General features: G+C 36.0%; 5 protein-coding genes across 14 annotated transcripts; 2 read left to right on the forward strand and 3 right to left on the reverse strand.

Annotated features, from left to right (window-relative positions):
- Positions 1-421: 421 nt before the first annotated feature.
- On the reverse strand, positions 422-34172 carry LOC128857060 (integrin beta-PS). 4 transcript variants are annotated; one of them, XM_054092606.1, is made up of 9 exons: positions 34020-34172; positions 24246-24792; positions 23947-24175; positions 18351-18435; positions 8471-8641; positions 8116-8379; positions 7270-8021; positions 6708-7182; positions 422-1098 (listed from the first exon to the last, which is right to left on the reverse strand). In XM_054092606.1, exons 2-9 carry the CDS (start codon positions 24754-24756, stop codon positions 1033-1035), a joined length of 2553 nt encoding a protein of 850 aa, XP_053948581.1. In that variant the 5' UTR covers positions 24757-24792; positions 34020-34172; the 3' UTR covers positions 422-1032. The 4 variants fall into 4 exon arrangements, with proteins under 4 accessions (XP_053948581.1, XP_053948580.1, XP_053948579.1 ...); XM_054092605.1 differs by lacking the exon at positions 18351-18435 and adding an exon at positions 16914-16998 and having other exon boundaries at positions 24246-24826; XM_054092604.1 differs by having other exon boundaries at positions 24246-24826.
- A 3367-nt stretch (positions 34173-37539) lies between these two features.
- On the forward strand, positions 37540-217770 carry LOC128857062 (rho GTPase-activating protein 21). Of its 3 annotated transcripts, XM_054092609.1 has the most exons (16): positions 37541-38761; positions 121588-122685; positions 126287-126523; positions 126631-127031; positions 197268-198107; positions 198193-198611; positions 203875-203997; positions 204188-204707; positions 204924-205044; positions 209089-209184; positions 209252-209566; positions 209688-210083; positions 210163-210705; positions 210776-211054; positions 211454-211796; positions 211846-217770. In XM_054092609.1, the coding sequence occupies exons 2-16, from the start codon at positions 122551-122553 to the stop codon at positions 213150-213152; spliced, it is 6075 nt and encodes a 2024-aa protein (XP_053948584.1). In that variant the 5' UTR covers positions 37541-38761; positions 121588-122550; the 3' UTR covers positions 213153-217770. The 3 variants fall into 3 exon arrangements, with proteins under 3 accessions (XP_053948583.1, XP_053948584.1, XP_053948585.1); XM_054092608.1 differs by having other exon boundaries at positions 37540-38761; positions 210776-211796; positions 211876-217770; XM_054092610.1 differs by lacking the exons at positions 37541-38761; positions 121588-122685; positions 126287-126523; positions 126631-127031 and adding an exon at positions 153821-155261 and having other exon boundaries at positions 210776-211796; positions 211876-217770.
- Positions 217771-226502: 8732 nt separating this feature from the next.
- Positions 226503-253174, reverse strand: LOC128857064 (glutathione S-transferase theta-1). Of its 2 annotated transcripts, XM_054092613.1 has the most exons (5): positions 252945-253174; positions 237819-237959; positions 231683-231788; positions 228530-228846; positions 226503-226769 (listed from the first exon to the last, which is right to left on the reverse strand). In XM_054092613.1, coding segments are annotated over exons 1-5 (711 nt in total). In that variant the 5' UTR covers positions 252946-253174; the 3' UTR covers positions 226503-226623. The 2 variants fall into 2 exon arrangements, with proteins under 2 accessions (XP_053948588.1, XP_053948589.1); XM_054092614.1 differs by lacking the exon at positions 252945-253174 and having other exon boundaries at positions 237819-238251.
- A 101-nt stretch (positions 253175-253275) lies between these two features.
- On the reverse strand, positions 253276-266215 carry LOC128857063 (replication factor C subunit 5). Its single transcript, XM_054092612.1, has 6 exons — positions 266072-266215; positions 265952-266016; positions 265439-265889; positions 265151-265365; positions 253755-253832; positions 253276-253694 (listed from the first exon to the last, which is right to left on the reverse strand). The coding sequence occupies exons 1-6, from the start codon at positions 266107-266109 to the stop codon at positions 253543-253545; spliced, it is 999 nt and encodes a 332-aa protein (XP_053948587.1). The 5' UTR covers positions 266110-266215; the 3' UTR covers positions 253276-253542.
- Positions 266216-274287: 8072 nt separating this feature from the next.
- LOC128857065 (proton channel OtopLc-like) lies at positions 274288-284920 on the forward strand. 4 transcript variants are annotated; one of them, XM_054092616.1, is made up of 2 exons: positions 274288-274569; positions 282480-284920. In XM_054092616.1, exon 2 carries the CDS (start codon positions 282703-282705, stop codon positions 284830-284832), a length of 2130 nt encoding a protein of 709 aa, XP_053948591.1. In that variant the 5' UTR covers positions 274288-274569; positions 282480-282702; the 3' UTR covers positions 284833-284920. The 4 variants fall into 4 exon arrangements, with proteins under 4 accessions (XP_053948591.1, XP_053948590.1, XP_053948593.1 ...); XM_054092615.1 differs by having other exon boundaries at positions 274288-274559; XM_054092618.1 differs by having other exon boundaries at positions 274288-274537.
- The last annotated feature ends 3438 nt before the right edge of the window (positions 284921-288358 follow it).

The following is a 288358-nucleotide window of genomic DNA, read 5'->3' on the forward strand; positions in this document are numbered from 1 at the left end:
TAGGTACTTAAAAACTAAGTTAATGATTTTTAAAATAGAAAAAAAAAGTAGACCACAAAACGTTTTATATTGACTTTTTTTCTTTTTTATTGCGTACTGGTTTTTCGCATTTGTTCTTAATTATCTGTGGAAGCTTTTTTCCTACTGTAGACCTTTCGATTAATAAATTACGCGCATAAATTCCCTTTAAGAAACATAAATTTATATTCGCTTTTAGTAAAAATATGTTTAGTAGGCACGTTTGTTGGACAAATTTTGGCGCTATATTTATTACAAAAAAAATATTAACTATTTTCATATTCGTTTTGTGCTTCGTTAACAGTTTCAGACAATTTGGAGTCTCGTTTTTCTTATATATTTTTTTTTTTGTTTTTGTATTTTGCACAGACAATGCGTGCACGTAATTCTCATATTTCTTCAGTTTGTTTTTTTTTTTGTTGAAAAAGGAGCTACTTCAAGAAATTCTACTCTCTGGCGCATTTCGAATATACCAACGGAATTTTTATGTACATATGTGCGTGGACAATTACAGAAAAGCAAGCAAAAAAAATTTATATTTTATAATTTCAAAAAATATATTTTCTTGTATGTCTATTTCAAAGGCACATTCATTACTTTTCGTTAAGTTTCTTTCATTTCTTTGCAAAATTTGTGTGTATATATATATTAATGGCAGTATACTGTTTATATAAAATACCTTCACTACCCATGCGGAAGCACACAACATTTACGTGCAGTGCACCTAAAAATACTATAACAAAAAGTTTTCATGTCAGTTCAATTTTTTCACATTCGATAGCGCTCCAAGTTGTTTCTTCACATATAAATATATTTTTTGTTTTTTGTTTCTTTCTTTCCTTCTTTACTTTTCACTTAGAAATACGCAGCTCTCGACATTAACTTCTTACTGTATGGCAATTAGAGAGAGAGAGAGAAATTCGTAACGCAAATAATGCAACACTGCCCGAGCAAATTTATTGATTTGCAGTTCCGTTGTTGACGGCTCTGCTGCAATAGTGAGTGCGGAGTACTTTACTTGCCGGCGTACATTGGATTCTTGAAAGTCGAAGTGGCTTGCTTGTAGATTGGATTCTCGCCCTGCAAAAGGAAGGGAAAATTAATATTGGCTAATGCAATTTGGTTACGAGCTAAGTAGAAAAAAAACGAAGCTTAATTAGAATTAATAATAATAATAATAAATAAAATAAAATTAAAATAAATAGATAAAACAAAAAAATAAAATCCTAACTAAATTAAATTAGATTAACTAAATAAGACACAATAAATTAAAATAAAATGTATAAGAATTGCACATTAGGGTGCCCCTCTTTTCTTCATGGTGGCCACCACAGTTAACCACCTTAATTTTGATGTGTAACTGAAAACAGCGTCATCTTACGGAAACGTTGTGTATTGTGATGCTTCTAAAAGGCAGAGATGAGATTTCTGTCAAACAAATATTTCAAAATTCCTAGCGCAACGGTCATTTACAGTTATGAAATTTCAATCGAAATTGCGAATTTCAAGGCCGTGAGCGTTTGTGAATATTTTTTCTTTGCTGCAAATACTATATTTACTTGTTTATTTTTGTGCAAAATACATATTCTGATACTCTAAGTGTAAAATACGACTCAAGCTTGCCAAAATTTTTGCAATAATTTGACTTTTTCAAAGTGGTTAGCAGAGGTAGTCACCGCTCGGTAAGTAGCTAAACTTGACGCGAATTTTAGTGAAATAAAATATAGAACAAAACTTTTGGGTTTTTAGAGAAAATGGCCAAGACGAAGTTATCTGATCGTGAAATTGAAAACTTATTGATATATGAAGATATACCTTCAGATACTGTTAGCTGTGCGGGTGTAGATGGATCTGATGAAGACCAACCTGATATTGAAAACGTTCCCTTTGACTCGCAACAGTTTTCACTTGGTGAAAATATGTTTCCATCTCATGAGGAGTTTGACTCTGACTATGCAGCTCCGTTATCCCATCTGTTTGGACGTAATCAGCCCACTACAGAAGGTATTCCGCTACTAGCCATTGGTGTGGGCCCTCCAAAACGGAAAAAAGCTTATACAATTTTAACTCCTGAAAACTTTACAACTTCAAACCATTTGCCGGTTGAAACAACCAGTCTAGCTGCCCCCCCTGAAAATTTTCAATTTGCTTTGGACGGATGAGATTATACGGCACGTAACATTTCACACAAATCTATATGCGGAACAAAAAGGAATTACTTATAAACCAGCTACCACAGATGAGATATCGGTTTTTATTGCTCTGAATTTAGTAATGGGAGTGAAAAAAAAGTCCAAGCTATAGAGACTATTGGTAATCATCGCCTGATTTGCGAGATGACTACATATCACATTTTATGCCGCTCAGCCGCTTCTCATGGATTCTTGGAAATTTGCATTTAAATGACAATAACTTATTGCCTTCCCGAAACGATTCCCATTATGATAAGTTGTATAAGATACGCTCTTTCATTGAAATGCTTCGAGAATCTTTTAAGAAAATTATAAGCACACAGAAAAATTTGCTATTGACAAGTCCATGATAAAATTTAAAGGAATATTTTTTACGCATACCTTCTTAAGGGGGGAAGCTGGTCTAGAATTTTGAAAAAAATCGAAAAATTTTTTTTTGTCTTAAAAGGTGCTTTAGGGTCTTAGAAATAATATACCAAATGAGGGATGCCAGCAAAAATGTCTAAATGCCCAAATTTTTCATTCGACGGCAGTGCCTCGCAGGTATGCCCCGAACGCTACTTACAACTTTAAACGCGTTTTTCTCGAAATCACTTTTTTTAAACTGGCCGAAGACATAACTCGAACAAATCTTTACCGATTCTTACGAAATTTTGACAATACATTCGAAATACCTTTCTCCGGAGACGTACGTAGGATTTTTTATTTATATTACATAGTTTTTTTTTTTAATCAACAATTTTATGTCGTTCTTTATAGTGAAAATTGTAACTTTTTTGTTCAAACGTGCACCATTTCGCGAAAAAACAAAATATCGAAAAAATCCTACGTACATCTCTTTCTGTTGTTATATAGAAACTAAAAAAATTTTATTTTTTGATCCAGGACAAAAATTAAGGAGTTTACGTCTTCGGCAATGGACCCACTAGAAAAAAAGGCGCCTTAGGAGAACTGCTGGACAGCGGCCATTTTGAAATTAATTCAGACGAAAAATTTTGTATTTGTACCATGAAAGCTATATTATTAAACCTATTTCACAGATTTTCGATTGATTCCTTTGTTGAGTCAAAATAAATTCATAAAATATGCCCATTTTTTGCGCTCTAGACCAGCTTCCCCCCTTAAACGTTTCGTAATAACCCTATATTGTCTAGAAAACAATATTAGCTCGATTTATAAACGATAACCCGTACCGTCTTCCGATTTAAACTTGTCCATACAAGTTGCATGATGGTGACTTGTAACAAAATGATTTATTTGTCATTTCATATGTGATTTTTGAGATTATTAGTGCTCCAAGTCGGTGGAATTACGGAGTGACAAACAAAATATTTTCCTTATCGGATTGCTATCCAATCAATGGTACAAAATTACCATCTCATCGGGAGGTTCTCTCAGTTCTACTTTACACTATTTTTGAGGTTAAACTGACTGTTAGTGAAAACACAAATTTTGTGATTAGGCAGGCATCATATAGTGGAAAAAAGCAAGAGGACATTTCCTAACTGCGTAAAGAAACTTGTTGATTTATTTCATGTTTTGAGGGAGTTACAAAAAAATTTTAAGAAAACTTAGGTTACGCTCAAGAGCCGTGAGAACAATTTTAAAATTGATCTTGATAAATTCTTTGATATTGCACTTGCTGGTGATGCTTTTGAGAGTATGAAAATAGAGGAAGATAAATTATTTTTAATGAAACAGAGAGAGACCAAAGTCGGCCGCATGCGTAGGTGGTGTAGACAAAAAATTGGCGGAAAAAGAAGGCCGATCTAGGTGACGACGAGGAACCGATCTAGGTGAAAGAGGAAAGGATTGTAAGGCAAAGAGAATCACTGGCTATTGCATCGTTCCTCCGACAGTCGGTTCTATGTTACCGGAACGACCCGGATTTACTATTGTATATACCCGGCCAAGGACTGTCACTCCAACAGAACTCCCCGTACATGCATGACCAATACCTTAACTAGTTCCAGCTTTAGATCGATGCCAATTAAGCATTAAACTCCGTTTACATTCTTAATGCGATGGTAGAAGCGATTGGTCTGAGTAGCGACGATTTCCCTATTAATAAATCCTCGATTCAGCGAATTCGTACTGAATTTCTTTTTTGTGTGGTGAAAATGAAAGACGATCTTAAACCCAGGCCTTTCAGGTGGTCATAAACAGTTGAATTCGATAAATTTAACCTCTCACCGATTTCACGTGTTGTTATTCGCCGGTTTGCATCAACTAATGGCTTTATCGCGTCTTTATCAGCTTCAACCGGCCTTCCAGAACGTGGTGCATTTTCGACATCAAAATTGCCGGATCGAAATTTTGCAAACCAGTTCTGGCACTGGCGTATTGTCAACACATTTTCTCCATACACATCGGTTAATTTCTTTCGATGCTTGAACAGCATTTTTACCGTTTCTATGGTAAAAAAGTAAAATATGACGAAAATGCTGCTTATTGCTCTCCATATTTAAAAGGACACCGACCAAAAACTACTGCGTAAAATCAATAGAACTTATTAACACAAACCTTGCTATATTAGCTGTCAAAACATATAATGACAATAGGACTTAAGTGTGAAGTTAGTAGTGAAAAAATAAGAAAATTCTGTAGGGGAAAAACGAAATTACTTTCCGAAAAACCCAATAAAAAATCAAGGGCAGAGGCAATAAAATCTGGCTTCCAAAACAAGGTACCCAAAGTAGTCACAGTCCATTGGGATGGAAAATTATTAGACGGATTGGATGTTCGATGTTACAAAGAAGAACGCTTGCCATGTATGGCTTCGTTTGACGATAAAGAAAAGCTTTTTGCAGTGCCAAAACGAGAGAGTTCTTCTGGAAAACATGAAGCTAAGGCCGTCTCAATAGAACCTTCACGATAAAGTACAAATAATGCGCTGCAACCTAACAGCTTCCAATACTGGCCATTTTAATGGCGCTTTTGTGCTATTTTGGGACAAATTTTAGGAAGCGAGTTACTGGTTTTCACCTCATCTATGTCCAGGAATATAGAAAATTGTATCTGGACTGTAAACAACTACTCGAAAAAGAAGTTAGCCTGACTTATTGTTATTACTTTATGTGTTTAATTAAATATTATTGTTCATCTCATTTAATTTTTACTTTTATTCACTTAATTTATTGCATTTATAGTGATTTTAAGGCAGACCGAAATATCAGACCAAAACACAACTAATCGGTCGGCACTGGTTGCAATTATGCTAGAAAGATGAAATTCTATATTTGAGCATCTTATAGCATCAGTACAAAAAACTGTAGATGGTGGGGCTCTGAAAATCCAAGGGCAACACACCAACATCAGTTGCACCCATCTAAATGTACTGTTTGGTGCGGTGATATAACCGCTAGAGTTACCGGTCCATATTTCTTCGAAAATGAGGATGAAACGCCGGAATCGATTTCAGGAGCTTCTTACAGATCATTGATTGAAAACTTTTTGCGGCCAATGGCGGAGCAGTATCCTAATTTGTGGTTTCAACAAGAAGGAGCAACTGCGCATACTGCTAGGCAGTAGTCTTTAGTCATTGGTAGGTCTTATTTGGCCCACCCTGTATAAGTCACCCTATTGCACTGATATACAGTACTCCAATTAGAAATATCAAAAAAAATACTGTAAATCGTAATTCCATATTTACTATTATTAATGGTTCATCCAAAAATTGCTGGAATAAATTTCGAAACATGGGATCGACTTTGAAAAGGTATGCTTCTTTCAAAACAAAGTTTTTCTTCATCGGTAAAAAGAGCTATGGCTTGGCATAACATAGCATAAAATTACACTTCTTTAAAAAAAAATTAAAAAAAATATTGTACTCCTCAAACTCAAAATTAATCCTTTCCATCCTCACTCCCGCACAAGAATCAATGCGCGGTAATAGCACAGACACACCAAATTTAGCGAAGTCCTCAATCATCTGTGCGATCCTTCTGCCAGAGAAATGGAAAACACAGATGGCGCTCCAAGCAGTAAGAAGGCGTTGTTCCTAAGCAACGACAGGTGGGCATTTCCACCACTTAGGACTGATAGCGGCAAGCTTATCACCTACCCTGTCAGAAATCAAATAGATTAACGAAACCAACGCAAGACAAGTCTTGTCTAGGCCCTATGCTCCAGAAAGAAGTGAACAAGGAAAAATATCGCGCTCACGACATTTCGGCACGGATTTATATCCGTTCAAGGACTGTCACTTGAGCAGCATTCCCCGTACATGTATGAGGAACGTTAATGCTGTACAACAATAACAACTTTTAAAATATCTAGAAAAGCAAAACATAGTAATGTTTCAAGACATTTGAACTCTTCGAGTTGCTTGTTTGCGTGACAGTACTTTATCTGATTACAAGTATCGTAGTACAGAGGGCACAAAAAACTATGAGATCGAAAAGCAAACCTTCAATAAATCTAATCTAAATGTCACATTTCATAGACCACCATTGAAAGCATGACCGCCCACCCCCCGAACCATATCATCCAACTCACCGTATCCCACTTGGCGTTCATGCGCTCCTTCTCGAAGCGTGCAAACTCGCGGCGATCGTGTATTGTCGTCAGCAATTTCCACAACAGCAAGATGGCCAGCCCTACGAGCACAATTGCAGCTATCACGCCCAACACAATGCCCAGCATGAACACCTTTGGTGGACATTCGCGCTCTTGCTGTGCGTGCACTTCAACTTTGTCGTTTACTTCACTATATTTGAATGTAAATTTGCAATCATCTTCATCATAGAATATACACAGCTGCTCATCCTTTTCTTCATCAATAATAATTTTCTCCTCGCCTATGGGAACGAACGTACAGTTAGCAGCACAAATTTCCTTACTGTCCTTTAGCGGGCCAGTCTGGTACATTTGGCATTGCACACAATCCTTCAGGTCATGACAACGACCCGCACAAGTGGGACATTTCTCACAGTATTTGCCAGAATAGCGACCTTCCTCGGTAGATTTGCATCTGTAATGAAAAACAAAAAAATTGTAATAATACCAATAACATCCTTAACATTCAATTTAATTATTTGTGCACTCTCTTAGCACTTACTTGCACACACCACATTCACATTCACCATGTCCGGAACAGATTTCGCCACCATTTGGTGGTATGCAGGTGTCATTCGAAGCACGACAATCGCATGCAGAACCCGTCCAACCGGGTTTACATACACAATGATTACACTCACAAGTGCCATGTGACTCGCCAGAGCAAAGCAAATTCTTATGACGTTCGCAAGAGAAGTTATCGCATTCACAGTATTTGCCGGAAATAAGTTCGAAGGGATTTTGACGTTTCTCACACTCGCATTCACCACACAGACATGTGCCGCGATTATTGCAGTCCACTTGTGTCGTATTATCCGGGCGACAGCCCAAATCGTTATGTTTGCCGGTATGCACATCGCTGGTAGAGCACTCACAATTGTGACCAAAGTGCATATCATCACATTCGCAGATGCCGCACATTAGGGTGCCATGATTGTTGCATTTGGCTGAATGCGCCTCATAGCCAATAGCACCGGGACGCTCACATGGGCACGAGCAAAGCATTTGCAAATCGATGATCAGACTCTCATTTATGCCGACCGGGTAAATTTGAATGACTTGATTCCATTCACGTGGATCTGTTGGGCATGAAGTTACCAAGATATCTGCATTGAAATTCACCACATCGCCCACTTTAAGACCATCGCACTTAGCGGTGGGTATCTCGGAACCACCGTTCAGGCACGCAGAGTGATAGGTGACCTTCACATGGCTAGTGGCGTTGTCTTTCATTTCAATGGAGGAGGAAATTTTCTGCGTAAGTAAAATTAAAGTATAAAACGCAATATTAACATAAAAATATGTGAAATGCGAAAATATTATCTTTTTTTTTTTTTGGTGGACTTACGCTGTACTCAGAGCGCACCAAATCGACAACGTTCGATGAATCCTCCGACAGCACCGCGCTCGAAGAACCTTCAACGTGCTGCGATAGCTTTTCGTAAACGGAATGCTGATTGGCGGTGACGGCGAAAATGACGTTAATCGAATTCTGTTTGACCTTGTGATTGATTTGTGAGATGCTGGGATAATCTTGTATAACCGAGTGTGTGTAAAGGCCATCGCTGCTTAAATGGCATTCACCATCGTTGGGTGCAATCACGCCGCCCAGCTAAAAATAGCAAAGAGCAAAGAAAAAACACATGAAATTATGCGAAATTTAAGAGATTATAATTTTTTGTTTTTGTTTCCTTGTTTAATACCTTGCCATCGCCTGCATAATGGAAGCCAGCATCTGTTGAGAAGACGAGAAGGCGACGCGCTTTCTCGCGCCAGCCGATCTGTTGACGACAAACTATAGCTTGCATGATGGCATCAAAGCCACCTTCGGGGGCATCTAAGTTACCGGACACAGCAGCGCGGCTCACTTCAGACTAAAAGTGTCCAACACGAACAGGGGGAGAGGGAAAGATAAAACGATGTAGTTAATCACTCCAAAGTGCTTTTGCTTTTCTTCTTGGGTTAAAAATTTATTATGTTAATGGTACACTCTTGGGTTGGAAAATATTTATGGAAATTTTTTTTTTGCAATTTGAGATTTTAGTGTGGAATTTTGAAAATAGGTAAACAAATCTTATTCTTGATTGACATGATAACGGCTTAAACGATTGCTAATCGGTGCCAGTTGGAAACCCCAAGTGAAGCAAAGGCCTCCACCTGAGGAGACCTTCATCTTCCCCTGCTACCGCATCAAATACCAAGAAAACTATCACATAAATATTGAGCCTTCAAAGTGACAGTTGGATGTTGGAGAGATGCTAGCAAAAATTATCCATCACGAAAATATATGATCTGAAAGCATATGACTGAACTTTTTTATTAGAACATATTTGTTTGTTATGGAATCTGTATGAAAATATTTTTTTTTAATTAATTTATTTTATTTTTTTAATTAATTAATTTTTTTTTTTAATTAATTAATTTTTTTTTTAATTAATTATTTTTTTTTTTTAATCTTTTATGGAATCTTTACGAAAATGTTTTTATATATAATATATACAGGGTGGGCCAAATAAGACCTACTAATGTTAAGCACAAATAACTTGTTTATTTTTTGACATATGTATGTATTTATTTTTCTCTTTTTGTAGGTTATAGTTGAATTGTTGGAAATTTATTATGGAACCCTACAGTGCAACACAACGCTCTAAAATTATCGAGTTTTTCTATTCTTGTCTACGATCAATTGTTTTAAGCGTAAATATCGGTGATGTCGGATGAAACGCATTTCCATTTAAAAGATTATGTCCACAAACAAAACTGTAGATTGTGGGGCTCTGAAAATCCAAGGGCAACACACCAACATCAATTGCACCCATCTAAATGTACTGTTTGGTGCGGTGTTATGACCACTAGAGTTATCGGTCCATATTTTTTCGAAAATGAGGATGAAACGCCGGAATCGATTTCAGGAGCTTCTTACAAAATATTGGCGAAGCAGTATCCCAATTTGTGGTTTCAACAAGAGCAACTGCGCATACTGCTAGGCAAACTATGGGCCTGCTGCGTGAAATTTTGGGCGAACGTCTGATTTCCAAAAATTCAGATTTCCCTTGGCCACCTACGTTCGCCAGATTTGACGGCGCCCGACTTCTTTTTATGGGGATATTTAAAAGACAAAGTGTATATTAATAAACCAGAGACTATTAGACAGCTGAAGCAAAATATTTGAGACGAAATACTGAACCTTCAACCAAAAACATTATGTGGTGTAATGGAAATCGCGTTAAAAAAAGAGCCAATCTTTGTATGGAGAAAAATGGTGGACATTTGTCTGATGTAATATTTCATACATAATTTCCATAAAATATATTCCATGTATAAAAATAATAAACCAAAATAAATGATTATTGCAAAAGTTATTTGTGTTTAACATTAGTAGGTCTTATTTGGCCCACCCAGTATATATATTTGTAAATTTCTTTATCTTTTTTTTTTATTTAATTTATTTATTTATATATATGTGTATAAATTTTTGTAAATTGATTTCTTTTTTTATTAAATTTATTCCTTTTTTCCAATTTATTTTTCTTTTTAATTTTTTTTTTATTTATTTTGTATTTTATTAATTTTCTTTTAATTAATTATAATTTTTTAATAGATTTCTTTTTAATTTATTTTGTAATTTATTTAGTTTTTTTTTTAAATTTATTTTAGTATTTTTTAAAACTTATTTTGTTTTTTTAATTTATTGTTTTTTTTTATTTATTTTTTTACATTAATATTTTTTTAAATTAAATTTACTTTAGTTTATTAATTGCTTTTAGTTAATTTATTTTTTTAATTTTTTTCTTTTAATTTATTCATTTATTTTTTTTTAATTTTTTTAATTTTTATTTTTAAATTAATTTATCTTTTTCTAATTAGTTTATTCCTTTTTTTAATCTATTTTTCTTTTTAATTAATTTATTTTTTTAAATCTATTTTTTATTTAATTAATGTTTTTTTAATTAATTATTATTTTTTAATAGATTTCTTTTTAATTTATTTTTATTTTATTTTATTTTTTATTTTTCTTTAATTTTTTTATTAAATTTATTTAATATATATTTTTTTGGTTTTATTTTATTTTATTTTTATTTTATTTTTTTTTTGTTTTATTGTATTTTTTTTTGTTTTATTTTTTTTTTTGTTTTATTTTTTTTTTTTTTGTTTTACTTTTTTTTTTATTTATTTATTTATTTTATTTATTTTTTTTTTTAATTTGCTTTAAGTGACCAAAACATTAAAAAATTGTATATCATATAAAGTTTTAATTCAATTGCAAATTCAGTCGAACGCCGATTTCGCACCCTGACAACTTTATAAAAGTAAACATTTGATAAGCTGCGCCATGATGTCACGGTAAGCCAACAATTTTCTATTTAAAAAATGGAATTTATCAATAAAGTAAATATACTGATAAATATTATTTCACAAAGAATTGCACTGTTTGTGCGACGAGCTATTATCGCGAATACCTATCGATTACCTACAAATGTAGGTGCTTGCTTAGGAAGGTGAGTTAAATTTGCTGAAAATATTTGTAGCGAATAAATGTTCAACCACTTCAAACAAGTGGTAACACCCAGTAGGAAATGTGATGAGCATAGCCATGTGCATTTTTTTCTTTGATAGCAAACATCGTTTTTTTTATGGAAATGTAGAAAACATAAAAATATAAAATTATATTTCATACAACAGATTTGATGTTCACATTTGAAATATAACCTTCGAGGTTGTCTTGTGAATTACCTTTTCTCAAATGGAGAACAAATCTCCCTTTTTATTGAGAAAGCTGTGAGACTAAAAAATTAAATACTTTTGAATTCGTGGCGTTTGAGAAAGGGCTTTGATCTCAAATAATTCCCAAATATATTTCAGATCTTAACTTTATAAAGGGTCTTAGAAAAGACGCGCCCAGATGTTGTTCTAAAATGGATATGTAAAAATTTTGATTCTTTCAGGTTTCACCATTCCTATTTAAATTACGGCTCTAAACAATTAGATACGAAAAATAACATATAGGGTCTGGCGCTCGAATGTAACCAACTTCAGACCGCTCGCGCAGCTGATGCCCCTAATTTCAAAATTCAAATGGAGCAATTCGTAAACTCCCAAAACGATTGGGTTTATTTGACAGGCCGTTCATACGAGAATTTGAGTCATCAATTGACCACCAGGAAGCAGCACCCGCCCCAGGTAATGGTTTCGGCCGCTGTAACAGCAGATGGGCGATCTCCAATCGTTTTCATTGAGCCTGGCGTCAAGGTAAATGCGAAATATTATGGGGAAAGTATTATGGAAGTTGCTTTCGAGCTGTGACCAGACAAACATTTCGGTGGCAGACCATGGACGTTTCAACAGGAGTCAGCAACGTCTCACAAAGCTCGAGTGAGCAAAGAATGGCTAAAAAGTAACGTTCCGAACTTCATAACGTCCACACAATGGCTTTCAAATTCACTAGACGCGAATTCTATGGGTTTTTCTCTTTGGGCAATTTTGGAGGGCAAGGTGCGAACTAAAAGATCACCAGAGTCGAGGTGCTGAAAAAAGCCATTGCGGGCCAAAATACCTGCAAGTCACATTCGCGGGCAGCTTGCGATTCATTTCTGGACCGTCTCAATGTCATAGTCAAGGCAAAAGGTGGTCATATCGAGCAAAAGTGAATTGGTTCTTAATTTTGTATTATTTTCACACATTTTTTAGTTTGAATTGAATAAAAGTAATTTTCCAAACTAAATTTATGACCTTTTTACCTAATTGGTTAAACTTCGAGTGCCGGACCTTCACTCGATTCATGAATGCCTGATTTTTGAGAACGTCGAATGTCGAGATATGGATGGAGGAGTCTTTTTCTTCCTCTGCTACCACCAGCTGGTATTGCATCAAAAACTTTCAGAGCCGGTGCGTTTGTATCTATTTGGATGACATGACCCAGCCAACGCAGCCGCTGCGCTATGTCTATGTCGTCGTAAAGCTCATACAACTCATTGTTCCTTTGCCTACAATACTCGCCGTCACCAACGGGCAAATGTCCAAAAATCTTCCACAGAATCCTTTTCTCAAACACTCCAACTGACGTCTCATCGGATATTGTTATCGTCCAAGCTTCTGTGCCATACGTTAGGACGGACATAATGAAAACCTTATAAAGTGTCTCTTGAAACCTCGAAATCTTAACTGTCAACAGTGACGTCGATGGCGATACGCGCGTGCGTCGACTGTTTGTTTGATGATAAGATGCACTTCGTTTTGTTCACGTACACCACCAGACCCATTTGCTTTGCTTCTTTATCCAGTTTGGAAAAGACAGAACGAACAGCACGGTTGTTAAGACCGCTGGCATTAATATCATTGGCATACGCCTGCAATTGTGCGCTTATATAAAAAAATTGTGTCTGAGCGATTAACTTCTGCGACTCGCACAATCTTTTTCCGCATCAGGTTAGAGAAATCACACGGCAGCAAGTCACCCTGCCTGAAACCTCTTTTGTTATCAAACGATTCGAATAGGTCCTTCCCAATTCTGAGGGCACTGCGAGATTTTGCATCCACGTATTAGTTCTACGAGAATACCCAATTCAAACATCGCGGCAACTCCCTTTCGTGCTGTCGAATGCTGCTTTGAAATAGACAAAAAAGATGATGTTTGCCGATTCTCCTTTCATTGGTATTTTTCAAGTATTGGCGTATTGTGAATATCTGGTCCATTGTGGATTTCCAGGTCTAAAGCCCAACTAATAAGGTCCAAGGTTGATGGTGGGCTTCAGCGTTTCATAAAAGACGCTCGCTGGAACCTTAAACGCGATATTTAGAAGACTAATCCCGCGGTCTTTGCGTGACACTAGCAATATTTTAAACAGAACGTCTAGTTTTAGGCCTCTCAATCCTTATTCTATTGTCGACCGAAACTATTTCTTGAAATTTTTTACTCATTCGGACGATTATTTCCAAAAAAAAAAAAACACAAATCACGAATTTTGCGATATGTTGGCAAATGTAAAAAATGCCATAAAAAGAAAGGCAACGTCGTGAATTATTCACTACTGACATCTAGGCGTCACTTCTGAAAGACCTTTTACTTTTCTAATTGAAACATAAACGCAATTCCTTGAAATACATTTATGGGTTTTTGATATACAATACATTTGAGGTTTTTTGAAATTCAATTGTGTTTTTCTGAAATTCATTTCTGCTTTTCTGAAGTTCAATAGATTTTTTTTCTTTTTGTTGTTATTCCATATTTTCACAAAGTAGCTCAGATTATCAAGAGTGTACCACTTAACATTGAAAGGTAATATTATCTAACGGAGAGGATTTCAGTTAAAGGGGCAAGTTAGAGGACTACGCAAGTATAATACAGCACATGCCACCATCTACTAGCCAAACCATTTATGTAAATGCATATAGATATTTTTTAGTATTTAATTACCCACTACCGAATAAATTAGTAGACAAACTTAGCTTACGAAAAACATGCAATTAATTTTTGTTCTCAGAGGTAGCCGACTGATCATTTTTATAAAGTCAAATGAAATCTCAAACCAGAAATCAGCACAACCAGCGTTTTATGAATTAGATTTCCGTATCAGGTGCGAATTTCGCAAGGTTCACTACTTTTTATGAACGTATTCGCATATACACTCATGGGCAATAAAATGGGTGTGTGACGTTTTGAGTAGTTGTAGGTATTTTTTATATTTTCTTCATGTTCTTGCTGGATGTTCGCGATTGCATACAAATGTTATTTTGATCTGAGTCTTACGGTTGTCAGGTCATGTTATGTATGTCGTCATTAAATTTGTGTCTGTTGCTCACTGCCTCTGTTAGTTTCGCCAATTATTTTGAGATCTGTCCACACTTTGATGTTGTCAAGCTAGGCCATTTTTTTCCCGCCAATTCCTCTTCGTCCTTCAAATTTTCTTTGTATCAACAGTTGTAAAATATCGAATTTGTGACAAATTTTCATCAACATTTTAAACTTTTTAATTAGAGTTTATACAATAATTTTTAGTATGCACTGCAAGTTGCAATTGCCTTCAAAATACCGTTGATTTTTGACAATTTTTATGCTAATGGCGCCAGATATTTTTTCCGTATAAAGAAATTGTCGGACGTATTTTCGTGAAAATTTGTAGAATTTTAATAATTTTGTACGATGTTTGAAAAGAACAATTTAGATAATTTTTTGTATAAGGGTTAGAAAGGTTATAAAGAGTTAACCTTAACCTTAAAAAATTAATATGCACTAAATGAAAAAACGAGTAAAATAGCTAAAACTGGTCAAAATCTCGCACACCTATTTTATTACCCATGAGTGTATGTATTCTCAAAGTGTTTCAAACAGAAGTTTCATTTGAAGCCAAAAAGTATTCTTTTTTTTATTTTATTACCATTTATATTTAGCACCGTTTTTAGCACCAAGCAGCGTTTGCCAAAGGGAATTCACGTTTCTTTAAGTTTCTTGCCCTTTCAAAATTTATTTGAAGTCAAAAAGTATTTTTTTTTTTAAATTTATTATTATTCATATTTTTATGCTACAACAAAAACAACCACAGCATATTTTATGAAAGTTGTCTGTTTGACACATGGTTGTTGTTGTAGCGGCTTACTAAACCCTGTCTGTTAGGCCGGGTCGATTTGTGCCTCGTTTTATTTTCGTTTGAGATACGATTTTTATTACTCAAATGTCAAAATATGGCAGCTTAAACATTGGCAACTGTCACAGCAAGGGCAATCAAAATGAAACTTCTTATTGAAACACCCTTTATGTAAAATTTTTAATACTAACATTTATTTAAAGCGTTCTAAAGTTTAACTTTAGATGACTCTTCTTCATTTTAAGCGTTTTTCTTTCATTAGAAATAATCACCTTTAAATTTTTTTTCTGCATTAGAAATAATCAATTGATTCAAATAAGACATAGAGGCCTGGAGTTATAAATAAACTTAAAATTAAAACTACATTTTAAAATAAACGTCATTTTAACGCAGTTATTGTATATAAGTAGAATAGAAGAAAAGGAGGCTTGCACTTCGATCTTAAAATTTTCGGTGCTCTCCTCTAGTCATCACCAGTCTAGTCTCCTCATTCAAATTCAGTTCCTTCTAAAAACTGGGCTATAAAGTTAAAAAATGTGTTTCATTATACGACTATAACTACGAGCCAGAGTATTTAATAAAACAGAAAAATAATCCCATTTTAAATAAAAAAATTGTACATAAAAACACAATTTATGTAAAAAACAAAAATTTATAAAAAAAAATTGTAAAAAATTAAATTTTATAAAATAAAACTTGTAAAAAATAAAAAAAAACTCCCTCTGTAAACTGGAATATAAAGTTAATAAATGTGTTTCATCACACGACTAAAAATACGGACCAGAGTATTTAATAGAACATAGAAAAATAATCTCAATTTTTTGCATATAAAAAATTATAAATAAAAAATTTTATAGAAAATAAAAAAGAATTATAAAAATTATAAATAAAAAATTGTACATAAAAAAACAATTAATGTAAAAAAAACTTTTATAAAAAAAAGTTTATAAAAAAAAATTTATAAAACAAAAGATTTATAAAAAAATTGTAAAAAATAAAAAAAAATATACAAAAACTCAACTCCCTCTATAAACTGGGTTATAAAGTTAAAAATGCGTTTTATCATATGACTATAACTAGGGGCCAGGGTATTTAATAGAACATAGAAAAATAATCCCACTTTTTTTGCATATAAAAAATTATAAATAAAAAATGGTATGTAAAATTTAAAAAAAATATATTATAAAAATTATAATATAAATAAAAAATTGTACATAAACAAAAAATTGTGCAAAAAACTTTTATAAAAAAAAATTTTAAAATATAAAAACTCAGTTCCATAACCCTATAAATAAAAAATTTTATATAAAAAAACAATTTACGTAAAAAACCTTTAAAAAAAAAATCAAATTAAAAAATAGAAAAAAAAATAAATATAAGCCTAAAAAATTACGAATCAAAAATTACGTCATCGATTCCAAAAAGTTACCTAATTACACCTCAAACAAGAAGAGTCATCTAAGGTTAAGAAAAGCTCTTGTCAATCAGCTGCCTTATACACAAAAAAAAAATTAAATTATGCTCTTGTTATTAACTTAACATACGACTTATGACAACAACTTACAGAAAATCGATATGTATCCGTGTTTAAAGCCATAACATTACGATAGCCATATGGTGCAGTACAATTGGTACATGGATGTTCCAAGCTATATATGTATTTGTATATATATATTTATGTTTAGATGTATGTAATTTGGTCACATATCGATAGCGTTTCGTTTTTTTAAATACATATGTATGTATGCACGAGCATATTAGAAAACATTTCAGATAATTTTATGAAACATTCAAATGCGAGCGAAATAGAGAGAAAGAGATATAAAGAGAATAACACAGAGACTATTATAATTAATGCCAATATTTTGTATATATGATTTTTTTTTCTAAATATGTCTTAAATATTCCAATATGCATAAATGTATATGTAAATTACAAAATTTTGGATAATAATTTACTTAGCTAATGATTTCGAATAAATAATACGCACATACTTACATAAGTGTCTTTGGAAATGGAAAGTGCAATTTGACATAACAGAATATAAGTATGTATAGAGATCAAGTAAGAAAATAAATATTTTATACATTTATGTATGTATGTAGATATGTATGCATTTATAAATACGTTTCATGCATATGGGCGAAGCACATTTAATATTGTAGTGGGTGCCAAGTGTTTTTTTTTTGTTCCTTTGTTTTTGTGTTTGCTGTTGTACTAAAGGTAGCTCAGCTCTATGAAAAGGAAATGATGTTTACATTTTAGCACGTGCAAAAAATAATAATAATTGCTTTACAATTACATTGCCATTTTATCTTCACTCTTGTAACCAATACCGCCCAACCTTGGCACCCCCCACACATACCTACATCAATCGTATAAATAACCGAAAACATATGCAACAACAAATCGTGCGCATACTCTGCCTGTCCAAAATATTGTGCAAATATCGAAAAATATAATAAACGGTAATTGAGGGGAAAAAACACTAACATAAACCATAGAACATTTTCAAGCATAAGAAATCAGCTGAAAAAGCAATAGACATACAAGCAAAGCAAGGGGGAAACACAAAATACAAACCAAAACCAAAATAAGTGCAAAACACCAAGCAAAAAACTTAAATACTACACACACAAGTACATACATATAACATATACGTATGTATGCATGTATAAAAAAAATAAGAAATGGTAAAAACGTTAATACGAGCATGACAGCATAAATTGAATATACCAGCAAAGTAGACATTTAAATACTTGTTATACTTCTAAGCAGCGCGCAGTAGCGCGAAAAATTTAAATAAAAAAAATTACAATCAAACATAAGAAACATACATAAATGTCATACACACAAACAAGTATAAGAAATATGAAAAACATGTAAGAGCAGATGTGCAAAAGCAAAAACAACAAGCAAGCGGGTAAAGAGAAAAGCATTAATATGTAAATCTAAAAGATGTGGGAAAAATACAAAAGTATTCCAAAGCATTCCTTCTTACAGTGAACGTTGAGGTATTTGTACTCAGAGGCATATGGTTGCGGTAACCGTACGGTGCCTCACAGCCATCGCAGGGTCTTTCGAGTCTGTTGGAGTTGTTGTTGTTGTTGTTTGCATTGGATTAGAGTTGTAGTTGTAGCAATATGTGGTTACAATAATGGCAATTATTGTAGTAGTTGGTAATTGTCGATTGTTGTATTATTGTGGATGTGGGATTTTTGTTGTAGTTGTAGTTGTTGTTACAGCGCATTAATAAAGTTTTGGGTTGTTGTAGTAGTAGCAGCAAATGTTTGTTTTTTACAGTTTTTGGTTAGTTATTTTTAATTTTTTTGTTTTTATATTTTTTAATGGGATTGAATTTTATTTTGTAGCAATTTGATATTAATATTCCGTTTTTTTTTTTGTTTATTTATTTGTGTTTTGGTTGTTGTGAACGTAACAGAAATCAAATGGAAATTTTCAAATGCGCAACCAATTTGTAATGAACGGCAAACAAATTTCAACGGCAAATAACAGTAAAAATGTGAACAAGAAAATCATTGTGAAAAAATAGAAATAGTGTATTAGTAAAAAAATAGAACTTTGGTCAATTATTATCATTATTGTAAGCGAAAATTAATTGTTTTGTAAAATTTATTGTAACTCTTGTGTAAGTAAAACTAAAATTCGACAACTTAACTCGACAATTGAGTATTTTTATGCCGATCATTTAATAACCTAAATACTTACAAATAAAATGTGATAGACAAGTTATATGCATACTTAATAAATAGCCATAAATATATTAGAGAAAATATAATTATATATATTATATAAAATATAAATATAAAAAATATGAATATTAAAAATATATAAACATAGATAAAATATAAATATATATAAAATATTAATGTAAAAAAATATATTTATAAAAAAATATAAATATTAAAAATTTATAAATATAAATAAAATATAAATAGATTCTAAAAATATATGTAAATTGTGGATAAGTTTACGGTTTCTTTTTAAAATCACTTGCGATTGTAATGCCAGTCGTTTTCCGTTCAAAATATTACATCGTATCGCTCGTTTGCTGGGCGAGTGCATTTATTATTTATTTTTATCTTTTCTTTTACGTTTTTATTTATGTTTATTTTCTATTTTTGTTTTTTAATTTTTTTATTATTACTATTTTTTAATTTTAATTTTCATTTTATTTTTTATTTTTTTATTTAATTTTTTTTTAATTTTTTTTTAATTTATTTATTTATTTAGTTGTTTATTTATTTTTAATTTTTTAGTTATTTATTTTTTTTATTTGTCTTTATTTATTAATTTCTTTATTTATTTTTTATTAATTTTTTTTATTTATTTATTTATTTTATTGTTCATTTTTTTGTTTTTGTTATTCATTTTTTTGTTTTTGTTATTTTATTTCTTTTTTGTAACTATTTTTTGTTTTTGCTTTGTTATTTATTTTTATTTAAGTATATTTTTCATTTTTTATTTTTATATGCAAAAATTTCAAAACATTTTTTTCTTCATTATTACTTATTGAATTTATCGGAATTTTCTCGATTTTTTTTATTTTCTTTTTTAGTTTTTCTTTGATTTTTTATTCATTATCTTTTTTTTAATTTTAAGTTTTTTTTTTTTAATCTTAAGTTTTATTTTTAAATTTTTTATTTATTATTATTTTTTTTTTATCTTAAGTTTTATTTTTATTTTTTTTAAATGTTTTTTTTTGTTTTTTTAAATATTTTTTTTAAATGTTTTTCTTTTATTATTTTAAATTTTTTTATTTATTTATTTTTTTAACTACGGCGGCCGCCGTAGCCGAATGGGTTGGTGCGTGACTACCATTCGGAATTCACAGAGAGAACGTTGGTTCGAATCTCATTGAAAACACCAAAATTAAGAAAAGCATTTTCCTAATAGCGGTCGCCCCTCGGCAGGCAATGGCAAACCTCCGAGTGTATTTCTGCCATGAAAAGCTCCTCATAAAAATATCTGCCGTTCGGAGTCGGCTTGAAACTTTGAAACGCACACCACAAATACGAGGAGGAGCTCGGCCAAACACCCAAAAAGGGTGTACGCGCCTATTATATCGTCCCCTTAGTATTAAAATAGCCTATAAATTTTTTGATGTTTTGAGAAAATGAATTTCAAAGTTTTTGCCGAAAGTAGCTTTCACTCAAATCTCGTTATGTCTGTAAATATTTATTATTTTTGACTGACGTTTTGACCCACTTTGTGGAAATAGAATTTGACCAAATTTTGACCACATATAAAATCGACGATGGAGAATCCAAAAATTCAATAAAAAAATAATAGCCTATGAGCACATAGGCTATTGTTATACTAAGGGGACGATATATACATATATATATATATTTTTTTTGTTTATGTTTATTTTTTATTTTTTACATGCAAAAGTTTTAAAATTTCTTCAAACATTATTATTCCTTATCGAATTTAAAACTATAGGTAGTTTTCTTGATTTTTTGTTAATTTTTTTTATTTGTTTATTGTTTTATTTATGTTTATTTTTTATTTTTTTTTTTATTTATGTTTATTTTTTATTTTTTTTTTTTTTATTTATGTTTATTTTTTATCAACTTTTTTATTTTATTTTATTTTTCTATTTTTATTTTTTTTACATGCAAAAGTTTCAAAACTTCTTCAAACATTTTGTTCTTTACTATTACTTATCTCTCAATTTTTCTTACAATTTTTTTTTATGTATGTTTATTTTTTTTTAATTTTTTTTTATTTGATTATTGATTGATTTGATGTTTTTTTATTAATTTTTTAAATTCTATTTTTTTTCTATTTTTATTTTCTTTTTATATTTTTTTACATGGAAAAATTCCAAAATTTCTTCAAACAGTTTTTTCTTTCTTATTTTCTTTTAGCAAGCGTACGATGTGAATGCACGTACATCTGCTTGATTATTGAAAACTTATTTCCAAAGCGGCACAAAGCACCGGCTTGGGATAAATGCAGCTCCCACGCGAAAAGGATGTGTTGCAGATAACACACAAAGGGAGAAAACTCTTAAGCACAATATTGCTGAAGTTATTCGCAAAATGGAGCCACGAATCATCAAAAATGTACGAACAAATTGAGTTGACAGAACCGGATTGAGGAGTTGTGGTAACCTCTCAACCCTCCGTTGGGCACCCTAGTCTGGCCAGGTCTTGTCAAGAAGGCGCAAAATTATCCAGGTTCTTTTGATCTTAAAATAAATTTCACTATTAACCAAGACCAGGAATTCCACAATTTTTGTACTGCTCATTGAATGAATTAATCAGAAAAAGTCGATCGGAAGCATACAAAAGTCTCGCGAACATAGAGCATCGACTCGCAACACAATAATGTGCAAATCTCTACGCATTTCTATTTAAATGCTTCTAAATAATGTTGAACTATTGATAAAATGGCATTGCCATACAAGATTTTTTTTTATATCATTTTCTATGAAACGAACTTTATGGTCGAGGCTCGTAAGCAAACATATGTACATGGCTCCATAAAATATGTATTATCGAAATCAATGGCAAAAAGGTGTTGTATACCTTCGACATAAAAGTGGTGCCTGCTCCTAAATTACAATTCTTGTTAGAAGGCGACGCAGTGCTGCATTTATTGGACTTCAAGAGGATCGCTACAAACATGATTTTTTATTTGTAACTCATAGCAAATAATGTAATTTTATGAATATCGAAATTTTACTTACAACTGCGAGGTCATAAAAAATATTATGGTGAACTGACTTTCTTTCTTAATTGATTTTATAATAATAATTCCATGTTAACAAATCAATAAATTGCAACACAATAAAAAAAAACAAATTAAAGAAATTTTATTTACACTTTGTTTTTGTTTTGTGTTGTAATTTGTGAGAATGACTTGGTCACATGGAATGCATAATAAAGCTGAATAAACTTTTACTAGTATTATGAACTAAATGTGATATATGCCTAAATGCAATAATAACAGTAACAACTTTAAACTACGGCTCTAAAATTAAAAGAAAGTAAAATTATTACAAATAAAATCCGTAATTATAAAAAAATATTTCTAAATTAATTTTTCAAAAATATTTTTACCATCTAATTTTAGCTAAATTTTTGACAATAAATAAATATTAAAATATAATTAATTTCTAATAGTTTAAATCCCAAGGCAAATTGGATAGGTGGTATGAGGAGTAGCGCAACTGACTTAATTTTTTCCATTCTTTTGGTCTCTAAATTGACAAATATTGTTTAACCCTCCGTTGGGCGCCTTTTTTAAAACCTTCGGTTAGGCACCGGGCCTGGCCTTTTTTTCGTCATGTTCGAGGATCCTTTTTAAAAGGTTATATCCATAAATCGATAGAAAATTAAATTTTAGGATGCTACTTGGAAGCTCAAGTCGTTAGCTTTAAAATAGAAATGTGTTAAATTCACGTCCACATTCGAAAAAACCAGTCTGGCCAGATCCGGGTGTCCAACGGAGGGTTAAATTTTTGTAAATGTTTTTGTTTATAGAGTTTAATATTTTAGGTACCAAAACCAAAGCAAAATACATCGCTCTTGTTGTTGTAGCAGTTCACTAAACAACACCAACAACAACAAAAATTTGTGTTTATAAATGTTGACATTTTAAGGGTCAAAACCCAAGCATAACACATTGTTGTTGTTGTAGCAGTTTACTAAACAACAAAAATAACAATTTTTTTAAAATAGATTTTGACATTTTGGGGACCAAAACACAGAAAAATACGTTCCTCTTGTTGTTGTAGCAGTGTACTAAGCAACAACAATAACAACAACAATTTTTTTAAAATAGATTTTGACATTTTGGGGACCAAAACACAGAAAAATACGTTCCTCTTGTTGTTGTAGCAGTGTACTAAGCAACAACAATAACAACAACAATTTTCTTTTTGGTAGATTTTGACATTTTGGGGACCAAAATCACAGCAATATACGTTGCTCTTGTTGTTGTAGCCGTTTACTGAACAACAACAACAACAATAATATTGGTTTATGGATTTTCCCTTTTTAAGCCCCAAACCCAAAGCAAAATACATTGTTCTTGCAGTTGTAGCAGTTCACTAAACAACACCAACAACAACAATAATTTGTGTTTATAGATGTTGACATTTTAGGGGCCAAAACCCAAGCAAAACACATTGTTGTTGTTGTTGTAGCAGTTTACTAAACAACACCAATAACAACAACAATTTTTTTAAATAGATTTTGACATTTTGGGGACCAAAACACAACAAAATAGGTTGCTCTTGTTGTTGTAGCAGTGTACTAAGCAAAAACAATTTTCTTTTTTGTAGATTTTGACGTTTTGGGGACCAAAACCAAAACAAAATACATGCTCTTGTTGGTGTAGCCGTTTACTGAACAACAACAACAACAACAACAATTTTTCTTTATGGATTTTCCCTTTTTAAGCCCCAAAATCAAGGCAAAATACATTGCTCTTGTTGTTGTAGCAGTTTACTAAACAACAATAACAACATTGACTTTGTTGCTTTTGTTCTACTACCTGTTCCACGTGCCTTGATAAGTCCCTTAAAAATAAAAAATAAAGTGTAACAATCACTGATTACTCACTTCTTGGGTATAGTTGAAACGTATGGCATCAGCACCTTGTCGACAAAGGAACCGAAACCTAAACGGAAGTTGGAAGTAATATTACGCATAGTCTCCGACAGTTTATCGCCCAAAGCAGACAATTTGTCCTTATCGTCCTCCATAGATTTCGACAAGTCCATCAAATAGTACAAGTCGACAGGATAATCGATGGCTTGCGAGTAGCGCATATTCAAGGAGTGCACTTGATCTGCAAGAAAAATTAAAAAAAAAAACACTTTACAAAATACTCAGAAAATTTTCCTTTCTGTTCAACTTACTAATGCGCAACTTGAGACTAACACGTTGTGGACTGATTTGCACAATCTCGCCGCTAGATGCCGCTGCCCCAGCAGAAGCTGCACTACCATAGCCACCCGCATATGACGATGAACTAGCCGATGAACTGCCACTATACGATGAGCTGGCCTCGTAGGAACCACCATAACCATAGCCATAACCAGCTGCAGCGCTGGCATTGACGCCACGCGTCAATTCACGGTTAATCACGATTTTCTGCTCAGTATTAGGATTCCAGGTATATTCCTCCTTGCAATAATTTTGTATACTATTTCGGAAGCAACGTGGCGAATCTCCAAGATCGGGTTGCATGCACCAAGCGCAGTTCTGTGTTTGTATACATTCGTGACATGATGCCTTGTTCACGCACGGATCCTGTATGAGTTTGCTGGCAAGCTGCGCTTCAATACACAAAATGCTGCTGCAGGCGAAAAGTGTGACAAAGAGCATGGCTACCAGCCGTGCGGCGGCGGGCAGACGGTGAAGTAACATTTTCTTGCTGTTTTTGGGTGTTGCTATACTGGAAGGCTGTTTAATTGGAAGTGGGGGAGTATAAAAGAGTCTGGAAGTTGTTAAAATTTTACTAATTAAATTAAGTAATTTTTAGAGGTTCAAAATCTTTGCGGTTCATACAAAAGTTTGAAGAATTGTAGTGAGAATCACTGACATGGCAAGAGACCAGGACAGGAACAAAAATTTGTATTCGTAATTTCGATTTCTAGTTGTTTTTGCCAAAATTGCAAAAATATTCTCCACAAATATAATATTTGGTTAGTGCTGACAGACCTTGGGCGGATATAAATCCGGGTCGTTACGGTAACATAGAATCGACTGTCGTGGAAACGACTTTCAGTCATTATTTGTGATATGTGAATCAAACGGTAACAAAGCCAGAACCGACGATGCTCCTTCTTTAATAGACTGTTTACTAGACAGGGCTAGTTTACTGGGGCGGCAACCCTTGGTCGGGAAAAATCCGAGTCATTCCGGTAACGTAGAACCGGCTGTCATGTGAAAGCACCGCGCACGACACTAACTACCTTTTCACATGCGCTTTAAAACCCACTCATCTAGGCCCCTCTCCCTCTGGACCCAACCCGAGGAAGCAGCATGTTTCCTGAGCCTACCTTTATATGAGCCTGACGACCGATGATATACTCTACACTGACAGGGCTTCTCTTACTGCTACAACAACAACAAAATACTCCTTCTTTAATGGAACTGGAAGTACACTATGAGCTGGTATCACCAATCCAAATGATTGGCATTGATATCTACTCTTTCAAAATGATTGAAGCAAATAAGTTAATAGAAGATTGAATTTGAGTAGAAGATACAAGACGCATTGCCTTGGACACTGTTGTACGCCGATGATGTCGCGCTACTATCTGAGAATGCTGATGCGTTATAAAATAAAATCTCACAGTGAGCTGAAGCCTTGGAAACGAATGGCTTAAATTGCAGAAAACACAGCACGTCACTTTGACTTTTAACGGTAATTGGTGATTCCAAAATTTCATATCGATGCTGGAACGATATCCACATCTGAAAGTTTCAAATATCTTGGCTAAGCATACAAGCCGGTTGGCAAAGTTGGCGCGCAGTGTGAGGAGTCTTGTGTGAGAAAGAGATGCCGATAAAGTTAAAAGACAAAATTTATAAAGTTGTGGCTAGACTTGCAAAGGCGTACGCCTTAGAATGCTGGTCGCTGTCTGCCAACCAGGAACAAAGAATCCATGTGGCGGAGATATTAATACTGCGATGAGCTTCGGGCGTAACAAAACTGCATAAGATAAGCAATAAATCAAACAAAGGTAGCTGATAAGCGGCACCAATAATTGAGAAATTGAGAGAAAATGGCTTGCGCTGGTAAAAGACCGGAACAATATGCAAAAAAGAAATTGGTAGCACAGCCGCTACTAGAAATGGGACGTGACCGACCCTTTAAGTCCTGGCTAACGATATGCAGTGAAGGGACAAACCAGGACCTAGTAACCTGGTGATTGCGTACGAGGAGAACCGACCAGAACTAAGGGGCCTTGGCGAGGACATAGAAGAAGATGATTAATTTTGCTCAAACTTACCACCGAACTTTTAAGATCACTGAAAACATGTTATACGAGGGTTGTCTTTTATATTTGGCAGCTTTGCTACACTACATGTGCAATGAACTGTAATTCGATATTTTTATCGAAAACGTTGGTGTTTTTTAGCATTTACTTGCATTTAACGTTTTCACTTACGAGTTTTATTTGTTCTTTTTTCAGCGAATTGAAAAATTCATCTCGCCCAAAAGACAGAAATAACTCGATGATTTAATACGATTTTCGACTTGAAGGACTTGGAGTGCATTGATCAACTTACTTCCACTTATGGCGTTGAGAAATACTGGTACAACGAATTCCAACGGGGCCGCCAATTCACGCAGAATGAATTTCGTGAAGACCGTCTAAAAACGGCTGTTGTGCCAAAAACAATCGATGCTGTGCGTCAATTGATAACGCAAGATAGTCATTTTATTGCGTGTATCGCAAGGCAGAGGCATTCTTCTACATTAGTGGAGCCAGCAAGAACATTTGTTCGTTAAGAAGATTTGTTCTCGTTGGATAGCGCACAATTTGACAATTGCCCACGACTCGTGTCGATTGATGTAAAGAAATCTTAAAGAAATTCAGCCGCGGCGGCTCAAAACATGTCTATGGCATCGTAAGAAGGGGATCTATGTAAATAAGCCGGAAACAAAAGAGCAATCGATAGTATGGTCCAAGCTTAATCCAACAGAAGTTCTTCGGAAGAAATACTTCGAAGGAAATGGTCGCCTGTTTTGTGGAAAAACTGCCTATATCGCAACTCGACTACTAGATAAACTTAAAAGAGTCAATTCTGAGTGATACAAAACCATTTGTTTGCCAGAAGTTTTCGGAGAATTAAGGGATTAGGGGTAGTCAGGTCCGAAAAAATTATGATTTTCAATAATTTTTTTTGCTAGTCAATTGCTTTAGTTTACGAAAATAAACACATAGCAATAACACATTGGCAAAATTTCAACAAAAAATTAATAATTGTAAAAATTATCGCTGTTTGTATGAAGCCCGTTTCTCCAGACGTCTCTTGCGGTGATCATCACAGGTCCTTGGAAATTCATCTAAGATCAATCGGACAAGAGAAATTTGTTTTAGTAATAGATAATCTTGTGCTTGTTCGAAGCTTTTATTTCAAAATTAACAATATGGCGGCCTCAGGAAATATTTTTCAGATTTTCGAGAAAAAACCGGCAAAAAAAATTGAAATTTTTGAAAAAAAAAATTATTCGATCAGGCACGAGTTATTGAAGTGACGATGGACGAGCGATAATGGTGAGTAAAATTTCAAGGCCATGCAACGTTTTGTACATTTTCGTTCCGCGAGAGAGAAGAAAGATATAACGCAGATGAAAAGGAGAGAGAGAGCTATACCTTATATATATCTTAGATACACTTTAGGCTTCTACTTTTCGGCGCTTATTTCCGTTCCCTGGCTAGTGATTGTGCGTACTATAAAGTGCTATCCATTCCGGCATCGGATTTATTGGTGTTGCCTTGCGGTAATTTGTGCCTTTGCTGCGGTCCTGGAATCGCTGCCTTTGTGCGGAAGATAAACGCTCGGAGTAGTGCGCGTTGTTGCCACGGTGTGTGTCCGGCATTTACCTACACCGGTCGACCCTTCTCCGTTTTTTGTAAATTTTGCCGATTTGTATTCTCTCTCTCTCTCTCTCGGGTCTCCCCCTTCCTTTGTCTGCCTTGAAAGTTTCACTTCTGTTATGTGTACTCCGCTACACGCACGTTTTTTTATGTTTTTCAAAAGTAAAATAAATTTTATTGAAATCGGTTGAGCGGTTTTTAAATAACAGTGATCATCAGTTCAAAAAACATAGTTTTGAGAAAAAAGCTTTTAAAGTTTTACTATCGGCTTCCGAGCGCCCTTTGTTAATTGTTGAATAACTCGGACAATACTTGTCGGATTCACACATATTTTCACTTTTTTTCATTTTTTTTAAGATATTATACTTTAAGAAAATGCAAAAAAAAAAATTTTTTGTTTTTAAATTGTGACTATCCCTAAACCCTTAAAAGAGTCAATTCTGAGTGGTATACAACCATTTGTTTGCCAGAAGTTTTCGGGGAATTAAGAAAAGTCAACCATCCCCAACTTATCGGCTCACACAAAAGAGTTTTTGAGCACTCAAAATATTAAGTTAATGTTTCATCCGCCTTACAACCCTGAGTTGGCATCTAATGACTTCTTTATTTAACGAACATCTCAATTAAAATGCGAGGTCAACGTTGAAAATTAGTTCAAGCGAAGTGTTTTGACTTTTAAGGAAAATACTTTGAAAAGCAATGAAGCCATTTTCATTATCATTTTACTGTGTTCTCTTTAATGAGCGTAAAATATAAAAGACAACATTTGTTGTTGTTGTTGTTGTAGCATGCCCATACCCCATACATGGACAGGAAATGATGCTGGAGTAATAAGTCCTTGGCCGGATATAAAAACGGGTCATTCCGGCAACGTAGAACCGACTGTCGTAGACAACAGCCCTTGTATTCCTGTGGGGTAGCAACTTGAGGGTTAATTTTATGGTAAAATGCTGCAATGATTCATTACGCAGCTTACTCAAAATGTACTATTTTTTGCATAAAATTTAATTGACAGTGTCGGTGAGGTGCTCCAGGTTATTTGTGGCAGCGAATTTTCAACTTTAACTATCACTTTATATCTGTTGTTTTAACTTGTTTCACTAGAATACCAATTTAGTAAACGTCACCAATTGACTGTGAGGTGAAAACGAGAAGTCAGCATCTAAAATTAGTAAAATGCGATAGTCAGTAAAAAAAAAAGAAGTTAACTTCCGAATTGATATGTCCTGAGCTGACGCATAAGTACTTCTTGGTAGATTACAATATTAAAAAAAATTTTCTATTTACATTCCATACTTTTTTATAAACTGTAAATAAGGGGCAACAAAAGAAATTTAACTGAAACCGAGACCCAGCTGTTTCGCTAAGCCACAAAATAGGCGAAAATATAAAAATTAATTCAAAATATTGAACATTTCTTACACGCCAAAATTTATAATTGAATTTAAATGCTGCTGTACGCACAGCTGCCGCGCTTAGTACCACCTTAATTTTGTTTTTGCTTTACTGGTTTACTTGTATTATTATTGTTTTTTTTTTTTTTTTGTTTCGTCGCTGACGTTATCCGCCATTGCTGTTGTTGATTTTGTTGAGACACTCAGCACAATTTCATATGAATCAAATTGTGAGCCAAAAGTGACTCATCTGCCATGGACACCGCCGCCAACGAACGAAATGAGAGGTAGTGGCTAAGAAAATGAAATCACACAACACACAAAAAACGTAAAAAAAAGCCATAAAACCATACATACGTACAATCTTATACACATCCATATGTATAGTCAAATATATACCTACACGCATACCATATATACAGTAAAGGGGGGAAAAGGTGAAGAAATTACGGAAGGCGAATAAATAAACTTACATACAAAAGATTTATAAATGCATGCGTATGTATGTATGTGTAGAGGAAAGTAAATGTGCTCTCATAGTACATACAAACGTATATTTAAGTTTACAGCGATTACGAAAGCCCCGGCGTGATAAGGACGCCGAAAAGTGTGAGGAGTAACAATCAGCTTGTGAGGATTGTTGTTGTGGAAGTGTGCTAATGCAACTTAAATGGATTTTCAATTAAGTAAATGGAGGACGGAGCAACGAGGTAGCGGATAAGTTCATCTAAATAAGGGTAGGCCAACATTCGACAAATTGGTGTAGAAACAAAGGAAGTGTGGAATGTGGTAGGGCGCCTATTGACGCCAATCAGCGGCTGACAATAAGATGACGAGGACAAGCTGCATGGGTAGAACGAAATGTTTATTATTTTTGTGAAGCTTGATAGGAAGAAACTATTTTTTACGTGAAGTTGTAATTTGTTGTTAGGTAAACAATAATAAATATTTGATACTATAAGGCGAAGTCCAAAATAAACAAGAGTGAGCTAAAATAGAAACGGCAGGAGCTTTGTTCTGATAACTTCGAGTTTATTTATTCAAAATAGTTCCCTCTGGCCTCGATACACTGCGCGATCTAAAAAATTTTCGAAAAAGTGTTTCAGGTAATTGACCGGAATGCTCTTCAGGATGTCGGTGCAAGCCTTTTTATGGACGCAAACGGTTTTCCTTTCATGGCTAAATGCAATTTTCCAAATAGGCAGAGGTCACAAGGAGCCATATCAGGCGAATATGGTGAATGATTGATCGTTAAAATGCGATTTCTAGTCAAAAAATCAGTTACAAGAGTGGATCGGTGATAAGCGCCAGCTTCCTCCTTCGTGGTATTCTGGGCGAATTCGACGAGCTCCTTGTGGACAATTCCATTGCAATCATAATAACAATTTTTGACTTATCCAAACGCGATCTTTTTCATTTAGTACTAACCTTAAAAAGGCAGCTCTTAAAATTTCATGATATTCTATTCATTGCTTCGTGAGTTTATGTGCTAAGAGTGTCATTTCCAAAACAATGGATCAAAAAGCATTTCGTGCTTTAATTTTACACTGTTTGTTGATGGGAAAAAATACCTTTCAAGCGAATTAATGGCCTGAAAAGTGTTGTGGGGACTTCGCTCCATCAGAAACAACAATAAAACGATGGTTTGCTGACTTCAAACGTGGTCGTAGATATACCGATGATGCACAACGCCGTAGACGTCCAAATGAGGTGGTAACATCTATGAGAAAGCTCTGTTCAGAGTGGGCGCCGCGTTTGTTCACTGTTCACCAAAAACAAGAACGTGTTGATGATTCTGAGCAGTGGCAAAACTACAAGAATTGAACTTCGAATTGCTCCCACATCCGCCATATTCACCAGATTTGGCACCCAACGACTACTGCCTGTTCGCAGGCCTTAAAAAAGGCTCGCCGGTAAGAAATTTCGCTCGAATGAAAAGGTTATCTCTGAAACTAGAGCCTATTTTGAGCGAATAGATAAATTGTTCTGCAAAAGTGGTATTGAAATGTTAGAGCGGCGCTGAAATAATTGCCTTATTCTTGATGAAACAAAACGTGTTTTCTTTGTTAGGTGCTGCACTTTTCGGCCCCTGTGTTATATAGTTGAACATTAAGGCAAGCAGTAAATAAAGCTTTTTTAGTTTTTTAAACATGCCGAAGTCAAGCTGAGAAGTACTCGTATAACACTGTTAGAATGGTTACCACGTTGGCACCTTAATAAAACCCACTTCGGTAGCTTTGTAGTATTTTTTTTTCGATCCAACTTCGTCATGGTCATGACATCCAATAACACGAAATAATCACATTTCACTACCTTATGTCGTTAGTACCTTCACTCTACACGGGCGCTGAGGTTAATAGTATCGCGTAGGATTTGACAAGAGATAATCAGTAAGCTGCTACAACTACAACAATAGCGATATTCATCGGGAGACACTTAGCACCTTGCTAAGCTCCCGGTCCCCGGGCGTACAACCACCACCTACAGGGTTCAGTAAACTACTTCAACAACAACAACAACAACAACAAGGTATAATTTCAGCTCGACACTTGTCGGCGAAAGTTGTTTTTTTTTGTTCAGCCAAAAAATATTTCACATAAATATTTGGAAGATCTCGCTGAAGTGAAAGAGCTTGTTCTGGATATCTTCAGTGATAATTTCTGAGTTGCTTTCCGACTATCTTGGCGGTTTCCGGGGGACATCAGAAGTCGTCCCGCCACAATGTTGTCATGTACTGAGACTATGTAACTTCGTCCATTTAGATCTACTACTTTCCCATTTGTATAGTAGCTTAGAGACAGAAACAAAGAAGATATAGTAATCTCTTAAGAGACCCGAGAAACTAGGATTTGTTATTGCTTGGATTGGGATACCATCGACTTACATCATAAATTGCTAATTGGCCTCCTTCATCTAGATGGTGAATAGGAGCGCAAGTTATCACTTTAAGTTAATATTGATGAATCGTCAAGTTGAAGTTGTTGTTTTGTTGTTGTAGCAGCATAAAAATTCCCCATGCATGCACGTGGAATGCTGCAGGAGTGGTAGTGCCGGGTCCGATATAAATCCGAGTCTCTCCACTAACGTAGAACTCCACTGTCGTGGGACCGATCAATCATCAGTGTAAAATATCAGTGAAACTTGCTTTGATTGTTATTGTAGTAACAGCATAAACATTTCCGATAAATGTTTGAGGAATGCTACTTGAGTGACAGTACTTGACAGGATATAAGTCCAGATCGTTCCTGTAACCGGCTACTATAGGAATGGTAGGTGGGCGAGGTATGCAATTGTGCAGGAGAGGGGAAACTATACGAAGCTATCGGACAACCCGTTTTATCTCTTATTGTTTTGATGTTTGTTCTCAGAAGATTAAGTGCAATTGTACACACAATTGCACACAGAATTTCTTAGTACCGGTTTTAGAGTCGTTGTATTCTAACGGTTTATTACGAATCTATCATGTTACTAATTAAATTTATACTAACTCATTTAGAGCTACACCTAGCCATACATACATATGCACGTATCTTATGAAAGTTTCGTCATACCTACACTCCAGTCACTAACTCATTCGCTGAATTGCACATGACTGGAGATCGAATCGATGTTGATGACTATATAGGAAGCGTAAGGCATGCACATTTTGGAATGTGATTAATGTAGTTTCACTAATCTAATAGTTATAGTATACTTTGTGCTATAGAATTTTGTACACGCTTTAAAACGCATAGAAAAAATGTAGTCTTTTATACGCACGAAACATAATATAAATAAACAAAAATTGTAGGCTGGCAGTGAGACTGACGATGTTGAAGCTAGTTGGTTGATTCGGCTATATTTAGCCCACGCATCTGCAACAACCACAGCAACGCCAACACCGAATTCGACAACTTTATAGCAACAGCAGCCAAAGCAAACAACTTTGAAGGTGAAAAACAGCAACAACACAATTGCGATAAGAGTCGTATAACAGCAGCAACTACAAAAGCAATAGGGTTGGATCGGTTGGAATGACATGAGTGGAAAAAGCAATAAATCCAAATCGCCAAAAAATTATCCAGAGGGACATATGTATGTATGTATGTACATACACTCATAGATAAGTTTTCATAAGCAACATAGCATAGAAACCGTAAAATCTCATAGCGATCAGTATAAGATCGGTGTGGGCGTATGATAACTTGTTCGGTGCATACAGGAGCCTCATATTCACATGTACACCAGTTAATACCTAGGAGTAGAGCAGTGGGGAGTGGCTTTGATTTCGAAATACTCCATATTCATATATTCATATTCTTATATACATACATACATATATACACCTTCTAGCACATAGAAACATTTTTTCTTGGCCTTTTCAAAGGCTGCTGACTAATTGTATTGCATATTTTATCAATCTTTTTTCTTTTCATCGCAAATCTAGTTTTCGTGGAGCATTGGAGTCACTGGAGTTTATCCGCTATTTGTGTCAACATTCTTTCTTTGTTTTCTCATTTCATATCTGTTTCACTACCACTACCATTTTTTTTTTCGTAATTTACCCCTCCAACATTTGATGTTGTGAATCAACACGTCGAATGAATGAAATCATCTTTTCTTTTTTGGTTGTGCACACATATGATCGCTCACTACGCTTCTTACGTAATTTTTTAAGTTTTCTTAATTATTTTCCACTTACACTTCTCTCTAATGCTTAAAATTTAACAATTTTAACACGGTTTTTATATTTTTAAATTGATTTTACTTCCATCAGGGGCGTACTGATATTAAATTTGCTACACACGAACGCAACAACGTCTAAAATAAACCACACTCGTCGAAATTTTCGAACAATCTGAACATTGACGGCAATTTGTTGCTTCGAAAATATCTTTGCTGACAGGGTTGTATTTGATTCACGAAAATAGAAATTTATTTTTAAGGCTAGATATAGACAATGTAATTTATTTTGTAACAAATTAGTCGTTCGTTCCAAACGTTACATTATAAGGCAACTTACTATTAATACATAATACACTTTTTTTAAATAATCTGAGCTATTTAATTGTTCTTGAATGTATAGTTATTAATACTCTTTGAAATTTATATATTAAGTTATGTATTTCATTATATAAAAATTTTTATTAACCAATTTCGGAATGTAGTAGATTGGTTTTACTGATATTTTTATTTTTGAGCAGTGAAAGTCATAAAGAATTTTGCTTGTGGTTATAAAGTATGCATAAAGCTACACACGAATGTTGAAAATTTATAAGGACTTTTCACCCTAAATTATTACAGCAGAAAGATAGGAAATATGAATTTAAATTGGGTTATTCACGCCTTGAAGACGATCTACGTAGAAAAAATACAGGATATCTTATTGGAAAATCGTGGAATGACTGTTAGAGATTCAATAGAAGCACTAGGCATCTCATTGAGCAGTGTAAGCAATATTTTGACTGAAGTATTGGGTTTCAGAAAGCTGTGTGCACAATGGATGCCGCTTTCGCTGAAATCGGAAGAAAAACTCATTTGAATGCGACATTTTCATAAACATTTAGAGCGTTTTCGAAAAGATAAAGCGGATTTCGTGCGTCGATTGATTACTATTGATAAGACTTGGGTCCATGATCCTAAATCAAATCTAGAGGCTCCGAAACGAGTTCGTGTCCAGAAATCGGCCAAGAAGTTGTTGGCATTTGTTTTTTAGGAAGCGAAAGGAATTTGGTTTGTGGATTATTAGCAAACTAGTAAAATGAATATTATTGTAACCTTTCAGAACAGATGAAGAAAAAAATTAGTAAACAAAAATTGAGTTTGCAAAAGAAAAAAATTGTTTTAATCAGGACAATACACCGTGTCACGACAGCGAAATTTGACAATGGCTTTAATGACTTTAATTCATGGATTAATTAAAGTTCGAATTATTGGAGCATCCACCGAATTCACCAGATTTGACCTCTAGCGACTCCCAGCTAGCGACTCCAGACCTAAAAAAATGCATGCTTGCAATGCGTTTTTCATTAAATGATGAGGCCATATCCGCTGTGGAAGCTTATTTTGCAGACCTTCCAGATTATCATTTGAGGGATGGAATTCATAAATTGGAACCTCGTTGGAACAAGTGTACTGATGTTCAAGGATATTATACTGAATAATCAAGTGTATTTTAATCTATAAAACTGTGTTTTTCTTGTCGAACCGCAACATTTTTTGAACAACCTAATATATGCAATAAGTACTGCAGTTTGCAGCGAGCTTCAAAAGCGAACAACGAATTTTCTTTGTGCCCATGCGATTCTTGAAGTATGACTAGAGAGTTAAAAATAATTTTTCTACTATAAGAGTCCTTAATATGTTTCGCATAACGCCGTTAATAAAAGCCAAGTTATTATTCGGAAACAAATAACATTAGTGATTGAAAACAGTAAAACCCGAGTCAAAAAAGAACAGAACGACCAAGTCAACAAAACCTTTTTAACTGTGAAGACTTGATGACTTCCTCTTCTTATTTTTTCTTGGTTGGAGTGATAACCGCTTTCCCGATTTTGGCCCAGTTTAACAAAGCGGGCCAGTTGGACACACCAAGTGAAGTCAAGTCCTTCTCCACCTGATCTTTCCAACGTAGAGGAGGTTTGCTGCTACTGAGTATATGAAATCCACTTAGAAACAAACCTAGCACTTTTTGAAGTCAAACTTCTTAGGCGTCGATGGATGAGCGAGAATGGAGAGTAAAACTTCAAGTCCATGCAACGTTTTGGGCATTTTCGTTCCGCGAGAGAGAACAAAGATATAATGTAGAGGAAAAGGAGAGAGAGAGCTATATCTTATATATATCTTAGATACACTTTAGGCTATTTTTCCTGAGTATTTCCTTGTGGTTGCTAATTTTTAGTGAGAAATAACACTGCCTACTCTTTGGCGCTTGTTTGTTGGTGCAAACTTGTAGGAATTATATTTTTGGTGCCTACTTTTTGGCGTTATTTTTCCCTACTGTTTGAGGCGGTTTTTGGTCCCAATTTTCTTTGCGTTTTTTACGCTTATTACCTGGCTAGTGCATGTGCGTACTATAAAGTGCTATCCATTCCGGCGTCGGATTTATTGGTATTGCCTTGCGGTAATTTGTGCCGTTGCTGCGGTCCTGGAATTGCTGCGTTTGTGCGGGTGATAAACGCTGGGAGTAGTGTGCGTGGTTGCCACGGTTTGTGTCCGGCGTTTACCTACACCGGTCGACCCTTCTCCGTTTTTTGTAAGTTTTGTCGATTTGTATTCTCTGCAAATGTTGTGAATTTAGTTAGACATATATCCTTTCTCTCTCTCTCTCATTCTCTCTCGGGTCTCTCCCTCTTTCTTTGTCTGCCTTGAAAGATTCACTTCTGTTATGTGTACTACGCTACACGCACTTTTTTCTTTCATTATATTTTTTATAATATCGATTGTAATTGCAGCAACAAACAAAAAATTAACAAAAACCTGTTAAAAACCAAAACTCTGTCACAAATCAATATCGCATCTAGTGCAAGTGAATTATTCGAACTTCTCAATTTCGATAGGATTGTGGCACAACTTTTATATCTTTAGTTAGAAATCCAACTCGATACGAAATCAATCCCTATTGAAAACACCCGTTACTTGATTTACTTTCAATTAAAAACATTCGAAAATATTTATAGTTTGTTTGCTCATTCTTTTTGTTAGAAATAATATGAATAATTATACATTTTTAAAAGATTTTCCCACAACGCCACTAGTGAATTAAATGACTTTGTTGCCGGACCCTAAATAAATTGCAAAAAATTGAAAGAATATGCTTTCAACTTGCAGTCATTGAAATGGAAAATATTGACATGATACCTTCTGAGCGCAATATTATTGACGTTTCTATGACAAAATATTACCAGCTTTATGAACACATTAGGGCATCTCAAGCAATTAGTGTTGCCGAGCATAATGGTTAGATGAATGAATTTAATTTCGTTGTTAATAAAATACTTCACAATATCAGCAATATCTACAAAAAATATTTATATTACTTAATTATAAACTAAAAAAAAAAATATATATTGTATATTTATATATGTAAAACATTATTGTAATTTTGTTTGTATTATTTGTTTTTGTACATGCGATATAATTATTTGCAAAGCAGGGTTGCTTTATGTGTACGTACTTCCAAAATAGCGGAACAATACATAAACCCTATTTTCCTTCGTCCAATAAGTTATTTGAAGTGCTTTCTGGTTAGCCGAGTTCGATAGTTCAACGAGTAGTAATCATAGTGAAAATGAAAGCAGAAACAGGATTATAAGAAATATTAGCAACAATAAATTGTAAATATATCTGGTGTGTAGAGCGAAGAAAGTGCGAAAGTTTATTTATAATGCCAGCCGGTCTGAAAGTTGTGTGAAAAAATTTCTTCCATTTTCGCTATCCGTGTATTCGCGCATTCATGTACCAGTCCGCGCGGACTTTTTAACCGTTTTTTCCCATCACTTTGCTGTTGCTCCTCTGTACTTATTTCCAACAGCGAAGGTAGTGGCAGTACGACAAAAACAAAGTCAGCAAACGCGCTGCTTCCAGTGTCAAAGCAAACCGAACCGAGTGCCGTCGATGTTGTTGCTGCTGCTTGCGTCGAGTGAATGTGAAAGAAGAATGGAAAAGTGCACACTCAAATATTGAATTGAGGCGAATGAATAAGTGCAGAAGTGAAAGAATTGCTAGCTGTGCAAAAAAGTTATTAGAATATTTAGTGTTATGCTGAATTTATGTTGATTTCTGATTGCGTTGCAATAATTACATTAAATGAAAAGTTTAAATTAATAAAATACGAAAAAAATTTGTGCGTGTGTAGAAACTAAAAGAAGAAAAAAAAATATTAAACGTGCATTGACGTTGATACAAGAAATCGACCAAAGAAGAAAAGTGTAAAGGAAGAAGGAACCAGCAAGAAAAGGGCAAATGTGAATGTGCGCCGCAAGTAAGGCGAAAAAAAAGTGTCCAAACGTCCCCCAATTATTGGTGGCTAGGTCATCGTCGTTGGCCATTTCGTCATCAACATCAACATCATTATCAACATTATGTCAACATCTTCCCATCTATAAACAATGAATGCATACCTGCATTAATTATGAAATTTTGATTTTGCCATTGGCGCCTTGTTGCTATAAAAACTAAATTTGTTTCCAAAAGCAGGCGAAACCTTCACTGTGCTGCTGCAATTCACATACTTTTAGTTCGTCAGCGCCTTACCGAAACTTTGTTCGTGTTTTTCTGTTAGTTTTTGCCACCCTGGAAATTTTGCAAGCAACAACACAGCAGAGTATATTTACAATAGGAATTTATTTTTTATGAGGAAAAGGAATATTTTAACGGATTGAACGCATTGAACTACAGAATATATCTTCATAACTTCTGTAATAGAGGAGCAGTGGTGTAGAGGTAAGTAATTTAAATCATTGCATATGTCAGACAAGTGCCTGTTTTCTCTAATTTTCGTACAGAATGAATTTAGTTTGGCTGCTTCTAGGTGAAAAGCGAAAGCGTTTCCGTTATGTAGAGCAGGAGCAGGTTTTTTGTCTCTATTTCTAAAAATATGCTAGATATTTTTATTGCTTCCGTTTTAGGTGATTAAACTATTTTTCATATTATATTTTTTTGCTACAAAATGAGCTCTGAAGTAGTGGTTGTTCATTCCACTCTGCTCAAGACTTCTTCTTACTTACATATTTGTTGTCTTATTACGAATTTGTTGTGATATTTTGAATTCACTTTTTTTTCATATGTATTATCGCATTGAAATTTATGCGTTTGCCTGATGTCTGTCTGTCACATTCACTGTGGTTACTCATCGTTATCTTGTTCGTGGTGTATTTACGTTCATTGATCGCTGCTAATAATAAAATCAGTAACAAAAAGATAGAAAACAGCAAACAACTGTAAATTGGATGCAGCGCTGGACTTTGAAGTAGATGCTGTAGTGCATGACTTGCAGCGCTGGCTCAGTGCAACTCAATTCAGTCTTTGTTGATTACCTTTCTTTGTTTTATAATTTTGTAGCATGTTTTGTCTGTGCTAATAAATCACTCATTCCACCCATCTGAATACGTGTGTATGTATGTATGTATTGGTGCATACATATTTACATACATACATATATACATTCATACACACATATAATACTTAGCACTTATGCACTATTTGTGTATGCGTGTGTGTGTGCCCATCTTCTCATATACCGTCCATCGTCCGTCGGTCAAATAGTTCATTGGTTTTACTGTGTGTCTGTCTGTCAGTCCAAAATCAAGCGGTACATTGTTTGTTGCAGCTGTGCAATGCATTGCCGTCTCTTGACTCCGTCATAGTAGCGGTATATTCAAAGTTGCATAATTCGAAAGACATGCAGAGCGACTGCAAACAAAACTAATCCAAGGTTTTATATAATAATTTTTTTGATTAGCTTTTTCATCATCAGCTTTTCCTAATTCAATTAAATAATGAAAATAACAGAATATAATATTTTGTAATATTTAATAAAGGCTTTTTTGTTTTTTGGTTTCCAGCATTTGTGGCAATTTGCTTGCTGCAACTGCCAATTTGTTTTGGATTAACCTTTAAACTCGCGTAATTGCTAATTTATATACATGCATACATACATATGGTTGTTTGTCATTTTTCTCTATTCTTACTTTGAATGCAATGATATTTACCCTCCGTTAGGCACCCGCGTTTGGCCAGACTTTTTCGACTTTGGATGTGAATTTCACTAATTTTCATTACAGCTAGCGACTTGAGCTTCTAGGTAGCTTCCTAAATTAAAATTTTTTTTTAGATTTATGGATATTAGCTTTCAAAAAGGATACTCGAACAGTACGAAAAAAAGGAAGACAAGACCCGTGTTTTTAACCCAACAGTTTTAAAAAAGGTGTCCAACGAAGTGTTAAAACGCATTTTTTTATTTGATTTTTTCTATTTATTATTTTTTTTTTTAATTGGACTCTTTTTTTAATTTGATTTATTTTTTAATTTTTAATTTTTTTTAATTTGAATATTTTCTTATTTTTTTATTTGAATTTTTCTTTATTATTTTATTTGAATTTTTTTTATTTTTTTATTTTAATTTTTTTATATTTTTTTAATTTTTTTATTTGAATTAAACAATTTTTTTTTATTTATTTATTTGAATTTTTTAAAATCTTTTATTTTTTAATTTGAATTTTTTTTAATTCGAATTTTTTTTATTTTTTAATTTGTATTTTTTTTATTTTTAATTTGCATATTTTTATTTTGTTTTAATTTTTTTTATTTTTTTTTTATTTTTTTTTTTATATTATTTAAAAATTTTTTTTTATTTAAATATTTTTTTTTTTTTTTAATTTTTTGTAATTTTTTTTTATTCTTTTTAAATTTTTTTTTAAATTGTAATTTTGAATTTTTGCACCAGAAATACAGTCTAATCTTGGTAATTCGGACACTTGATAATTCGGACAGCGCGGTAATCCGGACACCAAAACGTTTTCTATTGAAGTCTCTGTAATCCGGACACCACGTATTCATGTAACTCTAAAATTCGGACACTTCTTTATTTTCCAGTGAATATGCTGAAATAAAAAGGAATTCCGTTATTTTTTATTTTATTTTATAAAGGGGACTCCCCTGCTAACTACTTTGCGTGAATAGTGCGTTTAAGTGCTCGTCAGCCTCCTAGTTCATATTCATAAGCATATTTGCGTAACGTGTAGTTCAGTAGCTAATTTCAAACATTAACTCCATAATTTCTTTAACTGTGGACTGTATAAATTTAACTATGGCACCAGCAGCTAAGAAAAAACATACGTTTTTAACGATAGACCAGAAAAAAGAAGTTCTTAAGAAACTAAGTGAAGGACAGTCAATTCGACAGCTAGCTGCGCAATACAATGTAGGTAAATCTACAATTTCGGACATAAAATCAAGTGGATTAAAGATTGATAGGTAAAAAACGAAAACATTTTGTAAGAAGAGTTTACACTCCTTTGATTATATTTTGCAGTTACATTGCTAGAACAGAATGTGGCCTTGGAAAGCGTAAAACTATGCGACCTGTGGAGTTTGAAAAGATGGAAGACCACTTGTATAAATAGTTTGTAAACACAAGACGAAACAATGCACCGATTTCCTCGGAAATCATCAAAGAAGAGGCCAAACAATTCTGTTCCCAAATTTACGGACAAAGTGTAGAATTTGTAGCTAGTAATAGTTGGTTTAGTATATTAATTTTCGCTCCCGATATGGAATTAAATTCTTAAAAATATCTGGCGAAAAACTTTCCAATGATTCTACTGCTGTGCTACCCTTTATTGAAAAATTGCGAAAGAAAATTGCAGAAATGGGCATTACGTATGATCAGGTTTATAATGCAGATGAGACTGCTTAGTTTTGGAGAAAACTTCCAGAAAAAACCCTTGCATTGCATAATGAAAAATCCGCACCCGGGCGCAAAATTGGAAAAGAAAGAGTAACACTTCTAGTTTGCTGTAATGCAACCGGAGAACATAAACTTCCATTGTTCATGATAGGGAAAGCCAAAAACCCCCTTACCAAAAATGCTTGGATGACAGAGCAAATCTTTAAAAATTGGTTTGAAAACTCATTCGTTAAAGAAGTAAAGCGTTACTTAAAGGAAAAGAATTTACCAGCCAAAGCCATTTTACTGCTAGACAATGCAACTTGCCATCCCCAATCACTGTCGGATGTCGATAAGGACATATATGTTATGTTTTTGCCACCAAACTGCACGGCTCTTATACAGCCAATGGACCAAAATGCTATCCGAATTTTAAAGACAAACTATCGGAAGAGTTTTTTGTCTCTACTTTTGTCCAGCCCAACGGGCAATCTCCCGGAATCTTTAAAAAACTTTACATTAAGACATGTGGCTTTTTTATCGTCTAATGCTTGGAAAAATGTGGATGAACGCGTGCTCAGAAAATGTTTTAACAAAATTCTTTATGACGAAGAATGGGACTCAGATGATGATTTGCCTCTTGCGATGCTACGGCGCAGCAGCTCAACTAAAATAATTGATCTTCTTGTTGAAATATCCCCTGATGTATATAATGATAACGAGATTACTGAGTGGTTGAATGACGACACTGATTTCGATATCAACGAGATTGAGGAAGAAGATAACGAGAACAGCAGTCTTGACGAAAATGAAAGTCAAGATCCTAAAATTTCGCACTCTCAAGCTATTGTCGCATTCGATAGTTGTATTAAATATGCAGAGGAACAGGAATTTTCATCCGGAGACTTTTTAAAACTTGTGAGTCTCAGAGATATTGCATTTAGAAAGAGAAATGAAACAAAATTGCGGCAAACGAATATATTGAATTATTTTACGGCCGAATAAAAACTAATATATGTACATATAACTCATTGAATATTAATCAATTTAAGATTAAATAAAAGTTTATTTTATTTGATTACTGGTCTACTGATTTCTATTAAATTTTTTACCCACTCGATAATCCGGAAAATTCGATATTTCGGACAACCTCTGGTATTTAATTGTCCGAATTATCGAGATTATACTGTAATAATATTTGGCAATGCGTTACTTATCCTAGATTCCTAAAGGACTTGGCTTCACTTGAGCTGCCCAACTTGCGCCGCTTAGCACGAGAATCGTTTCCACGACAGTCGGTTCTACGTTACCGAAACGACCCGGATTTATATCCAGCCAAGGACTGTCACTCCAGCAGCATTCCCCGTATGTAAATATGGGGAATGTTTATGCTGCTACAACAACAACACCACCACGCTTTGTTAAACCCCGCCAAAATTGCGTAAGCGGAAATCGCGCCAATTAAAAAGAAGAAGAAGATTTATATTTTGATTTAGATTTATTGGAGGTTTACACTTCGACCTTATAGTTTTTTGTGCCCTCTGCTCATCACATTACTTCCTCCAGACCCAGTTCCCTTATTAAACTTAAGATAGAGCTGGGTTGGACTGAGCGTATGCGCCTTTCTTATTACATTTCCCAACACTATTTTCACTTCGAAAGCAACCGGCTGCTTTAAAAAATTAACTTAAATAGTTGTTAACCGAAATTTGATTATAAATCTAAGCTATTTTCCCTCGGTTACTAATCTATCCTATTTCAAATCACGTTTCTTGGTTTATTCTTTTCTAATGGCCTCGTAGATATAAATTAAAATATTTGCAACGCTTTGTAAAATTATATTTCCATGGAATTTTTCTACTTATAAAGACTAAATCTGTTTTATTTTCTACGAATATGACCGTAAATATTGAGGTGTGTTTTTGTTCATAATTGTATGTAAATTTTTAAAGTACCTGTGCCATTACAAAACGCAAATTGTTTTGTGTCCAAAGGCTGTGCAAAGCACTGTAATTTCATTATAAGCTTATTAAAAATTTTGTTGCATTTGGCATTGAAGCTGAAATTGTATGTTGCAGCAACATGATTAAGCTACTATTGTTTTCTATGCTCGTTTATTGGCAAATAATATTAGAAAGGAAGTACAAATGTATTGCCACGAACGATGCGGAATATGTACTTACATAGGTATGTACATATGTATGTGTGTATGTTCATAGCTAAGTATAGAGGTTTCACGATATTGCTGAGAAACTCCCCTATTACGCGTGGTTTACTAGAATACAGAAGATTGTATATATATACGATTTTGTTTTTGTAAATAGCTGAATTTTTCGAAACAAAAATATCAGAATTCGCTGAATGAAAGAATTTGATAAAAAAAATATATCGCAGTTTAAATTCTTTGTGGGACCTTGCCAATCCTTTATCTTATTCGAAAGTTAGAAGTAAAGAAATAAAAGGTGATCAATTTAGAGGCATCGGATTTTAAATTGAAGTAAAACAAGAAAAATTCAAATTGATTGGACAATCTTTATTATTTTTGAATCATTCATCACATCTATTTTTTTCTCTTTCAAATCTTGGCCGCAACTGCGCCGTAATACGGCCATACGTAGCGTTCACACGACAGTCGATTCTACGTAAGCGGAACGACCCGGATTTATATCCAGCCAAGGGCTTTCACTTCAGCAGCATTCCTCGTATATGCACGGGGAATGTTTATACTGCTACAACAACAAAAACAACAACGGCCATCCGTAATTACCAATTATGAATGGATCACTTCGGTCCGTATGTCGTGAATAACTTTAGTAATGTTGGCTTCTAATGTTTCAATCGAAGCTGGTTTATCCACAAATCTTTTAGACTTTACATATCTCCTCAAATAACACAAATAAAAGTCAAAAGGTGTGATATCACACGATCTTGGTGGCCAATCCGCTGGTCCGAGACGAAAGATAAATTGCGTCACCGAAACGACGACACAGTAAATCCATTCTTTCACGGCCAAATTTGCTATACAATCATCTTCCATCTTGTTCTGAACTTTCTGATCATGTTTTCGTCTAGATCCCTTCAATGCCCTTATAGTCTGGAACCTAAAAGCAATGTTGCTTACAACTCGCTGCCAGCCTTTCTACTGCCTCCCTGCTCTGAAAATCGATCTTGGACGTTATACTAATCGATGTAATTGCTTGAAGTTGGTCGCAGTAGTATCTCAAGCTAGGACTGCTGCCTTTCCTACTGCGAAGACCTCAGCCTGGAATACGCTGCAGTGATCTGGGAGCTTATGCCACTGGTCCTTAGGTCTAACTCTGTACAGTATATCCCAGCGCCTATCTTGAACTTGATTTTTCTCGTGTAAGAACCGGAGTCATATTGACTATATTCTTCTGGTTTATTGAGCTATGTCCATAGGGCTTGTATGAGATTTCATTTAGTTCTTTTAATCTTCCTGCAGATTTCCTTGCAAGACTATCCGCAAAAAGATCTATGTGTGCTGCGTGAAGTATGTAATCGAGGGCCGCCGTTGGAGTCGTTCTTAGCGCTCTCGTAATGCATAAAGCAGCCAGTCGCTCATCGCCCAAGTTGACTTTATAGTCGGAAAACTAGCTCTGCTTTCAGTTTTTTCTACTGTTGAAAATATTTCGTTTCTCAAATTATATTTGGTTTCACCCCAGTACATCTATTAAAATACCGATTTTAGGATAGCCAAAGATTAGATAAGATTCTTTGAGAGGTTTGCTCTTCGACCTCGTCATGGTCTTTTGTGCCTTCTACTCATCACAGTACCACGTCCAGCCCAGTTCCCTTATTAAAGTCAGGATAGAGCTGGGTTGGATTGCGCGTATATGCCTTGCTTCTGGCTGTAATTGGCCAAGATGTCTCAACCTTTTTCACGTTATAGCGCTGCATTCCAGGAAAAGGTGCATTGGAGTCTCCTAAGATTGGCCGCAGAAACGGCAAGAGTCCGTATTCTAAATCCCGAACATATGCAGGTGACTTCGCAGTCTGCAGTTGGAGTTGTACCCTCTCAGTGTTAGCAAACCGCCCTTAGTCCTAGCTCTTCACTCCTGAGCTTCTCCTTGATGGTGTTTTTTTTCTATAGCCAGGAAGGGCTCGGGCCCTATTAAAGACGAGGCCGCAGTCACTCTCACCAATGCGTTCGCTATTTCAATCCAATTATACCCCTGTGTACTGGGACCCAAATTAGACGGATGCAGTTGTGAATTCCTAGTAGATGAAATTTCTCGTTACACTCAAGTACCAGTGAGAGGATTTGATATCACAGGACGATAGGGCCGTGAACTATTTCTGCTGCCATGCTGCACTCCAATAGATAATTTCTGATTTTTATATGAATTCCAAAATTTATACTATTAATCGTACCAAATACGCCAAATTGGCATCAATAGTGAGCGAAGGAAAATCCGCAAAACGAAGTAAAAGGCGCCTGCTGACTGCTTGTCTGCCGAACGCGGGTGGAAGGGCGCACGCAGTTCGCTACGTCATTTAAACTACCGATCGATATTTTGCCGCCGCCTACCATCGTCGCTAGCCCCACTACAATCATGTGTACATATGAACGCAGAAGGAAAGGGGGGCGATCTCTTAAGTAGCTCCACACACCACAAGGCGCATACCTGCCAGTGTCAATGTCTGCGCTACTTCGACGCTCACCGTTCAACCTTCAGCCATTGAGGCACTTGCTAAGCTGTGTCGCCATCATTATCAACATCATCAAAGCCGTAGCGAACAAGTCTAGTGTCGCCAACAATGTAGACCAACACCAACAGCAACACAAACGCCAGCACCAACTAAATCAACTCAGTACACCCAACAACACCCACCCCTTTTGGCTTTGGTGACATTATGCTCACACGACGACTGTGGAAATGTGCTTTAGTTGTGATGGTGGTGGTGGTGGTGGTGACGGCGGTGGCAGCGGTAAGGCTGGCCATTAATGTTGTCCTCCAACGCATAATTTTGTTTTACCCTCGAAATACTGCGTTATTGCTTGGTATTCACTCACAGTCCTCACACATTCCCGGCTCCACTTCCTTAATAAGCTTGCTTTCGCTTTGCTGCTCGCCATACTAGGAAATCCTGTTGGCCGCCATTCACTGGCACAAACTTAAACACCAATAACAGCAACAACAAACACAATACGCTCTATATACGCGCGCAATATACTTTGTAGTACCCGTACATACATACATACATACAAACCTACATACATATATACATACATACATACCTACATACATATATACATACATACATACCTACATACATATATACATACATACATACATACACACACACACCCGTTTGCTTGCGTATTTGTGGAAAAGCGTAAGAAGCCAGCCGGGCCGTTTGCTTATGCAATGTAAAGCATTTTGCTTTATTGCTGCTGGCCATCGTTTGGTCTCTGACTGACTGCCTCCAAAGCGGCTGGGTTTGGTTCGAACTGGTTGTGCGTGCTGGCTGGTGGTTGGCCTCAATATATTGTTGTAGCTTATGAGGGAAGGCAAGGAAGAAAAAAAAAATCTCGTCCGGCTTTTGCCTTTCAAGGAAGCGCGCAAAACTGACACTGACAGAAAACATCAGCAGTAAAAGAATGATTTCAGTTACAACAAAGTAACAACAACAGCGGCAGCAGCAGCAGAACAAGAATAACAACTGCACAGCGCTGGCAAACTAGCCGGCTAATAGGCAGTATCAGACGCATTGGAGCAGCGCCCAGCAGCACGAAAAAGCTGTTCTTTTATTTTGTAGGTTTCTTCTTTAGTTCGCATTGTCTTTATTGTAGTCGCTTGAAACGCTTCTACGTACTGGTACTCGGTGTTGCCGCTTCTCGCCTTTCTCTTATTTCCGCCAAGTGTCATGAGGCCGAAAATAAACAGCAACTAGCAATGCGGACATTAAATTTTTAATTGTTAATTGTAAAACGATGTACAGTACAGTCAGTCACACAGCCAGTCAGTTAAGGAGTCAAGCGGAGAAGCAGGCAGGTCGGTGGGTTTGTTGTTTGTTTGATTGAAGGTTTTTCTATCGATAATGGATCTTTCACTATTTTTTTTTTTATTTCTTGTTTTCTTTCTCGTCGATTGTTTGGTTGTTTATGAATTTTTGTGCAGCTTTCTGTGCTTTTTATTTGTATTTATTTTATATATATTTTTTTTGTTGTTATTACTCAACCATTAGTGTGAGGAGGTGTTGTTTGCCGACTATTTGCAAAAAATACCAACAAATGTATGTAAATGTGTGCATATGTACATATATACAAACTTACATGTACACCTAAATACAAACATACATACATACTCACATACATACATACATATACACACATATAAATAGCTTTTTATCAACACGCAAACAAAAATGTAAATAATAAATAAATGCGATATCCCAGAAGGTTTGATAAGACGACAATGGCGCAGCAGCAAATTTCACTGACTTCAAATGTTGCTGTTTGCATAAAAAAATTCCTATTTTAAAATATTTTTTATTAGGTCGCTTTCATTCGCGTCTATTCAGTACAAATTTTATGATCGATTTCATACCAAATTCCAGATAAACCAGCGGCTTGAAATATTCAGCACAACTCAGATAAAATTTGAAATAAGCATAAAAATTGGAACGAATTCGCTAGTTGGCACGTGGGCGCAATACTTGAAAATATTAGGATAAAGTGAAAACTACTGAGCACTTCTTCGCTTTTTTCCCTTTTTCTCTATTTTTCGTTGATGGCCTTAACATACAGCCGTTGGAAGATTCTTAAGACCGTTGCGTTGGCAAACATACAGCCATGGTCATATACTACTGTGGGCAAAAAGTAAGGTGAGGTGAATTTATTTGTCAAACTTTGCGGGATTAAAATTTCGCTCTGGTTATTTTTTTCATGAGTTGGCAGCACTGTTAATAACATCTGGGCCAACTTTCATGTGAATATATTTACGCTTGTGTTTACCAAACGACCAAAAGTGCATTTTTCGATTTTTACAATGTCTTATTTGATTGAGCAGAGAAGTGCTATCAAATTTTGTTAGCAGAATGAAATTTCGGCTGCGGAAACGTTTAGCATGCAGAAGGCATTTGGTGATTCGACCATGTCGCAGAAAAATGTTTATAAGTGGTACAAAGACTTCAAAGAGGACGTGGAGCGCTCCGGACGACCATCGACGTCAGCAGATGACCAACACGTCAATAAAGTGAACGAGTTAGTGCTCAAAAGCCCTCGGTTGACTGTTAAAGACCTTACTGATATGATCGGAATATCAGAAGGATCTGTGAAAACCATTTTGAAATACCATTTGGGCAGACGAAAAGTCAAATCTCGTTCGGTACCGAAAACTCTCAATTTCTTGGAAAAAAGTCGTCGCGTTGATGTGTGTGAAAGAATGCTTTCAGACTATCAGGACAAGCTCAAATGCATCATTACATTGCCTTACGACCCTGAAACAACCGACCAATCAAGCGAATATCGTGCTAAAGGCGAGGCCAGACCGAAAAGAGCACTTCAAGGTCGTTCAAAAATAAAGGTCATGATGACAGTTTTTTTCGTTTTTCGTGGTGTGGTGCACTATGAATTCCTTCCACCTGGCCAAACTAATAAGGAATATTATTTGAGCGTTATGCGTCGTTTACGTGAAGTAATTCGTCTAAAAAGACCAGAATTATGGGCCAACAACTCTTGGTTTTTGCATCACGATAATGCACCGTCTCACACTGCACTCGTTCTTCGTGACCATTTCGCCAAAAATTCCACGCATATCGTTCCGCAACCACCGTATTCGCCTGATTTGGCTCCGTGTGACTTCTGGCTATTCCCAAAACTCAAGAGACTACTCCGGGGAACGCGTTTCGAGTCGCTTGAGGAGATGTGTCCTCGTGGACTCATAAATCGCACATCCTGAAAAATTCCAAATAAAAGCAAAAATAGTAAACAAATCAGATAGTTAAGTAATAATATTGTTTTACCAGTTTAGTATTTTGTACTATATCCACCGTTTTTGATTGCTTCTTCAAGCCTACGACAGTCGGCGTTTCCACGACAGTCGGTTCTACGTTACCGAAACGACCCGAATTTATATCCGGCCAAGGACTGTCACTCCAGCAGCATTCCCGGTATGTAATAATGGGGAATGTCTATGTTGCTACAACAATAACAACTTCAGCAAGCCGTCGCTTCATGCTTTCTACAAGCTTGTGGCATCTTTCCTTTGGAATCGAGTACCAAGCCCCCTCAACTACGACCCACAAATCATCAAAATTTTTAAAATTTTTGTTAGCGATTTCGATCTTAACGTCATTCCACAAATTTTTTATTGGATTGAGATCAGAGCTCTGCGCCGGCCAATCCAGTACAATAATTTTTTGTCTTCTGAGCCATTGCTTCCCTGTCTTTGCAGTATGCTTACGATCATTGTCCTGCATAAATGTTCAATTTAATGGCATAAACTCAAACACAAATGTCTCTATTTTATTCTGGAGTATATCCAGATACTGAAATCTATCCATTTTATCAACCACGCGAACAATCGGCCCAACACCATGCCAGGAAAAAGCTCCCCAAACCGTGATGCTACCGCCGCCGTGTTTAATCGTCTTATTTGTGAACCTAGGATTTAGCGCTTGATTTTTTGGACTACGTACAATAGTTTTCCCCTTTGGTTATTAATTTTGGTTTCGTCGGTCCAAAGTATGTTTTTCCAAAACTCATTTCAACTATTTCTGCATAGCTTTTTCCGTTTTGACTCATACGGTATATAAGAGCTCTTTTTTCCGGCGTGCAAGGTGCGAGATCGTCTCTTCCTCTTTCTCGCCTAGACAACTTCTGCGGAAGTCATGTGTTTGCATACCCATCCTCTGGGTGCCCCGTAATAACTGAAATCAGTGTGCTAAGACTGTGCTTATCTCAGCTAAGAAGAGCTTCAGTACGTTTAGCATTGAAAGTGGGCCACAATTGTCGGGCGATTCTGCAGGTGGTTACATTACGTCATCTTTTGTGCGCTGCTTTCGCTCGCTTCCTCAAAGATAAGTAGCTTACACGTTTGTAAGGGTATGCCTTTATATCGACTGTCGTGGGAACGTGTCTAGATGTCGCGGCATTCAGTGGGCGAGAGTTTAAAAAGGTGGTAAGAGACGTCCGATGAGGGCCGTTTACAGCCTGCCTATATACTCGAAGGTCCAGTGGGTGTTGGGTAAGGTACTGGATCTCGTCAGTTAAGTCGACGAGATGCTTCCTGACATGCATGGGAGGTGGCGCAGCCTACAGAAAGCGTTTGCAGAGTTGACCCTGTATTAGCATCCCTGCAGGAATTGCTCGCTGAACTTCCTACTATGGTCCTTAACTGGGAGCAAAGTATAGGAAATATCATAAGACCTCCTCTTTCGCCCAGGTGGTGTATAGCCCATTCTGCCAACTCACACACATTTAATTTTGGTTTTTAATAAAGTGCAAGTTTCTAGTGGCTTCAAAAATCGCATTGATTTTTTATAATTTTTTTTTTGTTGGCGGTCCTACTATGCATTTTCTTCATATAACGAATGCTGACATTTTTTATGTGAAAAAAAGCCAACACCATCAGCAAAAAAATTTCATAATTAACGCAATTTTTGAGCTCCTTCAAATTTGCACTTTATTATACCAAAATTCTTTTGGCTATAAAACTGCGTACTCCAAATTTTTCTTAAAATTCTTGTAAAGGGCGTGAAATGTTGTTGACAATTTTTTGATGGTTTTTTTTTGTTTTATTTTGCACAAAATTTGATACTTGCATTTACATAGTTTTTGTAGCAGAAGTAACTATATTTCTACAATATAAAAAAATTATTAAAATTAAATGAGAAACAAAGGAATGGGAAAAACTTGTCAATAAGTCCCTGTGCTATGATTATTCAATGAAGTGTAAACACACAACATGTTGTTGTTGTAGCAGCATAAACATTCCGCATACATAGACGGGGAATGCTGCTGAGGTGACAGTCCTTGGCCGGATATAAATCCGGGGCGTTTCGGTCACATAGAACCGACTGTCGTGGGAACATCACTTCATTCACTTCAAAGAAAGTTTTCTGTATTTCAAAACTTTATATACTAGGTACCACCACCTTTGTTAGAATAGCGCGATTTTAAGAAGTGTCGCTGTACTCAGAAGCTTCACATATCAAGCCAATAACTTACATACTTAAACAAAAATATTCGCCTATCAAAAAATTGTTGATAAGACCCTTCTATGCAAAACGAAAAAAAATCAAGATAAGCAAATGAAAAAAAAAAAAATAAAAAAAAGTATCCAACCATAAGTCGGTGCTGAAGAAATTACATGTGTAGTGGTATTATGAATTATTACATAAAAAATATAACAAAGGATTAAAGTAAATCAATGATAAAAAAAATAAGTAAAATCGGCAAGCATGAAAATTGGGAATTAAAACTTCAATACAGAATTGCCAAAACTCAAGGCAACAAATATGCACAAAAGAAATCCACAATAAGGCAATTCAATACAAATTTAGGTATTTTTACCTTTTCATGTTCAACATGTCACAACACATGTTCTCCTTATAAGCCACGCCGTAGTACATAGTAGCCTTAACAAGCCAGGTGTCGGCTCTAATGAGCGTTTTCAGCAAATTTTTATCAACGAAATCATATCACATTTCATGCTAAATATGTATGTATGTCATGGTCATAGCTGTACCATAGCAAAAGGAGAGCTCGTTGTTATCGGCTGTGGTAGCAAACTCAGACGAAAAAATGGAATGCCAACAAAAAAAGATGTCAATTAACCGTAATAGTTTTAAATTTATGAATTTAATGGGGAGAAAAGTAAATTTGTTTTTATAACTTTATTGTCGTGCCGCACAGCTGTTGTTATGTTTGTATGTCTCAAATAGCATAAATGCAGTAAACAACAGATATCGGGTTGAAGAGTGTAGGTTCCCCATATCGAAATATGGAAATATTAGTTTACAAAATGTTAAAAAGTAAAATCTACAAAAATGTCCTTGATGATTACATATATTGTTGTGTTCAAAGTAATGGGAGCGCAACGAATTACCAACTTTTTTTAATTTTTTTGTGTTTAAATTTTTCTTTTAAAGTATAGTGCCATCTACTTAAAAACCACATAACTCGCATTTCCAAGCTTTGTGCAAATTTCAAAAATCGAAATCAAAATTAAATTTCAAGGGCCGATGTTGAATGTGAACCACATCTAAACGTCAAGTTTTTTTCTGCATTTCATTTGACATTTTTCAATTTCAAACTAACTCAATTTGAACTATGGAAAGATACGCAATCGAACAACGCGGTAAAGTTTTTCAGGCTTATTATGAAAACGGGCGTTCAAATCAAAATGCATATCGCGCACTTCGTGATTTTTTCGGTCAATTTAATCGTCCAAATGTGCGTATAATCGAAAAAATTGTGCAAAATTTTGAGCAAACCGGGTTTGTAGGAGATGTGAAAACACCAGTGCCAGCTCGTATAGCTCGTACTGCAGGATATTGCTGCTGTTCGCGATAGTGTGGTTGAAGAGCCGTCCACCTCAACTCGTCGTCGTGCCCACCAATTGCACCTCTCACGCTCGTCGTTGATGAACAGTATGACTTGCATTTACAACTAAAAACCTCATAAAAGAAAAACAAACAACAACAAAAAAGAAACAAAAAGCAACAACAACAACATCAACAAAAGAGGCAACAACAACAAAAAGAAGAAACAACAACAACAAAAAGAAGGAACAACAAAAAGAAGGAATAACAACAACACAAGGAAGGAACAACAACCACAAAAAGAAGGAACAAGAACGATAGTAACATAAAGAAACAACAACAACAACAACGATAGCAACATAAAGAAACAACAACAAAAACAACAAACTATGTACAACAAAAACAAAAAAATACATTAAGATCTCCAACTTTTCATTCAGAATTTTTCGAAAAACTCTTGCTATGCAATTTTATAGTATAAAAAGTAAAAGCTTCTTAACCTAAAGCCTTAAGCCTTCTGCAATGGGCATGACGAAATTTTTCGTCATGGAAATTAATCGTAATATATTGAACGCATTACGTTCTACGTTGTTCTTATCTATTAAATCTTAAAGTGGTTATATATATTGAATACATTTGAATTATAAAATATTTTATCAAAATAAATAAAAAACATAAGTTAAAAACGATATTCCTTTATTATTTGAGGTGTGATATTACTTATCGCTGCGAAGAAAAAGTCCCCATTCTGAAACGAGTTGAGCAATAGCTAATTCCCCGGTTAACAGGTTAAATATAAAATACTACCGAATGAAATCGTACTTCATATGGAAATAAATTCCGAACATTGTATGCAAAAATAAATAAATTTCTGAATTCCCAATTTTGGAGCGACTTCAACATCAGTGCAAAGATTAACGGATTTCCAAAAACAAAACAAAAATACAAAAAAAATACAACAAAAAATACAAAAAAAAATGAAAGAACAAAAAAATACTAGAACAAAAAATACAACAAAAAAGCAAAAGAAAAAACAAAACAACAAAAATAAAAAAATACATCAAAATTTAAACCTTTCATTCAGAATTTTTTGAAAAACTTTTGCTGTGCAATTTTATAGTATAAAAAGTAAAAGCTTTTTGCATATAAAAGTCTACCGAATGAAAATGTACTAAATATGGAAAAAAAAATTACCAACATCGTATGCAAAAAAAAATTGCCAAAAAGCACGCGATTTTTGACCGACCTCAAACTTGGGCTTTTTTAAACTAAATTGAATGGGATATAAAACTGCATAGCTTGAAGTTTTCTAAAAATTGTGATTAAAGTATGGAAAATTTTTTATTAAAATTAGTTAAATTTCGACGAACTTTTAACAGTATAGAGCACTATTCTTTTGTAAACTAAACTAAAAACAAATTGAATAAGAAAAAATTGAATAATAATCGAAAGAAATTAAATAAAAAAAATTAAATTAAAAAAAAATTAAACAAAAAAAAATTAAACAAAAAAAAAATTTTGCAAAAAAAAAAATCAAACAAAAAAAATTAAATTAAAAAAAATTAATTTTTGCACAGTTTAGAGCACTATTCTTTTGTGAAAACAAAAAAAAATTGAATAAGAAAAATTGAATAATAATCGAACGAAATTAAATAAAAAAAATTAAATTAAAAAAAAAATTAAACAAAAAAAAAATTTAACAAAAAAAATAAAAAAAAAAATTGAAAAAAAAATAAATTAAAAAAATTAATTTTTACACAGTTTAGAGCACTATTCTTTTGTAAAAACTAAAAAAATTAAAAAAAAAAAATTAATTAAAAAAAAAAAAAAATTAAAAAAAATGTAATAAAGAAATAAAATAAGAAAAAAAAAAAACAAAATAAAAAAATTAAATAAAAAATAAAATTAAAAAAAATAATAATAAAAAAAATAAATTAAATTAAATAAGAAATAAAGTTAAAAAAAATGAATTAAATTAAATAAAAAATAAAATAAAAAAAAATAATAATAAAAAAAAAAATAAATTAAATTAAAAAAATTAGTTTTAAAAAAACATTTAAAACTTGGTAATTCTTGGCACTCCTATTATTTTGAACACAGCTGTACATATTAAGAAGGATAACATATTTAATACTTATACACACGTACAAACACTATGACTATTGGCGCAATATTCCGTAAGACTGAGAACTAAAAATTTCTAATAACTTCTGGCGCTTATACACTTTATTGGGTGTTTGACAAGGTTCCTCCTCCTATTTGTGGTGTGTGTCTTGATGTTGGCCCACAAATGGAGCGACTTAAAGTTATAAGCCGACTCCGAACGGCAGATGTTTTTCTGCATTTCAAGGCAGAAATACATTCGGAGGTTTGCCACTGCTTGCCGAGGGGGCGACGGCTATTAGAAAAAACTTTTTGTCATTTTGCTGTTTCATGCTCGAAGATTCGAACCCGTGCACTTTCGAATGGCAGTCACGCACCGACCTATCCAGCTACAGCGGCCGCCTCTTCTTAGGCTTCTTTAATAGATAAGGCCAACTTGTGCTGGATCTCATTTGAATTTGTAGTGTAGGAAATGATGAACCAATTGAATGCATTAGGATCACATCCCAATATTCCATGCTCATGACAACCTGTATACAAACCCTGATTCGTGCACTGGACTGCAATCCCGTCTATCATCACTGAAGCAACTCTACGCTATGAAGGTTGATCCAAACACTTGTTCTCAGGGCTGGTATCGAGCCTAACCCTGGAACTAAAGTCTATTTCTGCTGCGTTTGCCAAAAGCTCCACCCGAACTCAAATCCGGTTAGATGCAATAGGCCAGTGCAATGGGTAGGGCCATCGGCTTGTGGCCACATGCTGCTCTTTGCATCAGGCATCTTCAGCCTGTGCGGCTTCTATTTCACGGAATACGACGGTGCCTCCTGGAACCTTCATGATTCCTCGGAGCTTACTGGAGCAGCATCACTCCCTCCCTCTTTTCTACATCCCGAAGTGGCCGTCTAAAATATATACTTCGAAATTCCTTTTCCTAAAGATTTGCACTACAGAATTGTTTATAAATTACATTGCAATTTCCCTATGTCCTATAAAATGTTCTATACTTTGGTCAGAACCATTATTAAGTCTCATTGTTCTAAGGTAGGTAGCTCCCTCTATTCCCTATCATGATAGAGATGAGGCGTATTCCTGAAAGTGCACTGAGTCTAGCCGTTTGACAGGTTCTCGTTGGCGCAGTTACCGACGCGCACTGATCGCTGCAATTTATTTAATTTTGTTTTTGTAGTTCTTCACCTATTTTTAGGCCAAGGAATCATAGGCGAATATTTGGTTATGCAGCAGTAGTAATTGACCACTAAGTCATCCAGTCAAAGAGCACAACAAAATGCTCATCAACTCGGGTGTTACCGTAGATTTCATCCCGGTAGACACCTGCTAAAACATGAGTCGCCTCTCAGGCACGTCAGGAGGCATCTCTTCAAATATTCCGACGAGATCTAGGACAAAACCAACCGACAACTACTGGACCGGACAGTGTTTAGACATATATATGCTCAATGACATTCATCGGATGACACTTACCATCTATGTTAACTCTCGACCCCTGAATGCCGTAATCAGAGTTCAACCACCGCCCACAGCAGATGAAAAGCTTCAGCTACCCCGAGATACCCGTGCAATTTTGGCACAATTGCGTTCTGGATACTGTACCCAATATATGTCCAGCATGTGAAGCCACCACGCACGACACTAACCACCCTTTCACAGACCCCATCAAACTTACTCACCGATCGTCCTTATCCTTCTGGTCCCAAACTGTCGAAACAGCTCGTTTTCTGGGCCTACCGTTAGATGAGCTAGACGAAGACGACCGGTAACTTCATTGCACTGACAGGGCTTAGTAAGGTGCTACAACAACAACCAGTAAGTCAAAAGTCGTTCCCCCGACAATCGGTTCTACGCTACCGAAACGACCCGTATTTATATGTGGCCAAGGGTTGTGTCAGGAAAAATATCCACGCCCTGCTGCTAGTTAAATTGGTCTTAAAATCAACGAAGATAAGACGAAATATATGATGATGTCCAGACAAAATAAACCAACATCAGGCAATCTGAAAATTGGCGATTTTTCTTTTGAAATCGTTGAATCCTTTACCTATTTAGGCTTCAAACTGAGTAGAGACAATTCAATGAGCCTCACCATCGAAGAGAGAGTTCTAGCAGCGAACAGATCGTATGAGTCGTTAACGAAACTCTTCAAATCAAAACTACTAAACAGACAATGCAAATTGACTCTGTATAAAACCATCATTAGACCAGTATTATGCTATGCAGCTGAATCGTGGACGCTAATTGAAGCAGATAAAACAAAACTGCAAGCCTTTGAACGAAAAGTACTCAGAAGAATTTTCGGAGCAATCAAAGATCACGGCGAGTGGCGGATAAGATGGAACGGCGAGCTAGATCAACTATAAAGGGCGAAAATGTTATACGTTTCATTAAAGCGCAGCGGTTAAGATGGCTGGGTCACATTACAAGAATAGACGGTACGAGGGCGCAGAAGAAAATCGTAGAAGCCAGAGCGTTCAACACTAAAGCCAGATGAAGGCCGAGAACAAGATGGACCGTCGAACTATAGGACGACATCAAGAAATTTAGGATAACGAACTGGAAAAAAGTCGCAAGCGTTCGAGACGTATGGAGGTCCCACGTGCAGCAGGCCAAAGCTCACAAAAGGGTTGTGACTTTAGCAGCATATGTATGGGGATGTTTACGCTGCTACAACAGCAACAACAACAACAACCATTAAATCATTCAGATTAAGATGCCAACTTCCACTTGTATAGATTCTCGTAGGTTTCATAATCATAAACTCACGCACCTTGGCGAGTAACTGTTGTACCCATCCAAAATTTAGAAAAAAGCTGGACTCCGAAGTGCTTATTTGTGCGATAGCCTGCGGTTTTGTTTGACATCTTTTTAAAGGTCCGACGCTTTTAGGTATTCCATGAAGTTAGTAAAAATGCGTATACATTTTACAAACGACTTTCTGTGGCCATTTTCGTCCCTTGCAGTTGGTTGCGATTTTATTTAGGGAACGTAGCATTATCTTCTTGCGCTAAGCCTCTCTACTATTATAATTTACTCATTTCGCTGTCGTTCTCTTTACTACATACATACATACATACATATATCCTTCTTTACTTAATGCCTACTTGCATATTTTCCACTAAGCAACGAGTGAACGGCACTCTGATCGAAAACGTTTACCATCTCGATGGCAACGTCAGTTAGTTACCTTTGCTTTTTAACCAGTTAAGCAGCTACAGATAAAAATAAGCAAATAAAAAAATCAACTGCTACAGAAAATCCGAACAGTTTTTGCAAAACAAAAACAACAACAACAAAAAAACACAAAAAAAAAAAAAACGTTTTGCTGGTGTCGCTCAACAAAAGCGGCTGTTGCAGTTGTGCGGTGTGTATGTTTAGCTTGTTGTTGTAGCTGTTACATCGTTACGTTGTCGTTGTGTTGTTGCTATTGCTGTTTTATATTCATTGTTGTTTATTATGTTTTGCCGTGTTTTTGTTTTACGTGTACGTTGTCTGGTCTGGTCCTTGAACTGTCAATACGAACGAGCGAACCAAACCGAACCGAAAGCACAACCCAAAACCAGAAATTGAGGCTGATGCACGAAATTATTGCATGAAGAAAAAAATCGCCGATGAAACAGGCAAACACCATCGAGCACACAAACACATTGAAGCACTTTAAAAGCTAAAACAAGGAAAACACAAAAAAAAAAACATTTTAAAAGCACAGCATTCGAAGGGAAGCAAAGTGTGCAGTAGATGCAGGCACCTCGTTTTGCTTTGCAACGCCTCAAACTTTGATTACTGCATATTGTTGTTGTTGTTCAGTTTGCTTGATAATCGTTACCCGCTGCTTTTCAAAGTGGTTAATATTACCGTTCTTACTGTTGTTGTTGTACTCCTTTCGCTTCGAGTACCTAACAGGCAGACAGACAGGCGGGCAGGCAGCCAGGCAGCCAGGCGCTGACTGTTCGGTCGGTGTTAGGCCATATGGGTTGGTCGTTTGGTTGGTTGGTTGAATGTCAGTCGGCTTTCAGCCTTTGTATGCAACTGAACAGCTTCAGCTCCAACTCCAACTCCAGAAACGCACCTCAGTCCCCAATATTTGAGACTTTGTGAACTGCCTTAACAACAGCCTGTCTGCTGCCAATCTCTGTGTATGACTGGCAGCAGCGCGCACTGGTGTCTGTTACTCCACAAATGGCTCCTCACTGCCATCGAATGCATTCATTCACTCGCATTCGCAATTATTTTGCATGCATGCTAAATAATTTATTACTTCCCGATGGCAACGAACCGGAGCACCGTGCACACACCGGGTGTACCGGGCGAACCCGGCAAACGAGCGACTAACAAGCGAGCGCACAAATGGGTGAACAAACCCCAACAGCCGAGTAGCCGAGCAGCAGTCAACCAGCTACAACTTCAGCTACTATAGCTCTTGGCTCGGCAAGGCCTTAACCTCACTGTGCCTCACAGCAGCCTTATGTAGATAGATGGGTAGGTAGGTAGGTAGGGAGGAAGATGGATTTCAGTTTGCTGCTCGATATTTGCCTAGCAACCATTTCTGCATTTGCTGCTGCTGCTGCTGATCTATTCGCCTTGCATTGCTTCGCTCTGCTCTATCAGTTTTAACTGGCTACTGGCGCTCACTCTAATCCTGTCATCCACAGTCGTCTGCACGCTCCGGTTTACTTCATTATGCATGGACAGGCTACTGCTGCGTCTGATGCTGGCTTTTTCGCCGCTGCAGCTGTGCTGATGGATCTGTTAGGCGGTTTGCTGTTTTACTGATGCTGCTGACTCTTCATTGTTTGCACATCGCTTTGTTGTGTTTTTTTTATTTGTTTTTGTGTAAGTTTTTAATGGCTCACCAAAGCGTGTAGTAATTCGTCCCTACTCTCTCTTCACCTCTTTTGCTTTCAAAACACTCGCTGTGTTGCCACTTTGGCTGCTACTGTACTGCTGCCTATTTCTTGCGCCAGTCACCGCCTTCTCATTCTTTACTTCACTGTTGGCATAATTTTGCCTGTAAATTCCACATTTCCATATCCTCTTCACGGTATTGAGTGTGTACAGGGTCTCTCACATTCAGACTGATACATATACCCGATTGGTAAATTTTAAGTTAAAAATTCATATCATCAAGTACCAAGCTCTCTACCCATATAACCTATTCACGCTCGAGTTTTTAAGCAGCGGTCATGCAAATGAAAAGCTTTCAAACAATTTGAATTTTACGGCATGTTTTCGTTCTACGAGTATATTTTGATTATCCAAAATCAGAAATAAATCCTCAATTTCACTTCTCTTGTATCCTACCCTCAAAACCCCAGGTAGCTATTATCTATTTGAAAGGAATAAATATTAAAAGTCCCCTGCTTCCTTGAGGTTAGTTCAAATTCTTAGAAAATATGTATGTTCTCTTACACAGGGCATCCTTTTTATTTAAATCTCTATGCCCAGACCTGTTATTAGCTTAGAGTTTTCTCTACGTAACGATAAACTAATGGCCAACTTGAGTGTCAATACATGGGAGGACTTTAAACGCTATTTGGACGCTCAAGACCTAGTAAGGTGGAATGAATATAGCCTCATGAACTGTTTTTACTAAAGAGATATTACAAAGCTGAGCCTCGTTAGTAGTATTCCATTCCAATACCGAGCTCAGGCTTGCACTTACATAGTAAACTTTTTTGCTGACGACTTCAAATTGAAGCTTAATTTCTAAAATCTATAGAGTTTCGGAGGCGAGTAGGTTTTGGTTCATGGTTTTTCGACCCCAATATCGAGCTTGGTTTATATATTCATGATGTCTCCGAAATGAAGCTCAGGGAATTGGTTTTAGACTATGGACCTTCGATACCTATACCGAACTCGGTCTTACATATTCGACATTTTTTTCTGATGCCTTCGAAATGGAGCTCAGCATCTGAAATCTTTATAGATTGTAAGGGGAATTGGTTTTAGACTATGAATCTTCGATACCAATACCGAACTCGGCCTTACATATTGGATATTTTTTCTGATGCCTTCGAAATGAAGCTCAGCATCTGGAGTCTATACAAGGTTGTAAGGAGAGTAGATTTCGTACCCTGGTGTTTCGATCCCAATATCGAGCTGGAATTATTTGTGGTATAATGTTTGCTAATGTCTCCGAAATGAGGATTAACCACTGAAATCCAAAGAACTTTTAAGGGGAGCCACTTTTGACCCAATTTCAGTATCGAGCGCGATCTTGTACAATTTTTGCTGACGTCTCTGAAATGAGGCTTAGAATCTGAAGTTTTTATAGATTGTATGGGGCATAGGTTTTGGGCCTCACTTCTTCGATCCCAATATCGAGCTCGGCCTTAAATATTGTATAGTTTTTTATGAACTTGTAAGGGGAGTCACTTTTGGGCCTTAGATCTTCAATTTCAATATCGAGCTCGAAATAAAGTCGATATATACGTTGCATAATTCTATCTGAAGCTCAAAATCTGGTTTAATTTTCAATCTAGATGCATGTGAGATCTGACCAGGCTTTTTTAGCACTCTTTCACTGGCTTATTAAACCTTTTACGAAGACTTGGTTGTTATTGTCCCCAATACTCTAACTTCTGCATACCACCTTTGGTCCGTCAACTTTTTGAATCTGCTCTACACTACTTTAATACACGTACCTCTCTCTCTACACTGATGGCTCCATGATGTAATCGGGAGTGGGAGCAGGAGTTTTCTCTAAATCAGCCAATTTGAGCAGGTATCATTTCTCTGATCTGGGTTCCAGGACAAAAGAACATAGAGGGAAATGAAATTGCTGATGAGCTCGCCAGGAAGGGGTCGACTGAATTGGTCTCAGAGATTCCTACCCGCTTATCGGTACCCCCCTGGATGTTGTTAAATAGCAATTGCACATTTTATTTCTCAAGAAAGCGCGGAAAAGATGGAGATCCATTTCTTTGTGTGCTATTTCGAAAACCCTTTGGACCCAGTACAATAGACGGAATACTCAGAAAGTCCTGGGACTACGCGTCATTCAATTTCCATCCTCGTAGCTGTGTTAAACGGTCATTGGACGATCGACACACACGCAGAAAAGCTAGGCTTACCATTTAGTCACCATTGGAGAAGTTGTGGGGACCTTTCAGAAAAAGAGACTGTTGAGCACTTTCCATGTAAATTTCTGCGTTTGGCAGTTAGGCGATTAAGGTCACTGTGAGCTCCTTTCTTCGACAGCCTGCCTGGGGCAGTGCTCCAACCTAAATCCTATTAATCTTCTCCATTGCATCAACAGCTTTGTCTGACTGTATATTAGATATCTGCCTGTTGGAGGTCTCATAATGGTACCGAAACGGCGCTTTAGTGCTACTTGGGGAGTGCCAGAGTAGTTATGCAATCATTTCACCTACCTACGCACACCACCGGAGCGACCCGGACTTATAACCGTCCCAGATCCAAGTTACTTGAGTACCACTTCCCAAAAATCTATAGCGAATTTTGTATGCTGTTGAGAGCTAAGTTTTCGTGAAATTCAGTATCCACATTTACTCGTTGCTCCTGCTTGACTTGAAAAGGATGAGATGTCGGAGTACCCATTGCGCGTCTGCTGCATCTTTGCAAGGCATAATCCCGATTTCCATAGGGAAACATTTGGAAGAGAAGCAGTTTGTTCGTGAGAGAAGGACGGACGAGGAAGAGAGAAGGGGTTTTTTGTTTCTCGTACTGGCGACACGCTTTGTGCTTCTTATTAAATATTGTCAAATTTAAAGAAGTAAATCTCAAAAGCAACGAATGTTGCCGAAAACAATTTTGCTCGTGTGACCGCGAATGAAACATCACAATAGGATTTCCAGTGCCTCCCTTGTAGATGTCTCTGTGTGTAAATCGGGACTTAGGTATGAGATTTTTGAGAAAAGAAAATCGCACAAGCTGCTTTGATTATTTCATTTCCTTATTTTTTTCTTCAAATAAAACTACAACAAGTAAGCATTACACCCTGCATCTGTATGTTGCCGCACTTGCGTTCGTTGCCTGGCTGCGCCTTGTTGCACTCATTCATTGTCAGCGCATTTATTATTGATGAATTTTTGCATATGCGCCACAACGTATGCTCCGGGCCCTTAGCTTATGTACATACATACATATCTCCCAAGCGTAGTTATACCCTCATCTTTCCTCCTCACACACTGAGCTGTGCGCATGGGTGGCTTGTGGGTGCTTAATTTTGGGGCGTATAGACTTGCATACGTTGTTGCAGTGTCGCCTATGTACGCTTTAACGTAAGGTATTACTGTACATTTATGCATATCGGTGAGTAGAGCAGAATGGAGATTGCGTCGAGTCGTTATGCAAGCGCGCTGGGGGGTGGTTTTCCCGTGCGAACGGGTGGTGGTTGTGAAAGCGCTTTCGTTGGCGTTGCAACTTTCCATTACTTCCTTTATTACTGTTTCGGCTTTGTTTTTAACCAACCCCCATGCACGTTTTTGGCCCACCTCCAATCGAGTGTTGGTTCGGCGTAGCAACTTCTTTCTTCCTTCACTTTCAGTTTACTTACCCTTTTGTTTCTACCTCCGCTTAACCGCAGTAATTTTGTTTGTGTGCTTCATTCATCTATGAATGAATTTCGAAGTGCATTAGACTGAGTGCCAGCACAAGTGATGTGCCATATCTGCATTTTTTAGGTACATACAAACATACATATCCAAATGCAAACACTTATTTGAATAATGAGGGTTTGAGCGCCCGACTTTTTCCACCCTTTTGCTCCTGTTTCTGCCTTTCTACTCACCATCACCGCTAATGTTTTTGTTGTTTTGCCTAACACACTTTGCAAGAATGTGGCGCGTGTGTAATCGTCATCTACTTAATCAAAGATTGTTAGTGCTCTTATATCTTTTGTTTTTGTTGTTCGTAAATATTTCTTTCATTTTTTTTTTGCTATTTGCTATCAATTTCAAAACGTTTTCTAATCCGATAAATTGGTCACAGCTCGTCTGGGTTAAATCTTGTGAGTAAATGTGTGATGGTAGAGGGTGGAAATTGTTGTTGTGGTTATGTGTGAATTGCATCTGAATTGACGTTTCATATGATTATAGTTAGAATTTATGGGGTTTGTTTGTTTTGTTGAAGTTTCTGAAAGTTTACTACTAAAATTTGGTATTTTCTTGCATAAGTTATGACTTGATAAAGTTGCTTCATATATCACGACAAATATTGCCTCGGATAAATTTTGTTACGTAATTCAATGAAAAAGTTAAGTCTTAGCTGCTTTCGAAGTACCAACCGGGAATTTGTTCCTCTTCATGCAATTAAGTAGCCAAATGATGAAGCCGGACTGCACAAATAATTATTATAGTAGAACTTTATGGCGTAGGAAAATGACAAAGAATGAACGGCAGTGAAGAAGTTTTCTATACGAGTCTGCCCAGTAGCTTAAGTATTGTGAGCCCGTGACAGCAAGACGGAAAAATAAATTATAAATTCAGAATTGAACTACCGTAGATCCCTCCCGCATTATCCGACAGAAGCCCCCGAAAACTGGCGAAAAATTCCCTAAATCAAGTTTTGAAACTTAATTTATTGCCAATGAAATAAAAAGAATAAAGAAGTTCTGAAATTGGTTAAAGGGTTTAGACAATGTTATTGTATGTAAAAAAAGGTAACAATAGTAAATAGGGCCCAAGTTTCAAGAAAATCCATTGAATATTTCATTGGATACTCTTTCTGGTGTTTTTTTTTTTGCAAGTCTTTGAATTATAAAAGGAATTTATCTTTCATCCATTAACCACGATGTTGAAATGGCTTTAGAATCATTTTGTTCATTAAAGTATACATTGTAAGGAATTTATGACACTTTTCGGTCCAAAATTTTGTCTTATAATTGTCTACTTTGTCTGTGCTAAATGGAAATCTGAAGACAGTTTTGCTCGTCCCTCAGTTCGCCCACTACAATGTAGTAGTTTCCAGGATCCACCACGAAAAAGTTGTATTACTATTTCTAGGCACATTTTTTTATTTTTATTTATTTATTATTTATTTTTTAATAAAAAAAAAAATTTTTTTTTATTTATTTATTTATTATTTATTGCATCCCAAAAAAGGAGTAATTTACATTAATTGGCGACAGCTTAGCTGCAAGCCAATAATTTATAACAGGTACAGAATATTACAATTAAATATATTTTTATAAATATTATATAAAATAGTTAACAATATTACAAACAAAAAAAAACGTTTGCTGCAAAAAGTTTCAGACTATATGACAAGAATTGAGTAAAGCTGTTTTCTGCTTGTCGAAAATTAAAGATTCTGGGAGTTGAAGAATTTTCACTTTAATTGCTAAGTTTTTATGCACGAGTTCGTGCGCTGAGATGATAATTAGTACAATAGTATGTACACCTTCCTTAGCTTCCACTGGCGTTTGACATCAATCCCTAAGTCAGAATGTTTTGATATTTTTTCTGCATATGTTTTTTGCATGTTTTTGTTCAGAGGAACAGCAATATCAATGATTATATAACCAGTCGTTTGAGATTTATCGATCAAAAAAATGCCTGTCCTATTGTGGTCTCTTGTTGCATTCGTTAAAATTGTTCGGTAATAATACAAAAGATAATTGCAGTCTTCTTGAACAGGTTCTGGGATGTATCTGAAGTACGGTATTTTGCTTTGATTGATGTTGTACATCTCCGTCAGTTTTAGATGAATTATTTTCGCGATTTCGCATTGTGTCGCTTCACGTACATAGAGTTTACCAGTGTGGTGCATCCACTTAGCACATGCTCTAATGTCTCACTCTGACTATTGCATATTCGATATATGTCTGCAGCGGCATTTGGATCTCGCATTACGTATTCAATGTAATTTCTCGTTGGAATCTCACCATCTTGTATGGCGAAAATGGTACCCTCCGTTTCGGCAAATATCGACCTGTTGGTAAACCATAAGTGCGACAATTTTTGGTCGACATGTGAGCTCAGCAAGTCTTTTCGATACACGCCATGAACAGCCATTTCAGACCATCTTTGAATCTTTTCATCTGGTGAGGTTGCATTCCTGATTACGTAGAATTAATTCATCCGAAGTAGGGTGAAATTATCATCCGCAGCAATTGCAGCTTTGTTCAGATCGGATTGGGAGCACTTATGTTGAAAGTATGCTCTTATGTTTAAGGGGTTAGGCCACTCTAGGATTTTCAAAATATCGAAATTTTTTTTTTTTGCTTAAAAGATGCTTTAAACTCTTTAGAATATAAAACAAAAAGTCCTATGCGTGAAAAAAATGTTTATCTCTAATATTTCGCACTTTTGCGCGAGCGCCTCTGACGTCTCTGACACGACTATTTCAAATTTAAACCGTGTTTATCTCAAAACGTGATTTTTCAAAACTGCACGCAGCATAACACAAACAATTTTTAATATTTTCACTTGTAATTGTACAAGGATCTTTAGAACATTATTCCGCACTAAAATACGTACGGATTTTTTTATTAATTAATTAGAAAAATTTTTATAAACAATTAACGGTTCCATTTTAGATGAAAAATTCTACTTTTGACTTCAAACATCTGCAAAATACACAAATTTCAATATTTCTAAAATCCCGTACGTATTTCTACAGCTATACTCACGTCGATTGAGAAGAATTTTTTTAATTTGGTTTAGGTGGACATTTACGTCAGTTGTACTGCGTGCCGTGAAGTGCCTTTTTCGCAGGGCGCGTTCAGAGATTCACTCCAAAGGCGCCATTTTGTAATATTTTTCAATAAAAATATTTGTAATTACACTTAAATACATTCTTAATAATATACTTAAAAAGTTTTTTCCTAGCACCTTTCTTTCAATGTAAAAAAAATCCTTAAAAAACTGCTTTTTTTACAGTAGCTAGAGTGGCGTAACCCCTTAAGATAAGTTTGCCATCCAGTCCTCCAACATCAATCTGTCCCTTGCCGCGTGCTTTTCTAGGTGGCATCATTCGAACGAGAGATCTTTTTGGATTACTGTATTTAGTCATAATTGAATGTATTACTCGCTGCAGATTTTCTATTTCAGTAGATGACCATTTTACAATTCCGAAGCGATACGATACCACCGGGACGAAAAATGAATTAATAGCGGGGATTTAGTTTTTTCCATTTTGGGTTTTACAGACAGCGTAAAGGCGCCTTTTAAATTCTGCTATAAGATTTTTCCTCATTTGCATCGTATTTATGCTGCTACTTTATTTTTTAAATAAAAAAAAAAAAATTTTAACTTTTTTTTAAATTTTTTTTTATTTTTTTTTTATACACGTCAATGGTTTTTACTTTTTTTATTTTTTATACATTTAAATTTTGTTTTATTTTTTTTTTAAGCATTTAAATTTTGTTTTATTTTTTTTTATACATTTAAATTTTGTTTTATTTTTTTTTTATTTTTTTTTATTTTTTGTTAAATTTTTTTTGGTTTTATTTTGTTTTATAATTATTATTTCTTGTTTTTTTTTTAGCTTTAATTTTTGTATGTTTTTCATTTAAATTTCTTTTTAAATTTTAATTTTTGTATGTTTTTAATTTTTATTTTTTTTATTAAAATTTTGTTTTTCTTTACTTTTATATTTTTGTAGATATTTGATATATTTTTTAAATATAAAATACTATAAGTTTGAAAATGAAATAGAAATCAAAAAATTGAATTCTTAGCTCTAAGAAGAGCAAAATCATAATTTTTGCAATAAAGCCATATAAAAACAGCAGAAAGATGAAGACATCATACATTTCCAGAAAAAAGAAACATTTGGATGGAGTTTAAATCTAAACTTCTCCTGTATACTGGGAATTTCAAAAATCAGTAACTATAAACACGAAAAAAATCATAACTATCTATAGATTAAAAATTGCTTTTAGTTTTTGTTACGGGAAGCGTAAACTTGCATTAACTTTTGGTTTCATCAAATACGGAGAGTTTTTTTGCACTGTGCTCATTTGTGACCTTCAACCTAATTAAAAGGCAAATCTGAATTACTTTTTGGCATTGCCAGTTAATAAATATAATGCAAATAATGAACAACAGATACGGATTAACGGCGCATATCTGTATCAATGAATGTACACCTCATGAGATTTGATTGACTAGCTTTTGAGCAATACGAAATGAATGAGAGTTCGGTAAGCTCAAATCATCTAATTCATTTTCTAATTAGTCCTCAGAATTTTAAAAGTAATCTATCTCGGAATTAGAACTAAGACTTTCTTTTAGCCATAGTCATAGCTCTATGTGAAATCTTTTTAAAATCGGTTACGTATTTTTGAAAGTCTTCCGTCATATTGGATCCGCCATTTTGATTTTCCTTAAATTAACGCCAAAAACCTCCATGTACGAAGTTTCATTAAAACCGACCAATAGCTTGGTATGTTCGCCACTCTTGAGGGACTTCTCGTTGCTCTCTTTTACTTCCCCGCATACATTTTTGGAGAATTATGGTGAACTGATTTTTGGCCGAATATAAATTCGAGTCATTCGGATAACATAGAACCGACTGTGAAAGTCAGGTTATAGCATAGACCAAACGGTGGCGTTAATCGGGATTAATAACTTAGAATCAGGAATTATCTCAGGAATTAAGTGCAACGAACGTTCGTAATTGGAGAAATGAGGCAAGAGAGAGACTGAATTGAAGCTATGGGTTCACCACAGACTGTGAAGCTAAGAAAGAAAGAGAGCAATAGAGGGAGAAAGAGATGGAGAGAGGGGAGGGAGAGAGGGGTGAGAGAGAGAGCGATAGAGGGAGAAAGAGATGGAGAGAGGGGAGGGAGAGAGGGGGAGAGAGCGAGGGGAGGGAGAGAGGGCAATTTCCGATGGCAACACTGCCGAAAAACGACAATGAAATCCTATTGTCAATGAGAAATAATCAAACTTTTAAGGCGAAGAACAAGAAATACTGGATGCAATGCTAGATTCCACTTTACATTACACTTTCCAAATCATATTAATTGTTTTGAATATTTCGAATCTTCCTACTTATCCAGAGTTGACTCAAACACACTCAATATATGTCCGGTATCTGAAGGTATCCCGCTTGTTTACATGCCAACTTAAACTCACTTAAGACCAAAACGATCGATGACTTCACTGCAATGGACAAGGTGCAACTGATACAGGTTGCGAAATGCTACTACAACAACTACAACAACTTGGCAGTTATTACTTATGCCCACAAATGTGTCTGTTCTAGTCGACTCCGGGTCAACCTACTCTGATGACTGTTCGTTCATTTAAATCGCTTGCATCTGGACACTGTCAACTTTTGTTCTTAAAAAAAAAAAAATTATAAAAAAACAAATTAATCTCCTCTTCCGCAATCCAATATTGAAACGAGAATTAAAAATAATTTTTCTCGCTGCTACAAAACGTGATGTCGCAACGGCTGCAACTTCGTGTTACATAAATCGTTAAAATGTGATGCAGCACGTAATCAAACGGCTTTCGCCACTTATTCATATTCTAATTTCATTAGTGAGTTATAAATTTGCACGACAAAATTCGCAAACAAATGAACACATACACATATACACGCACCGTACAGCCAATCACACACGTCTACTTACATATGTATGCAGTGTGCGTGACTGTGTGTGTGCCCAATGACGTCATACATAATTTATGCCGCATTATGATGGCATTGTTGTCAGTTGTACATTTTTTCCCAAGCGTATTATTTATTTTGCTAACACACTGAAATATATAGCAAGCAGACCCTGCAAGAAAATGCAGGGGTGCAGGAGCTGGTGCATTTCGTTACTGGTGATAAAAATTCATGTTGTTTTTGCTTGCATTCTTTTCTTTGGAAGAAGTTACTGCGCGGTCACTTCTGTTAGGTGTTGGGCCGAGCCCCTCCTCCTACGTCTGGTGTGCGTCTTCATGTTATTCCACAAATGGAGGAACTTTTTCATGCCAGAAATATACTCGGAGGTTCGCCATTGCCTACCGAGGGGCGACCGCTATTAGAAAAAACCTGTTCTATCATTTTTCTGTTTCATGCACGGAGATTCGAACCTACGCACTCCCAAATGGTAATCACGCCTCAACCCATTCGGCTACGGAGGCGCCAAGTGCGCTAGCTCTCTCTCTTTTTCCCTCGGTGTCGGGTTCTTTTGTAAGTTGAGTCCTCAAGTGGTGTCGTTACGATCAAAATCACTGATCGCCGTCAGCGGAAGACCTCTGTAGTATGTAGATGTTCTTTAGTGAACAGAAACGGACTGTTCATGTCCGACAAAAGGTCTGTTTTTTTTTTAATTTTCGGGCAAGTTTCGGTCAAAAGAGAGTAAGAACGACATCCCTCTCAATAGAGCATAAACAATCCAGAAGCAGTAGAACACAAAAAAAATAATTTCATCAAATACTTTCAGAACCGAAGCGTTGTATCGATTCGGACGGCACAGCTCAGTCAACGTTCCATTGTTCCATTGCCTACAATACTCGCCATTAGCAACGTGCAAAGGTCCAAAATTATTCCGCAAAATCTTTCTCTCAAACACTCTAAGGGACGCCGCTTCGGATATTGTCATCGTCCAAGTTTCTGCACCATACGTAAGGACGGTCATGATGAGAGCCTTGTAGAGTGTTAGTTTTGTTCCTCCAGAGAGGACCAGAGCCATTCGCTTTGCTTCTTAATCCAGTTTGCAAAAGGCAGAACTAAGAGCGCGGTAATAATAAATTGTGCCTGAGCGATTATGATTTGCGGCTCGCTCAAATTTTCTAGCGTCAGCTTCGGCCTTCTCTTTCTCGGTAGTGATCCTACACAGTTTGCGAGGCGCCCGATCGCAGCGTGGCTCTGTAAACAGCATGACATTCCTCGTCGTACCAATTGATTTTTAGGGCTCGCTGAAATCTAATTTCTTCTTCGGGGGCGGTACGTAAAGTTGTACGTCTGAGTTGGAAATGAAATGTTCCCTAGTGATCCAAAAATCATACGGCTCGAAGTCTGGACTCGCAGATCGTCATTCATCCGTGGCAAAGATTTTCGGATGGAGGCTTTCAGGTCATGTTTGAATAAGATTTGTGAACAGGGTCTCAGGCGGGCATTTTTCTGCGTGCGTATAAAAAACATTCCCTAGTGATCCAAAAATCATACACTCGTCAATCATCCGTGGAAATCATTTTCTTGAAAGGGCTACAGCTTATTTGTGAATAAAATTTTGTTAGGGGCCTCCATAACCGTCGCTAAAGCGTCCATGTGAAATAGTGTCGACGAGGTTATGGCACTTTTCTCACAATAATGAGGCATTAAGGGCTTCCAAGCCACTACAACAGCACCACCTAGTTAGGTTTTTATTATTATTTTTAATATATTTTTTATTAGTTTTTATATATTTTTTAAACTTTTTTTAAATTTTATTTTTTATTTTTATATCTGTGTGTATGTGTGTACGTGCAAAATTAAATTTTCTTCCATATGAGAAAATGTTTCCTGATATTTAAATTTTTTTTTATTATTTTGTGTGGTTATTTAACTAGTCATTACCCAGTATTTAATTGTGTTTGCTTCCAATGACGTCATCACTATTTTACTTACATCATATTAAGACATGCAAATATACTTTTGCACATATTGTATGTGTGTGTATGTGTGCATTTACTGCTATTGTGTTGGCGGCAGCTTGTTGTTGTCAGCCACTTCAATCTGACGCTTGTTAGCTGCGTCACCCCTTTAAATGAGACCATTACTTTTCCATTCGACAGTATCACTAGCATATCGCCCAACTAAACTCTTGCCGTCAAACATTTCCTGGGAAACTTTCTATGTACCTTCTCCCCATTATCCTGGCTTCTTCTACACGCCTTTGTGTGACAGGTGAAGAAGTGAGCAAGTGAAGCGAAGCGCGCATGTAAGTTAATGCGCCGCTTTTGTTCAACGCCCTTAATTTCATATTCATACATACGTACATACACACATACATACATGCACACATTCATGCACACATACGAGTACATGTTTCTTCTGCCAACCATATTTTCGCAAGCTTCTATCACCCACTAAGGCACTCGTACGTGCTTTCAGTCAGATTCTATGACGCTTATCGTCATTTCATCGAGCGTCTACGTCTTGCACTTCACACTGTGTATTTGAGTATTTCGCGTATTTGCTTTGGCTATTTGTACATGACTGTTGTAGTAGTATGCGTGCGTACTGGCGCTCATTGCCCCATAAGGATGACGTTGCTTTCGTCATCGGCACACATCATCATTAATGGCTAGAACATTTGAGTGTCTTTACGTGTGGGTGTGTGTGTATGTAGGCATGTCTGCGCCTACTTATCTATTTGCCAACATGCCAATATGCCTGACGACGATGCATCAGCAACATCATCGGCCTTTTTGACTTTCCAATTTCTTCTCGCCTCTAAATCACATCAGCATCCTCAGTCTGCTTTTCCTTTGCTTTTGTTTTATATTTTAGTAGGCATTTATTTTTATTTTGAGGTGTGAAAGCGTTTCGCTTTTCTTAAATTTTATTTTTTTTATTTTTGTTTAATTCTCTTTATATTTGTACATACGTACAAACCTCTTTATTTATTTATATTTTTATTTGTATCTGTTCGCTGCCAAGCAACCATCAACCAAGTCAAATGTTTAAGTGAACCCTGAAGTGTTTTAATTTTCCAACCAGAGATATTATATTTTTACACAGTGTGTACGAAAACAGTGGCATGCATAGAAATTGGATATTTTTGTTTATTAGCTACTTTACTTTATCTAGGATTTTGTTGTAAGAGGCGCACCTACTCTTAGAAAAGAACATTATTTTATAGGTTTCGCATCGACTTTATTTTTTTTTTCAAAAAAATTTATTTGAAATTTACGTTAATTACTACATTAATAAGTATCTACCTGTGTGAGAAATGAAAACAGAATTTTTTCAATTTTTTTTTTGTTTTTCAACATAGTTCCCATTTAGAAAGATACACTTCTCCCAACGCTTCGGTCATGTTTTTAACCCCTCCAAAAAATAGGAATTGTCGAACTCTCGAAAATACGCCTCTGTCTCGTTTGAACTCAATTTTTTTCCCGCGAGCCATTTCTTCGTGTTAGGGAACAAGAAAAAGTCATAGGGAGCCAGATCGGGTCAATATGGGGGTGCGGCAACAATTCATAACGCAATTCATGCAGTTTCGCGACGACAACTCCGGATGAATTTACTGGTGCGTTATCGTGATGAAACAGCACTTTTTCGTCAAATGCGGCCGTGTCTCCTTCAATTTATTGTGAAAGCGGTCCAAAAACTCACTGTAGTATTTTCCAGTGATTGTTCTTCCTTTTTCTAAGAAATCCATGAGGATGACGCCGTTCGCATCCCAAAAAATCGTCGTCATGATCCTTCCGACCGATGGGACTGTCTTCGCCTTCTTTGGAACAGATTTACCGGGAGAAATCCATTGTTTTGATTGTTGCTTTGCTTCAGGTGTGGAATGATGAATCCAGGTTTCATCAACGGTGACAACTCGGCGCACAAACTCATTCCGATCTTGCTTTAATTGCCCTAAACACTGCTTTGAAGCTAACAGCCGCATACGCTTGATGTTGCTTGTGAGTAATCGTGTCACCCATCGGCCGACAATTTTTCCATCGCCATCTTATCATGTAAAATATTAAATGCCATCCCGGTCGACACACCTATGGCCTCTGTTACTTCGCGCGCCTACGTTCGTCGATCAACGAGAATCATGTCGTGGACTTTTTGAATGATATCTTCAGTAACCACGTCTGCCGGGCATCCTGGTCGCTAATCATCAAAAACGGATGTTCGTCTACGTTTAAATTCGTTGAACTAATATTTAACTGTGGTCATAAAAGCGAATTACCTAACAAATATTTCATCTGGCCAAGTTAAACTGACTCTGGGTGGTGATTAGATGATCCACTTCCGTCGGAAAATTCGGTCGGTTAAACACAAGTGCATCGTTTTCAGTTGACATTTTTTCCTTACAATGAAATTAATTTTGTAGTGAAATCTTTTTGTTTCCTATATTTGTGAAGCAAATCATTGAAACTCATTGCTACAAGAAAAAAATTTCTGATATTTTGCGGGTTTTCTTGTGCAAATTGAAAAATATTAGTTGCTTGTTATTTGCTTGATTTTTACCTGCACACCACCTATTGACCGTGCGAAAGATTAGTGTCTACTGCAGTGTTTACTTACAGAACCTTCGGACATATCTCAATAGGAAAGGGGAGTACAGGTTGCACAGACTACATGACTCCGCGCTTTAATTGGGAGAGAAGATTTCATACTAAAATTGAAGAGAAGGAATGGCACCAATGCACGCAATCTGGCCGTAGGGCTTTTTATATTTACACAGACGACTCTAAGATTTTCGACGGAGTGAGAGCTGGTATCTAGTGCTAGAAATTGGGCAGCCAATCAAGGCAGCTTCCAGGCAGAAAGTTTTGCTGTTAGGAAAGCCTACATAAAAATTTAAAATAATTCAATAATTATTATTTACGTGGATAGTCAAGCAGTTAGGTTAGGTTAGGTTGAAACGGTTGTCCTGTGGCACGCACTCAGGCTCATAGCCCATTGTGAAGCCGCGTGGGGAGCTTGTCCCTATCTCTCCTAAAACCAGTGTGTGCTTTTCAAAAATTTTAGAATATATCTGATTTCTACAGAACTGAGTCCTTCCAACTCATTAAAAAATTGTTCACCCAGAATAGTAAACCTGCGCCTGGATAGAGCAGGGGACAGTAGGTGCGAGATTGTCTCTTCCTCGTCCTCATCTAGACCACTTCTACGGAAGTCAGGTGTTTGCACACTCATCCTTTGGGCGTGCCTACCTATTAGGCAGTGCTCCGTTATGACTGAAATCAGTGTGCTAAAACTGTGCTTGTCTCAGCTTAGCAGAGATTCTCTGCGTTTATCATTTAGAGTCGGCCACAGTTGACGGACGATTTTGCAGGTGGCTTCATTATGCCATCTTTCGTTTGCTTTCCTTACAATTTCTTCAAGGAGGAGTAGTTTACATGTTTGTAAGGGTATCCCTATGTCATTGTCTATGTACTCATTGGTCAATTTGTTGCCGAGTCTCGTTAGTTCATCGGCTCTACAGTTACCCTCAATGTCGCGATGACCAGGAACCCATGTTACCTTTAGGTGAAATGACTCAGCCATCTCGTTAAGAGATGCGCGGCATTTCATGGCTATCTTGGAGGTTGTCAACTGTTTTGTGAGGGATTTATCGCCGCTTGGCTATCAGTGAAAATATAGATATCATTTCCGGATATCGTATCACACTGTATCAGTGTCGCGGCTTTCATTATTGCCGAGCTTGACTTGTTTACAGTAGCACAGAAAACAAACTATGTGACATATCACGCTGAAATTTGCCATGTAAGCTTATAACAGTCCTACCAAAAAACAAAAAATTTATTTTTGCCATATGTCATCCGCGGACCGTTTTATTGATAACGTCTCGTTCATATTTGAGCAGAAGGTATTTTGGTAAAAAATAATAAAAACCTCATCATATCAGGGACTTATCTCGCGCAACTCCACTCGTCACTTATACTCGAAAAAATATGCGCGTTTGAAAATAGCAAAGGTCATTCTGATCCAACCTGACTGACGTCCGGTTAAAGGAATTCTTATGCCATAGCCCACACTCATCAACTGTGCACTTCTATTTGTTCCCCAGTGTCATTTTGCATTGCTTAATGTTAATTTTTCTCTTTATATTTTTTATTTATATATTTTAATACTTTCTGAGCTCTTAATTGTGCTTTCAGTCTGATCTTTCGTCTGCCATTCATCCGCCCCTCTGTCGGTACTATAGTATGGATAGTATGCATGTATGCATGTATGTATGTAGTTGTAGAGTATATCTGAAACTAAAGTAATGCCCAGTCATTATGCGCAAATGCTATGCAAGAGAGGCTACTGAGGATTACGTTTCCCAACTGCATCGTGATGTGGCATGATTGTGCCTTCAGTAGCGACTGTTTGCTATTGGCGTTGCTGCTGCTGTTGCTGTGACTTCCGTTGATTCATTACTAGGGCTGTTGTCGTTGCTGCTGTTGATGATGCGATGTTGCTGACATATGTTTGTATGTATGTTCACGTGTATGCATGTATTTTAGCTACTTCATAGTCCATACTGGACTGTTTTTTCTATTGTTACTCAACTCATTAGAATGGTGTTTATGTAAAATTTCTACACTTGGCAGAAAAAGTTTGCGTACATGCTACGGTCTTATTTGCTTTCATCCAAAAATAACTTAATTTTACCAAATTTCCGAGAAAAATCACCTTCTATGCTTTATTTCTAGTCTCTTGCACAATCTCACAGCATTTAAAGCAATGGCAAGTTGTCAACATTTTTTTATCGATAAATTTACAACGAAGACTCATTTGGCAGCGTAGGAAAAGTCTGCGTACTTGTATTACAATGGGTATTTCCTAAAATAAAAAAAAAACTGAAATAAAAAAAAAATTATAGGTAATAAAAAAAAAATTATATTAAAAAAAAATTATAGGTAATAAAAAAAAAATTATAATAAAAAAAAATAAATAAAAAAATAAAACAAAATAAAAAAAAAATTATAATGAAAATTAAAAAAAAAAACAAAATAATGAAAAAAAAAATAATGAAAAACAGAAAAACAAGATAAAATAAATTAAAAAATAAAGAAAATAAAGAAAAAAAAAATAAATAAAAAAATAAAAATAAAAAATAAATAAAATAATAAAAATAAAAAAAATAATAGAAAAATAAATAAAAAAAAACCAAAAGGACTAAAATTTTTTTTTTTAATATAGAAACAATCATTATAGAACCTACATATGGGATATACTGGGACGAAAAAATTTTTCAGCTCACAATTATCTTAATGGCTACGGTCAAGGAAGTGCTGCGCGAGGAATGGGCTGAAATCTCTTTAATTTTTAAGCTTGTCAATTCCATGCCAAAACGACTTTTTAATAAATTTTAAGGGAAATATGGAAGAGTAATAATATTGCATGGATTTCGAAGGCGAATGCATGTTTTGTTATTGATGGAATATTTATCTCTTTTATTTTCATAAAATTAAAAGCTAAATATCGTGGAAGGAATTTGAAATTAATACGATTTAAAAAAAAAAAACGGCGCTTTAGTGCTACTTGAGGAGTGCCAGACTGGCACTTAAACCATTTCACCCATATAAAAGCCTTTTTTCAATGAATTATTTCTGTTGGTTCCATGTACGCGGACTTTTTCCACTGAGTGTATACCAGATATGCTGGTGAAGCGCATCATTGCGATTACAGATATGTTTATGTGTATGTGTGTATGTCGTAGTAATAGTCTATGTCACGCACATCATCAGCATTCGAGATTCATTATCTTGAGTTTCATTATAAGCATTTCACTATTTTTCTGCTCATCCCAAATCATCACGTTCGGTGGCGTTGTTAGTAGTCTTATAATTGGTAAATTTTGCCTCCCTACTTTTTCACTATTGACTTCAGTTGAAATTCTTACACTTTTCGATTGTCTACACCCATTCAGTTTCAGTCCTTGCTTTAACAATTAGTTTTGGTATCGAATTTGCATGCCCCGCTGACACGTCGAATTAAGCTTTTTGCTGCAACAAAATTTGCTAGTCGGCTGATTGTTGTTGTCTCAAGCCTCAACTGGTAATTTTCAGGCCTTTGACCAATGCATTAAATGCGCCTTATTCCATTTTTATTTTTATTATTAATTAGTTATATTTATTTATCCACACTTCGGGTTTATTGACTGACAGACAGTTTGGCGAGCGTGCAAAGTATGGCGTTGCGTCTACAAGCGAGGAGTATCTGGTGGTAGCAGGGCATGCGTGTTGGTGCTATATGAAAATTAAACGTTTACATACCACTTTTTATTGTATTTTTCTTTATTCAAAAAAAAGAAGAAAAAAAAGAAAAACGAAAACAAGAATGAAAATTGAAATATTCGCGCCGTAAATTGCTGACAAGCGTAGATTGTTTGCCCATTTATGCTTTGGCATTTATTTCTCTTCTGTTTCCATATTTGTTTCATGTATCCAAAAGTTTGCGTGTGTATTTGTGTGTGTGTACGTTTCGTGGCGTGTGTTTTGACAACGACCCAGTTACATTGGACATAAATTAATACATAAATCATTTATTTAAATTAGAGCAGTAAACAGTAGCCTCAGAACGAATTCATATATAACCAACCGAGTAGTAAACGATCTCGTTGTGGAGCCAACAATGAAAATTTATACAAAAAGAAAAAAAACGTGTACCATTTTTTTTTGCAATTGTTAATGAGCTTGATAAAAAAATGATGTTCTTAATGGTCTTGAGAAAAATTAGTGAAAGTGGGTCAGACTTGGGGAAAATATTAGAATTTAATATTGGAAGTTTAAAGGGAAAAATCTGGTTTATACGAGTTTAACATACAAATTACAGAGCCTGAGATAAATGATAAAATAGATGACGTCTAAGCTAAAACAAACAAAAACGGAGGCCGCTCTAACCGTATGATCGCCCCTAGGCAGGCAATGGCAAACCTTGGAGTGTGTCGCTGCCATAAAAAGGCTCTTCATAAAACCCATATGATGTGCGGAATCGGCTTAAAACTGTAGGTGTTTCTATTTGTTGAAGAACTTCAAGTCGTACATCTCAAATAGGAGGAGGAACTCGACGAAATACCTAACAGAAGTGTGCGCGTAAAAAATTTTTGGGGGTTTCTTTCAGGCGGAGGTGTATGCTGTTCAAGAAGCGATGAGCTTTGTTGTGCAAAACAGATAGAGAGGCAGATCTGTATGTGTCTGCAGTGACAGCAAAGCTGCGCCCAATGCCTTAGATTGCCCTCCAACCACTTAAAGGGTAGTAGAGTACTGTAAATCCAGGCTGAACTATGACGTTAGACATGGGTATCACGCGAGTAACGAGATCTCTGACTCTTTAGCTAGGATGGGCTCTGAGGCCAACTTTTGTGGGCCGTAGCCCGTTCTGCCACTTAATCCCGTTCTGTAGCCTTCAAAGCCACGGTTAGCAATCGGGGTACTTTAACCCACAAGTGCGCCTGGGAGGCTGAGAGAGGCTGCAGATGGACAAAACTGATGTTATTTGTCATGTCCGACGGACTGTCGCAGATCCTCCTGTCATTAAGCAGACGGGACTGGAGGCAGCTGGTTGGACTGTTCACGGGCCACTTTCTATGGGCGAATCACAAAGAAAAGGTAGGCATCTCAGACAGTGCACTCTGCCCAGCATATGGAGAGAAAAATAAGACGGCAGACGACATTCTCTGTGTCTGCTCGGTCTTCGCTCAAATCAGGCATAAGGTTTTTGGCGCTGATATGTTAAGAAGCGACCACCTTGGCTCCTTGGCACCACAAGATCTACTCAGATTTCTTCGGAGTTTGGTTAGATTTAAAGAAAATTACAAAGGGAACCCGAGTGCAGTACAATGGACGTATGTAATTGTGTCTGAGTGCTGTATTTGCTAGTCTGTTCCGTCAAAAACAAAGAAGTGTTTTTTGTGTGAGAGAAAAGATGTGACACCTTGGCGAAAAATAATAAATAATAATATTTGTCTTAATTCCTGCCCTTCCTGATAAGGACAAGGACTTCTACAAAAGGCTTAAAACGGTCAGGACCCTTTGCGATATCTTTGACTTCTTTGAAAGATTTGCCTGCAGCCTTAAGTTCTTTTTTGAGAGTTCTCTTCCAAGTGTACCTGGGCGTCCTTTTTTCTACTGCGTTACGGGTTCCAATCGGGTGCTTGCCTGCATATTTCTGTGCGTGGAATCCTTTCGAAGTGTATGGTCAATCCACTTCCTCTGTTTTATTTCAGTCTGGATGGGTAACCGCTCACAGCTCGCCCTAAAGTTCTCTGTTGTTGATTGTTCTGGGCCACCAAATCCGCAATAAACGTCTTAAACTTTTGTTGACAAAAACTTGCAGCTTATTTGCGAGAAAGTCTGCCATGAGCCAAGTCTCACAGTCATACAAAAGTACCGATTTTACATTTGTGTTGCAAATACGCAGCAGAATTCCATTTCTTGTTCAGCTGAGCAAACGCGCTACGAGCTTTTGTGATTCTGCTTTGTATGTCGTTTGCTGCACCTTCGTCTGTAGTAACTACACTTCCCAGGTAGGTGAAGTTGTTAATATATTGAATGCTGGAATTCATATCGCTAAAGCTACTGCTTTTATCCGCGACATTTACTTTCAGCGATTTAGATAAAAATAGGATTTAAATAATAATAGGATTTCCTAGTTGGAGCTTAGGACGTCGACAACTCCTCTTCGCCATCGAAGACGGTTTCGTGCAAGGGCTCTAAGTTCATTCCACATTTTATTCAAATACCTCATTTCAGTCTCCGTTGGACGGCGCCAGATGGTTCGTGGTCTGGCTACATTTCGTCCTGTCTGTTGGAAGGGGAAGTCTGCGCCATCGCAGCGCCTGTTTGGCGATGTTGTCACACCCTGAGTCGATCCATTGCCATTTCTTTTCGAGAATTTCAGTCAACTCATCGGATTGATTAGCCTTTCTCAGGGGAGAAAAAATTGTCAAAAATCAAGGGAATTGCGTAACCACTTGAAACTTGCACTTTGTTGCACTAAAATTCAATGGACTATAAAACTGCATAGGCAGAAAATTTCTAAAAATTCTGGTCGAAAAGTTTAAAATTAAAAAAACAACAGTCTGTGCTAGTAAACCAACTGCGTCTCAAACCTTGGAAGTCAAGATTCGTTGGGTTATTAAAGAAAGCTTGTCTGCTCGTGCCGGAAAATGCATTACAAAATTGACCTTACCAAATGTTCTTCATCAGACGCCTTAAAATTTGCCAGCGAGATTTCATTGATTTTTTTTTCGTTTTATGTGAAAAAAGTTCTATACTTCTAAAAGAAACACCCATTACATTGGAATTTGCTGCCGACAGCCGTCATAACTCTTTTTCTTTTATTCTTAGTGAATTGTTTATTTTCCCATTTCGTATTTTTATTGTACCAAACGCAATAAAAACGTGAAACTTTCAGACTTTCCACTTTTTACTTTGTAGCCAATGAAAAGTAAAACGTCAGCGTAGAAACAGTGGCTTGTGGGTGAATAAAATGCGGTCAAAATAATATTGGGGGAAAAAGCATACTATAAAAATGATGTGATTTAAGCGAAAATTTTTATAATTTTTTTGGATAAAAATTTTTTCATCTGATATTCAAAAATTGTTGTAAGCTCAGCTTCGTAACCAAAAGGAATAACCATCAGCAAATCGATAAGTTATTCTAAAATTAATTTGCCTAGAATTTTCGTACCTGCGCCTTCATGAGAACAGTAGGTCGAGGATCATTTGGAATATGACATTTTGTTCCAGGGACTGATGTGTCTTAAACGTTTTGAGGCTGAATCATTTTTTCTTTAGAGCAAATAAGCAAAACTGACCAAGCATATTTTGAGTTATATTTTAGTTTTTCTACTACAACAAAATTGTATTACGTGCTGCCTTAGGTTAGGTTACCCAGGTTGCTTGCCTAAGACAACACACTCGATGGCCCTAAAGCTCATTGTGATAGCTGCATTTGATTTTCATCCCCTAACTAAGTTGCTTAAACCACTTAGATCTTTTTAAGAAGCAACCAACAGCCCCTCCAGTGAGACATTTTGCAAATTTCCCAGGTCTTCAAAGAAATAATCGCCAAGATATTTGGCGCGGCTTCTTTGAAGTGCAGGACATTCACGAGGAGGAGGTGTTGTGCCGACTCAATGTCATCTCCACAACTGCTGCAGAAGTCATTGTAAGGTGTCAATAGTGCAGTGACTCGTTATAACACCTATGAGGATGCTGATCAACTGATCAACAGATCAACTACCCGTTGAATACAAGCAGACATTTTGTCCTTTTATGATTGAATTTTGTGCAGAGCGCTTTGAAGACCCTGAAGTTAGTAGTCAGAGACCACCTTCTATTTGTTTCCGCAAGTCAATCGCAACGTGTAGTTCGTTTAGAGAAATGTTTCCTGCACCACTCGTTGTTAGAGCATTTCCTTGTACACTCATCCGCTCTTTCCTTTCCCTCCACTCCAGAGTGGCCGGGGACTCAACAAAGTGTGGTGTTGTGTTGTTGGTTGAGCGAGAGGTATCTTCTGCATTTTTAAACACATTTTGAATTGATGCGCGCTGAAGCCAGTGCCATGCTCGCTGCTTTCCTATCAATAAAAATCGCAGGGTGTGCCGCAGGTAAGTCCATTAGTCTTATCGTTTTTGTTGTTTTGTCTATAGCGTAGATCTCAGCTTGGTCTCAGACGATACACCAGTCTGGGAGTCTAAAGGAGCAATTTAAGCATACTTTTTCCGGGTACATTCCCGATTCAATGCCAGTGGCCATCTTTGAGCCGTCAGTATATACGTCTGCTTATACTCCGGTCTGCCAATCCTTTCTGTCGAATATTCGTATTTTATAGCCTCGGTTCAGATCTAACTTGGGAACCAGATAGTTTGTTTTCGATGCGTATTTTTTTTTTGTTTGGTCTGATGATTCAACCAACCGAAGAAGCGGCGCTTTTTAAATATTCAATAACTTCTTTAGCTTAGCTATCCAGAAAATTTTAATACCACCTAACATTTTGTGTAATTTTTGCTTGTCATTAACCCCACTGTGCATCGTAAATTTGGTCTTCTGAATTCTGTATGTCTATTCACCTGCCTTTTGCTTTCCTTGGTATTGCAGTTTTGTGTTGCTGGTTTGTTGATTTGTTTTTTCTTTTTTACCGTTTTATTCTATGTTTGCTTTCTAAAACATTTCTTCTTCCATTAAATGAAAAACAAAATCGAATTTTCTTTTCTATTTGGATTTAATTAATTTTCGTGGTTTCGTCATACTTTATTTCCGCTGTACGTATACTTATTTCTTGGAACGTGGTAGTATTGGTTTTAGGTATGACCGAACTTTGTCGATTCCTCTAACTCGTATCCCTCCTCTAGAAATTGTTCAGAAATAGCCATAAGAATAAATACCAGCGGGTGGTTCGAATCTTTCAAAGAATTATTCTGCTTTGGTGTGCTAAGCAACTACATAGCTATGTACTTATATTTACAAGGTGGCGCAAAATTATTCATCCATTTTTGTTTTTGAATAACTTTTTTACTAAATAAGTGAACTCTTTGTATTCTCCTTTACGTGCTCCGTTGCTTGTCTTTTTTTATGCTGGAGTTAAACTAGACAGCTCGAGAGTGTCAAATATGATTGGTGCAAAATGCCATTTGCCTCTCCTCTGGATTTTGGCGGTAAACTCGTTATTGCTGACACTGGAGAGAGGTGGTTGCCACGTCACTGTACACGCAGATGACCTAGCAATTGCTGTTAAAGGCAGATATCCTGACACCCTCATGGACATTCTGCGCTCTAACATGACCACGCTTAGGAGCTGGACTGAGAGTAGGGGACTCGCTATAAATCCCGCATAAATGAAATAATTCTCTTCACAAGGAAACATAGGCTTCCTATAATCTCCCCGCTCGTTTTCAAGTGGTGTGGAGATTCCTTTAAGAGAGAATGTCAAGTACTTAGGACTCATATTAGATAGGAAACTCACATGGAAACCTAATAGGTCTATTTATAAGTTCGTGCGGTTTTACAACAGATGGCGTAACTTGATTATTATTCCATCGATCCACATTTCCAAACATTCATTGGAGAGCTACTGTCGTAAGGCACAAACGTCAGTATAAGTTTTTTATTTGAAGCGTAAACAACAATATTTTTACCACACTTGAAAATGTCGAATTTCGTGCCAAATAATGTGTTTTTGCGGGGAATTCTTCTTCATTATTTTAATATGAAGAAAAAAGCAGCCGAAAGTCATCGTATCTTGGTGGAAGTTTATGGTGAGCATGCTCTATCTGAGCGAACGTGCCAGAAGTGGTTTGCACGCTTTAAAAGTGGTGATTTTGGCTTGGAAGACGAAGAACGCGAGGGTGCGCCGCCAAAGTTCATGGATACCGAATTGGAGGAATTGCTCGATCAAGATCCGGCTCAAACGCAAGAAGAGGTTGCAAAAACTTTGGGAGTTGATCAATCAACCATTTCCAAACGTTTAAAAGCCATGGGAATGATCCGAAAGGTAGGCCATTGGGTGCCGTATGAATTGAAGCCAAGAGACGTTGAACGCCGTTTTATGGCATGCGAACAACTGCTTCAACGGCACAAAAGAAAGGGTTTTTTGCATCGAATTGTGACTGGCGATGAAAAGTGGGTCCATTACGACAATCCAAAACGTCGGGCAACGTATGGATACCCTGGCCATGCTTCAACATCGACGTCGGCGCAGAATATTCATGGCCTGAAGGTTATGCTGTGTATCTGGTGGGACCAGCTGGGTGTTGTGTATTATGAGCTACTGAAACCGAATGAAACGATTACGGGGGATGTCTACCGACGACAATTGATGCGTTTGAGCCGAGCACTGCGAGAAAAACGGCCGCAATACGCCGATAGACACGACAAAGTTATTTTGCAACATGACAATGCTCGGCCACATGTTGCACAAGTGGTCAAAACATACTTAGAAACGCTCAAATGGGATGTCCTACCCCACCCGCCGTATAGTCCAGACCTTGCGCCATCCGATTACTATCTCTTCCGATCGATGCAACATGGCCTGGCTGACCAGCACTTCCGTAATTACGATGAAGTCAAAAAATGGATCGATTCGTGGATTGCGGCAAAACCGACCGAATTTTTCACAAAGGGAATCCGTGAATTGCCAGAAAGATGGGAAAAAGTAGTAGTAAGCGATGGACAATATTTTGAATATTAAATTTGTAACCATTTTACGTCAATAAAGTTTCAAATTTCGAAAAAAACCGCACGAACTTATTCATGGTCCTATTAATATTGAGGAAAGAGTAAAAAAGGCCAACGTTGCATGATATACTTGCAAAAGAGGGGTCGGTATTAAATGGGGGTTAACACCTCGCGTCACTCATTGGCTATATACTTCGGTAGTTAGACCAATCTTAATATATGGAATACTTGTATGGTGGCCATCTACTCGAAAGGCGATTTACGCTAAAATCATGATTAAGGTCCAAAGAACAGCTCTTTTCTGCATCTCTGGTGCTTTAAGGACTACCCCAAACAATGCGCTAGAAAAGTTAATCAATTTGCCTGCACTAAATCTCATAGGGAAAAACGTGGCCGCCGCCTCGACGCTTAGACTCAAAAGTGTGACGCTATGGAAAGAACGGCGGTTTGGCCACGCCTGTATTTTGCACACTTGAACAGTCACAAACAAGAAATATATAATACTATTCTACTCTTAGACTTACCTTCGACAAGCTCTTCAAGACAAGTATACTCTGAAGAAGGGAGTGGCAAACACCAAGGCCATGGAGAAGGGGGGAATTAAATTTTTATACAGATGGCTCTAAGCAAGACGATAAAGTTGGCTATGGAGTATTTTCGAAAGAATTAGGACTGGAACTATCCGTTCGGAAGAAACAGTACAGCACTTCCTTTGCAATTGTCCAGCCTTAGCTAAAATCAGAGCAGGTTGTCTAGGTGAACACTTTTTCAGTTCTCTTACAGAACTATCTGGCGCGGGGATTAGGCCAATCCTGCGCTTCATAAGAGCCTCAAAATGGTTTCACGAAAGTAAATAAACAAGGTTCCCGTGTCGCACAGTGCACACTGGGCCAGAAGACCCGAGTGAGTGGCCAAAACTCTTTTTTCTTAGGAAAAGGCCATAAAACCGATTAAAACCACGTTTATTATAGTTTTTTAACTCTATGAATGCGAATCTGAAGTCAAAATTAAAAAATTCAAAATGGCGGATCCAAAATGGCGGACATGAATTTTAAAAAATCCGTATTTTTGCTTCAAACTCAGAATCTAGGGGTTTAGAACAATGCACATTACGAATATAATGTCAACTTTGAGAAATTCAAAATGGCGGATCCAAAATGGCGGACATAAAATTTAAAAAATCAGTATTTTTGTTTCAAACTCAGAATCTAGGGGTTTAGAACAAAGAAAATACGTCTAGAATTAGCTGTACTCATACACCCAGGATACACCGCGAGGAGGATTCTAGTACGATTTAGTATCCCAATTTTTTTTTTGTAATTTTTGTAATTTTTAATTTTTTTTTTGTAATTTTTGTAATATAATTTTTAATTTTTTTTTGTAATTTTTGTAATTTTTAATTTTTTTTTGTTGTAATTTTTGTAATTTTTAATTTTTTTTAATTTGACTTAATTTTTGAATCTGCATTTAAGCTCAATTTATTCAGAATCAGAAGTTTCTTCTTCTGATAGTTCAAGTTCATCTAGAAGTTTATGAACGTCATTAGACGCAATCATTTCATGATCGCGTTCGGCTTCTGTTTCATCTTCCGATTCATATTCGTCTTCATTTGCACTGGCACTGCTATGATCATTTTCCATATTTTGAGTATCTAACAAAAGTAACTGTCTAACTTCTGCTGAAAGTGGAAAACGTCTTCTGTTATTAGCTCTAGACAACCTGTTCATACTAGACAGTAATGGATCAGAAGTATCTAGTAATCGATTAAAGAGATCCTCTAAGTTTGTTTTCCTATCATATTGTCTACTGTGCCTGAGTCTGAAGTTTCTGTAATCTTTGTTTCTCGATTCAGATGCCTCTTCTCCATATACACGAACTGGTAAAGTACAATGTCTTATTATTTCTCCAGCATGAATCAAGATTTTATGAAGAGTTGCTGGCATTGGATACCAAGGATACAAGGTAACATACAAGCTTGCAGTGGTTAAGCAGAATTCTTCAAATTTTTCTGTGTTGATTGGTAGCTGACAAGAAAGGCAAACTAAAATAATTTTCAAATTATTTACGAACTGGCAATCAATCTTTAAGCATTCAGCAAAAATCTCTGCATTTTGAAATGCCTTACGTGCGGAATTTCCGTCGTTAGTTGTACCAGAACCACCTGCTTTTGGTATATCAACTAATAGTCCCAACTTTTCACGTAGAATTTTTTGAATTTCAGCTTTCCGATCTGCAACAAGTTTTTTATCCTGAGGCGTACCTACCCTCCATTTCTTAATATTAATTCTGTAAGCTATATGCAAACAACATTCATAAAATCGAATCCATGCTTGTAATGGGCTAATACCATATTGAAGTGCATTTTTATCTGGAAGGAATACGCTTGTTTTTTTACTAATATTTTTTAGATCATTGAATTGTTTTGGAGTTGCCTTACAGATTGGACAGCATTGTGATGATTTTGTTCCTGTTAAAATATTCAAAATCTTCCCATCAACTAAAGTCAAATGTAAAGAGAAGTGAACAGTAATTTTGTGACTCATATTAATAATGTTTAAGACCTGCAGGCTGTTAATCTGGCCATCCATTTCAGTTTTTTGGGACAAAACAATGTCTGCTGATTCTTTAACAAATTCTAATTTAATAGGTCGACAAAACCGTGGAGATTGTGAATCATGATTGTACCAAACAATGTGTCCATTTTGAGATGTTCATTGTAAAGGGATGAGAGTAGTAGCAAAGATTCTTTCATCGTCAAAATTGTCGACTTCTGAGCTATTTTCAGAAGATTGCTTGTATCTAGAGTGTCCTGTACTTCCGTCAAAGCCCCAAGAGCAAGTTAAGACTAATTCTATTTCTGTTAAAGAATTTGTATACATGATTTTCAATAAAATTTGTTCTTGCATTTCCACTATTCGACTACCAGTATGGTTCAGTAAAGACTGCAGACAAACTTTTGCCTCGTGTTCATTGATTTCAATATCATCTTTTGTAGGTCTTAATATTTTTTTTGCCTCTCTAACTTCATTATAAGCAGGCCAAATATCAGCTCCGGATAATTTACATTCGTGTCGCATACTAATATAAATATCCTTAGATAAAGATTTATCCAGTAAATAATTTAAAGCCTGTAATGGAGTTTTCTTTATAATGATATTTTTTCACTATTCGCAATTAATTGTCTTATATTTAAAGCACTAGCAGAGCTCATTTTAAGGGAGGGGTCTAGGGTTTGAGCATTTTTTTTAATGAATTTTTGAGACTTTGCTTTAGAGATATGAATAGTGAAAATGTATTTAAACTTTTTGTACATTATAAAGCATCATTTCAACAATATTGTACTAAATTTTTGTAAGAAAATATCGGGAAATAAGCCGGTGAGGTAACTTTTCCGAAAACGCCTTTTCCAAAAGGTGATTTGCGGTGACTATCGTATCTAGTTGTAGAATCACCTGAAATAAAAAAAACAGAATTATTTGGTTAAATTATCACCAAAACCTCCCCAAAAAAAAATCGATTTTTTGAAAGTCAACCCCTAGACCCCTCCCTTAAGTTCATCAAGTACAGCTCTAACATCATGCTGTTGCATCTTATTAGCTGCATGTCGAGCAGCCAATATGAGTCTTTGAGGATCATGGCAATTAATAGAACTAATTGATGGAACCTCGCGTCTTTTGGATCGATCTGATTTATCAATATAATCCAGAGACATTCTACCAGTGCTTGTTTAAACTTTTTGTGGAATGAAATGAAGTGTCATAAATTCTGAATCAAGCCAAACTTTATTCTTTAGAATAAATCTGTCAGTCTTTCTACTTGCTGCATTATATTTACTTTTATATTTTGATTTTAAAGTTTGTAATGCTTTCTGTATCTGTTGCAACGTATTTTCATTTATATCTGGTAAACTTTTATTATGTTTATCCAATATGTATTTAATTGGATCTGCATCCGGTGATTTTAAAATTAAATCAAGAATCTCTTTTTTTGTGATTTTCATTTTAATGAGAAAAAAACAAAGCAATTAATATAAAACAGCGTTTGAAAATGCTCTACTCTGGCGGATTTTTCAATTTTGCTCTTGCTCAAGTCAAATTAGGACTCCAAGCTATGGCTCTGACTGCGCAACAATCAGAGTCAGAGTCATAGTAGAAAAATAATTGCGTCGTAGTTTTACACAGGAGCTCATAGTCACTAAAATAAAATGCGCAGTAGACCAAAAACAGAGATTGAACTTTGTTCGCTCTCGCTCAAAATATGACATCGCGAAATGACTTCGTAGTACTGCAAATAGTCGCTCCGCAGTTTTCGTGTACAAAATAAAAACGGGGGTGGGGGCACACATTGACCGAACGATCTGCTGAGAGTCTCTCACTCTCTGAGGTACTGGACAGTTCTGGATCTTTCTGGACAAAGTTCAATCTCTGTTTTTGGTCTACTGCGCATTTTATTTTAGTGACTATGAGCTCCTGTGTAAAACTACGACGCAATTATTTTTCTACTGTGACTCTGACTGTTGCGCAGTTAGAGTCATAGCTTGGAGTCCTAGTTTGACTTGTGCGCTATCAGCTCTACTCTGTAGCTGACAATGTTTAACTACATAGTTAGAGCAGAGCATTATTTGGGGTACTACTTCTGCTCTGAAGTAGTAAATGCAAACATTGAATTAAACTCGATTTTCCCTCGGTAGTTTTGGCTCAAACATTAATGGGTCAGAATAATTTGAGATTTCTCTCACACTAATATCGATATTTCAGACATGTTTATGAAAAGGCGCAAAAAGGCGCATATATACCTTATTTAATACTTCTTTACGAACAATTTGGCATAAAATTTAACTCATTTGATAGGGGAACTTCGGGGAACTTTGTTTTCAAAGTAAGTCATGTATGAATAAAAAACAGATTTTGTTGATTAAATGTTAAAAAAAAAAAAACTTATTCAACATAAATACACATGGTTTCAATTATAAATTATTTTTTGATATCCATAAAGAAAAGTTATGGACGATAATAACATCTTGAGTAGTATTTTTCATAACAACTTATTGATAAACATTGTTTGAAAGTGTTAAAAATCGAACTAAAACTTTGACTTTGAACTGTTACATAAAAAAAACTAATTGATAAAAACTAATGAAACTTCATAATTTGGTGTAAAAAATTACTCAAAATAAGATGATGTTATAAATTTCCTGTTTAAATTAAGTCGAAAATTTTTATTTTTGGCCACTCACTCGGGTCTTCTGGCCCAGTGTGCAGTGGTATCACAACGGGCCTGTGAGGTATAAGTGAGTTGGTCATACGGACCGACTACCACCATAACCTAACCTAACCTATGGTGATTAATTTTGTGCCACCTTGTAACTTATATGCTTACACAAATTGTGACTATCTAATAATAAAACTTACGGAGTAAAACATTTTGTTTTGAATGCATAAATATTTACTTCTTATCACCGTGAAAACACGTCCTTCCTCCATTTCTACTCTACAACAATCCAAGTGAAACCTCCATTGCAGCGTTAAAAGTTATTTTCCGTCAGGACGTTCCAGCTTTATGGGCTCAACTCTTGTTCCTCTTAAATCAGACTTGATTGAAACCTTGATACCGATACTTGAACCCCATATCTCCATATTGGCTAAGGTAACGATTATTTAGAGCAAAATTTTGATATCCAGTGATAACGCAGATTTTTAATTGAGCAACCAGTAAAGTGACCGAAATTTTAAACCCAGTTCTTACGCTTCATGAATATGTGGAAGCCATATTAGACTTGAGTTGAATACCCAGACTCGAGTTGAATACCCAGGTATTTTGCCTGATCAGCTTGAGGTATTTTTGTATACTGGCGGTGGACTCGAGCCTTTGCGGAGTGTGAAAGTTATCTGTACTGATTTGCATATAAAGATTTTTATTCCTCAAAAAGGGGAATTTTTGAATGAAAATTTTGCTAATTGCATCTGATGTAAAAATATATATATTTTCGACGATCCCTGGATTTCAATCGACTTATTCTTCTTCTTGATTGCCGCGATAACCGGATAAGTGATTTTGGCCGAGTTTAAGAAAACACGCCAGTCGTGTCTTTTTCATGCTAACCGTGCTAACAGTTGGACACACCAAATGAAGCCAAACCCTTCACCACCCAATCTTTCCAACGCAGAGGAGGCCGTGCCCTTCCTCTGCTACCACCAGCTGGTATCGCATCGAATACTTTCAGAACCGAATCGGACGGCTCGACTTAGCAGGTGTAGCCGCTGTATCTTTGTTCGCTGCGCTATGTCTATGTCGTCGTAAAGCTCATATAGCTCATTCTTTCAGCGCCTCCCCAGAATCTTTCTCTCAAACATTTCAAGGGTCGCGTCATCGGATGTTGCCATCGTCGACATTTAAGGGGGGAGCCAGGTTAATGAGGTCTAAAAATGTCATCTCTTTGCGATTTTTTTTTTAAGGAAAAAATTAATTTAGCACTGCAAAGTTTTTTCTATATTTTAATGAACATTTAAAAAGTGTAAAAAATTTTTGTACTGGTTCAAATAAGTTGAAAAAAAAGTTTATCATAGAAATTAGTAGAGCGCTGCAACGCTGGAGTTTCCAACTGGCGTACAAGATACAGCTCGTAATTATTATCTAAAGCAAAAAATTCAAATGGGTTTCTAATTACCATGATTTTTTATTCTAGATGAACTAAGAAAATTGAGAGAAATTCCAAAATTTCAACTTTTTGGAGGTTTTAAAGAAAAAAATGCCTTTCTATAAAAAAAAATTCACTTCAACTTGGTATAAAAATCTTGAAAAATTTTTTTTATCAATTTTGTTAGTTCAAATAAAAGAGAATTTAATACTGAAGGGAACAAGCTATGATTCATTTCAAAAGGTTCATTCTTTTTTTTCATTCATGTACGCCAATTCAAAGAAATCATAAAAATGAAAAGTCGAGAAAAGAAGATAAAGTTTGTACTATAGCTGTCCGGTCACAGCGTAACTACCTAACGCTCGCCTACCTTTGGCTTTGTATCTACGGAAATACTGAGAATTAGGCTCTGTAACTTTGTGTGAATATTCTGAAACACATTAGGAATAGCTTAAAACGAAAAAAAAAAATTGATTTTTTTTACCTTATAAACCAGGCTCCCCCCTTAAGTCGACTAGCCGCGGGGTTTTTGGCATTCATAAAAGGGCGGCATCCCGCAATCTCGATATACCGGGGTTCATATTCCGATTGTACACGTATGTAGTATGTATGTATGCATTTACAGCGATAAATGTAGATATTTTAAGGCCTAGAAAAGACTTCATCATTGCACTCAACGTCATTTTGATATCCTCTATAGGATCCTTACCTATGCAAGATGCGCTACAAAGTAAGCAAAATTAAAAAAAAAAATAATAATGAAATTAAAAACAAATATTCCCAAATATTTTACCCAAACGGTTTCATTTTATCCAAAAAACTCCATTCCCACTAAAGTCGGTTCTATGTAATCGGAACGACATGGATTTATATCCGTTCAACTAATTATCACTTCAACAACATTCCCGGTATATGTATGTGGAATGTTTACGTTGCCTCAACAACAAAAACAAAATCCAAAAAATCTTCTCCAACTCAATACACCGATTTCCACATTCTCAAGCATGCCGATCGTCGGCCAAGAATTCTTCAGGATGTTGGTCGACAAAGATTTTTAGTTAGTTTTGGAGGCCCACAAAACGCTTCCTTTTTACCAGTAAATCAATTTCATTCACCCACTTTTTTACGACTTTGACTTGGCCATCTCTTGATTAGGTGCACGAAAATGTCGAAAATCGATGGCTAAATCAAAGAGCATCCGGAGTGCGTTGAGTTCGTATGGGTCTTCTATGTCGTCACCAAAGCCACCGTCTGGAATTGTATTTTTTGCTGTTTCCTCAACTACAAGTACAATATTCTTTGTAAGCATAATAAACGATCGTAAGAGCCTTGAAAGCACCGGTGTGTGATATCATATAAGCGCATAGGCTGACTATACTTCCATGTAGTTCTTGTTTTACCGCGCGTACAGCTATTTTTGGCCTGTTTGCTCAATCCAAATGAAAATGTTTACATAATTCCTTACTGTGTTGGACAGACGACGGACGTACGGTACACACCAGGCAACTGGCAACTGGCAACTGGCAACAGGCAGCAACTAGCAAGCGAGCAGTTGTAGCCTCAGCGCCACATGGACACCGATGACGTCGTCGTCGTCGTCGTGGTCGCCGCCGCCGCCACAATAAAAATGAAAAGCTGAAGAAGGTGAGAATATTGAATTTTAATAGCTACCACAGCACTGGTTTATATCCAACTAGCCGTCATTGCATTGGATGGGCACAAAATAGACGGAGTAGGCAAGCGTACGGTGGCCGCAACGTATACGCATTTTCAAACACACACGCGCTACATACACGAGTGTACACATACATATGCAGTTGTATCTATTGCTGGCGTGAATTAAATTATTTTCGTTTGTACTTATTTATTCATCCACTTTGTTGTTTACAACAAACAAATATGTAAGCAACAATCAATGAATGACATAATAGACTTGGCGCTGCTGGCTGCTTGGCTGGTGGGCTGGCTGGCAGTGGGAGAAGAGCTCTCCATGTTCGCGCGTAAGGTCAAAGAACACGGTCAAGGTAAGCGAAATATGCAACAGCGCCCACAGCAACTCTAATTGTTGCACTAAGCATGTTGCGCGATTGCATGAGTATTGCAGTGTCAGTCGCAGCCGTTTCCCGCCTTCCGCTTTCCGTTTGCCATTTGCCATTTTGCTTTCCACGCGTAAATCATGCACTTTGTAGCTGCCGTGCAGGTTGTGGGTATGATGGGGGATTACCGGTGGTGCTGTCTTATGAAATTTGAAATTTTAATGCCAATCAGCAGCAGCAGCAACGAGAAGGTGATGATATAATCCGCTCGTGAAAATTGTGCATGTAGTTTTTGTTCACGGCGTTTCCGTGATTTCTGTTTTTTCTCTTTTTTTTGGTTTTTAATATCCCTTCGATATTCCACTTTCATTGTTGTTGGTCAGCTGTTCAATTGTTTTGCGTTTCACTTGCATTGTTTTGCTGCCTGTTCGTTGACAAGTCTGCTTGTGATTATAATTAATTGGAAATTAAGCCGCCTCTGATAAGTGTGACAATTAATGCCTTTGTTTGTTTGTACTTTGTCACATTTTTTAAATAGGGAAAGATATTTTCATATGTAAAGTGCACTTGAAAATAATAATTATTTTTTTATTTTTTATTTAAATTTTTTTTTTTTTTTTTATTGTAATATTTTTTTTCTATCAAGATAAAGGATGCCCTTATATTGAAAGTTAAACACTGGCTGACTCATATTTACTTGTTTTTATTTACGACTTTGTGTGTAAAACAAATAACGCTACTGCGGCGACGTGGTCTAGTGTGACATCAGGGTGATCAGATAACTTTGTATAGCAACTCAACAAAAAAAAAACAAAAAACAGAAAAAGCCCAAACAAACAAACAAAAACAGAAGAACACTCAAGTTACCCAAATAAATAAAAAAAAAAAATTAAAAACAAAAATAATTAAAAAAAAAAAATTAAAAAAAAAAAATTTAAAAAAAAAAATTTAAAAAAAAAAATTAAAAAAAAAAATTAAAAAAAAAAATTAAAAAAAAGTTAAAAAAAAAATTTAAAAAAAAAATTTAAAAAAAAATTTAAAAAAAAATTTAAAAAAAAATTAAAAAAAAAAAATTAAAAAAAAAATTGTTTAAAAAATTGAAAACAAAAAATTAAAAAAAAAAAAAATTTAAAAAAAAATAAAAGAAAAATAAAAAAAAATAAATTAAAAATTAAAAAAAAATTAAAAAAATTTTTTTTTAAAAAATTAAAAAAAAATTAAAAAAAAAAAAATTAAAAAAAAAATAAAAAAAAAAAAAATTTAAAAGAAAAAATTAAAAAGAAAAAAATAAAAAAAAAAACGAGAATTAAAAAAAAAATAAAAAGAAAAAAAAGCAAAATTTAAAAGAAAAAAAATTAAAAAAAAGCGAACAAAAAATTTACCAAACAAAGCCAAACAAGCAAACAAGAACAGAAGAACAAAACATTTACCAAAAAAAAAAAGCCAAACAAACGAACAAGAACAGAAGAACAAAAAAAATAAAAAAAAAATTTTAAAACAAAAACCAATTAAAAAACAAAATTACCAAAACAAAAATTAAAAAAAAAAAAAAATAAATAAAAAAATTACAACAAAAAATAAAGTTGTAAGAAGGCTAAATTCGGTTCGCACCGAAGCGCTTGCTGAACCATCCTGCATTAGTATCCCAGTAGGAACTGTTTGCTGAGCTTCCTACAATGAACCCTAACTGGGAGCAAAGTCGTCTGTAGCTGTGTAGATGTTATATAGGAGATGTTAGCAGACATCCCGTCGCTGTCCTGATAGCAGTATTCTTAGCAGGCGTGGAGCTTCATTCACTACGTGTCATTAGTTCCAGCCGACCACATGAGAGCTGCATAATTCACAAGCGGCCGGCCAACTTTAAATGTCGCCACTAAAATTTGTTTATCTTTGTCCCAAGTGCTGACGGCTACCAATTTGAGGACATTGTTGTTGTTGTTGTTGTTGTTGTTGTTGTTGTTGTTGTAGTCGTATAGACATTCCCATACATATACATGACAGCCCTTGGTCGAATATAAATCCGGTAGTTCCGGCTGATGTGATACCGCCTACTTCTCGATTGGCGTGATAACTGCTTGAGTGATCGTGGTTGAGTTTAACAAAGCGCGCTAGTCGTTTCTTGTGCTAAGCGGCGCCAGTTGGACACACCAAGCGAATCCAAGTCCTTCTCCACCTAATCTGTGCAACGTAAAGGAGGCCTTTTTCTTTCTCTGCTCTCTGCATACTTTCAGAGTCGCGGCGTTTGTATCCATTTGGACGACATGCCCTAGCTAACGGAGCTGCTGGATCTTTATTGGCTGCGCTATGTCTATTTCGCAGTAGAGCTTATTCAGCTCATTGTTTCAGCGCCTGCGATACTCGCCATCACCAACGTGCAAGGGTCGAAAAAATTTCTGCAGAATCTTTCTCTCAAACACTCAAAGCGGCGCCTTATCGGATGTTACCATCGTAGAAGTTTCTGCGCCGTAAGATAGGACGGGCATGATGGGAGGCTTATAAAGTGTTAGGTTAGGTTAATTTGAGGTTTGCACTTCGACCTCTGGTCTTTTGTGTCCTCTACTCTTCACAGTACCCTATCCAGACCCAGTTCCTTTATTAAACTTAAGATAGAGCTGGGTTGGACTGAGCGTATGTGCCTTTCTTCTGGCTGCAAATGGTCGAGGTGTCTCAACCTTCTCTGCGTTATGGCGCTGCATCCAAGGAGGGGGGCATTGGAGTCTCCTGGGACTGGTCTCTGAAATGACAAGAGTGAGTGAATCATTGCAAGTGAAAGCCCGTGAGCATTTTCAATTTATCTTTGGGCAGGGCTATGAGTTTTCTAAACCTTTTTTTTGTTGTACATCCTCTGTAGCGATTTCGCCTAACGTAGCGCCATAGTTTGGAGCCAGGTGGTATTAATAACGAGGCCGCAGAAACTAGTCACCGGCACAGAAGGCTTGGTTCTGGGGCCATATATTCCATCGCACATACCTTCTGGTGTCTTCGAGCCATCTGCGTACCTGTGCAGTGCATTTTGTCCTCGTTCACCAAAATACCCTTTTGCTTTGTTTATTTATCCAGCTTAGAAAAGGCAGAACTAACAGTGTGGTTGTTATGGTCGATGAATTGTATGGTCTTAAAGACAATTGTGCCTGAGCGATTAAGCTCTGCGGTTCGCACTATCTTTTCCAACATAAGATTAAAGAAGTTACACGACAGCGAGTTACCCTGTCTGGAACCGCGTTTGGTATCAAATGGTTCGGAGTGGTCTTTACCAACTCTGACGGATTTACTGGTATTGTTCGAGCTCCTTTTGCACGGTCATATTAGTTTTGTGGGGATATCAAATTCAGACATCGCGGCTGCTTGAAAATTGACGAAAATATGTATGGCGTTTATCGATTCACTTATGGGTCTTTTCTCAGCCTTAGCGTAATGTGAAAATCTGGTCGATGGTGAATTTTTCAAGTCTAAAGCCACACTGATAAGGTCCAATCAGTTGGTTGATGGTAGCAGAACCTTACACGCGAGATTTAGAAGACTCATCCCGTGATAATTGGCATAGATTGCAGTATCACTCTTCTTGTGGATAGGGCAGAGCACACTTAAATTCTAATCGGAAAGTCATGCTTTCATCCCGCCATATTTTATAATCCGTTGGCTCCCGCAGCTTTGTTGTTATTTAGCCGCGTTATCGTTATTCTTATCTCGTCATGGTCGAGTAACGAAACGATAATCCCATCCTAAAATCTGCTTTAACGATCTCATATCCAATCTGCTGTAGTATTATTTCTATTATAGTAGCTTAAATTGAAGAACATCGCTATGGTTCTTTGGTTCCTTATCAATGGTCGACTCCTTAACCTAAAATTAAAAGTAGCCTGTAAATGTTACACAAATACAGACCACGTACTCCACGATATATCCTTGAAAAATGTTTTCCACATTCGAATATAAAATAGTATAAATTTGAGTAGTCGAAATCATAAAAATGCAATGTAGTGGCTATTATCTGGCCCCTACAAGGCCAATACTCGTAGTTACCTAACAGCTCGGGCATAAATGAAAATCGAATATAAACTCATAATGACCGATTGTATGGCTGCCTTTCCACATAAAATTACCTTCAATTTCATGTTCAACCGCTATCGGTCATTCATTTGCCATAAAGGTGAACAAATATCACAAAATGTCGCTTAGCATTAAAATATAACAGTACAACCGAAGGTGATGGCGGCGACTTGTTGTGTCGCTTGTCAATAGGTCTGACTACCATTTATGACACCTTGGTGAGTTGCAACGCGCAATTGAAAAATACATCCAGTTGGCGTTTTCTATAAGACAACGACCAACCACTTTGCTATTTTTATCATTCTGATTTACCATGCAGCTGTGTTCGTAATAGTAGCAGCGCGACGTATTCCACAGTTTTTAGAAAAATTTCGAATATGCAGTTGAAAGCCTATTGAATTTTGGTATACAAATTATAAGTTTGAGATGGCCGTAAAATTCTGATTGAAAAGTTTGAATTTTCGATGATAATAAATTTTTTTTTTATTTTATGCAAAATTTCTTATTTTAACTTATATGGTTTTTGTTTTGATATGAACTATATTAAAAAAAAATTAAAATATTAATTAAAAGTCTAATAAAAAAAAGACAATAAAAAAATCAAATAAAAAAGTATAATAAAAAAAAGTAAATAAAAAATAATTAAATTTAAAAAAATTATATAAAAAATTTTAGTAAACAAATTTAATAAAAACTTAAAAAAAACAAATTAACAAAATTAAATAAGAGATAATTAAATAAAAGAAAATTAAATAATATATTAAAATTAATAAATAGAACACAGTTTAACAAAGAGAACTAAAAAAAAAACAAATTAAAAAATATTAAAAAAAATAAAATAAAAAATAAATGAAATAAAAAATAATTTTATAGAAAAAATAAAATAAAAAAATTAAATCAAAGAAAATTATATAACAAAAGAATTAAATTTAAAAAAATTTAATTGAAAAAAATGTTATTAAAAAAAATGGAAAAATAATTAAGTATAAAAAATTAAATAAAGAAACATTAAATATAAAACTTTCAAAAAAATTTAATAATACACAAATAAATAGAAACAATGAAATAAAAAAAGATAAATGGAAAAATAAATAAACAGAATTAAATAAAAAAGAATTAAATAAAACAAATTAAATAAAAAATAAATAACATAACTTACATTAAAAAAAGGTAAATTTAATTTAAATTAATTAATTAAAAAAAAAATTAATGAAAAGATTTATTAAAAAATGTATTAAAAAAATTATTCAAAAGTGAAATAAAGAAAATTTAATAAGAAAATAAACAAAAAATTAAATAAAAAAGTTTAATAAAAAAATGGAATAAAAAAACTAAAATAAAATAAAAAAATTAAATTAAAAAAAATTAATTAAAAAATAATGAATTTAATAAATGGACAAGTAATTAAATAAAAAACAAAATAAATACAGAAAAATGAAATAAAGAAATTAATTTAAATAAAACAAGTTAAATAACAAATTAAATTACATAAATAACATTAAAAAAAAGTTCAATTTAATTGAAATAAATTAATTAAAAAAAAATTAAATGAAAAGATTATTAAAAAATGTGTTAAAAAAATGATTTAAATAGTGAAATAAAGAAAATCTAATAAAAAATTAAACAAAAAGAAATAATGAAATAAAAAAATGATATGCAAAGAAATTAGATATAACTTTGTTTTTTAGTTTAATAAAAAAACTGCATTAAAAAATAAAAGAAATGTCAAAGTACAATATGTCGCGCTGCTATTACTGTGAACGCAATTGTACATACCTACTAATGTCACTATCAGCAACTTTATCAGTTCTACTATCATCTCCTTCACCGCCTAGTAAGTAAGTAATTACACCTCCAATGTTTTTCAAGTTGATTTTCGGTAAGTAGATCTTAATCAAAACAAAGTTGCCCAGCCATAATTTTTTTCATATTTGTTTTCTTTGCTACAACTCTCTTTATTTATAATACATAGTTTCTTTGTACTTTTATTCTGTTGCGTTCTATTTACTTCATTGTCTTGAGTTGATTTAATTTTTATCGCGCTGATCATCTCTGCGCTGATGCGTTATCGCCATAGCCATTGCCAGCGAATCGAAGTCAACGTCTTATATTTACGTCTGGATGTTTGGGTTGTCGCTTTCCTTGTTCTTGTTATTGTCTTTAATTTAGGTTTTTATTTATTCGATAATTTATTATTTATTTTGATGAAGTACCTTTGAGTGCTTATATCGATATAAAAGTTTTCTCTGTTCGTTGTGGTTGTATGCATCGATGGACATACACACATACATATGTGATTTATTTATTCTGTTAAAAAAAAAAAACTGTTTGAATTGATATATTGAAGAATAAGTTCATTGTGGCATTAAATGCTTTTCTTTCATTATCTCTCGTTAAGTTTTCTGAAACAGTTCAACGTTCTATGCACCGCCTCTATCAGATACCATTCGGAATTCACAGAGAGAAGGTAGGTTCGAATCTCGGTGAAACACCAAAATTAAGAAAAACATTTTTCTAATAGCGGTCGCCCCTCGGCAGGCAATGGCAAACCTCCGAGTGTATTTCCGCCATGAAAAAGCTCCTCATAAAAACATCTGCCGTTCGGAGTCGGCTTGAAACTGTATGTCTCCTCCAAGTAGGAGGAGCGGCTCGGCCAAACACCCAAAAAGAGTGTACGCGTCAATTACATATATATATATGTAAGAACTCGTATTCATAAGAGAACTCGTATTCATTTTTGGAGAATGCTGCTGAAACACGGGGGCTAGTTCGGTAACGTAGAAACGACTGTCGTGAAAATTCTGAACAATTATTTTATTGTGTGTGTGGTTTTTTTATATTTGTTCTTTGGACGTTTGCTGTTTTCAATATATTGGGAGGCACATTTTTATCTAATGAAGATACTGTTAATAAATATCACCATAAACTTTTGACACAGCAGAAAAGAAGAGCTCATCTCTGATTGCTGATCCAAAATGTTTTTTTTTTTTGTTATTAGGAAACGCTTCAACACATCTGAGCGAAAAAAAAATAAAAAAATAAAAAAAATAAAATAAAAATTAAAAAAATTTTAAAAAATTAAAAAAAAAAAAATATTAAAAAATTAAAAAAAAAAAATATTAAAAAAAGTAAAAGACAAAAACAAATTAAAAATAAAATAAAAAAAATTAAACAAATATTTTACAACTAAAAAATTTAAAATTTAAGAAAAAAAAAATTTAAACTAATTGCTAGTGCCTTTTTAGTGTTTTTTTCTGAACCTGCGATGTACATACCTGAATTTTTCATAGATAGTCAAAAACATGGGTCAATTTCAGAATTTCGGGTCCAAGTTAAGACGTCTATATGTAATAGAGGCTCGACAATTTGCCTCTACTCATTGTCATACTGGAATGCAGAGTTTCAGCGCACAATGAAACGCATAATTCGTAACCCTTTGTGGCTTCTTTCATGGATAAATTACTTTAGATAAAAAAACGGATTAAAAAGAGAAAATTGTTATTGTGATAATTATAATAAGCCAGACGATTGTGATGAATTTTCATTATTTAATTATTAAAGGTTTGCTCAGCAAGCAGTTTTCTCGTTCCCTCTTGACAAATAGGCTCCCTTAGCAAGATACTGGGTTGCTTACTCTAGAAATAGTAAAATAGTAAACGTGTTTTCAAAAAGATGTGCTTATGAGCAGGAACTTATCCGAAATGTCCAGAACCAAAACGATATGGAATACATCCTGACACACCGCATAAATCAGTATTTGTCATTAGCAGTTTTTTTGGGGTAATACGCGTGATAGATGGCCATTTTGACAATTTGAGCCAAAAGTTCGGAACACTGCTATTAACCTTCTCTTCATATGCACAGTGAAACAAAATGGTCTGTAACCCTCTTCCCTGAACTAATTTTTTTACAATAGCCTTTTATGGAACCACCTTAGCCAGTAAAACCATAACAGAATTAACTAAATACACTTTTGCTTCTAGATTCACCTTCCTCCCTCCCTACTACCGATATACCACTTTCACCTTGCCACCTTACGCCGCCTCTCTTAAGATCACATGACATCTGCCCAATAAATGAACTACACACACACATACATATGTATGCGCATCTTTGTTCTTTTTTCGACTATTCAACAGAAATAAAGTTCAATTAAATTCAGTTTAATGCTCATATTTCTGCTCTTCTTAAAGCAATTTCAGATTGCTGCCATTCGTCAGCTCCTGAGAAGAAAATATCAGAAGTGGTTAAATTGCTTTGATTTTTCGCGTGGCGTGTGGCGAAGAGTGGCTTCTTATTGTTTCACGCTAACTTCGCTGCAATAGCAAATTTTTCTTGAAGTTTTCTGCTTTACTCGTATACATTTTTTTTTGCATTTTTTTATTTATGTACTTGTTTTGGGTTTTGCTTTTTTCTCAAGAACTTTTACTGCATTTGCAGTTACTGCCACAGTTGTTAGCTTTCTTGGCGTTTTTTGTTTTTGCTGTTTTCTAGATAATGTTACTTGACATGCGCTTTTATCTTCAAGTACAAGTTTATATGAGTGTGTAAATTCTACGATAATGCACATACATATGTACATGTATGGGTGCATGTATGTGGGGAAGTTTCACCTTTCCTTCGCTCATTACCCACTTATGAACGAAACGAAGCGACTCAAATTGATGGCCGTTAGACTTCCACTTTTTCTATTCCTATCTCACTGCAATGACTTCTAAAAATATTTATAGGTTTGTATATGTCGATATATAGATATTTTTTCATACGTGTATATGTATGCGCTTACTGTACGTAAGTATGTATGTACGGTTACTCCAACTTCGTTGTTGATTTTCAATGAATAACGGCAAATAACGAAGAAATATAATTTTTGCCGATACTTCCAATCTATGTAGTCATGCGCTACTTTCAATAATATCGACTCTTTGTTGTTGTTGCTATTGTTGTTGTTTACATTATTATTATTGCTAGCAATGTTATTGTTGTTTTTGTTAGTGCGGCCAAACAATCAGTTCAATTGTAATTCCTCTTCATTAGGTGTTTCCCCGCTCGTCTGCCATTTCGGACTTCCATCGTTTGACGCTTGACTGTTGCCAGTTGCTGTCAATTGTCAGTTGGCTGTTGGCTGTTGACTGTTGACTGTTTTTGCAGCACCGGCATTGTTTTTGTTATTGTGTTTTATTGTTTGTCAATTCGTATCTATACTTCTACATTTGTACATATACATATATGTGTGTGTGTGCTATGTATTTGTGTGCATACATTCATCGAGGCAGGCAGTCAGCTCGTCAGTCAATAGATCATTTGGAATGTGTGCCAATTCCTAGGCATTGTGCGTGGGATGTGTTCGGTGAGTGCAATTGTTGGCATACTTACAAATAAAAGTGCACATCTGTACACTACACACATACATACACATATTACATATATTCTAGCTGTGCTTTCTTTTTACAATAACAAAATTTCACTAATTGTAATGATACGACTGTTTGCTTCAGTTATTGCGATGTTGTACCAAACGTCTGTGGTGGGCGTGCAGCAGAAGTTAAAAAAAAAAACACATTAAAGAATGTAAAAGTAATTAAAGAAAATACTGCCTTTGATAGAAAAAATTGTGCGACTTGAATAAAGTAATGTAAAAAACTTTTAAATTTCTTGTGCTTAGCAATAAAATTAGTATTTTATGATTGCGATTGTGAAAGTTTAATGTGCAGTATAATGCGTGTGTTTGCGTCCATAAGCAATATGTTAAAAAAAATGAGTTTTTTTAATTTTTTTATGGAGTATTTTAATTAGAGGAGACGTTAGTGAAAGGAACTTCTGAGACTTTCTTGAAGGAAACACGACATTTGAACTTCAGAGGTATACTAAAACGTTTTTGCGATACCAAACAAATAAAAAAAGTATAATAATTAAAAAAAATATATGATAATTGAAAAAAATTATAATTAAAAAAAATTCTAATAACTATAAAAAATTATAATTAAAAAAAATTAGAATGACTAAAAGAGAATTAAAAAAATTAGAATTATTAAAAACATATATAAAGGGTAATTTTTTAAAAGCTATAGGAAAGTTTTTCAAAAAAACACACGTAAAATTTGGAAAAATGCATGCAATTTTTATTTAAATCGATAGGACAGTCCATATAATTTAATACTTGAAGATTATTTCATGCAAATGTTGACTGCGCTTCAAATGGTCCATCCGCTTAGTCCAATTTTGGCATACTCTTTCCAATGTTTCGGCCGGTATCTCGCATATAAATGCTTTAATGTTGTCTTCCAATGCCTTAATTGAAGCGGGCTTGTCTGAATAAACATGAGCTTTAACATATCCCCACAAAAAATAATCTAAAGGCGTTATATCGCACAATCTGGGTGGCCAATTGACAGGTCCCGAACGTGAAAGAAAATGTTCACCGAACTCGCCTCTCAAAAAGTCCATTGTTACGCGTGCTGTGTTGCATGTGGCACCGTCTTGTTGAAACCACATGTAATGCAAGTCAAGCTCTTGCATTTTGGGCAAAAAAAAGCGCTTACCATTCACAGTTACGTTACGATTCGCTGCATCCAGCCCATAAACCACACCAAACTGTGTCCTTTTCTGGATATATTGGTAGCTCTTGCAATTCTTTTGGCTGATCTTCACTCCGACAATCGAAAATTCTGCTTATTTACGTAACCATTGATCTAAAAATGCTGTTCCAAGGGTCCAGCGTGACCACCATCCGTAATGCTTTGGTGAGGAGTGTCTTGTAAAGGCGTTACATGTCTTAATTTCTGCGAAAAAGAGGTTAAGATCGGGCAAAAGTGTAACAGGAGGATGTGTTAGAAGGCGTGGTGAAGTAGTTGAGCAGAATCCCTCTCTTTAATAGAGAGCTTCCGGCAAGATTCCACTCCAGCCCATAAGGTAAAAACCACGTAGCAGTAGCAATATTCCTGGGTTCATAGCCGTAGAAGATTGACCGTCTGGAGGTCCAGATCTGAATCCATCGGACTACAATTTGCGGGCGGAATTGGAGAACATGGCTTGTCGAAGACCTCACAGAAAGTTGGAGGGTTTCAAACAATCTTTGGTTTGAGCAGCGACGTCAATAGCCATGGAAACCGTGTGTGCTGCAATCGCTTAAGGGCCTAATCTTCTGGCTTGTCTAACAGGAAATGGTGACCATTTCGAATTAAAATTAATTTTTGTTTTAATATTTACATAATTGGATAAAACTAACTTCCTTCAAAAAAGTATTATAATTTCATATCTATAACGGACTGAACTTGTAACAGAACTTATGACAGGGCTAAGAATAATAATAATTATTATTTTCAATATACTTTTTTATGTTTTTATGAAAGTATAGCGCGTTTTACAACAAACACCAAATAAATCAAAGCTTCAAACTTTCAAACAAAATTCAACAAAAAAAATAACAAATTAAAAAAAAAAAACAAATTTTAAATAAATAAATACATATTTATTCAAAACGAAAATTGGATGAAACATTTTAGAAACCACTTGGTCGGAAGCCTTTTATGTGGAAGAAAATACTCAATACCTCAGCGAAAAAAAAAATTGAGAAGTTTGAGGCACTTGAATCTTGCACTTTGTTGAACTAATATTGAATGGGCGATAAAACTCTGCACACCCATTTTCTAAAAATTCTGACCAAAAAGTTTTTAATTTTGATGATTTTTTTTTCATTTTGTTGCATTTTTTTTTTAATTTTGTACAAAGTGGGAAATTTTGAGCTATAGGGTTTTTTTTATAGTATAAAAAAAAATGGATAGAAAATTAATAAATGACAAAAATCGTTGCAATATGTTGCGCTGGTAATATTGTGAAGAAAGGTGTACGTCCTTGAAATCAAATCAGTTCTACTTTGTCTAAGGTTCACCCAGATACACTTTCGTTGAAATTGGAGATCCATCGGCTGTGTTCTCTTTTATTTGCAGCTCAAGCACGTGAGTTGTTACCTGTTCCCTTGTTCAAGCATTTCATGATAAAATTTTAACATTTTCCACTCTTCATAATACAACAAAGTTTAAGTTGAATGGCTGTAGCCACAAAATTTGAAATTTTTTATCTGATTTTAATATAAATTTTAATTTTATGTTTTTAATACCATATTTGTATGTATGCGCATATATGTACATATACGAGTATATTCTTTCCCAAGTGTCTGTCGATTATTTCTCTTAGTGGCACTTTACCTCGCAAGAGGTTTGGTCCATAGCGCGCCGCGGCATTCGGACGTTTGATGCTTTGACTTGGTTGATTGGCTGCCCCATTGACTCGCTGCCTCGTTGCCTCGTTATTTATTTGTTCGCTGATAAACGGCGAATAGTCCACTTGAATTAAATTGAAATTTCAATTTAAAATCAGTTGGTTCGATACGTATGACCGACGGACATCGAACAAAGTGTGCGCGCTCTATGCTCAGACACACACACAAACAAGAGGGCACAAGCAACAGCTGAACAAATTTTGAAAGTAAAATTGAGAACAACAAAAAAGGAACAACAGTCATTGTAATAATATTTTGGTATTCGTTAGTAAATTTGTGTTTATGTACATACAAAAAAAAGCAAAGCGAAAAATTAGCGGTAATGAGTTTGTGGAGCGTGTGTGATAACGTTGTGCGGTTGTATACATCTATTAGAGTGGGTCGGAAAAAATATCGAGAAATCACCCTTTATGGGAAAGGTTCTGTGGAAAATATTTCGACAAACAAATGTTTTTTTTTTTGATTACCTTTAACAACCGGAAAAATCAAGTTTTTGTCATAATTTCGGCATTTTAACTTTGATTTGTGGAAATCATATATTTTTGAATCCCACGAAACCCACATTTTTGTTTGTTCTTTTTTTTTTTTAAATCCCTTAAACATCATTGAATGCTTGCCCAAGCTGTATTCAGTTAATTTTATAAAAATACAATTTATAGCTACTCACATTTTTGTCCGTTTATACTGTCAGCGTCAAAAGAAGGAAAGTGAACGACACATATTGACAAGTTTTGACTATTTATTTAATTAGTTTGTAATCACAATTATTTTTTCACAAAGAGTTATAGTTAATACTACAACAAAAATCATATGAAGCAATGTTTCAAACTTTCTAATTTTTTTTTTAATTCGGAAAATTTTCGTCAAAAATTCAAAATTTTTTCTCCGGATCTTTATACAAAATCTGAGCATACAGTTTTATAACTCATTGAATTTTGGTCCAATAAAGTGCAAGTTTCAAGTGGCGCAAAGATCGCGTTGATTTTTGGGAATTTTTTTTTGCTAGCGTTGAGTGCTTTGTTCCATATAAAAAAATTTCGAGTACGCGTTAAATGGAGAAAATTCACTAGACCGCCGCAAATAAAAATTTCAACAATTAATGTGAGGCAAAAATCCAGGAATTCTAAAACTACAAATCCGGATTTTAACTAAAAAATTTGAGTAAAAAGTTTGAAATTTCGATGAAAATTTGCTAAATTGTTATAAATTTTTGTACACTTTGAAACTTCACTTTATATGGTTTTGGTTGCAGCATAAACAATTTTATTACAAAAAAAAAGCAAAATTCAAAAAAAATAAAAAAATATAAATAAATAAATAAATAAATAAAAAGATGAAGATATAAAAATATAGAAAAAAATAAAAAAAATAAATAAATAAAAAAAATAAATAAATAAAAAAAAAAATAAATAAAAAAAAAATAAATAAAAAAAATAAATAAATAACAAAATATAAAAACTAAAAAAAAAAAAATAAATAAAAACATATAAAAACTAAAAAAAATAAATAAATAAAAAAAAAAAATAAATAAAAAATATAAAAACTAAACAAAAAAAAAAACAAGAAACAATTATAAAAAAAATATATATAAAAAAAACAATGATAAAAAAATATAAAAAATTAAAAAAAGTTTAAAAAAATAAATAAACTAAAAAAAAAAATGAAATTAAAAAAATAAATTAAAAAATAAATAAAAAAAATTAAAAATTAAAGAAAGAAGAAATAAAAATGAAAAAAAAGATGAATAAAAAAATACAAAGCCACAAATAAAAAAAATAAAAATACAAAAAGATAAATGAAAAAAATAAACACATAAAAATAAAAAAAAAATAAACACATAAAAATAAAAAAAAAATAAACACATAAAAATAAAAAAAAAATAGTCAAAACAGTATATGGCTCACACTTTCTTTTGACGCTGACTGTAGTACATACAGTCGGTTGTTTTGTTTTTAGCTTCTTTTCAGTAAAGTTAAAAAATAAATAAAAAGAATATAAAAACCAAAAGAAATAAAAAACAATATATATTATATTGTATATATAAATAAAAAATATAAAATTAAAAAAATATATATAAAAAAAATAAAAAAAATATATAAAAAATGAAAATAAAAACATTAATTTAAAAAATTATATAAAAATAAGAAAGATAAATAAAAAAATAAACACAAAATAAAAAAAATATTCAAAACAATATATGGCTCTTTCTTTTCACGCTGACTTTGTGTATGTATATCGGGGCATTTGTTTTTAACTGCATGAGAACTATCGATATCCATAACTGAGAATGGCAAACTGTGTGGCAAGTCATCATGAATCGTTTTACGCCAAAACAACGCTTCCCAAAGTGTGGAAATTTATCTAAAACTAAATCTGTTCTCGAAGTTCACTAAGCGAAGTGTTGAAGAATTTTTCGATGTAAATGTCGATTCATCGCCGTGCTCAACAGCTTGGCTTTTGTTCTTCGACTACGTGGAACATCTTACACAAGAATATTGACTTACAAGCCTATGAAATATAACTCGAGGAAGAATTGAAGCCAAATGACCATCCTTCTTTATTAAATTCGAAATGAGGAAGAAGCTGCCGTTACGGTGAATGGTGAGCGCTATCGAGCCTTGGTGACTAAATATTTGTTTCTAAAAATTAATGAGCTAAACATCGACGACATTTCGTTCCAACAATATCGCGTCCTACAGCGGGCTGAAAATCGATTTATTGTAATATTCATGGCACTATTGACGCAAAACGGCCAGATTTATTGGAAAAGTAAGAGGAAAATGGACTGATCGAATGGATCATGTAACTTGTAGGCGCGGCGGACATATGTCGGATATCATTTTCAATAAATAAATGACACAAAATTATCTAGCAGACTATAATGAAAAAAAAAAAAAAATTATTTCAACAATAATTTAGTTTCGTATTATTATTTGAAGTTTTTAAGTTCTTAAAAAATATCCGATGTTTCGAGGGAGGGCTTATTAAAATATGATTTCTGCGCAAATTAATGTCATGGAAGAAAATAAAGCATTTGTTGAGCCTTCAAAAAAATATATGATTTACAAACATCGAGCTGCGAATGCTAGAACTATTGCAAAACAAATTTAATTAGGTCCAAATTTTGTTTTGTTTCGAGACATTTTTCACTTAAAAATAAAAACTTGTTTTGTGTGGTGATCGACCCGGCCTAATATACATTCACACATAGATGTATGTATACACACTAGGGTGCGTCACTCTCCATACACAAAACACAAATGTCTAAACATAAAAAAAGATAACAAAAAAAAAAATAAAAAAATAAAAAAAAAAATATAAAAAAAAATAAAAAATAAAATAAATAAATAAAAAAAAAATAAAAATAAAAAAAAAATAAAAATAAAAAAAGATAAATAAAAAATAAAAAAGATAAAAAAAATATACATATATAAAAAAATAAATATAAAAAAAAAAATAAATATAAAAAAATAAAAATAAAATAAAAAAAAATCGAAACAATACATGGAGCACACAAATTTTTGTTTGGTTTCGAGACTTTTTTCACATAAAAATAAAAACTTGTTTTGTGTGGTGATCGCATTATTAAGCTTTGCGTGAGCTGGACCGATTGAAAAAATCGCCAAAAATCAAGTTTTTTGTATATAAAATTAATTTTTAAACAAATTTTTTTTTTTCTTTCCAAAAATTACCTAAGATGGTAGAAAAGTTTAAGCTTAAAATGTCTGCTTCAAAATGTTTAAAACTTTTATCAACCAAATCCAAAATAATGAGATGTTAACATATTTTTGACATTTTTGGAAGATGGATTTTTTGGATGACAAATTTTAACAGTTCAACCAAATTTTATGTGATTTAGACTTCTAAGGTTTTATTGAAAAGGTATTTTCGCACACTTTTTATTTCTTAAAAATTGAGCAACCATGTTGCCGTTAGTAAATTTTTTTAAATATTATTTTTTGCAGACTCTTAACTAAAATTAAGGTGATTTTTGGAGAAAATATTTTTAAAAACTTATTTTATTTTTCAAATTTACAAATCGGTCTAGCTGAAGTAAATTCTACTGATATTCTGATGGTAGTCTTCAAGATCAATAAATCTTTCAATTTCGATGAAAATTCTTTCCGACAATTCTTTTGTTGAGCCACCCTAATGTACAATCATACATACATGAACTAACTTTTACGTACTTAAGTGAATATTCACATTGCATAATTTGGTTAATTGGTGTACTTACATACATACACGTGCCGCATACTAGCCGCCGCTGAGTTATCACGCAATCTCTTGGTTGGCTGAAAATTTCGAAATTTTCACTTAATTACTAAATAAAAAAAAAAAAATTAAAAAATAGTGCGATTGCAATCATTTGGTAGTATGTGTGTGTATTAATTTTTCAAAATATTCGTTAATATTTTTTTAAACGAAATTAACACATTTTTTGAATGCATTGAACAAATAAATGCCATGTTTTACGGAATTTTCACGCTCCATTAGTCCAACAATGTTCTCACACACTTCCTGATCTTTTGATATAAATTTGGTCCATATGCAATGTGTAGCCCTCTTGAATTCAACTAAATTTACTACATTAATGGAGTTGGAGTCCAAATCAATGACAGGTAGCTTAACCCAAATTTCTTCAAATATGGAATCAAGTAAGAATAATATTGGTATTCACACATTCGAAATCCCTTAGTTTCTTTACATAAACAATAGTTTCTTCTGTAAACAATAATGAATTAATTATTGCAAATGATTAATCCCCTTTATCTAAGCTAATAGCAAAAATTAATGTATCTAAAATACTCAAAAATATCCCTTCAGTAATAAATAGAATTATTGGCTACGTCAATCATTATGGTATTCCAATAAATAATAAGCAAATATCGTCTCCTAAGTTTTCCATTTGGCAGCTCCCTCCAAACTCTGTAGACACATCCTTACATTCTTCTTCTTCTTGATTGATGCGGTAACCGCTTAAGCGATTTTGGCCGAGTTTATCAACGAGCGCCAGTCGTTTCTTGCTCGTGCCAACCGGTGCCAGTTGAACCCACCATATGAAGTGTTTGAGAGCGAGCTAATGTAAGAAGGTGAGCGACCCAGGATATCTGGTAGTGCGCTAGGTTTGGGACCCGACACCTAAACATCCTTCGCAATGAAAAAGATCCTTACATTACTTTACCAAAAATGAAACATCACCAATCTAACAGATCTAACTGCAAGAGAGGCTTTGAGACGCCTCTTTATTATGTCCAATAATTACCTAACCAGCGATATACAAAGCTACATCAAGAAATTTTTTACACTTAAACAAAATATATATACGACAAAACTACCATTTAGCATAAAAAAATAAACCCTCAAAAATTAACTATGAAATCTCCGAAATCGATCACATCTCTTAACTAACAAGAACAAATCGAGCCAAACTTGCAAGGAAACGATTAGCTGAGTGCATTATGACATACAAACATTCTGACTGGCTCTTGTCCCAAGACAACGCGCCAGCACAAACCTCGTTCATTATGCAAGATTTTTGTTTTTTTGTTTTACGAAAAAAGGCATTCCAAAGTTCCAGTACCAATTCCCAAAAAAAATATAAGGGAGAATGGGTAGTTTTGAGACGGGTTTTGTTTTTGGACCCGTATTACTCAAAATCTTAATATTCTGCATATCTCAACGATGGAATCTTTAGTCAATGAATACTGGAAGCTATTGGTATGGCCTATTTAACAAAACTACAATTTTCCTTAAAATTAAAATCGTATATAATAATATAAAATATAATAAAAAATACAAAAATGTGGGGAGTAGTGAGACACCATGGTTTAAATCAATAAAAATGACTTATTTTAGTTGTTAGTTCTTTATTAAGATGAAAAATAAAAAAGAAAAGACAATTGTTATAAAAAAGTGTATAAAAAATGCAATGCCATCAATCTGATGATTCGCAGTGAGAACATGTATAATAACCAGTTCGTAAATTGGCACACTTTAGGTGCACAGCTCGATCGCATACATTGCAATGAATGGAGTTTTTTCTGCTTAACTTTAAAAGCGGAAAAACAATAAAAACTCAAATTTAACCAAAAATGTCATGATATATGTGCAAACAATGCATGAATATTGCGAGGTACTTATGAAAGATGCGTTAAAACGTCGAAAAAAACGGTGTCTCACAACTCCCCACATTTGTTGTCTTACAACTCCCCAAATCGTTTTTTTTATAAATGGCCGCGTAGTCATAAACACATCGAACGTTCATGCCGAAGTGAATGTGTAAATTCAAAGCTAATAGGACAATTAATAATTTGTATATATTAACATTTGCAATTTGCTTCAACAACTGATCGAATGTATCGCAAAACAAATGATGAAAAAAACTTACCGAGAAATTCCAAAACACAGTAACTGGAGAGACGCGTCGAATGCGTGTAAATATGACCAATGCTAGCTGAAAAGTGAGATCGCATCGAGAACACTTGTTGACACTTAAAATCGAATGTAAACAAATGAATAATGCCGAAAGGTAACAATGTCTCACAACTCCCTGTGTCTCACAACTCCCCATTTTCCCCTACAAAAAATTGTCACCTATGCAAAAGTCGGATCTCAGGCGAACTCATCATGGTGGGATACTGCAAATGAAGGAAACTGAAAACATTGATCTGAGTGTGTTAACTTCGGAAGATTATTAAGGGTGTATCTTATCGTGAAAGCAGCGTTGGAGTCGTGACGTGCAGTTAGAGGGAGTGTATTGTGACGATTGATAACAAAAGTTTGCTCGTTGCTGTTGTTGTTGTATCAGTTTACTAAACCCTGCCAGTGCGGTGTAGTCACCGATCGTCTTCGTCTAAGTCATCTAACGGTAGGGCCAGGAAACGTGTTCTTTCAACAGGTTTGGTCTAGAGGGAGTGGGGTGTTAGGAGAGTAGGTTTAAGGGGTATGTGAATAGGTGGGTAGTGTCGTGCGGTGGACTTCACATGCTGATCATATATTGGGTTGTCGGCGTCGATTCTGGATAAGTAGGAGTTTAACCTGCTACGACAGCCAGAATGAAATTAAATTGAGCCAAAGTTATCCTAGTCTTCGCGAGCCAGCTGAAGTTCTTCTTAAGCAAACGGCGGTGGTTGGCCTCCGATAACGGCATTCGGAGGTTGGGAGTCGGAAATTTAGGAATCTTCCGATGGACGTCGTTTAATGCCTGTCTATACTCTGTCCGGTCCAATGCTCGTAACTTCATTTGCTTCTGTTTTATTGTCAAATTCCTGCAACTCAATTGCCACTCCTCGTATATAAAGTTGTATTACATGGAAATGAACTGGAACCTGAATTGGAAGTATGTTATCTATCGGGAATTTGTAACCGAACCTTTTAGAGAACCCTATACCGAACAGCTGGTAATGATTAAAAGCATACAAGCACTATTTACTTAACACAATAATTTACAACAAATATACAAAAACAACAATAGCTAAAACAACAACAATTTTACTCTTGAATTGATTTACACACAAAAGCAATCGATGATTCTGCAACATACAGTTTATCGTACGGTCAGTTGAAGCGATGGTTGCGGTAGATGGCTACTTGGGTAATTAATTGTTGTGAGTGCCGCCCAGCAACAGCCTTCGATTGTTTTGCCTTTGTGTGTTTTTCTATATATATATATATATTTTTTTTTTTTGAAAATTTTTTTGCTATTTTTTACCATAAACCTTTTTTTTTAAATTTTTTTTTAGTTTTTGTTTTTTTGTTATTTGCTTTTTGGTTTTTGTTTTTTTCTTACTTCAGCCTCCATTTACAAGTTTTGCTGGTCGTACATTTTTATTTGTGTTGCAAGCATGCGCGCCACGCCGCACGCTTATTCGACCATACAACCAGCCAAGCATAGATTCGTCGTCGTCGTCGTCGTCCATTCTTTGACCACTTGCCCACCAATTCGCCGACCCATTACCACCATAAACGTAAACAACTGTGTGACGATTTAATTGTAATTTAGTGTGAAATTTTTATTTTTATGCGCATTGCTCACTCGCCTACCACCTCCATTGTTTTTCTCCCATTTTGTATTGTGTAAGCACGTAAAAAAATATGAATTTAATGCGCTATTAAATAATACTCACACATTGAGCTGCCTGGCTTTGCCGCCTCAACCCTACCGTCAGCCAGCCTCCATCCTGCCATTTGCTGCTAAGTGCCCGAACTCCGCTGATTTTAACTTAGTTTTGCCTTGCCGCAAGCTGCGGCTGCCTCAGATTCGTGTGCGATAAATAATTATTTCAATTTTGTGCGATTGCGCAGCATTTGTGATTGTGTTTGGTTGCTTTGCGTGCTGCTGCTATTTCTTTTGTAATCATTTCAATTATTGTTACTTCTTCAAAAATAGAAACTTAAAAAAAAAACAATTCAAAAATAGCCTAAAAAGTAGTTTCTTGCGGTTTTTGTTTGTTTGTTTTTTTAATTACGTTTCATTACTCAAAGAAATACCGCTCGCTATTACACTACCTGCAATTGTTGTTGTGAAAACATTTTCACCCATTTCATGGCTGCTCTTTATTTAATTTTTTTTTGCTTTCTTTCACAACTTTTTCCCCCCTAACTTACAGTTACAGTTAATTTCGCTTTGAAAGCACAACTTTTAATTAACATTCTTTCTAGGTTGGTACTTTCATTCTGTAGAATAATCAGCAACTTTGCGTTGCTCTTCGCTTTTTTCAAATTTACCTTCTGTCAAAGAAGTTCCGATACTGAGCGGGCCCCAAATGGTTTCATTGAGCGCAAGTTGCTCAAGATGCTTTAGTAAAAGACGGGAAAACGTGCAGTCTCTTTTCTAGCAAGATCCTCTGGATCTACACGGCTAGAGAAGACCTATCATTACCTATGCATCAGTGGTATGGATGAGTAGACACTCTTTCATGGGAGGCAGGATGACCTTATCGTGACTACAACACACTGTGACCATCTGTTGCACCGGAACTTTTTCGACTACTTCAGGACCAGCATTAGAGGCTCTGGTTAGTCTACCACCACTTGATGTTTTCATCCAAGGAGAGGCCTTGAAGGCCATCTGCAGGCTGAAACACTAAGGGATTTTGTATGGCTCTTGTCCGGCATTGGATAACAAAGTAGGTATGACCTTCGATCTAACGATACTCGCTGTGCCACTTGACTCCATGCTGTTTAGAGTCATACTTGACAAGAGATGCAGTGTATAGCGGACGAGGCTCAACTGTAGTAAAACTCAGAAAATGAGCCCGGCAAACACTGTTCTTGCATTTTCACGGATGGCTCTAGTACCGAGCATGGTTCCGGCTCTGGGGTCTACGTGGAATCATTTGGCTTTGAGCGACATTTATCGAGCGACAATCATCAACTTCAATAATTAACCCCGTGAGTCACGTGTATACCAATTACCACGTATTACAGGTAAAGAGCTATAACAGCCTCGAAAGCCCCGAGTATTACTAGCACAACTCCACTCTTGGTATTGCGGCCTGCTAAACTTCAACCTGTCCAGAGTAGACCGAGACTTACTCAACAAACATAGATCTTAAATGGGGAGGAGCACCGCATAGCCCTAGCTACATATCTCTCTGTTTGCGACTAGTTCCAGTCACATTAATATAATCTATGACAACTCAGTTAATCCCGCTTCAGTCACAACACTTATCTTTTTCTTGATTATTTCGGAAATCGTAGCCGGAACCATACCATTTCCCGGAAGAAAACTGCCCAGTTCCATTTTACGTACTTCTGCTATAGCTACCAGAACAGCCCAGCATACGAGGTATTGTAAAGGCAGATGAGTTTAGAAGAAAGAAGCTTCCCCATACCACTTTCACTGATCTGACAGAAGTTGAGTCCTACTCATTTAATATAACTTTCCCTCTGGTCCCACACCTTCGAGACAGCCTATGCCCTGGCCCTACAATTGGATGAGATGAGCAACGATAACTAATTACTTCTCTGCACTGGGCCGGATTTTGTGAACTGCTACAAGAACAACAGGCTAAGTAATCCGTTCGCATCCTGCGACCTAGTGATTATGGCATCTTTCCGGAAAAAAAACGGACACGAGATGAAAATACATCGAGGGCTCCAACACAGCCAAACCCATGAGGCCAAAGCGGATCGTGCGGGAATCACAAGAACTACGCACATTATTGTTCTTCTTATGGGCCGCCTACACATCTATAGGGAGATACAAAGAACGATTAGGGGCCTATACAATAACTTTTGCGATAGCTGTCATGACGGAAAAGAGTTAGAAAGCATGAGGCATCTACTTTTGGGTTATAGTGCTTTAGGAAAATGTAACAATTTTTGGGGGAATAGGTATAGCGATTTTGGATCCATCATATCAAGAGCCACAAGTATGAGCAGGCACTCGAATTTACTCTTGGCAAAACTCTATTCAAGTACAAGTTAAACTTCTACCTGGTGTAGATATTCTGCACGACACTAATCACCTATTCACATGCCAACATAAACCGGCGTATCTGTCATCCTACTCCCTTTGGAGCTAATCCGCCGAAACAGCACATTTTCTGGACCTACCGTTAGATGAGATAGATGACTAGTGTGTTTACACAGTCCTATATTAAGGCTTGCTAAACTGCTACCAACTCTTTACTTATTCTTCTTGATTGGCCCACCATTCGTTTCTTTCTCGTACTAACCGATGCCAAACTCACCAAGTGAAGCCAAGTTCTTCTCCACCTAATCTTTCCTTCCTCTTCCTCTGCTACCAGCAGCGGTACTTCTGCCGCATCGAATACTTTCAGAGCCAGAGCGTTTGTATCCATTCGGACGACATGTCTCAGCCAACGCAGCCGCCGGATTTTTATTCGCTGCGTTATGTTTATATCATCGTAGAGCTCATACAGCTCATTGCTCCATTGCCTCGCGGTCAGCAACGCGCAAAGGTCCAAAAATCTTCCGCAGAACTTTTCTCGTCCCAGCTTCTGCGCCATACGTTAAGACGGGCATGATGAGAGCCTTGCAGAGTGTTAGTTTGGTTCGCCGAGAGAGGGCTTTACTGTTCAATTGGCTTTTTAGTCCAAAGTAGCACTTGTTGGCAAGAGGGAAAATCTCTCTTGGATTTCAAGGCTGACATTGCTAACGGCGTCAAGAGGGTATTCTAATGTTGAGGCATGAATTTCGCCCGGTTTTTGAAGCGCTGTACAAAGGAAACAAAAACATATTTATTATCAATTTTTTTTGTCATTTGTTTATTCATTATTAATTAGTACATTAAAAACTAACAAAAAAAATTAAATTGACAAAATTATGTGCAGTCAAAGCAGGGGGTCCAAAAACAGAGGGTGTTCTGGCGTGCATGATTCCAACCCTCCTGGTGATATGAAAAATGAAAACTAAAAGGATTCTGAATTATTATATTATAGATGCTGGTGTCGAATGAGCCGTGAACAAGTTAAACAATTTTTTTTTGACTATATGGCGACTGTTTGAAAAAAATTGTTTTTTCAAATTTTTTCAACAATCAAGATTTTTTTTATTACTAAATGAAAATTATAGTTTTGATCTAGGGTAGATCATCCGATGAAGTAATATATAAAGAACAGCCTCCCCAAATTTGAATTAAATCGGTCCATTAGAACTCGAGGTATCCTTACCACCAGCTCGAAAAAGTAGTCTTGAGAAAAACGCGTTCAAAATTTTCAGACAAGATGCATCGGAACCGATGCAATGACACCAAAAAGACTATAACTCATGAAGTAATAGGAATTTTAAGGGGTTAGGGCTAGTCAGAGGCCCGAAAAAATGATGATTTTCAAGAATTTTTTTTGTTAGTTCATTTGTTTTTTTGCTTTTTTTTGTAATAAAACATAGCATTAATACATCTTGTTTCGACATGACTTTACCAAATTTTCAAAAAAAAAATTAAAAAGTGTAAAAATTATCGCTGTTTCTCCAGAAGTCCTTTGCAGTGATCATCACAAGTCCTATTTTTAAGATATACTTTAGGAAAAGCAAACAAAAAAATCAATTTTTTTTTAATTATGACTACCCCCAACCCCTTAAAAAATCCTCTTAATGACATATTCTTAAATCGATTTTTTCAAAATTCTATTTACACCAGAAAACCCCCTCAATACTGATTTCGAGATAAATGATGTCTCTTACAACCTCGAATTCATAACCTTTAACAGGGACGTGAGTTTGTTTGATGACAGGAGGTACTTTGTTTTGTCCTCGTTCGCCACCAGACCCATTCGCTTTTCTTCTTTATCCAGTTTGAAAAAGGCAGAACTAACAGCTGCTGCTACTGCTACCAAAGCTTTACTTCCCGCCCTTTCCTTTGAATTAGTCTACAGCTAATAAATCAACCGATCTAAAATGTGAAATCTATATCAGTACATATTTCTTTATGTTTGTTTTTTTTTTTTATTTTTATTACCTAAATAGGTATCATAAATTTTCGTCTTTTTTTTATTGCTAATTTAAATTGCCACAAAAAGGTACACTTTATTAGCTTTTGTCGCTGTAACTTTAATTTAATGTGCTTAACTCTATTAACGTTTTCAGTTTGATGTCCGCGGAAGCCCGTTAAATCACACCTAAGCGCGTTTGTATATATATATAACTATATATAAGTGTGTGTGTGTGTAAAGTTGAGTGTTTGCGCGCAAGCGCTGTGCTGTGAATGGTGGTCCAGTGGCGGTGATGAATTGACCGGCTGCTGCTAGGCAATGGGTCACTGACCAGCCAGCACAAATAGACACACACAACACACACACAACACACACACATACACATATAATGTATTTGGCTGCAATAATCGCATCACAGCACCGTCGTCACAGCAGCGAGGCACTGCTTTTAATTGAATTTTACAAAATTTTTCATAAAAGTCGCTTTCCAACTGTGAACTGGCTGACACGCGTGCGCGATTACTGGCCAATAGATTAGGTGCCGGAGTTGTTGCTGCTGTTGTTGTTGTAACAGTAGTTATTGTTGACGCTTGCTGTGCTGGCGCTGCTGGTTGCAAATTTTAATGCCAACTATTTATTGTTTATTATGCATTAAAGTTTGCATTTTTACAGCAACACGCGCAACCGACGTCTAACATATGGCTGCGCGCGCGAACAACTTTAGCTAATGTAATTTGTTAGTGTGATTTTTGATTATTTTTTAATTACTTATTTAGTGATTTTTTGTGGGCGTTTTTTATTTTTATTTATTTTTTTATTTATTTTTATTTATTTTTTTATTGTTTTTTATATATTTTTTATATTTTTATGTTTGTAAAATAGTGTGATTTTTGATTTTTTTAATTACTTTTTTACTGATTTTTTGTGGGTTTTTTGGAGTTTTTAAAATTTTTTTTTTTTACGTTTTTTTTTTAATTTTATGGTTTAAGTTTTTTGAAATTTTTTTTATGTAAAAGTGGTGTAATTTTTGGTAATGTTTTAATTAAGGTAGAATGGGGAGTTGTGAGACGGGTTTTGTTTTTGGACCCCTATTACTCAAAATCTTAATATTCTGCATATGTCAACGATGGAATCTTTAGTCAATGAATACTGGAAGCTATTGGTATGGCCTATTTAACAAAACTACAATTTTCCTTAAAATTAAAATCGTATATAATAATATAAAATATAATAAAAAATACAAAAATGTGGGGAGTAGTAAGACACCATGGTTTAAATCAATAAGAATGACTTATTTTAGTTGTTAGTTCTTTTTTAAGATGAAAAATAAAAAAGAAAAAACAATTGTTATAAAAAAAGTGTATAAAAAATGCAATGCCATTAGTCTGATGATTCGCAGTGAGAACATGTATAATAACCAATTTGTAAATTGGCACACTTTAGGTGCACAGCTCGATCGCATACATTGCAATGAATGGAGTTGTTTCTGCTTAATTTTTTCGGCATTGCACCTTTGCAGATGATATATATACAAACAATGCATGAATATTGCGAGGTACTTATGAAAAATGCGTTAAAACGTCGAAAAAAATGGTGTCTCACAACTCCCCACATTTGTCGTCTTACAACTCCCCAAATCGTTTTTTTTTATAAATGGCCGCGTAGTCATAAACACATCGAACGTTCATGCCCAAGTGAATGTGTAAATTCAAAGCTAATAGGACAATTAATAATTTGTATATATTAACATTTGCAATTTGCTTCAACAACTGATCGAATGTATCGCAAAACAAATGATGAAAAAAACTTACCGAGACATTCCAAAACACAGTAACTGGAGAGACGCGTCGAATGCGTGTAAATATGACCAATGCTAGCTGAAAAGTGAGATCGCATCGAGAACACTTGTTGACACTTAAAATCGAATGTAAACAAATGAATAATGCCGAAAGGTAACAATGTCTCACAACTCCCTGTGTCTCACAACTCCCCATTTCCCCCTACTTATTTACAGATTTTATGTGGGTTTTTAAATTTTTTTTTTTATTTTTTTTTAATTTGTTTTAAAATTTTTTTTTAACTTTTTTTTAATTTTTTTTTTTTGAAAGTTTTTTTTATAAATTTTTTATATTTTTAAGTTTGTAAAAGTAGTGTGATTTTTGATTATTTTTTAGTTACTTATTTAGTAATTTTTTGTGGGTTTTTTGGAGTTAAAAAAATTTTTTTTTATACTTTTTTTTAATTTTTAATGTTGTTTTTATAAATTTTTTACAGTCTTATGTTTGTAAAAGTAGTGTAGTTTTTGATTATTTTTTAATTACTTATTTACAGATTTTTTGTGGGTTTAAAAAATTATTTTTTATTTTACAATATTTTTTTTTTTTTATTTTATTTTTTTTTTTAATTTTTTTATTTTTTTTTTATTTTTTATTTTTTTATGTTTTTTGTTTAATATTTTTTTTAAGTTTTTATGTTCGTAATTTTTTTTTGCTTTTTTACAGTTTTTTCATATTTTTATTTCTGTAATTTTTTTTATTTTTTTGCCTGTTTGCACGGTTTGCATGGCGGTAAGTTTCCAAAATTTGGAATACAAATTCGTTGAAATTATTACAATACTCTGACATGGTAGAGTTTTAAAAAGCCACTTTTCGCCTTCCATTGTTGCTGCTTTATTTGCGGAAATAATCAATTCGTTCCGAGTGCTCCAAAGGAGTTGCAATACGATGCGCGCTAGCTTTATGTAATTTTTATGATTTTCAAAGATTTGTTTTTTTTTTCTGTTTTGTGCCGGAAATAAGGTTTAAGCTTTTGATCGTAAATTAGTTTTTGGCGGGCAATAGCTGGGTATTTTTATTTTCCTTTTTTCTTTTGGCAACTTTTTGATTTTTTTCGCAAATTTTTTCACTTTTTATTATACTTTTATTTTTTATTACCTGCCTGCATACAAAGTAGTAAATGCGCCAAATATTATTACTGGCCATTGGCAATTTAACTAATTGGTATATTTGATCCTCTCTACATTGACGTTTTCCTTCCGTCTACGAAGTTAATTATCTGACTTACAAGTAAACCTGGTTATTTATCGCAACTTTTTCTTCCTCTTCTTTTCATTGCAGTTGATGTAGATACCACACGTAAATGCATCATAACCTACGCTTTGGTTGACTGAAAGCAAAAACAACAACAACAACAAGAAAAAAAGCAAAGCGGAACAGGAACAATGTAATACCTTCAGCATGACTTAACGAAAGTCGAAACTAAAAGTGGAAGTGCGAAGGCCGGCTGAGCGGATGAAAGGAGCCATCAATCGTACACAGGCGAGGCAGAAGCCCTATATATGTGGTAAAAATATTGTAAGCAAACCAACGTCAAACGAAATGATATACCACACAGAGCAGGACTAAAGCGCAGGACTTAGATGGAATCCCAATGAAGGTTGTAAATGTGATTGCTTGACTGACGCACAAAAAAACCCGGATCAGACCGCATAATCCGCTACGAAAAGCAAGTAAACAAAAAGCTGAAAAAGAAAAGGGAGAAAAAAACGAACTTATAGTAACTCTGAGTATGAAAAATAAAAAATATTTTAGCAAAAGAAAAATCGTCAACCAACAACCCCAAAGACGAAAAACTTTAAATTACCATTTTTAAGCGCAAATGCAAGCACAAAGGGGGACATTTTGAGAACGAGCGCATCAACCGCATGTTGTCAACTGTCCAAAATCAGCAACAAGAAGGAAACAAAAAACAAAAAAAAAAAAGAAACGGCAAACAACACAAACATTGCCATTCCCACCATTACTAAATACTATAATCAACCTAATTTTGTTGCTGCTGCGTCGTCGTATCTTCGTCGTCGCCGAGGTCGCAGTTGCAATCGCCAACCACCTCATCCATCGTCCAACGTACAACAACGTCGTAATAATACCATAGTAGTGACATTAAGACAGTGACCACCAGAGTTACGCTCGCAACGAAAAAGTAGAGAGTACAACAATACAACAACAATATAAATAAAATATATAGAAAAACAAAAACAAGAAATTTAAGAAAATTGTATAGCCGCATTTGCCGAAAAAATGTTGCAAGACACCAATAGTACCGCCATACAGCCAAAAGTCGTTGTAATTCGACGACGTCCGAATCAAGGTTTCGGTTTTACGCTGCGTCATTTCATTGCCTACCCACCGGAAGATGATCCCTCTTGGCCACAGGTAAGCGTTAAAGTACACAACGCAAACAAAAGCTACTCTTTCTTGCATATATACAAATATACTTACACACTTACATACCAATATACATACATGCATACATACATACACACATATATGGGTATTAAATTTATTTGTGCGATGGACAGTTGAATTGAATACGGCGCATAGTCTGTGATATGTGCGAAAAATGGTTAGGGAGGGCGCGATGAATGTTCGTTCTGATGGTGTTCGCTGTTTTTTTACATTACATTTTTGTAAGTGCAGTTCGTAAAAAAGTTTAATTTATCTTTTTTTACCACTTTTCTGTCGATTAGACAAAGCAGGTCACAAAAACAAAAATTACAAAAAAATAGAAGAAAAAAAAACAAAATACAAAACAAAAAAAAAAAGAAAAAACAAAAAAAAAATACAAAAAAAATACAAAAATAATAAAAAAAATACAAAAAAAAAAATAAGAAAATTTATCGTTTCATAACTACGAGGTGGCGCAAAGATAATCTTCAATTTTTTTCTTTTTAATTTTTTTGACTAATTAAAAAACTAAAGGTTTTGAGTGTTGGAAATCTTTTTTTGGAGTTCTGTTCGCTGTTTGTTTTTACAAAAAAAAAAAATACAAAAATAATAAAAAAAATACAAAAAAAAAAATAAGAAAATTTATCGTTTCATAACTACGAGGTGGCGCAAAGATAATCTTCAATTTTTTTCTTTTTAATTTTTTTGACTAATTAAAAAACTAAAGGTTTTGAGTGTTGGAAATCTTTTTTTGGAGTTCTGTTCGCTGTTTGTTTTTACATAAAATTTTTGTTCTTTCTTTAACTGATTTCTACCACTTTTCTGTCGATTAGACATTTAATGCTGTCACAAAAAAAACCAAAACAAAAATCCAAACCAAAAAAGTTAAAAGAAAAAATAGGGGGAAAAAGTGAAAAAATAGGAAAAAAATGTATGGTAATCGTTTCAAAACTACGAGGTGGCGCAAATTAATCATCAATTGTGTTTTTGAAATTTTTTTGGACTAATTAAAAACACAAAAAAATTTTGAGTGTTGAAAATCTTTAACTCTCTCTTTAACTTTTTTTACCATTTTTCTGTCGCTTAACCCAAAGGTCATCAAAAAAATATTTATGGTAATTCGTTTTATAACTACAAGGTGCCGCAAAATTAATCATCCAATTGTGTTTCTGAATTTTGTTTTTAGTAATTACAAAAACTAGTGATTTTGAGAGTTGGAAATCTTTATTTGGACGTTTTTCGCTGTTGTTTTTTTACATAAAATTTTTGTAAGCACATTTTTTTAAAAAATTACTTGACCGTTTTTTACCAATTTGATGGCAGCAGGTCACCAACCAAAAAAAAAAAACAATTTATGGAAGTTCATTTTGAAACTACGAGGGAGCGCAAAATTAATCATCCAATTTAATTTACAAATTTTTTTTCTCTAATCAAAAAACAATTTTGTTGCGATTGGATATCTTTATTTGGGCCTTTATGCGCTCCATTGCATTAACCTCTAATATGACTTTTACGGTACCTTCTGCACTTTAAAGTGTATGCCATACAAGGTGGCGCAACATTAATCAAGCAGCTGTATAATTCCCAAGTGTGACGCCATTTGAAAAAATTAAAAATTTTCCGATAGAGTGACTAATTTTGCGCCATCTGTATAACATCATCATCATATCATCACTGTTCGGGGTGAACCATTTCTTCCGTTACATTTCACCTTCACGTCTCTCGGTCATCAGCATTTCATTTGATATCAGATATGTCCATAGCTCCAAAGTCGCCTTTAATGTCATCTCTCCATCGTTTTCTCGGCCGGCCTCTTCTTCTGTTACCTTGTATTGTTTTGGCCTTATCTCACGAATGGCTTGCTCGATATCCGCCTTAAGGATCTGAATCATTAATGGATTGTTCCCATAACATCGGCGTTTCACGACGCTTCACCAAACAAGTCGAACGGCGTCAAATCGCAGCTCCAAGGTGGCCAATTGGCATCGCCGAGATGTCTGAGACGACACGATTACCGAACTTGGCGCGCAATCATTTCAAATTTGTTTAAGTGGTATCTCAGACCAGGTGTCTACTTCGGAGACATTTCCTCACACTTATCTCGATGGCATGTGTTTGCCTAAGGATTGTTGGGAAAAAAATCATTGGAATCGATTTTTTGAATTTAGGCCCATTGACTCCCGCCCCTGATCTACCATATTTTAATTTCAACCCAAGCTTTACAGCTGATAGAATTATTTTTCCAGGCGGTAAGTGCATTAGTAAGAACTTGGAAGATAATGTATCAACCCAATAAGGAACAGGAGCATGTCGAAAATGTTCTTAGTGCTTTAGATGTCCTTTCAGACAAACAATAACAGGTTTAAATGTTTTACATAAAGACTGCCCTTTAACATTTTGGCGCGTACACTTCTGTTTTGTGTTTGGCCGAGCTCATTCTCCTTTTTGTGGCGTGCGTTTTGATGTTGTGCTACAAATGGACAAACCTACAGTTTTATGTCGACTCCGAAAGGCAAATGGCTTTTTATGAGGAGCGTTTTGATGGCAGAAATACACGCGGAGGTTAGCTACTGCCTGCCGAAAAGCGATTGCTATTGAAAAAACGGTTGCTGTTTTGTTCACGGAGATTCGAACCTACGCACTCCCGAATGGTAGTCATGCACCTAGGCTTTCGGCTACGGCGGTCTGGATCATAAATATGGAAACTTAATTCGGGTCCAAATTTCAGTGGGTTTTGATCTACTTACCCAAAATCCAACACCCAATTTGTCGCGCAGAATCACAAAGAACTTGTAAAACAAAAGATATTGCGCTCCTCTGCTTTACAGCTTTACAACTCCCAGGTTCATCAGCCATAGTTTTAAACACCTCACGAACTTTCATCAAGCTCTCCATTCAGTAAGAAGACAGACGTTTGGTCTACAGTTATTCGCATTTATATACTTTTTGTTTTTTTTTTACTGTTGTCCTCTGATTTTGTTTGGCTTAAAAGTTTGCCTTTCTTTTATGTTGAGTATTCTCGCTTTTGTTTTTGCCATGCTTCGTTGATTGCCACTTTAAATAACAACACAAACACGTTCAACAGCAACAACAAAAACTAAAGTGATAGCAATAAAATAAAAACGAACGTTACGGTCACCGCCACTTTTTCGCCATTTCTGCAACAACCATTTTTACAACATTCATTATAAACACATCTAAAAATAAATAAAAGTAAAAAATAAATAAAAACAAAAAATATACCTAACAATATATTGTTTTGTCGTCGCCCCCTCCCTCAACTTTTGAGTTATTAGTGTTGTTTTTTTTTGCTTTTTTTTTGCACACTTTCTCACACTTAACCATCAAATAACTCATTCACTCGCTCATTTTTCTGCTTTTATTTTTTTTCTCTTTCGCATGCGATGACGCTGATTTCCACTTCAACTCCAATTGTGACTCTCGCCGCTCGATTTTTTCGGTCTTGTGGTGGTGTTGACTTTGTTGGCTCACTTCGACTGGCTCTTTGAATGGTTGGATTGTTGGTGGCTGTTTTGCCGTTTTGCGCTGGCTTGCTGACTAACTAACCGACTGGCTTCGGCGTGTGTAGGAAGCATCTGATCCGTACCACCACCAAGTGAAAGCTATGGAAACCATTTTCATAAAAGAAGTTCAAACGAACGGACCTGCTCACTACGCCAACCTGCAGACGGGCGATCGCGTTCTAATGGTGAACAACACACCCATCGCCGGACTTGCATACAGTACAATCGTGTCGATGATCAAGCAAACGCCTTCAGTGTTGACGTTGCATGTAGTGCCCAAGGAATGCGATGTACTACAGATGGTAAGTGTTGTTTGAGCCATTCATTCATTCATTCATAAATGACAAATTATTAATAACCATATCTCTCTCTGCCTATTTCCACATTTCCATTTCCACACTGATTGCAGCATTACACCAGCATTGCGCATACACCAGAAACTAATCGTCTTGCCACAGCGCCTCGACCCATATCATCGCCTGTAACTGTGGGCAATGGTAATGCAGCTGGCGCATTAATACCAATCACATCAGCTGCGGCTGCAACTACAACAAAATCATTTTCACACCAACATCAATTGATCTCATATCCACCGTTGAGCGGTGGTGGTGGTGGTGGTACTGGTGGTAGTGGGGTTGGCACCGGAGGAAAGGCTAGTCGTTCGGGCAGTATTACAAGCTCTGGTAGCAGTAGCTTCCGTCCCACAGTAGTGGGGAGTGGTGAATTTATCGATATGCCATCGCAGGCACTGCACCAGCACAGCGGACGGTTGCTGTTACGGGACGATGGCGGCGGAGGATTTGTGGCGCGGTAAGTGTGCAATTAAATATTTGCTTATTATTTTATGGAAAGTGTGGTTGAAATGATAATTATGCAACTCAGCGTATCTAATTTTTGCGCGCCCGCAATAGAGTAAAAAAAAGAGTATACATTTGAAAGAGCTGATATTTTTAAAATATTTTGTAACGGAAAAAGTCGAATTAGTTTGGTTGCACGTACAAGATTGAGTACTGGAAATCAGTAGTTCAGAAGTTTGTACGTTTTACTTTCAAGGGAAGAGACAATCTCGCACCTTCTGTGCCATTGTCCTGCTCTATCCAGACGGAGATTAACTTCTTCTTAATTGGCGCGATAACCGCTTACGCGATTTTGGCCGAGTTTAGCAAAGCGCGCCAGTCGTTTCTTTCTCGTGCTAACCGGCGCCAATTGGACACACCAAGTGTAGCCAAGTCCTTCTCCACCTGAAAAATCTTACGCAGAACCTTTCTCTCGAACACTCCAAGCGTCGCTTCATCGGATGTTGTCATCGTCCAAGCTTCTGCGCCATACGTTAGAACGGGCATGATGAGAGTCTTGTAGAGTGTTAGTTTGGTTCGTCGAGAGAGGACTTTATAACTCAATTGGCTACTTAATCCAAAGTAGCACTTGTTGGGAAGAGAGATTCTCTGTTGGATTTCAAGACTGCGTTGTTATCGGTGTTAATGCTGAGATTAACTATTCTAGGCAGAACATTTTTTAACGAATTGGAAGATCTCAGTTCTTCAGAAATAGGAGATATTATAAATTTTTTGAAAAGCACACACTGGCTTTAGTAGAAATAGGAAAAGCACCCCACGCGGCATCACAATGGGCTATGATCCTGAGTGTGTCCCACAGGACAATCGCTTCAACGTAACCTAGCCTAACCTACTTTGAAGAAATATAGAATAATAATCATGAAATCTAAAAAATGTTAATTGACTTTTTACTGAGTCTTCCTGAGCTAAACCTTCAGAGCTGATGCATATCTTATCATCACCAACTCATGGCTCCGCGTCAAATATACTGGCGACCTGTGTTATTTATGATCTCATGCATGTGGATGTCAATATTTTAGGTGAAAGATTTATGAAATGCGTATGTAAACATATTTTTGAATCACGAATGTGTCCCAATTGTGGTTTTTAACACGTTCGTTCTGCTCGTAATCCCGTTTGAAGCGAAAAGCACAGAGGAGTTAAAAGCAGGTTTTGATTTTTATATACAGACTTTCGCCAAAGTTCATTTATTGTTGCTTGAAGAACGTGCAACACTCCGTTAAAACTTTAGGAGCATACTGCTGAAGTGATAGTTCTCAGACGGATATGTCGGGTCGATAAGTATGGCTTGACAGCTGAGAATGGCGGGTTGACGTTTCTGTTCAGTAAGGTTTGGCAAGTCAGCATGAATCGTTTAACGCCCTAACAACGCTTCGAAAGTGTGAAACTTTACTTAAAAAAAAACTAAAAAATTAATCTATTCGCGAAGTTCATAGAGCGAAGTGTTGAAGAACACTCCGAAATGTTGATGCGTCGTCGTTCTCAGCTTGTTAGCCGTTGTCCTTCGACTACGAGGAAGCTTTTCATAATGATCTTGGCTTTTGTGCCTTTAAAATTGAAAATACTGGTATTGGTTGGAGTACTGACGGGACACTGTCTCACCCCACATCACGCAGCCAAAATGCGATTAGTCCAGAGCGATGCGTGTGAGACATGCAACGAAGCGAATGCTAGTACTTTGGAATACCTACTTTGCCAATACCCTGCTCTTTGTAGGACTCGACAAATGTGTCGTGGATTAACATATTTTTCTTCCTTGAAGAATATTGCCGACAAAAGGCTGAACGGCTTGTAAAAACTCTCGAAGACGTGCATTAGGAATTACATAAAATAAAATCTTCAACTCCATATACATAGCACTAGTAACACAATGGACCCTTGCGGTGTAAGTGAGATCTTTTTACCGATCACCCACCTAACCTACCCTGCATCTCTGCCGAGCGTTCCCCTATTCTCCGCCTGGCGACGGCGTCCACTAAACGGTGCCCTATGCTCCACAAGGTGCGCAGCCGGTGTTCTTTTGTAGGGACATATTATCCTTAATTCTGTAATAATTGTAATAATTGGGTAGAAAACTCTTGCAATTTTACTCGCTTGAATGCTGTTTTCCCATTCCCTCGAGAATTGCGATATCTTGAGAAGGCGGTTTAGTTTCACAAACGCAGTCTGCTTTCGTTTTCCATATATAATTGGCGTTTACATCACTTATTACATGTTTGGGTGCACTCCTAATCCAACAAGTGGTATGCGTCTTGATGCTTCTACGCAAATGCAGGGAACTACAGTTTTATGCCGCCTCCAAACGACCGATGGAGGAGCATTTTCATGACGGTTCTGGTTTCCGTCGCAATGTGATTTTGGAGTAATAGGTTGGATATTAGCCTAGAATCCCTATCCTCGTAGTGGGGCTGAGCTACCTTAGGTATAGCTCGAGAGGAATGGCATTTCCAAGAGACTGATGTTGTTTGAGCCGCACCTAACATGAAGACAAACGCTGCGATGTGGAATTAGGGAAGAATGCTTAATTAAGGGCGGCGTTTGTGCACTTTGTCAGTAGGAATTAGCGGGCACTGTAGGTCTTTTGGAGGACTTGCCATAGTAAGCCAACCCACACCCATTATTTCTACCCGCTGCTTGCCGGGATCTCTTATTTGCAAATAAATATGTACTTATTCATATCTAAAATAGGATTGGTCCAGGAAGACGCGTGCCACTTATGCGACGAAGAAGGGGTTCGTTATAACATCTCCTTTGCCACTGTCCTGCTCTAAGCAGAACTCATTACAACTGCCTGGGATCGGTATACGTTTCATCTCTGAAGGATATTGCGGACAAAAGTTTAAACTGTTTATTAAAACTCGCCAAAACATCTGTCATGAACTGTGTTTAACACGACTCCAACAACACTGGTAACACTACGGACCCTTGTGGCCCATGTGAGATCTCTTCAGATAAGCCACATAAGCCTCACTTTTTTTAATATCCTTTTTCACTCCGCTCGGGAGCATAGGGCCTTTACTCTTCCATCGCACACGGTTCTGCGCTGTTGTTTTTGCGCCGTCCCGTGTGATGTCGGCATCTGCTAGTTCGTGCAACATCGACCTTCGCCAAGTGAATTTTGTCCGACCGCGACTTCTGCTCCCTTGCGGGTTCCATAACCGCGATACCTAACCTAACGTATTCATATCTGAAGGCCGTATGACCATCCGTAATCTGTGACCTGTTCGGTAGTCTGCAGCACAGCTTCCGCGGAACGCCTTAATTCCGCGATACCGGACATTATGCGCCCAGTGATCGGTATTTAATCATCAGCATCATTTTCATGACAGAAATACTAGTGGAGGTTTGATATTGCCTGCCGGGTATAGCAGAAATGCACGAAAAGTGTATGAAATTAAAAAAAAGAAGAGTAATAATGAACGTAATTTCTTTGTCTATCTTAATCGAAAGGCTTAGTTGCCAAATTTCGTTTGCTAAACTTGCCCAGTTAGGACTATTTTGTGTTTATAGAAGACCTGTCCATACCGTCAGATACAATTTATCCATTGTATTAGCCTTTTATAAATGAATGAAGGTGGATTTTTTTAAGTTGATGAACAGTTGACGATTGTGGCCTTCAATCTGCCATTAAAATATCTATATACAAATTCGGTTTTTTTTTCGATGCCTAATTCATGACCCACCTGGAAGAGAGTTAGAAGTTGCTTGCTTCAAATCTAACCAAAAATAACGAAAAATCTTTCTTTTATGAAGAGATATGCCTCAATACCTGATTTGTATGCTTCGTCAAAAAAAAAAAGAAAAAAAAAAGTTAAAAATTCTAAAAGTATAAATTTCAGAGCTTGGATATTCGAAACGTGATAACTAGTTTTTGGTTAATATAATTAAATTCAGTTATCCCTCAGCATATTACGTAGCTAAGTACTTAAATACGCAATATAACTAATAATAATACCGCAATCATTATAATCTCACAAACAAGTCAGCTGAACGACGAGTAAGTCAAGGCACTTTACTGACGTCAGCGAAAACGTAACCGCTTGATTATTGTTGGTGGTAGTTGACTGACTGATTGTCTGCCCGACTGCCAGACATTATGAATTTCATTCATGTGTTATCTAATGTAGTAATTTTTTCGCTACTGCGATTGCTCCGCTTATCATAAGAGGAACAGTAACTATTTTGGCAGAGTTAATATCAGCACACATGCATACATGCATACATACACACTTATTTAGATATAGGCTGCACTGAATTTTCGAGTTTAAAATTTAACACACAAAATCTTTCGTTTGGACTTTTGAAAAATTTCACGTTGTTCCCACCCTGTTTGTACCTACTTAAATGTATGTACGTATATGTACTCGTATATCTCTTGTCTGCATTCTTCTTCACTTAATTCAATTATCTGCAGCTCTGGAATACTGATCGAAATCGTTCTAGCTGGTTATTATGACGCTCATATCGCATTTGTTATGGAAATGAAAACAAAAAATTGTGCCAATAGTTATGCACATTTGCATGTGTGTGTGTGTGTGTGTGTGTGTGTGTGTGTGTGCATATATATATAAATGTATATATATACACCCAGCAGGGAATCTCACTAGTCACTACTAACGCGTTTCTAGTGAGTTTCGAGACATGAAGAGTTGGTGTAGCCTCTATTTTTCGTATGAGTGTATAGTAGATTAGATTTGTAGGAGGTTTGCACTTCGACCTCGTGGTTTTTCGTCCCCTTCGAGTACATATATGTAAAAAGTGAAAATTCATTATCTTTGCATGTCATTTCATGATTTTTTTAGCATATGTAGTTGGTTAGTTACGTCCCGCCTTTTTCGATAAGTCGCCATGATTTCATAGATAATTCTACGAAAATTCTGTTAAATAAGCACAAAGGATGCCTATCTCGTAGAAAAACCCGTCGCTATTGTCAAAAAATATTCGGAAAAACAGTTGACTTTCACAAGCGGATTTTTCAAGAGTAAAATCATTCCCATAGAGCGGAACTGGTGGTAATCACTTGGAGCCAAATTCGCACTATGGAAAATGGATGCGTAAGAACCTACCACCCAAACTCTGGAAGCTTTCAGCCGCCTGGCTTGCGTTTTCGTTTTTATCGAACAAAAACCATACAATTTGGCGTACTTTCTCTTTGCTGTGTCAGAGTTGTACGTGCTCAAGTGAAGTAATCTCAAAACTGCCACAGAATTTTTTTTGTATGAAATCTTCTTTTTCTCAGCCATCTACCGTGAATCAATCACCGAGATACCGATTATTTAACTCATCTTTTCGAAAAATAAGGGCTTCCTTTTTACTAAACCTTCAACTGCGGCATCATCCCTTCTGTGTTAATTCTAAACCATTGTTGAGCTCGAATAAATATATAAAATGCCGGCCGTAGTGCGTGACTACCATTCGGAAGTGCACAGTTTCGAGTCTGCGTGCATGAAACACCAAATGTTTTCTAATAATGGTCGCCCCTTGGCAGGTAATGGCAAACTTCCGAGGTAACCCCATTTATTTACCTTCATTAAAGCGTTTTGTGGTTCTAATGAAGTTCAGGATTAGTCCCATCCGCACGCCGCATAGTTCCGTAAGAGAATTGAAAAAGTATCTACCTAGAAAACCTGCACAGATTCTAGCTAAGACTGGGCAATTTCAAAGGAAGTGCTCAACTGTTTCTTTCTCTTCCTCTTCCTCATCTCTACTACTTCTACAATATCCATGGGAGAAAACTCCTAGTCTCAAGGAATGCTTGCCAAATATCCCATGACTGGTTATACAAGGCCTTCATCTCTCCATGACTTATTGACCTCTTGGACAAAGTTTGTTTTTAATTATCAGTTTGCTCGTGGCCACAGAAGAGTAGTACCTTTCCTTGCTAGCTCATCGGCTTTACAATTTCCATTAATGTCTCTGCGCCCCGGAACCCAAACAAGGCTGAATTTGAATACGACACGGGCTGCCGTAAACACAGCAGCAGTCTGGTAGTTAAACAGATAGTTCAAGTCTTAATCCCAGTCCATTCGAAAATAAGGCGAAATTATAAATCTCAATTCCCTCAAAGAAGGGGTGCACAAAACTTCTTGCATTCCATTTTGTGACTATGAGCGCAATCCGATGTAATATTTACATATTGTGCTTTTACAAGGGCATCTGAGGGTACAGCTTTCAATTGCGAAAACTCCCGCCTGGCATAGGTTTATGTGTCCATTAGCCGACTTTCTTGGAGTCTGGACCCAAAAACTAGGATAGGGTACATCAAAGCTGAGTTTCTACGCCAATTGACGCCTTTTTTGTTCTGTGCATAAGAGTCCTTTTCAGAAGTTATAGGCTTATAAAACTTGCTGAAGCGCAAAATCGGTAACCTTCTTACCAACTCTTCTCAGCGCTGCCATCAACGCTTAGCCGTGATGTGTAGGAAGTGCAGTTTTTTGCGTTCGCTTCACGGCTCTTCAGCCTTTCGACACTTCAGCGATATGGCCTGCTATTTGCGAAATTATATCAGTGTTGACCCAGAGACTTGTTTCTTTAGCTCATTTACTCGTATTCCCTGCAGGGTATACCTTATACAACTATAATATAATGAGACAAGAGTCAGGCAGTTTGCGCCGCAACAGAAACTTGAATAGCAACAGCGCCAATTTAACCCCAGTAAACGCCACGTTTAGCCCCATCATTAACGTCATTATTAACGCCGCGCTATTTACAATCATCATTTTTATAAGCATAACACAGTGAACAACAATAACAAAAACAACAACACGATTACCCGCAATTACCGCATCAGAGCCCAGAGTCTGAGGGTCTGAGATGATTTCATCAAGCTTATTTAATTCGCCATGTCTGCATGTTTGTCATTCTTTTGCATTGCAAAAATTATTATTATCATTTAATGTTTTGTTGTTGTTGGTTTTTGTTGTTGCGATTTTTGTTTTTAATTTTTCCCATTTATATTTTCGTTTGCATTATTTTTATGTGTTAATTGCGCTATTTTCGCCATGCCATCGTGCAAGCGTGAGTAGATTTAAATTGTAAATGAATAATTGTGTTGTTGTGGTTGCTAAATATAAAATTTTTAAAATTAAAATTGCAATCTATTTGAATTATATATTGCTGGCTTGATATAAATTATCTTGAATTATTGCATTTTATTTCTATTTTTACGGCTTTTTTTTGTTTTTCTTTCATTGCATTTTCTGTGCAAATTTTTTCTTCTCGAGATAAGCCGCTACTGTGATAAACTCTAGCAAGAGAGCAGGATTGTGCAAGCATGTGATATTTTATAATACATATTTGCATATATGTACGTGTATATGTATGTAAGTATGTATTCCTGTGACTTCAATATTTATATTTAATAAAAAATTATAAATATTTATTATTGCCCCACATGACAATCGCAAGTCTCGCAAGTCTCGCAATGACCTTGCCCTTGATTAAGTTCAAGTTTTCAGCGCAAGTGTAGGTGGATGATTTCCGCTCAATAAATATATAAGTACTTATACGCACGTATATACAGGGTGGGCCATCGAACATTGCAGTTTTTGTATTCTAAATGGAGGTTTGGTGGATGAAGCTTTGGTGAAGCAAAGGCAAAGAAGTTGGAAAGTAAAAAATGTATGAATAAAGAAGAAAGTTTTGCGATTTCATTTTCGAATTTCCGCTTACTATACCAACAACGAATAACCAGTGACTATATTGACAGCTCAAACCATCATAAATGACAGTACTTCGTTTGAGGACATTAGAAAAATCATTGGATTACGGAATAAGTTCGTAGCGTTTTTACCGAAGACTTTTATTTAGATAAAAGACAATAATTATACCAATAAGTTAATCAATAATAAAGGCTGGTTAAGTTTCAATGGCCGGTGTTGATTTTGAATGAAATACAATTTCTTTAGGAAATTATGGTCATTTCTCTTTATTATGATAATATTGGTATGGCTCAATTACGTATGGAACAAAATATCCGCCAAATGGCCTCGGCGGCACACCTCCATCCGATGGCCCAAATTTTCGATGATGCTGAGGCATAATTGAGGTTCTATGCCGTTAATGTGCCGAATTATCCCATACTTTAGCTCTTGAATTGTTGCTGGCTTATCGACGTACACCTTTTCTTTCAAATAACCCCAAAGAAAGAAGTCCAACGGTGTCAAATCACATGATCTTGGCGGCCAATTGACATCGCCGCGACGTGAGATTATTTGGCCATCAAATTTTTCGCGCAAAAGAGCCATTGTTTCGTTAGCTGTGTGGCAAGTGGCACCGTCCTGTTGAAACCACATATCGCCCACATCCATATCTTCCAATTCGGGCCATAAAAAGTTCGTTATCATCTCACGATAGCGAACACTATTCACGGTAACTGCCTGACCGGCCTCATTTTGGAAAAAATACGGCCCAATGATGCCGCATGATAAACCGCAGCAAGGTAAGGTTAGAAGAAGAACCTCCCATTTGAGCTCTTCGAGTGCAGATTTGACGGCATGGGGCCTGGCGTTGTCGTGAAGGAGTAGGATTTGACCATGTCGATTAAGTCTTCTCAGTCAAATAGCCTCATTCACGCGGTGTAGCTGGGCAATGTAGAGCTCCCTGTTGACCGCTGCATTCTTTTCGGGCATTTCCCAGTGCACTATGCCCTCCCAGTCTTATCAAACACATATCATGAACTTCTTTGGATGAAAATCCGGCTTGTCTCTCGGCTTTGGCGTATCTCCTGGAGTCACCCACTCCTTTCTTTGCTTCATATTGATGCATAGGCACCATTTCTCATCTTCCGTGACGATTCGGTACAAAAAGCGCTGTTTCTGACCGCGTGCTGCTCGATGGCGGGCGAGATGCTGAGAAGTTATTTGAAGGCGACTTTATTTGTGTTTTTCTTTCGTTGAGCTCGTGAGACACCCAGGCTCCCAAATTGTCGATAAAGTCCATTGAATGAAGGTGATTTACAATCATTTCATGATCGCAGTTCATTTTTTCCACCAATTCGATACTGGTTTGTCGACCGTCTCCTTCAAAAGCGATTTGAGACATTGTTCATCGAATTCAGAAGGCTTTCCGCTGCGAGACATGCCAGCCATTTTTGAACTTTGCAAACCATTTCCGTGCTGTGGGGGGAGACACCTTCTTCATACACGTCCCGGGCTGTTTCGGCAACGTTTTGACCTCGATGAAAAGCAACGACGAGCGGGTGTAGAAAATGTCGATTTTTGCCTCCTGGGTATTCCATTTCTGAGCCTGTGTGGTGGTTACGGACTTCAATTTCCGGCATCAAAAAGTCGTTTATCATGGCGCTATAGCGTTCGCCATTTACAACCACTCTGACACCAGCCTCTTCTTTGAAAAAATATGATCCGATGATTCCTCCAGCCCATAGACCGCACTAAACAGTTGTTTTCAATGGATGTAATTGCTGTTCTTGAATGGCTTCGGGTTACCCTTCAGTCCAAATATGGCAATTTTGCTTATTAACGTAGCCAGCAAGCCAGAAATGGGCCACCATAAGCGGACCATAAGCTAGCTTGAACGCCCGATGAATACTTTTTACAGAGCTTCGATTTTCGTAATCCAATTGTACGATTTGTAAACTTTGTTGAGGTGTATAGTAAGTCTTTTCATGATGAAATGTCAATGAATTCCGAAAAAAATTATATATTTATTGTAGTTTGACAGTATTCAGGTATGATGTGTTAAAAAAATGGAAAGAGAACCTCCAATCTGATCACCCTTTAGAAAGCTTTAGAAGCTTTTCTATATCGATGAGTTGTATTTTTGCTTACGTTCGCCGCTTTATATAGAATTACGCTACGAAACTTAACCTTATTTGCAAAGCTTTGGTGGACGCTTTTTAGGTTCGAGGGAGTGATTGTCGTCATCTTGTATCCACTCCACTTGAGTTGACGCTTCATCCGCAGCGTTTGAACCATCTTGACACATTCTTTACAGCAAGTGAAAAAATGCTTGCGGAAACCTGCCTACGTACGCAATCGCGCCATTAGCGGTTTGGTGTAAACTTTATCGACTTTCCAATTCGTATCTCTGCGCTCAAGCTTTGAGTTTAAGAGTTAAGAGTTTGAGTTCAAGCTCATAGTTTGTATGCAAGCTCACATCATGAGTAAGGGGCGGTGATACTCATATCGATCTATGTATTTTTTTTTTTTTGAATTGCTCTATTGAAAGAATTGCCTGATAAGAGTCCTTTTGAATTTCGAGTATTTATTGCATAGGAGCTCTCAACTGCTTAGTTGATTAGTCATCTATCTTCCACTAATCCATGACATCTACCCAAGAGCCATACATCTTCTGGATAATCTGTTTTGTCGAGCTGGATCATTTTTCTTCTCACTCCAAAGAAGAGCAAGTCAAGTTTGGAAGCCCAGCTCTAAATTAGCGTAATTTCTTATTCGGCCATCTCCGTTGCGTAGTTTTTTCTTGGCGATTTGGTAGATGTAAAAACTAAATGCTTGATTTAAGTTACCGCTTGATGATTTACAGCAATAGCGAGCTGGGCATGAATACTATCTGCTATCTATTACTAATTTCTTGGTTTTATGAATACTGCAAATTTTCTCAGTTGCGCTCGTTCTCATATTCAAATAGTTTTTTCTTTATTTTTTAATTGTAAACAGCCTGTGAATTGATTGCAGGAAACACTTTCACACGGCAACTAAAATCGACGCACACACACACACACACATACATAGGTGTAGCTGCATATCAGATACTATTCTAGCCTTTGCGCACACTTCAAACCCAAACAAGCAGCTGACATATCCGCCGTCATTGTCATAACTTAAATAAAGTTTTCACAAAGCAACACTACATACGAACAAGTGGCTGCCAAGTGCGTACACACACACAGCGCACACATACATACACTTGCATTCATTCTCACCAATAGTAAGAGTCCGCATAGAAGTTTGGACTTTTTACACAAACTTTGCTGGCTTTTATAATTTTGATTTTAAAAAGTTGTGTTTTTTTGTTGTTGTGTGCAAATGCTTTGTTTGTGATCTGTGCTACAGACATACAAACATATAATATGCATTGTTGCAATTGAATAGTGAAAATTGTCGTTAAGTGTCATTGTGTAAATCGCAAAGCTGTGAGTCCGAGGGCGGCGCATTGTTCGCAGACTTTGCTGTCAACAGTCCGTCAGCAATGATGTTGATTTGATTAAAGTTGAATGGCGGCGAGAACAAGTTGGTTTGTGTATTTTTTATTTTTTTACTATTTTTGTTTTTTTATAAAACCTCGTATGTGAATTAGTAACAATACATTTTAAGTTTATATAAATCAATGATGTGACAACGCGATAAGTGGTAACAGCTGAGCTTTGTTAGCGATTTTTTGATGGATTGCCGGCTACTCTGCGAGGCGAGAAATGATGTGTTTCCACATATATTTTTTATATATACATGGAATTTCTAAATATATTCCGGTACAAAATATTACCGTTAACTTAATATGAAGAGACCACAACTGGCGTATTTAAGTTACTTACAGGAGAAGAAAAGAAATGAATGGACATTTGGTCCAAAATAAGTATAATTGTTTTAAGTGTTTTTTTCAATGCTTGTTTTTTCGTTATTTCCATAGTAATACAATAAGCTTTTAGTGAAGGTGTATTTAGAGGTTATACTTATACAGCCCGCGAAAAAATATAATAACTCTGTATTTTTGTTTTGACTATTTAAGTATTGTATTTATATTTTAATTAAACTTAAGCCGATAGCCCTGGTAGCTAGAGCTTTTATCATAGATTAATCTATAATTTTAATTATATTTTAATAAATAATAACAATAATAATAATAAACTTATTTTGTGTTTTATAAAAATATAATTCAATGAATGCCATTTTCATTGAAGTTCCAAATTTTGTACAGGATTAATAAAAAATCCGCAAACTTGCATTAAAATTTCGAATAATTTAAAAAAAAAACTAATTTTGGTTTGGCTACTGAGTTTCAACTATTTATTTATTAATTTTTTAATTAAACTTAAACTTTTTTATAAAAAAATAAAAATAAATTACTTCTAAAATAAAGGCCACAGTTTCAAATTTTGTGCAAGATAAAAAAAAATTTAAGAAATGTCATTAAAATTTTCAAAAATTTTGATAACAAAAAAACAAAATTTTTTTTATCAGAAATAAAAAAAAAAAATTATTTGGTAATTAGGTTTTATAAAATATAATTAATTCCAAAATAAAGGCCATTACAAGATTAAAAAAAGGAAAAATGTCATTAAAAGTTTCAAAAGTTAAAAAAATAAAAATAAAAAATTAAATTAAAAAAAATAATAGTAAAAAAACTTAAAACAAAAAATATTAAACAAATTTAAAAAAAAAATAAATAAAAAACAAATCAAAAAAATTAAATTAAAAATAAAATAAAAATAAAAAAAGATTAAAAAATTAAAAAAATTTTTTTTTGTAAAAAAAAAAATGGGTGCGCAGTTTCATAAAATATAAAAATAATCCATTCTATAAGAAAGGCCATATTAATTCAGGTTTCAAATTTTATACAAGATTAAAAAAATGCGAAAAAAGTTATTAAAATTTCCAAAATTTTTATCTGAATTACAAAAAACAAAGATTTGCGTACGCAATTTTATAAAGTATAAAAATATAATTCATTCTAAACGAAAGGCCATATTAATTTAACTTTCAAACATAGTGCAAGATTAATAAAATCAGTTTATTATAATTTAAAAAAATTTTATCAAAATTAAAAAAAAAAAGGGTACTCAGTTTTATAAACTACTAGCGAAAACCCGCCCGTTCCGCTGGTCGTCTTTAAAAAAAATCTAGATTAATTAATTAAACGTGGTTTTCTTTGGAATAAAAATACTCACTTGTTGTTTGCTTGAAAATCAGATCAGAAAGAAAGTTTGAGCGCGTCGTTGTTCCGTTCTGCATTTGCATAGATGCGCTCCCCTTTACACATAAACAACAACATCATTCGTATGATACATACACTTCGTCGTATACGAAAAAGCGGAGAAGGAGAAGATAACTGTTCTATTCCCCTCCGCTTTAACCCAGCTATGTGTTCAGGTGCAAATGACTTTTTTGCGTGAAGTCTAATATAAAATAAGTTCTATTTACTCTTCTTACATTTATATAAACTTTTCCAGGCGAAGTAAAAAAACTGACATATATTTGCTTCAACCATATATTTGTAAGTACACAGGTAGTACGTAAATATATGAATGATATAGGTAACATCTCATATTAGCATAACCTTTCTGCAAAAAATTAAGGAAACGATCACCAATCACGCCGGCAATGATACAATGAATTTTTCATTGTAACTGACTTCAGATTAACGTTTATATAATAAGCGTATATGTAACATTTTAAAATTTGTTTACAATTTTTTTTTTTAATTGTTAATAATAAGTGGTCTTCCTCTTCCTCTTCCTGTAGCTATTCCTTTCCCTCTTCCATCTCCAGCTCCATCTCCTTTCTTTATCCCGGAAACGGGCAGTAAAAATTACTTCACTTAAAAGCTTTCATCAACAGCTTCCATCTGATACCCATATTGTACAAACACATCCAGGGGTACCTTGGTCCACCTTTTCGGCTATATCTCGAGACCCTGGTAACTCAGAGATCTAAAAAATGCTCTGTATTAAAGCACTCATCACTAGCTTTGATTTGATACCCACAATGTAAAAACACATCCTAGGGGTAACCGGGTCCTCGTTTTGGCCTTCGGCAGCGCCACCTGGTGGCGAGTGGAATCAATAAGCATATTATACTAACCTTCACCGGGGGAAAAAATATATATATACCAAATTTCATAAAAATCGGTCCAAACACACACGACCAAAATGTATTCAATTCTAATGAATGCTATGTGCGGTACAAAAAATACGTGCGGCAAATAGCAAAAACACACTCACTTAACTGGCGCACCGCACACACACGCGTTATCGGATTTCAACCAAACTTCACAGAAACCTTTGCCAAAGCAACACCAACAATGTGTGAAACTTTCATTGTTTTCCTTACACGCGTTGCTGAGATTACCCCGGACAAATGCACACTTTTTTTCGGCTTAATTTTTATATATATAGATAAAAATATTAAAAAGTTTCAAACATTGTACAAGATTAGTAAAAATTCCTCAAATAAAAATTTCCTCATAAAAATAAAAAAACATCATTTTTATCAAAATTAAAAAAAAAAGGATCGGGTACGCATAATAAATAAAATAATAAAATATACCTAATTCATTTTACAACAAAGGTAATTTAATTCAAGTTTCAAGCTTTATACAATATTAATTCATTATAATTCATTACAGTTTCCAATTTTTTTATCAGAATTAAAAAAAAAAAAACAAAATGGTCACGCACTTTTATAGTCCATGAAATTTTAGTATAAAAAACCAGTTTGAAAGGACTGAAGGCGCTCGCTGATTTTTGACAATTTTTTTTTTCAGACTTTTTTGTAATTTTCTGTGGCGGTGTTGCCTATTTTCTCCATACAGATCAAAATTTGCTTGGGTTTGTTATGTACATAGGTAGTTCGCACTACAAGGAAAACAATATGATAAGTTTGAATTAAATTTTTTTTTGTTTTAATTTTAAACTTTTTTAATATAAAATTTGTTTACAAATTTAAAAAATTTTCAAATTCTAAATGTTTTTTTAATTTAAATTTTTTTTAATTTTCAAAACTTTTTTAAATGTGGTCAAAACTCAACGTTTTAAGCCGAATGTTGAGAACTTTTAAAAAATCAAAATAAAATAAATAAAAAAAATAAAAAAATTTAAAAATATACAATAGTTCGCACTACATCAAAAACAATATAACGCAAAGTTTCAATTTTTAATTTAAAAATCAATTTAAAAAAAGAATGAAATTCAATTTTTAAAATTTTTTTTCAAATTCTTTTTAATTTTTTTTTGTAAATTAATTTTTTTTTTCAAATATTCAAAATTTTTTAAAATGTTTAGACTCAACGAATTTTTAGTAGGGAGTTATTGACACAGCTCAAGGGCTTAAAAATTCGATGCTCAATTTGCGTAAAAATAAGAAATATTAGCCGCACGGCTTTGAGTGCCAGTGATGCAAATAGAAATCTTTTGAAAGAAACTCGCTAGTGAAAAAAACATTTTTGTAGTGAATGGGGGGAAATATCGAGGTGGAAAGCATTAAGGTAACTCAAATATATTTCAAAAATTTTCTTATTCTGCAAAATTTTAGGATAGTTTAATGTTTGCTTAGCGAAAATTAGCGCGCGCATGCGCTTTCATTAAGTTTTACGTAAAACATTTCACGCTCTTTTGCAATTACGTTTTGTCACGCTGGGATTTGCAAAACAAAAAAAAGTATTGTTTCATAACTTTACCTTTAAAATTGCACATTGCATCAAAATTTCCTTACTTTCCTCTGACTGACTGACTGACTCTGGCTGCGTCAGTTTTATAATTCAGCGTGGAATATGTATAAAAAATTTGGCTTGCTCGTCTCCCACTGCTCCTCTGTGCTATTGTTTTTGTTTTGTATAACGTTAATTTTACTTGCCTATATACATACACACTCGTACATACACACAAACATTAGATTTTATCATTGCAATTGTGCGCACGCGCGCACACATAATTTTGTAATTAAGCGCGGGTGGAATATCAGCGCCGCGACCAAAGCTTTTAGCGCGCACACACCATTTCCACATTTCTCCCGCCTTCAATGCGCATGCGCTTTTATGCCCGCTGCACGTAATCACCTCTCTAAGTATGTTACCCTACTACGTAGGCAGTGAGAGCGTGTGTGTGTGCTTGTATACATATGGGCCAACCAGCCAGGCTGTCTGCTGCTGCCTTGTCTGCCTACCTGGCTTGCGTCTGTTGCTGTATTTATTTTCTCGGCTTTACTACTTACCGCTTCTAAGTACTTTGGCTGGCAGCCAGTGTTTCTTCATCAAATCGTGACTTATGAATTCATCAATTTCGCAATTTTCACGTCCAATGTGGTTTTTTTGCTCAAATTATTTTATGAATATAGTTTTTTATGTTTTTATTGCTGCTAATCCCACTCACTGCTGCCGCTTCCATATTTTGTGCGGTACTTTGGAAATGTTTGGAGAAAGTGTATCCACTTAGTGAATGTTTTTGTTGTTGTGCTTGATCCGCTTTCAATTTCATAATTTGCCCTTTGATTAAATATAAAAATAAATAAAAAAATATTTGCATATCTAGAAGGTGGCACAAAATTAGTATCCAATTTTGTTATTGAATACATTTTTTTTTTCTAAAAAATGATTTTGAGTGATGCAAATCTTTATTTAGACTTTTTCCGCGTTCCATTTTTTGGCTGTTTGTATATAGCAGTTGAAAAAAAATTGAAAAAAGAGACTTCGTTGGGTCGCAATTGAAAGCAAAAATATACAAATAATCAGCTTTCGATGGCAATGCATGCTAAAGGTTTTAATTAGAAACAAAACGAATTTAAGTTTTTCAAAATCGGTTGAATATGTTATAACTCGAGTTGTGCTACCCACCTGTGCGTTGGAAACAACCCTTCGAGGAATATTTTGAATATTAAACAGTTTTCCCAGCTGTTACATAATTTTAGCTGGTAACGTTTCTATTTCTTGAAAATTGTATCCAATATCCAAAAAGGGAAAAGTTAAATAATTTTGTTTATTGTTTTTGGTGTATTCTTCTTTAAGCCTTTTCAGATATTTCATAGTTTTTATGTCATAACTAGAGTCTTTGCGTTTGGTTGTTATAATATAAGCATTATAATTTAATATTTTCCCTCGAAACTATTTTTTAATTTTTGAAAATAAATATGTATTAATCTGAATTTGGACCATATGTATATTAGTTAAGAGCTTTGGAGTCACAGTTGCGCAGAAGAGCCATCACTGCAACACGGGCATTGTCGGAGCAAATAAATATATTTACCTTCCATTCCAATCCATTTTGCGGAAATTTCTTTCGGTTTTTCCAGAGGTGCTGTATCTATAATAAATATACATAAAATATACAGTGGCGGTAAAAGCAATAGCAGCGCGGTATATTAGAAAATGTTGTTTTGTTTTTGTATTTACATTTTTTGTTAAAGTTAATTAAACATTTTTTTTCCATTTGCTTTCATTTTGGATTTTAAAATTTTTATATCTTAATTTTTAAATTTTTTGGAATTAGTTTTTTTTTACTTTTTTATAATTTTTTTAACATTTCTTTTTATATTTTTCTTTAAATTTTTTTGAATATTTTTAAAATATTTTTTTGTATATTTAATTTTTTTGTATTTTTTTATTTCTTTTTGTTTTTTTTTTTTGTATTTTTAATTTAAAAAATTTTTTTTTTTTTGTATTTTTAATTTTTTAAATTTTCTTTTTTATTTTTCGTAATTTTGTTTTTAACTATTTTTATTTCTTTATTTTTTAAGCTTGTTTATATAAATATTTTTAATTTTTTATATTTTTGTTATGTTTCTTAAGTGTTTTATTTTTGTAACTATTGCTATTAGTTTTAAATAAATTTTTTATATATTTTTGAACTATTTTTTTCCTTATGTTTTTAATTTTTTGTATTTTTTCTATATATATTTCTTTAAAAGAATTACAAAAATAAAAAAAAATTGAAAACGTTAAGAAAAATATCAAATAATTAGAAAATAATAAAAATTAATTTTTTTAAACGAAAAAAAAAAATAAAAAATGTAAATAAAATTAAATCAAAAAATTAAAAAAATATTTATCAAAAAGCATTAAAAAAATATAAAAAAATGAAAAAAAACAGATAAAAAATTTATATAAAAAACATTAAAAAGAATATAAATACAATTTTTTGGAATTACATATTTATATTTTTTAATGTTTTTTTATATTGTTTTATTTTTCTTAATTTTTTTCTTGTCTTTTTGTAATGTTTTTCGGTTTTTAAGTACAATACATTTTAAAATTTTTTTTCTAATATATTTTATTTTTGTAATATTTTTAATATAATTGGCGGCCGCCGTAGTCGAATGGGTTGGTGCGTGACTACCATTCGGAATTCACAGAGAGAACGTCGGTTCGAAACTCGGTGAAACACCAAAATTAAGTAAAACATTTATCTAATAGCTGTCGTCCCTCGGCAGGCAATGGCAATCCTCCGAGTGTATTTCTGCCATGAAAAAGCTCCTCGTAGAAATATCTGCCGTTCGGAGTCGGCTTGAAACTTTGGGTCCCTCCATATGTGGAACAACATCAAGACGCACACTACAAATAGAAGGAGGATCTCGGCCAAACACTCAAAAAAAGGGTGTACGCGCCAATTTTTTTTATTTTTTATTTTTTTTTTTTATCTTTTAATTGTGTTCATTTCAAACAAGTTTTTTTATATTTCTTTTATTTTGAATTGTTTTTTTTAATTTTTTTATATACTTTTTTTAAATTTTTTTTATATACTTTTATTTTTTTTTTCAGTTTTATTCAATTTTTTAAATTTTTTATTTTTTTATTTTTATTTAAAAAATATTTTTTTTAACATTTTATAAATTTGTATTTTGTAAATATGTCGTTCCATTCACCCTCATTTATTATACTCCTACACCCTTCATTATTGGGTGTTTGGCCGAGCTCTTCCTCATATTTGTGACGTTCGTATTGATGGTTTGCCAAAAATGGAAGGACCTACAGTTTTATGCCGCCTACGAATGGCACAGATGGTTTTATATAAGGCCCTTTTTTTATAGCAGAAAAAACCCCGCCTTTGCCATTGCCCGTGCGGTAGCGACCGCTGTTCGAATAAAACATTTTCTACCATTTGATATTTCATGGGTTTCGGATCCAGCTCTGCCGAATGGTATTCACGCACCAACGCATGAGACTACGGCATCCGCCATTTAGTTCACACTACAACAAATACCACATAATTCAAAGTTTCAAACTTTGTACAAAATAAAAAAAAAAAATAAAAAAAAGAATACATACAAAATTTTCATCAAAACTTCAAACGTTTGAGTCACAATTTTTAGAAAAATACTGGGTGTGCAGTTATGCAGCTCATTCAGTTTTAGCATAATATTGTGGAAGTTGGAAGAGGCTTTTTTCGGTCGATCTTTAGCTTTTGCTCCATAGTTACGGGTTCCCAAATCCATAAGAATGAGATCGTTTTCCACTGCGTCTATCCATCGGTTCCTCGGTCTGTCTTTGGCCTTTACTCCCATTAGCTTTTCTGTTATGGCTTGCTTCAAGGCACAGTCAGCATACGGGGAAAAATACTATATTACAATCGTAATTTTTGGATATTTTTTTTGTTGTGAAAAAAAAAATCGAGCATTCGTTGTATGGAAGAAAATACATAACATCACCATCAAAAAAAGTTATAAAAAATTGGTGCGAAGTTTGAGCCATTTCAAACTTGCACAATATTGTACTAAAATTACATGGGCTACAAAACTGCATATCGAGGATTTTTCTTCAACTTCTGACTAAAAAGCTTAAATTTTTTTTAAATAAAAAAAAAACAAATAAAAAAGAATTTAGTTTATTTTTGAAATTTTGATAAAATTTTTTAAATGTTTCTAAAAGTTTTTTTTAAATAAAAAAAATTCTTTTTTTTTAATTTTCTTTTTTAATTTCTTTCTTTTTTTAATTATCTTTTATTTTAATTTTTTTTTAATTTTTTTTTTAATTTTTTTATTTTTTTTTTTTATTTTTTTTTCAATTTTGTGCAAAGTTGCAAACTTCGAGATATATGTTTTTTGGTTGTAGTATAAATTTTATTTTATAGAAAAAATTACTAAATAGTCACATATTTTTCAATATTTCACGCTACTTTAATTTCGACCACCACTGTACTGTTAAGTGTACTTAGCTGTTTTTTTTGCCTAGGGTGGCCACTTTTTCGTGTGTATTGTAATTATGAGGTTATCTGCGATGGTAGTTGCGGAATTCCTTTCCGCTTTTTTGCGCTTTCTATTATGTGTTAATAACATTATTGTGCTATTTGTAGCTATGTATGTGTTGGTATGTACACTTGTTATTGTTATTTTTGTTGAATTTTACAGTAGACGCGTCCAATTCACATTCAAACTTGTCTGTCTCGCCACATGTTGTTTTCCACAACTGTTTGCTGTTTTTCGCCATCTGCTGTCCTCCACCCCTCTCCATATTTTACTGGCGGTCGGGTGTGTTCTCGCTGGCAGTATTTTTTCTGCTCCTCGTCAGTCAGTGGTGCCACCATACATGCATACATCCATCCATCCTCAGTTGGGCACTCAGATATTTTGCCCACAATGTTGTTTTTTTTTTGTGCGATTATCAGTGCTTTTATGCGCATTGTTGTTGTTAAATATGTGTAGCTATTCAACTACATATAAATAAAGGCTTTTATGTTTCAGAAATGAATTTTTTATTAATTTTTTTATATATTTTTTTTCCTTTTTTCTTTTCTTCATTTTTTTATTTTTTTTTTTTTATTTTTTTATTTTTTTATTTTATTTTTTTATTTTTTTATTTTATTTTTTTATTTTTATTTTTTATTTTTTTTTTTATTTTATATTTTTGTGTTTTTCTTTATTGATGTTTTTTTTAATTTTTTTTTTAACATTATTTTCTACTTGAAGAGCCCCACTTGTCGTGGTCATTGCTGCAAAGCACCCTCGTCAAATTCGCTCCTCTTCTGCTACTTGTATTTGTAGCGTTTCGCCTTTTTTAATATTTGCATACCTATGTACATACATACACACGCACATTAAATTTCATTTCCCACATTTCATTTCATTATTTATTAATTTCATATTTTATTGCGCTTTTATGATACTCATCGCACTCATAACTTCTTCAGCTATTCATGTATCAATTCCTTTTTCGTCATTCTATTATAGACGCTATCTTAGTTGTTTTTGTTGTTGCTTGTCTGAGTTGTCATTCAGCAATGCTATGGTTGATGCGGTGATACTAAAGTTGTTCAACATGTGCATACATTTACAAATTCCCAATACATATACATACATATATACATACAAACAGATACACTTGTAGCCGATTTTTGCTAGCCTCTTCTGCGGCTTGAGCTTCAGGCTATGCTGTACTATGTAGGATAGCGGCATACACTTGACAAAATCGAATCGTACAGTGGGCCGAAATCACATGCGGTTTGTGTGGGCTGATATTCATGTTTATCTTGGATTTGCATGAACCAAAAATTTATGTGTTCCCTTGTATGTTGTGCGCGTGTGTTAGGTTGGTTTGAATGTGTGTGAAATGGCGACGGTTGATCTCAGTTACCAGTGTGTGATATGCGTGCATTTTTGCCTTTTATGGTCATATGTAAATCGTTTATGCAAATAAAATGAAATGAAAACTGCAAAAAAAAAAAATTAAGTGAGATCGCGTTGTGATCGATGTTGAAATCGAATGGGTTTGCATAAATTATAAAGGCAGCCAACTTTTTAATTTCGTTGTCATTGCTAGCCCAGCGTGAGAACACCTTAAAAAATGTGCAAAAATTGTTATTGATAAAGAAATATGCGTGACGCATAATCAACGTTACGAAAGTAGCAAAGTACACTTGGTAACCCCAACAGTGTTGCCAAATTTTTTTAAGGAAAATGCTGTAGGAAATGGATGTAGAAATAAAAGGCTGAAAAGGCCAAATCAATATTTATGAAAACTATAAAACAATAAATGAATAAAAGGCATTTCAAACGAAACTTACCTAGAATAGCGTGTTACAGAATCACAAAGAAAAACCGAAAAAAAGAAAATTTTATATTTCTTAAACTCATTTTAAACACATTAAAAAAAAAAACAGATAAAAAACAAAATTATATATTTTTAAACTAATTTTATTTTATTTGAACAATTGGAATTTTATGTGATTTTTATAAATTTAACTTCGCTTTTGAACATTTTACATTTTTATTTTATTTTCTTTCGTTTCATTTTATTTGTTTTTTTTATTTCTTATTTTAATTTGTTTCATTTTATTTTATTTCACCTTATTGTATTTTATTTTGACATACAGTTTTTTAATTTTTCATTTGAATATATTTTTTCAATTTCAATTTATTTTATTTTACTTTTTTATTTCACTTCACTTCATTTTAAGTTTTTTTCATTTTTTATTTAAAGTTATTTTATTTTATATTTTTTTTATTTTATATATTTTTTTATTTCATATGTTTTTTCAAATTTAAGTTTATATTATAAAAGTATTTATATAATATATTTTTTAATTTTTCACTTTATTTAATTTGCTTAATTTTATTTCACTTTTCTTAATTTTATTTTATTTAATTTCCTTTGTTCAAGTGTTTTGAGTTCTTAAAGTTTTTTTTATTTAATTTTATATATTTTTTAAATTTAATTTTGTTTTATTTTATTTCATTTAATTTTGGTTTAAGGTTTTTAAATTGTTTACTTAAATTTATTTTATTTTATATATTTTTTATTTTTTAAGCCTAAAATTTTTTATTTAAATTTCTTTTGTTTTTTTTTATTTCATTTTGTTTATTTTGTTTTAGGTTTTTGAATTTTTTTATTTAAGTTTGTTGCATTTTATTTTATTTCTCTTTACTTATTGTATTTTATTTTTTTCATTAAATTTAATTTAATTTCATTTGCTTTAAGTGTTTCAAATGTTTTATTTAAATTTGTTTTATTTTATATTTTTTTCAATTTTTAATTTTAGTTTCTTTTATTTTATTTCAAGTTTCCAATTTTTTTATTTTATTTTCTTTAATATTATTTTATTTACTTTATTTCATTTATTTTATTTTATTTCGAGAGCATTTTTTTCAGTTTACGATATAGCAACAAAAAAAAATTGAAAAGTTACGTTCTAAGAATTCAAAAATTTTCTGAGAAAGCAAAAATTAAGGGGTTATACGCAGTTATGAAGCAAATAAAAGACGGGTTGTCAAGGATGTATCCTGAAGAAACTTAAGAATATTTTAATTTGAAAATTTTTGGCGGTTATAAAAGCATCCTTCAAAAACGTAACAAAATTTTTTATTTATGAAAATGTTGATTATAGAGCGCGCTGCAGGCGATTTCTGGAACCTCCTTTAAAAAAAGACGATTTACGGTGTACATCATAACTCAGGATTAGATTATCTGAAATCAAAAAACCAAACAAATTTTGTTAATATATTAGATTATCTAGTAATTAATCGTTCGGCTAATCAAAATAGTGAATTTTCACAAAATGGCAGCTTTTATATTAAAAGAAATGATTTCGATTTTTACGTTAAAATTTGGCCGTAAATTGATTATAAAACGGAAAATAAGTATCAGATTTACAAAAGGAACGATTAATTACTAGAAAATGTATCTTTAAAGATTGAGTTAAAACGGTTGACCGATCAAACAAGCCGTTTTCGAGATATCGTGTACACCGACTTGAAAAATGCCGTTTTGAAAAAAACACGTTTAAAGTTTCAATACCTACCTTAAAACGTGCCGAGGCATCTCTACATATTTAGGTATAACTCCGAAAGTATTGCTTAGATCTACTTCAAATTTCGTGCGTATACTTTTGAATATATGTACATTACAAAAATGCAATAAAAAAATCGATTTTTTTGAAAGTCATAACTGCGTATAACCCCTTAAATAAATTACTGGGAAATCGAAAAATTAAGTTCTAATAAAAAAATCGATAAGGCAACAAAGGGTATACGCTGAAGTTTACAAAGAAACAAAATCGAAAAATTGTGTAATATTTCTTTTTTTGTTTTTGTAATATTCAGTGAAAATCGAAAGGTACGCAATAAGAATTCGAAAATTTTCATGAAAAAGCAAAAGCCATGTATTAAACTTTTTAAAACTATTGAGAAAATGGAAAATTATGTTGTAATATTTTTGAAAATTTGAAATTTTCTTAGTTTTTTTGAAAAAAAATATATTATTTTTCTTAAATTTTTTTTTGTTTAGTTTTTTAATAATTTTTTAACATTCAGAAAAAATCGGAAAATTGGAAAGTTTTCAAAAGCAAAAATTATGTACTAAATTTTCATCGGTGAAAAATCTCAGTGTAGCACAAAAATTTGGAAAGCTTTTGGTGAAAAATCTAAAAAATTAGCACTAGGCATTGAAAAGTGGCAGGAAACATATAAAAATTATGTACAGAAGTCGGGAAAATTCGATAAATTGTAAACTAAAAATATTAACCTGTCTATGAATTACTTATTGTAGCAGTTTTTAAAGCTTTCGAGAAACAGAAAACTAAGTGTTTTTTTTGTTTTCCAGGCAAATTGGAAAACTGTACTGTATTTCAGTTTTGGGAAAATCAACAAGAGTTATGTGCTAAATTTTTTAAAGTGTATTAGAAAAAGTGAAAAACTATCTAGTATACTTTTTGGGATTTTTAAATAATTTGCAATCGAAAACTTATGCACTAAGCTTTTACATTTTAGTAGGGAGCCGAAAAGTGTGTTCTAAATTTTTTTTTTTAATTTTTGGTAAATACTCGTATTATGTACTGAATTTTTTTGTTTTCAAGAAAAGCTGAAAAAGTGTTCTAATTTTTTAAGTAAATTTTAGATTTTAGTAGGGAACCGAAATGTGGGTTTTAAATTTTTTTTTTAATTTTTGATAAAAACTATGTACTAAATTTTTTTGTTTTCAAGAAAATCTGAAAAATTGTTCTAGTTTTTTTAACTTTTCTTCAGTGATTTGTTTTTAGATATTCGGCGAAAAGTGTTAAGCACTAAAACTTTGAAAATTTTCAAGAAACTGCAAAAATTTTGTATTAAACTTTTTAAAACTACCCGAAAAATCTAAAAATAATGTACCAATATTTTTTATAGTTTCCAGAAAAATAGAAATATGTGCACAATTGTTTTTAAGTTTTGGTTCATTTTTTGTTTTTTTTTTTTTTGTTTTTTTTTGTTTTTTTTTTTTTCTTTTTTTGTTTTTTTTTTGTTTTTTTGTTTTTTTTTTTTTTGTTTTTTTGTTTTTTTTTTTTTTGTTTTTTTGTTTTTTTTTTTTATATAATATAATATTACAGAAAAATGTGAAAAATTGCGTACTAAAAATATCGAAAGTTTTCAAAGTAAAAATTATGTACTGGATTATCGGCGAAAAATCTAAAAATTGAGCGTTTAAAATTGGAAAGTTTTGAAAAGCAAAAATTATATGCTAACTTTTTTAAAGTTTTTGGTGAAAAAAGTAAAAATGTAGCACTAAAAGTTTAAAAGTAAACGGGAATTATCTACATAAAACTTACCATCTACCGAATTCTGTATTCCGGAAAATTCGAAAATTTGTCTACTAAAAATTTGGAAAACTATGTACCAAATATTTTTTAAAGCTTCCGCGAATTATCTAAAAAGTATGTACGAAACATTTTTAAAAAAATCTCAAAACTATATACAGGGTTGCCCATATTCGACGGACCCGACGGATTTCGCTGACTCTTTGGGCCGATTCCAATCTTTGTGTCAATTGGATCTTATACGGGAATAAATGCCAATCAATGCGGATAATTTGTTGTAAAGTGGTCCGAGCAATGCCCATCTGCTGAGAACGGCGATTTTGGGATGTCCTTGGCGACGCCTTGGTGGGTTTTGATTTGGCCTCTTTGGATTAGAAAGAGCATCACCAGTCGAAAACCTTTCGTACAAACCTTTAATAGTGTTCCTAGAAGGCGCACTTTTCACATTTTTTAATTTTTTATACGCACGTTGAGTTTTCACAATTGACTTCTTTTGTTGAATGTAAATTTCAACAATTTGGGAGCGCTCGCGTGGCTGGTACTGTTCCATGGTAAAAATCTGCTTGGACTGACGCTTTCATCGCGGTATTTCATTAAGCGATCTGACGTCTCTGTCAAAAGATACAGGGTTGCCAGATGGGTCCGTCGAATATTGGCAACCCTGTACACGTATACATATCTTCTAAAATTCAGTACAATCGCCTGCACTAGTTTTTCCTCTCATCCACCAACGACAAGTTCACACCCGCCACACTGTCACACTGTCTTCGGATGTTTCACCACAACTCAACGACGAAACCGCAGTTATTGCAGCCACTTACTTACGTTGACAATTACGTCTAATAACATTATTGTGCTCTTATGTGCATATACTTACCTAGAAAAGCGCGTTGTGATACTGATTTGTGCTATACTCGCTCGTAGTATTGTTGTATCCAGTGTTTATTGCTATTGTTGTTGTTGTTATTATTATTATTATTATTACCGAGTACAAGTACACACTTAATTTTTTGCCATCACTACTCTTATTAAGTTTGTTGTTATTTTAAGCATTGTGCTATAGTAATACACACATACATACATACACACATACATACGGTGTAAGCGAATATGTTTGTATGTGTGTTTTTGTATGTGTAGTACCAATGCAATGCTAAGGCAACGGTAACAGTAGTGCCCCTAAAACCACTTTAGAGTTGCTCCCGCCTCCACCACTGAATTGGGTGGGTGTGCATATGTAGCTGTGTGCATGAGTGTATGTGTGTGTGTGTTGCCATGGGGTGTTGTGGGACTATAACAATATGTGGCTAGTTGGTGTTGTTGTTGTCCCATACCTATACTTGTAGCAGGTTGGGTGACAGTTGCTGGTTGTGACGTTAGTGATGGTTAGGTGGTGGGTGGGTGGTAGTTAACTAACACTAGCACAAACTCAAACACAAACATATGTAGTTATTCGGAAGCTATACTCAATGGTATGTAATTGCATTTGGAGCAGCAGCGGCTTTTACATAGTATTTTCCACCCATATTGGTGGGTCTGGCAGTCGTTCGGTCGGTCGGTATGTCGGCTGGCCGGTCGGTGATTATGCGCACAATTGGATATTAGGGTGCAGTAAAGCTCTATGAGATATTTACGCTCCACTCGCACTAATATTAATCAATTCGTTCAGTTCAGTTTAGTTAGCGTTGTCGTCGAGGTGCCAACTAAAGTCGATCAACCAACCAACCAACCAACCAACTAACCAACCTGTCAACTAAATGCAGTTGACGCTCGCTTGGATTCATCTTCTAGGTTGATGGTAGGCTGACGGCATTACATTAGCACGCGTACACCGCTCGATCGTCTGACATTGTGTCGCAGAAAAGTAATACTGTAATTAAAAAAAAAAAAAACGAAAAAAAAAGCCCAACGGCGTACCTTTTTGCTAGCTGGCGAATCACTGTCTCTGTCTCGGCCTCCGCCGTAAGACTTTTGTTGACATTCGGTCGCGAGGCGCGTAGCTGCATTCAAGCTTTAATCCGACTTGCCGTGTGTCTGCTGCTTGAGCTTTCTTAGTACTTCAGTGTCAGGCATTACGTGTACTGGTGCATTGCCAGCAGTTGTTTTCCTACCTGTCGCACGCAATCGCGCCGCACACTGATGTGGCATGCAACACCAAGCCGCCAGTCTAGTCTAGTCAGGCGTGCGAGCAACACTCGGCTGCCAACAAGCCGCCAAGCTGAGGTGGTTGATGAAGTGGCTGTGTGGCATAACATTTGTGGTAATTTTTAAATGCAATAAAAATATGCAATACAAAAATGTTTGTGCGCTCAAAAAGTAAAACGAAGTAAAATCGAAAATCCATTGAAAAATTAATTTAAAAAAATTAAGAAAAAAAAAAAACAAAAACTAAACCAAATATTACAATTATCTGTTAAGCAAAATCGGCGTGTGCAAAAATCTTCGCTCCCTCACCCACTCGCTGAGCTAGCAACTGTCAGTTTGGGAAATTTTTTTCAATCACAAAGTGCTTGTGTGCAAAAATAAATCTGATTGATATAAAAGTGTAATTAGTTTTCTTTGCGCAATAAAAAGAGTGAGAGCATAACAGACAACAACCCGAATCCGTAAGTTATCGCGTCTTGGCTACCGTGCGAAACATTGTTGTGTCGCTAAATTTTATTACATTCGAAGTGCTAAAAGCTAATACGCTGAAAAGAAATCAGAACCAGCGATCTTAATTACCTCGGTGGTGCAGCTATTAACCACTTCACCACCATCACCAAACTGGCAATTGGCACGGAGAAGAAGGAGCGGAGCGCACAAGTCAGCGCCGCCGTAGTGGCCAAACGCAGTGCTACTGGTGTTGAAATTAAGAAAAAGTTTACTCCAGCAGTTGTTGCTATTTTCCGCTGATCGATTGTCACTGATAACTTGGGTTACGCACTACTACATGGCATACTTAATGTCCGCCGTCAACTGATCGCAGTTTCATGCGATTCATTGCAGTTCCATGAGAGAGTGAGTTTCTTTATATTTTTCTTTTGTTTTTTTTTCTGTAATTTTTTTTGATTGGTGCGTTTTTTATTAGATTTAAGTGCGGTTATAAATGACGGTGATCGCCGTATCCGAGTGTGATTGTGTCTGGTATATCGGTTTTTAGTTCGAAGCGAGAAGAGGAGTAGAAATTTAGCTTAGGTTTGTTCGGTTAAAAGGGGTGCTCAAAAAGGATATACATATGTATAGGGAAGCAGCTTTTAAACGATTGAGTCACTTTTTCCTTTTCCCAAAACATAAATTGCCGGTCCGCGGACGCTGCTTTGTGTCGATAGAGGCCATTAAGGAGAATTCGGAGCTGAAGAAGATCTCTTCAAACGCGTTTAAAAGATGCGTTGATGACTGGCCTAATCGTTGGCATATACTTATGTATTGCTTCGAATGTAGCCTATTTTGAAGGCGACAAAATAAATTTTCATCATTAAACAATTATTTTGCGTTTTATTGAACAATTGCCGGTACTTTTTTGACAGCATGTAAAGCGAAGCACCTTTTAAACAGTTGTGTATAGGAATCGTTCCTTGTGATACCCTTAACCCTTTTGCGTGCGGTGCCGTGTATTTATGGCAGCCACTCGGTGCATCACAGCTGCTGACGCCGTTTTAATACGGCAGCCACTTTTTGGTCCACATAGGCTGACGTCGCCAAAAATGGCAAAATATGGTACAGGTGCGCCGTGGTGAAAGGGTTAAAAAAACTCTCAATAGAGGGCAAGCAGATGTTGGGGGAAATGCGGAAATGACACATACCGCTTCGTGCCGATGAGTAAATTCTGCGGGCAAAAAATGTTTATTTTTCCTTTTTCCTTTTTAATTTTCTTTAAATCTACCCAACCTCCGAAGACATCTGAGTAGATCTTGTGGTGCCAAGGAGCCAAGGTGGTCGCTTCTTAACACATCAATGCCAAAGACGTCAAGCCTGATTCGAGCGAAGACCGTGCAGACGCACAGAAAGTGGTCCACCGTCTCTGATTTCACCTCATGTTTAGTTAAAAAGTGCGGCAAGGTCATGGTTATACCCCGAGGTGATCTGGTATCGAAGTAGCTCCATAGAAATGTCGGGAAACCCCCTAACTGCAAACCACCCAATATGCACGGGTCGCATGACACCTTAAGTTAAGGGGAATTTGTTAACAGGGTTTACTCCCTCCGCCCGATCTATCTTATGTCTCTATCTCTTCTATTTGAAAAGCAAGCCACGCCTTTGTCCAATGCACAATTGAAGTTGACTGATGAGTACACTGACAATAACATAGACTGTAAGGGTATACCTTGTAAGCTATTTCTTTTTGAAAAATATATAAAAGCAGCGAGTGAAAGATGTCGTAAGGAAACCACCTGCAGAAACGCCCTACAATTGAGTCCCACTTTCAATACGAAACGCACTGAAGCTCTGCTAAGCCAAACTAAACATAGTCCTAGCACACCGATTTCTTGTTATAATGGGACACTGCCTAATAGGCAGGCGCCCCCAGAGGGTGGGTGTGCAAACACATAACTTCTGCAGAAGCTGTTTAGGAAAAGGAAGAGACAATATAGTATCTTCTATGCCATTGTCCATTAATGACTTGGAAGATCTCAGTACTGTGGAAATCAGAGATCTTCTACACTTATTGTAAAGTTTGGACTGGTTTTAGAAGAGATAAGGACAAGTTTCGGATGAGGAAGAGATAATCTCGCGTACTGTGTGTCGCTGTTTTGCTCTATCCAGCCATAGATTCACCACTTTAGGTAGCTAATTTTTTAATGAGTTGGAAGATCTCAGTACTATGGAATTCGGGGATCTTCTGAAATTTTTGGAGATAAGGTTTTAGGAGCGATAAGAGCAAGCTCCCCACATGGCCTCACAATCGCCTTTGAACTTGAGTATATCCCGTAGTGGACGACTACTACAACCTAACTTAACCTAATCTTTATTCTGCATACAGCTATTGCCCAAGGGCAGCTGAAAGTGAAAGTTTAGTGGAGAAGAAGAAGAACTAAGTCTTCTACGAGAAACTCTCTATTAAAAGTGTAACAAATTTCTGGATCACTGCTCCCCATAACAAGTGTAGTTGATGTCAAAGAAGCAGTCAAGGGGCTTTGTGCTACAGCAAGCAAAAACATTATAGCACCTCAAAATTTTTTTTTTGTTTAGGTTTAGTTTCAGTAATTTTTTTAAATATTCGAAAAGCGAAAAGTACTGAAAATTCAAAAATTGTCAACAAAATGCACAAAAAAATGCACTTTTTTTTTTAAATTACCAAAATTTTTTTTTTCTTAAAGAACAAAAATCGTTTAAGTTTTCAGGAAAAATCGAAAAATTACTTACCAAAAAATGAAAAGATTTCAAAAGTAAAAATTATGTACTGAAAATATCGGCATTTGTTTGGCTGCTTTTCGAAAGAATAGTCTAAGAAAAGTCGTATAAATCAAAATTTCAAACTTTATGCAAAAATTAAACAAAATTAATAAATTTTCGCCAAAAATTTAAAGTAAAAAAAAAAGCAATAAGTAGATTTTTGTGAAAAAGGCCAGACCTGTAAGCTACTTAATTGTGAGAAAATTGTAAGAGTAGAGAATGAAAGTTGGCGCAACGAAACTCCCGACAATTGTCGGGGGTTTGTTGTTGTTTTTTCTTATATTGTTTTTTTTCGAAAGTATACCTCATTATCTAATAAAACTTTATCAAATTTTTCAAACTTCAAAAAAAAAAAAAAAAATTCAATAAAAAAAAAAATTCAATTAAAAAAAATTCAGAATTTTTGAAAATAGATTTGGGGCGCTCTTTGATAGCGAATTGAAGTATAGGATAAGATAAAGTGCAATTTTCACGTTGATTTTCTTTGACAGTGTTGCGCAGTTTCACCATATAAAAAGAAACTTCGTCCCTTTGTTATATGGGGGAATTGTCAAACACCGGAACAAATTATAAATTCAAATAGAAAGTAAATATAAGTAGAAAAATAATTATTGCATTATTTAGCTAGCTCCTCAGACTCCCTGTCAATGGTTCTTCGTGCTCGACTACAGTTTAACGCTCCATCCGTCTCTTAAAGCCTTCAAAAGTGAACAGAATTGTAAAGCAAACAGAGGGTTAAATTGTACGACGTCGTGACATTCCTGATAGATTGGATTAAATTGAAAATTTTCCTAGGATTTCTCTCTTATATGTATTTATAGAATTTTTCTATAGTTGAGATATCAAGTTGACATTTTTTCCAGAACAGTTTTCTCAATCAACCTCTAACTTCACAGGCCAGTTTATCGTGGCGGTGAAAGCATTTTTATTCTCTTAAGCGCATATTAAACGCTCGGACTAATATATTTAAAGGCGGCTGACATGTTCTTTAAAACCCTGTAGCTGGGTTTTGTAGTTTATTTACAAAGACCCAACTGTTATTCAAATTGTAAAATGCAAAGAAGTTGACAAATTTTTCTTTGGCGGATTGCTGAGAAATCGAGGAAGGGTCAAAGGGCACTTTGAAGTGAAGAACAATTGCCTCTCGGTTAGTAAATCGTACTTTATTGGGAAGAAAGAAACTCGTTTTCTACTTTCCACTTTCAAATCGCGACCACGAGCACGTTTATCGCTTTTTTTTAATTACACATTTTTTTTTTAATTGAAATTTTTCTTTTTAATTAAACTTTTTCTTTTTAATTAAACTTTTTTTAATTAAAACATTTTTAAATTAAAACATTTTTTAATTATAGATTATATTTTTATTTTTATTCTTTTTTTATTTATTTTTATTTTTTATTTGTTTTAATTTTTTTTATTTTCTTTTTATTTTTTTTATTTTTATTTTTTTTATTTTATTTTTTTTTTTTTTGTTTTTATTTTTGTTATTTTTTTTTTTAATGTTTTTTATTTTTTTTTTATTTAATTATTTTTTATTTATTTGTTTTTTTTTTGTAATTTCCCACCAGTCTTTCACTCACATCGGCCCGAGTGTTAGCAATTTGGGTCCCAATATTCTTCTTGAACTTCTCAAATGTCGATGTTGCGCTGCTTAAAATTATCAAAAGACTTCTTTTCTTGAATTGAATTAAGGGTATAAGCCCTGATGTATCCGAAAAGTTCGCCTTGTAGGGGACAGAGATTTTCAATTCCTGTAGAAGTCATAAGTGGCTTAAGCGCTCTTAAAGTTACGTCCACAGACTCGGCATCTCGATGGGAATTTTTTAATAATTTTCTCGTATTTCCCACCTAAAATCAACAAATGGCAAATGGACGCGCCGGAGCGCCCGAGCGCCCTTTGTTAATTGTTGAATAACTCGAAAAGTATTCGTCGGATTCACTTCAAATTTTCACACAATATTTTTAAGGCTTGTACTTTAAGAAATTCTGACTACCCCTAACCCCTTAACTATTTGCAATTTCCGTGCGATAATTCATTCAAATTTTTCTTGTAGTTTATCAGGGCACGAGCGCATCAATAAACATTTTTATGCTATTTTTTTCTAGATTACTTAAATCGTTAACTCGTCTCTAAAATTATCCCAAGTGTGGTTAAAATGAATTTACATATTTGTATGATCTTGAAACCTCAAGTTGTTTGTTGAACATCTCAGGTGTAGTGGGACTGAGATTGCGGTTGCTCACATCTATGTACATACATATATGTTGCTTACGCACACATACTCATGCACGCACTACGTACTAATATTTGCGTTTCACCTTGTAGTTGGATTTTTATTGCACTTGCCGTTTATTGTTTGTTTATTTGTGTATTTTGATTTGTTCCAACTGAAAAAAGCAATACACCCAACACACTTAAGACGTACCTATACATACATGCATACATACATATATGTATGTGTGTATACCGCTTCAAAGAAATGGCCACGTGATATCTATTGGATCTGCTTGTTTTGCGGCTATGATCTTGCTTTGCAGCTGTTTACTGTTTATTTTATTAACTACAACTTGTCATAAACCGATCAGTGTCGCACTCATCAATCTGCCTATATTTGCGCTACCTCATCAGTCTAATAGCCATTTAATACTTTATTATGTGACAATAATTCAAACCATCCTCTGGCGCCTCCGATTTTTATGAGAAGATCAATTGTTAGTTATTAAATTATATAATACATGCTAGGGCGGGTTGAGAAGTAATTGGCCTAGAGAAAATTGAGTTCAGTTACCAAGAAATATAACTCTAACTCAGTAAACTTAAATTTTTCGGTGTCTTACTCAACATACGAGAGTTGTGAAATTAGCTTTATTTATTTGTTTATTTATTTAGATATTCGAATTGGCCATTTTACTTGATTTGAATTACCGAACCATACCTCTGAATTCGAAAACATAGTACAAAATCCGTTCCAAATGGACTATCCGATTTGCAAGTTCTATAACCAAACGTTGTAGTATTTTTTGAGATACTCAAAATAGGCATTATTCATTTCAATTGGGACCTCTTAATGTAATTCAAATTTCCAAAAATGTGATTGTATTCCTGATTTTAAGATTCTAAATGACCTCTTCACTTGATCTGAATTACCGAACCGCATCACTAAATTTCGAAATCAGGGCTGCAACACCCGAAATTCAAAAATTAGCCGTTCAAATTTTTCTAAAAACTGATTTATTTTTGTGTCTAAGAAGAAAACTGGAGAATTGTTGAAATAAATTTAATAATTCTCAGATTTCTTCAAAGTGGAATATTGAGTTATAGGGGTTTTTATGGTGAAGCACTGTCGGTTTGTTTTGAAATTATTATACGTTTATTTTTTTGTTTTATTTATTATATATAAATTTTTTTTTTATATTAATTTTAATTTTTTTTTTTTAATTTAAAATTTTTTTTTTTTTAATTTAAATTTTTTTTTTTAATTTTTAATTTTTTTTTAATTTTTGTTTTAATTTTTAATATATTAAAAATATTTTTTTTTAATTTTTTTATTTTTTTTTTTAATTTTAAACTATTTTTTATCAGGTATAAAATATAAATTAAATTAACAAAAAAAAAAAATTAAAAAAAATAAAAAAAAAATATTTTGCTAAAAAATTTTGGTGAAATTGTTTTGTTTTTTCACTGATTCGCTTGGCAGAAAAATAAATGCAAATACAAATTTTTTACAAAATTTTTTTTTAAAAACTTATATATTATTATGAACTTCTTAATGTTAAAAAGAACCCAAAATATTTCACCTTAAAAACCATACCAAAATTTTCAACGTCAAATAAATATTTGTTCAATAAAAGTTTTGTTAGGATAAAATATAAATAAAATCAAAAAACAAAAAAGAATAATTAAATTTAAAAAAAAATGTTTTTGTTAAAATGTTTTGTGAATGTTTTCGTTTTTGGCTGTTCAGGCTTTTAGGAGAAAATATAAATTAAATTAAAAAAATATTTTGTTAAAATTTTTTGGTGAGATTTTTTTGGCTTTTTCACTAATTCGCTTGGTTGTCCCCAAAAATTGTTAGCAAAAAAAAAAAAATATGAAAATAAAACTATTAATTTTTTTTTAAGTATATTTTATTCTTATTTTTTTTTAATGTTAAAGAGAACCAAAAATATTTCACCTTAACATTCTATAAAAATTTTCAACATCAAATAAATTTCAAAATTATAAATTTTTTTCAAATTTTTTTAGTTTACTTATTTTACTCCAGCTAACAAATAAACCAATTTTTAGAAGAATTGACGACAAGGTCTAAAATACCTGGATTACTTTACATAGAATCGCTTTATAGTGGTATAAATGCCTATCAATAAGAGACATTGCAACAAAGAAATTATCATGAAATCATAGGAAATAAAGCTCAATATGAAGAAACATTTATTTTAAAAATAATCTCTCCTTTGCCAATAATCCGACATGAAACACATGCCATCTTTGAATAAATCGTTTACTTTATTCACTATAAACCCTTCAAAGGATTCAATAATATCACCGCGCATCTGGATGATAAATTTTCATTGTGAGTTTTTGTTTACCGTCAAGTTTACCGATTTAAGATAAATTTCAAGAAATTTGTTCTTAAGTAAATGAATAACATCAACAGCTGAACTTTTTCCGCTGAGGCAATAAGTTTACCAATGCAATTTTTTCTTGATAATAAAAGTAATAAAGTAATAATAAAAATAATAGTTCCGGAGGTAATCTATTGCCGATAAGTCCGATAAATCCCGAATTCCATCAACTTTTGAAGGTCAAGTGGGAATCATGTGGCTTGTCGTGAAGAATTTCTGTTCATCAGTCTTTCAGTCTTAGTTCAATTCGTTGCAATGGAACGCGGCAGTTATTAGAATGAATATATCAAAACTCATTTAACTGGTAATTTAACAGGAGGTCCTGTTTTGGCTGGGCATTTTGAGTATTCTCACACTCCAACCACTGAGCACTTCACATACTCTTCTCATAAAGAACAATTTTTTTTCATAGCAATCAATATTCAATGACAAAAAGCTCATCTCAAGGCTAGTTCACCAAGGAACGTCGAACCGTCCTTGCTAAGCTCTCGTAATTTGGGCAGAAGATTTTCACAATTTGTGTGTGTTGTTGGTCCGTATAATTCTTCGTGATTGAGCTTCAATGTTTACCTATTACAGCTGTGAAATAGAAAAACGGGTGCTGAATCCAAAACACGGCAGAGGTTTTAGATGAGCCTTGAACCATTGCTAGGTAGTTTTTGCATTCATTTCTTATTGCAAATGGATAACTTGAGCTAATCAACGCATTGATTTCAGCCAGTGTGGTTTTCAGCTCTGCAGGAGGGCAAGGCAAATATCAGTAGGTACCCTTGTAAAAAACACCGGACATTACGATTAAAAAACGCAATAATAGTAAATACGCATTACATTTGCTTTCCATAAATATATTTCTATGCGCATACAAAGGCAATCGTGTATGTATTTATTTGCCACTTCTCGCCAGCGGTTCCCTTTTTACTCGCACCTGTTTATTTCATATCGCACGTCAAAAAGATATTTGATCGTTATTAGGTGGCCGTTTCTTTTTGTCGATATTTTGTCTTTGGCCTTTTGCAATTAACAAGTCGTAAATTTAAATCGTTGACAGCTTTGATAAAAAGAGGTAGTCGTCGTCCGAAAATCTGCTGCCGTGCAGCACACATACATACATACATGCACATATTAATTAATTTGTAAGTGTAACCAATTTGCTATAACTGCATGTATTGGCACTTCAGCCACGCGAAATAAATAAATAAATTAACAAGCAATCCACAAAGTGACCGATCGACCAATCGGTAAATCGCCCAAGACATCAGACTACACCCATACATACATACAAATGTATCAGCTTTTCCAACGTAAAATGGCTAGGCTAGGCCACCCAACGAAGCTGTCGTCTCATCAGAGTGGTGCAATAACTGCCAAGGCACCACTCCAAATGTTTGTTCGCTTGCTTACTTCTGTTTGTGGCTGTTGTGTGTGTGTGTGTGCGTGTTATCGCTAAAACGCAAATTTCAGCAGCCAACAGTCAACAGGTATTTGCGCCACTGATAGGCGTTCACACGTACCAAATTCCATGCCATTGACAGTCACACATGTCCATACAGCCACTTCCATGCCGATGTGTATCAACATTCCAGGCTGACGCTTGCCAAAATGATACGTTCGTTGCGTATACTGTCGCATACTCACAAATGTACTTGCATGTTTTGTACTGTTATACACCCCATATATGTAGTCGTGTGTTGTTGTTGTTTTGGCGACTGGGTTGCGTATTTTTGCTGCGTCAGAATTGTGTTTACACAATGAAAAACATTGCATAAAAACGCATGAAAAAATTTGAATTGTGATTTTGATAAAACAACATAAAGTGACTTGGCACTTTTTTCTATTATGCATTAAATTGCTTATCCCGGAATATTTGCTAATCATCTTAATAAAAGTTCAATTAAATTCTAAATTTTTCTCTCATAAATCAGAATTCATTGACCTCATCAAAGCAACTCCTCTTCAAGTCACATAGGTTGTTTTGCCAAAAGTACACAGATATGATACAAAAGAGCTCCCCTATATTGGTATTGGTACAAAAAAAATGTATCCTAATCATAAATAATTTTCTGTTTCGAACAAAGTGGTAAACAAATTAAAGATAAAAAAGGCAAAAAAAAAAATCACTTAACTTTAGTAGTTTTTGCTATTAGGGAATAAGGAATGATGTTTTACAGAGTGTCCGGTAATATAATCAGGAATTAAGAGATATATTAAAACATAACTATGAAATTAGACTTTTTTTCAATTTCAAACGCTTATTAACAAAAAATGGTTACAAATTTAATCTTCAAAATAATAGCCATCGTCATCATCATCATCATCATCAAAATAATAGCGTGCACCGTCAACTGTTTCACCTGGTTTTAATAGCTCGTACCAAATCATATCACGCTGATCCCAGAAAACACACAGCATTGCCTTGCGGCCGAAGTGATTTGGTTTGACCGTTGTTTTTGGCTTGTGGCCGAGCGGACCATACGATCGTTTACCCTTGGGATTGGAGAAATACACCCATTTTTCATCACCCATAACGATTCGATGCAAAAAAGACTTCCTTTTGAACCGGGCGAGCCGCATTTTACAAGTGGTTTCACGATGTCCGCAAATCGTAGTTTGAAGGCACGAAATTCTACATTTTTAAGAGCGACAAAAATGTATTGTTGTATGAAACGCAACAAACAATGAACTGAATATTATTGACAGATGACAGACGAAAAAAACAAGACATTTGGGAAGGTTTAAAAGTACTCCTAGCGACATCTGAAAGCTGAAAGTCTCACTTCATAGGTATATACCTGTTAATTATAGTTTCCATTTGTGGAAAGGCATAAAGACGCACACCACAAACTGGAGGAGGAGCTCGCCCAACGCCCAAAAAAGTGTGTAAGCGCCAAGTATGTACCAGGTTGTTTTATAAGTTTTGCGGTTCGATAAGAAAACCACAATTGTATGGCTTGAAATACTCTTTATTATATAGTCACCCTGAACTTAAATATACTTGTTCCAACGAGATGCCAATTTAAGAAATCCATCCCTGAAGTGAGAATCTGGAAGGGCTGCTAAATACGCTTCCACAGCTGTTATGACCTCATCATTTGATGAAAAACGCTTTCCACGCATGCATTTGTTTTAGGTCTGGAAACAGATGGAAGTCGCTAGGAGTCAAATCTGGCAAATACGGTGGATGCTCCAACAATTCGAACTTTAATTTTTGTACTTTAGACATTGTCAAAATGCTCTTGTCATGCGATGCATTGTCCTGATGAAAAAAAATGTTTTTCTTTTGCAAACTGGGTATTTTTTCGCGAATATTTTTCTTCAGCTGGTCTAAAAGGTTACAATAATATTCTGAATTTCGAATCGTGCGCCAATTGTTTAAACCAACTGTTAAAAAAGGATAATAACTAAAAAGCACCCGTTATATACTCTCTCATAAATATCTGGGGGCATGACAACTAAATTTTTCCTAGAAATGGAATTTTGAAAGATTGTTGAATCGAGGTGTCCGTAGGCCCGTTGTTTAATGTTAAATTTCGAGCTAATTCTTTTTAGAACTTTTTTGTAAAAACACTATCTTCCGTAAAACAGCGCTCTCATATCCAACTTATTAAACTAAAGCAATATTTTTTTCGCCAATTACACAGAATATTTTGTCCATACTTAAATTTAAAAAGCACACATACATACACATTTCATTGCGCCTATAATTTTCAGAAGGTGTGTAAGTATGTGCACATTTAATAGGTCTATTTATAAGTTCGTGCGGTTTTACAACAGATGGCGTAACTTGATTATTATTCCATCGATCCACATTTCCAAACATTCATTGGAGAGCTACTGTCGTAAGGCACAAACGTCAGTATAAGTTTTTTATTTGAAGCGTAAACAACAATATTTTTACCACACTTGAAAATGTCGAATTTCGTGCCAAATAATGTGTTTTTGCGGGGAATTCTTCTTCATTATTTTAATATGAAGAAAAAAGCAGCCGAAAGTCATCGTATCTTGGTGGAAGTTTATGGTGAGCATGCTCTATCTGAGCGAACGTGCCAGAAGTGGTTTGCACGCTTTAAAAGTGGTGATTTTGGCTTGGAAGACGAAGAACGCGAGGGTGCGCCGCCAAAGTTCATGGATACCGAATTGGAGGAATTGCTCGATCAAGATCCGGCTCAAACGCAAGAAGAGGTTGCAAAAACTTTGGGAGTTGATCAATCAACCATTTCCAAACGTTTAAAAGCCATGGGAATGATCCGAAAGGTAGGCCATTGGGTGCCGTATGAATTGAAGCCAAGAGACGTTGAACGCCGTTTTATGGCATGCGAACAACTGCTTCAACGGCACAAAAGAAAGGGTTTTTTGCATCGAATTGTGACTGGCGATGAAAAGTGGGTCCATTACGACAATCCAAAACGTCGGGCAACGTATGGATACCCTGGCCATGCTTCAACATCGACGTCGGCGCAGAATATTCATGGCCTGAAGGTTATGCTGTGTATCTGGTGGGACCAGCTGGGTGTTGTGTATTATGAGCTACTGAAACCGAATGAAACGATTACGGGGGATGTCTACCGACGACAATTGATGCGTTTGAGCCGAGCACTGCGAGAAAAACGGCCGCAATACGCCGATAGACACGACAAAGTTATTTTGCAACATGACAATGCTCGGCCACATGTTGCACAAGTGGTCAAAACATACTTAGAAACGCTCAAATGGGATGTCCTACCCCACCCGCCGTATAGTCCAGACCTTGCGCCATCCGATTACTATCTCTTCCGATCGATGCAACATGGCCTGGCTGACCAGCACTTCCGTAATTACGATGAAGTCAAAAAATGGATCGATTCGTGGATTGCGGCAAAACCGACCGAATTTTTCACAAAGGGAATCCGTGAATTGCCAGAAAGATGGGAAAAAGTAGTAGTAAGCGATGGACAATATTTTGAATATTAAATTTGTAACCATTTTACGTCAATAAAGTTTCAAATTTCGAAAAAAACCGCACGAACTTATTCATAGTCCTATTAATAAACTACTCGGATCTCGTTGGCCTGGGCGCGCATAACTGGTGCGTCTTGCTTAGCCGGCTAGCACTTGAACTTTCGTACAATTTAATTCATTTCAAGGTTTCCTCGTTTTTTTTTACTTACGTACATTTATACGTATTAAATTTGTACACTGCATGTATGTATGTGTGTCGTGCACTCACTAAAAAGGGCTTCCGCTGCATTGTTGCCTCTTTTCGTGTATATTTCTTTTATTATTCTTTTCATGGGTTCGGCCTTTCTTGTTCGGCTTTGTTTGATTCTTTTTCATGTTTTTGGTGTGTTTTTTTGCTTATTTTTTTCTGCCTTTGTTTCACTTCGAGGTGAAGGTTTCGCGCCTGTAATTATAGAGCGTGTTTTTTTTAAGATTGCAGGTAAATCTTGTAAATTTATTTGCTTAACTTCATTGATCATCTAAAATTTTGATTTTCAAGTTTTGGCCATAAAAAAATCACGGTCATGGGAAATGATTTTATGCCTCAGTTTAATTGCAAGTCATGCAAGGGAAGTGATGAAGTAAATAGATTAGAGTACTTGCAATTACTTTAAATAATATCGAAAACTGCTGAAAAGTTATAAGGCTAGAATACGAAGATTTTAGTTATCACTACGTTGCTCCCAATAGTGTTGTCTTTCCGCAGGCGATGCTCAAGCTCTCATAAAAGCTGTATATGGTACGGAGCCTCCATTTGCAACCATGGCACATATCACATTTTGGAGGAAAACCCTGGCTTGAAGGCAGTTGAAGGCAATTTATTATCATAAGTTTAAACTTAACTAAACTCACATATTTTAGTTTACCACTGAAGACTTCTAGGAGCTACTTATGGGGGATAATCTGCGGAGGCAAGTTATGGCGGAAAATACTGCGAAGAATAATTTTTACAAAATCTGGTTTTTTCAACCATATTAGCAGATTGGTGGAATAAAATTAGCTCATTAGAAAAATTAGAGCTATTCGCATGCACTAGAGTAAGAAGCTTGGCGATTTACCAGGAAAATTAAAAACATTCTGAGTATGCAGTTTTTTAGCTCATTCAATTTTAGTGCAAGTTTCAAGTTGCTCAAAATTTGCGTTGTTTTTAAATAACTTTTTTTTATATAATGAAGGCACCTCATTATTTACAAGTAATAAATTCTGATAAAAAAGCTTACAATTTGCCGAAATTTATACATTTTGTTCGGTTTTTGTTACAATATAATACTAACTTTGTTACAAAAAAGTTAATTTAAAAAAAAAAAACAGTAAAAGTAAAAGAGAAGAAAAAATAAAAAAAAGTTAAAATTAAATAAAAAAAAAAATTATTAAAACAAAAATTAAATAAAGAAAGAAAAGGAGAAAATTTGTAATTAAAAAAATTTGTAAAAAAATAAAAACGAACTTAAAATTAGAAAAAAATTTCAACAAAAAACAAGAAAACAAGATTTAAAAAAAGTTAAAAATTAAAAAGAAATTTTAATTTAAAAAAATTTTATTAAAAAAAATTAAATTAAATAAAAAAAAAATATATTGCAAACACAGAAAAAAGTTTAAATTAAATAAAAGGAAAATAAAATTTAAAAAGAGTTAAAATTAAAAACGAAATTTTAATGAAAAAAAAATTTATAAAAAAATATTTAAATTAAAAAAAAAATCTATTAAAAAAATTTATTAATAATTTTTTAATAAATTAGTAAAAAACTGAAAACGAAGTTAAAATTAGAAATCAGTTTCAATTAAAAAAGGAGACTTAAATTAAAAAAAATGTAAATTACAAAAAAAAAATAATTACAAAAAGAGAAAAAAATGTAATGAAACAAAAAAATTAATTTAAAAGAATTTTTTATTTAAAAAAAATACCAAAAAATGTAATCAATAGCAAATATATATATTTAAAAAAATTAAATTGAAAAAAAAAAAAAAAAAAAAAAAAAATCAATTAAAAGAATTTGAATTAAAACAAAATTTTAATTTAAAGAAAATTTTAATTTAAAGAAAATTTGAATTAAGAAAGTTTTTAGTTTAAAGCAAATTTTATTTAAGAACGAATTTGCATAAAAAATTTAAATTAATAAAAAAATTGTAAATAGAAAAGGCTTATATTAAAAAAAGTCCAATTGAACAAAAACATTTTTTTTTAATTCCAGGTAAACAAATTTTTTTTTTTAATTCCAATTAAACAAAAACATTCCAATTAAAGAAAGTTTAAGTAACTAATTACTCGAAACTGCGGAAGTTGTAGAGACGAAGAAGAGGAAGAAATAGTAGACCACTTCCACTGTATTTGTCCAGTCTTAGCTAGGAGTAGATCAACGATTTTAGGAAAATACTCCCTTGACTCTCTTCCGGAACTATCCAGTGTTGGGATAGAACTTATCCTACGCTCCATAAGAGCGACTAAATGGTGCCAGGATGAATCAACACTGAGGTTTCCCGTCTTACACAGTAGCACCAAAACGGACCTAAATGGTTTAAGTGAGTTGGCTATTATAAATCGACACACCACAAAAACCTAACCTAAGCTACTCGAAACTTTGCATTATTGGGTGCACCCTTGTGATCCTTAAACATTTTTTTTCTTAATTATATTGAGTACTTCGTACATCAGCGCTTTCCTTGTTCTCAGCCTATAAAATTGAAGTGCTCTTGATCGTCTAGCGAAATCGAAACTCTGTAAATAATTTCAAGCTTTCGGACGCTTAATCGTGTGACTCTTCGCTATGCTATTGACATTGAGCATATTTGAGACTTACACACCAGAGCTTTGGACTTTATTTAGGTACTTCCACATACTCATCTCGACGAGCGTCCGCTATTCATTAGAGCTGATGCCTTGGGCCCTGTTTCTCAAAGTAACATTGAGCAGTCACATTTAAACTGAGTGGAATGATGAACTTTATCTCCACACCCTCTCCTGCTCGGAGCAATCACTGCCACATGCCACATGCCATTAGTTACTGTTGCCCTTGGAGTAGAGTAGTTAAAAGTGCAGCAGCAGCAATTAAAATACTAAGTGACCACAGTAACCCAATTATGGCGAAGGCAACATTGTGGGCGGTGACACCAGGTACACGCTTCGCCTAAAATGTCAAAGTGAAATGCAAACAACAAAAATAACTACAACAACTACTATTACTTCTACTCGTACATACAGAAATAGTAGCAGCAGGTCTTTGCTACTAATGAGTGACATTCGCGCGTGCAACTGGTCGGACACGACAAAGCAGCAATGCGGTCTCCAGTCGCCACAAACATTCGTTTGCTAGTTGCACACCATATCTCAGCAAATATAAATTAGATCAAAATGGTTAAATTAATTATGTGCAATGATATTAAAAGTAGCACAAACGGAAATGCAATTAAAAACTTTTAGTGTTTTTTTTCACATTTGCAATTTTTAATATTTAAACTCAAGTACATTTGTACGCATTTCCACACATTCATACGTACACACATACATACATATTATAGGTAATTGTATCATATAGTAGGTCGAGTGCGAAATAGATGATTAGAAGAGACAGGCATGAGACAGACAACCCCATTAATTCACTTGTTGTGCGGAGGGTGCATTGGAAAAAGCAAATTTGTTGCAAAAAGTACATAGTTGAGAAAAAAATTATAATTTTCCATCTAAACTACGCACTACTTCAATAAACTTTTTTGAAGTGCAATTACGTGTATACAACTGCAATATGTGAGTGTAGTAGTTGTTGTTGTGTCATACCGGTAGAAGGCCAACTGAGCTAATTTTGCCTCTGAAGTGTGGCGGTGCGCCAGGACTGGGAAAGAAATCGCTTCTAGTAGCAGTGATGCTGGTGATTGGGGTAGTGGCAGCGGCAGCGGCTGTGGCAGGTCGTGAATGAAGCGTTTTAATGAAATTGTGCAAGTAGCATAAAAGTGAATAATTAAATCACCATGCGTAAATGCGCATAAGATTGACGGCACGTAGACCACCGCCAAGGAGAATGTCAATTATATTGGTGTGCTTGTATGCGTTTGTGAGTAACTACCAGCGAATATATGTATGTATGTGTGTGCGATAGTGACAGGGGTGTGGTTGTGGCTTGTTATGTGGGAATGGCAGCGCCTCGAATTTACAATATTTTGCAAATCCGAAACTAAAACTGACACCACGTCGGGTGTCTATTTTGCTTATGTCTGGAGGGCTCATATACGAGCATCATATGGGTGTGAAAATGCATCTAAACATGTTTTTAAGAATTTGATGAGATAAATTTTTTATTGCTATAAGCTGATTATGCGCACTCGACGTACATATGCGAATCGGTAAGAGGTGCTAGAGGAGCAAAGTCGCCTATTAGGCCTAAAAAGGATCTAAAACTGATGATATATTTTAGGAGTAATAAAAAAGACTGGACTTTATAAAAACAGAAATTTAAATAAAAAAATAAATTAGTAAAAAGAAAAAAAAAGAAAAAAAAAAAACTAGAAAAAAGTATAAATTAAGAAAAATAAAATAAAAAAATGTTAAAATTAAAAAAGAAAATTTAATAAAAAAAAATGAATAAATAACAAAATTAAAAAGGAAGACAAAATTAGAAAAAAATTTAAACTAAAGAAAAGAAAAAAAAAAATTAAAAAAGGTAAAATTAAAAAAAAAAAAATGATAAAAAAATAAAAAATAAGTCAAAATTAGAAAAAGTTATCGTACAGGGGCCGGCACTCGAAGTGTAACCAATTAAAGAGGCCAGAAATTTAGCTTGGAACATTACTTTTATTCAATTCAAAGTAAAAAATGTGTGAAAAAAAAATTAAGAATCAATTTACTTTTGCTCGATATGACCAACTTTTGCCTTGACTATGGCCTTCAGACGGTCCAGAAACGAATCGCAAGCTGCCCGAATGTGACTTGCAGATATTTTGGCCACCTTGCGGCGAATGGCTTTTTTCAGCGCCTCGAGAGTTGTGAATATTTTAGTTCGGATCTTGCTCTCCAAAATGGCCCAAATAGAATAATCCATCGGATTTGCGTCTGGTGAATTCGAGAACCATTGCGTGGACGTCATGAAGTTCGAAACGTTGTTTTTTAGCCATTCTTGGCTCACTCGAGAGACGGTGCCGTGTCCTGTTGAAACGCCAATGGCCTGCAACCGAAATGTTCATCTGCCCACGGCTTAGAAAAAACCTCCAGAATACTTTCCCGATAATATTTCGCATCTACCTTGACGCCAGTCTCGATGAAACCGAGCGCCCATCTGCGGTTACAGTGGCCCAAACCATTACCTGTGGCGGGTGCTGCCTCCTGGTGGCCAACCGATGACTCAAATTCTCGTTTGAACTGTCGGTCAAATAAACCCTTCGTTTTGTGCGTTTACGAATTGCTCAGTGTCAAAAATTTCAGAAAAAAATCAGAAAACTCAATGTTCGGGAATGGACCGCTTTCGGCCAAGCTCTTTCAAGCCTGACTTGTTGCTGCTTTGGTGTGAGATCATGCGTCTTTTGGATCTTGTAAGACATGGCTTTGAGATCATTTATTCAGTATGCGGCGGATGCTACGGTGAGATATTTTCAGTTCTTTCGCTATTTCATTGGAACTTCGTCGCCATTTAATTCGCACACTTTTTGAACCATTTCACGTGACGTTGCGGTCTTTTGATGACCATCTCCATGACGTTTCGCGATGCTACGAGTATCATTGTAACGAGTAATGGTGCGATAAACAAAAACTTTATTTACTTTAAGGTGCTCGAACTTATGAACCATCGCTGGTTGTGATTTTCCTGTGTATCAGCTGCGCGAGCGGTCTGAAGTTGGTTACACTTCGAGTGCCGCACCCTGTACATATATGACTAAATACATATACAATTTGGCTGCACCATTGCTGAGATCCCTTTTACCATTTTTGCTTTATTATATTTTTTGATACCCTATGTCCTACGATGAATTGAGGACTGGAAGAAGAAGAGGATGCGTTTTTTTTTTATTGAACTCCTTTTTTAATCGCAGCTTAAGCCCGTCTTTACTCATTTGCTTTTATTTTACTTATTTATGTTTATTTAATTGCTTTTATAATAGCATCTTTGACCCTTTTGTTCCTGCTTATTTATTTTTATTTTTTATTTCATTCCCATTTCTTAATTTAGTTTAATATGAAGTAGAAATTACCTCAGATTTTATCATTCTGCACTGCTCTCTTTTCTGGCTTTGTACATATGAATTAAACACAACTTGACACATTCGCAAGTACATAGTTTGCCTTCTCTCCACATGTGGATCTGCAATGTATTCTCGTACACACGGCGTATGAGTAATCTTTAAGTCGACTTGATTACAATTTGATACCTTAGTTCTGATACAGTTTGTAATCCATGTTTTTTTTTTCTTTTGGTGGTGCGTCAAGTTTTTCATTTCACGCCATCGAAGTGACCTTTCCGCTGTATGTTAAAATTAAATTAATATTTCTTAATACTACAACCACTTCTGGCTATGCTGTTCTTTAAGTAGTGCTTCGTCAAATATTTTTTTACAAAAATAATCTTCAATATTTTCCCGCAAATTTTGCGGTAAAATATTTTTATTTATAAAATAATGCAAAATAATCAATCACTTCAAGAATTACATATTTTTTTGCGGTTGCATATGAAAAATGGGGATGTAGATATGTCTGTGTGCGCGAGTACGTCAACAGCTGTTGCTTTTACTGCAATTTTCGTTGTCGCAATTTTATATAACTTTTATTTTTATTTTTGTTTTTTCTTTTATTTTCCCTTTTTTTGTTTTAGCTGATAACAATCCAAAATTTACACTCTCCTTCCGTTCATTGTATTCATATGTGTATGTGTAAATTTGTAAATATATATACACACATACATACATACGTGTATATATGTTTGCTCATGCCTGTGTGCATATGCTATACTTTATTGTTATCAATTATTACTGCTGATAAAAATTGCTGCCGTCAAATACTTATACACTTACACACACACATGCACACGTATATTTTTGCTTTTATGAGTTCGCCGTATTAGCTGGCTGGCTATGTGAGGTGCGCGCTTGCTTTGTGATTGCCGGCTATGGAGGCAAAGGTTCCACTAAATTTGCTGTCACTGCAAAGACATACTAAAAATGTACTTGTATTTGTTTGTGTGCTTGCACAATGCACTTTCTAATTTCGAAATAAATATGTGCATGTACACATAAATAAAAATAATAAAAATAGGTAAAGAAAATAAAAGAAAGAATACAAAAAAAAAAATATAAAATAAATAAAATAAAATAAAACAAAAAAATAAAAAGAGAAATGTAAATTAGCCAACAAATGACAGTAATTTTCGCGCTCATACTTGTATGGTCGCTTGTACTCATACACAAGTGCGCCGACATACATATATATGTGTGTGTATGTATGCATATATTTAAGTGCATACCACCAGCCTTGGTATGTGTCGCAATATTAAAGCACCGCGGCGGCGATGACAGCTGCAACGGCAAACAATAAAAACAACAAAAAAGGAAAACTATGTTTGCCTGCAGCTAAATTTTCCTTGCATTGTAACTTTTGGTTTACATTAACATTTTAATTTTTTTCTTTTTTTATATTTTTCTTTTTATATATATTATTTTTATATTTATATATTTTTATTTTTATTTTTTTTTTCTTTTTTTATGTATATTTTTTTCTTTTTTATATATTTCTTTTTTTATCAATTTTTATTTAATTTTATTATTTCTTTCATTGTAACTTTTTTTCCACATTTTTATAATATTTTTGTTGTGTTATTTTTCTTTTTATATATTTTCATTTTTTTTACTTTTCTTTTTTTACATATTTTTATTTTTTTTATTTTTCTTTTTTATATATTTCTTTTTTTATATATTTTTATTTAATTTTTTTATTTCTTTCATTGTAACTTTTGGTTTTCCACATTTTTATAATATTTTTGTTGTGTTATTTTTCTTTTTCTTTTTCTTTGGTTTTTTTTTTTGTCGTTTTGGTATTTCATTTTTCTGTCTGGCATCAACTGGCAGCCCCTTTCCAAATGTTGGATTTGCAAAGTGGTTTTTGCTGTCTTTGAATTTGTTTTTGCTGAAAATGCATATCATAAAGTACATATTTACATATCTAAGTATATATTTATAAATAGCTAGCAATAACAATCAGTAATAATGCAAGTGATAAAAGCAAATAAATAACAGGCAGGCATCCAGAAAATAATTTTCAATAAGTTTGGAAATTAGAAATTTTTGCTGGAGCATGTTGTTTTTTTTTTGTTTTTAATTTAAATTTTTTTCTTTTTTTTTAATTTTTTCTTTTATTTTTTAAATTTTTTGTTTTATTTTTTTAAATTTTTTGTTTAGTTTTTTTTTTTAATTTTTTGTTTTATTTTTTTAAATTTTTTGTTTAGTTTTTTTTTAATTTTTTGTTTTATTTTTTTTAATTTTTTTATTTTAATTTTTTGTTTTATTTTTTTTTTTAATTTTTGGTTTTATTATTTTTTGTTTTATTTTTTTTTTTAATTTTTGGTTTTATTATTTTTTTAATTTGTTTTGAATTTTGTCCTTTTTTTATTTATTTTCTTAATTTTTGCTTATTAATTTTTTTTTTAATTTTTTTATTGTTTTTAATTTTTTTATTTTCTTTTTTTGTTTTTTTAGTAGGAGGAAAGCTTTCGACGCCTAGTTGGCCATTGTGGGACTTAACCCCGAACTAAAACCTCTTTTTCTTCCGAACGGTTGCTTCTCTCAGTACCTTGCCATTAAGAAATACGTCATATTGGCATTACACTCCGGGGTAGACCATTGCTTCCTCTACAATAGGCCTCCATTCTTCTCGACAGCCCGCCTTCGCTCTTTATTGTGAGATTCTCATCTTACGTACATCGTCTTCTATAGGGTTTTCCAAACAGAGGTGTTATTTTGATATTCAAAGAAAAATGCTATTTTTTTAATATAAATGACCGGATGTTTATTTCATTATAAAGAAAATAACATCAGGCAAATGGCCACCACGACCACACTTACAGGAAAATTTTCCATAACCTTTTTTATGAAATTTTCCATAACCGAATTGGAAAGTGGCTGCCCTATGCCCTCGATAGCCTCACGAATTCCATCTTTGAGGTCTTGAACTGACCCTGGGCTGTTGGCGTAGCGCCGTCTTGTTGAAAATGAACATTGTCCTGATCAATACCATCCAATTCCGGCCATAAAAATCGTTAATCATCTCTCGATAGCGCAATCCTATTCAAAATAACACCTGTTATTGGAAAACCCTTTAGTTATAGAAATCACAAAGCATGTGTTTTCCTTTTTGCTTTGCCTGCTTATTCCGGCTTAATGAAGTTTGTTTTTTGGAAAAAAAGTTTAATTCTTTTTTTAATGTTTACAGTAGTAGAAAATAACTTTGATTAATGCAGAGTGATAGTAAACATTTCAAGGTTTTATGGCAAGAAAAATATACTCCAGTTTATTGAACCATTTTCGATTTATTGTAGTTTGAAAATAATTTTTTTGATTTTGTAACACATTTTAGCATATCGCACCCTAAATACAAAAGGGGCACAACTCAAAATTTTCCACACTCGAGCTTGACTTGTTTACAGTAGCACAGAAAACAAACTATGTGACATATCACGCTGAAATTTGCCATGTAAGCTTATAACAGTCCTACCAAAAAACAAAAAATTTATTTTTGCCATATGTCATCCGCGGACCGTTTTATTGATAACGTCTCGTTCATATTTGAGCTTCTGCTCATTTTGAGTTGTGACCCTTTTGTATTTAGGGTGCGATATGCGACCGTCTCTTTTATCCGTTTATGTCGAAAAGAACCTGGCAGGGGATATTAGCTTCAGAATGCAAGAAATCCCGTGCAAATCGGAGCATTTTGTGCTTAGTTATTAGCTTACAAGCGTACGTATTCTGAAACTTTATTTTGTTGTAAGCTGTAGAGAGGTAAAAACAACTGTAAAATTAATGCAGTTTTATTGCTGTTATCCCATCACTTGCATGCTACTGTGCCTATGCGCACAATGGCTCACATTTATATACAATTGAGTTTATTTCACCTACTCCCACTTCTTTTTCCCTCGTCCGTGCGCAATCCACTGTTTTCTTTTGCCAGCGATTTTTTCCTAAAAAACAGTGAGTATAATTTGTATTTTTGTTTTTGTACAACAGATTAGTAAATTGCTTTTGTGTTGTTGGCGTTTGCCGCCGTTGTTGTGATTATTGCTCATGTTGCTGCTGGTGCTGAGTAGCGACTGTTATGCGCTTGTTTTGTGTGATTGCCGTCTGCCTGCTACATTGCATTCATTGCATTGCTTATACTGGCCCCAAGTGTTGTTGTTGCGCCGGCTGCTATTTCTGTTGTTATTTTGATTGTCATTTATTTATTGCATTTTACAATTGCCCTTTGTTGTTGTTGTAGTTGTTGCCCAATTTACACAACATGAATTCACAATATTTGCATTTTTTGTAATGCAATTGTAAGCAACAATTCCACCAATGGAATTCACCAGCAATTGTTGGAAATATGTTGAACTCTTAATTAAACGTTGTGGCGCGCGCGAACACGAGCTGCTGCAGTCGACTGCCACCGGCGACGCGTTCGCGGTGTACTGAGCAACCGAAATTGACTGCCTGACTCACTGATTAACTGACTGACTGACTGACTGCCAGTGGAAATGGATGCCTGGCTGGCTGACTGACTGACTGACTGCCTGTGGAAATGGCTGACTGCTGATCTGTCTGTCTGTCTGTCTCTCTGTCTGTCTGTCTGCCTGTCTGTCTAGCCTATATTGTTGCCTCGTTCGCCTCAGACTTTTCGCGTTGGCTGTCTCTACTTGTCTGTCATTCTGTCTGCCATGCAACATCGCGTCTTTCAAAGTGTCAGCCGCCTTGTTGCTACTGCTTCGACTGACTGCTTTGTCGCCCGATTGGCTGGCTGATCGCTCTGCATCTTTCTTTTTTATTCATTTTTTATTAGTTTATTTTATTGCGTTTCGTTCCCTCGCTTTTTTAAATCTGTGCGCATACCAAATTGATGACGAACTTCGATGCTTGCAGCAGCTCAGCTATAAGCACATACACACATATATACGATTACATACATATATATACTCGTGTATGCGCTTTTAAATCGACAAAGTGGCTAATGGTGTTTTTCACGCCTGCATAACTGCATATTGTAACGATTTGTGATAAAAAAAAACAACGGGTAAAAATTTAATTTAAAGCTTGCGTAGCCTGGTTGCTCAGGCTTTCTCACATTTTTTATTGGTTTTCATGGCAGATATATACTCGATTGCTCCTGGTAAGATGGGTTTCGCACCAACTCAGCGAGCTTTGGGCAAGTATACAAACTTGTAAGCTTACTTATAGATCTAAGGTATTCAAGGCATCTTCTGAGGTTGACAAAATCTCAGCTCTCGAATTTCGTGGATGTTCTTACAGGACACTATTTGTGAGGTATGCATGCTGTGAGGCTTGAAATTACCGCGAGTCCTTTTTGCGTTAGGTGTCTGGAGGATGACGCGGAATCATCTCAGCACCTTCTGCTTAGCTGCACTGCTCTCGCGGAGCTAATATTTAGGCATCTTAGTTCTCACTTCTTCGCTAGGCCTGCTGATATAGCAGGTCATGATATTATTCACCTGATGAACTTCATAAACAGCATGAAGCGGTTAGCGCAACCGCAACTCAGTCATCGTTTGTAAGACACATTACTCAACCTCCCGGGTGAAATCTACATTCGGATGAAAACCTAAATTCCACGTTTAAGCGCACTTTGATCTTAAAATCTGTGAAATAGAAAGTTAGCCGAGTCTCTCCACTAGCCGAGCGTCTTCCCGCTGTTCTACTACAAGTTCTACAAGTGGAGAGACTTACAGTTTTATACCAGCTCCGATGGTTTTAAGAACAACCTTTTGATGACAGCAATGCATTTGAAGTTTCGATATTGCTTTCTTAAGAGCTACGTTTTCTATCGGTTGATATTTCATGTCCACACTTATCAATAAACCCGGCAGCTACATAATGGCGGGTTAGTCGACAACACTTAGGGTCCTTTCGGTTCGTATCGATGGTAATGCGGCTGCCAAAAGTTCGCCATTCCATCCACTGAACACAACCACTCGTGTTTTTCCGAGCTCCTCCTCCTATTCGCAGCGTGCGTCTTGATGTTATTCCACAAATGGAGCGACCTACAGTTTTAAGCCGACTCCGAGCAGCAGATATTTTTTATGGGGAGCTTTTTCATTGCAGAAATACACTCGGAGGTTTGCCATTGCCTGCCGAGGGGCGACCGCTATTAGAAAACACTTTTTCTATCATTTTGTTGTTTCATGCTCGGAGATTCGAACCATCTACTTATGATAGTAGAGGGCATGAAATACCCTAGGATCGAAGTGCAAACCTCAAATCAATCAATATTAGCATTTTGTTACAGACTTGCGAGTGATTGCATCACAAAACGCGAAAGCTCTTTCTTCCTTCACCAATTAGAAACACCAACTACAACTAGTAGTATTCAGTAAAACTTAAAATAAGTAATTATCAAATTATATTCTTGGCTGGCTTATGAACGAACTTATTCTTTAAATTCCTTGACACTTTTCTACAATTGGATACACTTACAGTTCTATGTGGCATTTAGGTTAGGTTAGGTTGTAGTGGTTGCTCATTATGGGACTAACACAAGGCTCATATGTTAGCCTATTGTGATGTCGCATGATCCTAAAACCAATGCCAATTTTTCAAGAACTGTAGAAGATCCCCGATTTCTACAGTGTGGAAATCTTGCAATTCATTAAAGAACTGCCTACCTAAAGCGGTGTATCTTCGTCTCTATGTGTTTCATTTGAAAGGCAGATGCTTTTAACAGAACTTCACTCGGAGCCTTGCTATTGACAGCAGAGGGGCGACCTTTATTACCTTTGTTTTTCTACAATAATATAATTTTTAAGGTTTATGTTTACTTTTTGAACTTTAGTTTTATAAAAAATTTAAAAAAAAAACAAGAAAAGTAGTCGGAAGTGGTTAAAATGTAAAACTACTGGAGTTCTTTCGCGGATTGTATGTCAAACTAAGTTTTAACCGACTTCCTGGTCTAAGATTCTACAGTCTGTGTCAGAAAAAAGGAACCGCGATTAATCATGAAGTATAAAAGATAGATATTTAAAATTTTTTTACATGCAAGTTTGTACAAAACTACGAGTCGCAATTACTCAGTAAGCCGTGTAGTCTTCATCGTTGTCGAGTATAGCCTGGCATCTTCTTCATGCTGTGAACCAGCTTATCTGCGTGGCTCGTCGTCAGGCAGGACTAGATTTTGCGACTCTCGAGTTGCTTTAAATCATGGACTGGCCTTCCGGCAAGATGCGTTTTCATAGTACCCCAAACATTTTCAATTGAGTTGGCGTATGGGGACTGGGAGGCCAGTCCAATACTGTGACACCATTTTCTTGTTTTGTTGTTTCTCAATGTGTTTTTCTGAGAGCAGTGATTTTGATAATGTTGGACGGTAGGATATGTTCGCCTCCTTCAGTCTTCGTTCGATGGTGTTCTTACTCACATATATTCCCTTTTTAGCAAGAATTGTGCGTCCTTGGCGTAATCGCAAAGAAGGATCCCGCTCAAAAAGTTATACGATCCTGCTTTTTTTGTCGTTACTCGCTTCAAACCGTGCTCGGAAAAGCCATCAAAATTTTTGTACACCTTATACAGCTGATTCCACATCACAACAAAATTTTTTGATTTTTTAATTACTTTTGCAGTCGGGGGTGTAAGAATGCGTGCATAAAAGTACCGCCTCGAAACGCATCGTGTACTTCTCATTCATTTTTGTTTGGTTGCGTTTACGGAAAAGTTTCGCAAGACACTAACCTGAGTTAGCACTGGCGTGGTAGCCGCTGAGTAGGACTATTACGCAGCAAAAAACAGTACGAAATATATCTTGAGGTTACAAGAAAACAAAACGGGTCTTTTCTTCTGACATAGACTGTATAAGTCTCGTATCAAAATTTAGATATGAGAAATTTGAAAAATTCGTGTAAAAACTTTATGATTTGGTAAGCAATATGCAGCTGTGACCAGAAAAGCAGCGCATTTGTATTGACGTCCACAATGCCATTCCAAATATATACACCAAAGAGTGCCTCCAGAAGCGTTTGCTGCCTTTTATTCAACATCACAGATCAACTGTAAAATTTTGGCCTGACCTAGTCAGCATACATCATTCCATAGGCACCATGTAATAGGACCTGAATAATGTGATCCCTAAATAATGTGGATGTGATTTCTAAATAAATAAATTCATCTAATTATCCACAGCTTCGCCCCATAGACACATTTTGGGTGGGAGACATCCACTAGTTGAAGGAAAGTGGATGGATTTTAAAGGTTCTTTCTCTTAACCGGGCACCTAAGGGACTGAAAAATTTGTCCGCATATGGGAGGAGTTCGCTTATCAGAAAAGTGAAAAAAGTTAATATGTTATAGGAAGGCTAGCATGTCATGGAAGGATTGCCCACTCACAGTCCACAGAAAAAAATTTTAAGAATTTGTGGTATGTGCTGAAAATAGTGTTCGCTTAAGGCCGCCGGGCCAATTAGATGTCCTAAATTCAGTAGTTTTCGCGAAGCGTTGTAGGATGAGAAAAAAAACAATTAGCCAAATGAAGTTTTGGGGATAGTTTAATATATATTTGAACTAAAAAAAAAAAATTTGTACAATCTCCAACAATATATTGTAAGCCGAGTTATCAATAGATTCCCAGAGCGCCTTGCCACTGAAGTATCCAACTTCTGTACAAGATACCAACTTGCAATTTTCATCTGAAAACAAAAAAAAAAAAAGATTATTAATTTTGATGTAATTATCTTCGATGTGAACTAAGAAAATTGGGAGAAACACGTAAAATTCGAATTTTTGGGGAAGGTAGAAAAAAGTGGTTTTTCAAGGAAAAAAAAAAACTTCAACTGGGTAAAAAAGTCGCTTAAAAAAAGTTTTTGGATGTTTTTTTTAGTTCACATAGAAGAGAAAACAATACTGAAGATAACGCATTTCGAATGAAATGGATAGCTCGCTTAGTTTTTTTGCAATCGTGTACATAAATTAGGTAAAATCGTGAAAATGAAAAGCCGAGAAACAAACACTTACAGAGACGTACACAGAAACAATACACTACAACAATAAGCGCACGGTTGCTCGACGCCGCACTACGCTCGGCTCTGTAGCTCTGCAAATACTTGGAATTTAACTCTGAAAATTTGTGTCTCATGTTCTTGAATATCTAAGCTATTGATTTCAGGAAAAAAAATCGATTTTTTGACCTTTTAATTGGCCCGCCGGCCTTAAAAGAGGTGTCCCTTAGGAGAGAGAACATTGTATATAATTCAATGTTGCTTAAATGGAAGAAATATGCACAAGATACCAGTGATTCTGTTTAGCCCTTCCCGTGTCATTTAGCTCGACGAAACTCGGGCCCAAGTGTGCCAAGTCAACGCGTGGTAAACAGATCAGAATAATATAAACTACTTTGTAACAGCGAATATGAGATTCGTGACTAACTCTTGTGGCGTACAGATAGAAACAACCATTCAACCACTATCTGTACACGAGCCTGGCTCGACATATTCATGTCTGAACCAAAATTTTCATCACGAGTCAGGCTCGTTAAAGCGCGGCAAGGGATTAAAGGCTAATGAAGTCAAATCTAGTTCTATTTCAGAGCTTTTTGACATTTTTAAGCGTAAAAAACCATGTTTTGCTATAAAATTTCAGTTAGTGAAATGAGTAAATACCGAAAAACATAATAATAATACCGCCACAATCATATGTAATCATAAATTCCAGACCAGTGCGAATGTCACAAGGAAATGCCAAGTTTAAAAATTTTTCAACAGCGAAACCTAATCGTAGCCATTTGGCATAAACACTTAATTTGCAAATGAAATTAATAAATACAAACCCAAAAATAAGGAAAAATAAAAATCAAATAAAAACTTACTCCACAATCATAAATAACCATTCCAATAGCAACAACAATGTTTGCTAAACAAAACTAAAACCAACAAGTAAAATACTTGAAGTAACCTATGTGGGCATGACTTGACTGGATGTATGGATGGGCCATCGAAGCAGTTCAACTAAAATGTCCACTGCACAACACCGCAGGGCACACAAATCAAAGATCTGCAGTATTACGATTTGCCGACCGGCATTGGCTGCCATGGTGTTGTCAACCCACTGAAATAGTTGTTGACGCGCCGGCGCAAATACACTTCATAGCAGACATGGCAAAGAGACATCGTGTCACGGCGAGGAGACCTGACAGCACGCATGAAAATATGCGAAAATGCGCATAAATAAATTATACCCACATACGAACATACACATTCACACACACATACGTACGATAATAAAAAATATGAAAATGAAACTGAAACTGAAACTATAAACAACTAAAATGCTTCATAAATAAAAAGAAGAAAAAAAACTTAGACGTACTTGGAGCAGAACTGATGCGGCTGGTGATTGACTGCCATAAAAAAATATTGACAACGAACGCCTTTTGTTTTTGTGGCGCTTTTTATGCTTTCGTCTTGCTTTTATTTTTGTTGACTGCTGACTGACAGCCGACTTAGTCTTTTTATTGTTGTTCGTAGATACCTACCTGAGTTACATAAATTAACCTAAGCCAAATAGGCGCTAATAGGCCTTCACCAACGGCTAGCTAAAGTTGTAAAAGGGCAGCGGAGCCACTTGGGCACATTTTAAACTAAACTAAAGGAAAATGACAGTTGGCAGCAGCAGCAGCAGCAGTAGCGCGGCCACGGTGATGGCGATGTGTTGACAGTAAATACCCGCGTGTCAGACGTGCAGCAATTGCGGCGTAGATTTTTTCACAATTTACTTACGTGCAAGCACTCACACATACATGTGTTTGTACATGCATAGAAATGCAAATCTATGGAATGATGATAAAATAAGTTAAATCCAAAAAATGTGTATGAAACTATTGTAGTTTTTTTGGTCAGTTTTGCTATACATGCGGAAGCGAGCATAACTGAGTGCGTGGTAATTTTTTTTTAGTATTTACAATATTTTTAGAGTTAGAATTGTTTTTATTATTTTTAATTTTTTTATTCTTATTTTAATTTGTTTTTACTTACATTTTTTTTTAAATTTTTTTTTAAATTTTTTTTATTTAAATTTTTTTATATTTTTATTTAAATTTTTTTTAAAAAATTTTTTTTTTTCATTTTTTTTTTGTTTTTTTAATTTTTTTTTTGTTTTTTTTTTTTACTTTTATTTTAATTTTCTTTTATTTCAATTTTTTATTTAATTTTTTTTATTGTTTTTTTATGGTTGGTTGGTTTAAGGGTGACCCCACATCGGAGTGCCACATAGACCGCAAGTTTGGTCCGTTGTGTTGCCCTAGAGCTCATTATATTATATGATTTCCCCGCCTAACCGAGATTTTGACTATAGATTTTGGTCCAAGATATTAATTCGTTTCGAGAATTTAATAATGTTTTTAATTATTTTTATTTTTTATTTTTATTTTTTTTATTACTAAAATCACATAAATCGAACTTTATAATATACTTTTAGAGTTAGAATTGTTTTTATTCTTTTCAATTTTTTTATTTTATTTTTTTTATTTTTATTTTAATTATTTTTATTTAAATTTTTTTTATTGTTATTATTATTATTATTTTTTATTGCTTAAATCACATAAATCGAACTTTATACTTTTAGAGTTAGAATTGTTTTTATTCAATTTTTTATTTAATTTTTTTTATTGTTGTTTTTTACTTTTTTATTTTTTTTTATTGCTTAAATCACATAAATCGAATTTTATACTTTTAGAGTTAGAATTGTATTTATTATTTTAAATTTTTTTATTTTTATTTAAATTTTTTCTATTTAAATTTTATTGAATTTTTTTTTTTAATTTTTAAGGCCCAAAAGAATGATGATTTTTAATAATTGTTTTTTTGCTAATCAATTGCTTTATTTTACAAAAATAAAAACATAGCATTAATACATCATATTTCGACTTGACTTTAGCAAAATTTCAAAAAAAAAATTATTAATTAAAAAAAGTTATCGCTGTTTGTGTAGAGCCCGTTTCTCCAAAAGTTCCTTGCGGTGACCATCACAAGTCCTTGCAGATTCATCTAAAATCAATCGGACAAGAGAAATTAGAAATTAGTTTTATTGATAATCTTGCGCCTGATCGAAGCTTTGTTTTCAAAATTAACAATAGAGCGGCCTCACCAAATATTTTTCATATTTTCGAGGAAAAAAACCGAGAATTAATTGTTAAAAAAAAATCGAAATTTAAAAAGAAAAAAATACTTCAATCAGGCACGAGTTTTTTATGGTTTTCAAAAGCAGTATAAATTGTATTGGCCTCGGTAGTCTCGCGTAAGTGCACTAGCCTACCATCCCAGAGGTTGTGGGTTCGAATTCCACGTAAAGCATGGTACTCACACTTTTCCAAACTTATCTACTTTCCTGGTTTCTATAAAAAAAAAAAAAAAATTATTCCTCAGCCTCAACAACCTTATTATATCCCCCAATCCTTACTTGCATTGTGGCTGCTAAAACAAGCAAAAAAAAAAAATAAAGAAAAATACACAGTTACATATTGCATCAGTGGTGCCAGACACACCAAACTTAGCGAAGTCCTCAACCATCTGTGCGATCCTTCTGCCAGAAAAATGTGACACACAGATGGCGTTCCAAGCAGTAAAAAGGCGTTGTTCCCAGAAGCAACGACAGGTGGGCATTCCCATTACTTAGAACTGGTAAGCGGCAGGCTAATAACCTACCCTGCAGAAAGCTAATAGATTAACGCAACCAACGCAAGACTGAGTCTTGTCGAGGCCCTATGTTCCCGAGTGGAGTGGACAAGGAAAAAAAAAATAATATATTTTATTGAAATCTACTATGCGGTTTTTAAGTTACAGTGTTCACCAGTTCAAAAAACATACCATAGTTTTGCTATCGATTTATGAGCGCCCCAGCGCCCTTTGTTAATTGCTGAATAACTCGAAAAGTATTTGCCGGATTCACTTCAAATTTTCACACAATATTTAAGAGATATTATACTTTAAGAAAATGCAAAAAAATTCAATGTTTTGAAAATTCTGACTACCCCTAACCCCTTAAAATTACAAATCGACACACCTTTTACACAATCTTGATGGCTTTGAGTAAATTTAAGGAACTATTTGTACATGTAACTCGATAGTTTGCACAAATCTGAACTCTAGCCTTAAGATGCGCAAGCTGCACCGCTTACGTTTTGGTCCTACACCCCAGCCAAAGGAAATCGATGATGGTGCATTGTTCAATGCTACAGTTATCGTTCAATGCTGATTTTTCCATATATCTGTCTGCCCACATGTTGACAACTCACTTATGCGAACTTTTTTTTTTTTGTTTCCAACATTCTCGTTTCGTAAACTTGCTCAAGGTCAAATAAATCGAATACTGCCAATGTTAGGCTTTGTTTTTAGCCTTTCTATCAGAATGCCAGCATTGCTAACATAGACATATACATTATTATATATACATATGTACTCGCGTACATTTATACAAGCCAGCGTAGCAGCCACAATTCACCACATCCATCTGATGGCATATTGCTCACCCTCCATAGGCTGCTGCTGCTGTTACACGTCGACGTACTACCAATGGAAAGGGGACAAAATCGGAAATTGAATTTCGCGCGCACTCACAACGCTTGAAAAATACTTGGTATACGTATGTGTGCATACAAAAAACGACAACAAACAGCGTTTGTTCCTTTTTCGACCAGCCGCTAAGCGCAATTGGCTGCCGCCATACAAATAAGTCAAGGCACTCGCTTGTATGGAGCTAAGCTTTTGCTTCTTTATAGCTACTAAGCCACTATGTGGCGGGCTGGCGGGCGGTGTAGCGCTTTTGTATTCGATTGCAAATTGAAATTATATTAATTATATTTATTTTGTACGATTTTTGTGTAGAAATATTTTGCTTGGCCGAAACTTTTTAATTTTTATTTTTGAATTTTCGCTATTCAATCATTTTCCAATAATGACATTGTGGTGTGCAGTTTTATTGGTGTCGTCAAAGTTGGGGTGGTGCGGCGATGGTGCGGAGGTGGTGGTGCGGGTGAGCACTCTTTAAGGAATTGCGTCGACTGCGCAGCCGTACCATTTCAATAGATTGCCATAGTCGTCACCGCCGCCGCCGCCGCTGCTACGCCCTCCTTAATGGGGCTCCAGTGGATGGCGTTGGCAGCGCATAGCAATATTCATACGTCAGTCAGTGGCTGTCAATGGATGGATGGCTGGCTGGTTGGTAGCTGTTGTCTCTAAGCCGGGTGCCAGCCTGACAAGCCTAGTGAGCTTGTGTGAGCTGTTGACTCTGACTTTGGTTTCTACTGGAGCGTATTTTGCTTACAGCGATCGCGCTGAAGGTTGTGACGGGTGTTCGACTGTCAGTGTCCGTCGCATTCTCGTGCGCGCCAGTCAGCTTTGACGTGGCTTTTCAGCGTAGTTCCAAAATAAAGGAATGCCACAAGTGGCTCATCGTCGCGCTGATCAGGCTGAACACGCCGCCCATCATACAACGCATTGATTTGCGTATTTCGCCTTGTCAATGATAGCCGCGTTATTATATTACATATGCGTCAAATTAAGTTGACGCGTTGTCAATATATATGTAGTCGTATAGTTTCTAGCGCTTAGTGGCTCAATACTTGGTGCTTCTGCTTTTTCGCTCATCTAGTCGCATTACTTAGTCAATCGGGTTGGAAAACGGTAGACGGTGGTTAATAAAATTTTAAGCAATCGCCTGGTGGTTATCGAAAAATGAAAGAATGCTCACTTATCTAGTATTTGATGAAGTGCTCTGTGGTGTTTTGTTATTCGTTTACGTTTAGAGGTCGTCGGTAGTGTCATCTACGTTTAGGTTGTTACATTTTCGGTATTTTCTTTTAACATAAAAATGTGCATAGTGCTACCAAATGTAATAAATTTCACTATTTGAAATTGCAAGTGATCATCACAGAAAATAGTTTAAGAATGAAAATATGAAAGTGTTTACACGATAACCTACAACAAATTTTAAATTCAACTCAGTGAGATTGCATCAAGAAAAAATTTACATAATTAATTATCACTACCGATTTGCATCGATCATCAGGCATATTTAAGTCAACCACACCCTTTGATAATTGTTTTTTTTTGGTGTTGTTTTATTTCTACATGCAATATCTGAAGTTCGCGCGTGCTAGTGAATATTATTTTAAATAGAAAATAAGTTGTACTCAAGCACTTAATTAAAGTATAAAAAATGTTTTCGCATTGAATAAAAGTGTCGACTTCAGTACGAATTCATACATCATTCGCGCTGCCCGCAACGCTCGCTACATTCCGATGTTATGATGGGGCCGTTGGATGCGGTATTAAATTGTTTTTGCAGAATGTGTCAGTCACCATGTCGTAGGTGTGTGAGTGTGTGTGTTTGCATGTGTGCATGTGTGCGTGTTTGTATTTGTTTGCTGTCAAGTGCTGGGTGCCGCGCACTAGGCGGAAGCTCGTCATTTTTAATTGTTCCTTTTTTTGGTGGGTGGCTCAACCGAACTAAAAAAACAGTTTTATAGTTATTTTGAAATGCGAAAAATGCATTTTTTCGGCTGTGTTAACACATATGTATGTGTGTGTGCAATTTGTTTACATATTTAAGTGACGTATTTGATATTCATGTACAAAAAAAAGTTATAAAATTTAATTTAAGTCCAAGTGCTATTAAACTCAAAAATAGGTAAAATAAAAAGTATCTAACATTTTTTTTTGGGTGACTGCTATTAATATAAAAAATATAGACCGCTATTTATATAAAAATAATAAATATATAAAATAAAAATAAATATAAAAAAAAATTGAAATATTATTTTTATTTTTTAACTATGTTTTTTCATCTTATTTTTCAATATTTTATGTTTTCATATTAATCTTAGTTTTTAATATTTTATGTTTCCATATTCATAGTTTTATTTTTTTTAATATTTTCTTTTTATTTTTATTTAAAATTTTTTTTACCTATTTTTAATTTTTTTTTATATTTATTATTAGAGTAGAATGGGGTAAGATAGGTCATTTTTTTTTGGAGAGCTCTTGCTACGGTGTTTTTGCATTGATTTTGAAAAATAAGCAAGATTTTGAAAGGGTATTTATCTGCTAACATTTTGGTTATACTGACTTATGTTTGGCTAAATATTTTTTGGAAGCTGCATTCAATAAGACAAAGGTACTTTTTTTCGATATTTTCAAAATCGGGGGGCACGATAGGTCACTATGTGTGAGAGGAAAAGAACAATGTACATGGCTTGGAAATTAACGTTTTAACTTTTATTTATAGAGTATGAACACTGCACATGTTATAAAAGTTAGGAATTTTTCTTTAATTCATCACGCGAGCACGTAATGTTTCGAACGGAATTTTAAATTGTTTAGAGGCTGATCGAACACTAGCGCCATCTCGGACTGCCGCGATTGCGTTTTTTACATCCTCTTCATTTCATTTCGGCGTTTTTCGCACATAATTACGCACCATTTTGCTGCAAAAACAATTAAAATTTATTTTATTCAATTAAAAGTAGTGACCTATAATGCCCCCAGACGGCTGACCTATAGTGCCCCCAAGCACATGTTTTATGTTAGTGTCGATATTTTTTTTTAAACAATAATATCAAAAAACTAACACATTATTCGTGTTCAGCATTATTTTCTACGTAAAATAAAACTCACCTGACAAATATTTACATACATTAAATGCACTGCACCGTAGAATAAAAAAAATGCTATGTCGGAGAAAAGCTCACAAAAAACTAAACGACGCCAGAACTAGGATAACTAATGAATGGTGACGGCCGAAATGACAGTCGCAAACGTTGTTCCCCACCACGTATTCAATTCACATAAGACGAGTGACCTCTGCAAAAACAGTGCGACGAAAACCCCACCTACCTATTGTGCCCCCATACCTATCTTACCCCATTCTACTCTATTATATTTTGCATTTATTATTATCTGCTTACTAACAGTCTCCTGCGACTTCGCTTACATACAAAATAAAAAAATTAAAATAGGTAAAATTTTTGGTTTTCGTATTATTTGTATATCTTAATATTTCATTTTTTCAAATTTTTTATTTTTTAATATATTTTAATATTTTAATATTTTTTTTTGTTTTTTTTATTTATTAGCTGCTATTAATATAAAAAATATAGACTCGTTTTTATATGAAAATAATACGTATAAAAAAGTATAAAATAATAATAAATATAAAAAAAAAATTTAAATGGGTAAAAAAACTAAACATTTTTTTGTTTTTTTCATATTATTTTTATTTTTTAAATAATATTATATATTTTTTTATTATTCTTATTTCTTAATATTTTATTTTTTTATATTATTCTAATTTTTTATTATTTTAATATATGTTTTCATATTCATAGTTTTATTTTTGAAATAATATTTTATTTTTTTCATATTCTTATTTTCTAATATTTTTTTTTTTAATTTCATAGTTTTATTTTTTTAATATTTTGCTATTATATTTATTTTAAATTTTTTTTCCTATTTTTAATTTTGTTTATATTTATTATTATATTTTACATTCATTATTATCTTTTTTTACTAACTGACATGCAAATAAAAAAAATAGGTTAACATTTTGTTCCATATTATTTTTATATCTTAATATTTGATTTTTTTATATTATTTTTATTTTTTAATATTTTATATTTATATTTTTTATTTATTTTTTACCAATTTTTTAATCTTTTTTGTATTTATTTTTTACCTATTTTTAATTTTTGTTTTTACATTTATTATTTTTAATATTTATTATTATCTTTTTATTGTTTCATAAAAAATGTTTATGTTACTAGCAGTCACCGCCGACTTTGCTTACATATAAAATAAAACACTTGCCAAAATATTATATAATTACTGACCGCCTTCAATTAAACTTATCCTAATACCTAAATGAATTGTGTAATTAGTGACCATATTGGCATCGAAAGTTAGGTGGCAACGCCCTTTCTCTCTTTCTCTTAAACACATTTTATTTGAGCCCTATATTCGTACATTTCATTGAACTCCGTTATTAGTTCCTAATTTAAATTCAAGTGGCAACGCCATTGAAAAATAAGTTTCAGTTAGAAATTTTCTTGAAATTATCGTTCGATATCCATATTTTATAGTTTATTTTTTCATTAGCAATTAGATGGCAACACCATGCAAAATATTTATTAATTAAGGTTTTCTGTTCGGCTTTTGGGAACATTTCGCATTTTAATTAAATAAGGTGGCAACGCCAATAACAAAATTTGTTTAAAGCTTTCATTCTTTGCTTTTTTTTTTTAAGTTTTAAGTTTGTAAGCTTTTAGCTTGGATATTTTATTACTTGATATAAACATTTTTAAGTTCGTTTTTTCGTTAAAAATAAGATGGCAACGCCATTTAGAAATATTTTTGAATTAAATCTTCCTTCTTTCTCCTGATAACTTTTCCTTCGATATTTATTATTATTTAATTAATTATTTTAATTCATATCCATTTTTCCATTAGACATTAGACAGATTATATGGCAACCCCATATTCATTCATAATTTTTTTTGTTGTTTTTCTTAATTTTTTGATTTTCCAGGTTTTAATTTTTTTTTTTTTTTTTTGTTTATTGTTTTCTGTTATTTGTGTTTACTATTTTTTTTTTAAGTTTATTTTTTTGTTTTAATAGTTTTTTTATATTATATTTATGATTTGGTTTTTAGTTTTTAAATATTTCCATTTTTACGAATTTCTGTACTTATTTTGGTAATTTTTCTTTTGGTTACTTTGCCTTTTTGATTTTTTTTCTAAGTTTATTTTTGTGTTTTGGTTTTGTTATTTGTTGTGCTTTTGTTATTGTTTTGAATCGTGTGAAACACCAGGTGTTCACTTCCGACATGTTTTCGCAGATTTTACTTCCGAAGGTAGTTTGTAGCTGTTTCATGTTTTTTTTTTGTATTGTACTGTGGATGTTGTTAACGGTTTTCGAAATTTTTAATATTAGCTTACGGAAAGAGAAATCTATTATTTTTGCGTAAAAATTTTGCGCAAATAGTTTAAAATTATTTTATAGTCGATCTTTAGCTTCTAAAATGCCTACTTCGATTTTCTTGGACATCAAAAATGCCTGAACGGAATAGAGCAAAATCCGTATCGGCACCATAAACACCATTCACAATTTCAGCAGCCTGGTTTGCAGTTTCGCCTTGATCAAAGAAAAACTGTAAAATGTACCGAATTTTCTCTTTATTGGCTTCCATTGTTACCACCCTGTAACTCACAACTGAATGAGACAAACAAAAAACAGTAAATGAATTTTTTAGTGTGAAATGTCTCCTTGACAACGAGCATAAACTTTAAATTGTTTGATTGAGACTTTTCGAGATATCGATTACTACAGTCATTTACCGAGAAAATAAGGGATTTATTTTTCTGCTATTTGTTTTTTTATTACATTATCTTTATTGTATTATTTTTTATTACTTACTATTTTTTGGATTCTTTTGCTTATTTTGTATTTGAAAAATGTTTAATATTAAGTGAAATATTTTTTATTAAATTTTAAAGTAATAAAAAAAATAAATATTAAAATAATAATAATAAATATTAAAATATATTAAAATTATAGGACTATGAATAAGTTCGTGCGGTTTTTTTTCGAAATTTGAATCTTTATTGACGTAAAATGGTTACAAATTTAATATTCAAAATATTGTCCATCGCTTACTACTACTTTTTCCCATCTTTCTGGCAATTCACGGATTCCCTTTGTGAAAAATTCGGTCGGTTTTGCCGCAATCCACGAATCGATCCATTTTTTGACTTCATCGTAATTACGGAAGTGCTGGTCAGCCAGGCCATGTTGCATCGATCGGAAGAGATAGTAATCGGATGGCGCAAGGTCTGGACTATACGGCGGGTGGGGTAGGACATCCCATTTGAGCGTTTCTAAGTATGTTTTGATCACTTGTGCAACATGTGGCCGAGCATTGTCATGTTGCAAAATAACTTTGTCGTGTCTATCGGCGTATTGCGGCCGTTTTTCTCGCAGTGCTCGGCTCAAACGCATCAATTGTCGTCGGTAGACATCCCCCGTAATCGTTTCATTCGGTTTCAGTAGCTCATAATACACAACACCCAGCTGGTCCCACCAGATACACAGCATAACCTTCAGGCCATGAATATTCTGCGCCGACGTCGATGTTGAAGCATGGCCAGGGTATCCATACGTTGCCCGACGTTTTGGATTGTCGTAATGGACCCACTTTTCATCGCCAGTCACAATTCGATGCAAAAAACCCTTTCTTTTGTGCCGTTGAAACAGTTGTTCGCATGCCATAAAACGGCGTTCAACGTCTCTTGGCTTCAATTCATACGGCACCCAATGGCCTACCTTTCGGATCATTCCCATGGCTTTTAAACGTTTGGAAATGGTTGATTGATCAACTCCCAAAGTTTTTGCAACCTCTTCTTGCGTTTGAGCCGGATCTTGATCGAGCAATTCCTCCAATTCGGTATCCATGAACTTTGGCGGCGCACCCTCGCGTTCTTCGTCTTCCAAGCCAAAATCACCACTTTTAAAGCGTGCAAACCACTTCTGGCACGTTCGCTCAGATAGAGCATGCTCACCATAAACTTCCACCAAGATACGATGACTTTCGGCTGCTTTTTTCTTCATATTAAAATAATGAAGAAGAATTCCCCGCAAAAACACATTATTTGGCACGAAATTCGACATTTTCAAGTGTGGTAAAAATATTGTTGTTTACGCTTCAAATAAAAAACTTATACTGACGTTTGTGCCTTACGACAGTAGCTCTCCAATGAATGTTTGGAAATGTGGATCGATGGAATAATAATCAAGTTACGCCATCTGTTGTAAAACCGAAACGAACTTATTCATAGTCCATTATATATATTACATATATAATACAATATAAAAAAAGTATTTAATTTTTTTTACTTAATTTTTTTTTATGTAATATATTATACACTTTTGTTTATACATTTTTTATATACAATTATTTTATATGTATATACAAGATTTATATAAATATTTTTTTTTACCATAATTTTTTATATATAATTTGTTCACATAATATTTTTTGTTTATATATTTCTTGTTTTGCTATATTCATATTATTACTTCTACCGATTTTATTTTATTTCTTTGTTTTAATTTTGGTTTCTCATGCGTATGCACTTAAATATATTTTTATTCTTTTATTTTCGGATTGTGTTACTGTATTGAGGTTTCTCTTTATATTTTATATTTTCTTTTTTTTTTTTTGTTTTTTGCTTCGTGTGAAGCTTCAGCTGTTTATATTCCAGCAAAGGTTTTGTTTTAATTCGCATAACTGTGCATAAATGTAATCAGGCTACGCAAGACACATCACTAATATCCAATATTCACAAACCTATTATGTATGCATATCTGTGTATTTTGCACCAGCTGTGGTTGCAGTAGAAAATTGAAGCCTATGAGTCACTCGGTGAATAGTTTAACAGCTCTGAGAACGAACAGGTTTTAAATTTTGGCAAAAATAAATTAAATTGAATATCGTGAAGTAATTTTTTCCCGGTTATTGCAAGAAATAAAAATAATAAGGGTCGCTGGAAATCTTAAAGTGTTCTGTGAGGCAACACCTTTGAAAATAATACCGAAGTCGCAAAATAACCGACAAAGAACGGAATCATGAATTGACCATTCAATGTGTCAATGTAAAGGAGTATAAGAAATGGACCAACTAATGGGCTTTTTGCAAAGAAGAGAGAGAGCAAAAATGCTTTAATTTCTTTTGTTTTTGCTAAAAAAGTTATGTTGGCATGCCATAATTTACATCTAAATAATATCAAAAACGAGTACCGCAAACTAATGTGGGGCTGACTTTGAGTGCAGAACGACCGCCCTCGGGGAAAGAAAAATATTAAAATATTATTTCCGTTAGCACGACACACTGAAACACCAACTGCAGCGTTTTTACCATGAACACCTTATTTTTCGTATTAAAGCTACTGTAATTAGATTATTTGAGGTTTGCACTTCTATGTCATGTCACTGTAATTATTATCGCCTTTTATCAAAATTTGAGATTGTTGATTTCAAAATTTTAATATAAATGAACATCGCCGTTGAAATGATGGATGCGCATTCTGAGAACGTCGCAAAAGTTGAAGGGTCGATCGCTTAAAAAAAAAGATTTCATTGTGTTAAGGGGTTACATACGTCCAGCAGCGCCAAAAATGCGCTAAAAGAAAAACTGTTTTTGGAAGGAGTAACAATAGAAATAAATTTAAAAAAGTTTTATACATTGTTTATTAGTACTTAAACTTTATAAAAAAATATATTTTAATTTTTCTTTACACAAATTAGCATATAAAAAATCACCTGACCCAAACTGCAATGAAAAAAAGTTGCTCCACGGTGTACATCATTTCTCCTTGAAATATTGATAGATCTGTAAAAAGTAAAAAAAATGTTTGTAAAATAAAGTTGTAGTTATAGTTTGTCACGCCGTATTTTTGAATTTCGAAAAATTTTGCAATTTAAGGCATTTAAAAAAAACCATGCGTTTTACGTCATAAATGTCACACTTTAATTATGTCAAATTGTTCTGGCTCTACAGACTTTAGAGAAAACAATTTCGAATATTTAAAAAAAAAACGCATCAAAAAATATTAAAAACTGTATGAGTTATCATGCCGACCGTGCCGGAAAAAGTAGTTTCGAGAGAAACGAGTTTAAAGTTTGAGGTACAGGAGTGCGCGGACGGCTCTCTACCTAGTCAATGGGCTGTAGAAGCTATAATATTGGGAATTTCCGCATGAAAATTTCACAGTATATTCTCAAGATACTATACTTTCGAAATATCGAAAAAAATCGAGTTTTTGAAAATTCTCGACGTATGTAACCCCTTAATGCGGACTGACAACTAAGCTTAATTCTCACAATTTAGGCGGATTAGGGGAATTTTTAATGGCAACATTGCCGAAAAATGACAGTTAATATCTATTGTGAATGAGAAATAATGAAACTTTTAAAGAGAAGAACAAGAAAAACTGGATGCAATACTAGTTTGCACTAACACGTTCGAAATGACATTGATTGTTTTGACATTTCGGAGCAGTTTGAGAAATTCCAATTGAAGATTTTCTTTTCAATAAATATTTGTTTCTTAGTAACAGGATAGCTATAGTACCCGTATTTGTTGCCTGCGGCCCTTCTTTTACTGACAAAACTATCCAATAAGCCAACCAGCTGTTCACTAATCTGCATATTAACCGTCTGTCACGCTACACTTTTAATCAGAATTAACTGCGCCGGTAGTCTCGATTAACGTCACCGTCGGTCTAGACCTTTAAGTACTGATTTACATAGTGCTTTTACACTATCTTTTTTGTGAAATAGTTAAAGTAAGAATGGTGAATTGCAAGTGCAGTGAAGTGAAGGACTGGCCTGGTTAAGTTTGCCAAACTAAACCAAACTATTGAGGGAACTGGGTCTGGATAAGATACGGTGATGAGTAGAGGGCACAAAATACCTTGAGATCGAAGCGCAATCCTCATAAAGAATCTATCTATCGAAACCAAATGTGATGAATGAAAAGATAACGTGCCCAAGACCGTCAAGTCTACGATATCTGCCTGGTCGTTTTACTCCGACCGAATCCTAGAACAATTTATGAGAAATATTTTATATCAAAAAAGAAAATAATTTCGGAGATATTGTTGCGATCTCTTAAATTAGTTTTAGGTAAGTAAGACGAGCTGATATTTTGAAGTAGAGTTCACTCGGTGCCCAGCAGAAGATTTAGTTTTAATTAAAAATAAATATATATCCATTTCCTTAAAATTTTTCGCTCTAATCTTATTTTATCTTGATTTTGTTTTTACATTTCAGTTCCCAGCCGCCGCCAAATTTGACAGTATTATCCCGACAACAACAACAACAACAACATCAGCACCAGCAACATCAACTCTACCACTCACATTCGGCTGCAGCTGCTGCGGCCGCAGCCAATTCTGCCTTTTATGCCCCAGCCTCGGGTGTTGGCGCCGTTGACACCAGCGAATTGATGATACGCCTACGTGAGTCGATCAAACAGAAAGAGGAATTCCTTAAATCACCGCTGCCACACACGCACGCCACACTGCACAGCATTCCCGCTGTGGGCCATACAGCCCAACAACATTTCTTCCCGCCACACACACCGCCGTCGGGCAGCCCGCAATTGTCTATGGTGTCGACGACATCAACATCGGCCGGTTCATCAGGGCTGAGCAGCATAGGCGCCGGCGGGCCGACGACGGCGACTGCGCGTGGTCAGGTGCGTACACTCGTCAAGCAACCACTATCGGCGACGTCCTCATCGGCGTCTAGTACGCGTGAGTTGTTGCCCGCCAACGTCAGTGCAGTGGAAATGCATCAATACTATGGTAGTGTGAGCAACACTGGCAGTAGCAAAAACCACGTCACGAATATCGGTGGCGGTAGTGGCGGTGGCGGCAATTATATTAGCATGGAGAGTGCGATGAGCCGTGGCAGTGCAGTTAATGCGGCAATGAGCGTGAGTGGTGGTGTTAGAGCTGGTGGTGGCGTTGATGCGGCCATGTCGCGACGTGCAGCTGGAAATGGTAGTGCAGGTACTAGCGCGAACAACAACAATGTCATGGGTGACAAATACGTGAAGGATTTGGATTATTTGGAAACGCTACAGGAGACTGGAGTCACCAACAAAGTGTAAGTTGATTTTAATCTACTTTTAATTATTTTGCAACAAACAACTTATATTTAATTTTTTGTTTTTTTTTACCCGCAATTCTAGTTTCGAGCGAAAACTAGTCTCACACCTCGCCAAGGGATTCGATCCCTTCCAACCGCTCTCCATCAATACAAACGCCTGCGTGGATCCCAACGCTACAGCTGGCAATGTGGGGCTGATAAAGAAACCCACAGTGCTCTACGAATCACTGCAACATCATCCGTTGCATCAGCTACAGGTACAACAACTGCAACAAACGCAACAAGCACAAACGTCACAAACGCCATTGCAATTGGCGAAGATGCACGCCGCCAGCAGTTCGATGGGGCAACACCATCAGCTGCAGCTGCAACAGCAACAGCAACAGCTACAGCAACAGCATCATGTGACCGGCAGCGTTGTGGATGGCGCACAATTCAGTCGTATGGAGATACACAAGGCCAGTTTGGCCACGACGACCATCGATCATGCTCCGTCAAGTAGTGAGTTTTTTGTTCATACTATTTCGCTTGCTTTACATTTTTTAAGTACAGTTAAACAGCGATATGCAGCTCTTAACTTCTCTATCTTTATCTATACTTTTTCTGGCAAGTGTATTTGCACATAAACCTGTTTAGATACTCAGAATTCGACCTTTTTTTAATTTTTCTGAAAGCTCAAATTACATTACGAAGTGAGTTTTTACGTAAATAAAATATTTTGAATTCACTCGTAGCTCGAAGTACGAAAACAGCAGAGTTTAGGTTAAATGCATTGTTTTATGCAAATTGTTTAAGAAATCTACTTAAATTTAGACAAAACTCCATTTGATCGTTTGATTTGTTAACCCTTTTGATAAAATATTTCAAAGAAAACTTTTTTGGTGTAAATAATGAATTTATGGCGACCGCCGTAGTTGCGTGGTTTGGGTGTGACCACCATTGGGCAGTGCAAATACAGCTCGAATTGACATCGACATCTCGGGCATGAAACACCAAATAATAGAAAAATATATTTCTAACAGCGGTCGTCCCTCGGCGAATGGCAAACCCTCGAATGTATTTCTGCCAAGAAAAAAGTTTTCAAAAAAAAAATCATCTGCGGTTCGGTAGCGGCGTATAACTGTAGGTGGGCGATTTTTTTTAAAGAAAAAAGGTCGCGAACCCTTGTATTTTTTTTTTAGTATTTCTCGGATTTGTTTTATGAAGCACATTTTTCTTATGTGTTTCTTTATATATTTGCTTAGTTAGCTTAGTGGTAGTCGAGGGTAAAAAGGTGCGAAACCCCGGATTTAAAGCCGGCCAAGGACTGTTACTTCAACAGCGTTCCATAAAAATGTATGGGGGAAAACGTTCCCTGTAACACCAACAAAAGCAACAGCAAGTGGCGAGAAGATTTTATTGTGAGAAAGGTCGAGAGTGAGTTAGAATAAGCTATTTTTATAAGTTTGTTTCACTGGCTCTAACTGGCTTTTGGCCCATAGAAAAGCAGGCATAGCTGTAATCAACCGGAGAAAAATGAAAATATATTCCACTTCCTCTGTGAATACCCTGCCCTATAGAAGGCAAGGATGTTAACCCTTGACAAACCGCTCTTTGGAAACCTCTCAGAGTTGGCCGGCATAGCCGTAAACAATCTTATAAGGTTTCTCAATCGCACAGGCTGGATATAATCGTGAAAGGATAACCAGTAGTATAACTTGGTGACAGCGAGGATGTGTCTACCAAATGGTGTGGAAGCACTAAATAGATTTTAGGTAAATCACCACTTCAACCAACCAATCAGCCAACTGAAGCTTCAAAAATTATATAATTGAAATAAGAATCTTAGGGTACAAGATTGCGCTATCCCCAAATCCGTTACGTCAGTACAGAGAGTAAACAATAAGGAAGAGGCGAAAGAATAACCAAAAGTAAATGGGAAACCAAGAATGGTGGAATACATCGCGCACACAAAGGCGTGTTTATTTTCCATACTGATGTTCTCTCAATTACAAAATTCGCAAAGAGGGTAGGCAGGTAGGTGAAATGGTTGAAGTACCACTATGGAACTCCCCAAGTAGCACTAAAGCACCATATTGGTACCATTATGGGATCTCCCACGGGCAGATATCTACAGCAAGCCAGTCAGAAATGGAGGAGATTGATGAGATTTAGATTGGCGCACTGCTATAAGCTATCGAAGAAAGGAGCTCCCAGTGGTCTTAATTGTCTAGCTGCCAAACCTGGACATTTACAGAGAAAGTGCTCAACAGTCTCCTTCTATGAAAGGTCCCCACAACCTCCACAATGGCGATTAAATAGTAAACCTAGCTTTTCTGTATGTGCGTCGATCGTTCAATGACCGGTAGACACTGCTACGAGTTTGGAACTGGAATGGTGTGGAGTGCCCATGACTTTCTGAGTCCTCCGTCTACTGTACTGGGGCCACAGGGCTTTCGAAATACAACACAAAGAAATGGAGCTCCATCTTTTCTGCGCTTTCCTGAGAAATAAGTTGTGCACTTTCCCTTTAACAACTGTCAGGGGGATGCCGGTGACCGAGTCGGATGTATCTAAAACCTATTAATTCTGTTCCCTTCCTGGCAAGCTCAACTGCAATTTCATTTCCCTCTATGTTCATATGTCCTGGAACCCAGATCAGAGACATGTTATCTGCACACCCAAGAAACTTGATCTAGTTGCCTAGTTTGGATTTGCATCATTGCGTCGTCAGGCCCTTGATCGCGACTTTCGGAAAAAATGTTAATATCTCCCTCGCCACGACGTTCCCTAAACAAAACTTTTTATAAGCCAGACAATTTATTAATCTGCCGGCATTTATAATATTCACTATTCCTTTTTTCAACATCGAACTTTACGAGCTATTCTGCCTGGTAGGTTCATGTTGTACAAACGACGCCGTACGCTGAGACTACGTTGCTGAATTCAGCTGCAATGGCCTGTGATGACTCAAAAGGATGCCGCTTGGCAAGAGTCACAATTAAATTATCAGTAGTGCAAGTCGTTTTCTTTTTGCCACTGGTACTTGCCCTTAGGTATTGTATATTTACGGGCCAGTGAAATAATAAGCAGTACTCGTATCTGATAATGTACTAATTTGCTATCAAAGTTCTATTCAGTAAGTTACCTTTACTCCTTTCTCAATGAATTTAGATGAATCAGTTTTTGAACAACGTAATTCCACAGTTTTTTTAACATAATTTTTCTTTTTTATTTGCAAAAATTCGATATTTTCACACTTTCCACGTAGTCCTTCCTCTCAGCTCATGTCGAATTGCGTCACCTTACTTTAAAAATTACGCTTCAATGTGTCTTCTATAATATAATTTAGTCTGCTCGAATAGATCTCCAGTGAAAAATATCCGACACTGTTTTACAATAGCGTAACGCACCATTTGGACTATTGCTTTCAAATAGAAAAATATCCAGAAAAAAGGATGCAAACATTTTCAAAAGCGTGAAAGTTTCAATAACAACTAATTGTTGGGGTCTTATTTAAGTTAATTACATGCAGAGCTCACTTCAGAAAAATAAGATTTTCTGCAGGAACCTGGTTTTTACTAAACAAACTTTAATATTCCTTTATTACGAACGCATTGAAGGAATTCTGTATTGAATTTCTTGATTTTTACTATTTATTATAAAATCAGTTTAACGCTTTGTTCGTTTGTTTAAATTGCAACTGATATTAATCAGCTGTTTTCTACTTGCAAATTCTCGATACTAAAAATTTGTTCACGGGAATTAGCGATTCCCCTTCCCGTCAACTGACACTCTACGCTCTCAATTTCCCCTACTTTGAAAGTTTTGTGATAATTTATGATGCTTTTCAATAAATATCGGGTTGTTGAACATACTATTGTAATTCCTTGACGTACTCCAATTTAAAATCGACGCTCAAATAAACAATTTCTACTTTTTTTACTTATTTTTTTAATGTTGGAAACTCAATTCGTTGTTGGAACCCACAATTATATGAATGTGGTAATTGACATCCTAATGGCAAATTTTTATGCTACAGAAAATCCCAAGGCATTCATTTAAAAATTAAAACATACAGTTTGCATTATCAAGCTCATGAAGAAGATCACAATAAATGTGACTTAAAAAATAAAGTATGAAGGTTGTGCTGCAAAAGGCTATAACCAGATGTTTCAATTTTTCATGGCAGGCAGTATTAAAAAAAATTTATTAAAATTATTAATTAATAGAAAATTTAAAATTAATAAAAAGTAAAAATTAACAAAAATTAATAAAAATTAAAATTAATAAAAAATTCAAAATTAATAAAAAATCAAAAACTATTAAAAATGAAAATTAATAAAAAAATCAAAATTAATAAAAAAATCATAATATATTAAACAATATAAACAATATAAAAAAATGTGGACAAAAAGAAATGAAAATTAATAAAAAATCAAAAATTAATAAAAAATCAAAAATTAATAAAAAATTAAAAATTTATAAAAAATTTTAAATTAATAAAAAATTCAAAAGTTACAAAAAGTTAATAAGAAAATATGTAAATAAAATAAAAAAATTAACAAAAAATTAAAATTAATCAAAAAATAAAGATGACCAAAAAAATTATAAAAAATTCAAAATCAATAAAAAATGTATAACAAATTTTAAATGCATTCAATTTAAATTCAAAATTGTTAAAAAATTCAAAATTAATAAAAAATTCTAGAGAATTTCAAAGCATTGCTGATCGGAGGTGGCGAGTGGAAACTACTTGCGTTACGACCAGACAAATCTGGCCATCCTACATCTGAAACAGACAAAAACCTTTATAAGTCTTTCGAAACACGAACTAAGGCATATAATATCTCTTATCACCGGCCACTGCCTTTTGGGCACTCACGCACGTCGGCTCGGGGTTCCTCAAAACGACCTGTGCAGATACTGCGAGGACGAAGATGAAGTATCGAGTAGACATTTGCTGTGCAGTTGTCCCAGTCTAGCCAGAAGTCGACTCGCTCTTCTAGGCTCTCCAACAATTGACAATCTTTCAGCACTCTCGGGCCTGAAAATCGAATCTCTCATTAAATTCTCAAAACGAATTAATATTTTGGACCAAAATCTATAATAAAAATCTCGGTTAGGTGGGGAAATCATATAAAATAATGAGTTCTACGGCAACACAACGGACCCAACTTGTGGTCTATGTGGCACTCCGATGCGGGGTCACCCTTAAACCAACCAACCAATAAAAAATTCTAAACTAAATAAATAAAATGTAGTAAAAAAGTAAAATTAATAAAAAATTAACAAAAATATAATGAAAAATTCAAATTTATAAAGGATTAAAAATTTATAAGAAAAGAAAAATTATCCGAAAAGTTAAAATTAACAAAAAATTTATAAAAAATGAAAATTAACAAAATATTATTGTAATAAAAAATTAAAATTAAAAAAAAAGAAAACAGTATCCAAGCTAAGGTACTGTTACTTCTTAAAAACAATTATAGCCTATATCATAATTCGAGACAGATCTAACAGCTAAAAAAAAATGTATTTATTTATTCCGAAGCTGAACTTCTTAGAATTCCTCGATAACTTATTATATTTTATTTATAAGTTTGTTTATTATTTATAGTTTATAAGTTGGTTTTGCCGCCAGTTCACTGTTTATCTACGCATTTGTCGTACTTCATTTTAAAATTTCGAAACTCGTTCGCCCGGTTGTAACATAGAAGAAAAAATGCCTAATACTTGATATTCATATTTTTCGCTGTTTACGTTTTTTTTGTTTTGTTTTTAGAATACAGCAGTAAATTACCGGAAGCTCTTGGATCGGCAACAACAGCGGCGACTGCGGTGGCTGAACCAAAACCGGCACTCACTGATATCGCTGAAAGCAATGAGGTGCCAGCGAACATCCAAGGTAAATTATAATTCTCTCCCTTCTCTCTCTCTCTCTCTTTCTCTCTTACTCGCTCTTTCTTCTCTACTCTTGCCTTGGGAATTGGTTGCGTTGGAAAACCTGCTATTTGCAATCAAATTCGTTTCCGTTTTTCATCTTTTCCTACTACATTTTCACCACATCTAATCTTTCTTATCGTTTTTCCACACAGTGGCAGCAGCTGTTAGCGCTTCCGATGGCAGTAGTGCTGCTGTTGTGGAGCGTCGCTACAAACCGATGTCCTCCTTTGATGATAGCAAACCAATGCGTCGCATCTCATATTTACGCGCCACTAACAATGAGGCCGACTATTCAACATCGGACACATCCACCACATCGCTGACGGGGTTAAATAGTAGTGGAGTTGGTATTGGTGCACCGCCACTCATTGAGGTGACGTCTAAACAATCGTCATTCGACGATGCTGATGATGTGGTCGACGATGATGAGGATCCTACGTATGACGTGGTAGCTGGTGATGAACGCGAAACTATACAAACGGCTGCCGAGTTGATGGCTGCTACGGCACAGGAGCAGTTGGAGCAGCAGCAACAGCATTTGAAAGATAGAGCGAGTGTCACTGCAGAGGCGGCCATTGTGGCGGCGGTGACGGCTGCAGGTGTTGGTGGCGGTGCTGCGGCGGCTATAAGTGAAAGTAGACGCGAATCGGTTAATAGTGAAATACGAAATAGGTGTGTAATAAATGCGTGCCACCGAACCGCCGCATGTATTGCCACCGCTGTGTGGCGGTGGTGATAGCGCTGCGTTTTATGATTGATTTACTAATTACTTAACGCGTAAAAAAATACGAAAAAAAAGAAAAGAAAATAACAAAAGCTTAATATGAAGTGGCGTTTCATAATTTGTTTCTTTTTTTGTTTTGTTTTTGCCTTATCATCTATACTTAGCGTTCACATTGACGATGTAATCGCAGACATAAATGGCAAATTGGAAACAAAGGATGTGGCTACCGAAATGGAAGTGTTCGAAACTGAAATGGAGATTAAGTCGTCGTGTATCAATGGCAAGGTGTGTACGGAATTTTAATTCGAATTCGTGTTTTGTTTATGCCAGTGGCAGTTTTATATAATTTAATTTAAAATTTTTTAAATACGACACGAAATTCGAGAAATACTTATTTGTATTATATTCGTTGTATGTATGTGTGTAGGGAATGTGAATTTAAAAAATTTTGTATGTATAGCTCTTGGTCATAAGTGGAGGAAAAATAATTTTTTTTATACATATAATTTGTTCTTATTTAGTTAATCTAATTTAATTTTTAATTTAATTTAGTTAAGTTTTTACTTACTTCATTTTGTTTTATTTTATTTTAATTTTATAATTTTATTTTTTATTTTACTAATTACTTGTTTTCTTTTTATTTAATTATATTTTATTGTATTCTAGATATTTTGTTTACTTTTCTTTATTTACTAATTAATTTAATTTAATTTGGTTAGGTTTTTATTTATTTTGTTTTATTTTATTTTTAGTTTATTTACTATTATTTTTTATTTTACTATTTACATATTTTCTTTTTATTTAATTATTTTTATGATATATATTTTATTAAATTTTCTTTATTTAAATTATTTAATTTAATTTATTGGTCTTATTGCGACGGCATCTTTGATGATGCATTAGGCATTTTAAACACCGCAAAAAACAAAAAATTGGAATCATTCGTTTAACACAACGTTAATTGAATAAATTAAAGGAATTTTATATTTTTTGTATTTTATATTAATAATATTTTACTTTCTTGATTTATTAAATTATTTAATTTTTTTATTTTACTTTACCTCAATTAAAATTAATGTTTTATTTATTTAAATCAGTTTACTTAATTTACTTTAACTTTTTATTTCTTTTATTTAACTGAATTAATTTAATTGAATTACATAACATAAATAACTTTTATTGGGTTCTTCTTTATTTTAGTTTATTTGATTTATTTCAATTTAATTAAATTTTATTTTATTTTATTTGATTTTGTTTTATTAATTATATTTTATTGAACTAATTTTAATGTTATTTAATTATATGATGGCCACCGTAGCGGAATGGGTTGGTGCGTGACTACCATTCGAAATTCACAGAGAGAACGTACAGTGGTCGACAAAAGTCTACATACACCCCCCATTTCCACTGGACTGAAAGTTCAAAAACTTTACTGAAAAATTGTTACACAGTTTTCTTTGAAAGCTTTTTCTAATCATTATAAATTTAAAAAGTGCATGCATTAACATAAAAAAGCTATGGCAAAAAAACCTAAGACCAACGTTGACAAAAGTCTACATACAGTACACAAATATCTTACTCCAGTGTGGAAAACTTCACTTAACTCTAAGTAATATTGCTTCTTAGTTTTAAGTTGGTCCACCACTACCATCAATTACAGCTTGCAGCCGTCGTGGCATCGATGTGACTAAAATTGTTAACTCTGCAGAAGTTATATTGTTCCAAGCTTCTATTAGTCGTTCTTTGAGTACTGAAGCGCTTGAAGTCGAATTTTTTTCTAATTTTTCGATCTAAAATTTCCCAGATATGTTCAATAATATTCAAATCTGGGCCTTGCGGTGGTGTATTTAATAGCCTTGGAGCATGGCAAAGCAGCGAATCCTTCACAATGTGTGCTGTGTGCTTTGGATCGTTATCCTGTTGAAAGACCCAACCTGGACCAAGCTCCACATCATCCACCGAAGATTTCAGATTGACTTCCAATAGTGATTTGTATTTATAACGATTCATATTACCTTCAATAAATACTAATCTTCCAACTCCAGATGCAGCAACAGTTCCCCAAACCTTACATTGCCGCCACCATGATTCACTGTTGATACCAAATTCTTCGGATTAAGTGCAGTTTTTTATTTTCCTCCACACTTTTGCTCTTCCATCACCATATTAAACTTCGACTCATCTGTAAACAAAACTTTTTGCAAACCCTTTTCTGTGAGCTTTGGCGAACTCCAGACGAAGTTTACGTTTTTTGTTTTTAGAAATAAGAGGCTTTTTTCGTGGTGTTCTACTATGAAAGCCGTTTTTGTTTAGAACTGTTTGAATTGTTCTTCGATGAACACACTTGTTGGATGAGCTTGCTATATCCTCGGCCAATTTCGGAGCAGACACTTTTGGATTTTTGTCCACTTCTTTTAGAATCAAGCTGACGTCTCTGCGAAATTTTACAGTATGTTCTTACGATACTATACCATACTTTCGAAATATCGAAAAAAAAGAATTTTTAAAAATTCTGGACGTATGTAACCCCTTAAACGGCTTAGTTAGAGGTTGGAAATCAAATGCAGGTATCACAATGAGCGGCCACCATAGCCGAATGGGTTGGTGCGTGACTACCATTCGGAATTCACAGAGAGAACGTAGATTCGAATCTCGCTGAAACATCAAAATTAAGAAAAACATTTTTCTAATAGCGACCTCGGCAGGCAATGGCAAACCTCCGAGTGTATTTCTGCCATGAAAAAGCTCCTCATAAAAAATCTGTCGTTCGGAGTCGGCTTAAAACTGTAGGTCCCTCCATTTGTGGAACAACATCAACACGCATACCACAAATAGGAGGAGGAGCTCGGCCAAACACCCAAAAACGGTGTACGCGCCAATTATATATATATAAAGCGTTTTTCAGTAAGAGCGCTTCAACTTTTTTTTGAATAAAACACAAACGGTTTGACTTTTTTAACTAATTTGTTTTTTATTATCGAGTTTGAACATATGCATTTGAGTATGAAATTCGATTTCTTTTGCATGACCACCGCGTGCACGTTTTACGAAGTCCAATCGTTGAACCCAATTTTCGACCACTCTTTTGCATAAATCGGCCGAAATTCCAATATTGGCTCTGAGCTCACAAATCGTCGCCGGCTTGTTACTGTAGACCCATGACTTCACATAACCCCAAAGAAAATAGTCTAGAGGCGTCAAATCACACGAGCGCGGCGGCCATTCGACCTGTGCATTTCTGGAAATAATGCGCTCATCGAACTTACTCTTCAACAAATCAATTGTAGCGTGTGCTGTGTGGCTTGTGGCCCCGTCCTGTTGAAACCACATGTCGTCTAAGTCCATACTATTCAATTGCGGCCAAAAATAATCGTTTATCATGTCGCGGTATCGATTTCCATTCACAGTAACGTGGCGATCGTTCTGGTCAACGAAAAAATATGGGCCAATTACGCCGCCGGCATGTAAACCGCACCAAACAGTGATTTTTTCGGGATGCAACGGTGCCTCATGAATCACGTGTGGATTGCTTTCTGCCCAGTAACGCATATTTTGCTTGTTGACAAAGCCATTGAGCCAAAAGTGAGCTTCATCACTGAAATGGCCGTAATGCTCTTAAAGTAGCAGCAACAGAACGATTATTTTCATAAAAAATTTGCACGATTTGCAATCGTTGCTCAAGTGTGTAGCGTTCCATGATGAAATTTATACTAATGAAGTTTACAAATGACAAGCGAAAAATAAAAAATATTGCGTCGTTCGCCCTCCCTATCGGAAAAAAGTTGAAGCGCACCTATTGAAAAACGCTTTATATATATCACAATGAGCCTTAGTGATACCGAGCGTCTTATCTTAGACAAGCAAACTGGCCAACCTAACCTTATTTTATTGGTTTAATTAAATTTTGTTTTATTTTTTTTATTTTTTTTTTAAATTAATTTTATTTTATTTGTTAAATTCTATTTTATGTAGTTTTATATAATTAATGTAATTTTAATTTAATAATTGAAGTTATATTTGATTTTTTTTTTATTTTATCTCACATCATTTGATTCAAGTTAATTAAATTTTATTTTATTTTATTTTATTTTATGTTCTATTATACACTTATTATTTTATATTATTTTAGTATAATTTATTTCATTGTATTTTTTACATTCTATTTTATTTAAAATTTAGTTTATTTTATTTTATTTGATTTTAATTTATTTTTATTTTGTTATGTTATGTTATTTAATTTTCCTTCACATTATATCCCTATTTCTTAATAACTATTTTAACTAATCCTTTTCTTTAAATAAATACTGTTTTTGTTTTTTCATTTTCCAGCGCCTTTCGGATTATCGTTCTTGGCGGCAAGTGAAAATCGAAATCAAAGGCGATCTTCTACGTATCTATCCAGGCCGAAGTTGTAAGGAGAGCAATGTAAGTTCCTGTATATGGCATTCGAATACATTTTTTTCATAAAATAATTCCGATTTTTTTCACCCAGATGATAGAACTCGATATTAGAAACTTTAAAATCTTCGACGAGTCGGTCGACAAAAAGAAATCCTATATGTTTCGCATGCAATCGAAACCAACACAAATCGCCACTTTGGGCAATGATCTGAATCTGGACGATGTACCCGATAAGCTGACTTCATCGGGCAGCAGTGCGTCGACATCAGCGTCGCACGTGGAGCCGCAACATCACCAACCACACCAACAACCTACGGAAATATTATTTAAAACGAAAAGCATGACGGAAATGAAACGCATTTTCGGTTTATTGCAATGGAAAAATAGTTTAATTTACGACGATAGTGTGAGTGCACCCATTTCTTACTACTTTATGGCGCTGAAATTCATCTCATTTATTGAAATTATTGTCGTCTATTTAAATGTTATTCTTTTTACCTCATATCCATGTTTTCCTATTGCCACAGGATCTTCAAGGCAGGCAATTGGCTGAGCCGCAGAAAACCGCGGCTATCTCAAGCATGCCAACAGCAACATACTGTGATGATAACGTACAACAACAGCAACACCAACACCAACAATTACAACCAGAATATTCACCATTAAGCACAACCTCACGTGGCGATTCCGAGATCGTATCGGACTCCATTTCGCCGGTGATGAAAACGCGCAAATCATCTTCACACAAAAATATACCTGACAAAGATTTGGGTTCACCAAAAGCCAAAAATTGGAAAGATTTACTCTTTAGACGCGGTGGCGGTAGTAGTAGTAGCCACAATGCGGATATTTCGCCATCCAGCTTAGCTTCTGGCGGCAAAACGACCGGTTCAATTGGCGTGCCATTGAAAGCGTGTCCGATGGTAATTTGAGATTTTAAAAACTTTTTTTCTTATAAAGCTTTGTTGCGTCATTTATTTGCTTTTTCTGTTTCTGTTTTAGTCTAAAAACAACGAATACGTGCCGCTCTTGGTGGACGTCTGCACAAATATCGTTGAAACGAAAGGGCTGGGCATTGTGGGCATTTACCGCATACCTGGCAATAAGGCTGCCATTTCGGAGCTGTCGGAGCAGGTGAATAAATCGGACTTTTCGTGGGATCGCTGCAGCACCGACGTTAGGTGGGAAGACGTGAACGTCGTGTCGAGTTTGCTAAAGCAATTCATACGCAATCTGCCCGATGCGCTGCTGCCCTGTTCGTTCTACATAAATTTCATTGAAGCTGATAAGAAGACGGGCCTGGAACGCTTAAAAGAGCTCAGGGAGTTGCTGAACTCGCTGCCGCGTTACTCATATGAGACATTGAAGCATCTGATACGTCATCTGAGTCGTGTGAGCAAAAATTGTGATGTGAATTTGATGGAGCCAAAAAATTTGGCAATCATATTCGGTCCGTCGATTATACGCACGCCCAACGATACGCTTGAGATGGCGGTGAAGGACATGAAGCATCAGTGTCGCATTGTAGAGTTGCTCGTGACGCAGGTGATTTTTTTTCTCTCAACTTAAACATCTTGGTTTTTTAAACGACTTCATGCATATGATTCTTTTCCAGTATGATTACTTCTTTGAGAACGGCCCCTTGCCCGATCTGGCGGACGTCACTGGTAACACTCCCATTGCGTCCACTTCCAGCTCGGCTTCAGGCGTACTCCACACCCAGGAGGACCAGACGAATATGTTGCTGCACAATGTGTCGAAGATCGAGCGCCTAACCGAGCGCGAGACGTCATCCACAACGCGCACCTCGCGTTTCATTCCGCAGCTGCGACGGCGCACGCACAGCAAGCGGGGTGCTGCCAGCTCGGACACCTACTCGGGCGAAAGTGTGTTGGTAAGCAAAAGTCAAGGCTTGATCCAAAATCATAATGCAAATCTGAGCTCACATAACACAAACAAACACAAACGCAAATCATTGCAATCATCCATCAACCTCAACCAAACCATTACCAAACTCATTTCCGCACCACACAACATGCACAACGCACTACTCAAGTACAATATGACTAGTACGAATTCCAACAACAACACCACCACACAATCCACACCCAATATATGCGTGGCCGCAGCCACTCCATCCCCAAAGCCTCTCAAGCAATGTGCAACGGCGAGCCGCCAGCAGCCGCAGCAGCAGCAAGCGCAGCAAATGCAAAAGCAGCAGCTGCAGCAGCGGCGTCGCAAAGCCGTGCCCACTATTTATGATTTTGGGTTAACATTGCGTGTACAATTTCAGTCATTGGATTCCACCAAATCTGCTACGACAGCGATGACCACCAGTAGCAGCTCCACCAATGCTACCACGGCCTCGTCGAGCAGTGGCAGTGGCGGCAGCAGCAGCGTCACATCCTCCACGCAAAAGACGAAAAAGGAGCGTAGCTTCCTGATTAATCACAGCGGCGGCGGTTTTGTGCGTCTGCACCATCGAAAAGCCAGCCTGGACGAGAAGGACTCGGGCAGTTGTAGCGGCTCGGGTAGTGGCAGCGGTGGCAGCATGAGCAAGGAACAGCAACGCAGCAGTGTCGATATATCGGTGCTGCTCACTGATGACGAGTCGAGCAACAGTCGAAGCGACACGGGTGAGTACAATTTTTTTTTTTTTTAATTAAAGATTTATTGAGTTCTTAGCAAAAAATTGTATTTGTATCATCCCGGCAGGTTCCATGTCGCTTACGACAATCACGGACACGCTGGACTCGAAATTGCGCAATTTGCGCAGCGGCTCCGAATCGAATGATGAAAACGGTTCGCCAGAGTTCCGCAAAAATCGGCGACACACACTTGGCCAGCCGCTGCATCTGCATTCAGAAAACATTCCCTATGCCGACGAATCACCTGAGCGTCACTTTCATTCCTGCCCTTTGGATGCGCCCAATGTGCTGATGCTCAGTCGTTCCTGCACCGCCACCAACACACTGACCTTGGCGAAAGCGAATGAGAGCAAAGAGCAGCGCGTCGCGGCGGTATTGTCTGCATTCAAAAGCAACAAACTGCAACACTCTGCCACCGTCCCCATCAATCCCGGCTCAACAACAACAATTGTGAACACGGGCAGCACACCATCGACTGCGGCATCCACGCCCACCGCTATTTTGACGGTAAAAACGACCAACACACAAGGTGGCGTTGGCGTTAGCGGTGGTGCCGCTGTAGGCACCGGCAGTGGCAGTAATTTAGCACGTAATTCCTATTTAGGGCGTGGCACACGCTTCTCCAAGCAAGTGTACGAGCAACAGTGTTGCTCAGATGATGACTCAGAGGGCTCGACAACGAGTGATCCCAAGGATTCGCTCATCATTGCCTCGCCGCCGTTTTTTCTAGATCGCTACAATAAGAAACGACGCGATCATCGACTCTTCCGCTCCGCTTCTTTCAATTGCCGCAACTATTCATCGTCGTCGGGCAGGCATAGCAGCAGCGGTGGACCGCACAACACTGGCGGTTCTGCATCAGCGTTAACAAAAGATGAAAAGACTGATATGAATTTAACGAAGAAGCGACAGATACAAAACAAACAGAATCGTTCAATAAAACGGAGGCACACGGTAGGCGGACCGCATGACTATGTTGGACCCAATGGCTGTCCGGCAGCGAATAGCAACAATTGCAATCATTATCACACCTGCAAGGTGACTGCTGGTGCGGGTGGTACTACAACAACCACCACAACCGTACTAAGACGCATTCCTATACCAAGCGCTAATGGCAACATAAGCAACAACAACAATAATATCAATACAAATCTAACGCAAGACGGCAACAATGGCAATGGCGGCGGCAGCGGCGGCGGTGGAAGTGGTAATGGCGGTGTTGGCAATGTAGTGGTTGGCGGCGGTGCCGGCGGAGCTGCGGTGACTATGGCGAGCGGCACGGGCGGCGAGCATGTGCTGGAGGTGGGCATACGCATAAAGAATATCAACAGAAGTCGATATTAGGAGTGCAACAGCATAAACGACGAGAGCAGGCAAGCGGATGACAGACAGAGCGCAGCATTGTAATAAAGTGGAGGCGAAATCGGCGAAATGTTGCGGCGAACGCAGTAAAAAGTAAAAACTGCAAAGGAATATACAAACAAAACAGAGTTATAAGGAAAACACCAATTAGTTGTTAAGTTGAAAATATAAAAAGTCAGCAGCGTTCAGTTAAATGTGTGTGTAAAAACAAATTTAAAAATCTAATATTAGCGAAAATTTAAAATTAGAAAACAAAAAGCGCAAAACAACAATGAAGCAAGAGCAGAGGATATTCATGCTGTGGCCTGATGAATGTTGTAAAACAGAATAGCGCAAAAAGTGCTGCATGCAAGCCGAATACATTAGGATTTTAAAATTGGCAAGTCGGGCACGTCAATAATCGTATGAGTTTTCAAGGTAAACATCGTAAAAGTGGAAGGTTCTATGCTCCATTCGGAACAAAAGGAGCTGGTGACGATAAGAGTAAAGCTGGTTTATTATATATTTTGGAAAAAAATTTGAAGCTTACAAAAAAACAGAAAAGGAAAATTAATGATTGCAATCATAAAAATGATTTCATGAGACAGAGCGCAAAAAGTTTTTTGAAATATTTTTTATCGAAAAAAGGAAAATGTAATGATTGGTTGGTTGGCTGGTTTAAGGGTGACCCCGCATCGGAGTGCCACATAGACCACAAGTTGGGTCCGTTGTTTTGCCCTAGAGCTCATTATATTATATGATTTCCCCACCTAACTGAGATTTTTATTGTAGATTTTGATCAAAGATATTAATTCGTTTCGAGAATTTAATGAGAGATTCGATTTTCAGGTCCGAGAGTACTGAAAGATTGTCAATTGTTGGAGAGCCTAAAAGAGCGAGTCGACTTCTGGCTAGGCCGGGACAACTGCACAGCAAATGCCTGCTCGATACTTCCTCATCTTCGTCCTCGCAGTATCTGCACAGGTCGTTTTGAGGAACCCCGAGCCGACGTGCGTGAGTGCCCAAAAGGCAGTGGCCGGTGATAAGAGATATTATATGCCTTAGTTCGTGTTTCGATAGACTTATAAGGGTTTTTGTCTGTTTAAGATTGTAGGATGGCCAGATTTGTCTGGTCATAACGCAAGTAGTTTCCACTCGCCATGTAATGATTACTTTTAATTTTTTTTGCGTAAGGTGAATTAGAGGTATCCATTCGGGCAAAATGAAAAGCTTTTCTAACAGCATAAATTTTCCTGAACTAAAATAAACGACTGGCGCCATAGTCGAACGGGTTGGTGCGTAACGGTAGTCACGGAATTCAGAGAGAACGTAGGTTTGAATCTCGGTGAAAGACCAAAATGAAGAGAAAGTTTTTTTCTGCCTCAGTAGGCAATGGCAAATATCTGAGCGTATTTTTGTCATGCAAAAGCTCCTAAAAAACCACAAAAAAAAAAAAATTGTCATTCGGAGTCGGCTTAAAACTGTATGTCCTTTCATTTGTAAAATAACATCAAGACGCATCCAAAAATAGGAAGAGGAGCTCGGTCAAACACCTAACAGAAGCTTACACCCCAATTATTTACTTATTTTATTATTTATCGGTTTCCCTCGAGATACGTGGGGTTTGAGTTACACGGTTTTTTTTTACGAACTTTTCATAAAAAACTAAATAAATAACAAAATAATAACTAATGGGAGTTTTTTAGTCTCCGGTCATACCATTGCTACGACGGCAGTTTTGATGATGCATTAGGCATTTAATTTTCTTTAAATCTACCTGACCTCCGAAGACATCTGAGTAGATCTTGTGGTGCCAAGGAGTCAAGGTGGTCCTCAAGCCTGATTCGAGCGACAACCCGAGCCTGACAGTTGCACAGAAAGTCGTCCGCAGTCTCATCCTTCTCTCCACATGCTGGGCCGAGTGCACTGTCTGAGATGCCTACCTTTTCCTTGTGCTTCGCCCGTAGAAAGTGCCCCTCCAACAGTCTAACCAGCTGACTACAGTCTCGTCTGCTTAATGAGAGGAGGATCTGCGACAGTCGGTCGGACATGACAGGTAACATCGGTTTTGCCTATTTGCAGCCACTCTCAGCTTGCTTGTGGGTTGAAGTAATTCGTTTGCTAACCGTGGCTTTCATGGCTGCAGAAGGGAGTGGCAGAACGAGATTCGGGCCAAAGAAGTTGGTCTCAGAGCCCATCCTTGTTGCCCGCGATACCCATGTGTCCCGTGACCAATGTTAGCATCAGGCTAAGGCCTTGAGCGCAGCTTTGCTTGTCACTGCAGACACATACAGATCTGAGTGAGAAAATAAAATAAAAATGAAAAACAAAAATTAAAAAAAGAATTAAAAAGAGATTAAAAACTTCAAAAAAAAAAAAAAAATTCTTTATATTAAAAAAACAATTTCTTATTAGTTAAAAAAGTTTTGTTTTTAAATATAAAATAAAATAAAAACGCGTAATAAAAAAAGTAAAAAAATTAAAAGAAATTAAAAAAGTTAAAAAAAAACTAAAAAAAAAATAATAATAAAAAAAAATTAAAAACAAAAAAGTTAAATAAATAATGAAAAAAATTAATATAAAATTATAAAAAAAATAATAATAAAATAAATTAATTAAGAAAAATTAAAAAAAAAAGAATAGTATTACCAAGTTAATCGGGTTTACAATATCGCTTCAGCAGAATTTCTCGAAAATTTAGACCCTAAAACTGATTTCAAATATAAGGTGTACCTCGAATTACACTAATCATGATTATTGATTCCGTGTAACTCGAGAGACTTATTATATTTATATATGACTTCAGCTGTAGTGTCTAAATTTTCGAGGAATTCTGCTGGAGCCCGACTAACATGGCAATACAATTTTTTTTTTTAATTTTTCTTTATTTTTTTATATTTATTATTATAATTTTTTCTAAATTTATTTTAATTTTTTTATTATTTATTTTATTTTATTGTGTTTTTTTTATTTTATTTTTAATTTTTAATTTTTTTTTTGTTTTTTATTTATTTTTTTTTGTTTTTTATTTATTTATTTTTTGTTTTTGCTTTTTAATTTTTTTTTATTTTTTTATTTTTTTTCCTTTTTTTTAATTCAAAAAGACCATTATTTTTTAAATAAATTTTTTTTTTTTAATATTGTATTTAATTTTTTTTTTAAATATAAAAATTTTGTTATTTCCTTTTTATTTTTTTAAATTGTTTTTTAATTGCTTTTTTTTAATTTTTTAATCTCTTTTCAATTCTTTTTTTTTATTTTAATTTTTCACTCAAGAGTAATGATTACCTCTTGCAACTTGTAAGCTTCTCATTAAGAACGCACTAATCAGTTCTACAAATCAAAGATGGATTAGCGTTAACACCTGTGAAATTGCTAGGCAAACATGGCCAAGGCCAAATTTACGTCTGTCCAAGAGTATTATAAAACTGAGTAGACTTCAAAGCAGGACCTTAGTAGGGGCTCTCACAGAACATTGTTTCATAGGAAATCATGCAAGGAGATTAGGCGTTTACATGCATGATTTCTGTCGTAGCTGCAGGAATGGGGAGGAGTTGGAATCAATTCAACACCTTTTTTGCACATGCCCGGCTCTAGCCAGAAGCAGTAACCGATATTTCCATAACATCCTACTTTTTAATGAATCTGGATAATCTATACACTTTAGGTATCAACAACCTTTAACGCTTTGTCAAAAGCTCAGGATGGTTCAATATGGAGAGAGAAATGTAGCCCAGTCCCCGCGGCTCACAACGGACCCATTTCGTGGTCTAAGTGGCATCGTTGTCTCTATATGCGATGCGACTGCCAAAGCTAACCTAAAAGCCTAATGATTACCTACATACAATTTTTATTAATTTCTCTATTGAATGCCTGTGTTTCTAAATTTTTAGTTTCGAAATTATAATTATGTTTGGAATCAATCAGTAGAGCAATAATTTTTCCAAATACATATCTCAAATTTCTTGAGTTCTATTCAATATCGATTTGAGAGCTCAAAAAATTATTTGATTACATGTAAAGTACAAACCCTGCCTGAGTCGATTTAATCTTTTAGTCGTCGTTGTCAAACAAACGAACTGCTCCGACTCACTCCGAGATGACCTGAGTATTTTCATTCCCACGGCAGTTGGTTCTACGTTACCGGAACGACCCAAATTTATATCCGGCCAAGGACTGTCACTCCAGCAGCATAACTTGAGTAGTTTATTTACGCAAAAAAAAGGTTTTAGTGGGAAAAAGTTCACAGAAATAACCTCATCCGTATGCGCATTACAATTGTGAATAATCATTATGACCTTAATTTTTTGTTCCGCTAAAATTGAGCAAGTAAAAATCGTCGTTAATTTTTATTGACTTATGCCCGGTTTCATGAATAAATTTTAAAATTTATCAATTTAATAAAACACGGTCGTACTATTTTGTAGCTTGAAAGGAGCAACAGGACATCTTTAAATGCCGCATCATTTTGTTGCGCACCATTTTTTTCTCAATCGTAATACAGTTTTATTTGAACTATTAAATAGACTACCATAGAACAAGTGGAGCACTTTGAAATGTGAAATAAAAAAAAACAAAAAAAAAATTAAAATAAAATTATTTTCAAAATTGCGACCCAACTCTGCACATCATGGCATGAATATCCTCTGTGAACAAAAAAAAATTAAAACTATTAAAAAAATATATAAATATATTAAATGTAAATGCACTTGAAAAGATACAACACCTCCCAACGCCTACACACAAACCAAGCAACTTTAGTGGTAAAATTACAACAAAAAAGTACACACAAAAAATTTATTTATGAAAATAGGAATAAGAAATTTAAGCATAGAAGCCAAGGAAGAGTGTCTGCATTTGCATTGTGATTGGAATGTGACAAAAAGAAAAAAAAGAATGAAAAAGTGGCTACTTCAAAAACTTCTTTCATGCAACCTAAAACTAAACCTGATTTATGCTGACTTTTATTGAAAATCCAATTGGCCTGCACTATTTAAGACTCTTTCAGCGCGTTCGAAGGTTTCACATTCTAAATTTTGAACTGACTAAAAAAAAAGTAAAAAAAAAAAAAGAATCAAAATTTGCTCTTTACGCTGCATGAGGCATAATGCGTGGACAGACACTAATGACATGCGACATGCTTTATACGCTAATCTGCAGTCCACTGCATCGGAAGATGTCCCACGACAGTCGGTTGTACGTTACCGGAACGACACGGATTTATATCCAGCCAAGGAGTGTCACTTCAGCAGCATTCCCCGTATGTAAATATGGGGAATGTTTATGCTGCTACAACAAACCCAACAACATCGGAAGATCGAACTGTTTTTTTTTTTTTTGTTTTTTGTTAAAATGAATCTTCAGTTTATATTCAAAGCTCTAATACACACCCAATTTGGTTGGTTGATTGGTTTACGTGGTGATTCATTCGGAATCTGACTAGCGCTTCTGCACCATTTTGTTGCCATATCCTCGCTACCAACTTGTTTAGTGGTTATTTACAGCATGACTATATCCAGTCTGTGCGGTTGAAGAACCTCATTCGGCTTTTGACATCTAAGCCAGCCAGTTGAGTTCGAGTCTCTCGAACAGAGATTTGCCCAGGGTTGGCATTCTCTCCTTCCATAGGGCAGGACATTCACAGAGGAAATGCAAAACCGTTTCATTTTTATCCGGATCTTTGCAACAGTGTATGTTGTGAGGGATGGCCATTTTGGCTGCTTGTTTCCCACTAGACCAGAAGCCAATTATTACCGCCGTGTAGGCGTCGTTTCATATTTGTCAGTATTGACGTTTGTTTGTGGTTTGACGTTCATAATCCACCCAATTTAGTCTCAGGCTTTTATTCACACCCATTATTTTGGCTTAACAAAATTATTTATTTTACGCAAAGTTTAACAAAAAAAAAAAACAAAAATATTGCGACCTTTTCCGCATTTATTGATAGGAGAGAGAGAGAGTTTTTGTGCGCGTATTATTCCGTCGAACGATGCAAAAGATACCGAACATATGATACCGAAAGTCACCACTTCTTATACTGGCAGTCACAAAGCAGCAAATCAAGTAGAGAGCGACCTTGGAAAATAACGTATAATTCCAATAATTCTGTTTTTGAAAAGCTTTGTCACATTCCAAATTTCACGGCGAATAAGCGAAACTGCAGTATGCGCTCATCTGATATGCGAGGAAGGCACCGGTATATATATATTTATAACATATATTTTTTGACGCGATATGCTTTTACTTTGGAAACCCCAAAAAGAGAGTTTGTTTGTATGGCTGGTGAGTGAAAAGAGTAAAGTTGAATATTTGAAATTTTGAAAAGGTAGCAGCAAAGCGAATAGTGCACGAATTTTATTGTTATTTTTTGAACATTTTTTATTTTATTGTTTTGCTACATTTTGGTGTTATTAAATTAAGTATTAAATAATTTTACAAAATTAAATACAGTTGCGTTGTTGTATTATTTAATAAATTTTTAAATTAAAAAATCAATTAGGACGTATTTTTGTACATTAGAAGGTTGCGGAATTGAAAATGAAACGAAGAAATTGGTGTTCAGTACGAAGTGAAAGAATGAAAAAAATAAAAAATGTAAAAATTAATAATACAAAAAAATTAAAAATTAAAAATAAAAATTAAAAATTGAAAAATATAATTTAAAAATTCAAAAATATGAATTAAAAATTTAAAAATAAAATGGAATAATTCAAAATTAAAAATTTAAAAATTAAATTTAAAATTAAAAATGAAAACTAAAAATTTAAAATTGAAAAATAAAATTTAAAAATTCGAAAATAAAGTTAAAAGTTAAAAATAAAATTGAATAATTCAAAAACAAAATTCAATAATTCAGAAATAAAAATTAAAAATTTAAAAATAAAAATTTAAAATTTAAAAGTGAAAAATAAATTTAAAAATTCGAAATTAAAAATATAAAAGTTAAAAATTGGAAAATAAAGATTCAAAAATAAAAATTAAAAATTTAAAATTGAAAAATAAAAATTGAAAAATAAAAATTTTAAATTAAAAATTGAAAAATAAACTTTAAAAATTGAAAAATAAAATTTAAAAATTAACAAACAAAAATTAAAAAAATTAAATTTGAAACTCACAAATAAAAATTTAAAATTGAAAAATAATATTTAGTAATTTAAAAATTAAATTTAATAATTCAAAAATAAAAATTAAAAATTGAAAAGTTGAAAAAAATTGAAAATAAAAATTTTTAATTTAAAAATAAAATGGAATAATTCAATAATAAAAATTTAAAAATAAAAATTTAAAAATAAAAATTTAAAAATAAAAATGGAAACTAAAAATTTAAAATTAAAAATTGGAAAATAAAATTTAAAAATTCGAAAATAAAAATTTAAAAATTAAAAATAAAATGGAACAATTCAAAAGCAAAATTTAATAATTCAAAAATAAAAATTAAAAATTTAATAATAAAAATTGAAAAATAAACTTTAAAAATTTAAAAATAAAATTTAAAAATTAATAAATAAAAATTAAAAAAAAATAAAATTTAAAATTCAAAAATAAAAGTTTAAATTTTAAAAATAAAATTTGATAATTTAAAAATGAAATTTAATAATTCAAAAATAAAAATAAAAAATTCAAAAATTCAAAAATTAAAATCAAAAATTTAAAAATAAAATTTAACATTTAAAAATTAAAAATTTAAAATCAAAAATAAAAATTCAAAATTCAAAAATTCAAAAATAAAAATTAAAAATTTAAAAATAAAAAATTTTAAAATCAAAAATAAAATTAAAATTTTAAAAATAAATTTAAAAATTCAAAAAACTAAGAATTGAAAATAATATTAAAAATTTAAATAAAAATTAAGCAATTGTAAATTTGTATTACATTCTCAACATTTGACGCTTATTTTTGTAGCGTAAATTTTTAAAACAATCTTGAGTAGAACGCTTTAATATTAAAAATTTATTTTAAAATTTGTTGGTATTAAAAAAAAAACAAGAAGTTTATGATTTGAAAACCGAGGAAAGCATGCAGGCGTCAAAAATTATTAAATTCAAAAGCCTTTTCACCGTGGAGAGTTCAATTCCGCGCTAGGCATTGCATTGTATTTGTATGTGGTATGTTGCTGTATATTTTAATTTGAGAAAGAAACAAACAACAAAAACAAAAACTATTTAATTATCTGCACATATAATTAATATATGTCTGTATGTACTATATAATTTACGCATCCCCTCTCCCCTGTACGTATGTATGTGTTTATGTATGTAACATAATTATTATTATTATTACTTTTTCGATAATAATTATGCTTGTATTAAACGATTTACTTATACAGTTACACTTACATTTACATAGTAATTATAAATATTATTTTGCTGATTGATTCTTCGATTAAAATGCGATTGATTCTACTATTTGTTATTTGCTTATGAATAAATACTTAAGTTGTATTTGCAAGCCAAAATTTATGTTTGGCGACAAAAAAAAAACGAAAAACAATTAGATATATAAAAATGTGTTGTTCAAATTTGTTTAGCTTTTATGGTTCACGAATGCGCGTTTCGTTTCGGCACCTTTCGCAATTACGTAGGGGAAACGCGGTATGACAAGTGAGTAGTAAAGAGAGTAAAGAGAAAAAGAGATGAGTATATTTGAATTGTTTAGAGTGGAATGGAAGTGAATTTATTTTCCCAACATTTTGTGCCCAATCCGGAAAGTTTTTATTGAAAAGGAAGAAATTGTATGTAGCTCGATATATACACAAAAACGCATATGTATTTATATATATATATATAAACAGTATATATATGTATATACAACCACACACACACACACACACACATACATATATATATATATATTTACCTACCTATTTACCTATAAATGTATGGATTTATTTTGTGTAATTACTTATACATATACAATTAAATGAAGTAATAAAAAATATTACAACAAACAAAAAAAAGTAATAAATAAACACGAAAAATACAAAAACTATGCAAGTTTAAAAAATTATTAAGTACGCGAAAGTGCAGAAAATACGAAAGAGATACACACAAATGAAATGTGGGAGAGCAACTAAGGAATGATTTGAGTAAGAAACACTCAAATACACACAAACATACACGCATCAATATTATCAAGAGTAAATAAAAGAGAATTACAAATTTAGAAACGAAACAACGAAAGGTGGTTTTATTTTGTGAGCAGCTCTCTTATGTTTGGAAAATGTAACATGAGAAGCCGAGAATGATAGAAATGAGATTGTGCCCAAGGATGATAGATACCAGGTTTGCTCGTTAAGTAAGGTGAGGGGAACTTTGGATTCTAGTAAGCTAAAGCTAAATAAATTTTGTGACTCACAAACACGTCGGCATATCTGTCAAATTTGCTCAGAGCCGAATAACGGTCTGCTAGGTAGTACACCTTTAACAATCTTTTCACTATGATTGTGCCCATCAGAGAGTGCGTGACATCGCTTTAACTGAGTTGTGCAGTGTTGCCAACCATTTGTGTTTCGCAACAATTTGAGTGCTTTTTAATACCCAAATGCGAACATTTTTAAGTTTGGTGTTTGTTTCTTTTTTTTTTTTGAAGTGAAACTTTTTAGGCGTCGATGGACGAGCGAGAATGGAGAGTAAAATTTCAAGGCCATGCAACGTTTTGGGCATTTTCGTCCCGCGAGAGAGAAAAAAGATTTAACGTAGAGGAAAAGGAGAGAGAGAAAGCTATACCTTATATATATCTTAGATACAGTTTAGGCTATTTTTCCTGAGTTTTTTCTTGCGGTTGCTCATTTCTAGTGAGAAATAACACTGCCTACTTTTTGGCGCTTGTTTGTTGGTGCAAACTTGTAGGAAATATATTTTTGGTGCCTACTTTTTGGCGTTATATTTCCTTGGTGCCTACTGTTTGGGGCGTTTTTTGGTCCCAATTTTTTGGCGTCTTTTTTTTGGTGCTTACTTTTTGTCGCTTATTTCCGTTTCCTGGCTAGTGCTGGTGCGTACTATAAAGTGCTATCCATTCCGGCGTCGAATTTATTGGTATTGCCTTGCGGTAATCTGCGCCGTTTCCGCGGTCCTGGAATCGCTGCGTTTGTTCGGGTGATAAACACTCGGAGTAGTGCGCGTTGTTGCCACGGTTTGTGTCCGGCGTTTACCTACACCGGTCGACCCTCCGTTTTTTGTAAATTTTGTCTATTTGTATTCTCTGCAAATGTTGTGAATTTATTTAGATTTATTTCTCTCTCTGTGTCTCTCTCATTCTCTCTCGGGTCTCTCCCTCTTTCTTTGTCTGCCTTGAAAGTTTCACTTCTGTTATGTGTGCTACGCTACACGCACTTTTTTGTTAATTTAAAGTTAAGGGGTTAGGGGTAGTCAAAAATTTAAAAAAAATGGTTTTGTTTTTTGTTCTTGCATTTTCTTATGTAAGTATAATATCTTAAAAACATTGTATGAAAATTTGAAGTGAATCCGACAAATAAATTTCGAGTTATTCAACAATTAACAAAGGGCGCTCGGGCGCTCCGGAGCTCTCGGGTTCCACACAAACAGCGATAACTTTTACAATTAATAATTTTTTTTTGAAATTTTGCTAAAGTCAAGTCGAAATATGGTGATGGTGTATTAATGCTATGTTTTCATTTTTGTAAACTAAATCAATTGTCTAGCAAACAAAAAAAAATATTGAAAATCATCATTTTTTTCGGGCCTCTGACTACCCGTGACCCCTTAAGGCTTTTTAATAATTTTTGCACAGTCTGTGGTTTATTGTTTCATAATTTATATGGATGCATGGCACTACCAGCGAGGTGACGAAGCCATTTTTTGCAGTGCATATCATTTTCAAAGAATCTGTTCTGAATTTGCCGTGTCCATGCTACAGAATCGGCAGCTGATGGTTTCAGAGAGACCAATTTTGTTTAAGTAGATGCCTGGGATATCAGTGGTCTGTAAATTAACCAGTTAAAAGTCTTAAGTCTACTCTGCTGAGTGGAAGTAGCTCATGAGAAATGCCTCTGTATTGTTTGGCTTGTCGCTGACCGATAGAATCTCGCCAGTATTCAACAAGTTTCTACTCCTCCCGTTTCCTTGGAAATTTTTTAACTTGACCCTTTGTAAGCCCACAGAAAGGTTCTGGACAAGTTAAAAGCATGTTTGCCCCTTTTTAGCTAACAACAAACAAATCGTTATAAAATAAAAGAAAATATAAAAACGCTATGAACTTATTCCTCAACTGAATATTTAGCAGATCGTTTTTCGGCTCTCAGCGAATTTGACAGAATCAGCTGGTCACATGACATCACTTGGGGTGTGCTGGCAAAAAAACTAAGATTGTGCTGGTGATATACGAAAAAAATCAATCAATGACACTTCGTTACCGCCTGAACAACTACTGATTGGACGAGTTTCCGAATACATGTGAAATGATCGTTCAAATTTCGCCTGGCGATAGCATTGTGTTGGTGATATACATAAAAAAAAAAACAACGCAGTCTTCGTTTATGCTGCTTCGTTGGCAGCCAAAGTTCCCGTCACATTTTTCTTTTTTACCATAGTTAAAGTGCAAACCTGGTAAATCTATCATCTTTGTATAAAAAGATTTTTTTTCGACAGACTGTGGTAAGCCTCCGAGCCCATTTTTAGCCATTCTCAAATGCGGCATGACTAACTTTTTTAAATTTGTTATATAATTTAATTTTTTAAACTCTTGTTTTTCATTTTTTTATGCAACATTATTTTTTTTGTTTCTAATTTTTTGTGTTATTAAATTTTTTAAGTTCGTTTTAAATTTTTTTGTGTAATTAATTATTTTAATTTTTTTAAACTCTTTTTTACGTTTTTTTATTATTATTTCATTTAAAATCCGTTTTAATTTTTTTTTAATTTTTTTATGTAATTAAATTTTTTAAATTCTTCTCTTAAGGGGGTCTTCTGGTCTCCTTTTTTTTTTTGCATAATTTTGTTGTATGTGTATGCGAGAATACGCCACAGAAAGGATTTTTTGAAAATCGCATTTTTTCACATTTTTGTGTACCCTCCTCCGGCCGTTTTCATCATAAACTTTATCTTTAAACGCGTTTCCCCGAAAATCGTGTTTTTTAAGCATTTTGGTCACACTTTTCATAGTAGTTATACTCCGATTTCAATGGTTTTGGTCTTAAAAGGTTCGGAAAACTTACCGCTAAGTTTCCCCGTGTACGATTTTTGAAATTTTTTTTCATTCCATTTTTATAACCTTTTAAAGTTCAAAAAATGAACAAAAAAAATTTTTTTTTGCAAATTGTTGCATAACTTTTGAAAAAAATTTAAAAAAAAAAAATCTGTCACGGGAAAACTTAACCAGGGCAACTCTGAAGACAACGCATATCTAATTTTTGCTTTCTGATTACCCAGGTGGAAAAACCGTGACCAAAATGGAGACCTGTTTCGTTTGGAGGTGGACGTCTTCAGCGCCATTTCAAGGTCGCGGGTGTTAATTTTTTTCAAAGTCAAAACCATTTTTTAAAAGCCAAGACATGTACCTTTAAAATAAAAAAAAAATTTTTTTTAAATATTCACAGGATTTGTCACAATCAATCCCCAAAAAAACCCTTCATTTCAGGGCCTCGAGACCAGAAGACCCCCTTAAAGTTAATATAGTTTTTAATTTTTTTGAGTAACTAATTTTTTTTAATTTTTTTATGCAATTAAATTTTTCTCGTTTTCACTTTTTTTATGTAATAATTTTTTTTTAAACTCTTTAATTTTTTTATGTAATTATTTTATTTAAAATCCTTTATACATTTTTTTATGTAATTAAATTTTTTAAATAATTTTTGGTGTAATTATTTTATTTAAACTCTATTTTAATTTTTTTATGTAAACATTTTATTTAAAATCCTTTTAAATTTTATGTAATTTTTAAACTCTTGTTTTTAATTTTTTTCTGTTAGAATTTTTTTACACTCTTGTATTTTTTTTTATGTAGGTAAAGTCCTTTTTAATGTAATGAATTTTTTTAAACTCTTTTTAATTTTTTTAATGTAATTATTTTATTTAAAATCCTTCTTAAATTTTTGTATTTATTTCAATTTTTTAAATGTTTTTTTTTTTAATTTTTTTATCCAATTAAAGTTTTTAAGTTCGTTCTTAATTTTTTTGTGTACTTAATTTTTTTTTATCCTTTTCAAGTTTTTTTATGTAATTATTTTTTTTTTTAATTATTCATTTTAGTTCGTTTTTAATTTAATTGTAATTCGTAAATCGTGTAATTCGTTTTTTAAACTCTTTTTAATTTTTTTATGTAACTATGGTTTTTTAACTCTTTTTTTATTTTTTATGTAATTAAATTTTTTAAATTCCTTTTCTTAATTATTTTTATTACAATTTATTTTATTTTACTTTATTGCCCACATCCCTTATTATTTACTTTATTATTGACAAACATTTGTATGTTTTCACTCGTAACAAAATTACAAAAATTATAGAAAATTAAATATATTTCACAGCTTCGCATGTGGTGCAGTGCCACTGATCTTATAGACAAGGTGGTGGGCATTATCGTAGTGTGGGCTGCAGCCTGCGCGCACGCGTTTCAACCAGGCCTTGATTTTCGGATATTTGATGCGCACGTCATAATCAGCCATGCCTGCAAGAGAAAAGTGTAGGATTTAATTTTTTATTTTAGGAAAAGCCAAGAAAGGAAATCATAAAGTATATTTTGGAGTTCTCCAAGCGAAAGGGAATATAAAAATGACTGTAAATATGAGTTAATTTAGTTTTGGTGTTCTGAAAAACGAATTATTTCTTAATTTTTGAACTCGTTTTCGATTCACTCTAAACATGAACTTCACAGCTGACAGCTTCCAATTCAGCCAATAAAAACAACACATTTTTGAATGAAAACCACATAAATTAGATAGTAGAAAATGAGAGACTTGCAGACGAAGTCTTCAAAACAGAAAGTTTCTACGCGACCATTGCAGTTCTTAAGAAGAGTCTGATTTTGGTGATATGGCAGCATGATTCTCTTACAGTTCCCAATTTACTTAAAATACAAAGCTTAGGAATCTAAAACCTACAGGTCTCTCAAGAATGATAGAAACAATATTGCGCCCAACAGAGAGTGCGTGACGACACATTAGCCTAGTTGTGTAGTGCCAATAAATTTATTGCCTTTTTAAACCCAAAATGCGAAAATTTTTGAGTTTGGTGTTTGTTCCTTTTTTTTTAATTTGAAGCTACCAGCTGCCAGCGCCGTCAGAATGGGGAAGGGCCTCTCCGAGCCGTTTGATACCAAACGAAGTTTCAGACAGGGTGACGACTTCTTAATCCTAATGTTGGAGAGGATCGTACGTGCTGCAGAACTTAGTCGCTCAGGCACAATTTTTTAAAAGAGCGTACAATTGTTGGCGTATGCCGCTGATTTTGACATCATCGGCCTTAACAACCGCGCTGTTAGTTCTGCCTGCTCCAAATTGGATAAAGAGGCAAAGCGAATGGGCCGGGTGGTGAACGAGGACAAAACGAAGTACCTCCTGTCTTCAAACAAACAGTCGGCGCACTCGCATATCGGCATCCACGTCATTGTTGACTGTTATGTTTTCGGGGTTTTAAGAGACTTCGTTTATTTAGGAACCAGAATTAACATTAAGTAGGCAATTGAGTAGTAAAGTCGTCTCTCGACGAACAAAACTAACACTCTACAAGACTCTCATCATGCTCGTCCTAACGTATGGCGCAGAAGCTTGGACGATGACAATATCTGATGAGGCATCCCTTGGAGTGTTTGAGAGAAAGATTCTGCGGAAGATTTATGAACCTTTGTACGTAGGTGACCGCGAGGCAATGGAGCAATGGGCCGTATGAGCTTTACGGCGACATAGACACTCCACAGCGAATAAAGATCCAGCGTCGTCCGAATGGATACAAACGCTCTAGCTCTCAAAGTATTCGATGCGGTGCCTGCAGGTGGAAGGCCTCCTTTGCGTTGGAAATATCAGGTGGAGAGGGACTTGGTATGTCCAACTGTTGCTGGTTAGCACGAGTAAGAAACGACTGGCACGCTTTGTTAAACTCGGCCAAAATCACGTAAGCGGCAATCGCGTCAATTAAGAAGAAGAAGGGTTCGTTTTATAGCAAAGAATATAATAGTCTAAAATTCAATGTTTCCCATTTTCTACAAGATTTATAAAAAATCGACAAAATTACAAACATTTTCATCAAATTTTCGAGACTATAAATTTCTTATAGCCCATTAATTTTACTATAACATCGAGCAAGTTTGAAGTCGCTCAAAATTTTCGTTGATTTTTGAATTCCTCCGGATAAAAAAATGTTTGTGTTTTTATAATAATTTCAGAGAATGTACATATATTCAAAGTACTTTTAAATTTTTTACCCACTCACGTGTTTGTTCGATTTCGCACGCCGCAAAAATATCCGCCACCGTCAGCCGTTGCCCGGTTAGGAAATCGGTTTTTGCCAGCCACACATTCTCTACGATATCTAAATTCGCCTCCATTTGACTCTTGATTTTCGCTACTTTCTCATCCACCGGACGTTCACCGGTTACCAATGGATCCAGCCAAATGGTGCGGAAGTAAAGTGAACAGGTTACACGAAGAGTGATGTGTTGCCATTCGAGAAATTCATCAACTCGTGCCTGCTCTACAAAGTATTTTGGGTAAAGATATTCGGGAATTTTACCCTTTGCGCTGAGGTACCTGTGGAGAATTTCTTAATGAATACTAATTTTTTTATACTTAATTATAAAAGTAAAGTAATATTTAGTTATAAAGAGTGTTCGACTTAAGATGAAAGTAAAAATCACTGTTGATGTGGAGGAGAGATAAATTTAAAGTACAATTTTTCCTCTAAAAACTTCTAGGTTTCAAGTCAGATTGGCGCAAATTTTCAAAGCCGAGCTCCTCTTCATATTTTTGATGGAAGTCTAGATGTTTTTTCACAAATGCAAGAACCAAATGGTTTTTATCAGGAGCTTTTCCATCGCAGAAATACACTCGGAGGTTTGCCATTGCCTGCCGAAGGGCGAACGCTATTTGAAAAAACTTTTTCCAAAAGATCTCTACTCCAAATAGATCTCTACTCCAAATATGCTTCTCAAAAAGGAAATGGAACCAAATAAAACAGGAAATACTAAGTTTAGTAGAGATCGAACTTTATATAACCGCGCACATTTTTGTTTTTGTTCCCTTGTTCACTCCTTTCGGGGGCCTCGGTAAGCGTTGGTTTCGTTAATCTGTTTTTGATTTCTGACAGGGTAGGTGATTAGCCTGCCGCACCAGACCTAAATGGTGGAAATGCCCAACTGCCGTTGCTTAGGAACAACGCCTTCTTACAGCTTGGAGCGCCATCTGTGCCTCACATTTGTTTGGCAGAAGGACCACACAGATGGTTGAGGACTTCTATAAATTTGGTGTGTCTGCGCTATTATCGTGATTGCCCGCTTTCTTTTGCTGGCGCCACTGATGCATTGAATAACTGTGTGTTTTCCGTTATTTTTGCTTAAGGAATGAGATTTTTTTGTTTTTATAAACAGGAAAAGTAGGTAAATTTGGAAAAGTGCGAGGACCGTGCTTTACGTTAAGGGGTTACATCTAGTTAGAAGCCCTGAAAAATTAGGTTTTTAAAAAAATTTTCCTGAGAAAACTTCTGAATTAATTGTTTTAAGCCTTTGTACACATATTATGGTAACTTTGAATAATATTTAAACAAATTTTAGTTGCAAGAATAACAGTTTTTATAGCTGCTACAGCAGATTTCCAGGAACCCCTCCAAAAAAAGACGTTTTACGGTGACCACTATATCTCCGAAGTGGATTATCTGAAATGAAAAAACCAAACGGATTTGATTAAAGTATTGTATATTCTTGTAATTAATCGAAGGAATAAGCAAAAAAAGATTTATTGGCAAAATGGCGGCTTCTCAAAAAAAAAAATCTATTTTTTGGAATAGTTTTGGCCTTAAATTGTGTATAAACAAAAAAATGTTTATCGGTTTTAAAAAAGCTTCGATTAAGTACTAGAAAATATAGTTCAGAAGCCGGTGTAAAAATTTCAGACTAACCGGTTTAGCCGTTTCCGAGAAATCGTGGTCACCGACTTTCAAAACACAGTTTTGAGAAAAACAAGGTTAAAGTTTTAAAAGCTAATTTAAAGTGCTCTGACGCGTCGTTACATTTATGCGTATAACTTCAAAAATAATCTTCGGAATGACTTGAAATTTTCATAGTGTTTACTTAAATATATGTACATTACAAAAATGAAATAAAAAAAAAATCGATTTTTTGAAAATTCTAACTAGATGTAACCCCTTAAACACCGAGGCCCGCTATGAATCGATTTCACCCATCTTCAATACCAAATTACCTTGGATAAAGAGTAAAATGTGGTCCAAGTTTCATTGAAATATATTAATTTTTGCTTGAAGTATCGTGAGCACCGACGGACGGACTCTTCTCAACATTCTGAGCATTTTTGTACATATTCAAGGTGAAGTGCAAAATAAATAAGACTGAGCTAATATAGAAACGACAGGAGCTTTGTCCTCATAACTTAGAGTTTACTTATTCAAAAAGTCCCCTCTAGCCGCGATACACTGTTTTGTGCGATCTAAGAGTGTTTCAGGTCACTGACCAGAATGTCCTTCACGATGTCGACCTCTGTGGACGCAAAACGGGTTCCTTTCATGGCCAAATGCAATTTTCCGAATAGAATTTTCCGGTAGAAGTCACAGGGAACCATATCAGGCGAATATGGTGAGTGATTGATGGTTAAAATGCGATTTCTAGTCAAGAAATCAGTCACAGGAGTGGATCGATGAGATGGTGCTTTATCATGCAATAAGCGCCAGCTTCCTCCTTTGCGGTATTCAGGGCGAATTCGGCGAATGCGATGCAACAAACGCTTCAAAAGCCAAAATAAAAAATTGTATTGACGAGTTGGCCCATTGACATGGACTTCTTGTGGATAATTTCCTTGGAATCGTAAAAACAACTGAGCACCGATTTGATTTTTTAATTTCTCCAAACGCGATTTTTGGATGGTGCCTCGTCTGGGGCCTCGTCTGGGGCCTTCCATTCGCCACTTTGACGCTTAGTTTCAGGTTCATGTTGGAAACACCACGTTTCATCACCAGTTACAATCTTGTAAAGGAAGTTCTCGTCTTTTCTGGCCTCTTTAATGAGGTCTTCCGAATGTTGAATTCTGAGCAATTTTTGGTCCTCAGTTAATTTGTGCGGAATGAAACGTGCACAGACCTTTCGTAAGCCCAAATGATGAATGAATCAGTTAAAATGCGATAAATCGATGTTTTGGAGATATTCAACTCTGATTCCATGAATTTCAACGAGGATTTCGGTTAATTTTTGATAAATTGACAGTGGCCCGTATGTTCATTGTCATTTATGTCCTCACAACCATCTCTGAAACGTGTAAACCACTCATGAACTGTGGCACAAGATAAACAATCATCGCCATAAACTTTTTTTGTCAATTCAAATGTTTCGGTAAACGTTTTATCGAACTATGATTGGCTTACCTGAGCACAGCAATACTTTCGGCCAATTTGAAGCCATCATCGATAATGCAAGGCACACGCTGGAAGCGATTAATATTTTGCTTGAACTCTTCTGTGTAATGTTCACCTAGAAAGATAAAAGGAGGGAAAATAAAAATGAAAATAGAAGAATTTAAGTGAGTAAATACTTTCCAAATGACTTTGATAATTGTGAAAATGCGTGCCGTCAGAGGAGTTAGCGTTGCGCAAAATATCTTAAGGGGTGGTCCAGTAATTTCAAAACATCGATTTTTTGTTTATTAGATATTTCGAAAGTATAGTATCTTAAGAATGTATTCAGAAATTTCCATGCGAGAATTCCCAATATTATAGCTTCTACAGTCCATTAACTAGGTAGAGAGTGGTCGACGCGCTCCTGTACCTCAAACTTTAAACTCATTTATTTTGAAACGACTTTTTTCGGTCTGGTGTTGTCAAAAAAACCAAACAAACTATGCAACCGAATGTTCTGAAATTTAAATATGATGTTCCCAACATCAATGGCTATTGCCCGTGGTAGAATCATATTATTATTTCAATTATTTCGTTTTTTCTTTTTTTTATTAAAAAACTATAAAAACCCCGATTTTTAGAGTGTCAAGTTCCAAATCGCGCCATTTTGTCAAATTGTTTTCTTTTTTATTCTTGAAGCGGGGCATAGCTACAGTCATACTGATTAATATTTTTTTTGGTTTTTGTATTTCAGATAAATAAAAGAGCCAAAATGGACACACCGTCCAGGTCCAATTTTTTGGGGGGTCAACTTCAGCGCCATTTTTTAAATTAAAATCTTTTTGTTTTCAGTTTTGTATGTAAAAGAAGTTAAATAAAAAGCCTTAAAAATTTCAATATCGTTTCTTCATTTCTTTTTTTGTAAAAAAAATTGCTGAAATCACCATACACTTTCGAGCTCTAGAGCCCTATTAGCCTTTAAGGCTAATACAAAATTCACAGTCGTGAAATTTCGCCAGCAACATGCACATTTCATTTGTCGCAAAATGTTGCTGGAACATTGATTGTCAAATGAGAAGAAACGTCAAATGTATGAAATTCTGAGCTCCAGAGGCGATTGGCAAATTTTTGTAAGAAAAGTGTTTTAAAATAAATTCATACACATATAAATTGACACCAAAATTTATAAAGAAGATTTATTTACACTTTTTGCACGTTTCGCTTAGAAACGCCATATCTTCGAACTCAGGCACTTCACTCGCAAACGAACTGTCAGTTTTCGCTAAATTTTAAATAACCTGTGCATTTTAAATAGGTGTGAAAAACATTTTTTTATGGCGTGAACTGAGTACTGTTTTTTTTTTAGTCGGGACAACTAGCAAGTACAGCATTCAGACAACATTAAGTCCATTGTACTGCGCTTGGGTTCCCTTTTTAATTGTCTTTAAATCTACTCGACCTCCGAAGAAATCTCAGTAGATTTTGTGATCTCAAGGACCCAAAGTGGTCGCTTCTTAACACATCAGCGCCAAAGACCTCAAATCTGGTTCGTGCGAAGCGCGGGCGGGTCCGCCGTCTTACCCTCCTCTCCACAACCAGAAGGCTATCAGTGCTTTGGATGTATTTGTTTCAACGTGTGACTTCCAAAGGAGTTTACTATCGAGGATTACTCTAAGATATTTAATTTATTTGGATAGCTGGATTGTGACTCTTTTTAGCTAAGGCAGAACGAGTCCGACAAGCTTCCTCCTTCTGATAAAGAGGAGAATGCCAATCTTGGTGAGGTTTGCCGATAGTCCATTAACATAGCACCAAGTGTCAATCATATGCAGAGTTTTCTGCACTTTCCTGCAGATGTTCATAAGCGAAGGACATGTTACCAAACAGGCAACGTCGTCCGCATATGCTTGTACGTAGATTCCCGAGTCGTTTAGGGTGGTGTGTAGAGGATCGATCAGCATGCACCAGAGCAATGGAGACAGCACACCATCTTGGGGGCAGCTTTTTTTAACCTTGGATAACACCAGTAGATCTTCCTCTACTGGCACTGTGAGTATTTTTTGAGCTAGCATCGAACGAATCCAATTCACCACCACCCGGTCTACCCCATGCCTACTAGCAGATCTGCACATATTGACAAAAGTGGCATTATCAAATTCCCCTTCTATATCCAAAAAGATGCCCATAGCGTGGTCCCTGCTGTCGATGATAGGCTCTACCCTAGTAACAAGGTTTTGCAGTGCCGCCTCGCAGCAGATTTGAGTACTACTTTGCCGTGAGATACATATGAAATTTCACGCATATTTCACTGCTATGCAAACTTAGTACTAAACCTGCATTTTCAGACAGAAATGCTCCCCGGAAATATTGGTTTGAGCTGAATATTTTTATACAAATCATTTGACGGAATTCAGAAAACATAATAAATATTATAATTTCAATGAAAAACCGCAAATTGGTCTTGGTGAGGCACCCTAATGTACACATGTAACTATATATGAATGTACATATGTATGCATGTATGTGTGCCCGATTATTATAAACGAAGAATACTCTTGCGAATAGCTTTTGATAAGCATTGATTAATAACGCTGGAACGCTTACTGTAGAAAACAAAAAATTGGACTCGATAAAAATGATATTGTAACAACTAAAAAAAACACTTTTTTTGGTGTAAAAGAAAAATTTTAATTACTCGAACCTTAAACATTTTTAAACGGTCAGTTACTTTTAGAGATATGAAAAGTACAATATATTAATTTTGAAATTTTTACCTTTGACCTTTGATGCCTCTTAAATATTTTTATAGCATAAAGGCATTTACAATCGTCATCACGCAAAGCACTAGGTACTTGCATGCGTGCCTAGGGTGTATCTTAGGGTGGCGTAGGGCGGAGCAGGAGTATCTGAATATTGGTACGAGTATACCAAAATTGGAAAGAAATGCGCATTGAGAGAAAATGAAACACATTTGCGGAAAAGTTTTAGAAAGCTTAGCTGAGAATTTATGTCTCTTATTTAGCTTTAGTTGTTGTTGTTGTTGTAGCAGCATAAACATTCCTCATATATATACGGGGAATGTTGCTGAAGTGACAGTCCTTGACCGGATATAAATCCGGGTCGTTTCGGTAGCGTAGAACCGACCGTCAAGGAAACGATCTAGATTTTGTCGTTTTAGGTGGATCTGACTACAGGAACAAATTTTTTTTCAAAAAATAAAAAAATACTTGTATATAAAGAAGAACCACAATGAATAGCTGAATGAAAAATTTGTAACATATCATGGAGTTAGGGGATGATTTTCAATATTTTTTTGCTAGTCAACTGCTTTATTTTGCAAAAATAAGAACATAGCCTTAATATATCATATTTCGACTTGACTTTAGCAAAATTGAAAAAAAAGTTACAATAATAATTGTAAAATTGATCGGACCCCGGAGTCCCTTGCGGTGATCATCAAAAATCCTTGGAGATTCATCTAAAATCAATCGGACAAGAGAAAATAGTTTTATTAATAGACTAGCGGACCCGACAGACTTCATTCTGTCAAATAGATTTTGAATGTGGCAGTTTATAAGTCGACCTTAAGACGTTTTTACTCTGCTGACCCTCACACACCACCCTATCATCGTGGTGACGGTTCTGTTCAGGAGAATTAAAGAAAAGGGTCAGCTCGGGTGACCTAAGTATCTTCGCTTCCTCGAAATTTGGCCACCCTTTTGGGACCCACTAAAAACCCCGACTGGGGTGTTTGCCAGAGGGTTTCAAACTAAGAGGGGAACTTAAACCTGATTGAAAAATAATCTAAAGGGATAGTGGGAACCTAAAGGTGACAAATATTTATAAAGTGGGTGCTTCAATGACAAAGAGATAATTAATTATTTATTATTGTATTATTATTATTAACATAGGGTTAATAACCAATATAATAAAGAATAATGAAATAAAACGTATATAAGTATTTTCAGTAATCGCTTTATTGTAAATCAAGTGAATCATAATTATTAACCAAAATCTGTTTTATTTTTATTGTAGTGCTTTATGATATACAATACAATGTTTTTTGTTTGATTACCTGGTGAATATACAAACAAATCTGATGGTTTTCCACCATTGGAACAGGCAACATACAATTGATCATGTGAGAAACATGGGTTTTCTAGATTAATTAATAATGTTTGCCTTTTGGTATTCTTAAAATATGTTTACGATATTATCACTTTTGTGTAAACGCATTAGATCCTCCAATGCGAACACGCACTCACACGAACGCGCAATATTTGTATGGGAAAAAGAAAAGGGCTGTTTTAGGCTGTTCCCGGAAATTATTCGAATTTTTCTCGCCGTATAAACCGTCCTTGGACTTCAAGGAACATGTTAAAAAATTAAGATTGGTCCATGAGTTGTTGAGTTATGCGCTTACCAACACATTTTGCGATTCATTTTTATATTATAGAAAATCTTGTGCCTGAACGAAGCCTTTTTTGTTCTAACAATATGGCGGCCTCAGGATTTTCGAGAAAAAAAAAACCGGAAATTAATTGTTTAAAAAAATCGATTTTTGAAAAAAAAAATCCTACGATCCGGTACGAGTTTTTTATGTTTTTCAAAAGCAGTATAAATTTAACTGAAATCTACCAAGCGGTTTTTAAGTTACAGTGATCACCAGTTCAAAAAACATAGTTTTGCAATCGATTTAGGAACGGCCGAGCGCCCTTTGCCAATTGTTGAATAACTCGAAAAGTATTTGTCGGATTCACTTCAAATTTTCACACAATATTTTTAAGATATTAATACTTTAAGAAAACGCAAAAAAAATCCATTTTTTTGAAAATTCTGACTACCCCTAGCCCCTAATGGCTTTACTAAACAGAAGCAAGTGTTCCTAATATTTAAGTAAAGCAACGTTGTTCAAGTTTGGGCCACTTAGTGAGAGTGACACTAAAGATTTCGACTCTAAACAGCAGTCAGTAACAAAATAAACTCATCGTACATCATCTGCATTAAAAAAACATAAATAAAGGGTATTTCAAAAGTGACGCCTGTCAGTAGTGAATAATTCTTAGACGCTTCCTTTTTTGTGCCATCTTGACATTTGTCAAGCAGAACAGATGCACAATTTTACATGATACAGCAACGCGTTAAACTATTGAAACTTATTGTGAAAATGGTCGATCTTTAAGACGACGACATATCGCGAAATTCATGACTGTTTTAGTGGAAATAATCGTCCGAATAAGTCGACAGTTCGACCGGGAGACTTTTACCACTAAATTTCTAAACTCCCGACCCCCGAATGCCGTTATTGGAATCCAATCACAACCTATTGTAGAAAAAGAGCCTCGTGAGACCCGCGTAACTTTGGCGCAAGTTCGTTCTGGATACTGTAGCAGGTTAAACTCCTACTTATCCTTATATGTCCAGCATGTGAAAGCACACCGCATGACACTAACCACCTTTTCACATGCCCCATCAAAGCTATTCACCTAACATGCTTCTCCCTCTGGACCCAACTAGTCCAAACAGCACGTTTTCTGTGTCCACCGTTAGATGATCGTGGTCTTAGTAAGGTCGAAGATTACCAGTGATTAAACCGCACTGATAGGGTTTCTTAAGTTGCTACAACAACAACAAGTCTAAGGTTTTTATTAAAAATTTCAACAAACTGTTTTTGTCGGGGATAGAAAAAGGAATGACAGACCTAAAACTGGGCGTTCTGTGGGAATATTGCTGCCACATATAGCGCAAAGTCTTGCTGAGCAACCTTCAACCAACATCGATTTCTCGACGTTCTCGACAATTATTCACTCATGAATCGACTGTTTGGCGGATTTTACCTGAAGACGCCCACCATGAATTGCCCCATGGTGGGGCATATATATATATTTTTTTACATATAATTGTTAAGAGCTGTATTTTGAATAAAAATACTGAAACCTGAAAAAAATTTAAATTTTTACATGTAAATTTTAAAATAACATCTCGGCCCGCCTTTTGAATGACCCTTTATAAAATTCAATTCAAACTTAGTGAACTTTGGCCCTCCCTAATCGAAATTCCACTACGTCCTTGATACGTGCATTTTAAATGTGCATACAAACATACATAATTACATATCAACATCTGAAAATGAAACAAACAAAAAAACAAATGCCAACTTACATACCTTTTCTCAGCGCCACTGGACATTCTTCGAATTGCACACCGCTCATCTTGAGGATAATATGCAGCGCACGCGATGGCTGCGACATCAAATCATAGTAGAATTTTAGCGACATGTTTTCCCTTCGACGCCAACGAAATGACACTAGAACACCAACAACACACAAATATTAAGCGCAAAAACTAGGCAATGCAGTGCGTAGAGTGTGATTTTGACAAGCAGGTGTCGACGAATTTGTTATCGCTGGAAATCTTTATATGTCCAAAGCACTCAATAATTAAATATCAATTGACGTATTCACTTAAATATAACATTAAATTATTCACAAAAAAGAGTTGTGTACATCAATTTCAGCTATACTCTCTGTTTTTCTTTTCATAAAACTTTGCTCACTTCCTAACCTGTTGCCGATTCGCGTTCAACTACTGAATACTATAAAATTAGAAATCTCCCATGCAATGAATGAAATGCTGTGTTGTTGTTCTCTTAATCTCTTGGCTGTTCATTTATTGCATAGAAAAGCGATAATTCGCATGTTTGTTGTTAATTTGTTTACACATTTTTAAGTGAGTAAAAGCGCACGCTCATTTGGCTCTCGGAACAAAGTTCGTTATACACATACGTACATATGTGCATACAGACATGCATATGTATGTATGTACCTGCCTTAGGCTCGCTGGCTTAACAGGTGCTTCTTTTTTATTATTAAATATTAAGTAGATTCTAGTTAGTTTTACGCTTTTTATGCGATATTTTTTGCGACAGTATCAATATCTAACTGTTAATAACCTGAATTGATAAATTAATTAAATATTTCTCATATCAACATGTAAACAAAAGATCTAGTGAAAGAGAGCGAGAGATTTGAGAGCTAAAACCACCTGTAACCTCTTAAAATTCACCTTACCATGCGGAAAATTGGGCATACAAATAATTTTTTTAAGATGAAATGATTTAACCCTTTCAATACTAACGGGACACATACGTCGCAATGAGTGTATTCGTTTTACTAAATGCCAAATATTTCTTTGCATCGCTGTGTATTTTCTTCCCATCAGTTTTTTACGATATATACTATCAATTATGCTTCGTATGACCCATTATACTTTGTATTTTTCTCTACACATGTTTTGCAGTCGTAGTTAAATCGTAGCACGTGCTAGGTCAGTAAGTGGAAAAACGACAATTATAGATCTACTGAGTGTTCATTACGGGTGGGACAATGTTTTCCCAGGACATTTTCTCAATTCCTAGAAATAATTTCTTTATTTATACAAAAGGACATACTATTTAGATCACTAGTAATAACTTTTCATGGTTAAATATTTTTTCCCTTTAAAAAAAAAATCCGTATTGAAAGGGTTAAATGCAAAGATTTTCAGTTGTTATTGTTGTTATTTTAATAGTATAAACATTCCATACAAATTGTTGGGGTATCATGCTGAAGTGCAATTCTTAACCGGATACACTTATACTCACAGAATTAAGTCACTTTATACTCGCAATATTTTTCATGCTAAAGTTTTTTCATTAGTTTTTTATTAAAATACAGTTCATTGTGTAACAAAAAACTCTAATAAATCAAAGTTGCAAATTTTGTACAACATTCTTAAAAGTTAAAAAAAAAATGTCATCAATAGGCCTGTTTATGTAAAAATTATCCAGTAATTTAATTTCTGAGAATTCTCCCTCAAAACGAAAAATATCAAAAAAATTTGCAAGTTTTCCGAACAGATAATTAAATTCTTGGTGTTAAAAATCACAAAAAAAAAAAAAAATTCATTCGAGCTACCTCGTATTAAATTAACAAAAAATATTGTTAATGAAACGGAAAATAACGAGCTTCGCATCACATAATTTTTTGTCTACAATAATTTTTTTGTTCTTGAGGCAAAGACAGAGAAATGTGGTTGGCGACATTTAAAGCAATTGGCCGGCCGATTCTAAATTACGCTGCGCCTATCTGGTCGCCTGGAACTAGTGATACGCAGTGGACGCCGCTTCAGACATGCCAAAACACTGCCATTCGGACAGTGACGGGACACCTCCTGATGTCCCCTACCTACAACACCTTCCCAACGAGGCACAGATGCTCCCTGTGAAGGAGCACAACAAACTGCTCAGGAAGCAATTTCTGGTAGGGCGCTACCGCAGGTCCTACCCATGCAGACACCTGCTTGAAAATGTACCGCCTACCAAGCACGTCAGCCGACAATTCTTCAATTACGTCGACGAGATCCAGGTCAAAACAAATTGACAAGTACTGGACCGGACAGTAATCAGGTAGACAATTAACGACATTCATCGGGAGTCACTTGCCTCCTTCTTAAGCTGCCGACCCTTACATGCCGTAATCGGAGTCCAAGCACCACCTATAGCAGATGAAGAGCTCCAGCTACCCCAACAGGACCGAGTAACCTTTACACAATTACGTTTTGGTTAAACTCCTAGTTATCCTACTAATCATATGTCCAGCATGTGAGGGCTCTCGACACTACACTAACCACCTTTTCATATGCCGCATCAAACCCACTTATCTAACATCCCTTTCCCTTTGGATCCAACCTGTCGAAACAGCAAAGTTTCCTGGGCCTACCGGTAGATGTACTAGGCAAAGCTGACCGGAGATTTATATAACACTGACAGGGATAAGTATATTGCTACAACAATTACAACAAAAAATACTTTCAAGGCTTTCGATTTGTATTTTGGAAACTCCAGCAACGGCGACTGGAGGCTGTGGTTCAGAAGTACATATGCACCTCTATATCATTGGCCGACTCCTATTTCCTGTATGTCTTTAAATAAACTTAATAAATTTTATCTAAAATATATTTATGCCTATTTCTTTTTTAGTCGAATTGTTTTAACACGATTTCTAAAATTTTATGAATTTTTCTTGAATCTAATAGAGCAAATAGAGTGAGATTTTTCGACGCATATACGCGTTTAAATTAGTCTCAGGAAGAGTCTCTGAGACTAGGTAAATTTTGCCCTCTCCGTTTTAAAATTTATTTCTTACTATTGATGGATTCACAGCACTAGGCAGGGATCTGTCAGCTGCTACACCAGCATGAAATATTAATATCAGGGCATTTTTTCTTGTTCTCAATTTGTCTTCACCCCGAACCTCAATTTCTAAACTTAGATTAGAAAGGAACCTGCAGAAGCATTTAAATACTTTAGATAACTTTATCATTCTCTATATAATTCAAAGATCACCTTGTGTTCGATAGAAACAAGGCGGTCTCTGTTGACAATATTGCAACTACAAATAGTTTAATTAAGTAGTAGTAATGAATTAAAATGTGAAAGCACGAAATAAATTCTTAAGTGAATTCTAAAAAGAAGTTTTTAATATTGTCTTCACTAAATTCTCTTTTTGCATGAATTTTCTTTTTACACGATTTTTTGGGAACGTATCTATGGTGTAACAAGAGAATTATGTGTACTTACATCGTCCATTTAAACCCTTTGCGGACGAGTGTCGGCATATAGTCGCCCAAATTAGTTCGTAGCTGCGACGCCTGTCGTTCTGAGCGATAAGATACGCATAGGTATAGTAAAAGAGTCACGTTTTCATTCAAAGAAATTAGGGGCCATTAGCGATGAAGTCTTATCTTCCTTATAATGTAAACTTACGATATGAGACGACGGTAGAGTCAGAACGAACTTCAGTTCTTCGATTTAGTCTCTCAGCAGGGAGAGACTTCCTCTCTGCCAGAGGAACCAGCATGGAAACTATAATTTATATTTTATCCTACGCATGATGGCTAAGCGATCTAGAGATGATACGTTAGATAGTGACAGTTCTGACGAATACAGGAATTACTTTGAATCTGATAAGACGGCATTACTTTGACAAGTGGAAGTGAAATCCGTGCAATAAGAAATCCACTCAGCCATTTCAACATTAGCAGTGATAGCAGTTTGGATGGAGGATGGTTCCATGTGTAGAAGTCCACGCAAGTGGGGAAAGTTACTGATCGCCATTCACTTGGGAGTGGCCAGGACGATTCTTCTACATATGGTTCAAGCAGCTCACAACGGCCGGGATTAGCCCACGTATCCTCTGGGTAGCTCCCGAACACCCGTTCGGGAGTGAGCTAACGTGAGAAGGCGAAGCATTCCAGGATAGCTGGTTGTGCGCTGGGTTTGGGACCCGCCACTTAAAAATCCCCCCCAATGAAAAGAATTACAAAGCCTCGGATGAGAACTGCCTTTACTGATGACGACCCCTGCAAACGAAATAAGGAATATGATTTGAGGGCATGCACCTGGAATGTCCGGTCCCTTAATGGGGAAGGTGCCTCTGCCCGGCTGGTTGATGTCCTCGTGAGAGTAAAGGCTGACATCACTGCCATCCAAGAGATGCGATGGACGGGGCAAGGTAAGAAAACCATAGGACCTTGCGACGTCTACTACAGCTGCCATGTAAAGGAGCGCAAATTCGGTGTCGGATTTGTTGTGGGAGAGAGACTTCGTCGCCAAGTACTGTCGTTCACTCCGGTGGACGAGCGTCTCGCAATAATCCGCATCAAAGCGCGATTTTTTAACATCTCGCTAATTTGCGCCCACGCCCCGACGGAAGAGAAGGACGATGCGACCAAAGATTCCTTCTATGAGCGCTTGGAACGTTCCTATGAGCGCTGCCCCCGCCACGACATAAAAATCGTGCTTGGCGACTTCAACGCCAGGGTGGGCAAGGAGGGAATTTTTGGTCCCACAGTCGGAAAATTCAGCCTGCACAACGAAACATCCGGTAACGGACAGAGGCTGATCGACTTCGCCGGGGCCCGAAACATGGTAGTCTGCAGCACCAGATTCCAGCATAAAAAGATACACCAAGCTACCTGGCTGTCTCCTGATCGAAAAACGCGAAACCAGATCGATCATGTTGTGATAGATGGAAGACACGCTTCTAGTGTATTAGATGTACGTACGATCCGAGGGCCCAACATCGACTCGGATCATTACCTTGTTGCAGCCAAGCTGCGCACCCGCCTCTGTGCAGCAAAAAACGTACATCTACCTACGCAAAGAATGTTCGACATCGAAAAGCTGCAATCACAACAGACAGCCAGAAGATTCGCCACTCGACTCTCACTCCTGCTCTCGGAGAGCACTGCCCAACAAACCGGCATGCGCGAGCAATGGAGCAACATTTCTCGTTCACTACGTACCGCCGCCGAAGAAGAAATCGGATTCCGGCGAGCCCGAAAAAACAATTGGTACGACGAGGAATGTCATGCTGCCGCAGAAAGAAAGGATGCCGCCTATAGAGCCACGCTGCGATCGGGCGCAACGCGAGCCATGTGGGATCGCTACAGAGAGCTGAAAAAGGAAGAGAGACGTATTATCCGACAGAAGAAACGAGAGGCCGAAATACGTGAGTGCGAGGAGCTTGAGATGCTGGCCAACAGGAACAACGCCCGAAAATTTTACCAGAAAGTTCGGCGGCTTACAGAAGGTTTCAAGACCGGGGCGTTTTCCTGTAAGAACAAAGACGGCGATCTGGTGACTGACGTACAGAGCAATCTTAAATTATGGAGGGAACACTTCTCGAACCTGTTAAACGGTGACAGCTGCGCATGTCATAGAGAATGTGAAGATCCCGATACCCCAATCGTTGACGACGGAATTGTCGTTCCGTTACCCGACCATGACGAGGTGAGAATAGCAGTATCACGGCTAAAAAACAACAAAGCCGCGGGCGCCGACGGACTGCCGGCTGAGCTATTCAAACATGGCGGCGAGGAGCTGGTAAGGTGCATGCATCAGCTCCTATGCAAAATATGGTCGGATGAAAGCATGCCTGCCGATTGGAATTTAAGTGTGCTCTGCCCAATCCATAAGAAGGGCGATCCTGCAATTTGTGCCAATTACCGCGGTATTAGTCTTCTAAATATCGCCTATAAGGTTCTAGCGAGCGTATTGTGTGAAAGGCTGAAGCCCACCGTCAACCAACTGATTGGACCTTATCAGTGTGGCTTCAGACCTGGAAAGTCCACCATTGACCAAATATTCTCAATACGCCAAATCCTGGAAAAGACCCATGAAAGGAGAATCGACACACACCATCTTTTCGTCGACTTCAAAGCTGCATTCGACAGTACGGAAAGGAGTTACCTGTATGCCGCGATGTCTGAATTTGGTATCCCCGCAAAACTAATACGGCTATGTAAGATGACGTTGCTCAACACCAGCAGCGCCGTCAGAATTGGGAAGGACCTCTCCGAGCCGTTTGATACCAAACGAGGTTTCAGACAGGGTGACTCGCTGTCGTGTGACTTCTTTAACCTGATGTTGGAGAGCATCGTACGAGCCGCAGAACTTAATCGCTCAGGCACAATTTTTTTTATAAGAGCGTACAATTGCTGGCGTATGCCGATGATATTGACATCATCGGCCTTAACAACCGCGCTGTTAGTTCTGCCTTCTCCAAACTGGATAAAGAGGCAAAGCGAATGGGTTTGGTGGTGAACGAGGACAAAACGAAGTACCTCCTGTCTTCAAACAAACAGTCGGCGCACTCGCGTATCGGCACCCACGTCACTGTTGACAGTTATAATTTTGAGGTTGTAAAAGACTTCGTGTATTTAGGAACCAGCATTAACACCGATAACAATGTCAGCCTTGAAATCCAACGTAGAATCTCTCTTGCCAACAAGTGCTACTTTGGACTAAGTAGGCAATTGAGCAGTAAAGTCCTCTCTCGACGAACAAAACTAACACTCTACAAGACTCTCATCATGCCCGTCCTAACGTATGGCGCAGAAGCTTGGACGATGACAAGATCCGATGAAGCGACGCTTGGAGTGTTCGAGAGAAAGATTCTGCGTAAGATTTTTGGACCTTTGCACGTTGGCAATGGCGAATATCGCAGACGATGGAACGATGAGCTGTATGAGCTTTACGACGACATAGACATAGCGCAGCGAATAAAGATCCAGCGGCTTCGTTGGCTGGGTCATGTCGTCCGAATGGATACAAACGCTCCGGCTTTGAAAGTATTCGATGCGGTACCAGCTGGTGGTAGCAGAGGAAGAGGAAGGCCTCCTCTGCGTTGGAAAGATCAGGTGGAGAAGGACTTGGCTTCACTTGGTGTGTCCAATTGGCGCCGGTTAGCACGAGAGAGAAACGACTGGCGCGCTTTGTTAATCTCGGCCAAAATCGCGTAAGCGGTTATCGCGCCAATTAAGAAGAAGAAGAAGTGATAGCAGTTTGTTTATAATTATTTTTTGATTTTATGAAAATTTTTTATTGTGTTAAATAAAAAGCCTTAGTTTTTATAACGTTCAACGTACATATTTATTTTCTTTACTGCGTACTCCAATACCTCTCGTCCTCAGCGATGCTCGCCCGTCGAGCGGCTTCGTCTCCAAAGAGTTAATCACCATTTTTATTTCAATTCAGAACTGCGGCTCAATTCGCAAATTTGAGTTCGTGTTTATTTTTACTTTGCGATTAGCTGTTTTTCTCGCTTGCAAATTCTTACAAGTAACAATTTTTCCAGTAAAAACTTGCAACTTTCCCTCAAAATGAAATGCCATTTCGCTCTCTCACTCTCTTTTCTGGAAATATGAACATCAAAATTTGATAATTTGCCTATTTGCTTCATGAACAGACCTAATATTTCAACTTTTTAGGAGGAATATTTAGAAAATTATTGCCTATGCAGCTTTATAGCCTTTTATAGTTGGTATAATAAAGTGAAAGTTTAAATTCGCTCAAAAATCGTTTTACTTTTTGACACTTTTTTCGCATACGATTTTTCTTCCGTATAAAGCACGAAAGTCTTTTAGTCTGGTTCTGTGTTGTCTAATTCACAGGTGTAAAATATGATGGACGTACAACATTTGCAAAAGTTGTAAATCTGCCGACAAGGTGACTAATTTTGCGACCCCTTGTTTAACAAAAAAAAAAAAAAAACGAATATTGAAAAACAAAAAAAAAAAAGTTAAGTGACTTAATTATGTGCGCACAAGTGTAAATCGGGATCCTTCTGGCAACGTAAAACCGACGAAAATCTATTATTAACTCCATTTAATTTGTGTCAATTCTAATTGACTCCAAAAATTCTAGTATTAACTCCAGTTAATTCGTAAAACAGTTGTAAGAGAGAAGTGTGAAAGGGCGGCCTCACCTCAAGCGCGGCCCCTTCAATAATTTTATACCGATATCGGTGCATTTTTCCACGCTTCGCCTTCAATATAATCGAAAAACACCTGTGTGCATGGCTGAATACATGAGTGATTTCTAGAAATTTTGCGCACCTGAATTAACCTTAACTAAAAAAAGTAAGATGAAAGCCGTTGCAGCCAGAGTTTTTATACTTGGTTTGTAATTTAATAAACAAAAAAAAAAAAACAAAAAAAATTTAGCCTACATTCGCATAAAAAGTGGTCGGATATTATAGTATATATGTATGTAACCTCGATCTTAGCAATAATGCGCTGAGGAAAATTCATAAAACCAAAATTTACCTATATCGATAAGTATATAATTTTTGAAACTCGAAATTTTTTTCAATATTCTAGTAAGTTTTAAACAAGTTTTTATACAAAAATTTGGATATACTGAACTTTTTTTGAAGTGAAACTTCTTAGGCGTCGATGGACGAGCGAGAATGGAGAGTAGAATTTCAGGGCATGCAACGTTTTGGGCATTTTCGTTCCGCGAGACAGAAAAAAGATATAACGTAGAGGAAAAGGAGAGAGAGTTTCCTGAGTTTTTCCTTGTGGTTGCTAATATCTAGTGAGAAATAACACTGCCTACTTTTTGCGCTTGTTTGTTGGTGCAAAGTTGTAGGAAATATATTTTTGGTGCCTACTTTTTGGCGTTTTTGTTTTGGTGCCTACTTTTTGGCGCTTATTTCCGTTTCCTGGCTAGTGCTTGGGTGTACTATAAAGTGCTATCCATTCCGGCGTAGTAAATGTTGTGAGCTTACTTAGATACATATATATTCTTTCTCTCTCTCTCTCTGGGCATATTCAGAAACGCATTATAAATGCGCAGTAATTGCAGCGCTGGCAACACTGCCAATGTGACAAGTGATGCAATTGATAGATTTGTTAACGATTTGCAAAAAGATTTGTTGCATTTATGAACGCGTTTTACACTAAAATGGAAGTATTATTGAGTTTAGTTGTTGACGATATATTTGAAGTAAAAAGTGATAGTTTTTTGCTAAATTTATGAAAAAAAGACGTGTAAAGCTAAAAAGAAGGTCATAAATCTTTTTTTCCTAGTCGCTAATGCTTTTTAATTTATTGTGATTGTAATTCATTACTTTTCCAATTTTCAAAAAAAAAAAAAAAAAAAAAAAAAAAATCTGGTTTTGAAACAATTAGAAAATTTTCGCTGTGCGATTTGCCCGTCTATTTTCAAATCTTTATTCACTTTTTTTATTTCTTCCGCCACCTTATTCCACAAAACACTCTTTTTCCTCCGCCCTGAAGCAAATTCACTTTCCATGCTCAGTCGGACTCTGAGAAGCAACTTTACTTCCGATGTACCTAGATAATCGCTAAAATCAAGAAAAATGTAATAAAATGTTGTTTTAATAACGTATATTTAATATATCTTTGCATTAAAAGCTAAAAAAATTAGTTTTATACTCACTTTTCATCAGACATCATATTAGCGTAATCAGCGGCAGTATTAAAATTTTTCCTGCAAATAATGCGTGACGTTTGATACAAAAATGGCGTTTTGGAACGCGATGCATTTGCAGTACTGCCATATTTGCATTTGTGAACGCATTGCCAACACTGCAAAAGTACGTTGCGCATTATAATGCGTTTCTGAATATACCCTCTTTCTCTCTATACTCTCTCGGGTATCTCCCTATTTCTTTGTTTGCCTTGAAAGTATCACTTCTGTTATGTGTACTACGCTACACGCACTTTTTTTTTTAGAATTTTTTAAACTCCAAAACACGTATGTATTTATAAATGTATGATTGATGTTTACATCCTTTTGCTGAGTGTTTGGCCAAGCTGCTCCTCCTATTTGTGGTGCCCGTTTTGATGTTTTTCCCCACCCCATTTGGTGTTTTATGCTCGAAGTCGCGAATCTGCGCACTACGGAACTCTGTGACGCACAAACTGACCGGAACCACCCGGACTTATATCCGGGCTGTCACTTTAGCAGAATTCCCCATATACATATGTATGGAGAATATTTATGCTACAACAACAACAATGCACTAACTCCTTCGGCTACCTCGACCTTCTTAACAATTATGACGCTGAAATTCTCTGGCAATTGCAGTGAAAATCACTCGGAAGTGAATTACTGAACCTGCCCGATGCAAATTTTTTAAGATTTTCTTAAAGGGTTTGAAATAAAAAAAAATAATTTGGCTCGCGTTTCACAATATTTGCATATAGGAATAAACCGGCGAATAAGAGTTTCTAGAATTGAAACAAAATTGAAATATCACTACTAAATACTTTTATTCAAATACATACTTAACTCCGTTAATTTCGAGAACATCTTAATGAAACTTAGAAGAATTAAAAACATGCAAACTTATATACCGTAAAATTAATATGAATGTGCAAGGTGTAAATGCAAAAAATTAAAGTAAAAAAAAAACCTGAACTTTGGCCTTATTAAAACGCTGCCTTAAATGACCAATTAACCGTTGCTCTCTTAATAACTGAGTGATTAACATGAAATTTTATAACGAGATACCTTCACATTTCATAAATTAATTACATATTTTTTGAAATAAATTGAAATTTTTCACATTTCGCATTAAATGCCAGTTCAACTCAACTTTCTTGCTGCTCACAATTCAATAATGACCATTGCATTTGGGTACCAATACATACATACAATTTTTTTTAATTATACATACATACATATGTATAGGTCTGTTCATGAAGCAAATGGTTTGTTACAATTGTTTGTTGTAATTTGTAACAATTTGGAGTTCATGTATCCAAAATATTTGCAAAGTAGGGGAAAGTGAGAGAGCAAAAAGGCAGGCATTTCATTTTGAGGGGAAGTTGCAAGTTTTTACTGGAAAAATTGTTAATTGTAAAAATTTGCAAGTGAGAAAAACAGCTGATCGCAAAGTAAAAATAAACACGAATTAATATTTGTGAATTGAGCCAAAGTTCTAAATTTAACTAAAAATGTTGGTTAAAATTGAAAATATAATTAAATATATTTTAAATAAAATTTATAAAGTTCATTTGAATTCATATATTAAATAGGAATCGGTCAATGATACGGAGGCATGTGCTTCAGAACCACAGCCTACGGCCACCGCTGCTGGAGTTTCCAAAATACAAATCGAAAGCATGAAAGGTATCTTTTGTGGTTTATGCTTGCACTTCTTGGTAGTGTGAAACGTGATTGGTGTCTGTATCTGCAACGCGGAAGCCGCAGACCTTTGTGTCTGGTGGCCCGAAAATTGTATTTCAAACGAACAATTCCTCAATCGAAGCAGATTAAAAACCAATTGCCATTGAAATATGAGAACGCAAATGGAGTCAGATTGGCCATACGTTGGGCATGCCAGCGACCGACATATGTATGTACAACGGCACTCGACTGGAACCCACAAGAATCGCACCGCAAAGGACGCTCAAGGGTCTTGGCCACGTAGCCTTAAAGAAGAATTTTTAGGAATTGCCGAATCTCTCCCATGGACTCAAATTAAGACGGAAATATTTGTTTCGGCACTATGCGTCCAAAGACGGCGCGATAGCAATTATTATATTGTAATATAATATAATATATATAATATAATATAATAACTGCTTGGTTATTAACTAAGTTGGCTATATATGTATATATTTTTATACATACATAGACGGAAGTAAGGAAAATATGAAGAAAGCTGTGATTGCCACAAAAATGCAAATACTAATGGAATGTGCTGCATCAGACAGCGATGATGAAAGGGAATAAATTATTGTGGGCAAACGAAGCTCGCTATTTTTTTTTAGTTTGATACGAGGTATGTTAGGTTAGGTAGCGCTAACTGATTTGTAAAAAGATCTCACTTAAGGCACCTTTCTGGTCTAGAATTTCGAAAAAAGTCGATTTTTTTCATGTTATGATAGTTTATACTTTTAAACATATACTTGCAAGTTTTTATATTAAAATTCGCGGTAGTTTAGACGTTATATATATATATATAATTGCCGCGTACACCCTTTTTGGGTGTTTGGCCGAGCTCGTCTTCCTATTTGTGTTGTGCGTATTGGCGTTGTTCCACAAATGGAGGGACCTACAGTTTTAAGTCGACTCCGAACGGCAGATATTTTTATGAGGAGCTTTTTCATGGCATAAATACACTCGGAGTTTTGCCATTGCCTGCCGAGGGGCGACCGCTATTAGAAAACCTTTTTCCTAATTTTTGTGTTTCACCGAGATTCGAACCAATGTTTTCTCTGTGAATTTCGAATGGTAGTCACGCACCAACCCATTCGGCTACGGCGGCCACCGCTAGACGTTACAGTCCTTTAAAACGATACCGGTTTGGAGTGCGACGCCCAGGTATAAGCGCATTAACCGTGTTTTTCTCGAAACTATTTTCTCCCCGAGTTGGCGTTAGTAATTTCTGAAAAAGTACTGTACCGATTGATTTGAATTTTTAATATGTTATTGAGTAGACTTGTGGCTCTTGCAGGTAGCAGAATTATAATTTTATAATCAATTTTTCAATTTTTTTTGAGAGCGAGAACGTGAAAAAAATCCTTTTTTTTGGTTTTTCCAATAAACAGATAAAATATCTAAAAAAAAATTTTTTTTTGGTTTTTTGTGGTGGGACCATAGCGATGTACCTCCTGATGAATAATCGACAGAATTTTGTTTTTCAGACGAACCTGAGCAGCCCAATCAGTTACGCCAGTGGCATGTGTTACGTCAGGGGAAGCAATTTTTTTATTATTGTCATTGAAAAAAAAATTTGTTTTTTTGTTTTTTTTGTTTGTAAATAAAGAATTGTTCTAATGAATAAAAACGATTTTCAATTGATACCGATTGTTTTTCTTCAATTTTCAACGCCTTCAATTTTCACGTCTCTAGACCAGAAAGGTGCCTTAAAGTCCTACGGTCGATTGTGTTGCCAGCGCTATGTAACTGGAGTCGAAGATATCACTGCTTTTTATTTTATACGAGGTAGCTTATTGAACAAAATTTTAATTTTTGTGGTTTTTCACGCCAACAATTTAATCTGCTGTTCGTAAAACTTGCAAATTGTTACTGGTTTTCCGTTCATCTACTTTTTTGATATTTTTCTCTTCGAGAGCGAATCCTCGGAAATTAAGCGACTGGCTAAGTTTTGCATGAACAGACCTTATATATGTAGATTGAGTCAGTTCCACTGACCTTTACTGAAATACATTGATTTTAAAGACATTACTTGGATGCTATACCACTTTTTTTTTAATCCAATAACAAATCCAAATAAAGGGTTTTCCAATAACAGGTGTTATTTTGAATAGCCCCCTATTTCGGTAGATGTAATTTTCTGATATTTGACAAGTAGAAACTACGCCATTAATAAAAATGGAACGATGCACGCTTAAACAACGCATTGAAATTATTAAAATTCACTATAAAAATGGTGAAAATTTGGTAGAGACAGCTCGTAAAACTCGAACATTTTTGGGTCATCGTGAAGCACCTTGTCGGACCGCAATACAGAAATTGGTGAAAAAATTCGAGCTGTTGGGACAAGTTAGTGATGTGAAGAATAAAACCCGTGCACGTCGCTCAAGAACAGCCGAAAATATTGCTGTTGTAGCCAAAAGTGTTGAAGAAAACCCAGATTTGTCCATTCCTCGCCGTTCTTTGGAACTAGGCATTCCACAAACGTCATTACACCGTATTTTGTATAAAGATTTGGGTATTAAGGCTTATAAAGTCCAGTTAACACAAGAACTCAAGCCGGCCGATCATCAACAACGTCGTATCTTTGCTGATTGGGTCGTTGAAATGTATGAAAATTATTCGGAATTCCAACGAAAAATCATCTTGAGTGATGAGGTCCATTTCCAACTCAGTGGCTTCGTCAACAAGCAAAATTGTCGGTTCTGGAGCTCAGCAAATCCATGATTTATATTTGAAAAGCCTCTCTATCCTCAACGTGTGACTGCTTGGTGCGGTTCGCGGTCCGGCGGAGTCATTGGACCTAAGTTTTTCGAAAATGTAGCTGAAGCAACAGTTACGGCGAATGGATTGCGCTATCGAGAGATGACTAACGATTTTTTATGGCCGAAATCGGATGGTACTGATCTGGACAACGTTTATTTTCAACAAGGCGACGCTACGTGCCACACAAGCAACGAAATCATTGATCTTTTATGGGAAGTTTCCGGACCGTGTTATCTCTCGAAGAGGTGATCACAATTGGCCACCGAGATCTTGTGATTTAACACCTTGTGACTTTTTTCTTTGGGGCCACGTAAAAGACAAGATCTACGCCAACAGTCCAGGGTCGATTCAAGACCTCAAAGATGGAATTCGTGAGGCTATCGAGGACATAGGGCAGTCACTTTGCAATTCGGTTGTGGAAAATTTCATGAAAAGGATATTGTCCTGTAAGCGTGGTCGTGGTGGTCTTCTTTTCTCTGATGTTATTTTCCACTATTAACTGCATACCTTAAAAAAATAGCAATTTTCTTTGAATATCAAAATAACACCTCTTATTGCAAAACCCTTTAGATACTACTGGGATGCACACTACATTCTTTTTTAGTTTTTTTTTTTTAATTCGATAAAAATCCAAAAATATTAAAAGGTAACTAAAAAAAAAGTATGTAATTATTAATGGCATTAGTTGGCAGTTAAACTCCTTTCATAAAAATTTAATGCATACAAATTCATGCTATTTTGTGCTCACTATTATTTACATGAACTGAAGTCAAGCGTAAATAAGTTCCATAGGCGCCACAGCATTTTTTGAATAAAAAAAAAAAAATTAAATTAAATTAATTTTATGCTCTACACTTTATGCTCTTTTTTACTCTTTAATATATGGCTTTTGACCTTTCGAAAAATTGCTAATGAAGTTCCCGTTTCACACTTTCATCCGAAAATTTTTCATTTCAGTAGTTTCACGAAATATTTGCAACATACTAAAATTTTCTGCAACATATTTACTGTTAAAAATAAATCAGCTTTTGCCGTCCGTTTTTCCCCAAGTCTTGATTTTACGCGTAAAAAGAGTTTATTTTATCAATCTAGACCAACAGCTAAACAGAGCTGATAAGCGTACAATGGCTTCTAAGATATCTTGCATACTGGTGCATTATCATTAGCGCAGCAATAATTGAGCAGGTCCAAAACAAATTTTTTTTTTTAATAAAGATAAGCGAAAAACTCTTTGCTTAAGAGCATATTTTTGAATAAGAGAGGCAAAGCCTCTTAAATTAGGTTACATGAATGCCTCCAAATGAGAGCGCACACTTGGACTGATAGCGAAAGAACTCTCTTCATTCATACTTTTAATGTATTCATTTTTTAAGACAGAAGTTTACTACATAATTCACACTCCTGAGCTAATTATAACAAAACAAACGGATGGTATCAGTTTAGCATATCCACAGTCCACTATAGAAAGTAATCTTTTAGTTTACAAAGGCAGTGCGCAAGTTAACAAAATGAATAAATGAGCAAATGAAAAAGGGGTGCAAAAAAATGTGTTCTTCCTACGGCAGTAAAAAAATACTTTTTCGAGAGTAGCGATTCGTTGTCCGGTTTAACTCTCCAGCGATACCATGTCGCGGCAGATGAAGAATGCTGCAATCAATGCAGTTGTTTGAGGAGACTCAGTGCAACCTTTCGCCAAACGTTCCTCAATGTTGGCCATTTTTATAACTAGCTTGTTCATAACGCCCGGCGGGAGCTCCACTAAAAACAAACAAATTGTGAGAAGCAAAATTTATGTATGCAAATGATTTTTCAACTTACAGCGCATAACAAATAAATGTAAATCCGTGAGAATATCGCTCAGCGCTAGACCGCGCACAGATTTGATGCGTTGAATTTCTAAAACGGAAATGGAGAAAATGATGTAAATATCAGGAAACGAATTCATTAACTCTTTTAAAACACTATTATACAAAAGTTCTATCGAACTTCATCGGCAGTTCGTCCCGCACATTTATTTTGCACGGTATTACAAACGTTTTGAAGAAAATTTGTAATAATAGAATTTTAATAAAATTCGTAGTATCAGGTCAGTCCATAAGTTCGTGTGTCTTTAAAGGTGGTTTTAAAATTAATAAAAAAGATGTTTAAAGCATTTATTAATCAATAATATATTTTCCTTCATTATTTAGAATGTCTTCCCAACGTTTAGGCAAATTTTTAATTCCCTTCTCAAAAAAAATTGTTGTCCTTCGAGCCAAAATACGCTTCGATATCTCTTTTTATAGCTTCTTTTGAGGAGTAGTTCTTGTTACGCATATGGGATTGAAGTCCACGGAAAAGGTGATAATCACAAGGTGCAATATCCGGGGAGTATGGTGGAGGTCTTGCGTTGTGGTGGTGAAACAAAGCTTTGCGTCTATTCACTAAAGACGGTCGATTTTTGTTAAGTGCCTCATTCAGGTTGGATAGCTGATGGGAATAATAATCAGCAGTTATCGTCTGGTTTGGTTCCAGAAGTTTATAATGAACAATACCGGCCATATCCCACCAAATAGACAGGAGAATCTTCTTGGGGTTGAAGGCCATCTCTAGGGGTCGATTCTGGCGTTTCATCTTTATCTAACCATTGGCGTTTGCGAACAGGATTATGTTTCCTGGGCCTACCCCTAGATGAGCTAGACGAAGATGACCGGTGATATGCCTACACTGACAGGTCTACCAATGCTGTTAAAACAACAACAACAACGACAACAACAACAGGGTTATTGTAAAGGACCCATTTTTCATCACCAGTAACGATACGGTTCAAAAAACTTTCATTTTCAAGCTATTGCAGCAGCTGAAAACACACATTCACTCTCTGCTGCAGGTTGGCGACGGAAAGTCTATGCGGAACCCATTTTCCCAGCTTTGAAACCATTCTTAACTGAACCAGGTGCCTGTGAACTGTTCCATGCGATGAATTTAACCTCTGAGGTATCATATCGACTGTCAAATTTGGCTCAGCTTCCACGAGTTCGAGCAAAGGGTCGGAGTTAAAGACTTTAGGACGACCAGCGCGCGAGGCATCCTCCACGTCGCAGTTACCACTTCGGAATTTTGAAAACCACTTTTGCGCACACCTTACACTGACGATATCCTCTCCGTGAACAGGGTTTTATTTCTGCAGCAGCAGTTGTTGCATTTTTACTTTTATAAAAAAAATACAAAATATGCCTCTTATACGCGTTCGAAGATTCCATTTTATTTTTTAGCAGCACGTGCCTCTATCCGCGATTAAAATCACTTGCTGAATGCACAATATATTAAAGAAAATATATGTAAATATGTAGTTCCGTTATATTCCGCGAATAATTTTTTGTATGCAAAAGTCGTACAAAAGTGAAATTATGGGTAAAATACGCACGAACTTATGGACTGACCTGATATTATTGAGTAAAAATAGCTTTGAATCAAATCTTGAATTTATAAGGAATATTTTTAAACATGTACATACGCTTATTTTACTTTTCTGTGGATTTAAGTAAAATAAGCGTCTGTAATAGGGCATTTTTTCAAGCTTATGCAAAAATTCAGCATTTTTAACGTTAAATATTGCTATCAGTTCTTAATGGTAATTTACAAAAAGTACTATAAATCGAAAGGGGGGGTGAAGTGTACGTTGCATCTTGGGGGAATGCACACAGAGCCGTATGGCAGTTGTGCCAGTAGCCTAAAGACCGACCATTGTGGCAGAATGCCACTCCTGCACGAGGTGCCCCTGCTTTTAACCAAAAATGGCGGATCTAGAGAGGCATAACTCGAAAAAACCCGTAATCCTAGGTGTAATTCGAACTATGCCTATAGGATGAATGGCACTACGTAAGTGTGTCTTATAACGGTGACCTCCAGATATCGGGCGCCCTCTGGTTGTAATTAGCCTTACCGCGACACCGGGGCACTGTCGTGGCTCGACCTTCCCTTCCCCTTCACTCGTGGGACCACATGGCAGAGTCAAACAACTTATTAAAAAAGGCAGAAGTGCCTAATATAAACCAGGTCGATAACGACCTTTTGGTAAACAGTGCCGAATTACCAACAACATCGCAGGCAGCTAAGGGCAAACAGTGCCCTCCAACTGTCAGCGAAAGCACCGATATGGAAGTTGACGACATGGCCCTGGGGCCAGATGGCAAAGCTTCTACCATATCACCAGAGGAAGAGGAGAAACTATTATCTCCTCCCACTCGTGACACAGGAAGAAAGGACGAAGACAAGGTGCGGCTTTGCGGTGCCGCCAGAAAGCGCCTAAAGTACTTCCTGAGAAAAGGTCACAGCATTGACGAGGCAAGAGAGTTGGCTCAAAAACCAGCTGATCTGAAGCGACAACGCTCCAGCAGCACCACGCCAAAGCAAAGCTCCCCTAAACGTGCCAATTTACAGGGGAGCTCCAGCGTTGGAAAAAAGGCTGGAGAGACTACCGAAAAGGAAGGAACAAAGGCAGCAGTGCCTAATCCAGAAGTCAAGGTAGACTCAACAAAAATGTCTTACAAAGACGCGGCGTGTAGCACGAAGTTGGGAATAATTCCTCCTGACTATCCCACTACAGTATGGTCGACGGAAAGACTAACGGCCATACAACATGCTATCCTGGAGGCGATAAGGAAAAAGCAGACTGGCGCTGCAAAGCCCAAATTTAATAGCTGCACCTTTCGCCCAGGATATATAGTTATATCATGCGGCTGCGATGATACGGCTAATTGGCTAAAGGAAGTAGTTCCTAAGCTGAAGCCGTGGAAAGATGCACAGCTGAAGATTGTGCAGGAGGCGGACATACCGCGCCCACAAATCTTCGTTGGTCACTTTCCAGAATTGGACAGCCCCTCAACTGAGGATATTATTAGCCTCCTTGACGGCCAAAACGAGGGCCTCAACACCAATGACTGGCGGGTGCTCAACAGAGTGCGCAAGGGTACTGTGGTAGAAATTACCATTGCTATTGACCCAATCTCCGCAGAAGTCATAAAGACTTCCAACAACTGGTTGACTACGGGTTCGGTAAAACCCAACTTCGGCCAAAATCTAAAGGCCCGATTGATCCGCCTAAGGTTACCGAACAGGACCCTGACCCCTCGGCGAAACAAAGCTCCAAGGAAGCGGCAACTTTGACTCCAACGGCTTCAATAGCCCAGGACGATAAGGCCAGCTGCTCCAGACACGAGCCAGAAAAGCCAACAACATCCGGCACATGGCGCCATAACGTGGCCGAGGGTATCCGCATGCGACCCCCGCTGCAGGCTGATAAAAAAGCGCACAGCCACAACAAGGATCGAAGGGGGGATCAGATGTCCGCTGAGGAAGCAGTCCTGCCGAAAAGCAACCGAGGCAAGAAAAAGGCAGCTATTGCCAAACGAAGGATCACTAGATGACCTGGCCTAAGCGTAAACCCTACAACACCAGAAGGCAACTCGGATGCCTTCAAATAAATCTCCATCACGCAAAAGCAGCCTCGGACGTGCTTACGAGGAGATTTAACCAAGAACTCTTGGATGTAGCTTTCATTCAAGAACCATGGGTACGTAAAGGAGTCATTCAGGGACTCCAGAGCGCAAACGGTAAGTTGATATATGCTGCCAACAAAGACCGTCCCAGAGCGGCGTTGTTAATAAATAATCAACTAACCTTTATCCCAATATCACAGTTCATTACAGAAGACCTGGTGGCGATTTGGGTAAAAGTGCCAACGAGCAAAGGTTAGCATGAGGTAGTACTTGCCTCCGCCTACCTTCCAGGAGATGAGGTCACTGCTCCAACAAGGGAGGTTATAGCCCTGGTGGAATATTGTCAGCAAAAACGTCTCCGGTGGATCCTCTGCTGTGACGCAAATGCGCACCACACAGCGTGGGGAAGCACAAACATCAATCCAAGAGGTGAGTACCTTATTGAATTTCTACTTAGGTATAATATATCTATCTTAAACCGAGGCAACGAACCTACATTCATGAATGCAATCAGAGGTGAAGTCCTTGACATCACTCTCTCTAGCCATAATGCTTTGTCCGAAGTCTCAAATTGGCATGTGTCAGAGGAAACATCTATGTCGGATCACAGACATATTAGATTCGATATAGGTGCAACCAAACCACAAATGACAATTTACAGAAACCCCAGAAAAACTAACTGGGACTACTTTCACTTCTATTTAGAACAAAGTGTTAACTGCTCTAAGCGTCACATTCAGCTTACATCTGAGCTTGAGTTCGAATCGAACGAACTACATTCAAACATAATATCTGCGTTTCACGAAAGTTGCCCAGTAAAAGTGAAAAAGCCACAAAGAAATGTTCCTTGGTGGAATAGTACACTTTCCAACCTGCGTAAAGAAACAAGAACCCTATGGAATAGAGCTAAAGCAATGGGGGACTGGCCCTCCTACTCAACAGCCCTTACCAACTACAATAAAGAATTGTAAAGGGCTACTTGGAGGAATCACTGTGAAAAGATTTGTAGTCTTCCGGATGCTATTCGTATCCAAAAAGCCCTACTAAAAGATCACTCAAACGGCATTAGTACCCTGAAAAAGCCAGACGGAAGCTACACAAGGAATCCAGAGGAAACCAGTCAACTTCTGCTGGACACTCACTTCCCTGGATCACTTGTGCTAGACGAGATCTCTGTACCGGCAAAAACTACTACATCTGCGGGTGCTGAGAACTTAAAACTAGCAAACAAGCTATTCCATGAAAAGCGGGTACAATGGGCGATATCAACATTCAGCCCATATAAATCTCCTGGTCCTGATGGGATATTCCCCTGTCTTTTACAGCAGGGTGCACACCATATTATCCCTAATTTGACCAGACTATACAAAGCAAGCTTACTGCTAGGATATTTGCCTACAAAATGGGCTGAGGTTAAGGTCGTATTTATTCCAAAGGTAGGAAAAAAACCCGAACAATTGCCTAAATCATACAGACCAATTAGTCTCAGCTCATTTTTCCTTAAAACAATGGAAAAGATAGTTGATCAGTATATTAGGGAATACAATCTAGCTAAATTCCCACTGCATCGACTTCAATTTGCCTATCAACAGGGAAAATCCACTGAGACTGCAATACACAGCCTGGTAACAGTTATTGAAAAGGCTATTGAGTCCAAACAGATAGCTCTATGTGCATTTATTGACATATCAGTAGCTTTTGATAACACCTCCTATGAGGCAATCTATAATGCCCTATATCTAAAGGAGGTACCTGAACCCATCACTAGATGGATAATATTCATGCTGAAATCTAGGACGATCAGCACCGAACTAGGAGGAACAATCAAATCTATCAAAGCCACAAGAGGTTGCCCCCAAGGTGGCGTACTCTCTCCTCATCTGTGGACTCTAGTTATAGATGAACTTCTCCACAAACTGAATAACCTAGGATTTCACACTCAGGGTTACGCTGATGACCTAGTAGTTTATGTATTAGGCTGGCATGAGGGAACCATTTCCGATCGCATGCAGCAAGCCCTTACAATAATAAACAAATGGTGCACGGAAAAAGGGCTCTCCATCAACCCATCCAAAACAACACTTGTACCGTTTACTAGGAGAAGGAACATAAATCTCAAATGTCCGACCCTTAATAGAACAACACTTGAACTCTCGACAGAAGCGAACTATCTTGGCGTTAGTCTTGACAAAACGCTTACGTGGAACTCCCATATTGATAGAGTTACTTCAAAAGCCAGAAGGGCATTCTTTGCCTGTACAAGGCTTTTTGGTAAGACATGGGGACTAAGCCCTAGAATAACCTTCTGGACATTCACCACAGTTGTAAAACCCATAGTCACTTATGCATACTTAGCATGGTGGCCCAAGGTCAAGCAAAGAAAGGCGGCAAACGAATTAAGCAAACTGCATTGCCTGGTATGTGTTGGTATTACAGGGGCTATGAAAACGTGTCCCACGGATGCATTGGGTGTGCTCCTGAACATACCACCGCTTCTAATTCTAATTGAAAGGGAAGCTCGCTCGAGTGCCTTAAGACTAAAAGGTATATCTGAACTTAAAAGTGGGGATATGAAAGGACATTTAAAGATCTTAGAAGACTTCCTACATAGTCCCATTCTTCATAGGGATGATATACTATCACCCAAACCAATACTCTTCAGGAACTTCCAAGTTATAATCAATGAACGAACAGACTGGAGAACTAACTCTATCACCTTCAAACCTGGCTCCCAGCTATGGTTTACTGATGGGTCCAAATTGGAAAATGGTAAAACAGGGGCAGGAATCAATGGGCCCAAATTCAAAAAATCGATTCCGATGGGATCCTACCCAACAATATTCCCGGCAGAAATACATGCCATTGAAATATGTGTGAGAGAATGCCTTAGAAGGAAAATGAGAGGTACTCACATCTACATACTTTCAGATAGCCAAGCGGCTCTAAAAGCTATTCTATCAACAACTATCACCTCTAAATTGGTAAATGATTGCCTAAACCTCCTAAACACGTTAGGAAACCTCAACACAGTAACACTATGTTGGATTCTGGGACATGAAGGACATGAGGGAAATGAAATGGCTGACGACCTTGCAAAACAAGGAGCAAATATGCAACTTACTGGTTGTTGTTGTTGTTGTTTTAACAGCATAGTTAGCCCTGTCAGTGTAGGTATATCATCTGTCGTCTTCGTCTAGCTCATCTAGGGGTAGGCCCAGGAAACATGCTGTTTCGACGGGTTGGGTCCAGAGGGAGAGGGGGGTTAGATGAGTCTGATTAAGGGGGCATGTGAAGAGGTGGTTAGTGTCGTGCGGGGTACCTTCACATGCCGGACATGTGTTTGGTATGTCGGGGTCAATTCTGGATAAGTAGGAGTTTAACCTGCTACAATATCCAGAACGTAATTGTGCCAATGTTACACGAGTCTCACGGGGAAGCTGGAGCTCTTCATCTGCAATGGGTGGTGGTTGGACTCCGATTACGGCATTCACGGGACGGGAGTTCATGAAGGTGGTAACGGACTCCCGGTGAATGTCGTTTATTGACTGTCTGAATACTGTCCGGTCCAGTAGGTCTCGGTCAGTTTTGTCCTGGAGTTCGTCAGCGTAGTCGAGGAGGTGTCTCCTGACGTGCCTGGGAGGCGGCTCAGGCTCAAGCAGGTGTCTGCAGGGGTGAAACCTGCGGTAACACCCCAGCAGGAACTGCTTGCTGAGCAGTTTGTTGTGCTCCGCGACTGGGAGCATTTGTGCCTCGTTGTGCAGGTGTTGTATGGGTGACATCAGGAGGCACCCGGTCGCTGTCCGAATGGCGGTATTCTGACATGTCTGAAGCTTTATCCACTGCGAATCACTAGTGCCAGGCGACCAGACAGGCGCAGCATAGTTTAGAACCGGCCGGCCAATTGCCTTAAATGTCGAAAGCAACAGTTCTTTGTCCTTGCCCCAAGTGCTGCCGGCCAGCGATTTGAGGACCTTGTTGCGATTTTGGACTTTAGTGGCAATTGCGGTTGTGTGCGCAGAGAAGGAGAGCAAGCTGTCAAAGGTTACACCCAAAATTTTGGGGTTATTCACAGTCGGAATTGGTGTGTCGTCGACTTTTACCTTAAGGGACAGCTTGACCTCCTTTGTCCAGGTGGTGAAAAGGGTCGCCGTGGACTTAGTGGGGGAAAGTTGGAGATTCCTCGCAGTGAAAAAGCGAGAAAGGTCGGTGAGGTAGTTGTTCACTTTGGAACACAGGCCATCGATGTCATTGCCCGACGCCATTATCGTGCAGTCGTCAGCGTATGAGATCAGGGAAACTCCCGCTGGTGGTTGGGGGAGCTTCGAGATGTAGAAGTTAAAAAGCAAGGGTGAAAGGACACCACCCTGCGGTACGCCTTGCTTAATCTTCCTCTGCCTTGACATTTGATCTCGAAAAATCACTGACGAGTGCCGACCGCTCAGGTAGTTCGCGGACCACCTCTTCAGCCCTGGCGGGAGTGTCGACTGATAAATATCATCTAGTAGCGTGGAATGGCTGACTGTATCGAAAGCCTTCTTTAGGTCCAACGCTACTAGGACAGTCCTCTCGCAGGGGCGGTTTTGGTTAAGCCCGCGATTTACCTGGGCGTTTATGGCGGTGAGTGCCGTGGTGGTGCTGTGCACTCGTCGGAATCCGTGCTGATGTGGGGCTGGGGCCAGGTGGGTCGTGAAGAGTGGGAGTAGGAGGGCTTCAAGTGTCTTCACTACTGGGGAAAGGAGAGTTATCGGCCGATAAGACTCCCCTTGGTTGGCGGGTTTCCCAGGTTTCAATAGTGGGACCACTCTCCCTGCTTTCCACTTGTCAGGGATGATGAGAGTGGCCAGAGACAAATTGAAGACCCTTGTGAGGTATCCTACTCCCAGGGGTCCCAGATGCTTCAGCATCAGCGCGTTAAGTCCGTCAGGGCCAATGGCTTTCGAAGATTTCGACTTGTTGATGGCCCCCTGAACCTCATCACCGGAGAAAGTAAGTGGCGCACTGTCGTTCGTCAGTTTGTGCAGCCTTCTGGTAACACGACGTTTGGTTCTGTCGCCCGGAGGATGCAGTGTAAACAGCCGGCTAAAATAGCTCGCGCATCTCTTCGGGTCCGACGAAGTACAGCCGTTGAAGGTGATAGCCACCTTGTCGTTGTGTTTCGTCGGGTTCGACAAGGACCTAACGGTGGACCAGAGCTTACTCACTCCGGAGGTGAGGTTACAAGTCTTCAGGTGCTCAACCCATTTAGTCCGCTTATGTTGATTTACCAGTTGCCGGATCTCCAAATTGAGATCCCTTATGCGGGGATCCCCGGGATCGGCCTGGCGTAGGTGGTCACGCTCGTTTGCTAAACTGGCTGCTTCTGCTGGGAAGTGGGGACGGATGTCCTTATAACATCCAGCTGGGATGAAGCGAGCCGCAGCAGCTGTGAGCACCTTGCGGAATGCGCGTTCGCCGACGCGCACATCAGTGGGGATGGGAAGAGCGGCGAAGGTGTCCTCGGTGAATTCCGTGAAGCCGGCCCAATTAGCTTTTATAAAGTTAAAATAGGACCGGTGATTCGCGGAAACGAAATCGGCAGGTCTCTCGATCGAGACGATAATGGGCAAGTGGTCTGATGCAAGCGATAGCATAGGTCGCCACGTTATGCTATTTATCAGACCCGCGCTAGCTATTGTTAGGTCAGGCGAGCTGCTACAATTGCCCACTACCCTGGTGGGGGCGTCGTCGTTCACTGTGCTGAATGTCGAGTCGTCTATCTGCTCTGCCAATTGCTGTCCCCTACGATAATTTGGCAGGCTTGAATGCCAAAGATCGTGATGCGCATTGAAGTCACCTACAACCAATCGGTTTTCACCTCTGATGAGCGCACCTATATCAGGGTGATATCCTGCCGGGCAGCAGGTGACAGGGAGTATGTATATATTAAAAATTTCGAGCTCGGAATCGCCTGACCGGACAGCTATGCCTTGACATTCTAAGGTGCTGTCCCTGGGGTCGATTCCTTCATCGATAAGACGATACTGCACAGTGTGGTGGACTATAAACGCTAGGCCACCACCGTTGTCTCGCTCGCGATCGTGTCTGTGCACGTTATAGCCATCCCTGGTGATCAGAGATGACCTAGCGTGCAACTTTGTTTCTTGGACCGCAGCTATCTTGATACTGTGCCGGTTCATAAAGTCGACTATCTCGTCGACCTTACTCGTAAGTCCGTTGCAGTTAAACTGGAGAAGCTTGAAGCTTCTCGGTGAGGTCAGTGTAATCCGGGGGGTGAGGGACGCGTGGGGTTGTCTACGTTGGACCTGCTGTGCAATCCACTGTGGTTGTTGCGGCCTGATGGTGGTGGGCGGCCGCTCCTCCGGGGGAGGTAGTGGGTGCAGAGCTCTGCAGCAGGGGGCAACGTAGGCAGTTGTCCACTCACGGGTGGTGCGCAGGCCGGAACATCTCCGAAAATGGCACCAGCCATTGCAGGAATTGCACTGGACTGATACCAGATTCCGAGGTATTACGGTCTGACACACGGAACAGACTGTACGGGGGACCAGGAGCTGCTGGTTTGTCCCCGCACTGGGGTTGGAGCAGGAAGGGATAGGAGGGGTTAAAGGGGAGTTGTGTTGCTCCGATAGGCTCCTCACCGTGGAGGTGTGGGTTGTGGTGGCGGTTGGTAGTGCCGGCCTATCAGGGGGTGTGGTAGCCGTGGAGGCATCAGACGCCTGTTGGCGGGAGCAACACGTGGCCACATACCGTGTGGACCACTCCCTGTGCGACTTAAGGCCTGAGCAGGTCTTAAGGTGGCTCCACCCGTTGCACTTATTGCACCTAACCGAGGTGGAGTTCGGGTGGAGCCGTTGATGGCAGACGCAGCAGTAGAATACCTCTGGCCCAGGGTTGGATTCGACACCAGCCCTGAGGAGAAGTATTTGGAGCAGGTTAGCTGCGGGAGTTTGCTCCTGTGACGTAAGGGGTGGGGTGATATACGATACACTAGACAGGGCTAGTGTACTGGGGCGGCAGCCCTTGGTCGGGAATAAAAACCCGAGTCATTCCGGTAACGTAGAACCGGCTGCCATGGGAATGGCTTACTGGTCCTGAGCCTTTCTGTGAACTGACAAAAGGCCACATTAATGAATTCCTTAGGAAATGGGAGGACAGAAAAATTGCCGCACACTGGCTAAACTGTGCCGGTCAGCGTCAAGCCAAACTATTCCTAAGTCCCAACAAAGGAATATCTGACAAACTTCTCTCACTAAACAGATTAGATCTGCGTCTTTTAACCGGATACCTTACAGGTCACTGCAGCCTGAGGTACCATCTAAACAATATTGGTCTATCCGAGACCAATGTCTGCCGTTTTTGCGAAATGGACATAGAAAGCTCAGAACATGTGCTTTGTGAATGTCCTGCGTTGGGCAGACAAAGACTTCACCACCTTGGTGGTATCGTAGTATCTCCATGCAATCTTTGAAACAACAAACCCAAAACTGTGCTAAAATTTCTAAAAAGCCTAAAACTCTAGGGTTACAAAATAGGCCTTTCACAATAGATCAGCTCTGGTCGCAGTGCGTAATGGCCTTCTAATAATAGTAATAAATCGAAAGGCTGATATAGTGACAACATTTGTGTGCTATAAATTTTAAATTCGATCCACGCACTTATAATATTATATTATAAGCACATTTATCGTGGTAGTAATGGAAAGCCAATACAAAAAACAGTCTCTCAAAATACACTCACCATCGTAAGCCTGCTCGAAATTCTCTGTGGATAGCAGTGTCTGCAAAGTACGTTCTATATCACTGCGTAATGGATGACCAACACAGGTGTATACATTATCTTCATTAACGACATCGAATGCCATTGAGGTACTTTGCAAGACATTGAGCACCTTGCGCATATCACCTTTGGAAAGTGTCATCAGCGCTTTTTTGCCATCTTCAGTGACATTGAGACTACAAATAGTTTGAAAAAAAAAAACAGCAATAGATTCACAAATTCAGCATTCATATAAACGTAGCGCCATACTTCTCCTTTTCAATAATCGTATCCAGTCGCGGTAATATTTGCTCAGGCGAGAGTGGCGCAAAGCGGTAACGCGTACAACGTGACTGCAATGCTGGTATAATTTTGCTTAGATAATTGCAAATTATACAGAAACGCACATTCTCCGTATACTTTTCAATAATACGTCGCAGCGCATTTTGTGCATCATTCGTCATAGCATCAGCCTCATCTAAGACAATCAATTTGAAGGTGCCACTGAAAATGGTGCGAGTTGAGGCGAAATTCAGTATTTGTCCACGCACAATGCCAATACCGCGATCATCGGAAGCATTCAACTCAAGTACCATTGATTTGAATTGCGCTGGACTGTAGAGTTGCTTTGCGCAGGCGAGAATGGTGCTGGTTTTGCCGGTACCGGGAGGGCCATAGAAGAGCAAATGGGGCAACTGTTTTTGACTGATGAAGCGATTTACTGGTGGGTGTATGGAATAATGACAGTTAAATTTGAACATTTATTTAAATATAGTAGCTTACTTGTAGAGATAATTTCCTCGTGTGAGATTAAATCGTCCAGCTTTGAAGGTCGATATTTCTCTACCCTGTAAAGAATTTACATTACGAATTTGATATTCCATTAGTATTAATTCAACTTACCATGGCATTCGACATTCTTTATCAGTCTTGTCTGTCATTTTCGAGTAATTTTGCAAAAGTAATTGCCAATAAATATAAATAAGTGTAAGAGGAAATTGGCGCCGGTTGCTGTCAATAACAAACAGCTGTGTTTAGCGTGCCTACGTTTTGTTATTGTCGCTCTTTGAAGGGTTGCTTTTCATGCGTGTGGTGATGCCATGCCATGAAATTATTTGTATGGCCACTTGCACAAAGTAAATATCAAATTTCAATGGAGTACTAAAAACAAAAAAAATTATAATAGATTTAACAAAAAAATTACTAGTAGATTAAAAATACAAATAATAATAGAAATAATAATTATTATAAATATTATGAAAAATACAAATAATATAAAGTAAATGTTTTTCTTCTTTCAGTCAACTGCCTCATCAACTACACACTTTTTTACGCCTTCATTCCAGCGAAATTCCCAAATTCCAGTGCAGTGGGTGGACACTTTCCATTTACAATGTAGGTAAGTCAAATTCTACTATTTGTTATGATAACGGAATGTGAAGGATGGTTTGAATGATTGCGTGTATGTGAATGTGTGCATGAATGTGGCTTTGCATATTTACTGCGCTATTTGTTGGTATGCACATAATCAGCGGGTGATAAATGAATATGCATAAAGAAGCGAGTACAAACATATGTATGTATGTATATATGTATGTAAGTATGTATATCGTTCTGAAAGTGCGAAGCAAATAGTAAAAATAGGTAATATAATATTTAGAAAATAGAAAAGGGGAAATGTTGAAAATTCCGATGAACCGGCTAAAGCGAGTTCAACTAATAGTAGAGTATGAAGGAATTTATAAAAAAGTATAAATTGCGTCATAAGGTAATTATTTAATTATTTAATTTTTGGAAAAGTGCGCGTAGATTTAAAAATTACCGCTTTCACTCTCTTTAAGTATGGATAATTCCGGTTTCATAGGTACATATATAGCTGGTAGATGTTTTCTTTGTAATGAGAAAATAATTGGTATTTGTTACTTTTGCAAATGAAGGAAGAATAAATTAAATAAAAATAAATCATTGAATCAATTGAACATATGTTTAACGTTTTTATGGGTATCGGTGGTCATATATTTGCATTTAAAATAATACTTTTTAGTTAGAGCGCAGAATAAACCTGCGTAAGTTGTATAGTGCCAGCAGAACGCGGACAATCGCGGTAATAGCGTAGCCACACCAAATTTAGCGAAGTCCTCAACCATCTGTGTGATCCTTATGCCAGAAAAATGTGAAACACAGATGGCGCTCTAAACAGTTAGAAGGCGTTGTTACTAAGCAACGACAGGTGGGAATTCCTCACTATTTAGGACTGGTAGCGGCAAAATAGATTAACGAAACCAACGCAAGACTGAGTCTTTTCGAGGCCCTATGCTCCCGAGTGGAGTGAACAAGGAAAAAAAAAGTTGCATGTAGTAATGGGTCAAAGCGAGTTATATAGGGTGATCAATTTAGAGGTATCAGATTTTAAATTGAAATAAAATAATGAAAATTTAAATTGATTGGGCAATCTTTAGTATTTTTGTGTAGAACCGTTCATGATATTTATTTTTTGTACAGGGTGGGCCATATAGCGTTTGCTTTTTGAACCACCTTTTTTTTGAGAATGGTAACACAAATGACATGTCAAATGTGTTCATAATTTACTTAGAGGTTTGAAATTTACGAAATGGGACGCTATACGCTTGAACAAAATTGGGAAATATTGAAAACCTATTTCCAAAGTGGTGAGTCTTCTTCTTCTTTTCTGATTTTCACATCGGTGGCTACGTCAATAAGCAAAATTGTCGGATTTGGGGCTCAGAAAATCCACACGTTACTGTAGAGAAGCAAATGCATCCACAACGAGTCACTGTTTGGTGCGGTTTTTGGTCTGGCGGCATCATCGGCCATTTTTTTTCGAAAATGAGCGAGGAGCCGCGGTTACAGTAAATGGCGAGCGTTACGTGACATTGTATCCAAAAATTTAAGAGGATGACATCGACGACATTTGGTTTCAACAAGACTGTGCAACTTGTCACACTGCCAAAGTTACACTCGAACTTTTGGCTACCGTTTTTGAATTCCGAATAATCAGCCGAAATTCCGATATCACTTGGCCGCCTCGGAGCTGTGATTTAAGCCCGTTGGACTATTTTTTGTTAAAAATTGCTAAACAATTGGGTTAATCGAATGGCCTACTGTAAAGCCAGTCGTGGCAGTTATTATTTTACGATATTATTTTTCATTCCTAAATGACAATGTTCAATCTTCAAAATAAAACAAAAATTTTGAAAAAATATTGATTAGTTTTTGTTTTTTATAGCCGATTCAAAAAGCAAATTTTACATGGCCCACCCTCTATGAAGAAAATCCCTTTAAAATGTTCAGCTATCCGTAAACACCCAATATTGAATGATCCGCTGGAGGATTTTAGTCGGTATTTCGTAATAACTTTAGTAATGTTGGCTCCCAATGCCTCAATCGAAGCTGGTTTATATAGAATCTACAAAGCATTTAGACTTTACATACCTTCACGAATAAAAATCCAAAGGCCACGATCTTGGTGGCCAATCATTGTTTCACGGGCTGTATGGCAAGTAGCGCCGTCTTGTGAAAACCAGTTGTTTTGAAGATCACAGGCTTCAATTTCCGCCATCAAAAAGTCGTCTTTGACGAAAAAAAAGGTAATTTTTTAATCGCTTCTATGATTAATACAATAGTTTAGTTGAAATTAAGGAAATATGGAGCAAAATTTTGAAAATTAAAAGTAGAGTTTAAAAAAAAAAATTATTTATAAGAAATAATATATAAGACTTAAACTAATACGAGAACGTGTACTAGCTACCGGTACATATTAACATATTCCATGGGTAATATTATATTATGAAGATATTCAAACTGAAAAACTGTCTGGCATATAGCCCTCACAACGATACCCCTCCCTAGTGTTTTTAGTTTTCACCACCTTCATAACTAAACTTTGTGTGCCCACTTATGTGTATATTATTATTTATTTATTTATTAATCAACAAGCATGTTTGCATACTATAAGGTATACATATATGTATATACAAGTAAAAACCTTACGACAAGAGTCTTATAAGTAACTTCTTAAAGGTAAACGTAGGGTAAGAAAAGACTAAGGAACAAGAATAAGCATTCAATTGAGCTAGCGTTCTCCTAGAAGTAGCACTAATACCATAAACAATTTTAACAAGACCCACAAGAAATAATTCATTATAACGGAAAATGTGTGAGAGAGCATTGAAATTAATTTTATTGAGCAGACACGGGGAATCTATTGAGCGCGCACAAATATCAGAGAGAAAATGTTACAACAACAACAACAACATCAGAGACAAAACACATCCACAACGTTAATAAGCAACGAGAGCGATGTAACGGAATGGGATCAACGAATTTCATCGAGCGCAAAGCAAAGCGCACAAAAGCTCTCTGAACTTAGTGTCTATCTATATAGACTCTATGAAACGGTCTCCGAACACATACCGCGAATTCTAACCTTAACCAAACTAAGGACGAGTACAACAGTTTGAAAGTATAGGAATCAGAAAACGAAGAACTATTTCAGAGGCCAACATTGCAAACGATTAAGAAATAATTTATTTTGTGCGGATGGTGAAGTTGAGCTTGGAGTCAAAATAAACATCCAGGTCTTGTAATTCTCTAGTTATCTTTACCGGCATAAAAAGTATAGTGACATTTAATAATGTTGAGGAACGATTGATTACGCACATACTCGTACCAATACTATGGGTTTTTCAATTAGAGGTGTTGTTATTTTGATATTAAGAAAAAATTATATTTTTTAATATAATATAAATGATCGGATGTTTATTTCATTATAAAGAGGAAGGTATGCCGTTAACAGTGGAAAATAACATCGGGCAAATTATCAACACGACGATGCTTACAGGACAATTTTCCATAACCTTTTCATGAAATTTTCCATAACCGAATTGCAAATTGGCTGCCCTATGTCCTCGATAGCCTCACGAATTCCATCTTTGAAGTCTTGAGTCTACCTTTGGCTGTTAGCGTGGACCTTCCCTTTCACCTGACTCCAAAGAAAAGAGTCACAAGGTGTTAAATCACAAGATCTCGGTGACCAATTGTGATCACCTCTTCGAGAGATAACACGGTCCGGAAACTTTTCCCGTAAAGGATCAATGGTTTCGTTGCTTGTGTGGCACGTAGCGCCACGTAGCGTTGAAAATAAACGTTGTCCAGATTAATACCATCTAATTCCGCCCATACAAAATCGTTAATCATCTCTCGATAGCTCAATCCTATTCAAAATAACCCCTGTTATAGGAAAACCCTTTATAAAAGTTATTCAACTCACTCTGGAGAGTGGATAAACCTTCTGGACATGTAATTTCATAAAAGATTTCTAGATCATCTACATACGTATAGAAGAAAATTGCACATAGAAAAACAGGAGGGAAATCGTTAATGATGAGTATAAATAGTAACGAACCTAGAACACTCCCTTGGGGGAAACCAGACGAAACAACAAAAGAATAAGTCGACACATTATCGAGCCGAAGGACACAGTGTCTATTATCAAGATAGGAAGTTAGCCGCTTTAGAAATTGACAGTGAAAGCCGTAACCCTCAAGTTTATCTCTTAATATTGGGTGAGATACCCCATCAAAAGAGGTATGGATGGCATCCATTTGGCAACGCCTTTGAAAGGTATCAAATAATCCTCCGTAAAGGCGGCTAAATTCGTTAACGTAGACTTGCCCGGAGCAAACCTTATACAAACGGGCAAAGCTTCGACCTTAAGCTAATAGAGAATTTGTAGAGGTAAGAAGAGCGGCAGCTCCAAGGAAGCCGGAAAATAAAGCATTCTTTTCAGATTTACATATATATGGTGCCGCAAAATTAATCATTCTATAGGAAAATTTGTAATTGTAAAACAATAGAACGCTAAAGGTCAAAATAAAGATTTCCATCCCTCAGAATAATTTTTTTTTCAGATCACTTAAATATACAAGGTGGCACAAAATTAATCACCCTATCGGAAAATTTGTGATTGTAAAACAATGGAACGCTAAAGGTCAAAATAAATATCGGGTAGTCGAAAAAGTCTTTTCGTATTTCTAATCAAACTTCAACTCATTTTTTTTTATATTTATAATGAACTTTATTAAACCAAATATGTACCATTTTGGTCGACCACCTTTTGCCATTTTTCTTCGAGACATTATTCCATCACTGTAAAACTATTGAGGTTTCTCGGCGAAAAACTGCGGCAAGTAATTTTCACAGGCTTCTCTTGAAGCCAACTTTACTCCATTAAGGGAGTTCTGCATTGACCGAATCAAATGGTAGTCCGATGGTGCAAGGTCAGGGCTATATGGTGGATGCATCAAAACTTCCCAGCCAAGCTCTCCCAGTTTTTGCCGAGTCATCAAAGATGTGTGTGGCCTAGCGTTGTCCTGATGGAAGACGACGCCCTTTCTGCTGATCAGTTCTGGCCGTTTTTTTCGATTGCTTGCTTCAATCACATCAGTTGTTGACAGTAAATTGTAGAATCAATCGTTCGAGCAGGCTGGAGCAGCTCATAGTGGATGATTCCTTTCCAATCCCACCAAACACACAGCATAACCTTTCGAGGCGGCAATCCTGGCTTTGCGACCATTTGTTGAGCTTCGCCACCCTTGCACCATGATCTTTTTCGCACATTATTGTTGTATTTGATGCACTTTTCGTCTCCTGAAATGATTTGATTTCATTTCGTTTCAGCAAAGAATCGCAGATGTTAATTCGGTCCATTAAATTTTTCACAGACAATTCATGTGGTATCCTAACATCGAACTTCTTTTTGTAATCCGCCTTTTTCAAAACCGTTTGATGATGAATGTTTAGTGCCTTGGCGATGTCATGGCAGCTTATGTGACGGTCCTGGTCAATCTTTTCCATAATTTCATCGACTTTTTCAACGATAGGTCGACCGGAGCGAGGTCCTTCTTTCACATCGAAATTTCCAGAACGGAAGCGAGCGAACCATTATTGTGCGACACGAACTGATACAGCATCGTCTCCGTAAACTTCACAAATTTCATTGGTGGCTTGCGTGGCATTGTTCCCTTTTTTATACAAAAATTTCAAAATATAGCGAATTTTTTCATTATTTTTACTCATTTTTGAACAGCAATAATTCTTTTTTTAATTCTCCGAATTTAATTTTTTTTTGGTTAAATGAAGCTTAAAATGTCACCTTTCTAACACCATATGATATAACACAATGTGATTGGTAGCACTGGAGATAGATGACTCCAACGACATCTATTGACAAAATACGAAACGACTTTTTCGACTACCTAATATTTCCATCACTCAAAATAATTTTTTTCAGATCACTTAAATGTACAAGGAGGCGCAAAATTAATCACCCTATCTGGAAATTTGTAATTGTATAACAATGGAGCGTTAAAGGTCAAAATAAAGATTTCCTACCCTGAACATTTTTTTTATTTAGTAAACAAGTTATTGGAAACAAATTGGATGATTAATTTTGCGCCACTCAGTATGAGCGTGAAATCTGTGATGGAATACATGGTTCTTCTCTTAAAAGTTTATTGATCAACTTACATTTAAAAAAATCATAGCAATAAGTTGTACAAAAATCTTATATAAACTTTTTTCCATTTATTTATATACATAAATCAGCGTTTTTGACAGGCTTAGTGTTGTACTATAGAGTGATTTATTTATATGAGCGCAAGTGGAGATACAAACACACATACATACATATATAATTTTAAACCTCGAGTTCAGTAGTTATTTTAAATTAATTTTCTTAAAAAATCTACAATCAACAATTGCGCATTACGAATTTTCCTTCAATTTTTAATATTTTTCCAAAATATTCATATTCCCCACTCGTATTAACGCTTGCATTTATTTTCAAAAGCTATCAGCATTCGGTGTTTTCCCATTGAAAACACACAAACAATGCGATTTCAACGCTCTCAGCAAAGCGCACAGACCGGAAGTAGACGCCATTCAGTCTATCAAAAATAAGTTTGTCATACGCTCCTCTATGCAACTGCATATGGCGATATGTACGAGGTGTACGAAGTGCAGCAGCACTCACACACGCACTTCGAATGCATGCACGTACACACACACACACACATGCACCAATACGCAATTAATTTGTCGTCATTTACACGCACTCAGCCAGCAGAATCACTGTCAACCTACCTGACAAACAGTAGGATGGATGCTTCGTAAGCTGGCCCCGCTTACCCGTGAGCTTGAAATGGACCTCAACCCCAGCGCGCTAGAACGAAAAAAAAAATCTGAAACAAAAAACGCAAAAATAGAAAATGCATACGAACATACATATGTACGTGCATACATACATACATATATACATACCTTTGCATATAAGTATGTTTGTATTTGGAACAACAAACAAGCAAACCATACCCCTTCCACTCACTCGTACTCCCCCACTTCGTTTGCTCGTTGCCACGGTGAGTGGGCGCCATTTCATTCATTGCATACTGTGACCGGTTATAGCAGCCTCAACACCGATTGCCGATTACGCTCGTCGGCTGTTCGGTAACCAAAAACGAACAAAAACAAAAACACACTAAATAAAACGCACACAGCAAATAAAAACAAAATAACAAATAGCAGCAGGAGAGATGAGTAAAAATAATAACAAACAACAAAACACAAATTCCAATGGTGTCACCAGCGGCTCGATGCCATTAACCGCCCTAGTGTACTACACATACATCACAATAAACCGTAATATGTTGTAGTATGGGTGGTTTAAGTGCGCGCCTCAACGGCCTCTTCCGTTTCCTTCCAGTGTGCGTTATTGCTCTAACTTTGTTTTGCTCGGTTACGTTGTGCGCGCGCCTGGAAACGGCGCGGGAAATCCAATACTCACACTCTGCCACTCTGCTGGTGCTTCCGGTACTTCCAATCGGCTGCTGCTGCTGCTGATAGATATATTCTGGTATGTAAATGTGTATTTGTTGTGTTGTTGGACGCGCGCAAATTTGGCTGACTTGACTCGTTGTGCGAAACAACTCGGCTGCCTTGACTCGTGAACCGACAGCGACGACGACGACGACTATGCAGCCTATGTAACAGCACTGAGCGGCTGGAGCGCTTTGACTATTGTCATTCCATATTTGAGTGTTGTCGCAGCAGGATCGCAGTTTCCTTGCACGCGTCACATTTTTTGTGCTACTCACACAGGATACACAACCGCATTTGGCTTGAAAGAAGAAATTTCGATAATCAAAAAACAAAGAAAAAAAAAACAAACAAAAAAACATAAATTTTTCTGCCTATGGCTGGGTGTTAGGCCCCACTTCTTGGGTGTAAAAACAAAGAAAAAAAAGAAGAAAATTGCGTTCACTTAAAATAAATTGTAGCAGTGCGTAAAAAGTGAAAATTTATTAACCTATGTGTATGTACAAGTATGTATGTGTTAGTTAGCTGTGCGTTAAAACGAGATATCCGGTTCCGTAATGTGAAATTTTTCAATAAATGCGAATAGTAAAAATTCGTAAAGTGGAAAAGTGGCAGTAGTGCAAAATTTTTGGTGTATACACATTTGCTTGTTAGGGCAGTGGCGAAAATCGAGTGTATGCATATATGTATGTATGCATGTATGTGTGTAGTGATAGTGTACATGGATATGTGGTACATGCAAGCGTGTGTGTGTGTGTGCGTACTACAATATTTAGTTCAGTTGATATTGTTGTTGTTATAGAGAAAAAGCGAAAACCACTTACTACGTAAAAAGAAAGCTGAAAGTGAGAAAGCAAAAAACAAAAAGCGAAAAGAAAAAAAACATAAAAACTACGCGACACAACTCCCCACAGTTGAAACAACAACAACCACAACAACAGCAGCAGCAATAAAAGTAATTACTCTACAGCATCCAACTCAGCCAGGCAAAGTAACATCAGCAGCAGGGGAATGGCAGCAGCAAAAGTGTTATCTCTTGGCAAACAACGATACAGTAAATTTTTCGCCAGCCTCTTATTTTCTATACTACAATTACCGACGAACCGAAACTATTTACAACTACAACACACAATACTTCGTATTCGCATTGCATTATTCTAGCAACAACTACATACAAATATCTGCAGTTAACTACACTGCCTCCTTCGACTGCTTCCTTTGCAATCCCACCTCTTATGTTTCGTTGCGGTCTCTACTTTCGCCTCGATGCATACATACATACATACACATACCTATACATGTATGTGTGTATGTATTTGGTACAGAGTCAAGTGGTTATTATTATGGCTTACACTGTCCCTTTCGTTGGCTTTCAAATCGAACAATGGTTGACCGCCCAATAAGCCTCCCAACCGTCAACTTGGCTGTGCTTCAACTCCTACTCGCTCGGATTTCCCTATGCAGCTCCTACTTTGTGTTGGCTATTTTGATTTACTCTATGCGAGTATTTTCATAGTTGACTGGTTTTTAGACGAAACACTTTCTCGTGTGCACAAAGAAAACGCCCATGAATAGTTGAACGTGAATTGTGAAAGTAGTTTTAGTTTTAGTTTTCACGATGTGTAGGGCTGCTGTGAAATTCTGTAAAATAACATATATGCATCTATGCATATTTTGAGTAGCCGCCTGGACGTAGCCAAACGGGTTTGTGAATGACTACCATTCGATGACTACCAGATTCCACTATGGGTTGGAAACATCAAGCGATAGAAAAGCAATTTTGCAATCGTTGTCGCTCCTAGGCTATAAAAAGGTTGCTCATAAAAACTAGCTACCGTTCGGAGGCGGCATAGGACATTGATTTGTAGGACATATCAAGACACCTAGCAAAGGATATATACGTTGAGTGGACAACTTTGACAGGTTAAGTGGGAATTCCTCAACAATCTGTAGTGAAGTTCTATCACACATAGTCAAATAGTTATTATTTATTATTATTAGAAGGCCATTACGCACTGCGACCAGAGCTGATCTGTTGTGAAAGGCCTATTTTTGTAACCCCAGAGTTTTAGGCTTTTTAAAAATTTTAGCACAATTTAAGGTTTGTTGTTCCAAAGATTGCATGGAGATATTACGATACCACCAAGGTGATGAAGTCTCTGTCTGCTTAACGCAGGACATTCACAAAGCACATGTTCTGAGCTTTCTATGCCCATTTCGCAAAAGCGGCAGACATTGGTCTCAGATAGACCAGATAGACTGCTTAGTGAGAGAAGCTTGTCAGATATTCCTTTGTTGGGACTTAGGAATAGTTTGGCTTGACGCTGACCGGCACAGTTTAGCCAGTGTGCAGCAAATTTTCTTTCTTCCCATTTCCTAAGGAATTCATTAATGTGGCTTTTTTTGAGTCCGCAGAAAGGCTCAGGACCAGTAAGTTGCATATTTGCGCCTTATTTTGCAAGGTCATCAGCCATTTCATTTTCCTCATGTCTTTCATGTCCCGGAATCCAACATAGTGTTACTATGTTGAGGTTTCCTAGCGTGTTGAGAAGGTTTAGGCAATCATTTACCAATTTAGAGGTGATAGTTGTTGATAGAATAGCTTTTAGAGCCGCTTGGCTATCTGAAAGTATGTAGATGTGAGTACCTGCTAAGGCATTCTCTAACACATATTTCAATGGCATGTATTTCTGCCGGGAATATTGTTGGGTAGAGTCCCATCGGAATCGATTTTTGAACTTAGGCCCATTGATTCCCGCCCTGTTCTACCATTTTCCAATTTGGACCCATCAGTAAACCATAGCTGAGAGCCAGGTTTGAAAGTGATAGAATTAGTTCTCCAGTCTGTGCGTTCATTAGTTAAGTTAGTTAGTTAGTTAGACACATAGTTTTAGCCGACCCTTGAAAATCTGTGGTCTACATCTGGAAAGATGGGCTTCGCGTTAACTCTGCCAGCGTTGGGTTCGTGCGCAAACGTGCAAAGTCCCAACATCCTTTTGATCACGGGTAGATCGGGGCGCTCGCGGAACTTCTAAGGCTAACAAAGCCGCAGCTCTCAAATTTGGTAGGTATCCTTACGCAAAATTGTCCCTTAGGTGCCCATGCGGTGAGATTTGGGATTGCTTCAAGTTCTTTTGGCGAAAACTGTCTGGAGGATGAGGATTCTTCTCAGCTGCTGACCTGCTCTCGTCGGCAAAGATTTAGACTGTGCTCTCCCTTCTTTGCTACACCTGCGAATTTTTCGTTTGTTTTTTTCCTTGTTCACTCCTCTCGGGAGCATAGGGCCTCGTCAAGTTTCTACCATCGTACACGGTACTGTGCCATTGTTTTCACACCGTCCCTTGAGATATCGGTATGTGTTAGTTCGCGCAACATCAACCTTCTCCAAGTGTTTTTTGGTCGACCGCGACCTCTGCTCGCTTGCGGATTCCAGTCCAGTGCCATCCTCGTGGTGCTATCTGGTGGCTTTCTAAGCGTATGGTCTATTCATCGCCACTTTCTGCATTTGATTTGCCATGGGTTCCTCATTCGTTGATCCCCACAGCGCGTTGTTACTGATGGTGTTCGGTCAGAATATTCTACAGATGATGCAAAAGATTGTAGCCTCTGTGTGATGGTGTTGGAGACCAGCCATGTTTCCCTTCCGTACAACAATACTGCCTTTACACATGAGCCAAATATTCGTAGTTTAGTGCGCCTGGAGATTTGCGACCTCGCCCATACTGTATACATTCGTCCGAACGGCGTCCTTGCTTTGTTTAGCCTACTGTGGACATCTCCATCTGCTCCGCCGTTTGCCGTGGTTTGCGGTTGACTCTCATAGACATTCGTCGTAGTGATGTTTTCCTCCAGTCCGACAGTGCGTGCCTGCCTAGTCTGCCCGTCTTCGTTTGCATGTCAGTTTGTGAGAGAGGAGGCAGATGTCATAAGCGAAGTGCAGGTCCTCAAGTTGTCTGGTGAAACTCCATGCAATATCTGTTTTGTGCAGGGTCAGTTGGCTCATGACGACGTCTAAGACGATGGCGAAGAGAAGAGCGACAGGGGACAACCTTGCCTTACGCCTGCGTTGGTGGTGAATGGGTCGCTGCGGTTGCCGTTGTGAAGCACTGCCAGTTCGGAATGTTCGTAAAGGGCTCTTATGAGGCGGATTATCTTAGCGGGAACTCACTTTGAGTTATATTTTGTGTTAATTTCTGTGCAAGTTGTGGAAGTAATCGGCTCCGAATCAGTCGAATTTGTCATGATAATTTTTTGAGCGTCCATATTTGTTTTCCTTTGAGTTTTTGGTAACCTTTCGCCCAAACATTTTCAATAGGGTTGACATCAGGGTACTGTGAAGGCCAATCCAACACTTCAATCCCATTTTGATGTTCCCATTCTATACCCCTTCGGCTTGGGCTCTTTGTCATCTTGTAGAACCCAAGGTTAGCTAGTTCTTCCAAATATCTTTGCAGCTGAAGGCAATGATGATTTTTGGTAAATTTTATTCATTAAAACTGCATTCAAATTGGCGGTAAACACAAATAAACGACCAAGTCATTTTTCGTAGAAACAGCCCCTACTAAGAGCCTTAACTGGTTTCTTAAGAGTTTGTTGAAGTTGTTGATTATCAGCAGAACACCAGGGCCGACATATGCAACTATTCGCTCAAAAGGAAGATTTATCCGTGAATATTATGTTTTTCCAATTCCGTTCTGAATTTGACTTAGCCTATGTAAGCCTCTTTTCAATGTGCTCCGGAATTTGATGTCTTCTGTCGGATCTTTGGATACATTAACACCCCTTTTCCATTAAACTGTTTCAGCTTCACCCAACGATAAGTTTTAAGTGAGTGGGCTTCCATACCTGAGTGCCTGAGTCTTTACTAATGAGATTCCGGTCTACTGAAATCCATCCATCCATCTATTTGCCACGGAATTTTTTTGTTTACTAAAGAAATAACTTCTTTCTACGGCGTTTTCTTTATTATGTGGTGTTGATTGATTTGTTGGGAAGCAACAAGTCTACTACTTGTTGAGCACTTGAGCCCGTACGCAAGTGCTTTTGAAGGACAAAGTACAGTTCCATTTCTAGAGATAAGCTTATTAATGAATACTTCTGTACAGTAAAGCCATAGTTTTATCAGTAGTACGTGGTAGGGCACGGTTTTGCTAAATTAAAGATTTTTCAGCCATGGGAACAAAAATCCTTCGGCATCGGTCTAAACCGGTCGTCATTGATAATAACAACCCGATTTCTTTGTTTGTTGACACTGGATGGTTTGATTACGCCTCCGGTGGACAAACCTTATCCAAAAAGCATTTTACGAGATGTTTTCATTGATGAGTCACCTAGGGATTAGTGTCCTTCTCTATGAAATAAGCTCGCTATTGAAATTTTAATAGGTCGAGTCAAGGAGCACCAAGACTTTTAGGGGCTCCTAAAACACTCAGGCTAAAAACCCCATTGTATTTAGAGCTCTGGAAGGAGGGTAGATAGTCAAGGAGGAAAGGAGATAAGTATCAGAGAAAGAGATAGGAAAGAATAGAGACAGAGGCAAAGGTAGTTAGTCCTGTGAGAATTTTCCAGATTCTTTGGCAAATCTGGAGAAGTTTTAGAGAACGAATATTACTCATTTCACGACATCGGAACCTAAAACTCGTAGCCTTGCTCTAGCAAAGGCAGGACACTCACAGAGAAAGTGCTCAGTGCTATCCGCCTCTTCCAAGCAAGACAGGCACATCGGGTCCTTAATGTATCGAATGGTGGTCATATGCTGACCCCATGGGTTGTGTCCTGTATAATTCTGACCAGCAACCGGTTGTCTTTTCTTCCAGGTTTTAGTAGAAATTTCGACAGTTTTGTGTTCGAGCTTGTGAGAAAATACTTTGCAGTTCTGTAGCTTTCTAGACTGGATCAATGCTCTTTATGTAAATTGCATACATAATCGCTGGTTCAGTTCATGATTCCTGCGCAACTGATTCCGATTACTGGCTCTGGGGCTTGTGGGGAACAGCTGATCCACGGTTGGCCAATTCAACGGCAATTTCGCTTCCTTGAACACCGGAGTGCCCTGGAACCCATATAAGTACAAGTCTGTGCTGTCTTGCGACAGAACTAAGCTTCTTCTTACATTCTTGAACAGGCTTTGAGATTTGCTTCGCGTTCTCCAAAGCCTTCAGTGCAGCCTGACTGTCACTGAAAACTCCAATCTGTTTCCCGCTTCATCTCATCTCGATTATCCATTCGGCTACTTTCAGAATGGCAAAAATTTCCGTTTGGAAAACAGTTGCCATTTCCCCCATAGCATATTGATACTTATTACTTCCGTTTAAGCACCACCCGACTCCAGACCATATTTCATTCTTGGACCCATGGGTAAAGAAAATATCCGTTAAACAGGTGTTGATTCACTAATTCTAAAAGCAAATTTCCATGCAGCTCCGGTATAAGCTCTTGCTTGGGTGTTTGGCCGAGCTCCTCCTTCTATTTGTGGTGTGCGTCTTGATGTTGTTCCACAAAATGGAGGGACCTACAATTTCAAGCCGACTCCGAACGGTAGATGTTTTTATTTTTTTTTTTTATTGAAATGTTATAAATTTTTATTTACATTCCATAAAGATTACACCTAGTATAAAACTAATAAGTAATTTTCATTTCACAACTTGAAGTAGCTTAAACAATATTGACAACTAAGTCTTGAGGTTTCTTTCTTTTTAATCTTCTTTTTACAGTTGCTTCATCGCTTAGTACGGAAGCTTCTGCGTTAACTTTTCAGCATGCTTAACTGCACAGAGATTGGCTGTGTCTGAGACGGTTTTTAAATTTAAGTCCTTGTGCAGATCTTCATTACGCATGTACCAGGGAGCTTTAACGATTCCCCTAATTACTCTATTTTGGAGGCGCTGTATAATGTCGATGTTGGTCTTTGCAGTACATCCCCATAATTGAAGACCGGCTTTAGCACTTGGTTGTAAATGAGGAGTTTATTTTGAGTTGATAGCTCAGAGTTTCTGCCAATTAGCCATTGGAGTTTTTGCGTCTTTAGATTCAGCTCAGCAGCTTTGATTTTCACGTGCTCTTTCCACTTGAGCTTTACATCTAAAGTCATGCCTAGATACTTTGCACTATTAGCATTTGCCACTATTGCTGACAAAATATGAACTGGTTTGTAGGTAATTTTTTATTAGTAAAATCTACGTGAACTGATTTGGTTTCATTTAGCTTTATGTTAAAATTTCCAGTCCATGTGACTACTTCGTCGATGGACTTCTGCAGTTTCTGGATGGATTCGTTTTCAGTTGATCCAACAGCTAAGATCCATGTATCGTATGTTTTTATGAGGACCTTTTTCATGGCAAAAATACACTTGACGGTTTGCCATTGCCAGCCGAGGGGCGACCGCTATTAGAAATAAAGTTTGATTTTGCGAATCTACGCACTACCGCATGGTAGTTCCGAACCAACCCATTCGGTTACGGCGGCCGCGAACCCATTAGCTTAAGAAAATTGTGCCATGAATACTAATAATCTGATAATCATTGAATAAAATTTTATTTTCAATTATTCCACTACCACTCGACTAAGAACCACTCAGCCATTCCTCAACGCAAAATGTGCTGATCGAATTTCTAAGCCTCCAGTCGTATTAAACCATTATGAGTAACTCACTAAAGATTTATGACAGCATTAGCTGAGAAAATCGTATTGAGTAAGTGGCCTTCTTCATTTCCATTATAAATGGCGTCCGCAAAGTCGTCTATGCCAATGTCAGTAATGATGGCAAAACAAAGCGGACTTACGATTGCCAAAACTCAAATGGACTATTAGACACTATTAAGTGGCTGGCGAATATGCGGGCAGCACAAATTTAATACACTCACACACATACACCCTCAACAGGGATCTTTAAATGCACGCATGCGAGGGTGCTTAACTTGTTGGAGGGGTTGATGCCTGGTCGTGCCTGTTTTTTTATGCGACTGCTGCTTCCTCTGCCGCACATCACCCAACTAGCGAGTGCGCATTATTTTTGTCTACCACTGCCAAACCATTTCTGTTGGATGCTCGAGATTTCCTCGCAGTCGCGTAAATAATATAAATTTGTTCTGCTGTTTGCGGATGTTGTTGTTGTCGCACATTTATTATGCGTAAAGGCAGCATAAATATAAATTGTTTTGTGCCATTAACCCAAGTGCGTGTGAATTTGTGTCTGTGTGCGCGCGCGCGTCTTTCACAGGATATGTCAGGCAGCAACAACACCAACCCTTGACATTTGTTCTCGGAAAACATTGCCAACAAATTAAATTGTGACGTAGTAAATTTGCACCAGTGCACAGTCGAAAAATAACATACTTGTACATAGCTGCTCCTCCCGTTGTTGCTGCTGTTGTTGTGTGTAAAGTAAAAGTATTCGTTGCATGTGTCCTCGTTGCAGGTCTGTGAACTGGGAGATGCCTCAGGCAACAGTTGAAATACCACTTGAAAGCATTTAAGCAAAAACAAAAAAAAAACAGTTCTTATGTGACTTAAAGGCGTAGAAACCAACAAATCAAATTTGGGAAAAATCATAAAAAAAAAAATTAAAGCGCTTTCCTACAGTGTTTCAGTGTAAATCGGCATTAACAGCAACACCGTTATAGCGTTGCAAAAACGAAGTCATGGATAGTTCACCCGATCTATCCTTGAAGTTACGTCGTGGCTCGAGCGATTCACGTGACAACTTCTACATGGATTTTGCGCAAGGCATTGACTCTGACATCGAGGAGGTGGATAATAGCGCTTTGGCGCTTGAGCCGCAACAGCCACCGCCACCACCCTTGCCCGTTATGGCGCCTGAAGATGCACTTGGTGCTGGCTTTATACCGCCTCCGCCGCTGCCCATGCAGGGCCAACCGCTGCCAACACTCACCGAACACGATGATCTACCACCAACACCACCACCACATCACCCCACTGACACCGCAGTCGATTCGCCACCCGCTTCGCCTACTTCATCGGTACTCGAAATGATACCACCACCACCACTATCACCACCTATGGCAACACCGCCTCCACCAGTACGCGCCATGGCACCACCTTCGCCACCCATTGAAACCGAAGATGAGGGAGATGACGCCGATGTAGATGAGGAGGAAGAAGAGGATGATGATAAGTCAACTCCGCCACCTCCATTGCCACCACTGCCATCGAATTTTTCTTATGTGCATGGCAATGGTGCGCATGGCGTGAACGGTGTTACACCACCGACGACCAAGTCGCCCTCAACATCACCATCACCACCAGACACCCCACCGCCATGTCCTAAAATGACATTACCCATGAAGTTGGCCTCGCCACCTCCACCTATGCACGCACAAGCGCCATTGCCATTGACACCGCCTTCGGAGAGTGATCAATCTCAACCTAATTCACCGCCACCACCATTGCCACAGCATGCCGCCCTACCACAATCACCACCACGTTCGGTTGGTTCACCTACCAGCTCAGCTGGCTCGCAACCACGCTCGATTGGTTCGCAACAGCGCGTCGTTGTGGGTTCACCACCGCACTCCACAAGTTCCCAACCACGTTCCGTGGGCTCACCGCAGGGCTCGATTGGTTCACCGCCACGCAGTAGAGAACTTGCAATGGACGATGGTCCAGCTACACCGTCACCAGATTTCGGTGAGCCAAGCGATGTTATAGCCGCCGCTTTGGCTGCCGCGGTTGAAGTGAAGTCAGCTGAGCTAATTCAAGGTATTACCTATGGCACTGCCTACCATATGATCGATGAGACCAAATCATCAAATGAAGATGAATCCACCACTATAACCACTCCTCCGAGCAATGGATATTCAGCTTCTTCCATCATTCCGCCACCAGCTGATCAGTTAGGTGAATTGGAACAAGATACTGGCATGATGTTAGCTGATATACCGCCACCACCAGGAATGGAAGATGAATTACCTATCGAAGAACAGGAAGAGGAAATGGAAGTAGAAGAAGATGCTAAAAAACAGGCGGCAGAACTTATGGAAGTCGATGAAATTATTGAAGATGAACAAACGTCAAGTGAAAAAACTCCAATCTCCGAGCGTCAACTGAGCGACGCTATAACCGAGGATCACACAACCGCCGATACGCCAGCAGACGAGATAGTTGAGACACGTGGCACTCCGACATCACAGGCAACACCACGCGGCACGCCACATCCTACACCGCCAACTTCTGGTTCGCCTAAGAAAAAGCGTAGTAGTGTTACCGGCAGTGGCGGAAGCGGCTCGGGTAGTCGCAGCGCTAGTCGGAGTGCTAGCCATAGCGGTAGTCATGGCAGCGGTAGTCGTAATGCCAGTCGCAGCGGTAGCGTACGCGGCAGTGTTGCATCTCGTGCTGGTAGTATTGCAGCTGCCTCGGTGGCATCGGCCGCAGCATCCATTGCATCGGGCTCGCAACCGGTCATTGAAGCAGTAGCATCTACAGTTGCCGTGGCATCACCACAACCCTCAGTTAAATCGATACGCAGTCAACCGTCGATAAAGTCGTCGTACTCGAAACATAGCGCTTCGCCACCGGTGATGAAAAGTCCGCCTGAGGGCGATCGGCCACCGGTAATGCCATCGCCACCAGCGATGCGTTCACCACTGCTCATGAAGAGTCCACCATTGATGCATAGTCCACCGAAGGTGACCAGCCCACCAAGAGTGTATAGTCCTCCATTGGTAGGTAGTCCACCTACGCGTAAAACGGATTCCTTGGATTTGAAGAAAGAAGACGTAGAAAGACCAACGAAAGGCCCAGTTGCAAGGTAAGTAAATAATTTGCAATTGTGAATTTACTATCCAAATGGGAAAATCACTTTTGTCGGATGTAATGGAAATTGTTTACATTTTATTATGCACAAGTGCCATAAAACTTTATTATGCCCCGTAGGATTTTTATATGATGGACCACTGTAGGGTCCAAGAGGGTATGAAGAGACTCGCTGAAATGTATATTTCTAGCAGCTCTACAAATATAGTCGATGGATTTAGTTAGAAATAAAGAACTTAGTTGAGGAGGTCGTAGTGTTATATGAAGACTGAGTAGCAGCTCAGAATTAGTTGTACTTCAGGTCTATTTCAAGAAAGGATCACACAAGATAAAATAGTAAGCTGGGTAGAGAAAAGGACTTTGATATCATCGTCACACCCATAATTTCTTCCCAAACAGATTGAAAATAACTAAAGTAGTGGGAACTGAACTTGATTCAGAACTTAACTTTTAACTGTCTTACCAGCTAACAGATTATTGCAACTATGGTTGAATTGACAACCGAACTAAACACTTTCAACTCTAATTATCGTCGTTGACAACCAGACCGCCATCAATTTATTGGATGTTTGGCGCATTTATGGTATGCGTCTTGCTGTTGTCCTACAAATGGAGGGACCTTCAGTTTTGTCCCACTGTGGGCAGCTTTCGAGGATCTTTTTCATGTCAGAAATTCACTCGGAGGTTTGCGATTGTCAGCCAAGGAAGAATAGCTATTAGCAAATTTTTTGTGGTTTTCTTACTGTCACAAACAAATCCATACTGTCACAAACAAATCCGCGCCGCATCAACTCCTAGGATCACACCCTTTCTTCTCTTTGTACTTTAACAGGTATTTATAATGGTTTTGAAGGCATCCATCTATGAGATCTAAACTTGTGTGGAATAATTGACGGATGTTTTTCTCGACTGCAATTTATTCAAACTCTTCGAGCTCACCTCTTTTTGCCTCCCTTTTAATGTTTTTACAAGGTCTCATCTGCACCTTTTTTAGCAATTGATTTCTTGCTGAAATTCAATAACTTTGATAGCTAAGTCCTTCTCCACCTGATCTTTGCAATGTATTATAGAAAAGATCTTCCTCTTCCTTTGCTACCACCAGCTGGTACCGCATCAAATACTTTCAGAGCCCGAGCATTTGTATTCATTCGGACGACATTACCCAGCTAACGAAGCCGTTGGATCTTTATTCGCTACGCTATATCTATGTCGTCGAAAAGCTCATTGCACCCATTGCCGGGTCCAAACAAAATTTACCAAATCCTACCTTTACACATCCTTTAATCAAATTTTGGCGAATAGAATCAGTTAGGCTAGCGTTTGATCCAGCTATCGAAATATTTCTGAAAATCTATTTTCGGTCTAGCCGTCAGGGCCGTCTTCAATTTTTCCTTTACTTCTTTTCGGCTGTTAAAACGTCGATCAAACAGAAAAAAATCATAAGGAGCCATATCAGGTGAATTCGATGGCTGTTGGATGGTATTCGCTTCGTAGGTGGTTAGGTGAACTAGTTGAAGTACCACTCTGGCACTCCCCAAGTAGCACTAAAACGTCGTTGTGATACCATTATGAGACCCCCGACAGGCAGATATCTACAGCCAGCCAGAGCTGTTGATGGAATGGATAAAATTGATGGGAGATAGGTTGACGCACTGCCACAGGCTGTCGATCGTCCAAGGACCAGTAAACATAACAACGCGTCTGGAAATTTAATGGCATGGAGTCCCCAGGACTTTCTGAGTCCTCCGTCTGTTGTACTGCGGCCAAAGGCTTCTGGCAATAGCAAATGAAGAAATGGAGCTCCATCTTTCATGCGCTTTCTTGAGATGTAAGTTGTACAATTCCCCTTTTACCATAGTCAGGCGGATGACCGGTTAGGCATCAGTTCCCTTCTTGGCAAGCTCGTCAGCAATTTCATTTCCCTCTATGTTCCTATGTCCTGAAATCCAGATCAGAGAAATGTTAGCTACACAATCACGAAATTTGACCTCGCCCTTGCAGGTGTTGACTAGTTTGGATCTACACTTTGGTGTCGCGACTTGACTATAGGAAAAAATTAAATAAATGTTAATATCTCCCTCGATCCCACGTTCCCTAAGCTTTTTGCCAGCCTGCAGGATCGCAAAGACTTCGGCAGTTTTAAGGAAATAGATAAGTTGGCTGGTTTAGAGAAAACCTGGGCTTCCACTCCTGATTCCATAATGGAGCCGCCAATGAAAACAGAAGTTCGCTGCATTCTCGGTCAAAAATTCATGAATAATGCTGGCAATGTGCGACGGGCCTTATCATGGTGCAAAATCCACGAGTTGTTCTTCCTCAAATGCTTTTTTTTGGTGGATTGCTTCACGTAAATGTTTCATAACGCCCAAATAATAGTTCTTAGATTCTTTCTGAGGCTTCCACTTCGACATCATGGTCTTTATAAACTGTCTGACCTTCTGGCGAAAATTCATGGTGTAGAATACCGTTGTAATCTTTAAAAACCGTGAGCATCTATTTCTTCTTAGACTTAAAACGACGTGGTTTTTTTGGTCTTGGTTCATTTGGAGCCCTCCGCTCAATCGCTTGATGCCTGGATGGCGTGTCGTACTCAGTAATCCACGGTTCGTCTTCAGCAATGATTCCTTTGATAAATGTTCGAACGGATTCAGCCTTGGAAATCATGTCTTTGGCGATATCAACGCGGTCCCTTTCTTGTATGAAGTTCAGGTACTTTGGGACCAACTTTGCAGCAACTTGGTGCAAACCAATTCATTAATTACAATGCCCTGAATGGATTCATAAGCAATGTTCAAGTCCTCTACCAGCTCTCTGATGGTTAATTTGCGGCTATTGATCAACTTTTCTTTCACTTGATTGATATTTTCATAAGATTTCGATCTCGATGTGTTATGATGTGCTTTCGAAAAGGCTGTAGGGATGTTCGACATTCTTGAGCACATTTAGAAATGGTCACTACCATCATAAGGGCTTTGATAGCAGCCCGACTATAGATGTAGAAAGTTTTTAAAGAGCGAGTTCCATTACGCTAACCAGCTCTTCCTCCATGTCAATTGCATAGATTTTGTTCGTAGTACTTTAACCTTAAACAATATTAAAAAATTGATCAGCAAAAATGTCTATGTGATTGTCTAGAAGAGAACCAATTGCGTAAGTCTGATCTATCAAATGATTTTTTTTAATATTATCCCGGAGCTAAACTGGATTTCTCGTTTGTATGTAAATACCCGGAAGCGATTTTTATCTACTTTAATGTGCCGGTTTGTTGTTATGACTCAAATCCTTTGAATGAAAATATATGTCGGTATGTAAAAATATGAATATAAAACACATGAGCGCGCATATGTACGCATAAGCATGCAGATATACCGCAATCCAAAGCACAATTAACAATCTTGAAAAGGTTGTAGAAGCGAGGTTACGCTACTTGTATATGTATATTGTGAGTAGCAGTGCCCCCTATAATATATGTGTGGATATGTGTGTACCTATACATCTGTATGCATTGCATGTGTATTTGCGTGC

Source organism: Anastrepha ludens, chromosome 3 (genome assembly GCF_028408465.1).
Source record: "Anastrepha ludens isolate Willacy chromosome 3, idAnaLude1.1, whole genome shotgun sequence".
NCBI lineage: Eukaryota > Metazoa > Arthropoda > Insecta > Diptera > Tephritidae > Anastrepha > Anastrepha ludens.

Bases quoted from the DNA above. Each gene is read 5' to 3' on its own strand.
- LOC128857060 (XM_054092606.1), bottom strand. From the start codon at position 24,756: ATGTTACTTCACCGTCTGCCCGCCGCCGCACGGCTGGTAGCCATGCTC. The intron at 8,380-8,470 runs GTATTAAACAAG...TGCTATTTTTAG, and splicing joins ATTATGCAGGCGATGGCAAG to CTGGGCGGCGTGATTGCACC. The intron at 1,099-6,707 runs GTGAGTTGGATG...TTCCTTTTGCAG, and splicing joins TGAACGCCAAGTGGGATACG to GGCGAGAATCCAATCTACAA.
- LOC128857062 (XM_054092608.1), top strand. From the start codon at position 122,551: ATGTTGCAAGACACCAATAGTACCGCCATACAGCCAAAAGTCGTTGTA. The intron at 198,612-203,874 runs GTGAGTTTTTTG...TTTTGTTTTTAG, and splicing joins CGATCATGCTCCGTCAAGTA to AATACAGCAGTAAATTACCG. The intron at 205,045-209,088 runs GTGTGTACGGAA...TTCATTTTCCAG, and splicing joins CGTCGTGTATCAATGGCAAG to CGCCTTTCGGATTATCGTTC.
- LOC128857064 (XM_054092613.1), bottom strand. The intron at 228,847-231,682 runs GTAAGCCAATCA...AATTCTCCACAG, and splicing joins GAAAGTATTGCTGTGCTCAG to GTACCTCAGCGCAAAGGGTA. The intron at 226,770-228,529 runs GTGAGTGGGTAA...TTTCTCTTGCAG, and splicing joins GTGCGAAATCGAACAAACAC to GCATGGCTGATTATGACGTG.
- LOC128857063 (XM_054092612.1), bottom strand. From the start codon at position 266,109: ATGACAGACAAGACTGATAAAGAATGTCGAATGCCATG. The intron at 265,890-265,951 runs GTAAGCTACTAT...TACACCCACCAG, and splicing joins CGAGGAAATTATCTCTACAA to TAAATCGCTTCATCAGTCAA. The intron at 265,366-265,438 runs GTATGGCGCTAC...AACTATTTGTAG, and splicing joins ACGATTATTGAAAAGGAGAA to TCTCAATGTCACTGAAGATG.
- LOC128857065 (XM_054092616.1), top strand. From the start codon at position 282,703: ATGGATAGTTCACCCGATCTATCCTTGAAGTTACGTCGTGGCTCGAGC.